This window comes from Meles meles, chromosome X (assembly GCF_922984935.1).
Source record: "Meles meles chromosome X, mMelMel3.1 paternal haplotype, whole genome shotgun sequence".
Taxonomy (NCBI): domain Eukaryota; kingdom Metazoa; phylum Chordata; class Mammalia; order Carnivora; family Mustelidae; genus Meles; species Meles meles.
Window position 1 is genome coordinate 63,424,221 of NC_060087.1, and position 288,358 is coordinate 63,712,578.

General features: G+C 37.3%; 3 protein-coding genes, 1 long non-coding RNA gene and 2 pseudogenes across 7 annotated transcripts; 2 read left to right on the top strand and 4 right to left on the bottom strand.

Annotated features, from left to right (window-relative positions):
* Window positions 1-45,371: 45,371 nt before the first annotated feature.
* Window positions 45,372-46,387, bottom strand: LOC123935459 (annotated as a pseudogene).
* Window positions 46,388-54,904: 8,517 nt separating this feature from the next.
* LOC123935733 lies at window positions 54,905-55,018 on the bottom strand (annotated as a pseudogene).
* Window positions 55,019-89,183: 34,165 nt separating this feature from the next.
* CHIC1 (cysteine rich hydrophobic domain 1) lies at window positions 89,184-159,824 on the bottom strand. Of its 4 annotated transcripts, XM_045995849.1 has the most exons (7): window positions 159,531-159,824; window positions 151,102-151,197; window positions 147,864-147,918; window positions 120,515-120,670; window positions 97,237-97,293; window positions 96,869-96,928; window positions 89,184-95,518 (listed from the first exon to the last, which is right to left on the bottom strand). In XM_045995849.1, exons 1-7 carry the CDS (start codon window positions 159,815-159,817, stop codon window positions 95,468-95,470), a joined length of 762 nt encoding a protein of 253 aa, XP_045851805.1. In that variant the 5' UTR covers window positions 159,818-159,824; the 3' UTR covers window positions 89,184-95,467. The 4 variants fall into 4 exon arrangements, with proteins under 4 accessions (XP_045851805.1, XP_045851807.1, XP_045851808.1 ...); XM_045995851.1 differs by lacking the exon at window positions 151,102-151,197; XM_045995852.1 differs by lacking the exon at window positions 120,515-120,670.
* A 12-nt stretch (window positions 159,825-159,836) lies between these two features.
* On the top strand, window positions 159,837-193,986 carry LOC123935253. The gene is made up of 4 exons (XR_006816883.1): window positions 159,837-159,918; window positions 160,754-160,886; window positions 191,959-192,040; window positions 193,542-193,986. It is a non-coding gene; the product is annotated as an uncharacterized LOC123935253 (long non-coding RNA).
* A 27,362-nt stretch (window positions 193,987-221,348) lies between these two features.
* On the bottom strand, window positions 221,349-221,858 carry CDX4 (caudal type homeobox 4). The gene has a single exon (XM_045994780.1). It carries the CDS (start codon window positions 221,856-221,858, stop codon window positions 221,349-221,351), a length of 510 nt encoding a protein of 169 aa, XP_045850736.1.
* A 34,534-nt stretch (window positions 221,859-256,392) lies between these two features.
* NAP1L2 (nucleosome assembly protein 1 like 2) lies at window positions 256,393-258,933 on the top strand. The gene has a single exon (XM_045995432.1). It carries the CDS (start codon window positions 256,737-256,739, stop codon window positions 258,129-258,131), a length of 1,395 nt encoding a protein of 464 aa, XP_045851388.1. The 5' UTR covers window positions 256,393-256,736; the 3' UTR covers window positions 258,132-258,933.
* Window positions 258,934-288,358: the final 29,425 nt, after the last annotated feature.

Genomic DNA, 288,358 nt, shown 5'->3' on the forward strand with positions numbered 1-288,358 from the left:
GTTGATGCAAAAACTGGGTATTCATCCTTTCTGAGTAATATTCCATTCTATATATGGACCATATCTTCTTTATCCATTTGTCTTTTGAAGGGAATCTTGGCTCTTTCCACAGTTTGTTTATTGTGGACATTGCTGCTATGAACACTGGGGTGAATATGGCCCTTCTTTTAATTACATCTGTATCTTTGGGGTAAATACCTAGAAGAGCAATTGCTGGGTTATAGGATGGTACTATTTTTAATTTTTTGAGGAACCTGCATATTGTTTTCCAAAGTGGCTGCACTAGCTTACATTCCCACCAACAGTGTAAGAGGGTTCCACTTTCTCCACATCCTCTCCAACATTTTTTTGTTTCTTGTCTTGTCAATTTTTCCCATTCTAACTGGTGTAAGGTGGTATCTCACTGTGGTTTTGATTTGAGTTTCCCTGATGGCTAATGATGATGAACATTTTTTTTCCTGCGTCTGTTAGCCATTTGTATGTCTTCTTTGGGGAAGTGTCCATTCATGTCTTCTGCCCATTTTTTGAATTGATTATTTGTTTTTTGGGTGTTGAGTTTGAGAAGTTCTTTATAGATCTTGGATCAGTCCTTTTACTGTAGTGTCATTTGCAAATATCTTCTCCCATTCTGTGGGTTGCCTCTTTGTTTTGTTGACAGTTTCCTTTGCTGTGCAGAAGCTTTTGATCTTGATGAAGTTCTAAAAGTTCACTTTGTCTTGTTTCCCTTGCCTTTGGAGACGTGTCTTGAAAGAAGACACTGGCTGATTTTGAAGAGTTTCCTACCTTTGTTCTCCTCTAGGATTTTGATGGATTCCTGTCTCACATTGAGGTATTTCATCCATTTAGAATTTGTCTTTGTGTATGGTATAAGAGAATGGTTGAGTTTCATTCTTCTATATATAGCTGTCCAATTTTCCCAGCAACATTTATTGAAGAGACTGTCTTTGTTTCCACGGATATTTTTTCCTGCTTTGTCGAAGATTATTTGACCATAGAGTTGAGGGTCCATATCTGGGCTCTCTATTCTGTTCCATTGGTCTATGTGTCTATTTTTGTGCCAGTACCATGCTGTCTTGGTGATCACAGCTTTGTAATATAACTTGAAATCAGGCAATGTGATGCCCCCAGCTTTGTTTTTCTTTTTTCAACATTTCCTTGGCAATTCGGGGTCTTTTCTGGTTCCATACAAATTTTAGGATTGTTTGTTCAGCACTTCGAAAAATGCCAATGATATTTTGATCAGGATGCATTGAAAGTATAGATTGCTCTGGGCAGCGGAGACATTTTAACAATATTTATTCTTCCAATCCATGAACATGGAATGTTTTTCCATCCTTTTGTGTCTTCTTCAATTTCTTTCATGAGTGTTCTGTAGTTCCTCGAGTATAGATCCTTTACCTCTTTGGTTAGGTTTTTTCCAAGGTATGTTGTGGTTTTTGGTGCAATTGTAAATGGAATAGATTCTGTTTTTCAACAGTTTCATTGTTAGTGTATAAGAAAGCAACTGATTTATGTGCATTGATTTTGTATCCTGCCACATTACTGAACTACTGTATGAGTTCTAGTAATTTGGGGTTGGAGTCTCTTGGAGACTCTTGGAGACTTGGAGTCTTTTTATTGGAGTCTCTTTATTGGAGTTTCTTTTTTTCCACATAAAGTATCATGTCATCTGCAAAAGGAGTTTGACTTCTTCTTTGCCAATTTGAATACATTTTATTTCTTTTTGTTGTCTGATTGCTGTTCCTAGGACTTCCAGTACTATGTGGAACAATAATGGTGAGTGGACATCCTTGCTGTGTTCCTGATCTTAAGAGAAAGGTTTTCAGCTTTTCCCCATTGAGAATGATACTCACTGGGGGTTTTTCATAGATGGATTTTATGAAATTGAGGAATGTTCCCTCTATCCCTATACTCTGAAGAGTTTTAGTCAAGAAAGAATGATGTATTTTGTCAAACGCTTTTGGATGGGTCCTGTCTGTTTATCCAATATGCAACCCTGTGTTGTTTTATGGGAACATTTAGGCTGTTCACATTGAAAGTGATTACTGAAAGATATGATTTTTGTTGTCATCCTGTTGCCTGTGAAGTCCTTGTTTCTATAGACTATCTCTGTAAATTTCAGCTTTATATCACTCTTGAGCTTTTTCTCCTTTTATAGAACCCCCATTAATATTTCATGCAGGGATGGCTTAGTTTTCACATATTTTTTTTAGTTTTTGCCAGTCTTGGAAGCTCTTTATCTCTCCATCCATTCTAAATGACAGCCTTGACAGATAAAGTACTCTTGGCTCCATGTTCTTCTCATTTAGTACACTGAATATGTCTTGCCAGCCCTTTCTGGCTTGTGAGGTCTCTGTGGACAGGTCTGACATTATTTTGATGTTCCTCCCTCTGTATGTAAGGAATTTCTTCCCCCTATCCACTCTTAAGATGGTTTCCTTAGTTTTAAGATTCACTAGTTTCACTATTACATGCTGGGGCATTGGTTTATTCTCCTTGATCTTGGGCGGTGTTCTGTCTGCCTCTGGGACATGAATGCTTCTTTCATTCCTTAGATTAGGGAAGTTCTCAACTAGGATTTGCTTAAATATTTCTTCTAGTCCTCCCGCACCCCACCCTAGGGATCCCAATAATTCTGACATTGGAACATTTCATGGTGTCATTTATTTCTCTAATTCTGTTTTCATAGAGTCTAAGCTGTTTGTTCCAGGCCTCCTCCTGATCCTCCTTTTTAAATAGTTTGTCTTCTAGATGATTATTCATTATTCTGCCTCATTTACCCTAGCTGGTAGAGAATCTAGATTAGATTGGATCTCATTGACAGCATTTTGAAGTTCTTTCAGATCAGCTCTCACTATTGGCCTTAGAGTGTCAATGTTGTCATTAATGCTTTTCTCCAACCTAGCTATTGTCAGCATAACTGTTACCCTGAAGTCTATTTCCGACATCTTGCTTATATCCATACCCATTAGTTCTGTGTCAGAGGTCACAGTCTCTGGATTTTTCCTGTATTGGGGGTTCCTCCTTTTGTCATTCTGTGGAGGGGTAGTTGAAGGAATGTACAGAATCCAAATTATTGATCACAACGCCAGCAAAATGCACTTGTTTTATAGGTACTTCAGGGTTGTCGGTCTCTTGTTCTTTCAGCCTGTGTTCTGGGGGAGGGGCCTGGTACACTGTTACTTAGGAAACCCTGTTTGAGCAGAGTTGTCCTGCCCCCTGTGGGGGGGATGGGCTCAGTGAAAACCAGTTTTGGGGGGCTTTTGTTCTCTGGCAGCTTTCCCTGGCAGCTTTCTGCTTTTCTTCTGAGAGTCAGAGCAGAAGTGACCATATCCAAACTTCTATCTTAGAACAGAGAGAGTGCAGCCTGTTCTCTGTAAATTTCAGCTTTATATCACTCTTGAGCTTTTTCTCCTTTTATAGAACCCCCATTAATATTTCATGCAGGGATGGCTTAGTTTTCACATATTTTTTTTAGTTTTTGCCAGTCTTGGAAGCTCTTTATCTCTCCATCCATTCTAAATGACAGCCTTGACAGATAAAGTACTCTTGGCTCCATGTTCTTCTCATTTAGTACACTGAATATGTCTTGCCAGCCCTTTCTGGCTTGTGAGGTCTCTGTGGACAGGTCTGACATTATTTTGATGTTCCTCCCTCTGTATGTAAGGAATTTCTTCCCCCTATCCACTCTTAAGATGGTTTCCTTAGTTTTAAGATTCACTAGTTTCACTATTACATGCTGGGGCATTGGTTTATTCTCCTTGATCTTGGGCGGTGTTCTGTCTGCCTCTGGGACATGAATGCTTCTTTCATTCCTTAGATTAGGGAAGTTCTCAACTAGGATTTGCTTAAATATTTCTTCTAGTCCTCCCGCACCCCACCCTAGGGATCCCAATAATTCTGACATTGGAACATTTCATGGTGTCATTTATTTCTCTAATTCTGATTCTCCCATAAGTACATACAGACATAAGTCTGTACTACTAAAAACCAGAGTGTCCTGGGTTGTGCACTCCACAGCAGCTCTCCCAGCCCTTGCTTCCAGGTCCAGGCACATCTTTCCCTTTTGTGCTTCTAAAACTGCCAGCTGCCCTCAGTTCACACACAAACCCCTGCAGCTCCAGGTTTCAGTCTGGGGGCTGCCCTAAAGTCCTTTCTCCCCCACTACCAGTCTGTGAGTCTGTGCCTGGTCCCCAGCATGGGAGGCTTTTGTACTCCAGCAGCACAGGATCCCAGAGGCTTTCTCCCCTTCCGTTTATCTTCTGGTATCTGCCATATAATCATGGTTCCCTGCTTCATACCTTGAAACAAACCACCAGAGATATTCTGTTGGTATAGATCTGGATATATCTTCTTACATCTCAGGCTGATTTTGTTGGTGTTTAGAGTGGTCTGGTAGATATCCAGCTCAATTCAGGGGACCAGTCGAAATAGGGTAACCTACTACTTGGCCATCTTACCCCCTTCCCCAAGCCAGACTTTAAGAAAAAAGACTAGCAAGAGAAAAGGAAGGGCACTATATAATCATAAAGAGGACAAACAAAAGATATAAAAATTATAAATATTTATGCACCCAACATGGGGTCCCAAATACATAAAACAGTTAATAACAAACATAAAAGAACTAATCAATAATAATACAATAATAGTAGGAGCCTCTAACAACTCACTTATATCAATGGAAAGATTATCTAAACAGAAAATCATCAATGAAGTAATGGTCCCTTCAGCAGATGTAGAAAAAGTATTTGACAAAGTACATTCATTGATAAAACCCTCAAAAAAGTAGTTTTAGAAAAACCTACCTCAACATAATAAAGGCCATATATGAACACCCCACACTGAGCATCATACTGAATGGGGAAAACCTGAGAGCTTTCCCCTAATGTCAAGGAACAAGACAAGATGTCCACTGTCACCACTTTTATTCAACATAGTACTGGAAGTACTAGCCACAGCAATCATATAACAAAAATAAATAAAACCCATGCAAATTGGTAAGGAAGAAGTAAAATTTTTACTATTTGTAGAAGACATGACAGTTTATATAGAACACCTGAAAGACTACCCTCAAAATTACTAGAACTGATAAATGAATTCAGTAAAGTTTAAGGATAGAAAGTAAACATATAGAAATCTGCATTTCTACACACCAATAATGAAACAACAGAGAGATTAAAGAAACAATCCCATTTGCAATTTCAAAAATTCTAAGACACCTAGAAATAAACCTAACTAGAGAGGTGAAAGAACTCTACCCTGAAAAGTATAAAATGCAGATGGAAGAAATTGAAGATGACACCAACAAATGGAAAGATATTCTATGCTCATGGATTGGAAGAACAAATATTACTAAATGTCTATACAGCCCAAAGCAATCTACATATTTAATCCGATTCTTATCGAAATTCCAAAAGCACTTTTTCATAGTCTTAGAACAAACAATCCTAAAGTTTGTCTGGAACCACTAAAGACCCCAAATAGCCAAAACAATTTAGAGAAAGAAGAATCAAACTGGAGGTATCACAATTCTAGACTTCAAGTTGTATTACAGAGTTGTAGTGATCACGGTGGTATGGTACTGGCACAAAAATAGACACATGGATCAACAGAACAGAATAGAAAATCCAGAAATGAACCCACAACTATATGGTCAGTTAATCTTTGACAAATCAGGAAAGAATATACAATGGGAAAAAGATGGTCTCTTTAATAATGGTGTTGGGAAAACTAGAGAGAAACATGCAAAATAATGAAACTGGACAACTTTCCCATACAATAGACCAAAATGAATTCCAAATGGACAAAAGACCTAAATGTGAGATCTGAAACCATAAAAATCCTAGAAGGGAGCACAGGCAGGATCTTGTCTGACATCAGCTATAGCAACATTTTTCTAGCTATGTACCCTGAGACATGGGAAACAAAAGGGAAAACAAACTATTAGGATGTTATAAAAATTAAAAAAAAAAAACAAACTTCTGTACAGTGAAGGAAATCAACAAACTAAAAGGAAACCTATAGAATGGAAGTAGATATTTGAAATGACATGTCCAGTAAAAGGTTAATATTCAAAATATATAAAGAACTGATACATCTCACCACCTAATATCAAAATAATCTGACTTAAAATGGGTTAAATGTAAAAAGACAGAGGAAGATATGCTATGCTAACACTAATGAAAAGGTAATCGGAGTAGCTATGTTAATTTGAGTTAAAACGGTCTTCAAAACAAAGAATAATTATCAAAGATTAGATGGGACATTGTACAATGATAAAGGGATCAATTCTCTAAGGAACCATAAACACAAAGTATTTAAGGCAAATCTGATGAAACTGCAAGTTTATAGAGGTGAATACACTCTTACAGTTTGAGACTTCAGCACTATACAATTATTATTTTTTTTAAAGATTTTATTTATTTATTTGACAGAGAGAGATCACAAGTAGACAGAGAGGCAGGCAGAGAGAGAGAGAGGGAAGCAGGCTCGCTGCCGAGCAGAGAGCCCGATGCGGGACTCGATCGCAGGACCCTGAGATCATGACCTGAGCCGAAGGCAGCGGCTTAACCCACTGAGCCACCCAGGCGCCCTCTACAATTATTAATGAACAAAACTAGCAGGCAGAAACAGTAAGAACATAGTTGAACCAAGCAACTTCGCCAATCAACTAGATCTAATTATCATGTATAGAATATGCCATCCAACAACAGCTGAATACATATTCTCAAGTTCACACAAAACATTCTGCAAGATATGCCACACTTTGGGGACTAAAATCCACCATAACAAATTTAGAAAAATAGATATAATAAAAAACATACTCTAGGATGGTTCAATATTCACAAATCAATCAATGTGATACATAACATCAATAAGAGGATAAAAACATATGATATTTTCAATAGATGCAGAAAAAGAATTTGATAAGTATAACATCCATTCATGATAAAAGCTCTCAACAAAGTAGCTTTAGAAGGAACATACCTCAACACAATAAAAGCCATATATGAAAAACTCACAGCAACATCATACTCAATGGGGAAAAACTGATAGCTTTTCCCCTAAGTACAGGAAAAGTACAAGGATGTCTTATGTCAGCACTTTTATTCAACATAGCACTGGAAGTCCTGGCCACAGCAGTCAGACAACAAAAAGAAGTAAAAAGCATCCAAGTTGCTAAGGAAGAAGTAAAACTTTCCCTATTTGTAGATGACATGATACTATATAGAAAACCCAAAAGACACCACCGAAAAACTTCTAGAACTGATACATGAATTTAGTAAAGTTGCAGGATACAAAATAAATATGTAGAAATCTGTTGAATATCTATGCATTAATAATGAGACAGCAGAAAGAGAAATTAAGAAACAATCTCATTTACACTTGCACCAAAAATAAGATAAATAGGAAAAACCTAACCAAAGAGGTGAAAGAACTGTACTCTGAAAGCTACAAAACATTGATGAAAGAAATCGAAGATGACAAAGCAATGGAAAGACATTCCATTCTCATGGATTGGAAGAACAAATATTAGTGAAATGTCTATACTACTCAAAGCAATCTACACATTTAATGTGATCTCTATCAAAACACTAACATCATTCACAGAGCTAGAACAAGCAATACTAAAATTTGTATGGAACCACAAAAGACCCCAAATAGCCAAAGCGATCTTGGAAAGAAAAGCAAAACTGGAGGTATCACAATTCTAAACCTCAAGTCGTATTGTTTTACAAAGCTGTAGTGATCAAGACAGTATGGTAGTGCCACAAAAATAGACACATAGATCAATAGAACAGAAAAGAAAATCCAGAAAGGAACCCACAATTTTGTGGTCAATTAATCTTCAACAAAGGAGGAAAGAATACCCAATGGGAAAATGACAGTCTCTTTAACAAATGGTGTTGGGAAAACTAGACAATTATTTGCAAATGAATAAAATGGGACCACTTTTCCACACTGTTCACAAAAATAAATTAAAAATGGATGAAAGATCTAAATGTGAGACCTGGAACCATAAAAATCCTATAGAACACAGGTAATAATGTCTCTGACATCAGCCATATCAACGCTTCTCTGGATATGTACCCTGAGGCAGGAGAAATAAAAACAAAAATAAACTATTAGGGCTTCATCAAAATAAAAAGCTTCTGCACAGTGAAAGAATCAATCAACAAAAGTAAAAGGTAACCTATGAAATGGGAGAAGATATTTGCAAATGACATATCTGGTAAAGTGTCAGTATCTAAAATATATACGGAACTTATAAAACTCAACACCTAAAACCCAAATAATCCAATTGAAAAATGGGAGGAAGACATAAACAGAGATTTCTCCAAAGAAGTCATTTATAGGGGCGCCTGGGTGGCTCAGCGGGTTAAAGCCTCTGCCTTCGGCTCAGGTCATGATCTCAGAGTCCTGGGATCGAGCCCCGCATCGGGCTCTCTGCTTGGCTGGGAGCCTGCTTCCTCCTCTCTCTCTGCCTGCCTCTCTGCCTACTTGTAATCTCTATCTGTCAAAAAAAATAAATCTTAAAAAAAAAAAAGATTTAAAGAAGTCATTTATAGATGGCCAACAGACACATGAAAAGGTGCTTAACATCACTCATGATCAGGGAAATACAAAGCAAAACTACAATTCTCGCACCAGTCAGAATGGCTAAAATCAAGGATACAAGAAAAAACAGGTGTTGATGAAGATGTGGAGAAAGGACAACCATCTTGCACTGTTGGTGGGAATGCAAATTGGTGCAGTCACTCCGGAAAATGGTGTGGAGTTTCCTCAAAATGTTGAAAATGGAACTACCTTTCAATCAAGTATTCACACTCCTGGGTATTTACCAAAAAATGAAAAACGCTAATTCTAAGCGATAGATGTACCCCTATGTTTATAGCATCATTATTTACAGTAGCCAAGATATGATAGCTTCCCAAATATCTGTCCATCAACTGATGAATGAATAAAGAAGATGTGGTATATACATACAATTGAATATTACTCAGCCATAGAAAGGAATGAAATCTTGTTATTTGTGATGACATGGATGGAGCTAAAGAGTATAATGCTAAATGAAATAAGCCATTTAGGGAAGACAAAGACGATGTGAAATTTAAGAAACAAAGCAAATGAGCAAAGGGAAAAAGAAAAGAAAAGACAAGCCAAGAATCAAATTCAACTACAGAAAACAAACAGATGGTCACCAGAGGAGAAGTTGAGTAGGCTGGGATGGGTGAAATAGCAAATGGGGATTAAGGAGTGACCTTGTGATGAGCCCTGGGTGATGTGTGGAATTATTGAATCACTAAATTGTATGCCTGAAACTAACATAACACTCTATGTTAACTGTACTGGAGTTAAAAAAATAGAATGAGAGGGAGAGGAATAAAAATAAAATAATAAAATAAAATATGTATGTCTTGGATATGAAAAATATAGCATAGAGAATGTAGTCAATATTTTAACAACTGTATGGTGGCAGATGGTAATTACGGTTATTATAGTGAGCACTGTATAATATATGCAAGTGTTTAGTCACTATGTTGTGTACCTGAAACTAACATAATACTGTATATCCATTATCCTTAAATAATAACAATTAAAAGTAATTTAAAAATAAAAAAGTATGCTCTGGGGCGCCTGGGTGGCTCAGTGGGTTAAGCCGCTGCCTTCGGCTCAGGTCATGATCTCAGGGTCCTGGGATTGAGTCCCGCATCCCGCTCTCTGCTCAGCAGGGAGCCTGCCTCCCTCCCTCTCTCTCTCTGCCTGCCTCTCTGCCTACTTGTGATCTGTCTGTCAAATAAATAAATAAAATCTTTAAAAAAAAAGTATGCTCTGAAGCCACAATGGAATTGAATTAAATATCACTAAATGAAAGACACCTTGCATACCCTAAATACTTGGAAAACAGATTAAATGCTTCTTTTTTTAAAATTTTATATTTTTTCAGTAACATGTTGATCAAAGAAGTTTCAAGAGAAATTTTACAATTTTGAAGTAAAAACCAAAAATTCTGAAAGAGGAAACATTAAAACTGATGCCAAAGTAATATATAGTGTCAAAAGTGACTAGAGTGAACAATTATACACCAACAGATTGGTGATCTAGACAAAATGGATAAATTCCTAGAAATATACAACCTATCAAGAAAAATAGAAAATCTGAATACACCTATAACTAGGGAGGAGATTGAAATAGTAGCTACCCCTGCTCCCTCCCACATTAAAAGTCCAAGATTGAATGGGTAATAAATAAACTCCTAACATATAATGGTCTTTACTGGAGAACTATACCAAACATTTAAAGATTAACACCAATCCTTTGAAACTTTACCAAATAATTGCAGAGAAAGAAACACTCAAAACGTATCTTATGAGGCTGACATTAAAAGCGGGAGGCATCACAGTCCCTGATTTAAAAATATATTACAAAGTTATAATAATTTAAAAGTATACTAGCATAAAAACAGACATGCAAATTAAAGGAATAGATTAGAGGGTCCAGAAAAACGCATATATATCAAGGGTGCATATTTTATTTTATTTTATTTTTTATTTATTTTTTTTCATTTTCAAATACTTTGTTTCTTTTTATAGTTTATTTGTTTATTTTTTCAGCGTAACAGTATTCGTTGTTTTTTGCACAACACCCAGTGCTCCATGCAACACATGCCCTCCCTATTACCCACCACCTGGTTCCCCCAACCTCCCACCCCAGCCCCTTCAAACCCCCAGGTTGTTTCTCAGAGTCCATAGTCTCTCATGGTTCACCTCCCCTTCCAATTTCCCCCAACTTCCTTCTCCTCTCCATCTCCCAATGTCCTCCATGTCATTTGTTATGCTCCACAAATAAGTGAAACCATATGATACTTGACTCTCTCTGCTTGACTTATTTCACTCAGCACAATCACCTCCAGTCCTGTCCATGTTGCTACAAAAGTTGGGTATTCATCCTTTTTTTTTTATATAAACATAAAATGTATTTTTATCCCCAGGGGTACAGGTCTGTGAATCACCAGGTTTACGCACTTCACAGCACTCACAATAGCACATACCCTCCCCAATGTCCATAACCCCCTCCCCCTCTCCCAACCCCACCTCCCCCAGCAACCCCCAGCTTGTTTTGTGAGATTAAGAGTCATTTATGGTTTGTCTCCCTCCCAATCCCATCTTGTTTCATTTATTCTTCTCCTATCCCCCTAACCCCCCATGTTGCATCTCCATGTCCTCATATCAGGGAGATCATATGATAGTTGTCTTTCTCCGATTGACTTATTTCACTAAGCATGATAAAGGGTGCATATTTTAGAAGAGTGTCAAGAATATACAATGGGGAAAGGACAGTCTCCTCAACAGAAGGTGCTGAGAAAACTGAATATCCAGATCAAAAATATGAAATTGGGCCCATGTACTACCTCACAAACACAAATCAACTCAATATGGGTTAAAATTTTACACATAAGGCCTGAAACTAAAATTCATAGAAGAAAACATATGAGAAAAATTTCATGGTATTGAGCTTGGCAATGATTTCTTAGCTGTAACACCAAAAGTACAAGAAGCAAAAGCAAAAATAGACCAGTGGAAATACATCAAACTCAAAAGCTTCTGCACAGGAAAGGAAACTTTTAAGAACATGAGAGGCAACTTATGGAATGGAGAAAATATTTGGAAATGACTTGTCTGAAAGATTAGTATTCAAATATTCAAATATGTAAGAAATTTTCAACTCAATATAAAAAAATTTACCTGATTAAAAAATGGATAAAAGATGTGAATACAGGTTTCTCCAAAGAAGACATGTAAAATACCAACAGATGGATGAAAAGATACTCAACATCAGTAATGCAAATCAAAGACACAATGAGATACAACCTTATACCCCTGAGGATGGCAATCATAATACTTTTGAAAAAGCAAAAGACAATATGTGTTTGTGATGATGTGGAGAAGTTGGTGGGAATGTAAAATGGTACAGTTTCTATGGAAAACAGCATAGGGTTTCTTCAAGTAATAAAAAATAAAATTACTGTATGATCCAGAAATTCCTTTTCTGGATATATATCCAAGAAAATGTAAAGAAGGCTCTCCAAGAGATATATTGCACTTCCACGTTTATTATAGCATTAGTCACAATGCCTAGATATGGAAACAACCTAAATGTCTATCAGCAGATGAATGGATAAAGAAAACACTATGTATAAATAATGATAGCACATTATTCAGCCTCAAAATGGAAAGAGATCCTGCCATATTTGACATGGATGAACCTGGAGGACATTTTAAGTAAAATGCTCCAGACACAGAAAGATAAATACCGCGTGATTCCATTGAAATGAGGTATCTAAAATAGTCATAATTAGATACAGTCGAAGCTAAGGGGAAGAGGACATAAGGAGTTGCCATTCAAAGAGTATAAAAGTTCATTTGTTGTTTTCTGACTTATTAATTTTAGCCATTCTGACTGGTGTGAAGACATGGAGAAAAGGGAACTTTCTTACACTGTTGCTGGGAATGCAAGCTCGTACAGCCACTCTTGAAAACAGTATGGAGGTTTCTCAAGTAGTTAAAAATAGAATTACCCTGTGACCCAGCAATTGCACTCTTAGGTATTTGCCCCAAAGATAAAAATGTAATAATCTGAAGGGGCACATGCATCCCAATGTTTATAACAGCAACGTCCACAGTAGCCAAACTATGGAAAGAGCTAAGATGTCTATTGTTAGATGAATGTATAAAGAGGAAGTGGTATATACATACAATGGAATATTACTCAGCCATCAGAAAGGATGAATACTTACATTTACATTGATGTGCATGGAACTGGAAGGTACTATGGTGAGTGAAATAAGTCAATCAGAGAAAGGCAATTATCATATGGTTTCACTCATTATGTAGAATATAAGGAACAGTGCAGAGTATCATAGGGGAATGTTGGGAAAACTGAATGGGAAGAAATCAGAGAGGGAGACAAACCATGAGAGACTCTTAACTGTAGGAAAAAAACAGGGTTGCTGGAGGGGAGGTGGGTGGGGGGATAGGGTAATTGGGTATTGAGCTTTAAAAAAGGCACGTGATGTGATGAGCACTGGGTGTTGTATACAACCGAGGAATTATTGAACTCTACATCTGAAACTAATGATGTAATATATAGCTATATACTGGCTAATTGAATTTTAAATTAAAAAATGGGAAAAGGGGCACCTGGGTGGCTCAGTGGGTTAAAAGCCTCTGCCTTCAGCTTGGGTTTTGATCCCAGGGTCCTGGAATTGAGCCCCATGTTGGGCTCTCTGCCCACAGGGAGCCTGCTTCCCTTCCTCTCTCTCTCTGCCTGCCTCTTTGCCTACTTGTGATCTCTGACTGTCAAATGAATAAATAAAAATCTTTAAAAAATGGGAAAAAACCCAAAAGGTACAACAAGTTCAGTTATGTAAGATGAGTAATTTTTAGAGATTTGATATCTCTAGATTGTGCTTATCATTAATGATAATGTATACTTAAACATGTAATACTTTAGATCTCATGTCAAGTGTTCTTACCACAGTAAAATGTATTTTGAACTAAATGAAAAAAAAAATACAAGTCATCAGAATTTGTTGGATGCAGCAAAACTAATGCTTAGAAGAAAAATTATAGTATTAAGTGCATATGTTAGAAAAGAAAAACAATCTAAAAGCAATAATCTAAGCCTCCATTTCAGGACACTAGAAAAAGAAGAGCAAAGTAAATCCAATATAGGAAGAATAAAAAATAATAAATATTAAACTGTAAGGATGTCTGTTTTTACCACTTCTATTTAACATTATACTGGAATTCCTAGTGAATGCAATGATACAAGACAAAGAAACGTACATAGTTGGGAAGAAGAAATATTTTTTTTTTCACATTCTGTGATTGTCTATACAGAAAACCTCAAAGAATCAAGAAAATATCTCCTTGTACAAGGCCAATATACAAATGTCAACTGCTTTCTTATAGACCGGCTATGAACAACTGGGGTTTTAGAATATAAATACAACACCATTTACATTAACAAAAGCCAAATGAAGTACTTATGTATAAATCTAAGAAAATATGTAAAATATTTGTATAAAAAAACTATAAAACGTGGATGTAAGAAATCACAGAAGATGGAAATCAATATTGGCTTATTTTTTTTAAAAAAGCTTTTATTTGGGGCACCTGGGTGGCTCAGTGGGTTAAGCCTCTGCCTTCAGCTCAGGTCATGATCTCAGGGTCCTGTGATCAAGTCCCACATTGGGCTCTCTGCTCAATCAGGAGCCTGCTTGCCTCTCTCTCTCTCTGCCTGCCTCTCTGCCTACTTGTGATCTCTGTCAGTCAAATAAATAAACAAAATCTTTTTTAAAAAATTAACTAAAATAAAAAAGCTTTTATTTATTTATTTGACAGAGAAAGAAAGCACAAGCAGGCAGAGCAGCAGGCAGAGGGAGAGGGAGAAGCAGGCTCCCTGTTGAGCAGGGAGCCCGACATCTGGCTATATTCCATGATCCTGGGATCACGACCTGAACCGATAGCAGACACTCAACTGACTGAGCCACCCAGGTACCCCAATAATAGCTTATTGTTTAATAAAGAAATCTCAATCTGTCTCAAATGCTTTTTAAAAAATATTTTTTTAATACTCTAATTGTAATTGGAACACTCTCGAACTCATTTTCTGAAGGTCATATTTACCTGATACCAAAGCTGGACAATGACATCTCAAGAAAAGAAAACTATAGGCCCACATCTTTTATGATTATAGATGCAAAAAAATCTTCAATGAAATTCTAGCAAACAGAATCCCACAGTATATTAAAAGGATTGCTCATCATGACCAAGTAGGACATTCATCCTAGGAATGCAGGAGTGATTCAAATATAGAAAAATCAATAAAGAAGTTGCTGTGGCTGATATCGAAGAGATTACTGCCTATGTTCTCCTCTAGGATTCTGATGGAACCCTACAGGAGAACATAGGCAGTAACCTCTTCAATATCAGCCACAGCAACTTCTTTCAAGATATTGTTAGGGTCCGTGATCAAAGGAACGAGACTGGCACAAAGTGAAAATTAAGCAAAGTTTTATTTCACTCCATGCATCAGAAACCAAACTGCATCAGAAACCAAACTGCATCAGAAACCAAACTGCATCAGAAACCAAACTGCATCAGAAACCAAACTGCATCAGAAACCAAACTGCACTGCTGATACTCTGGGCAGTGCAGGAGGCGGTGCCACCCGCTGTGGCGCCGCTACTGCTGCTGCTCGCGGTGGTGCACCAGGTGGTGCCGCTACCGCTTCTGCTCTGGTGCACGGGCGATGTCTCTCGCTATGGCGCCGCTACTGCTGCTGCTCGCGGTGGTGCACGGGGCGGCGCCGCTGGTGTTACAGCTCAAGGCGGCGCCGCTGCCGCTTGCGGTGCTGCACGGGGTGGTGCCGCTCGCTGTGGCGCCGCTGCCGCTGCTCGCGGTGCAGGAGGCGGTGCAGCTCGCTGTGGCGCCGCTACTGCTGCTGCTCGCGGTGGTGCACCGGGTGGTGCTGTTACCGCTTCTGCTCTGGTGCACGGGCGATGCCTCTCGCTATGGCGCCGCTACTGCTGCTGCTCGCGGTGGACGGGCGAAGCCAAAAAAAAAAAAAAAAAGGCCCCTTTCCAGCCTCACAGACCATCTTTTATAGTGGTGGCTGATCCCCGCCCACACACAGGTGGCCAATCGGATTTCAACCTACCACAGTTAATATATGCACACCCCTCTGACTGAATACGGCTATCTGGCCTGGCCCGCCCCTATATCCAGGGTTTTTAAGTAACGTCTTTTGCTAACCAGGCCCTCACAGATATGTCTCCAAAGGCAAAGGAAACAGAAGCTTAATGAAATTTGGGACTTCATCAAGATCAAAAGCTTCTGCACAGCAAAGGAAACAGTCAACAAAACAAAGAGGCAACCCACGGAATGGGAGAAGATATTTGCAAATGACAGTACAGACAAAAGGTTTATATCCAGGATCTATAAAGAACTCCTCAAACTCAACACACACAAAACAGATAATCATATCCAAAAATGGGCAGAAGATATGAACAGACACTTCTCCAATGAAGACATACAAATCGAAAAAATGTTCATCATCACTAGCCATCAGGGAGATTCAAATTAAAACCACATTGAGATACCACCTGACACCAGTTAGAATGGCCAAAATTAGCAAGACAGGAAACAACATGTGGTTGGAGAGGATGTGAAGAAAGGGGAACCCTCTTACACTTTTGTTGGGAATGCAAGTTGGAACAGCCACTTTGGAGAACAGTGTGGAGATTCCTTAAGAAATTAAAGATAGAGATTCCCTAGGACCCTGCAATTGCACTGCTGGGTATTTACCCCAAAGATACAGATGTAGTGAAAAGAAGGGCCATCTGTACCCCAATGTTTATAGCAGCAATGGCCACGGTCGCCAAACTGTGGAAAGAACCAAGATGCCCTTCAACGGACGAATGGATAAGGAAGATGCGGTCCATATACATTATGGAGTATTATGCCTCCATCAGAAAGGATGAATACCCAAATTTTGTAGCAACATGGACGGGACTGGAAGAGATTATGCTGAGTGAAATAAGTCAAGCAGAGAGTGTCAATTGTCATATGGTTTCACTTACTTTTGGAGCATAACAAATAACATGGAGGACATGGGGAGATGGAGAGGAGAAGGGAGTTGAGGGAAATTGGAAGGGGAGGTGAACCATAGAGACTATGGACTCTGAAAAAGAACCTGAGGGTTTTGAAGGGGTGGAGGGTGGGAGGTTGGGGGAACCAGGTGGTGGGTAATAGGGAGGGCATGTATTGCATGGAGCACTGGGTGTGGTGCAAAAACAATGAATACTGTTACGCTGAAAAGAAATAAAAAAATAAAAAAAAGAAAAATCAATAAATGTACATTAACAGAATGAAGAAAAAAAATTACATGGTCATTTTTATTGATGCAGAAACAGAATTTCAGGATAAAAGTCATGTGACAAACAAGGAATGGAAGGTGTATTAAAGTTAACCAGAGCTGTCATTTTAAAATGTCACAGACTGAATGGCTTGAAGAACAGAAATTTATATCTTCAGTTTTGGAGGCTAGAAGTACAAATTCAAGATGTCAGGAAGTTTCTTTTTTCTGAGTTCTTTCTTTGCTTTGCATATGGTTGCCTTCTCACTCTGTCCACACATGGTCATGTGGGTGTGCACTGCTGCTATGTATTTGTAACCAAATTTCCTTTTCTTATAAAGACACCAGTCATATTGGATTAGAGCTCACACTCATGGCCTAATTTTAATTTAACCCCCTCTTTAAAGGCCTTGGCACCAATTCAGTTACATCCAGATATATTGGAAGTTAGTACTTCAGCATATGAATTTTGGGGGTATGTAATTCAGCTCATAACAGAAGGGAACATGCACAGCCTGATAGAATGCATCTATGAAAAACCCACAGCTAACATGCTCAATGATAAAACACTAACAGCCTAATTCTCTAAGATTAGAAATGAGATGAGGATATTTACTTTTACCACATCTATTCAACACTGTGCTAATAAGACATAGCTGGAGAAATTAGCCAAAGGAAGAAATAAAAGGCACTGAAATTTGAAAGAAAAAAGTAAAACTATTTTGGTTCACAGATGACATATATTCTTTTTTAAAAATATCTTTCTAGTACCTTATTCTTTTTTAAAAATTTAAATTTATTTTCGCAGTGTTCCAAGATTCATTGTTTATGCACTACACCCAGTGCTTCATGGAATACGTGCCCTCCTTAATACCAACTACCAGGCTCACCCAACTCCCCACTTCTCTCCTCTCCAAAACCCTCAGTTTGTTTCTCAGAGTTCACAGTCTCTCATGGTTTTTATCCCCCTCTGATTTCCCCCAACTCACCTCTCCTCCCAATGTCCTCTGTGTTATTCCTTATGCTCCACAAGTAAGTCAAACCATATGATGCTTGACTCTCTCTGCTTGACTTATTTCACTCAGTATAATCTCCTCCAGTCCCGTCCACGTTGATACAAAAGTTGGGTATTCATCCTTTCTGATAGAGGCATAATACTCCTTTGTATATATGGACCATACCTTCTTTATCCATTTGTCCATTGAAGGGCATCTTGGCTCTTTCCACAGTTTGGTGACTGTGGCCATTGTTGCTATGTACATTGAGGCACAAATGGCCCTTCTTTTCACCACATCTGTATCTTTGGGGTAGATACCCAGTAGTGAAATTGCAGGGTCATAGGGAAGCTCTATTTTTAATTTCTTAAGGAATATCCACACTGTTTTCCAAAGTGGCTGTACCCACTTGCATTCTGACCAACAGTGTTAAGAGGGTTCCCCTTTCTCCACATCCTCTCCAACACTTGCTATTCACTGTCTTGTTAATTTTGGCCGTTCTAACTGGTGTAAAGTGGTATCTCAATGTGGTTTTGATGTGATTCTCCCTGATGGCTAATGATGATGAACATTTTTTCATGTGTCTGTTAGCCATTTGTATGTCTTCTTTGGAGAAGTGTCTGTTCATATCTTCTGCCCATTTTTTGACGTGATTATCTGAGTTTGAGGAGTTCTTTATAGATCTTGGATATCAGCCCTTTGTCTGTAGTGTCATTTGCAAATATCTTCTCCCATTCCATGGGTTGCCTCTTTGTTTTGTTGACTGTTTCCTTTGCTGTGCAGAAGCTTTTGATCTTGATGAAGTCCCAAAAGTTCATTTTTGCTTGTTTCCTTTGCCTTTGGAAACACGTCGTGAAAGAAGTTGCCATGGCCGATGTCAAAGAAGTAACTGTCTATGTTTTCCTCTAGGATTTTGATAGATTCCTGCCTCACTTTGAGGCTTTTTAATCCTGTTCGAGTTTATCTGTGAGTATGGTGTAAGGGAATGAGAGGACATATATTCTTATACATAGATAACTTCAAAAAATCCCAAACAAGGATTCCTGGGTGGCTCAGTCATTAAGCGTTTGCCTTCTGCTCAGATTATGATCCCAGTGACCTGGGATTAAGCCCCGCATCAGGCTCTCTGCTTGAGGGGAAAGCCTGCTTCTTCCTTTTCCACTCCCCCTGCTTGTGTTCTCTCCCTTGCTGTGTCTCTCTCTGTAAAATAAATAAATAAATGAATGAATAAATAAATAAATAAAATCTTTTTAAAAATCCAAAACATATTTCAGATTATAAACAAATTCAGCAATGTTACAGGATACATTGGTGAATATGTTGATCTACATACAAATATCAGTTGAGTTTTTTAAAAAAATAATTTATTTATTTATTTGACAGAGAGAGAGAGGGAGCACACAAGTAGGGGGAGTGGCAGAGGTTGAGGGAGAAGCAGGCTCCCTGCTGATTAGGGAGCCTGCTGTCAGGCTCAATCCTAGGACTCTGAGATTATGATCTGAGCCAAAAGTAGGGACTTAACTGACTGAGCCATCCAGGTACCCCCATCAGTTGTATATCTATATATGCTAGAAATGAGTCATCTGAAAATGAATTATGGAACGTGTTTCATTAATAATAGCATTAAAAAAATAAAATACTGTGGCACCTTGGTGGTGTAGTTGGTTGGATGACTGACTCTGATTTTGGGATTGTGAGACTGAGCCCCAGGTCGGGCTCCACACTCAGTGCAGAGTCTGCTTGAGAGTCTATTTCCCTCTTCCATTGCCCCTCCTCTTTACTCTCTCTTTTTAGAATAAGTGAATAAATCTTTAAAATAAGGAAAAAAGAAAATAGGATTAGTATTAAGGAAGAATATGCAAGACTTGTACATTGAATGCTACAGAATATTGAAAGAAATTAAGTAAAATCTAAACGAATGAAAGGATATTCAATGATTATGGATTGTAAAAATGAATATTGTTAGATGGCAATACTTCCCAAACTGATATACAGATTCAATGCAATCTGTATCAAAACCTCTATTACCATTTTTACAAAGTGGACAGTTTGATTCTAAAACTCATAGGAAATTGTTAGGGACCCCAAAGAGCCAAAACAATGCTCATAATTAGAAGACTCATAATTCTTGATTTTAAAACTTACTACAAAGCTACAGCAATCAAATTTTTGTAATATAGACATAAGAATAGATGTATAGATTAATGGAATATAATTGAGAATACAGAATCAAGCCCATTTTTGATAAGGTGGCAACACCAGTAAATAATCATGAAGTAGTCCTGAGATAATTGGATATACCCTTGAATATAATAAAATTGGACTCTCATCTCACATCCATTTCAATATTAGCTTAGTGGATCAAAGACTTAAATATAAGAGCTAAAATGTAACAAATTTAGAAGATTTCTGGGTAAATATTAATGAGCTTGGATTTGGCAATGAAGTTTTAGACATGACACCAAAAAGACAAGCAACAAAGGAAAAAAAATAGATAAACTGAAAATCAGTATAATTAAGCACATTTGTTCATCAAAGGACACCATGAAGAAAACAAAAGCCAAAGAATGGGTAAAAACATTTGCAAATTCTGTGTTTGACAAAGGTTTAGTATTTAGTATATATAACAGTCTTAGAACTCAAAAAATAAAAGACAACCCAATTAAAAATGGGCAAAGAAATTGAATATGCATTTCTCTAAAGACAATATACAAATCGCCAATAAGCACATGAAAACGTGCTAAACATCATTAATCATTAGGGAAATCCAAATCAAAACTACAATGAGATACCACTTCACACACATTTGGATGGCTATATAATAAAGGAGTTGGATGAAAATAAATTTTTACATAATATGGAGTAATTGATACCCTGATGTACTTGGTGTACATGGTGGGTATGTACTTGGTGATGTAATTGGTGGGTATTTAAAATGCTGTAGACATTGTGGAAAGCCTTTTAGCTGTTCCTCAAAAAGTTAAACATAAACATATGACCCAGTGATCCCACTCCTACATATATACTCAGAATTGAAAACTGATGTTCAAAGAAATAGTTGTACATGAAAGTTCAATAGTAGTGCTCTTAACATTAGCAAAAGTGAAAAAAAAATCCATATGTCCATCCACTGATGAATGGATAAACAAAATGTAAATCCATACAATGGAATGTTTTTTAACCATAAAAGGAATGAACTACTGATAGATGGTACAAGAAGGATGAGCCTCAAATACGTTATGGTAAGTGAATGAATATAGACACAAAAGGCCATATATAATTCCACTGATACACTAAATATTCAGAATAGGTCAAATTAATAAAGACAAAAAACACATTCGTGGTTGTCAGGGGCTGGGGGGAAGGAGAAATATGGAGTGACTACTTAGAGGTATGAGGATTTTGGGGAAGTGTGATGAAAATGCTCTGTTACACTGTGGTGATAATTCTATAACGATCTGAATGTTCTAAAAATTACTAATTTGTTGACTTTAAAATGATTAAAATGTTAAATTTTATGTTACACGAAGTTTACCTGAATAAACAAATGCAGTAAGCAATCCTGCAATCAAAATAAAGCTAGTTTGTATTTGTTTAACTGATACAAATTTCAAATAAAACATAGGACATATACAAAAATAGTCAAAAGCTTAAATGGACACCAATTATCTTGTTTGAAACAAATTTAAAATAGAAAATTTCAGCAAAGTTACAATACATAAGAAGAATTAATAGAACCATGGTAGAAATTTTAGAAGAAAAATTAAATAACTGATATAAACTCTCAATGAAGTTAGCTACAGCAATATAATGGATATTTAAAATAATTAATGAATCTGAAGTTATAGTCACCCAAATTACCCAATTTGAACAACAGAGGAAAAATGGATTAACAAAACAAAACAATAGAGACTCAGGAATCTGTATGATCCCAACAAAAATGTAACATTCAAGTCATTGGTGTTGTTATTTTCTTTCTTTTAAAAAATATTTATTTTATTTTATTTTATTTATTTGAGACAGAGAGAGAGAGAGAGAGAGAGAGCATGAGACAGGAGAGGTCAGAGGGAGAAGCACACTCCCTGATGTGCAGGGAGACTGATGACTTGATTCCAGGACTCCAGGATCATGACCCAAGCAGAAGGCAGTTGTTTAATGAACTGAGCCACCCAGGTGTCCCCTGTTCTTTTCTTTCTACATAAAGAGAATGTGTGTGCAGCTGAATGAGTACTTGAAGAAATACTGGTTAATGTTTTTAACTTAGCAAAAAACATGAAAGTAGAGATTCAAAAAGCCAAGTAAAGCCCAAACAGGATAAACTGGGAAAAAAATCAGCTGAAATACATTATAGTCAAACTACTAAAGACTAAAGACACAAAGAAAAGGAAGAAAAAGAAAAAAATGCTGCAAGCCAGATAGTTACAGGAGAAAAACAATTTGAATAACAATGGATTGCTCATCAAAATTCTTCAGGGCCAGAAGGAAGCACCAAAGCAATGGAAAAAAGGAATTCTTAAAACAAAGAGAAATGATAGAAGGACTCTTGGAACATAAAGAAAAACAATGGAAAGGGAAAAATATAGGAAAATACAATAGATTTTCTATGTCCGCTGGGGTTTCCTAGCTCATGTTTGACAGCTGTTGCAAAAATTGTACCACTGTCAATGCAGTCCTAAATTAATGTAGAAGAAATATTTAATATAATTAAAAATAAAGAATTTAAAAGGATTCATAGGAGTGTAAAATTTCTACACTTCAATCTCATTAAATTGACAAAGTAAATTAAATATTAAAAATAAAGAATTTAAAAGGATTCATAGGAGTGTAAAGTTTCTACACTTCAATCTCATTAAATTGACAAAGTGTTCATACCTATAGACTTTAATAAGTTAATTATGTACAATGTAATACCTGAAGTATCCAGTAAAAAATATATAGAAAAAGATAAACTCAAAGAATTACACATAAATCAAAATGAGATTCTTAAAAATGTTTAAACAACCTACAGAAGGTAGGAAAAAATAAACCAGAAATGAATAACAGAAAAGAAAATATTAATGAACTAGTAGACTTAAATCCAAGCACATCAATAATTAATTTCAATGTAAATTAATATATCATTTATGAATACAGAGATGGGTAGAATGGGTAAAAGAATTAACTGTATGTTCTTTACAAGAAACTCACTTCAAATATAACATTATAGGTGGGTTGAAAGTGAAAGAATGGAAAAAGCTATACCATGGAAATACTAATCAAAAGAAAGGAAGGGCTATGTTAAAATCATATAGGTATATTTCAGAGCAAAGGAAATTTCCAAAGACAGGGCCAATCCATAGAGATAATAGAGTCAATCCACCAGGAATCTATAACAATGCTATGTATACATATACCAAACAAAAAAGTTGTATGATGCAAAAAAAGAGACAGAAATAGAAGCAGATATACACAAATCCACACTTATAACTGTGCAGTTCAACACCTCTCTATTAACAGTTGATACAATCACTGTACACAAAGTCATCAAACATAAACATATAGAAGAACTCAACAACACCTCGTATAACATCCCACTTGACATCAACAGAATACACATGTTTTTTCAAGTGACCATGACACATTTACACCAAGATAGATTATATGCTGGGACATAAACAAACCTCAAATAATGAAATAAATAAAATAAATGAAATCATACAAGATTTTTTTGAGCAAAATAAAATCTAACTAAAAGTCAATAACAGAAGATATTAGAAAAAGATCCAAATATTGGAAAGTAAAAAAACATTTAAAATCATGGTATACAATGAGATATCACCTCACACCAGTCAGAATGGCTAAAATTAACAAGTCAGGAAACAACAGATGCTGGTGAGGATGTGGATAAAGGGGTGCCATCCTACACTCTTGGTGGGAATGCAAGATGGTGCAACCACTCTGGAAAACAGCATGGAGGTTCCTCAAAATGTTGAAAATAGAGCTACCCTACAACCCAGCAATTGCACTTCTGGGTATTTACCCTAAAGATACAATGTAGTGATCCAAAGGGGCACATGCACCTGAATATTTATAGCAGCAATGTCCACAATAGCCAAACTATGGAAAGAACTTAGATGTCCATCAACAGATGAATGGATAAAGAAAATGTGGTATATATATACAATGGAATACTATGCAGCCATCAAAAGAAGTGAAATCTTGCCTTTTGCAATGACATGGTTGGAACTAGAGGGTATTAAGCTTAGCAAAATAAGTCAATCAGAGAAAGACAATTATCATATGATCTCCCTGATATGAGGAATTTGAGAGGCAACATGGGAGGTTTGGGGGGTAGGGAAAGAAAAATAGTAACAACATGTGATTGGGAGGGAGACAAACCATAAGAGACTCTTAATCTCACACAAAAAACTGAGGGTTGCTGGGTGGGGGGTGGCAAGTAGAGAGAGGGTGGATGGGTTATGGACATTGGGGAGGGTATGTGCTATGGTGAGTGCTGTGAGTTTGTAAGCTTGATGATTCACAGGCTTGTGAATAATACATTATATGTTAATGTATTATTAATAATACATTAATAATACATTATATGTTAATAAAAAATAAAAAATTAAATTAAAAAAAAACAAAAACAAAACAAAAAACCTAAAAAGAACTCTAACTCTGAAACTAATAATGCACTATATGTTAATTGATTTTAAAGGAAAAAAGAAATTCAAAATCTTAAAAAAAAAAACCCATGGATGAAAGATGAAGTCCCAAATTAAAAAAATATATTAAACTTAACTAACTTAATTAAAATGAAAACACAACAGTTAAAAATTTGTGGGATGTAACAAAGCAGTGCATGGAGGAAAATTTCTATTGCTTAATGCCTATAGTAGGAAAGAGGAAAAGTCTCAAATTAATAATCTAATTTAGAAAGAGAAGACAAAATACATTCAAAGTAATTCAAAGGGAGAAAACAAAGATAAGAACAGACATCAATGAAATTGAAAAGAAAAAATCAGAAAGAAATCAATTAGAGAAAACATTGTTTCTTTTAGAAATCAACTAATTCCAGGGTGCCTGGGTGGCTCAGTGGTTAAGCCTCTGCCTTCAGCTCAGGTCATGATCTCGGGATCCTGGGATCGAGTCCCACATCTCTGCTGAGCAGAGAACCTGCTTCCTCCTCTCTCTCTCTCTCTCTGCCTAATTGTGATCTCTGTCAAATAAATAAAATCTTCTAAAAATTAAAAAAAAAGAAATCAACTAATTCCACAATTCTTTAGCAAGGCTGACAAAGAAAAAGAAGAAAAAACCCAAATTACAAAAATCAGAATGAAAAATGAAACTGGGATATCACCATTAATTCTGCAAACATTGGAAAAATGTAAGGAGTATCATGAACAATATAATGCACAGAATTTTGGCAATTTAGAGGAAAAGAATCAACTCCTCAAATTTATCCCCCAAATACAAATGTAGTAAAAAGAAGGGGTTCATGTACCCCAGTGTTCATAGCAGCTATGTCCACAATAGCCAAACTGTGGAAGGAACCAAGATACCCTATAACAGAGGAATGGATAAAGAAGATGTAGTATATATATATACAATGGAATATTACTCAGCCATCAGAAAGGATGACCTAACATTTGCATCAACATGGATGGAACTGGAGGGAGTTGTGCTATGTGAAATAAGTCAAGCAGAGAAAGACAATGATCATAACATAAAGAATAGCATGGAGGGCCATAGGGGAAAGGAAGGAAAACTGAATGGGAAGAAATCAGATTGGGAGACAAACCACAAGAGACTCTGGACTCCAGTAAACAAACTAAGGGTTATAGAAGGGAGGGGGTTGGAGCGATGGGGTAATGTTGTGATGGGTATTAAGGAAGGCATGTGTTGAGATGAGCACTGGGTGTTATACACAACTAATGAATCATTGAACACTACAACAAAAATTTATGATGTACTATATGCTGCATAACTGAACATAAAACATAGCACAATCTGTTGCAACTCACCAAATGTAAAAGAGATAATTTGAACACCCTTATCATTATTAAATAAACTTAGTTCGTATTTTATTTTATTTTGTCCATTTTATTTTATTTTAGTTCTTTTCAGTGTTTCAGCGTTCACTGTTTATGCACCACATCCAGTGTTCCATGCATACGTGCCCTCCATAATACCCACCACCAGGCTCACCCAACCCCCCACACCTTTCCGCTCCAAAACCCTCACTTTGTTACTCAGAGTCCACAGTCTCTCACGGTTTCATCTCCCCCCCAATTTCCCCCAACTCCCTTCTCTTCTCCATCTCCAAATGTCTTCTGTGTTATTTCTTATGATCCACAAGTAAGTGGAACCATATGATACTCTCTGCTTGACTTATTTCACTCAGCATAGTCTCCTCCAGTCCTGTCCATGTTGACACAAAAGTTGGGTATTCATCCTTTCTGATAGAGGCATAATACTCCATTGTATACATGGACCATATCTTTATCCATTTGTCCATTGAAGGGCATCTTGGTTCTTTCCACAGTTTGGCAACTCTGGTCATTGCTTCTAGGAACATTGGGGTACAGATGGCCCTTCTTTTCACTATATCTGTATCTTTGGGGTAAATACCCAGTAGTGCAATTGTAGGGTCATATGACAGCTCTATTTTGAATTTCTTAAGGAATCTTGAAACTGTTTTCCAAAGTGGCTCTACCAACTTGCATTCCCACCAAGAGTGTAAGAGGATTCCCCTTTTTCCACATCCTCTCCAACACATGTTATTTGCTGTCTTCTTAATTTTGGCCATTCAAATTTGTGTAAGGTGGTATCTCAATGTGATTTTGATTTGAATCTCCCTGATGGCCACTGATGATGAACGTTTTTTCATTTGTCTGTTAGCCATTTGTATGTCTTCATTGGAGAAGTGTCTGTTCATGTCTTCTGCCCATTTTTTGACATGACTATCTGTTTTTTGAGTGTTGAGTTTGAGGAATTCTTTATAGATCTTGCATATCAGCCCTTTGTCTGTACTGTCATTTGTGAATACCTTCTCTCATTCCGTGGGTTGCCTCTTTGTTTTGTTGACTGTTTCCTTTGCTGTGCAGAAGCTTTTGATCTTGATGAAGTCCCCAAAATTCATTTTTGCTTTTGTTTCCTTTGCCTTTGGAAACATATCTTGAAAGAAGTTGCTGTGGCTGATGTTGAAGAGGTTACTGCCTATGTTCTCCTCTAGGATTCTGATGGATTCCTGCCTCAAGTTGAGGTCTTTTATCCATTTTGAGTTTATCTTTGTGTATAAGAGAATGGTTGAGTTTCATTCTTCTACACATAGTTGTCCAATTTTCCCAGCACCATTTATTGAAGAGACAGTCTTTTTTCCACTGGATATATTTTCCTGCTTTGTTGAAGATTATTTGACCATAGAGTTGAGGGTCCATATCTGGGCTCTCTACTCTGTTCCACTGATCTATGTGTCTGTTTTTGTGCCAGTACCATGCTGTCTTGGTGATCACAGCTTTGTACTAAAGCTTGAAATCGGGCAACGTGGTGCACCCAGTTTTTTCTTTTTCAACATTTCCTTAGCAAATCGGGGTCTCTTCTGATTCCATACAAATTTTAGGATTGCTTGCTCCAGCTCTTTGAAAAATGCCGGCGAAATTTTGATCGGAATGTCATGGAAAGTATATATTGCTCTAGGCAGTATAGACATTTTAACAATGTTTATTTTTCTGATCCATGAACTTGGAATGGTCATCCATCTTTTTGTGTCTTCTTCAATTTCTTTCATGAGTGTTCTGTAGTTCCTAGAGTACAGATCCTTTACCTCTTTGGTTAGGCTTATTCCCAGGTATCATATCGTTCTTGGTGCCTAGTAAATGGAATCAATTCTCTCATTTCCCTTTCTGTATTTTCATTGTTAGTGTATAAGAAAGCAACTGATTTCTGTACATTAATTTTGTATCCTGCCACATTACCGAATTGCTCTATAAGTTCTAGTAGATTGGGCATGGAGTCTTTTGAGTTTTCCATATAAAGTATCATGTCATCTGCAAAGAGAGAAAGTTTGACTTCTTCATTGCCAATGTGAATACCTTTTATTTCTCTTTGTTTTCTGATTGCTGCTGCTAGGACTTCTAATACTATGTTGAATAAGAGTGTTGAGAGTGGGCATCCTTTCTGTGTTCCTGATCTCAACAGGAAGGCTGTCAGCATTTTCCCATTGAAGATAATATTCACTGTGGGTTTTTCATAGATTTTATGAAGTTCAGGAATGTTCCCTCTATCGCTATACTTTGAAGTATTTTAATCAGGAACGGGTGCTGGATTTTGTCAAATGCTTTTTCTGCATCAATTGAGAGGACCATGTAGTTCTTCTCTCTTCTCTTATTGATTTGTTCTATCACATTGATTGATTTGCGAATGTTGAACCACACTTGCAACCCAGGGATGAATCCCACCTGGTCATGGTGGATAATCTTTTTAATGTGCTGTTGGATACTATGAGCTAGGATCTTGTTGAGAATCTTAGCATCCATATTCATCAGGGATATTGGTCCAAAATTCTCCTTTATGGTGGGGTCTTTGCCTGGTTTGGGGATCAGGGTAATGCTGGCTTCATAAAAAGTCTGGAAGTTTTCCTTCTGCTTCAGTTTTTTGAAACAGCTTCAGGAGAATTGGTGTTATTTCTTTGAATGTTTGGTAGAATTCCCCGAGGAATCCATCAGGTCCTGGGCGTTTGTTTTTTGGGGAGGTTTTTGATCACTGCTTCAATCTTGTTATGAGATACTGGTCTATTCAGGTTGTCAATTTCTTCCTGGTTCAATTTTGGAAGATTATAGTTTTCCAGGAATGCATCCATTTCATCTAGGTTGATTAACTTACTGGCATATAACTGTTGATAATAATTTCTGATGATTGTTTCTATTTCCTTAGTGTTAGTTGTGATCTCTCCCTTTTCATTCATAATTTTATTAATTTGGGCCTTCTCTCTTTTCTTTTGGATTAGTTTGGCCAATGGTTTATTGATCTTATTGATTCTTTCCAAAAACCAGCTTCTAGGGGCACCTTGGTGGCTCATTGGGTTAAAGCCTCTGCGTTCAACTCAGGTCATGATCCCAGGGTTCTGGGATCGAGCCCCACATCGGGCTCTCTGCTCGGAGGGGAGTCTTCATCCCTTCCTCTCTCTCTGCCTGCCTTTCTGCCTACTTGTGATCTCTGTCTGTCAAATAAATAAATAAATAAAATCTTTAAAAAAACAAAAAAAAAACCAACCCCAAACCAGCTTCTAGTTTCATTGATGCGTTCTACTGTATCTCTAGTTTCTATCTCATTAATCTCTGCTCTAATCTTGATTATTTCCCTTCTTGTGTGTGGAATTGGCTTAATTTGTTGTTGATTCTCCAGTTCTTTAAGGTGCTCAAATGTGACTTAAAGTGTCCCAAGGAAGCCGCTTTCTTGCCAACATGGGACAAGACAAACACACCAGAATGAGCCTTCCTGACAATGAGGGATTAATGAGTTTCTCTAGCAATAAGGGATTAAAAACTGAAAACATGAGAAAACCCAATTCAAATGGTTGATCAGTGTTGCTTTTGGAGAAAGATCTTGAGAAAAGAGGGAAATATGAAAAATGACATAGGTAGAGCCATTTAAAAAATAAAGCTGTAGCAACTGCCTTGCATATCCTGGTTTTTAAACCTTTGAACTGGTTCAAACTTCAACATTCCAAGAAGTTAGCAACAATGAGAAAATCTTGTTTGAAAAGGCTGATAAAAATTAACTTTTGCCTAGTGACCACTCTGCCTGACCAATTAATGAGCTACAAATCTAACTCTCCTTGTCAGCACCAAAAATCTCTTTTTAAAAACCATTTATTGTAGTTCTGAATTTGTATTTCTCTAATGATGAGTGGTGTTGAGCATCTTTTTTTTTCTCTTTATTAACATATAATGTATTATTTGTTTCAGGGGTACAGGCCTGTGAATCAGTCTTACACAATTCACTGCACTCACCATAGCACATACCCTCCCCAATGTCCATCACCCAGCCACCCTATCCCACCCACCCCCTCCCTCCAGCAACCCTCACTTTGTTTTCTGAGATTAAAAGTCTCTGATGGCTTATGTCCCTCCCTGGTCCCATCTTGTTTCATTTTTTTCCTCCCTTCTCCCCACAAACCCCCACCCTGATTCTCAAATTCCTCATATCAGAGAGAACATATGATAATTGCCTTTCTCTGATTGACTAATTTCACTTAACATAATACCTTCTAGTTCCATCCATGTCATTGCAAATAGCAAGATTTCATTTTTTGATGGCTGCATAATATTACACCCCATATATATATATATATATATATATATATATATATATTCACATCTTCTTTATCCACTCATCTGTTGATGGACATTTAGGCTCATTCCATAGTTTGGCTATTGTGGACATTGCTGCTATAAACACTGGGTGTGCATGCCCCTTCGGATTACTACATTTGTATCTTTAGGGTAAATACCTAGTAGTGCAATTGCTGGATCATAGGGTAGGTCTATTTTCAATTTTTTAAAAAAGATTTTATTTATTTATTGGACACAGAGAGATAACAAGTAGGCAGAGAGGCAGGCAGAGAGAGAGGAGGAAGCAGGCTCCCTGGCAAGCAAAGAGCCCGATGTGGGGCTTGATCCCAGGACCCTGGGATCATGACCTGAGCTGAAGGCAGAAGCTGTAACCCGCTGAGCCACCCAGGTACCCCTATTTTCAATTTTTTGAGGAACCTCCATACTGTTTTCCACACTGGCTGTACCAGCTTGCATTCCCACCAACAGTGTAGGAAGGTTCCCCTTTCTCTGCATCCTTGCCAACACCTGTCATTTCCTGACTGGTTAATTTAAGCCATTCTGACTGATGTGAGTTGGTAACTCACTGTGGTTTTGATTTGTATTTCCCTGATGCCAAGTGATGTTGAGCACTTTTTCATGTGTCCTTTGGCCATTTGGCTGTCTTCTTTGGAAAAATGTCTACTGGATAATTTTGGGGGTGTTGAGTTTTGTAAGTTCTTTATATATTTTGGATACTAACCTTTTATCAGATACATCACTTGTAAATATCTTCTCCCATTCTACAGGTTGCCTTTGAATTTTGTTGATTGTTTCCTTCAGTGTGAAGAACGTTTTTTTATTTTCATGAAGTCCCAATACTTTATTTTTGCTGTTATTTTTGTTTCCCTTGCTTCAGGCTATATATTTAGTAAGAAGTTGGTATGGCTTATGTCAAAGGGGTTACTGCCTCTGTTCTCCACTAAGATTTTGCTAGTTTCCTGTATCATGATTAGGTCTTTTATCTATTTTGAATTTAATTTTGTGTGTAGTGTAAGAAAGTGGTTCTGTTTCATTCTTTTGCAAGTTGTTGTCCAATTTTCCCCAAAGTCATTTGTTGGAGAGACTGTCTTTTTCCCATTGGACAGTCCTTCCTGTTTTGTTGAAGACTAATTGACCATACAGTTGTGGGCTCATTTCTGGACTTTCTATCTTGCTCTATTGATCAATGTGCCTGTCCAGTCACAATGACTAAAATTAACAACACAGAAAGTAACAGGTGTTGGCAAGTATATGGAGGAAAGGGAACACTCTTGCATTGTTGATGGGAATGCAAATTGGTGCTACCACTGTGGAAAAGAGTATGAAGATTGGTCAAAAGTTAAAAATAGACCTTCCCTATGATCCAGCAATCGCACTACTAGGTATTTATCCAAAGAGTAGAAAAATACTAATTTGAAAGGATACATGCATCCTTCATGTTTATAGCAGCATTATCAACAAAAGCCAAATTATCGAAAGAGCCCAGATGTCCATTGACTGATGAGTGGATAAAGAAGATGTAATATATGTATATGTATTTAAGATATAGAAGATATTAAAGATAAAGATTCTACACACACAATGGAATATTACTCAGCCATAAGAAGAATGAAATCTTGCTATTTATAATGATGTGGATAGAGCTACAGAGTATTATCGTAAGTGAAATAAGTCAGAGAAATATAAATACCATATGATTTCACCCATATGTGAAATTTAAGAAACAAAATGAAGGAACATATGAGGGAAAAGAGAAGCAAACCAGGAAACATACTCTTAACTGTAAGGAACAAACCGATGGTTACTGGAGGGAGGAAGTGGGGGAAGGGGGATGGGTTAAATAGGTGATGGATATATTCTGTCTTTTGTAACTGTTTTCTTTCATTTAGCATAATGTTTTAAGGTTCATTCATGTTGTGGTACTTCATTTCTTATATTGCCAAATAACATTCTATTCCTCTTCATTGATATACCACCTTCTCCATTTAATGGATAGACATGAGGTTGTATCTACTTTCTAACTATTATTAATGCTGTTATGAACATTAGTGTGCTGCTTTTTGTATGGATATTTGTTTTCAGTTCTCTATGGTATATACCCAGAAGTAGGATTACTCGGTCTATTATGGTAATTTGATGTTTTTCTTTTTTTAAAATTTAAATTCACTTGGCCAACATCATTAGTTTCAGTCTTCAGTGATACATCAGTTTTGTATAACATCCATTACTCGTCACATCACATGTCCTCCATAATGCCCATCTTTTTGAAAAATTGCTGAACTACTTTCCTCAGTGGTTGTACATTTTGTATTCCAAGCAGCAGGATAAAACAGTTTCAATTTCTTTACAACTCACTCCCATTTGTTATTATATATTCTTTTACTTATAGTCATCCTAGTGGGTGTGAAATGATATGTCATTTTTTTCATTTGATTTTCATTTTCCTAATGAATAACTAATAATGGCCAGCATTATTTCATAGGTCTAAAGGTCTTTTGTAACTCTTCTTGTTTTTTTGTTAAAACAGTTAAAATTTTAATTCCAGTGTAGTTAACACACAGTGTTATATTAGTTTCAGGTGTACAATATAATGATTCAACAATTCCATATTATACTCAGTACTCAACAAGGTAAGTGCACTCTTAATCCCTTTCATCTAATTCACCAATCCCCCAGCCCACATCCCCTCTGGTAACCATGTTTGTTTTCTATAGTTGTTTGGTTTGTCTCTTTTTTATTCCTTTGTTTTGTTTCTTAAATTTCACATATGAGTGAAATCATACAGTATTTGTCTTTATCTGACTGACTTATTTGCTTAGCATAATACTCTCTAGCTCCACCCATGTTGTTGAAAATAGCAAGGTTTCATCCTTTTTTATGGCTCAGAAATATTCCATTGTATATAGGTATACCACATCTTTATCTATTCATATATCAGTGGATATTTGGGATATTTCCATGAATTGGCTATTGTATATGATGCTTTAATAAACATAGGGGTTCATATATCCTTTCAAATTACTGTTCTTGTATTCTTTGGGTAAATATCCAGTAGTGAGATTATTGGACCACATGGTAGTTCTCGTTTTAATTTTTATTTATTTTTATTTTAAAAATATTTAATTTATTTATTTGTCAGAGAGAGAGAGAGATAGAGTGAATGACAATAAGGAGGGGCTAGCAGCAGACAGAGGGAGAAGCAGGCTCTCTTCTGAGCAAGGGGCCCAGTGAGGCACTCAATCCCAGGACCTTGGGATCATGACCTGAGTCAGAGGTAGACACTTAACTGACTGAGTCACCCAGGCTCTCTCATTTTAATTTTTGGATGAACCTCCACACGGTCTTCCACAGTGACTGTATCAGTTTGCATTCCCACCAACAGTGCATGAAGGTTCCTTTTTCTCCTCATCTTCACCAGCACTTGTTTCTTGTGTTTTTGATTATAGCCATTCTGACAGGCATGTGGTGATACCTATTTGTGGTTTTGATTTGCATTTCCCTGATGATAAGTGATGTTGAGCATCTTTTCATGTGCCTACTGGCCATCTGTATGTCTTCCTTGGAGAAATGTCCATGCATGTCTTCTGTCCATTTCTAAATTGGATTATTTGAAATATGAGTGATTATTTTGGTAAAAGAATATTATGAAAAATTATATGCCAACAACCTGGGCAACCTGGAAGAAATGGATAAATTCCTAGAAACATACAAACTGCCAAATCTGAAACACGAAGAAATAGAAAATTTGAATAGACAAATAACCAGCAAAGAAATTGATCAGTAAGGGAATCAGTAAGATGGCAGAGGAGTAGGAGACCTAAATTTCATCTGGTCCCAGGAATTCAGCTAGATAGATAGTTATCAAACCATTCTGAACACCTACAAACTCAACAACAGATTGAAGAAAAGAATAGCAGCAATTCTAGGAACAGAAAAGCAAACACTTTCTGGAAGGCAGGACATGCAGAGAAGTGAATCCGAGGAGATATTTGGGAAGATAGACCATGGAGGGTGGGAGCCTCCATCAGCTGGCTACTGGAAAGTGATAGAGCAGCAGAGCACAAAATCAGAACTTTTTAAAGTTTGTTCTACTGCAAAGGTGGAGCTGAGGAATGGGGTCTCAGTTTGGAGTTGTCATAAACCATGATCCATGGCACAGTTGAGCCATTACTCCTTAAGCAGAGGCCCAACAAGTGGCAGATCTGGGGAGATCTCCTTCTTCCCCGGGAGGAGAAGCATGGGAGTACACCACAGGGATCTACTGGGTTTAGAAATGCCAAACGGGGTCATGTGACAGAGATGGAAATGCTCAGTCACAGTCTAGGTGAGCATGAAGTGAGACTGGAGACCAGGGAGAGAGGAGGGATTTATTGCTTTTCTCTGAGGGCTCACTGAATTGTGGGTCCCTGAGTTCTTGGCTCCTCTGGAGCTAGAGATTGGGAAGCTGCCATTTTCATTCCCATCCTCCCAAGCTGTACAGAAAGCTTTCAGGGAACAAAAGCTACCGAGAACCAACCTGAGTAGATTACTTAGCCTGGCCCCTGGCAAGGGCAGTATAATTACACCTCAGGCAAAAACATTTGAGAATCACTGCAACAGGCCTCTGCCCCAGATGATCAGCAAGAATATCCAACTAAGACCAACTTTACCGATCAATGAGAACTGCAAAACTCCAGCACCAGGAGAATAGAGCACATAGAATTCACAGCTTTCCCCCCATGATTCTTCAGTTTTTCAAGTTACTTTTTAAAACTTTATTTATTTTTTCTTTTTCCATATTTTTGAATTTTCCTTCTTTCTTTTTTCAACCAACATCTCCTGTCAATTTGTTTTAAAAAATTCTTCTAATTTTCATTTTTACAGTCATATTCTATCCCTTCATTATATTTAACCTTATTTTTTGTATATACATAAGTTTTTCTCTCTTTAAAATTTTGGAATACAGTTTCCTCTAACAGACCAGAATATACCTTAAATCTAGGCACCAGCTGTCTCTACACCTTAAAGAACTGGAGAATCAACAACAAATCAAACCAACTCCACATGCAAGAAGGGAAATAATCAAGATTAGAGCAGAGATCAATGAGGTAGAAACGAGAGATACAGTAGAACGTATCAATGAAACTAGAAGCTGGTTTTTTGAAAGAATCAATAAGATCGATAAACCATTGGCCACACTAATCCAAAAGAAAAGAGAGAAAGCCCAAATTAATAAAATTATGAATGAAAAGGGAGAGATCACAACGAACACCAAGGAAATAGAAACAATCATCAGAAATTATTACCAACAGTTATATGCCAATAAGCTAAGCAACCTAGATGAAATGGATGCATTCCTGGAAAGCTACAAACTCCCAAAATTGAACCAGGAAGAAATTGACAACCTGAATAGACCGATATCTAGTAACGAGATTGAAGCAGTGATCAAAAACCTCCCAAAAAACAAGAGCCCAGGACCTGACGGATTCCCTGGGGAATTCTACCAAACTTTCAAAGAAGAAATAACACCAATTCTCCTGAAGCTGTTCCAAAAAATTGAAGCAGAAGGAAAACTTCCAGACTCTTTTTATGAAGCCAGCATTACCCTGATCCCCAAACCAGGCAAAGACCCTACCAAAAAGGAGAATTTCAGACCAATATCACTGATGAATATGGATGCAAAGATTCTCAACAAGATCCTAGCAAACAGGATCCAGCAGCACATTAAAAAGATTATCCACCATGACCAGGTGGGATTCATCCCTGGGTTGCAAGGTTGGTTCAACATTCGCAAATCAACCAGTGTGATAGAACACATCAATAAGAGAAGAGAGAAGAACCACATGGTCCTCTCAATTGATGCAGAAAAAGCATTTGACAAAATGCAGCATCCGTTCCTGATGAAAATGCTTCAAAGTATAGGGATAGAGGGAACATTCCTGAACTTCATAAAATCTATCTATGAAAGACCCACAGCAAATATCATCCTCAATGGGAAAAAGCTTGCAGCCTTCCCGTTGAGATCAGGAACACGACAAGGATGCCCACTCTCACCACTCTTGTTCAACATAGTATTAGAAGTTCTAGCAACGGCAATCAGACAACAAAGAGAAATAAAAGGTATCCAAATTGGCAAGGAAGAAGTCAAACTCTCTCTCTTCACAGATGACATGATTCTTTATATGGAAAACCCCAAAGACTCCACCCCCAAACTACTAGAACTCATACAGCAATTCAGTAACGTGGCAGGATACAAAGTCAATGTACAGAAATCAGTGGCTTTCTTATACACCAACAATGAAAATACAGAAAGGGAAATTAGAGAATCGATTCCATTTACTATAGCACCAAGAACCATAAGATACCTGGGCATAAACCTAACCAAAGAAGAAAAAGGACCTGTACTCGAAGAACTACAGAACACTCATGAAAGAAATTGAAGAAGACACAAAAAGATGGAAGACTGTTCCATGCTCTTGGATTGGAAGAATAAACATTGTTAAAATGTCTATACTGCCTAGAGCAATCTATACTTTTAATGCCATTCTGATCAAAATTCCACCGATATTTTTCAAAGAGCTGGAGCAAATAATCCTAAAATTTGTATGGAGCCAGAAGAGACGCCAAATTGCCAAGGAAATGTTGAAAAACAAAAACAAAACTGGCGGCATCACGTTACCCGATTTCAAGCTTTACTACAAAGCTGTGATCACCAAGACAGCCTGGTACTGGCATAAAAACAGACACATAGACCAGTGGAACAGAGTGGAGAGCCCAGATATGGACCCTCAACTCTATGGTCAAATAATCTTCGACAAAACAGGAAAAAATATTCAATGGAAAAAAGACAGTCTCTTCAATAAATGGTGCTGGGAAAACTGGGCAGCGATATGTAGAAGAATGAAACTCGACCATTCTCTTACACCGTACACAAAGATAAACTCGAAATGGATAAAAGACCTCAACGTGAGACAGGAATCTATCAGAATCCTAGAGGAGAACATAGGCAGTAACCTCTTCGATATCAGCCACAGCAACTTCTTTCAAGATATGTCTCCAAAGGCCAAGGAAACAAAAGCGAAAATGAACTTTTGGGACTTCATCAAGATCAAAAGCTTCTGCACAGCAAAGGAAACAGTCAACAAAACAAAGAGGCAACCCACGGAATGGGAGAAGATATTTGCAAATGACAGTACAGACAAAAGGTTGATATCCAGGATCTATAAAGAACTCCTCAAACTCAACACACACAAAACAGATAATCATATCAAAAAATGGGCAGAAGATATGAACAGACACTTCTCCAACGAAGACATACAAATGGCTATCAGACACATGAAAAATTGTTCATCATCACTAGCCATCAGGGAGATTCAAATTAAAACCACATTGAGATACCACCTAACACCAGTTAGAATGGCCAAAATTAGCAAGACAGGAAACAACGTGTGTTGGAGAGGATGTGGAGAAAGGGGAACCCTCTTACACTGTTGGTGGGAATGCAAGTTAGTGCAGCCACTTTGGAGAAGAGTGTGGAGATTCCTGAAGAAATTAAAAATAGAGCTTCCCTATGACCCTGCAATTGCACTGCTGGGTATTTACCCCAAAGATACAGATGTAGTGAAAAGAAGGGCCATTTGTACCCCAATGTTTATTGCAGCAATGGCTATGGTCGCCAAACTGTGGAAAGAACCAAGATGCCCTTCAACGGACGAATGGATAAGGAAGATGTGGTACATATACACAATGGAGTATTATGCCTCCATCAGAAAGGACGAATACCCAACTTTTGTAGCAACATGGACGGGACTGGAAGAAATTATGCTGAGCGAAATAAGTCAAGCAGAGAGAGTCAAGTATCATATGGTCTCACTTATTTGTGGAGCATAACAAATAACATGGAGAACATGGGGAGATGGAGAGGAGAGGGAGTTGAGGGAAACTGGAAGGGGAGATGAACCATGAGAGACTATGGACTCTGAAAAACAACCAGAGGGTTATGAAGGGGTGGCAGGGGGGTGGGGGGGGTGGGAGGTTGAGGAACCAGGTGGTGGGTAATAGGGAGGGCATGTACTGCATGGAGCACTGGGTGTGATGCCAAAAAAATGAACACTGTTATGCTGTAAATAAACAAATAAAAATAAATATTAAAAAAAAATCTAGGGTATGACTTTGTTCTAGACTCCAGCCTGATCACAGTCTGTCCTTTGTTTAAAAAATTTTTTTCCTTCTTTTCTCAACCAACTTCTTATCTTATCAATTCCTTTTTAAAAATCTTTTTAAATTTTCACCTTTACAGTCATATTCCATCCTTTCATCATAATTACTCTTCTTTTTGTATATATATATAAGTTTCTCTTTCTTTAAAATTTTGGGAGGCAATTTCTTCTAAAGGACCAAAATGCGCCCAAAATCTAGTGTGTGCTTCTGCTCTATTCAGCAACCTGATCATATTCTTTTTTTTTCTTTTTGTCTTATCTTGCCCCCCTCCCCCTCCCCAATTTTGGGTCTCTTCTGATATGTTTACTGTATATTGTTCTTGGGTCATTTTTACCCTATTCATCTATTCTTCTCTGGACAAAGTGACAAAACAAAATCTCACCTCAAAAAAAAAAAAAAAAGAGCTAGAGACAGTACTGACTGCCAGAAACATAATCAATACCAACATTAGTAAGATGTCAGAAATAGAGTTCAGGATGACAATTATAAAGATACAAGCTGAGCTTGAAAAAAAAACAGAAGATACTAGAGAATCCCTTTCTGGAGAAAAAAAAAGAACTAAAATCTAACCAAGTCTAAATCAAAGAGACTATTAATGAAGTGAAATAAAATATGGAGGCTCTAATTACTAGGATAAATGAGGCAGAAAAGAGAATTAGTGATATAGAAGACCAAATGATGGAGAATAATGAAGTTGAGAAAAAGAGAAATAATAAACAACTACTGGATCACAAGGGGAGAATTTGAGAGATAAGTGATACCATAAGATGAAACAATAGTAGAACATTTGGGGGCACCTGAGTGGCTCAGTGGGTTAAAGCCTCTGCCTTCGGCTCAGGTCATGATCCCAGGGTCCTGGGATCGAGCCCCGCATCGGGCTCTCTGCTTGGCAGGGAGCCTGCTTCCTCCTCTCTCTCTGCCTGCCTCTCTGCCTACTTGTAATTTCTGTCTTTCAAATAAATAAATAAAATCTTTAAAAAAAATAGTAGAACATTTGGGATTCCAGAAGAAGAAAGAGAGAGAGGGGAAGAAGGTATATTGGAGCAAATTATAGCAGAGAATTTCCCTAATTTGGGGATGGAAACAGGCATCAAAATCCAGGATGCACAGAGAATCCCCCTCAAAATTAATAAATATAGGTCAACACCCCATCATCTAAATGTAAAACTTACAAATCTCAGTGACAAAGAGAAAATCCTGAAAGCAGCTCAGGACAAGAGGTCTGTAACCTACAATGGTAGAAACATTAGATTGGCAGCAGACCTATCCACAGAGACCAGGCAGGCCAAAAAGGACGGGCATGATATATTCAGAGTACTAAATGAGAAAAATATACATCCAAGAATACTATATCCAACTAGGCTGTCATTGAAAATAGAAGGAGAGATTAAAAGCTTCCAGAACAAACAAAAATTAAAGAATTTGCAAACACCAAACCAGCCCTACAGGAAATATTGAAAGGGGTCCTCTTAGCAAAGTAGAGCCTAAAAGTAACATAGATCAGAAAAGAATAGAGACAGCACACAGTAACAGTCATCTTATAGACAATACAATGGCACTAAATTATTATCTTTCAATATTTACCCTGAATGTAAATGGACTAAATGCCCCAATCAAAAGACACAGGGTGTCAGACTAGATAAAAAAGAAAAAAGACTGATGATATGCTGGTAAAAGAGACTCATTTTAGACTCAAAGACATCTGCAGATTTAAAATGAGGGTGTGGAAAACTATTTATCATGCTAATGGACATCAAAAGAAAGCTGAGGTGTCAATCCTTATATCAAACAAATTAGATTTAAGCCAAAGAGTATAATAAGAGACGAGGAAAGGCACTGTATCATATGTAAATGGTCTATCTAACAAGAAGATCTAACAATTTTAAATATCAATGCCCCTAATGCCCCTAATGGGAGCAGTGAATTATATAAGCCAATTAATATAAAATCAAAGAAACACATTGATAACAATACGATAACAGGAGGGGACTTTAACAACACCCTCACTAAAATGACTAGGTCACATAGGCAAAAGATCAACAAGGAAATAAAGGCGTTAAATGACACACTGGGCCAGATGATCTTCACACATATATTCAGAACATTCTATCCCAAAGCAACAGAATACACATTCTTCTCTAGTGCACATGCAACATTCTCCAGAATAGATTGTATACTGGGTCACAAATAAGGTCTCAACTGGTATGAAAAGATTGGGATCATTCCCTGCATATCTTTGAATCACAATGCTTTGAAACTTGAACTCAGTCACAAGAAGAAAGTTGGAAAGAACTCAAATACATGGAGGCTAAAGAGCATCCTACTAAAGAATGAATGGGTCAACCAGGAAATTAAATAAGAATTTAAAAAATTCATTGAAACAAATGAAAATGAAAACACAACTGTTCAAAATCTTTGGGATAGAAGAAAGGTGGTCCTGAGAGGAAAGCATATAATAATACAAGCCTTTCTCAAGAAACAAGAAAGGTCTCAAATACATATCCTAACCTTACATCTAAAGGAGCTGGAGAAAGAATAGCAAATAAAGCCCAAACCCAGCAGGAGAAGAAAAATAATAAAGATCAGAGAAGAAATCAATGAAATAGAAACCAAAGGACAGTCGAACAAATCAATAAAACTAGGATCTGGTTCTTTGAAAGAATTAATAAGATGAATAAACCCCTGGCCAGACTTATCAAAAAGAGAAAGAAACCAAAGTAATAAACTCATTAATGAAAGAGGAGAGATCACAACCAACACCAAAGAAATACAAACAATTATAAGAACATATTATGAGCAATGATATGCCAGCAAAATTGCCAATCTGGAAGAAATGGATGCATTCCTAGAGACATATAAACTACTACAACTGAACCAGGAAGAAATAGAAAACCTGAACAGGCCCATAACTAGTAAGGAGATTGAAGTAGTCTTAAAAATCTCCCAGCAAACAAAAGCCCAGGGCCAGATGGCTTCCCAGAGGAATTCTACCAAGTATTTAAAGAATAATTAATACCTATTCTTCTGAAACTGTTCCAAAAAAATAGGAATGTAAGGAAAACTTCCAAAGTCATTTTATGAGTCCAGCATTACCTTGATCCCAAAACCAGACAAAGTCCCCACCAAAAAGGAGAATTACAGACCAATAGCCTTGACGAACACAGATGCAAAAATTCTCAACAATATACTAGTCAATAGGATCTAACAGTACATTAAAAGGATTATTCACCATGACAAAGAGGGATTTATTTGTGGGCTGCAAGTTTGGTTCAACATCCACCAATCAATCAATGTGATACAATACATTAATAAAAGAAAGAACAAGACCCATATGATACTCTCAATAGACACTGAAAAAGCATTTGACAAAATACAGCATCCTTTCTTGATCAAAAGTCTTCAAAGTGTAGGGACAGAGGGTACATACCTCAATATCATCAAAGCCATCTATGAAAAACCCACAGCAAATATCATTCTCAATGGGAAAAAACTGAGAGCTTTTCCGTTAAGGTAAGGAACATGGAGGGCTGTCCACTATCACCATGATCAACAAAGTACTAGAAGTCCTAGCCTCAGCAATCGACAACAAAAAGAAAGAAAAGGCATCCGAATCAGCTAAGAACAAGTCAAACTATCACTCTTTGCAGATATGATACTTAATGTGGAAAACTCAAAAGACCCCACTCCCAAAATGCTAATACTCATACAGGAATTCAGTAAAGTGTCAGGATATAAAAGCAATGCACAGAAATCAGTTGCATTTCTATACACCAACAACAAGACAGAAGAAAGTGAAATTAAGGAGTCAATCCCATTTACAATTGCACCCCAAACCATAAGATACCTAGGAATAAATCTAACCAAAGATGCAAAGGGTCTGTACTCAGAAAACTATAAAGGACTCATGAAAGAAATTGAGGAAGACACAAAGAAATGGATAAACATTCCATGCTCATGAATTGGAAGAAAAGATATTGTGAAAATATCTATGCTACCTAGAGCAATCTACAGATTTAATGCAATCTCTATCAAAATACCATCAACTTTTTTCCAAAGAAATGGAACAAATAATCCTAAAATTTGTGTGGAACTAGAAAAGACACCGAATAGCCAGAGGAATGTTGAAAAAGAAAACCAATGTTGGTGACATCACAATTCTAGTCTTCAAGCTCTATTACAAAGCTGTAATCATCAAGACAGTATGGTACTGGCACAGAAACAGACCCATAGATCAATGGAACAGAATATAGAGCTCAGAAATGGACCCTAAACTCTATGGTAAACTCATCTTTGACAAAGCAGGAAAGAATGCCCAATGGAAAAAAGACAGTCTCTTCAACAAATAGTGTTGGGAAAATTGGACAGCCACATGTAGAAGAAGGTTACTGGACCATTTCCTTACACTACACACAAAATAGACCCAAAATTGATCAGAGACCTCAATGTGAGACAGGAATCCATCAAAATCCTTGAAGAGAACACAGGCAGCAACCTCTTCCACCTCCAACTTCTTCCTAGACACATCAACAAAAGCAAGGGAAACAAGGGCAAAAATGAACTCTTGGGACCTCATCAAGATCAAAAGATTTTGCACAGCAAAGGAAACAGTCAACAAAACCCAAAGACAACTGACAGAATGGGAGAAGATATTTGCAAATGACATACCAGATAAAGGGCTAGTATCCAATATCTATAAAGAACTTTTCAAACTCAACACCCAAAGGACAAATAATCCAACCAAGGAATGGGTAGAAGACATGAACAGACATTTCTGCAAAGAAGACATCCAGATGGCCAACAGACACATGGAAAAGTGTTCAACATCACTGGGCATCAGGGAAATACAAATCAAAGCCACAATGAGATACCACCTCACACCAGTTAGAATGCCTACAATTAACCAGTCAGGAAAGGACAGATGTTGGCAAGGATGCGGAGAAAGAGGGAACCCTCCTACAGTGTTGGTGGGAATGCAAGCTGGTGCAGCCAGTGTGGAAAACAGTATGGAGGTTCCTCAAAAAGTTGAAAATAGAGCTACCCTATGACCCAACAATCGCACTACTGGTTATTTACCCTAAAGATACAAATGTAGTGATCCAAATGGGTACAATGCACGCAAATGCTTACAGCAGCAGTGTCCACAATAGCCAAACTCTGGAAAGAGTTTAGATGTCTGTCAACAGATAAATGGATAAAGAAGACGTGGTGCATATACACAATGGAATACTATAGAGCCATCAAAAACCCCACAAAATCTTGCCATTTGCAATGACATGGATGGAACTAGAGGACATTATGCTGAGTGAAATAAGTCATTCAGAGAAAAAGAATTATCATATGATCTCTCTGATATGAGGAATTTGAAAGGCGGTGTGAGGGGTCTTAGGGGAAGGGAGGGAAAAATAAAACAAGGTGGGACTGGGGAGGGAGACAAACCATAAGAGTCTCTTAAACTTAGGAAAGAAACAGAGGGTTGATGAAGGGGAGGGGAGTGGGAAGGATGGGGTGGAGGGATGGGTTGGCTGGGTGATGGACATTGGGAGAAGGTATGTGCTATGGTGAGCAGTATGAATTGTGTAAGACTGATGATTCTCAGACCTGTACCCCTGAAACAAATGACACATTACATGTTAACTAAAAAAAAAAGAGAGAGAAGAAAAAAAACCTCAATGGGATATCACCTCACACCATTCAGAATGGCTAAAATTAAGTAGTCAGGAAATGACAGATGCTGGTGAGTATGGGGAGGAAGTGGAATCCTTCTACACTATTTTTGGGAATGCAAGCTGGTGCAGGAACTTTGTAAAATAGTTTGAAGGTTCTTCAAAAAGTTGAAAACAGAGATACCTACATCCCAGCAATTGCACTACTGGGTATTTTGTAGTGATCCAAAGGGGCACGTGCACCCCAGTGTTAATAACAGCAATGTCCACAATAGCTAAACTATGGAAAGTGCCTAGATGTCCATCAATAGATGAATGGATAAAGAAGATATGGTACATAAAATGCCATAAAAAAAATGAAATCTTGTCATTTGTAATGGTGTGGATGGAACTTGAGGGTATTATGCTAAGTGAAATAAGTCAATCAGAGAAAGACAATTATCATATCATCTCACTGATATGAGGAATTTGAGAAACAAGACAGAGGATCATAGGGGAATTGAGGGAAAAGTGAAACAAGATGAAACCAGAGAGGGAGACAAACCATAAGAGACTCATAATCTCAGGAAACAAACTTAGGTTTGCTTGAGTGGGGGGTGGGGTGGGGTGGGAAGGATGGGGTGTCTGGGTGATGGACATTGGGGAGGGTATGTGCTATTGTGAATGCTGTGAATTGTGTAAGACTAATGAATCACAGACTTGTACCCCTGAAATAAGTAATACATTATATGTCAATTAAAAAAAAAAAAAGAAATTGTGTCAGTCATCAACAATCTCCCAACAAGCCAAAGTCCAGGGCCTGACAACTTCCCAGAGGAATTCTACCAGAAATTTAAAGAAGAATTAATAGCTATTCTTCTTAAACTGTTCCAAAAAAGTAGAAAAAGAAGGAACACTTCCCAACTTACTCTTTTTTTTTTCAGACACATTTATTCAGAATCATGATCAGACTATTACATTTAGCAATCAACAGCACGGGTAGAAAAAAAAAAAACTACATTAAAGCCATTTGTTGGAATGTTTTACACTTTCCACAGAACAGAAACTTAAATAACCTGTTATACAATTAGTCACAAATCCAGTCCTTGACTTTTTTGCCCATACACATGAGTACTGTCTAAAACATGTCTTCTCTATAGCAGCTAGGCCCTGCCATCACTGTGCTTGGCTGAGTTCACAAATCTGTTGTAACCTGTAGCTTCCCTGTCACTTCTCTGGCTCTCTTCTCCTGCTAAGCCTTTTTTTCCTGGCAGTAATTAAAACCTTCTGCCACCGCCGTAGCTACTGCTGCTGCTGGAACTGCCATAACTGCCTTGGTTTTGTAGTTTGGCTAAGTATTGGCCTCCACCACCATAGGAGCCAGGGCTTCTGCCTCCAAAATTTCCTCCTTTCATGGGTCTAAAATTTGAGGATTGAGTGTTGTAATTGCCAAAATCATTATAGCTTCCACCACCTCCAAAGTAGCTTCCACCATTACTAAACCCATTTATAGCCATGTCCATTGTCAACATATCTGCCACCACCTAGACTGCCACCAATGCCACCTCACCCATTGAACTTCCCCCCATGACCAAAGTTGCCATTCCCACCAAAACTACCACCACAACCACCAGCAAACTTTCCAATACCACTTTGACCTCTTTGGTTGGATAAGGCACTAGCCATTTCTTGCTTAGATAGGGCTGTCTTTACTTCATAGTTGTGGCCATTCACAGTATGGTATTTTTGGGGGTATAGCTCAGTGGTAGAGCATTTGACTGCACAGTATGGTATTTTTGAATGACAATGTTGTCTACAGAGTCATGGTCATCAAGGGTTACAAAAACAAAACCTCTGTTTTTGCCACTGCCTCAGTCATTCATGATCTCAATCACTTCAATTTTCCCATACTGCTCAAAATAATTTCTTAGAGATGATGTTCTCCAGTGTCTTCTTTAATGCCACCAACAAAAATCTTGTTCACAGTTAAGTGGACACCAAGTCTATGAGACTCTTCTCTTGAGACAGCCCTCTCTGGTTCCACAACTCTTCCATCCACTTTGTGTGGCCTTGCATTCATGGCTGCATCCACCTCCTCCACAGGGGCATACGTGGCAAACCCAAAGTCTCTGGAGTGCTTGGTATTTGGATCTCTCATTACCACACAGACCATAAGTGTCCCCCATTGCTCAAAATGGCTCCTCAGACTCTCATCCGTTGTTTCAAAGCTCAAACCTCTGATAAAGAGATTCTGAAGCTGTTCAGGCTCTTTGGGAGACACTGACTTAAGCATGACAGTGGTGGAAGGGGAGATTTTAATGATGCTTACTCAGCAGAGTCCATGGGCAGGAAGGAGTAATCTAACAAATATATCTCTTCCCAACTCATTCTATGGGACCACCATGACCTTATTTTCAAAACTGTAAAAAGACTCCACTAAAATGGAGGCTTAAAATCTAATATCCCTGATGAACATGGATACAAAAATTCTCAACAAGACACTAGCATATCGAATGTAATAACACATTAAAGGAATTATTCACCACGATCAACTGGGATTTATTCCTGGGCTGAAGGGCTTGTTCAATATTCACAAATCAATCAGTGTGATACACTACATTAATAAAAGAAAGGATGAGAACCGCACGATCTTCTCAAAAGACAGAAAGTAATTTTTAAAAAGATTTTATTTATTTATTTGACACAGAGAGAAAGAGAGAGATCATAAGCTGGCAGAGAGACAGGCAGAGAGAGAGGGGGAAGCAGGCTCCCTGCTGAGCAAAGAGACGGATGTGGGGCTCTATTCCAGGACCCTGAGATCATAACCTGACCTGAAGGCAGAGGCTCAACCCACTGAGCCACCCAGGTGCCTCGATGCAGAAAGTATTTAATGCCATTATTATTTGTTTTCTTGTTGTTTCTGGAGATTTTCTCTGTTCCTTTCTAGTCTGTGTCACTTTTGGTCTTTCTTTCACACTCAAAGAGTCCCTTTCACATTTCTTGTAGGACTGGTTTAGTGTTCATGAACTCCTTCAGTTTTTTTTTTTTTTTTAATGTCTGGGAAACTCTCTCCCACTTTGAATGATAACCTTTGTTAATTTATTCTTAGAAAACATATTGTAAGCCCTAAGAGGTGAGTGTGGAAGCAGCTGAAATGTCAGCAGCATTCCTGGTCTCAGGGTGTTGAGTGCAATGGCCCAGTAGGAGCAGGGTCCCACAACCCCCAAGGGTAGGGCAAAAGGGAAGAGCTATGAAAGAATGTAACTCTCAGTCTCCCCTTCCTGCACCCGGCAATTGCTAGCCCAAACATCCTGCTCCTCCCTTATCCCATGACTGACTCCCTGTATGCCTACATGTAGGGGAAAATGTAAGCCTGCTTCAAGATATTTGCCATTCCCTTGTACTCTTTTCCTACACTTGGAGGCATCTGTCCTTGCATTTCTGATAAAAACAAAATCAAACAAAACCAAAATAAAAGCTATGTGCAGGGTTCAGCTGCTGCTGCTCTCCCTTATAGAGGCAGCCCTGTGCCACCCCTCAGATTGGTGTCTGAGAATTTTATTTCAGTGCATGACATTTGTCACACAAACAGGGAAGTTTTCAGGGCTCGATAGAGTCCTCATCCACAGTATGGGGTGACATTTGGTTCCTAAGGGTGTTACTTTTTCAGGGCTCAATAGAGTCCTGGTCCACAATGTGCGGTGACATTTAGTACCTAAGGGTGGATCTTCTTTAGGACCCAATAGAGTCCTCATCTGCATGTCACTCCTCAAGCCTGAGAAAAGGAAAGGACATCCACTCATCCAAGTAGGAACTATAGGCACTTGATTCCTGTGATGGAGTTACCATTGAACTTATTTTTTTCTTTCTTACAGGTGTGCAGTATTTACTTTTGATTTCTCTCTGATCTATCTTTCTGTCTGTTATAAACCTGTTAGTCATGGGAACATCTTTAAGTAAGCAACAGGTTGCTCATAAAAAGCAGCTACATATGTTGCTACATTCTATAGGATGCAAAGTAACTGATAAAAATTTAACACAATTTTTGTCTGTAATATATCAACACTGCCCATGGTAGCCACCTGAAGGCTATTTTTTGGTTGAGGACATGGGCTTGGGCATGGACATGTTTGAGGCATGGGCAAAAGGCTATAAAATGCATTGGGTCCTGTTGAAATTTCTCATTTGCATACATGGAATCTTTGCCAGATTGCTATCTACTCTTTAAAGAAAAAAACAGCTTGAACTAGTTGGTAGGACCTTATTCCTCCCTTTCAAATCTGCCACCACTGTCCCCATCCTGGCAACAGCCCCTAAGACCCAAAGGAGGCTCCAATATTATCCCCTAATAAATTGCCTCCTCTTTTGCCCTCCATAACAGCAAAAAATAAAGATGTCAAGAGAGAGTACCTCCTTTTCCATAAAAAGAAAGAAAATGTTATAGGAAGCTCAAAACCAAGAAGGATTTATTGGTGCATTTCCCATCCTTTAAGCCCAGGAACAAGCTCCACAGCATAATCATTTTGTCATTCTAGGTCTTCAAAATGCTCCATAGGAATGTCCATATGATTGGACCTTCTCTCTTTTTCAGTTCCCAAGGACTCTCCCTTGGGATGCCCTTTAACTCACTAAAAACAATCTGAATTGCAAAATTTTAAAAAGGCCTGATTTCCTTTAACACTGCATGGCCTCAATAAAATCTATAAATTAAATCTCTTCTGCAGAAAATAAGAACCCAGATCTAAGGGCCTCTTGCAAAATGTGTTTGCCCAAATATGTCTGGCTGGTAAACTCTCTCCTATTAGATGATAATTATCTAAATAGGCTTCCTCCAAATAAACCCAGGTTGCTGGAGGAAACACAGGCCCCCCTAGCAAAGAGACACTGACTCTTTCTCTCTGTCTCACTGCTCCTCCTAATAAATGTGGGGGCTTCTCCCTCATTTCCTGAGTTAATGGCTATAGTTGGAACCCAATATATCTGGTTAGTGTACCTCACAACAGAAACTTCCCAAACAGCTGCCCAAACTCCCTTTGTTTCAGGTAAGTTCCCTGTCTTTTCTGGCCTGACATGGACTGTCTACTTCCATTTTGATGGAAAAACAAACAAAAATCTATGTTTGCTCATCTAGCAGAGCTGACAGGCTTTACACTGGGAAACTTTTTTCTCTGCCTTCTGGCAACACTCTGCCTCTTCTGCCTCCTCTCCTCCTGTTTCTGCACTACCTTGGTGCAGCCTCCATACACAACTCACTTCAGATTTCCTCATCATGTCTCCAATAAAAATTGACAATGGGAAATAAACCAATTACTTCTACAAAAAAAAAATCCAGGTGAAAAATTTGGTATTTAAACTAACTTAGGTTTGTTGGTTTAATTAAAATAAACACATCTTGGGGGCAAATGGGTGGCTCAGTGGGTTAAAGCCTCTGCCTTCAGCTCATGTCATGATCCCCGCGTCCTGGGATTGAGCCCCACATTGGGCTCTCTGCTCAGCGGGGAGCCTGCTTCCCTTCTACTCTCTCTGCCTGCCTCTCTGCCTACTTGTGATCTCTGTCTGTCAAATAAATAAATAAAATCTTTAAAAAAACCCACATCTTGGGGCGCTTGGGTAGCTGTTCTTAAGCATCTGCCTTTGGCTCAGGTTATGTTCCCAGCATCCTGGGATCAAGTCCCGCCTTGAGAACCATGTTCAATGAGGAGCCTGCTTCTCCCTCTCAAGATCCCTCTGCTTGTGTTCCCTTTCTCTATATTTCTTTGTGTCAAGTAAATAACCAAAGTCTTTTTGAAAATCTTTAAAGGAATAACATGGAGGACATTAGGAGAAGGAAGGGGAAAATGAAGGGGAAGAAATTGGAGTGGGAGATGAACCATGAAAGACTATGGACTCCAGGAAACAACCTCAGGGTTTTAGAAGGGAAGAGTGTTGGGGGGTGGGTTAGCCTGGTCATGGATATTAAAGAGGGCATGTACTATGTGAAGCACTGGTTTTCATACACAAACAGTAACAGTGAAACACTACATCAAAAACTAATGAGGTACTGTACGGTGACTAACATAACATAATAAAAATAAATAAATAAAAAATAAAGTTAAAAAAGTAAAGTTATCAGCATTAAATATAAAACTTTTATTCTACCAAAATTTACTAAAGCTCCAACAAGCTTATGTTATCTTTGTTGCAGTTTGTTAGCCAAAAATCGACTTAAAGTAATGGTTAATTTTCTCTCTTCAAGTTTTCATGGGTAATTATTAAAATAGCTTTAAAAGTCTTTGGCAACCTAAAACGTCAAAGTTTTGTTTGAATAATAACTTAGAATTAAATTCATTGGACATCTATGTCTTCTCCAAACAAAATAAAGTACTTGAACATTGATTACTAAATGTTGGTTTATGCTTTTGACTTCCTATTTCAAAAAAACCTAAAAATATTTAAATCTGTTGGCAAACATGCTTTATGCTTAACTGATTCACAAATTTGTTATCTAAAAAGTTTTTAATATAACAGTTCACACTTAGTTACTACTTTGTTTTCCCTAAAGACTAAGGTTTTTAAAAATGCAAAATTCTGCTAAACATAATTAAAACTGACAATAAAAGTGGAACTCTGAAATATTTTTACAAAAAAATACTCCTATTTTTTATATGCTCCCAAATCAGGCAAATGGAAAATGTTACCAGCAGTCTTTTTTGCTGGTAACATAATTTACCAGCAATTAATGCTCAAATAATTCCCATGGGGACTTTGCAATTTGGTCTTCAAAATCTTTCTTTAGTTCCTTCAATTCACAATCTCATTGTGATTGATCTTAAAGATTGTTTTTTACTATTCCTTTGCACCCTAAAAATAAAAAAAAGCTGTGTTCTCAGTCCCTGCAATTAACAATCACAGACCTATATGAAAATACCAATGAAAATATTTGCCTGAAGGGATAATAAATAGCCCCACCATATGTCAGTCTTTTGTTAACCCAACGCAACCCAAACCTATGGTCACTTTTCTTTCCAATTGCAGCTCCTACAAAATGGTTGAGATGATGAAAAAAAACCAAAACAAAACAACTCAGTTAATTGGCTTTAATCCCCAACACATCTATTTAGGCATCAACAACAATAACAAAAATGGAGAAATTCTCATTCTTTTTTTTCACCAAGGGGCAAGGGCCTTGACTAAAGTTTTCTATCCCTCTTTTACAGGAAAACGCATCATGATCCTGTCCCAAATGCCAACAGTTCTCTTCTACTCACTTTCCTGGAGGAGTTAATCCCCATGGTTTATCCACAGATCAACTATGGCAAATGGATGTTACCCATTTCCCCTCATTTGGCTGACTACAATGGATGCATGTCATTATTAATACTTACTCTAAATATATATGGGCCTCTGCTCAAAGTGGTAAATGCTCCTCTCATGTCATTAATCATCTCTTAAAATGCTTTGGCATAATTGCCACCCCCCAAAACGTAAAATGGACAATGGCCCACCTTATAAGTCCCATCACATAACCTAATTTCTAAATGTTTGGAAAGTTACACATTCTACTGGCATTCCCCACAACCTTCAAGGTCAAGCTATTGTTTAAATGTGTCAATGGTATCTTAAAACTACTTTTACATAAACAGAAAGAGAGAACTGAGACCCCCAGAATGAGAATAATGAAGGCACTGTTTGCTATTAATCACTTAAAACTAGACATTTTAATTCAGCTCATTCAGGATATTTTTAAAAAAGATTATTTATTTATTTATTTATTTATTTATTTATTTATTTGACAGAGAGAGATCACAAGTAGGCAGAGGGGCAGGCAGAGAGAGAGAGAGGAGGGGAAGCTGGGTCCCTGCTGAGCAGAGATCCTAATGCAGGGCTCAATCCCAGGACCCTGGGATCATGACCTGAGCTGAAGGCAGAGGCTTTAACCCACTGAGCCACCCAGGTGCCCCTCATTGAGAGCATTTTTGTGGTTACCATTAATAACCACAAGTATGGTATAGACTGCCCAATGTGGGGGCCAGAGTGGAATGGCCTGGTATCTTTACTCACATGGGGGAGAGGTTTTGCTGCTATGCTTTCTCCACAAGGTCCTATATGGCTATCCACTTGGCTGATTAAGCCTCATCATGAGCTGGCATGAGGAATTAAAAAACCTGCTTTCATGCTTTGGCCTGATGTTAGTAAATCCCTGCCTTTAAACCTTTAACTTTTTTGCAAATGAACATTACCCATGTATATGTTGCTAAGCAGCAAGCAGAAGCCTGGCTCTCAGTTCAATTGCAAGGGAGATTCCTCCTACAATAATTGGTCTATGCTTTAGAAGAAAGGGGAAAAAAAACCCAACCAAAATGGTTCCTAGGTATCCCACTGGCAGCTATTTTAACCGTCATGGCTGTGGCAACTACTGCCACATCTTTGGCTGTCTCCCTCCAAACAGCACAAGTGCATTCATATGTATAAAACATTACAACTAATTTAGAAGAACAGGTCAAGATTGATCAACAAATATTAGCTAGACTGTAGGCTTTAGAAGCTGCTGTTGTCTGGTTAAGAAAACATCAACAGGTACTCTGGACCAGGTCCCAATTAACTTGTTACTTGGAGTTTACCTCCTACTGCATTATTTCAATTCCCTATAATAAGACTTGGGGGAAATTGAAAACTCATCTTAATCAGCCTTTTTTTCCTCTTTGAATCTCTCTATTAAAAATCTGAAACTTAGGTTACAAGCACAAATACAAGAAAGTCAATAAGCTACCATTAATACTCTCAATGACACTTCTATCTGGCTAATTTTTTTAAAAAAAATTATCCTCTGGGTTCAGTCTCCACTCCTGGTTTTACATGGCTGGACTGATTTAATGATCTTCTTTCTTGTTATAGTCATCAAGGCAAGACTTTCTTGCTATTCTGTGTGCAAGACCTGAAACACACTCATAGTGACCACGCAGATCCTTATCATCCCCTTTACTAGCCCACCTAAAAATCCCAGTAAACAGAAAGGGGAAGCTGTGGAGTTATTATTAGAAAATATATTACAAGCCCTCAGGATTGAGTGTGGAAGCAGCTGAAACATCAGCAGCATTCCTGTTCTGGGGCTACTGAACACAATGGCCCAGTAGGAGCAGGATCCATGATCTCCTGGGGCAAGGCATAGGTTTCAAGAATATATTGTAAACCCTAAGATGACAGTCTTGTGGATAGAGTATTCTTGGCTGTAGATTTTTTCCCATTTAGTCTGTTGAATATATTATGTCATTCCATTCTGGCTTGCCAAATTTCTGTGGAGAGATCTCCAGCTAACCTTATGGGTCTTCCCTTGTAAGGTAGGGACTTCTTTTGTCTCCTTATAGGATTTTTATTTATCAGTATAGCTTGCAAATTAAACCACAATATGTCTTTTTTTTGGCCCGTTTTTATTGATTTTAATGGGATTTTTCTGTGCTTCCTAGATGTGGATGTCTGTTTCTTTCCCCAGATTAGGGAAGTTTTCAGCTATTATTTCCTTACATAAAGCTTCTCCCCACCACCTTTTCTCTCTTCTTCTTTTGGGACTCCTGTGATATGAATGTTATTACATTTTTAAAAAGATTTTATTTATTTGACAGAGAGAGGCACAGTGAGAGAGGGAACACAAGCAGGGAGAGTAGAAGAGGGAGAAGCAGGCTTCCTGCTGACCAGGGAGTCCGATGCAGGGCTTGATCCCAGGACCCTGGGATCATGACCTGAGCTGAAGGCAGATGCTTAATGACTAAGCCACCCCGGCGCCCCGAATGTTATTACATTTGATGTAGTCACTGACTTCTGTAAGTCTATTCTCATGATCCATAGTTCTTCTGTCTTTTGTTCAGTTTCATTGTTTCTATCCTTTTTAAAAAAAAAGATTCTATTTATTTATTTGACAGAGAGAGAGAGAGAGAGCAAGTGAGCAAGCAAGAGAGAGAGAGAGCACAAGTAGGCAGAATGGCAGGCAGAGGGAGAGGGAAAAACACTCTCCCAGCTGAGCAGAAAGCCTGACATGGGACTTGATCCCAGGACCCTGGGATCATCACCTGAGCTGAAGGCTTAATGGTCTGAGCCACCCAAATACCCTTCTATTATTCTTTTATATCACTTATTTGTTCCTCTACTTCTTCTATACTTGTGGTCATTATATCCAGCCTATTTCAAATCTCAGTTATTGTATTTTTCATTTCAGACTAATTGTTTTTAATTCCATTTTCTCTGTGGTAAGGGTCTCCCTGATGTCTTCTATGCTTTTCTTATGCTCAGTGTGTATCCTTATGATTGTTGTTTTAAATTCTCCATCAGACATGTTACTTATATCTGTTTTTTTTATTTTTAAGTTTTATTTTATCACCCTTATGAAACACACCTCAGAAAGCATATCAACAGTGCATCTTATGGTAAGTCAGTTTACAACAAAACTGAACAAGGCCATTGTGTTTACAGAAAAAGTTTTCAGCAAAAAACTACACACAATACAGTCCAATGAACTTATATCTGTTTTAATTAGATCTCTGGCCATGACCTTTTTTTTACATTTTCTTTTGGGATGAATTCTTCTGTCTAGGCATTTTGTCTAAATCACTGTCTTCTCTGTGTTAGAATATCCTGTTATGTTTCCTGCTCCTGAGAGTAATGGCTTTATGAAAGAGGTCATATTGTGTCCAGGACCTGGCCCTTCAGGATGTTTCTGGTGTGTGTTGCAGGCACTCTGTTGCTGGGTTTTGGCTCCCTTAACCATTCAGACCAGTTATCTGCAGAGGCTTTCTTTGCCTGCAGTGGGCAGTGTGTGGACCTTGGCAAGAATGTGTTGAAAAAATGATGGTTAGATGCTCTGAAGTAGGTGGAAATGTCTTAATTGTATGTGTGTTGTGGAGTCTCTTCCTTCCTTGTCAACGGGGAGTGCTAATCTCCTTTCATACAACACCGAAGATCTTTTTGAATGGTATTTGTTTGGGGACCTATGAATTTCATTAACTTGGATGTCCAGTCCTCTTCCTAGATTTGAAATGTTCTCAGGCCTTATTTCTTTAAATATATTTTCTATCTCCTTCTGTCTCTCTTCTCCTGATGGGACTCCAAATATTTGCTCATTGCTTCATTTGATTATAGACCATAGTTTATGTAGGCTTTCTTCATTTTTTTCATTGTTTTTTTCTTTGTTCTGTGACTGGGTTATCTTAAGGGCCTTTCTTCCACTTTACAATTTTTTTCTTCTGCTTGATCCATTCTAGTGTTGCTCCTCTCTATTGCATTTTTCATTTCATTCACTGTATTTTTCAACTTCAGAATTTCTGTTTGGTGCTTATTTTTGTGATTTCTATCTCTTTGTTAAATTCTCATTTTGTTCATGTGTTGTTTACTGGGCTTTCTTACATTGTCTTTCTGTGTTTTCTTGTAGCTCATTGAATTTCCTTAAAACAACAATTTTGAATTCTTTTCAGGTAAATTGTTGATCTCCATGTCATTGTGATCAATTACTGGAGGATTACTGTGATCCGTTATTGGTGTTGTTTCCTTGATTTTACATGTTCCTTGAAGTCTTACATCGCTATCCTTGCATTTGAAGTAGTGGTCACCTCCTTCATTTTTTATTGACTGACTTCCAGAGAGAAATACCTTCTGTCAGTCTTTCCAGAGATCCCGAGACCTTCTATGGATACAGCTCATCCACACTTTTTGCTCCCTCTTGTGGCAGGATTCTTAAATTTGCATGCCTTCTCTCAGTTTTGCAATACACAGGTCTAAGTTCTTGTTGCTTCCTTTTTCTTTCCCATGGGCAGTGCTAAGTGCCCAAATTTGTGGTCTCTCCCCAGCCTGCAGATTTGGGTCAGCTTTCTACTTACTAGCCATCTGCCAAGACTCACTCTTGCTGCCCTTTGGAGTATCCAGATGGTGCCAGCCACAAAGTGTGGGTTGTGTGAATGTGGCACATAAAATGCTGGGGTGCTTGTGGAGATATCAGCTCACTAGAAGTCACAAAGGGCACATTGATGGGCCTCCTGATGGAATCCGTGATGTGGTTAGTAGGATCTTTGTCCCTTCGATACCTTCCAAGCCCTGGCTGCTGTTCTCTTAGCCACTCACCACCCTTCTATTGTCAGCTCACAATTCAGTGCTCTAGATGCAGTGAGAGAGAAATGGTCCTCTTTGGCAGTGTTCTGCACAGTGGTGAAAGCTGGACACTCACTTACTCACTCTCACTTTATCCTACAGGAGAAGTCATGGGTCAAGGAGAGCACTCTTGGCATTGAACAGGGCCACCTTGGGTGAGGAGTGATGTTGATAAGGAAACTGAAGGGACTCCATTTTAGAAAACCTCTATTTCTGCTGTTTCTTGCTAGGTCCCATTTATTCATGTTCTATATTTTTGCATCTACATTCCCACTCCAAGAGGAGACAAGAAAATTAATCATTCTCCAATTTTTGTCCTAGGGCCCCAACCACCTGATAATATCTAAGAAAGACCAGACCCTAAACATGTTCCAGGACATAAGCTTTGAACAAACCATAGTCAAAACTGGCATCAACACTCACTACTTTTGGTGATCCATGGAATAACACTTATTGTTTACTTGACACTCACCTTTGATTGGACCTTACCCTGGGTTCCTGGCAGAACATGTATCCTGGACCCCTTTCCAATATAAACTCCTAACCCCAAGTGAGGGGGAAACTCACATTTCCTTTTCTGATTCTCCCAGACACTCTATCTGCTATATCCAATCACTTACGCTGGTCAATAAACTTCTCTCATTTCCTCCTGGCTTGTGTTTGGTTTCTGTCATGCACAAAACCAAACATCCTCTTGGCTGATCCGGTGAGACCCCTCTTGGTCCTCAGGCCTGTCCTGCCTATATCAATGCAGTTGATATCAAGGTGTTCCTTTTATCCTCTTCAATGCATACAATCTCTGTTTTTCTTTTCTTCCCAACACTGTGCTAAAACTCTCACTGGTCCTACAAAGGTACTTTTGTCCACAAATGGATGCCAAATTTCTGCTGTTGAGGGGGGTATACAAAAGAGGGACATCTTTTTCAGCCATCTTTCTGATGTCACTTCCAGATCTTTCCTTTTAAATTACTTTGATGGACTTTATTTAATCCTAGGTGACTTCATTGTGTCTCTCTTTAAAGAATGATAGCTCCAGCTGCTTGGTTTCTTACTTGGTCGAAGAACTCTTGGATGTTTTACCAATACAACTGAACATAGTGGTAAAAGGGAGGAATAAAAACATTAGCTTATTGTGCAGCCATTCTGGAAAACAGAATGGAGGTTCTTCAGAAAGTTGAAAATAGAGCTACCCTACAATCCAGCAATTGCACTACTGGGTATTTACCCCAAAGATACAAATGCAGTGATCTGAAGAGGCATGTGCACCCCAATGTTTATAGCAACAATGTCCACAATAACCAAACTCTATCTATCTATCTATCTATATCTCTCTATATATATCACATCTTCTTTATCCATTCATCTGTTGATGGAAATCTAAGCTCTTTCTATAGTATATATATACATATATGTATGTATGTGTGTGTGTGTGTGTATATATATATATATATATAATGTGTGTGTATATATATATATATTATATATATATATATATATAATGTGTGTGTATATATATATATATATAATGCAACCATCAAAACCCCCGAATAATGTGTGTGTGTATATATATATATATATTATATATATATTATATATATATATAAAATGTGTGTGTATATATATATATATATATATATAATGCAACCATCAAAACCCCCGAATCTTTCCATTTGCAATGATGTAGATGGAACTAGAGGGTATTATGCTAAGAGAAATAAGTCAATCAGAGAAAGACAATTATCATATTATCTCACTGATATGAGAAATTTGAGAAACAAGATGGAGGATCATAAGGGAAGGGAGGGAAAAATGAAATAAGATGAAACCAGAGAGGGAGACAAATTGTAAGAGGCTCATAATCTCAGGAAACAAACTGAGGGTTGCTGGAGGGGAAGGGGGTGGGAAGGATAGGGTGTCTGGGTGATGGACATTGTGGAGGGTATGTGCTATTGTGAATGTTGTGAATTGTGTAAGACTGATGAATCACAGACCTGTACCCTGAAACAAATAATACATTATATGTTAATTTTAAAAAGCATTAGCTTATGTCATATCTACACTAGACATCAAGATAATTAAATGATTCACTATGAGAATAAAAGATTTAGAACTACTTAAGATCTTTGATATCACCTTATTTAAATTTCATATTTGACTTATGAGAAAAAGAAGGGAAAGTATTCTCCTGGGTCTTCTGTCTCCTAACCCAGTGCCCTTTTCATTATATTCCTTGTATTTATCAAATACACAAATGATAAGTATCTGGCTTCCATTTCAAAAAAGGAAAACCTGGGTTTTGGCACTGCTTTACCTAGGGGGCCGCACTGGGAGTTTGCCTTATATTCTGGGGTTTCCCTTTCCTCCCATCATTCATATGTCCTTACCATGGGATCAGCTTTCAGGGCTCTATTTGCTGCTTTTCCAGGTGGCAGAAGGTGTGTTAACAGAGCACCTTCCCTCTATCCCTGTATTTATAATTGGTCTTCTGGCAGCAGTATCCCAAACTAGAAGAATGGGTAGTAGTTAAATTTCAGACACTGGGGGCACCTGGGTGGCTCAGTGGGTTAAGCCTCTGCCTTCAGCTCAGGTCATGATCTCAGGGTCCTGGGATCGAGCCCCGCATGGGGCTCTCTGCTCAGCGGGGAGCCTACTTCCTCCTGTCTCTCTACCTGCCTCTCTGCCTACTTGTAATCTCTCTCTCTCTGTCAAATAAATAAATAAAGTCTTTAAAAAAATTTCAGACACTGTGACAGATCAGCAAGAGGGATATTTAGGGATAATGCTACTTTGTAATGGTTCTCAAATCAATATTATGTGAGTGGCTTCATACTATGTGACTTTTTACATTCAGGGCCAGAACTTATGAGGTAAAAGTAAAGGATCTTTACAGTTGATAGACTGATATCATTCTCCAACCTTACAAGCCTTTCTCTCTCTTTAAGTCTGAAGGCACATGAAGAATGAATAATGATGCAGACTGTTTATCATATCTTGGGATGCCTTATGAACTGTAGTTAAGTCACTTGATCTCAAACAACTTGCTTTCTTTAGCATTGTCTGATGGAAAGACCACTAGACCAGATGTTAGGAAACCTGAACTCTATTACTAGTTCATTCATTAACTGATGTCATCACCCTGGGCTTGAAACCTGACCCTCTCTTGGCCTGTTTCCTTACCTGCAAAATGAAGAAATTGGACCAGATTAGTGGTAATCAACCTTCTGTGAATCAGAATCACTTCACTTTAAAATACAGGCGAAACAATACAAATGCCTGATCACTACTTTCCAGAGATTTTGATTTTGGGGGAGTGGGCTTAAGCATTGATATTTATTATATTTACCAAGTCTAAAAAGCTGAGGTTGAGAACCACTGCACTATTTGTGATTCTGAGTTGACTCTCTCGAAAGAGAAGTTATAAAGATAAATGAAATATGTTCAAAAATATTTCTAAAGGAAACACTAGGAACAGATTGTAGGGCAGAGGATAGGAGTGAAAACAATGTGTGTATTATTTCAGTGGTACTATATTTTCCCTTCCTGATATCCACTATGTGTCACACAACTTTCCTCACCTTCATTAAAATCTTCAACTCACCTTGTATATAATATTTCATTTTCTAAACTCTGGAGCTCTACTTTCCATGTTGGTAAAATGGTAGATCTCTTAAACTTGAACGTTAGGAGTAGAGCAGACTCTAGAGATCAAGTAGGAGAGCAGTCAGCTCACCTCTCAACAGTCTGCGGAACATTGCCATTTCCAGTCTCAGTCAGCCCTTCTGAAAATCCATTACAATCTCTTTCAGGTTCTAGATTCTATGTGAGACCATGAAAGAGATCTCAGATCTTTGTATGATATAAAGTAATAGGTATGAATTGGCACATCATTTTATGAGTATGTACACATTGTGAAAATGCACTGAAAATTCCCAGTTTTCTTCTTTTTCTCCTTCAGGCTTTCTTGCTTCTGCTGTATACTGACCCAGGATAAAAAACCAAAATGGAATGCTGGAAACAAGGGAAACAAAAGGGAAAATGAACTGTTGGAAATTTTTCAAGACAAAAATCTTCACAGTGAAGCAAACAATCAGCAAAACTAAAAGGCAACCTGATGAATGGAAGAAGATATTTGTAATTGAAATGTCTGATAAAGGGTTAGTATCCAAAATCTATAAAGAACTTATCAAACTCAACACACACACAAACAAATAATCCAATTAAGAAATGGACATGAAGGGGTGCCTGGGTGGCTCAGTGGATTAAAGCCTCTGCCTTTGGTTCAGTTCATGATCTCAGGGTCCTGGGATCTAGCCCCACATCAGGCTCTCTGCTCAGCAGGAAGCCTGCTTCCTCCTCTCTCTCTGCCTGCTTCTCTGCCTACTTGTGATTTCCATCTGTCAAATAAATAAAATCATTAAAAAAAAGAAATGGACACGAATACACATTTTTCCAAAGAAGCCATTCAGATGGCTAACAGACACATGAAAAGATGCTGAACATTATTCATCACCAGAGAAGTACAAATCAAAACCATGATGAATACCACTACATACCTTTCAGAATGGCTAAAATTAACAATACACAAAACAACAGATTTTGGCAATGATGCAGAAAAAGGAACCCTCTTGCACTGTTTGTGAGAATGCAAACTGGTGTAGTCACTCTGGGATACAGTATGGAAGTTCCTCAAAAAATTAAAAATATAACCACACTATGATCCAGCAACTGCACCAATAGGTATTTACACAAAGGATACAAAAATACTGATTCGAAGGGGCACATCCACCCCAGTGTTTATTGCAGCATTATCAACAATTACCAAACTATGGAGAGAAGACAAACGTCCATCAACTGATGAATGGATAAAGAAGATATGGTGTGTATGTATACAATGGAATCGTGCTCAACCACTGAAAAGAATGAAATCTTGCCATTTGCAATGACAAGGATGGAGCTAGAGTGTATTACGCTAAGAGAAATAAGTCAGTCAGAGAAACACAAATACCATATGATTTCACCCATATGTGTAATTTAAGAAACATAGGGGAAAGAATGAAAAAAAAAAGAGAGAGGGAGGCAAACCATAAAAGAAAGTTTTTAAAGACTATTTATTTGAGAGGAAGGAAGGGGGAAAGGGGCAGAGGGAAAGGGAGAGAAAGAATCTCAAGCAGACTTCATGCTCAGCATGAAGCCCGTTGTAGGGCTCCATCTCATGACCTTGAGATCATGTCTTGAACCAAAACCAAGAATTGGACACAACCTCCTGACCCACTGAGATGCCCCATGAAACTCTTAATTATAGGGAACTAGCTGAAGGTTGATGAAGGTGGTGGGTGGGGGATGGATATTAAGGAGGACACTTGTTATGAGGAGCACTGGATGTTGTATGTAAGTGATGAATCACTGAATTCTACTCCTGAAACCAATATTGAAACCAACCATATAAATATATGTTAACTAACTAGAATTTAAATAAAAATTTAAAAATAAAAAAAAGGTAAATCAACACTAACATGAGCCTAAACTCTATCTGATCTGAATTTCTGTTGTGTCAATTTTAGAGCCCAAAGAGGCTGAAAGAAGTCTGAAATTTACTTGCAAAGATGTTAGGTGAATAGAGTTAAGTAAGGGAGAGGAAAGTTGCTGACTGGCCAATTAAAGATTACATATATATATATATATATATATATATATATATTTTGAAGATCTTATTTATTCATTATAGAGAGAGAAAGAGAGGGCAAGTGGGGGAAGGAGCAGAGGAGGAGAGACAGGGCGGGGGAAGGAATCTCGAGCAGACTTGGAACTGAGTGTGGAACCTGACACAGGGCTTGATCTCATGACCCTGAGATCATAACCTGAACCAGAACCAAGAGTTGGATACTTAACCAACTGAGCCACCCAAGTGCAACTTTTTCTTCTTTTCTTTAAAAAAAAAAAAGATTTCATTTATTTATTTGACAGAGAGAGAGAGACAGTGAAAGAGGGAAAAGAAGCAGGGGGAGTGGGAGAGGGAGAAGAAGGCCTCCTGCCAAGCACGGAGCCTGATTTAGGGCTTGAACCCAGAAACCTGGGATCATGACCTGAGCCAAAGGCAGATGCTTAATGACTGAGCCACCCAGGTGCCCCACCTTTTTCTTTTTTAAAGATTTTATTTACATATTTATTTGAGAGACAGAGAGCGCGCATGAGCAGGGGGAGCAAGAGAGAGAGGGAGAATCCTAAGCAGACTCTGCGCTGAATGCAAAGCCTGACATGGAGCTTGATATCACGACCCATAGATCACGACCTGAACTGAAACCACAAGCTGGACCTTCAACTGACTGAGCCAACTAGGTGCCCCAGGGTTGCATAAATCTTTGACCCTGGGAAAGTGGCTTCACCATTCTAATATTTATTTATTTTTTTGCTTGTAGAATGAGAGAGTGGGACTAGAGGATGTCTAAAGTTCCTCCTAGCCATAATACCTTAATTTCCATCATAAAGATAACCGGGGTATTTTTGCCTTGTAATAGCCAGAGCTTCAGAATAGGGAAGGTAGCAAGGATTGAGAGTGGGAAATTCAGAACCGGAACACCAAGGTAAGGTCAACATTAGTAGGAAGATCATGATTTTGGTGTGTGGCCTTCAGTAAATCATTTTTCTTTTCAGAACTGATTTCCTCAACTTAATTTTTATTTTTATTTTATTTTTTTTTATTTTTTTCCCATTTTATTTATTTTTTCAGCGTAACAGTATTCATTCTTTTTGCACAACACCCAGTGCTCTTGATGATTTTTAAAATTTCAGCATAACAGAATTCATTGTTTTTGTACCACACCCAGTTCTCCATGCAATACATGCCTTCCTTAATACCCACCACCTGGCTCCCTCAACCTCCCACCCCCTGCCCCTTCAAAACCCTCAGATTGTTTTTCAGAGTCCATAGTCTTTCATGGTTCACCTCCCCTTCCAATTTCCCTCAACTCTCTTCTCCTCTCCATCTCCCTATGTCCTCCATGTTATTTGTTATGCTCCATAAATAAGTGAAACCATATGATAATTGACTCTCTCTGCTTGACTTATTTCACTCAGCATAATCTCTTTTTTTAAAGTTTTCATTTAAATTCCAGTTAGATAAAATACAGTGCAATATTAGTTTCAGGTGTACACTATAGTGATCCAATATTTTCATATAAGGCCTGGTGCTCATCACAAGTGCACTCCTTAATCCCCATCACCTATTTAACTAATCCCTCCACCACCTCCTTTCTGGTAACTCTCAGTTTATTCTTTACAGTTAAGAGTCTTTTTTTTCTTTCTTTCTTTCTCTCTCTCTTTTTCTTTTTTTCTTTCATCATAGGCCCCATGCTCAGTGTGGAGCCCAATGCAGGTCTTATACTCATGACTCTGAGACCAAGACCTGAGCCAAAATCAAGAGCCAGACACTTAACCAACTGCGCCACCCAGGCACTACAAGAGTCTGTTTCTTTCTCTCTCTCCCTCTCTCTCTTTTTGCTTTGCTCATTTGCTCAGTTTCTTAAACACCATATATGATTGAAATCATATAGTATTTGTCTTTCTTGGATCTATTGCATTTAGCAAAATACTCTCTAGCTCTATCTTGTTGCAAATGGCAAGATTTCATTCTTTTTAATGATTGAGATATATATACATATATATGTATCGTATATATATATATACATATATATATGTATATATATATAATCTCCTTTATCCATTCATCAGTTGATGGACACATAGGCTGTTTGCATGATTTGACTATTGTAGAAATGCTGCTATAAACATTGGGGTGTATGTGTCCCTTTGAATTAGTATTTTTGTATTCTTTGGGTAAGAGTCAATAACACAAATGTTAGATATTAGGGTAGTTCTAATTTTAACTTTTTGAGGAACCTCCATACTGTTTTCCACAGTGGCCACATCAGTTTGCATTCCCACCAACAGTGCAAGAGGGTTTCCCCTTCTCTGCATCTTTGCCAACATCTTTTGTTTCCTATGCTGTTGATTTTAGCTATTCTGAGAGATGTGAGATGGAGATGGTATCTCATTGTAGTTTTGATTTGTATTTGCCCAATGATGAGTGATATTGAGTGATATTGAGTGATATTGAGCATCTCCTCGTGTCTCTGTTAGCCATCTGAATGTCTTTAGGAAAATGTTTATTCATGTCTTCTGCCCATTTTTAATTGGGTTATTCCTTTTTTTGTTTATTAAATTTTATAAATTCTTTAAATATTTTGGATACTAACTCTCTATCAGATATGGCATTTGTAATAATCTTCTCTCATTCCATAGATTGTCTTTTAGTTTTGTTGATTATTTCCTTCATTATGCAGAAGGCTTTCATTTTGATGAAGTCTCAATAGTTTACTTGTGCTTTTGTTTCCCTTGCTTCAGGGAAGCTATCAGAAAGAAGTTGGTATTGACAAAGTCAAAGAGGTAACTGCTTTGTTCTCTTCTAGGATTTTTATAGTTCCAGGTCTCACATTTAGATCTTTCATCCACTTTGAATTTATTTTGGTGTATGGTATAAGAAAGTCCAGTTTCATTATTTTGCACGTTGTGGTCCAATTATCACAACAACACTTGTTGAAAAGACTGTCTCTTTCCCACTAGATATTCTTTCCTCCTTTGTCAAAGATTACTTGACCGTATAGTTATGTGTGTGTGTGCATGCATGTGTGTGTGTGTGTGTGTGTGTGAGCGTGTTTTGAGAGAGAGAGAGAGAAGAAGGGGGGAGGGAGTACAAGAGGGAGAGTGACTTGTGAACTGAGAGGGATTCTCAAACAGTCTCCACACCCAGCATGGAGCCTGATGTGAGGCTTGAGCCCATGACCTCAGATCATGACCTCAGCTGAATCAAGAATCAGTCACTCAACAGAATGAGTCACCCAGGTGCCCCTAGTTGGGGGGTTATTTCTTTGTTTTCTATTCTGTTCTCTTGACTTATGTGTCTATTTTTGTGCCAGTACCATACAGCTTTCTAATATAACTTGATGTCCAGAATTGTGATGCTTCCATGTTTGTTTTCTTTTCCAAGGTTGCTTTGGCTATTCAGGGTCTTTTTAAGATTGTTCTGTGAAAAATGTTGCTGGTGTTTTGATAGGAATTGCATTGAATGTGTAGATTGTTTTGGGTAGTAGAGACATTTAAAAAATATTTTTTCCTCCAATCCATAAACATGTATTGTCTTTCCATTTCTTTGTCATCTTCAATTTCTTTCTTCAGTATTTTATAGTTTTCAGAGTACAGTTGTTTCGCTTCTTTGATTAGGTTTTTCCTAGGTATATTATTGTTTTTGTTGCAATCATAAATGGTGTATAGAAATGAAACAGATATCTGTATGTTGATTTTGTATCCTATTACTTTATCAGTGCTAGCAGAGTTTTTTGTTTTTGTTTTTGTTTTTGTTTTATTGGTGGAATCTTTCAGGTTTTTTACATAGAGGATTATATTCTCTGCAAATAGTGAAAATTTGGCTTCTTCCTTGCCTATTTGGATGCCTTTTATTTCTTTTTGTTGTCTGATTGCTGTGGCTAGGACTTTCAATACTATATTAAGTAACAGTGATGAGTGTGAACATCTTGTCTTGTTCTTGACCATAGATGAAAAGATTTTCCCCATGGAAAAGGATATAAGCTGTGGGTTTTCCCATATATGGCCTTTATTATGTTGAGATATGTTCCTTCTAAATCTACTTTGCTGAGGATTTTTCATTAAGAATGGATTTTGTACTTTAGTAAACCCCCATTTTAAAAAAATTTCTTACATCAGAGTACTTTTTAATATTTCAAGTTTTTACTTAAGTTCTAGTTAGTTAACATATAGCATAATAGTAGATTCAGGAGTAGAATTTAGTGATTCATCACTTACATATAATACCCAGTGTTCATCACAAGTCCCCTCCTTAATATGCATCACCCATTTAGCTCATAGCCCAGCATACCTCCCCTCCAGCAACCCTCAGTTTGCTCTCTGTAGCTTAGAGTCTCTTTTGTGGTTTGCCTCCCTCCCTCTCTCTCTTTTTTCATTCTTTCCCCTATGTTCATCTCTTTTGTTTCTTAAATTACACAGATGGGTGAAGTCATGGTATTTGTCTTTCTCTGACTGACTTTTTTCACTTAGCATAATATGCACTTGCTCCATCCATGTCATTGCAAATGGCAAGATTTCATTCTTTTTGGTGGCTGAGTAATATTCCATTGTATATATATATACCACCTCTTCTTTATCCATTCATCAGTTGGTGGATGTTTGAGCTCTTCCCATAATTTGGCTATTGGTCACAATGCTGCAATAAACACTGGGGTGCATGTGCCCTTTTGAATCAGTATTTTTGTATCCTTCGTGTAAATATCTAGTAGTGCAATCGCTGTGTCATAGGGTTGTTCTATTTTTACTTTTTGAGGAACTTCCATAATGTATCCCTGGGTGGCTGAACCAGTTCGCATTCTCATCAAGAGTGTAAGAATCCCCCTTTCTCTGCATCCATGCCAACACTTGCTTCCTGTGTTGTTAATTTTAGCCATTCTGACAGGTGTGAGATGGTATGTCAATATGGTTTTGATCTGTATTTCCTTAATGATGAGTTATGTTGAACATAAACTCATGTGTCTGTTGGCCATCTGGATGTCTTCTGTGGAGAAATATCTATTCATATCTTCTTTCCATTTCTTAACTGGATTATTTGGTTTTTTTGGGTGTTGAGTTTAATGAGTTCTTTATAAATTTTGGATGTTAACCCTTTATCATATATGTCATTTGCAAATATCTTCCCCCCTTTCTGTAGGCTGTTTTGTTGATTCTTTCCTTTGCTCTGCAGGTTTTATCCTGATGAAGTCCCAATAGTTTATTTTTGTTTTTGTTTCCCTTTTCTCAGGAGATATGTTGCTGAAGTTGCTAAAGCCCATGTCAGAGAGGTTACTACTTGCATTCTCTCTAGAACTTTGATGGTTTCCTGTCTCACATTTAGGTCTTTCGTCCATTTTGAATTTATTTTGGTGTATGGTGTAAGAAAGTGGTCCAGTTTCATTCTTCTAAAATTGTTGCCCAGTTTTCCCAGAAGCATTTGCTGAAGAGGCTGTCGAAGAGAGAATTGGATATTCTGTTTTGTCAAAGATTAAGTGAACTTATCAAATTCAATACCCAAAGGACAAATAATCCAGTCAAGAAATGGGCAGGGGCGCCTGGGTGACTCAGTCATTGAGCATCTGCCTTTGGTTCAGGTCATGATCCCAGGGTCCTGGGATCAAACCCTGCATAGGGCTGCCTCCTCAACAAGAAGCCTGCTTCTCTCTCTCCCACTACCCATCTTGTAGTCTGTCTCTCGCTGTCTCTCTCTGTCAAATAAATAAAATTTAAAAAGAAAAGAAAAGGGGAAAAGACATGAACATATATTTCTGCAAAGAAGATATCCAGTTGGCAGAGAGACTCATGAAAAAGTGCTCAACACCATTCAGCATTAGGGAAATATAAATCAAAACCACAGTTAGATACCACTTTCACACCAGTCAGAATGGCTAAAATTAACCAATCAGGAAATGACAGGTGTTGGCGAGGATGTGGAGAAAGGGAACCCTCCTACACTGTTGCTGGGAATGCAAGCTGGTACAGTCACTCTGGAAAACAGTATGGAGGTTCCTCAAAAAGTTGAAAATAGAGCTACCCTTTGATCCAGCAATCACAGTAGTGGGTATTTACCCTAAAGATACAAATGTAGTGATCCAAAAGGGCACATGCATCCAAATGTTTATAGCAGCAATGTCCACAAGAGCCAAACTATGGAAAGAACCCAGATGTCCATTAACAGATGAATGGATAAAGAAAATGTGGTATATACACACAATGGAATATTATGCAGCCATCAAAACCCCCACAAAATCCTGCCATTTGCAACGACATGGATGGAACTAGAGGGTATTATGCTAAGCAAAATAAGTCAATCAGAGAAAGACAATTATCACATGATATCTATGATATGAGGAATTTGAGAGGCAGGGTGGTGGGTTGTGGAGTGTAGGGAGGGAAAAGATGAAACAAGATGGAACCAGGGAGGGAGACAAACCATAAGAGACTCTTAATCGTAGGAAACAAACTAAGGGTTGCTGGAGGGCAAGGGGCTGGGAAGGATGGGGTGTCTGGGTGATGGACATTGGGGAGGGTATGTGCTATGGTGAATGCTGTGAATTATGCAAGACTGATGAGTCACAGACCCATACCCCTGAAACAAATAATACATTACATGTTAATAAAGATCCTATGAAGAAACCTTAAAAATAAAAATATTAGGTGACCATATAGTTGTGGGCCCATTTCTGTTTTTTTTTTCTTCCATCCATTGGCCTTTGTGCTGTTTTTCTGCTAACACCATACTGTTTTGATAACTATGGCTTTGTAATTTAGCTTCAATTCCAGAATTGTGATCCTTCCAGCTTTCCTTTCCTTCTTCAAGATTGCTTTGTCTATTTGAGTTCTTTTGTCATTTCATACAAATTTTAGGATGGTTTGTTCTAGCTCTTGTGAAGAACGCTGGTGGTATTTTGATAGAGATTACATTAAATATGTATATTGCTTTGGGTATTATAGACATTTTAACAATATTTATTCTCCCAATCCATGAACATGGAATGTTTTCCCATTACTTTGTATGATCTTCAATTTCTTTCATAAGTGTTCTATAATTTTCAGAGTGCAAATATTTTACTTCCTTGGCTAGGTTTACTCCTATGTATCTTGTGATTTTTTGATGTAATTGTTATTGGGATTGATTCTTTGATTTCTCTTTCTTCTGCTTTAGTATTTGCTTGTAGAAATGCCACAGATTTCTGTACATTCGTTTTGTATCATGCAACTTTACTGAATTTGTGTATTGTTTTAACAATTTTTTTGGTGGAGTCTTTTGGGTTTTCTACATAGAGTATCATGTCATGTGTAAATAGTGGAAGTTTGACTTCTTCCTTGCCTATTGGAAGCCTTTTTTTTCTTTTTGTTGTCTGATTGCTGACAGTAAGACTTCCAGTAGTATGTTAAATAATAATGGTGAGAATAGACATCCTTAACTTGTTCCTGATCATAGAGGAAAACCTCTCAAGTTTTCCCCATTGAGAATGATGTTAGCTGTGGGTCTTTCTATCTGGCCTTTATGATGTTGAGGTATGTTCCTTCTATTCCTACTTTTTGAGGGTTTTTCATCAATAATGGATGGTGTACTTTGTCAAATGCTTTTTCTGCCCCTATTGAGACGATCAATAGTTGTTCTTTCAATCTATGAGCATGGAATTTTTTTTCCATTTCTTTGTGTCTTCCTCAATTACTTTCATAAGTATTCTATAATGTTTTGAGTATAGATCCTTTGCCTCTTTGGTTAGGTTTATTCCTAGGTATCTTATGGTTTTTGGTGCAATTGTAAATGGGATCAACTAAATTTCTCTTTCTTCAGCCACATTGTTAGTGTATAGAAATGCAACTGATTTCTGTGCATTGATTCTATGTCCTGCCAAGTTGCTGAATTCTTGTGTGGGTTCTAGCAGTTTTGGGGTGGAGTCTTTTGGGTTTTACACATACAGTATCATGTCCTCTGTAAAGAGTGAGAGTTTCACTTCTTTGCTGATTCAGAATATTTTATTTCTTTTTGTTGTATGATTGCTGAGGCTAGGACTTCTAGTACTATGTTGAACAGCAGTGATGAGAATGGTCATCTCTGTCATGTTCCTGATCTTAAGGGAAAAGCTCTCAGTTTTTCCCCATTGAGAATTAACTTGCTGTTGTCTTTTCATAGATGGCTTTTATGATATTGAGGTATGTTCCCTTGAACCTTACAATTTGAAGAGTTTTAATCAAGAAAGGATGCTGTACTCTGTCAAATGTTTTTTTCTTCATCAGTTGAGAGGCTCATACAGTTCTTTTATTAATGTGATCTATCATGTTGCTTGATTTGAGATCATTGAACCACACTTGCAGCCCAGGAATTAATCCCTCCTGGTAGTGGTGAATAATCATTTTATGTGCTGTTGGTTCCTATTGGCTAGTATCCTGGTGAGTATTTCGGCATCCATGTTTATCAGGGATATTGCCCTGTATTTTTCCTTTTTGGTGGGGGCTTTGTATGGTTTTGGGGTCAAGGTAGTGCTGGCCTCATAGAATGAGTTTGGAAGTTTTCTTTCCATTTCTATATTTCAAAAAAGCTTCAGGAGGACAGGTATTATTTCTTCTTTAAATGTTTGGTAGAATTCCCTGGGAAGCCTATTGGCCCCAGACTCTTGCTTTTGGGCCATTTTTGATTATTGCTTCAATTTCCTTGCTGGTTATTTGTCTGTTCAGATTTCTATCTCTTCCTGTTTCAGTCTTGGTAGTTTGTAAGTTTCCAAGAATGTATCCAGTTCTTCCAGATTACATAACTTGTTGCCATGTAGTTGCTCAGAATATGTTCTTAAAATTGTATTTCCTTGGTGTTGATTGTGATCTCTCTTTTTTTATTCATGATTTTATTAATTTGGGTCCTTTCTCTTTTCTTTTGGTTAAGTCTGGCCATAATATTGATCTTATTAATGCATTCAAAGAACCAGCTTCTAGTTTCGTTGATCTGTTCTACTGTTCTGGTTTCTATTTCATTGATCTCTGCTCTAATCTTTATTCTTTCTCTTCTCCTTATTTGTTTAGGCTTTATTTGCTTTTGTTTTTCCAGGTGTAAGGTTAGCTTGTGTATTTGGGATTTTTCTAATTTTTGGGGGAGAGACTTGTATTGCTATGTACTTCCCTATTAGGACGACTTTTGCTCTATCCCAGAGGTTTTGAATCAATGTGTTTTCATTCTCGTTAGTTTCCATGAATTTTAACGAAGATTTTATTTATTTATTTGTCGGGGAGGGGGGGCATTGGCTGAACACAAACAGGGCGAGCAGCAGGCAGAGGGAGAGGCAGGCTCCCTTCTGAGCAAGGACCCCAGTTTGGGACACTATCCCAGGATCCTGGGATCATGACCTGTGCTGAAGGCAGATGCCTAACTGACTGAGCCACCCAGGTGTCACAGTTTCCATGAATTTGTTAAGCTCCTCTTTGATTTCCTGGTTGACCATTCATTCTTAGCAGGATGCTTTTTAATCTCCAAGTATTTGAGTTCCTTCTGAATTTCCTCTTGTGATTGAGTTTCAGTTTCAAAGAACTGTTGTCTGAAAATAATCTCAATATTTTAGTATTGGTTGAGACCTGATTTGTAACTCAGTATGTGATCTATTTTGGAGAAAGTTCCATTTGCACTTAAGAATGAGTATTCTGTTGTTTTAGGATGGAATGTTCTGTATATATTTGTGATGTCCACCTGGCCCAGTGTCGCTCAAAGCCCTTGTTTCTTTGATGATCTTTTGCTTAGATGATCTGTCCATTGCTGTGAGTGGGGTGTTGAAGTTCCCTACTATTAATGTATTTTATCAATAGGTTTCTTTACTTTGGTCATTAATTTGTTTATATATTTGGCTGCTCTGATGTTGGGGCATAAATATTTACAATTGTTAGATCTTCTTGTTGGATAGACTCTTAAGTGTGATATAGTGTCCTTCCTCATCTCTTATTATAGTCTTTGGTTTAAAACATAATTTTTCTGATATAAGGATTGTCACCCCAGCTTTCTTTTGAGATTCGTTAGCATGGTAATTTTTTCTCCACCCCCTCACCTTCATTCTGGAGATGTCTTTAGGTCTAAAATGAGTCTCTTGTAGACAGCATATAGATGGTTCTTGCTTTTTTTTTTTTTTTTTTTCCAAATCCAATCTGATACCCTCTGTCTTTTGGTTGGAACATTTAGCTCATTTACATTCAGAGTAACTATTGAAAGATATGAATTTAGTGCCATTGTATTGATCATAAAGTCCTTGTTTTTGTAGAGTGACTGTTTCTTTCTGGTCTGTGTTACTCTTGGGGTCCCTCTTCGCTTACAGGATCCCCCTTAATATTTCTCACAGGGCTGGTTTTGTGGTCACATATTCTTTCATTTTCTGTCTGTTCTGGAAACTCCTTAGCTCTGCTTGCATTCTGAATGACAGCCTTGCTGATAAAGTATTCTTGATTGCATGTTCTTCTCATTTAGTACCTTGAGTATATCTTGACACCCCTTTCTAAGGTTTCTGTCGATAATTCTCATGTTATTCAGATGTCCTTCCTCTGTATGTAAGGAACCTCCTCTTCCTAGCTGTTCTCAGGCTAGCTTCTTTTTCTCTAAGATTTGCAAGCTTCTTTAAGAATTGCAACTATTATAAGTTGGGGATGTTGATCTATTTTTATTGATTTTTGAGAGGAGTCCTCTCTGCCTCTTGGACATGAATGTTTATTTCCTTCCCCAGATTAGGGAAGTTCTTAGCTATGATTTGCTCAAATATACCTTCTAGCTGCCCCCACCCCCCAACCATCATGGATCCCAATAATTCTGACATTGGTTCACTTGAAGGCATCATTAAATTCTCAAATCCTTTCTTCTTGGGCTATTGGTTGCCTTTCTTTTCTTCTACTCCCTTCCTTTCCATCGGCTTGTACTGTCCTCCAGATCACTTATTCTCTCTTCTGCCTCATTGACCCTAGATGTTAGAGTACCCAATCTAGACTGCATCTCATTCATAGCATTCTGATTAGATCTCATTTCTACCCTTAGAGACTCTGTACTGTCACTTATGCTTTTTCCCAGCCTAGCTATTAACTTTGTAATTGCTATCCTGAATTCCGTCTCTGACATCTTACTTACATCCATATTGATTAGCTGTGGCAGAGAACATTGCCTCTGGGTTTTTTTTTGCTGTGAATTTCTCCTTCTAGTCATTTTGCCCAGAGAAGGATGGATGAGTGAATGAACAGAGTCCAAAATATCAACCACTACCCAAGCAAAACATACCTTAGAAAAATCTGACATGGTCAGAAGCCCCAACAGAAAAACAAACAAAAACAAAAAGAAACAAAACAATTAAAAAAAGAAAGGTGTGGGGGCGGGAAGAGAGACTGTAATCTCACAGGGTGGACCAAGCACGGTGATCCACTTGTTCTTGATTGAGTTTTGGTCTGTGTGTTAGAAGACACTACATCCCAAAGTTTTGCTTTCTTTGCAAAGAAATAGTATTCTTCTATACTATAATAAATACTAAAATAGTATTCTTCTATGCTATATAATTATATATACTCATATATTATATAAGCTATATGTATAGCTTATATATGAGTTATATATATAAAACTTATATAAAAGTACTATATTATTATATCTTTATATAAATTTGAATAGAGTGAAGAAAGTACTAAAATGAAGCCTATATTTATAAAATGTACATTGTAGGCAGCCACGGACTGGGCTGGAGTCATGAGACCAAACCAGGCCCCAACTCACGCCTCCTAGAAGCCCAGGGGTTAATAACCTCATGGGTGGAAAAGTTGAGCAGTGCTTGAGAAAGGGCCTGAGCTATGGATCCTGGACTCCCTGACGTGGTTGCCTGCAGGTGCTTATCTGGAGTGGGCAAAATAGGCCTGGTCAATAAATCATTGTGGGTTTGTGTTGTGCTTGCACGGGCCATAAACTGCACCATTGTAAACTATGTCTTGAGTCATTTTGAAGTCAGTGCAGCTGGTTAAGGAGTTATCTGAAGACAGAGACCACTGGCCTTGGAAGGTTTGCTACTAGAGCTTGGGAAATAGATAATGGGGAACTCTGGAGGGTTTTATATGCATGTAACAAATTCTTTTGTAATTAGTTAAAAATAGATACTTCTTTGTAACTATTTCTGTTAGCTATATAATGCCTCGCTGCCCTGAATAAAGTTGGCACTGTTGGACATCATCCTCAGTGTCACTCCTGCCCCTATCTCTTTGTCTCTAGACTTCTTCTTTTCACCATCCTCTTACCCTCATGTTCCTGGTCGATTTGCCACGCTGGCCATGACAGTATGTGTAAAAAAAAGTTAAATATTTTAGAAACATAATTTGGTAAAATAATAATCTAGTTGAAGTGGGGAAAAGGTAAGAAAAAACAGAATATTTTAGGCTGAAAGATAATTGAGTTGTGAGAAAACATCTGTAGCTCAACATACTATTTTCCCCTGGCACTGGAGTTTTACAGTCTTGTGGTGTCCATAAAGTTGTAATCCACCTATTCTTCTGTCTTCTGGGAGAGGGGCCTGCTGTGCTGCTTCTTAGGTGTTTTTGGCTGAGCAGTGTTGCCCCAGACCTTGTTAGTAAGGTAGGCTCAGTAGAAGCTCTGTGTGGCTTTTGTTCCCTGGTGGCTTTCTGCACCTCCTCAGAGGATCAGAGCAAAAATGGCTGAGGCCAGATCTCCAGCCCAGAGCTGAGAGATTGTGGTCCCCTTCTTCAATAAACCCTCTGGGACAAACTGTTTTCACTTTTGTGTGTGACAAATTCTGCCGACTCTTGCAGTGTGTGCCCACTGCCATCCTCCCTTGGGGAGTCCCAGGGACCCGCCAGCATCACTGCCCTTTGTGTGCCCTGGAACCATGAGTGGTTGCAGGCTCCTGCATGAACTCTACTTCTCTACTCCTAGGCCATGGCTGGTTGTCTCCAGTACTGTCCTTTCTAGGGTTGCTGCCACCCTGAGAGCTATTTCCTTGTTGTGGGCACAGCTGTTTCACCTCTCCCAGGGTAAATGGCCTGTGCTTTCCAGTCCTTTTCAGGGTGCTCGGGCAAAGAGCAGACACTCTACTGGCCTGGCTTGTCATTTATAGCAGCCCAAGCTGATCATAACCAGTTTTGCTGCTCCACTGTTTTGGTGCTTTATTGGTTCAGGCACCCCCATTCTTTCTGTGTCTCCTGGGATCCCGAGACCACAATAACTCACCTAGAATTCTGCCCTTTTCATCCCCTGAGTCCCTTTCAGAAAGGGATGTCTCTCCCTGCAGCAGTTTTCTAAGGGTTCGGGTTTTATGCTCTGGTGTTATATCACTTTCCAGTGGCCAGCTTGTGGAGGCTTCCTTCCCTCCATTCATCTTCCAATATCTCCCCACAAATTCACAACTCTGTACCTCCCACTTTGCAAAAAGCAATTGATTTTCTACTTGCAGAGTTTCAGATATATTTTCTTAGGTATCAGGCTGAATTCATGGATGTTCAGAATGATTTGATAAATATCCAGCTAAATTCAAGGGACCAGATGAATTTTCCACCATCTTGCTGGACCTCTTGGGTCTGTTCAGATTTTGTATTTCTTCCTATTTCAGTTTTGTTAGTTTATACATCTCTAGGAATGCATCCATTTCTTCCAAATTGACTAATTTGTTGGCATATGGTTGCTCATAACATATTCTTATAGTTGTTTGTATTTCTTTGGTGTTGGTTGGGATCTCTTCTCTTTTATTCATGATTTTATTTGGGTATTTTCTCTTTTCTTTTTGAGAGGATCACATGGTTCTTATTCTTTCTTTTATTAATGTAGTGTGTCACATTGATTGATTTGTGAATATTGAACTACCCTTGCAGCCCAGGAATGAATCGAACTTCATCGTGGTGAATGATTCTTTTACTGTATGTTGGATTCAAATTGCTAGTATCTTGTTGAGATTTTTTGAATCCATATCCATCAGGGATATTGGCCCATAATTCTCCTTTTTAATTGAATTTTTGTCTGGTTTTGGAATCAGGGTAATACAAGCCTCATAGAATAAGTTTGGAAGTTTTTCCCTTCTATTTCTGTTGTTTGGGACAGTTTGAGAAGAATAGGTATTAACTCTTCATTATTTTATTTTTCAAAGTTTTTATTTAAATTCAGTTACTTAACATGTAGTGTTTAATATTGGTTTAAGGAGTAGACTTTAGTGATTTATCACTTACATATAGCACCTAGTACTCATCACAAGTGCTCTCCTTAATACCCATCACCCATTTAGCTCATCCCCCAAACACCTCCCTTCTAGTAACTCTGTTTGTTCTTTATAGTTGAGACTCTTATGTTTTGCATCCCTCTCTTATTTCTCCCTTCCCCTATTTTCATCTGTTTTGTTTCTTAGGTTCCACTATGAGTGCAATCATATGGTATTTGTTTTTCTCTGACTGACTTATTTTGTTTAGCATAATACACTCTAGCTCCATTCATGTCATTGCAAATGGCAATATTTCATTCTTTTGGTGGCTAAATATATAGCACATCTTCTTTATCCGTTCATCAGTTGATAGCTGTTTTGGCTCCTCCCACAATTTGACTGTTGTTAATAATGCTGCCATAAACATCAGGGCCATGTGACCCCTTGTTAATAATGCTGCCATAAACATCAGGGCCATGTGACCCCTGGAATCACTATTTCAGAATCACTGTGTCAGAATTTTTTGTATCATTATTGTAAATACCTAGTAGTGCAATTGCTGGGTTATAAGGTAGTTCTATTTTTATATTTTGAGGAACCTCCATAGTGTTTTCCAGAGTGGTTGCACCAGTTTGCATTCCCACCAACAGGGTAAGAGGATTCCCTTTTCTCTGGATCCTTGCCAACACTTGTTTTTTCCTGTGTTTTAACTATTCTGACAGGTGTGAGGTGTATGTCATTGTGGTTTTGATTTGTATTTCTCTGATGATGAGTGATGTTGAACATCTTTTCATGTGCCTGGCATTAACTCTTCTAAATGTTTGGTATAATTCTGAGTAGCCATCTGGCCCTATACTTTCATTTGTTGAGATATTTTTGATTACTGATTAAATTTCTTTGCTGGTTATCAGTCTGTTCAAATTTTTCTATTTCTTCTTGTTTCAGTTTTAGTAGCTTCTATTTTTCTAGTAATTTATCCATTTATTCCACATTGCCCAATTTGTTGGCATATGATTTTCCATAATAGTCTTATAATGTTTTGCCTTTCTGTGGTGTTGGTTGTGATCTCTCCTCTCTCATTCATGGTTTTATTTATTTGGATCCTTTCTCTTTTCTTTTTGATAAGTGTGGCTAGGGGTTTAATCAATATTATTAATAAACTTTGAGGAACCAGCTCTTAGTTTTGCTGATCTGTTCTACTGTGTTTTTCTTTTTGTTGTTTGTTTGTTTCTATATCATTTCTTTCTGCTCTAACCCTAATATTTATTAATTCCCTGGCTGTCTTTAGGCTTCATTTGATGTTCCTTTTCTACGTCCTTTGGGGGTAGGTTTATGTTGTGTATTTAAGACTTTTCTTGCTTCTTGAGGTAGGCCTAGATTGCAATACAGTTCCCTCTCAGAATCATCTTTGCTGCATCCTAAAGGTTTTGGACTGTCATGTTTTCATTTTCATTTGCTTCTGTGTATTTCTTTTCTTCTTTAACTTCCTAGTTAACCCATTCATTCTTTAGTAGGATGTTCTTTGAATTTGAATTAATCATATTTTTTGAATTTATCATATTTTCAAAATTTTCCTTAATAATCTATCTATTGACGTATGTTATTGGATTGTTAATCCATTAATGGGGTGTTAAAAGTCCCTCCTATTATTGGATTATTATCAATTAGTTCTTTTATATTTGTTATTGTTTTATATATTTGTGTGTTCCCATGTTTGGTGCATACATGTTTACAATTCCTATATCTTCTTTTTGGAGTGTCTCCTTTATGGTTATACAGTGCCTTTATTTGTCTTGTTTTAGTCTTTGTTTTAAAGCCTTGTTTGTCCAATATAAGTATTTATACTCTGTCTTTCTTTCTGACATCCATTTGTATGAGAAATATTACTCCATCCCCTCACTTTAAATCTATAGTTGTCTTTAGGTTTAATATCAGTCTCTTGTAGGCAGCATACAGATGGGTCTTGATTTTTATCTATTCTGATATCTTATATCTTTTGACTGGAGCATTTAGTCCATTTACATTCAGTGTAATTGTTGATATGTATATAGTACCATTTTATCACTTTGTTGTTGTTGTTTCTGGAGATTTTTACTATTTTTTTTCTTGTCTTTTTCACTTTAGTCTCTCCTTTGCACTCATGGAATCCCCTTTAATATTTCTTGCAAGGGTGTTTTAGTGGTCATGAACTCCTTTAGTTTTTATTTATCTGGGATAGTCTTTATTTCCCCTTCTATTCTGTATGATACCTTGCTGGAGAGAGTACTCTTCACTGTAGATATTTCCCATTCAGGATGTTGAATATATCATGTCAATCCATTTTGGCTTGCCAAATTTTTGTTGAGATGGGTCTTGTCTTAAGTTAAGGACTTGGGTCTAGGTGACTTTAATATTTTTTTCTTATGACTATATTTTCTTTTTTTTATGACTATATTTTCTAATTTAATTACAATGTGCCTTTGTATTGGCCTGATTTTGTTGATTATTGTTATTACTATTATTTTAAAAGAGAGAGAGAGAGGCAGAGAGAATCCCACGCAGGCCCCAAGCAGTGTATGAGCCTGATGTTGGTTTCCATCTCATAATCCTGAGATCATGGCCTGAGTCGAAATTAAGAGGAAAATGCTCAACTAAGAGAGCCACCCAGCAACTCCCACTCCTGATTTTGTTGATTTTGATGTGAGTTCTCAGTATCTCCTGGATATGGATGTCTGTTTCCTTTCCCAGATTAGGGAAATTCTCAGCTATGATTTCCTCAAATAAATTCTCTGCCCCCTTTTCTCTCTCCTCTTCTGGGACTCCTATAATAAGAATGTTATTACATTTGATGGAGTCACTGATTTCCCTAAGTCTGTTCTTGTGTTATATAATTCCTCTTTCTTTTGTTTAGCTTCATTGTTTTCTATTATTTTGTCTTCTATGTCACTAATTCATTCTTTTGCTTCTTCTAGTCTACTGTTCATTGCTTCAAGCCTGTTTCCCATCCGTTTTTTTTTTTGCATTTTTCATCTCTGATTCATTCTTTTTTAGCTCTTTTATCTGTGTAGTAAGTGTCTCAATGATGTCTTCCATGCTTTTCTCAAGCCCAGTAAGTTTCCTTATGATTGTTGTATTAAATACCCCATTAGGGGGGCACCTGGGTGGCTCAGTGGGTTAAAGCCTCTGCCTTCAGCTCAGGTCATGATCCCATGGTCCTAGGATCAAGCCTCACATCGGGCTCTCTGCTCAGCAGGGAGCCTGCTTCCTCCTCTCTCTCTGCCTGCCTCTCTGCCTACTTGTGATCTCTGTCTGTCAAATAAATAAATAAGATCTTTAAAAAAAATACCCCATTAGGGATGTTAGTTTTATCTTTTTCCCTTAGATCTCTGGCTGTGGCCTTATCTTGTTCTTTCAATTGGCATAAACTTCTCCATCTTGGCATTATGTTCAAGTCTCTGCTTTTTTCTGGGTGTCAGAAAAGCCAGTTATGTTTCCTACTCCTTATAGGAAAGAAGTCATGTGGTGCCCAAGGCCTGGCACTTCAGGGAGTGTCTCCATTGGGTGCTGTATGCACTCTGGTGTTGTGTTTTGGCTGCTCTAGCTTTCAGGCCAGTTTTCTGTAGAGGCTCCCCTTGCCTGCAGTGGCCAGTGTTTGGTCCCTGGTCTGCGTATGGTGAGTTTTAAGTGGGTATGCTCTGGTCTGCTTGTGAAAAGAGACCCAAGACAATTTCCCTGAATAATTCTCTGGTTGGAAGATACTGTTGGCAGGAGTTTGGTTTGGTCTTCTGAGGGAGGGGTCTGACACACTGGGACAGAGGCAAACTTGACTGAGAAGTGCAGTCCTGTTGAATGGCATGGGGGATGGGGCTTGGTGTAAGCAAGGTAGACAGCCAGGGTCAGCAATCTGCTGCTTCCTGCAGGTTTCTTTGTGCTTATATTGAGAGACAGAGGAAGAAAATGACATTAGCCAGCTTCTTTGTTCCCCAAAAGGTGTCTCCATGAATTATGCCCGTCAAGGTGTGCTCTGAGAAAAGCAAACCATCTCTCCTCTGTTTGCCCCAGGCATTTGCCAGATGGCTGTGTTCATGTTGTCTGTCCCTAGGTCATTTGCCTGCCTTCTCTCCAGGACCAGTGCAGTGTCCTTCAGGCTTTATCCCAGTCAAACCTGCTGACATTTAAAACTCCAGGCTTTACGTCCTGTTGGTTGAAAGAACTCATGAAATCCAGCCCCTCTTATTTTCCAAACCAGTGTCTTCGGGGAAGCCTCCTTGTGCATTCCCCTGTGTGTTCTCTCTTTCACCCTTCTCTGCAACCAGGGATTCCCCTTCTCCACAGCACCTGTGATCTGTTTCTCCCTATACCACATATCTACTCTTTCTTCCTACCTGTTGCCTCTTCTTTCTCTTTGCTTGTGGAGTTTGTTCTGTCAGTATTCAGGTAAATTTATGTGTTATTTAGGATAATTTGATAGTTACCTAGTTGTGTTTATGGTGTGAGATGAGCCCAGGGTCCTACTACTCAACTGCCATTCTTCTATCTCCTCATTTCCTTTGTCTTTAAGGTGGAGATAATAATGTCTGATTTACTTATCTAGAGATCTTTTTGTGAGAATTGAAAGAAGCAAAATTAGTTAAGGAAACTAATTTGAAAAAAGAGAAAAATCTGCAAAAGTGTTAAAAAAAAAGTCCTTTAGAGGGTTCTTGGGTGGCTCAGTTGGTTAAGTGACTGCCTTTGGCTTAGGTCATGATCCGGGAGTTCCAGGATCCATTCCCGCATTGGACTCCCAGTTCCACGGGGAGTCCCCTTCTCCCTCTGACCTTCTCCTCTCTCATGCTCTCTCTCCCTCAAATAAATAAATAAAATCTTAAAAAAAAAGTCCTTTACGAATGGATAAGGAAGATGTGGTCCATATACACTATGGAGTATTATGCCTCCATCAGAAAGGATGAATACCCAACTTTTGTATCAACTCGGATGGGACTGGAAGAGATTATGCTGAGTGAAACAAGCAGAGAGAGTCAGTTATCATATGGTTTCTCTTATTTGTGGAGCATAACAAATAACATGGAGGACATGGGGAGATGGAGAGGAGAAGGGAGTTGAGGGAAATTGGAAGGGGAGGTGAACCATGAGAGACTATGGACTCTGGAAAACAACCTGAGGGTATTGAAGGGGCGGGGGGTGGGAGGTAGGGGGAGCCAGGTGGTGGGTATTAAGGAAAGCATGTACTGCATGGAGCACTGGGTGTGGTGCAAAAACAATGAATACTGTTACACTAAAAAGAAATTTAAAAAAAAGTCCTTTAGGTATGAAAGTGATGGTTAGATATATAAAGTCCTAATTAAATCAGTTTCGTGAGAGGAAGGGAGTGAACCAAATGGGATTACAGAGCATTTTTGCAGTGTATTATGTATCCACTGTTTACAAACTATATACAAATTATCTGTAGAGCAGTGTTTTTTGTTCAAGGGCATTTAGCATACCCTACATCTGGGAGTCTGCTTATTTCCAGGAAATGTGTACATTTGATTTGCCCATACTGACCCAACTATGGCTCAATCTCCCTTATCTAATGCCTACTGTGTTCCCAATTCTGTACTAGGGGCCCTTCAGGGAGATAGAATTTCAAATTCTCAAATATACCTCCTTCCTGTGATGACATCGTATTTTAGCTATGGGGACAAAATATACTATTCCTATTTTCCATAGCAAAAATTTGGATTTGTGGTGTGTAAGTACACACGTTCCTGTGGAAACATTTGAACAACTTTTTAAAATCTGTACTATAATAAAGGAATCAGGATGTTTAGTCATAAACTAAATTAATTAAATTAATTAATTAAATTTGATTAATTAATTAAATAAATCAGGCAATACACATACATGCAGAAATAGCACATGCTATATAATAGTTAAGTGAGAAAGGAGTGTGAGAGAGTGCTTCGAGGGAGATTTCTTTGATAGAGGGTGGTCAAGAAAGTTTTCACTGAAGAAGCAAGTTGTGTAAGGTTATGAAAAGGAGGGAGAGGTCATTCTAAACATGATCACAGTGATTGTCAGAATGGCAATTATTTCATATTGGAGGGAATCCAGTATTGGACAAGAATTATTATATTCTTCCCATTTCATAAGTATGTCAAAGACTTTAAGTGATCTCAAAGCTAGAAAAATGTAGAGCCAAGATTTGAATCCAAAAAATCTGTTTGCAAGTTCAGTATTCTTTCCACAAGACCACTTTTCCTTTCCTTCAGGTGCAAGGTCTCATAGCAGTCTCCAAAGACTGCCTATTTGTTTTCATACTCACTAGTCCATGATCTCTTTTAATTGTTATCTTTAGTTTAGTTTTCCATTCTGTTGTAGCTCAATAGACTAGAAAGTGGAAAAGACCCATTGTATACCGGAAAAGAGAGATTCTAAAGTAGACTTTGAGTGTGTTGTAGGCTTACTTGCTGGCATGTCTTGAGGAACTATTCATTTTCCCAAGTTACAAATAATTTTTTTTTTTTACAAGAGAGAACATTTTAAAACCTCTTTACATGCCATGTCCCATTACCAATCTTTTTTATGAAACAGCTAGACAACATGAACATAAATTGTCTCTGTCGGCTATTACTGATCTGAGGAGAAAGTAGAACATAGGTGACATTCTTACTGACTTATTTGGATCCAACAGCACATATCCCTCCAGTTGCTCTGTTCTTTACGGTAGGACTTGACCTCCTTTCTCTCTTCATTACAACTTCTAGAGTCAGCATAGGCCTGTTCTGAGTGATCAAATCATTTCTCTTTCTATGGTATAGCATTCTGGTATCTTTTAATCAGGTACTCATTCCTTTCAATTGAGACTTAATTCTTACTTTGTGCCTGAAATACACCAAAGGACATTATTCTTGGAGGCCAAGCCAACACTAACATGACTCAGGTGAACTCAGTAGGGTAGCCAGTAGAGTTCCCATTCCCATTTGTGAACACAGATTTATTTGTTGACTGTCCCTATCACTTTGAGCAAACGAAAATTTGAGTCAGAGTTGAATAAAAGCCAAGGTTGAGATAAAAGCCAAACTGAAAGACAAATAAAATTATGGATTTTAAAACACAATATTATAATTGATTACCCATTAAGCTTTTTATAGAGTGGCAGACTGACAGAGATAAGGAAAATGGGGCTCTACATGTAGAGGTGTTCCCTGTCAAATATGGATGTTAAAAGCATCCAGTTGAAAGGTTGGTTTATTAGAATTTCCCCCTTCTTTATTCACTTCAAATAGTCAGCTGGATGAAAAATGTTCCCAGAAAATTTCTTCAACATCCCAAAGTATCAAGTCCTTGTTTATAATTCATCACTCTTGCTCTTTGTCCCCTTTATGTACATCCTATCTTAGCTTGTTGAAAATTCACTAATCCTTGGAGATTTCTCTTTTGAACGCATTTGAAGTAATCCTTTAATCTTTCTCTGCCTTTCATTCTGATAATCTATGCCACTCTGATTATCTGCATTGCTGCCTACTTTTCATTCATAAAATCCTGATCAAACTAATTGCAGTTGGCCCTTGAACAACATGGGTTTGAACTGCACAGGTATATATATAGTACAGGACTATAAATGTGTTTTCCTTATGCTTTTCTTAATATCCTTTTCTCTAGATTACTTCATTGTAAGAATATGGTATATAATACATGTAACTTACAAAATTTGTGTCAATTGACTGTTTATTTTATCAGTAAGGCTTTTAGTCAACAGTAGGCTATTAGTAAAGTTTTTGGGGAGTCAAAAAGTTTTGACTGCTTGGGGAGGGGGCTGGTGCCCCTAACCCCTGTGTTGTTCAAGGGTCAACTGTATATCAGGATGTTTTCTTAGAAAAGAAAAATGAGACATGGAAGGGGCCATGCACATAATGGGTGTACAAAGTATGCCAAAAGAATGTGAGGAGTCACCCTAAGTAAAAATAACTGAGAAAAGGCCCACTACTTCTACCTTGGCAGAGTTTTGAATAATCAACAATTTTTTTAAACATAAGCGGCAGTAGACAATCCTGATGAAAAATTGTATTAATTTATTCACCTATCAGAAGGCATAGGTTGTGAAATTACTCTTCCACAGAAACAAAAGTACTGTGATTTGATATCTTCCCAACTCTTTCATATGTTACCTTAATTCTAACAATTTTATTGGGTGTAATTATTTGTTTTACAAAAGAAACAGAAGCTAAGAGTTAAACTGCTTTCTCAAAATTGTCTAGTAGGGAATAGCAGACAGGAAGCATAAAGCCAGATTTACAATAAATGTAATATTGATACAGTGCTTCTTTCCCTGAACCATGGCTGCCTTTCCAGAATTCGTAAAGCAGGTAAGAAGCAGCCTTTTTAGGAGAGTGAGAAATAACCCTGTAGGGATACAGAATATGGGAAATAGTATGTAAGGAAGGGCCTCTTTCAGAAGGTGAAATTTTAAAAGCTCTCAAGGGAAGCAGTATATCTGACTGCTGAACGATGGGATAGAAATTACAGACTACACAAATTATATTGCTGTTTTTTTACTGAGCTATCAGAGCTTTGTAAATCATAGAATTTGAAAGCCAGTGGTTCTTAAGGGATGAGGTATCTGGCACTAACTTTTTAAATTTTAATTTTTTAAATTTAAATTCAATTAATAACATATAATGTATTATTGATTTCAGGGGTACAGGACTATGATTCATTGGTTTTATATAATACCCAGTGTTCATCACAACACATACCTTCCCCAATGTCCATCAGTCCTCTTCTCCTCCAGCAACCCCCAGTTTGTTTCCTATGATTAAGAGTTTCTTATGGCTTTTTTCCCCTTTCTGGTTTCATCTTGTTTCATTTTTTCCCCCTTTCTTCCCCTATGATCCTCTGCCTTGTTTCTTAAATTCCACATATCAGCGAGATCATATGATAATTCTTTCTCTGATTGATTTATTTCATTTAATTAACTGAATTCATAATACCCTCTAGTTTCATCTATGTCGTTGCAAATGGCAACATTTCTTTCTTTCTTTTTTTTTTTTTTTGATGGCTGTGTAGTATTACATTGTATATACCACATCTTTATCCATTCATCTGTTGATGGACATTTGGGCTCTTTCCACAGTTTGGCTATTGCTGCTATTAACATTGAGGTGCAGGTGCCCCTTCAGATCACTACATTTGTGTCTTTGGGGTAAGTACCCAGTAGTGCAATTGCTGGATAATAGGGTAGCTCTATTTTTAACGTCTTGAGGAACCTCTATGCTGTTTCCAGAGTGGCTATAACAGTTTGCATTCCCATGAACAGTGTAGAAGGGTTCCCTTTTCTCTGCATCTTCGCCAACTTCTGCTGTTTCCTGACTTCTTAATTTTAGCCATTCTGACTTGTGTGAGGTGGTATAGCACTGACTTTTAAGGACAGATCTGCAGGGCTGAGGATGGTGTCCTTATGCTCTTAAGTGGAGAAGCAAGGACCCTCAGTTAGTTCTATTCTTAGCTTCTGGGAAATGTCAGTTTGAGCCTTCCAATTTTTGACAGTATCCCACCCCAATTAGCACCTCTAAATAGTGTGTTTGTATTAATTCTCACTCTTAATTCTCCCCATCTATCCAGAGGAAGACAAATACTTTGTCTGAGTGTCACATCTCCCATGCCTCTCTTAAAGCAATTATGTAATATACATCAAGAGCTATAAAGACTTCATATTCTTTCACCTAATAATTTATAGGAATCTTTCTGAAGGAAATTACCAGATTCAGGTGAAGATTTATATATGAAAATGCTCATGAAGTCATTATTTATAATAGCAAAACACTGAAAAGAGACTAAATACCAAACAATAGGAAGTTATGGCATATTCAAACACTGTACTTCTGTATCACCATAATTAAGTTTCAAAGATTAAATGGGAAAATACAAAACTGTAAAAGCAGCATACAATATGCAACCTAATTAAAACTTAAAAAAATACATTACAAATACACATAAAAATTTTATGTTGTAACATTTAAAACATTGAAATGGCTGTAGATGGTGGGTAAACTTTTATTTTCTTCTTCATACTTCTTATATTTTCTAGTGGAAGCCAATATATTTTTTTAAGATTTTATTTATTTATTTGACAGACAGAGATCACAAGTAGGCAGAGAGGCAGGCAGAGAGGGAGAAGCAGGCTCCCCGCTGAGCAGAGAGCCCGATGCGGGGCTTGATCCCAGGACCCTGGGATCATGACCTGAGCCGAAGGCAGAGGCTTTAACCCACTGAGCCACCCAGGTGCCCCGCCAATATTTTAATAATAAGGAAAAAATTGTCTTAATGGCCATACTTTTCATCCATCAGACCATAATACAGGTCCTATTAAAGAAAAAACTTACTTCCGGTTGTAGAATTTAAACATATTGAGTCTAACCTATTTTTTGAAAATATTTTATTTGAGTATAATTAACACACAATGTTACATTAGTTTCAGGTGTACAACATACTGACTCAACTTCTTTATATGTTATGCTATGTTTACCACAAATGTATCTACAATCTGTCACCATACAATGCTATTACAATATTATTGACTATATTCCCTATGTTGTGCCTTTTATTCTAGTGACTTGTTCATTCCATAACTGGAAGCCTATATCTCCCACTCTCCTTCACCCATTTTGCCTACTCCCCCAAACCCCTTCCCTCTGTCAACCATCAGTTTGTTCTCTGTACTTATAGGTCTGATTGTTTTTATTTACTCATTTTTTTAAATTCTATGTATGAGTGAAATAATATTAACCTAATTTTTGTATTTTTTACACAAGGGAAAAATAACAAATAGCCTAATTTTGAAATAAGTCTAAATTTTATTCATTTTTGAAAATATTTTACTTGTCAGAGAGAGACAGAGCATAAGCAGGGGGAGTGGCCAGCAGAGGGAGAAGCAGGCTTCTTCCTGAGCAAGGAGCCTGATGAGGGACTCCATCCCAGGACACTGGGATGATGACTTGAGTCAAAGGTAGATGCTTAAATGACTGGGCCACCTAGGCATCCCCTAAGTTTTCTTTTTGATCAATATTGTCTTGGTTCAACATATTGTGGACAAAGAGAAACATCAGCAGTCTTATGTAAATAACAAAACATAGAACAGGTTTTACAGATTCCTGCCTAGAATTCTTATGGTAGTGTTACCTTGGGCAGTACTACCTTTGGGGAGATAATGAGGTAGGTGCTGCTTTGGGTGTTTGACCAAATCTTTTTTGAAAAGCTATAAAGCAAAGATTAGTTCTAAAATAATGTTTTTGTCCTCCCTGTGGCTGTTCCACTAGGTGGTCTTTGATGTCACTATTCTATTTGGAAGCCTGACCAGTTTCATAAACACTATCCATTTATCATACACAGACCTTCAAAGGCATAACAATTTGAAGTACAATGTTACAGAATCACCTCATGGAAACTTAAACTGTCAGAATTAAATGAGGCTTTAGAGATAATCTAGCTCAGGAATTATGAGATCAGTAGGTGATTTGTTAAGAAAACAGTTCCCCTACACCAAAAAAAAAAAAACAAAAAACAAACAAAAAAAAAAACCACCACCAAAAGCCCAAACACTATCTCCATCTCCCACAACCCCCACACCAATATTTTTTTTTAAAGAGTATATGTAGCCACCATGGTTGGTATTTTTTCTTCAATTTTGAAAGAGACATGGATTCAAGAAGTATTCTGCTTTCTTTTTTCTGTATCATAACAACGTAACCTGAGTTTCAGGGAAAAAAGAGAAAATAGTAATGACTATGGCAAAACAAAAAGCAAATGCTCCCTCCAAAAGGGGCTGGCTATTACTCAGCTCTAGCTAATTGTTCAATTTCTCAAAAGCAGCCAGAAATCTGAATTTCTATGAAGTCTCCCAATTTTAAGTGCCGGCAACTAATTCAAAACGTGTGAAAAAGAATTCTGTAAGTCAAGACATGTCTGTTGGAGGAATGGCTATATCTTAGTTTGCAACCCTGATTTAACTCAACCTCCTACCTGGGGATGACGTATAAAACCAAGCTGAGTGTACTGATTTTTGCTAGAAGTCACTCAGACAACAGAAGAGGGATTACAATTCAGATTTATGGTAACTACAACTGGAAAATTCTAGCATCCCCCAGAGAGTTTCCCACATTTAGGTAGGTAAATATCCTATACTGTGTTAAATATTATTTAATGGACAGATATAAAGGCATGTGGCTTCAGCCCTCAATATTAGAAAATGTAATGTAAAAGTATTTTCCACATAGCACACCCAAATAGTTATCAATAAAAAGTATAGATTTTTGCTCATCCATAAAGTTTCAAAAAAGAATTTTGAAACAAAACATGAAACTTCCTGTAGGTTTAAGTCTGTCATGTCTCCTTTAACAGTTCAAAATTTAAAGTCTTTAAAAAATACTCAGTATATGCTGTGAAGTGTGTAAACCTGGCGATTCACAGACCTGTACCCCTGGGGATAAAAATACATTATATGTTTATAAAAAAATAAGAAATAAATAAAAAATTAAAAAAAATAAAAAATACTCAGTATAATTACCAAAGAAGACGGGAAACAAGTTTTTCTTGTTATTTTACATCTTCCTTCCTGCTTTGCTGAATTTGCAAAAGTGTGGCATAAGTTTAAAAAATCTAATATTACATGCTCATTAGCTTGAGTAGTAAATCAAGTAGATGTTAACACTTGAATTTTTTTTTATAACAAACTGTCAACAAGAGAGTCAAAACTTTTGCCAAGTAGCTTCACATCACAACATTTCCTTCACTTAAAAAATATGCTTATTGAGGGTTTTGGAGGGGAGGGGGGTGAGGGGTTGGGTGAGCCTGGTGGTGGGTATTATGGAGGGCATGTATTGCATGGAGTATTGGGTGTGGTGCATAAACAATGAATTTGGAACACTGAAAAGAAATAAAATTTTAAAAAATATGCTTATTAAGGTGTAACATCACTTTTAATTTTGTAGTTCACAGGTAGGCATGCAAAGTAGTTTAGAAACAAATTCCTACTTAGGCAAATACTAAACAATGGGCACCACAAAGGCCCCTAAAGCTAAAACACAGCATGAATTACAGGATCAGACATAATACTAGCGAATGCACGAAGAAGAGGCAATATGCAAAATACAATTTTTAAAAAGAAGCCTTAGGTAACTACCTTAGAATGATGAAAACACAAGTGAAGGAAGAAAGGAAGATGCACCAAAGAATACAGAATTCATTAACATAGTTTTGCACTTTATTGTAATTTTGCATCCTGAGATAATAAAATTTTCTATCTGACAAGTGAACAACAGAAGCAGCAGTGAGTTTCAGAGAGGCAGGTGTCCTTCATTTTGGCACAGCTGTATATGGGTTGAGTTCTTTCAGGGGAGTCACTCTCAAACATGGGAGAAAAATAAATTCATTCCACAGGCTATGTAACAATACAAGATGCACGAATGTTCTTGGTTTGAATGGACATATCCACTTTTATTCTTTTCTGGTAAAGCTGTCCCAATAGGAATCCTCTGCCAAAAAGTAGAAATCCTAGGCTTTTCAAATAGATGTTTTGATCAATGCCCATTTTCCAGCTACTAGCATTTCCTGTTTTTTGCAGCTGAGATTCATATTTGTATGTGGTTAGTCATGGAAGGCAAACTAGCTTGCAGATTATATAATTTCAAACACTTATAATCTGTTCAAAGTTCAGGCATTAAAATAATTTTACACTATTTGCTTACTAGAAAAATGGAAAATTAAGAAAATTAAGCCAAGATAAAAGCAACAAAATAGCAGGAATAAAAGGGACATTTGAGAAATTATTGCCTAGATTCATAAGAGTTTATACACAGAACTACTTTGAGACTCAGAAGTTGATATTTACTCCAATGCTAGAACATATAAAACTTTCCACATTTGCAATCCTATGTGTGTATATATAATTTACAAATACACACTCAAATAAATTAACTCAGTTATCCTGAAACAGAAAAGAACAGAAAGCAAAATCTAACCTGAAGTTATACAGGCCACTCTAATACACACACACACACACACACACACACACACACACACACACACACACACTCAGTTATCCTGAAACAGAAGAGAACAGAAAGCAAATTCTAACCTGAAGTTATACAGGCCAATCTAAACACACACACACACACACACACACAAATACACACATATATCTAGCATTTTGTTATTTAGGGACTGGGTAAGTAACTAGGGGAGAGGGTCAAATAATAATCTTAGCTCCTTTGTAAAAGTGGTTTCCAACATTTTCACCATAAGCATCCCTTTATTATTCCCTCCCCATGTTTTGAAGAATTTTATTTACTAAACTGTATGTAATAATAGGCTTTTTCATTCTTTTATTAATCAAAAGCAGAACTGTCATTTGCAACTTCTGATCAGTGTGTGATAACCAGTATTATGTTAGGCAGGAGTGAAAAAATATAAGTAAAATGCATGGAAAATCAATGTCTTAATTGGCTTATGTGGCAGAAATATGGGTAAATATATGCTTTCTAGTACATTTTTTGAAATATTAAGAAAAAGGTTCAAGGATGCCCCCTGCTATCTTTATCTGTCCCAAGTTGGGAACCACTGGTTTACATCCACCTGCTTTTCCTCCCTAAGTCAACTATTAACGTAACACAATTACTCACGTTAACATATAGGGGATTAATAACAAAATTTACTACTGACAAAATAGATTAATTGCAACACTCATTCTGTAGAGTTTGAGAGAAAGAAAACATAACGACATAGATTTAAAGGAATCTATTTAGAAATTACAAAATTATGATATCCAGTATATCTTTCAGTGAACTTCAAAAGCACATTAATATATGAAAAAAAAAATCCTCAATTCCCCTGTGAGGTAGGCCCAGATTATTGTCCCCACTTCCACAATGAGGACATGAGGTACAGAGGAATTAAGCAGCAGAACTAAGAATTAAACCAGAAGTGATTTGGGTTTGAGTTCCACACCACTTTTCTTTCTATCTAGTATCAATTTGTTCCAACAGATCTTTTTGAGGATATGGAACCTAGTAAGACACTGAAGCAGATATTGGATAGGATATGAACAATTTTCACATCAATGTCAAAGTGGTCCTCCCATATCTCCATTGTTGTCACAGTTATAATTCTTGTCTCGATACCAAATGCACAGTCAGATTCCACATATGCAAAACCCATAGATCTTAGCCTTTAATTCCTAGGAAAACTGCATTTCTTTTTATTACCATAGAGGGGCTGAGGTCTAGCAGGTATCAGGTTCTTTAGTCTGTGTGACATAAACACACATCCGTTAGGAGTCAGCTGGCAAATCAAACATTTACTGTGTGCAAGGCACTGTGAGAATTTCCACCAAGGGTAGTAGATCTGAGAAAAATCATTCTGGGACTCTGTAGAGTAAGAATTTCCTAAGGATTCCTAGAATCACAGAATGTTAGTTTTTCTCTAATTTTCTGTCCAGCTCTAGGTTCAACCCCATGATTTTACAGATGAAGAGACTGACATGTAATTTATGTGACTTGGCCACAGCCCATAATATTAGGTCATTTCCTCATTATAGTAAGAAGCTGACAAAGTCCACAGAAAATGGAATATATTCTCAGGTTGCCATCATGAAAATGAAAAGGCTGGCTCAGAATCAAGAGAGAGAAATTTGGGGCAAGATAAGGATATACATATCCTTTCTTTTTTTAGTCTCCATGTTCCATGAACAAGTGGTATTAATAAAATCTATTCCTTTTCTGTGGAAAATTTCCCAATAGTTCACCATTTAAGGGAATCCAAACAATCAGACAATTGTTGCAAAATGAATTTTTTAAAGCAGAATTTTATAGGCATAAGGGGACTTAACTTCAGTGAATTTGGGCAAATTAGCAAATATATTTCCATATGTGAAACTGCTCCAGTTAAACAAGTGTATATAATTTCTATATCCTCCTAAGCCAACACAGTTAATTCTGATGAAATGTTATTTGGGGCTTTATGTTCGAGTAGTGAGATTTGATTTTAAGTGGTGGTTTATGTGTAAACAAAATTAAAATGCTAATAATTTTTGAAACTCTTAATACATTTGGAAAAATGCTATTTGTTCTAAGCCTTACAAATGTTATGAGCATGGAACTTCATTCAAATTATGAAAAAATAAGAATAAATTTCATTAAAAATGGTAGAGTGCTAAATGTTAACATAGATAAATTGATCACATATTAGTGCTTATAGATCATAATATAAATAGTATGTACATTAAATATTTAAGTGGATTTTGGTAGGACTTCAAAGACCACTGTTCTTCCAGAACCATGTAAATTATATATTCACTAGCATTAGAATTATACCAGTTTTTTAAGTGATTGATAGTCCTGTTCTGTAAGACTTTATCACTAACATATATGATTGGGGGAAAACTAGGAAACAGGCTTTGAATAATAAATAGAAGAAATATGCTAATGAAATATTCTTATACTTGAAAAGGATGGTTTTAAATCTAATGATCTGTCAATTCATCCATTTTTTTCCTTCAACATAAAATGTTATCTTTGTTCAAAAAAGACAAGGCACTTCTCCATCTTCTTCTAATGTTTGACTAAAATGATCTCTTTCTTAAATTAATAACATGGGTAGGAGGGAACAAAAAGTAGTCGAAAAAGGTTAGGCCTTAATTTCATTTTATACATAATTTAGGTTTTTAAAGGGGGCACTGGGGATGGAGATATGTAATGAAACGTTAGAGAAGGAACAGTTTTAACTTGTGACTTTAAAGCTCTGTGAGACTTAGATACTTTGGCAAATACATGTTATTTTCTCTGGAACCTACCACAGCAGGTTTCATAAAAGAATATCATGTAAAAAAGAAATTCACAATTACTTTCTTCAACGTAAAACAGCTTTCATAAACATATTCTAACTACTTGATAGTAATAACCAAGTATGTTTCACCCTAAGGATAAAAGAAAAAGAGGTCAGTGGGGGAGGAATTATGACCACACAGTGTGCTTTGTCATTTCATCATTCACTGCTGCCAATTTCACTGAAAAGAAAACACCCTCCTCCAAAGCACTCTAAAATACCCAACTGGTAATTAGCCCCTTACACAGGAAAATAGTTTGAAAAAGCATTCATATAAGAAAGAAAAAAGAAAGTTTGGTATTATCTGAGTAGTTCAAGAAAATAAGATGAATCAACCAGCATAATGAACAATAAAACAATAAATTTAAAAGCAAGTAGAGTAGGTTTTTAAATTAAGTTTACAAATGCTGGCAAATGATTTTAATAACAAATAATACTGTAACTTAAGTATATTCTGTTACCGTCAGATGCACTTTATTTCTGTCTCAATATTTGTTTCATGGAAACAATTCACCACTTCTTGCTGTTCTTTGAGCAAAACCAAGTGTGATTTATACATGGCAGAAAAAGTTAAGATAACCAAATTCTAAACATATAGAAAAAATGAGATTTTAAGGATTGACACTTAAAATTATTCTATCATTGCTAATTAGAAATTTTGTATTATTCTGGAAATCAATTTTGGTATTAAACAGTAACAGTTTGAAGCATAAACCTGATGATATTAGCTGGAGCATAAACCACATATAGAATTTTTCCCTGACCTTAGCTATAAAACAAGACATTTGGTATGCATTTTCAGAGGTTTCCACCTTGTCTATAAAAATACATATTTAATTTTGCAGCAGACAGACAAATGGTATTTTCAGGCACACATATTAAAAGTTAGAGATTCTGGGTAGCTTGGTGGTATAGAGGTAATGAGACTCTACAGAGGGAGGTGGAAAAGTGTGCAAACAATTATTGTCATATATCAAAAAGTATCTCTTTTTTTCTTCTTCTTTTACTGGTCCAGGGTTATGGATTTCAAGTTAGGCATAAATTTTAAAAGTGACTTTAAAATACTTGATTTTGTATGAAAAAATGACTGTTCTCTTCACTGGGATAAATGTCTATAAATTTTTTACTCTAAATAGTTAAGAGTAAGATGACAAATAGGATATTATTGAGTCTCAGATTCTTTTAATTTATTTTTAGCAATAGGAATTACAAATAATGCCTATATACAGGCATACATTTGCAGTTGAAATAACACAACATAAAGCTTTATACTTATGCTAAAAATTCAAAATAAGTGTGGTATTATCATTCATCTTACTTGTGAAGAGGAAAAGAAAAATAGGTATATATAATGAAAAGGCTACATGTGTGGTGAATTTATAAACTAAAATACTTTTGTCTAAGTACTTATCTTTCCTTATTATTAATATCCAAGTGTTTAAAAAAGATCCTCAAAAAATAAAGAATATTTTTTATCAATTATGAATCAGCCACTATATATTCTTTAGGTACAACTTCTCAATTAGCTCTCTCTCTTTCCCAAAGCATAATATCAGAACTCCAAAAAGGGATTAGTGCGGCTTACACAAGGATCTAGATACCTCCCAAGAATGTGAAATCTTGAAACACTCCTTAAAGATCAGAACTGTATTTTCAAGTGAGGGAAAGGATACATAAAAGGCAATAAGGACAGTGAAGCTGTGAAATGTGTTGGATGTCAAATGAATTTTTTGGGGAGTGGGAGTGGAGGACAAAATGGGAATTACTGAATTAAATGGAAAAACTAAGGTTCTTGGTTTCAGGTGCAATGCAGAATATCTCAGACAATGATTTCAATTTTAATCCACACATTACAAAGGGCAATCCTGCCCTACACCTGAAATTTTTAACAAACTCATTATGGCTTTGCCATAAAACAGCATGTTAAAGTCTATACATTCAAGAGGATGCTTGCAAACTTCATTCATATTTAAATCTATGTAGATTTGTTGGCAATACAGTAAGAGTAATATTACGTTCTGTAAACCATGGCATATCACATTTTATGTTATGCAAAGAGACAATATTTACAAGTCTTTTAAGAGTTTAAATATTTTATCCACTAACATAAGTGATAATTTAGCAAAGTGCAGGACAAAACCAGTGCTATTAATTGCATGTCCTTTAAAAGCAAGTAAGAGTAAAACCATTTCTAAAAGCTACCAAAAGCTTATTTCTTATGTCCAGTAAGGGATTACAGAGCATTAAGTAGCCTAGAAAAATGATGCATATTTAGAAACAGTGAGTATGAAAATTATAAGGCAGCATGCTCAGAACAAATTTTTGTTTTTGTTTTTTAAACACCAGCACTGATGATTTATCTTTAGCGGCAACTATATATATACATATACGTCTCTGTGTGTGTATTTATTTAAAAATATAGAGTGCAAAACACAAGCTTCATAAACAAAAAAAAAAGATGTGCAAATTTTCTTCTTAAACCAACACAAATAAAAGAGTAAGGAGAATATTCTAAAGAATAATAATAAGAAGAAATAAGGAATAAGTTGAACACAGCAAAGGAGACCATCTTCATTCCAAAATCATCTACAAGGCACTAAGGGTAGGAAATGACAAGTAACACAGAAGTGACTGAATAAAATTCCTCAGTCAGGTCGGAATATGGGATATTTTGGTAAGAATTCTATTAGTATTACCTGTAAAATAAAAACAAACAGAATATATTGACAAAATAATTTTCATTTGCTAGAACATATATAACTCAGAAAGTCTATAATCACTTTTCACAGGATTGTACTTTGGTCCTCTAGTATAAAGTAAGCAAAATATATAAAACAGTTACAAAAAGAATTTACTGTAAGTTATCATTAGATTGGCAATTAAATCAAACTGGCAAACATAACTATTTATTGTAGCTAACAGTTTCTATGACCTAATTCATGTAATTATTTGTTTAGGCGCAGAAAAGCAAACCGTCTTACATTATTATCTCCATCCATCTATTCTTCCTCTCACCCACCTTTTTTTTTTTTTTTGGACAAAGTAGAAGGGATTAAAACTGTGTTTTACAGATTAGAAAAAATACCTTTATCTATATTACATCTATATATTTTTCAGTTAAAGCAGCTGATATTGGTTATTACCATCTTTTACAAGTTGTTTATAAAATATAATGAAACATCCAAATGGATTAAAACATTTTAATTAAAGACTGGAAATATAATAATAAAAACCAAAAATATTTATAAACTATATAAATTTATATGCTAACTTATATTTGGATATGTGTTCTATATATATATTATTTACAAATTTAATGTGTAAATTTATAATAATTTATATAAGGTTTTATCTATAGTGCATTTTAGATTTGTGGTCATTTGCACATTTTTCCCCCTAGCTATTCAAAATGGAGAAAAATGGCACGATAATCCTTATTTATGATATGGAAATGGAATGTTTACATAGTGTATATATATATATGTCAGCAATTTGAAGTTTAGATAAGTTTCATATACTTTTGAATGTTTATGATGCTGAAGTTATCACATCAGTGATAGGTAAATTTGTGTTTTGTGATTAAGACTGCATAGCTTTTGGTAAAAAAAAAAAGTAAGAGCCTATCATTTCTTTATTGAAAATTAAGTGTTAGCTAAGACAAAAAGCCAGGAACATGAATTCAGAAGTCAATTCCTATTTTATGCAAGTTTTGTCAAGATCACATTTGGAAATATTTTGTTCAACAGCAGTTGTACTCATTATCATTCTGCACCTATGTGAAAAGAAGATTAAGGTTGGGCAATGTTTTCATTGCAGCATACTAGCTGACATTTTTCTCAGATCTAAGTAATTACTAGCTTTCAAGATATTTTATATTGGCTACAAACGTAAGGAAGATGTAAGAAAACCTCTATGTTCCAACGGACAGAAGTTTAAGCTGAGGAGAAAAAAAACGTAGAAAGAAGAACTGACAAATGATAGCACAGTAAAATGTAACATTTAGAATGGAATCCAAAAAAAGTAACTAAAAACAACTGCATACTTACATACTCCATCATATTGCTAGTTTCGCATTTCCTTTTAGTCAACTTCCAGTGCAAAGCAAGCTAAGAAAGTACAGTTAAGAATTTCGATATCAATTTATATTGATTATTACCTATAACATTTGAATAAATCACCGAGAACCATCCAGAAAAAAGCATAAAACACATAAAATAGCATTTAAAATAACATGTAAAGAATATATATTAAAATTGAATATTCTTTAATCCATTCTTTTGTGGCCTGAAAAATACCCATCTTACCAATTTAATAATGCAAATCTTATCAATTTAATAATGCAAATAATGCAAATATATATATTTGTAAATAATGCAAATATATAAGCAAAGTTTATTTGCTTAAACTTTCTTACCTTGTGATATAATCTGTTATTTTCCCATTCTAATAACTTCTGAATTGATCTTCTGGTCTAAGAGGAAGAATCAAGACTTTGTTACAAGATGAACTGAAGAACTTTGTAAACTATGTGTATATTTTTCTGCTTGCTTGTAAAATCCAGTTATCTTCTCTTCTTGTTTTTGCATTAGAAATCAGAAAAAAAGCAATGTAACTCACAGAAACTGCCAAAAGAGGAGCAATATTTTGAGCAATTATTATACTGTTATTGTAAGATCTCTTTCTCTCCCTCTTCACACACCCACACATATATATGGGATTTTAATATATACTTTTCAAAATGAAATATGTACAAAATGTTCTGTGTTGTGAGTCCATTTACTGGACTACTATGAAATCATTACCAATACAGCTAGTAGTCCACTTATGGACCTAATCTTGACTTTCACATATCTTTTCATAGGGTTACTTTTTCAATATACATGCAATATACCAAGTTAACCTGAGTCCTCACAGAAAGTCTTCCTATAAGAGCTCCTAGCACAAATGCCTGGCATATGGTAGTCACTCCAGATCTACAAGTTGAATAAAGCAAGCCAACATTATATCAGAATTTCCACTGAAAAGAACATGTTAAAAACAGCTAATCAGAAAACTTTATTTAGAGGAAAGACTGTGAATGGGAAGCAGCACTGTCCTAAACAAGGGGACAGAGACTGAATTTCTCTATTGGAGTGCACATACGTTGTAGGGAGGAAGAAAAGTTTGCAAAACTTCAAAAAATTAAGCTAAAGTCTACTATGCATTTTCAACTCTTATTTGGAAGAGTTTTATTAGGTTTCTGATAAAGAAGTCATGGTTAAAATTTAAAACTACCCCTCAAAATTGAATGATTTACAAACCCGTATCTGAAATGGTTTCCAAAGCACCAACTTAGATACTATTCCATTTGTGGAACTATGTCGGTTAACAATCAATGGCAATTATATTCAGTTCATTCACAGTAGGTCAGAATGACAACAATGCCAGCTGGAGTGCACCATGGGGTTACTGTACTTGATAGAATCTCTAAACAAAATCAGATGGGTAACAAAGAGACTGAATTAGTAATTATAAATCTTTTCCCAAAGAAAAAGTCAGGCCCAGATGGTTTCAATGATGAGTTCTACCAAACAGTTAAAGAAGAAATAATACCATGACAATAAACACAAACTCAACAAAATACTAGCAAACTGAATCTAACAACATGAAAAAGATTATACATCAACCAAGTGGAATTTATCTGAGGAACACAAAAATAAATTGCTGCAATACATTATATTAATAGAATAAAGGACAAAAAATGACATGATCATCTTAACAGATTTGAAAAGGCTTTGAACAAACTCCAATATCCATTCATTATAAAAATCCTTAAAAATTAGGAATAAATATGAACTTCCTCAACCTGATAAAGGGCATTTATGAAAAAACTACAGCTAATATACTTAATGAAGAGAGGCTGTTTTCCTCTTAAGATCAGGAAAAAGACAAGAGGGTCTCCTCCCCCTACTTGTATTCAACTGTACAAGAAAATTTATTCAAGTGTACTAGAAAGAATAGGGAGGGCAATTAGACACAAATAAGAACTAAAAGGCATCCAGATTGGAAATGAAAAAGTGAAACTGTCTTCATTTGCAGACATGACCTTGCATAGAGAAAACATTAAGGAATCTGAAACCATGCTCCATAGGGTTAATGAAGTTAAAACTGTCACTAGCAAGACCCTCACTGACTATCCCTTCTTCACAAGAATGCTAACCTTAACCTTTTAGAGGCAAACAGGAAGAGCTTGGGCAGGCTTAGACCAGTTTGAGCTTGACCACGGACTCACACCTGTGGAGATGGACCACGGAGTGGCCACAGTAGCTTCTACCTCATTATAATATCTTATAATATCTGCTCAAGGAGGATACAAACCTCATCAGCATAACATACAATGCGTTACAGGCATATTTCCTAAATATGTGTATATGACATTATACCTCTACATGCAATGACAAATCCCTCCCCCCTTTTCTGAATATTCATCCTGTCCCTAAATAAAAGAAATCCATTTACCCCCACTCAGGAGTCACGGCTTTGGAAGTTATTCCCCATGATTTTCTTATTTGTTGAGGTAAAGTTTTGTGTGACAACTCCACCTGATGTAGTCTCTATCTGTAATTTCCCAAGGAGTGAGCTCAGTTTAGTTATTAGGTTACAAATCCACTAAAACATTACTAGAATAAGTCAGCAAGTTTGCAGGAAACAAGATTTTGGTAGGTAGAATTCTGGCTCCCAAGATCTTCACCTCCTGGAGTTACACCTGTGGATATGTTACATTATGTTGCAAAAGGGGTGTTGCAGATGTAACTCAAGGTACTAATTATTTGGCTTTAAAACAGAGGGAGATTATTTTAGACTACTTTGGTGGACTCAATGTGATCTCAAGGGCCCTTATAAGTAGAGAATTTTTTCTGGCAGATGAAAGGACAGTCAGAGGGATCTGAGGCAAGAGAAGAACTCAAACCACCACTGCTAGCTTTAAGACAGAGAGGCCACACGGAAAATATAAGGACATGATTTATGCAAAAATCTGAGGGAGTTTGGAAGCAAATTCTTTCCCAGAATCTCTAGAAAGGAATACAGACAGCCATGCCATCACCTTAACTTTGGCCTTGTGAGATCTTAATATGAAAACTGTTTTAAACCATTAAATGTGTTATACTAGATAGAAAAATAACATGAGGCTCACCTGTAAAAAAATCAATTGTATTTGTATACACTAGTAATGAACAATCTGAAAATGAGAGTAACGGACCATTTACAATAGAATTAAGAAAATATTTAGAAATAAATTTAACGAAAGAAGTATAAGACTCATAAACTGAAAACTAAAAAAATTGCTAAAATACATTAAAGAAGAGGTAAATAAATGGAGAGATATACTATGTTCATGAATCAGAAGACTCATAGAATAGCATTTGCAACAATGATGCTGGGACAATTGCATATCCAAAAGAAAAATTATGAACTCAGATACCTATCTCACAGCATGCATGAAAATTAACTCAAAATGGATCAAAGACCTAACCATAAGAGGTGAAATTTTAAAACAACTATAAGAAAACACAGGAGTAAATCTTTGTGATCTTGAGTTAGGCAAAGCACCCTTAGATAAGAAGCAAAAGGTACAAGCAAGAAAAATTTAAAAATGATAAATATGACCTAGTCAAAATTAAAAATTTTTGTGTGTCAAAGATACCATTGAGAAAGTGAGAGCCCTTCCAGAATAGCCAGGTGAGAACCCAAGGGAAATTTCTTCCTTGTAGAGACAACTATTAGATTGATCAAGGATACTCAATCAAATGTTCCAGAGATTGATCAAAGGGATTTTTAACAGATTGACAAGTATTTATTCAATAAAGTTATGGACAATAGCTAAGAATATTGGGAGGTCTTGGTAATAAAGCTAGGTAATACACCCATATCTCCACTGCTCTACATTGTGGAAGAACTATTTTAACAAGCTTGGGAGCTGTGTGACAGGTGGTTTCCCATAGCTTCCAGCTCCCTGGAGTGGAACTGCTTTCCTGGGTAAGGGCAGCATCCACTTCCCTAATGCTAACTTCTACAAAATAGGCAAAACAGTTGGTGAAAAGTGCAGTCCCCCTTTCTGTCACTATCTGTTTTGTGGGAAAGCTGATATATTTGGCTTGACAACTGAGTGGCAGTTCCCATCTTCTCAACTTCCTAGGGTAGAAATATTTTGGGTAGATTTGACAGATAGTGAATATTAGCAGATCCTAACCTCCATGGTTCTGGGCTAAAAAAATCCACAGCTAATATCATACCAAATAAGAAAAAAATCATAAATCATAAAATTATTCCAAAACCTGAGAGTTTTTCCTCTAAGACAGGAAAATTCCTCTAAGACAGGAAAAAGACAATGATGCCCACATTTATCACTTCTATTCAACACACTACTGGAAATTCTAGACAGGTCATATTGGCAAGAAAATCAATAAAAGGCATCTAAATTAAAAAGAAAGAAGAAAAATTATCTCTTTATAGGTGATTTTTTTTTATGTGTAGAAAACCCAAAAGAATGTACAAAAAAATCTGTTATAGCTAACAAACGAATTCAGCAGTGTTTCAGGATATGAAATCAACATGCAAAATTCAGTTGCATTTTTACTTTTTTAAAGATTTGATTTATTCATTTGACACAAAAAGAGAAGAGAATGAGCCAGGGAGAAAGGCAGAGGGAGAGGGAGAAGCAGACTCCTTGCTGAGCAAGGAGCCTAATTTGGGGCTCAATTCAGAAACCCTGTGATCATGACTTGAGCTGAAGACAGATGTTTCACTGACTAAGCCACCCAGTTGCCCCCAAAATTCAGTTCCATTTCTATATAATAATAGTAAATAATTCAAAAAAGAAATTCAGAAAATAATTACATTTATAGTAGCACCAAAAAGAATAAAATACTTAATAATAAACTTAAGCAAAGAGGTGAAAGATGTGCACACAGAAAACTACAAAACATTGCTAAAAGAATTTAAAGACCTAAATAAATGTAAAGACATCCTGCATTCATGGATTAGAAGACTTAATATTGCTAAGATGACAATATTATCCAAAATGATCTATAGATTCAATGCAATCCTTATCAGAATCCCAGTGACATTTTTTTTCCCCCTTCCAAATTTTTTTTTTTAATAAACATATAATGTATTTTTATCCCCAGGGGTACAGGTCTGTGAATCGCCAGGTTTACACACTTCACCGCACTCACGATAGCACTTACCCTCCCCCATGTCCATAGCCCCCACCCCCTCTCCCAATCCCACCTCCCCCCAGCAAGCCCCAGTTTGTTTGTGAGATTAAGAGTCATTTATGGTTTGTCTCCCTCCCAATCCCATCTTGTTTCATTTATTCTTCTCCAGTGACATTTTTATAGAAACAGAAAAACATCCTAAAATTCATATGGAATTAAGAGACCACTATTAGGCAGCAATCTTGAAAATGAAGACTATGAAGGACTCACATCTCTGGATTTCATAACTTAGTACAAAGCAATGGTAACCAAAAAAAATGGTATTGGAATAAAGACAGATATATAGATCAATGGAATAGAATAGAACCCAGAAATAAACCTTTGAATGTATATGGTCAACTGTTTTTCAACAAGAGTGCCAACCACTCAATGGGGGAAAGGAATAGTCTCCAATAAATGCTGCAAGGAAAACTGGATATCCACATGCAAAAGTATCAAGTTGGACCCTAAACTTATACCACACACAAAAATTAACTCAAAATGGATCAAAGAACCAAACATAAGAGTGAAAACTTTAAAAGTCTGTGAAGAAAACATTGGAGACAATCTTCATAACATTGGATTTTGCAATTTCTTGGCCCCTGACACTGAAAGCATAGGCAAAAAAGGGGAAAATAGTTTAACTGGACTTCATAAAAATTAAGATCTTTTATGTATCAAATGATACTATCAAGAGAGTGAAACAATTATCTACAGAATGGAAGAAAATATTTGCAAATAATCAGAATACATAAAAACTCCAACTCAACAACAAATAAACAAATTAGTTGCAAAATGAACAAATTACCTATTATTAGAAATGGCCAAGAGTACATGTAAAAAGGCTTAACACAAGTCATTAGAGAAATGCAAAGCAAAAATCACAGATACCACTTCAGACCTATTAGAGTGGCTATTACCAATAAGAAGGAAAATAGCTAATGTTGGTGAGGATTGGCAGAAATTGGAATCTTTATGCATTACTGATGGGAATGTAAAATGGTGCAGCTCCAATGGAAAAGTCTTTCTTTTTCTCAAAAAGCTAAACAATTACCATATGTTTACATATTCTATTCCTAGGTATACTTCCCAAAAGAACTGAAAGTATGGACTTGAACAGATATTTATGTGGCAATGTTAAATGCAGTATTATTCACAAAAGACAAAAAGGTGGTGAGAATTCAGGTGTCCATCAACTGATGAGTGGATAAGCAATGTGGAATATACACAGAATGGACTGTTATTCAGCCATATAAAGGAATTAAGTTCTAAAACATGCTATGACATGGATGAACCTTGAAGACATTAAGCTAAGCAAAACAGTGTCAGGGCAAATACAGAATTACCCTATTTATATGAGGTTTCCTATGGTAGACAAATTTGCAGGCACAGAAAGTAGATTAGAGGTTACCAGGGTCTGAGGGGAAGGGGAATGAGGAGTTATTATTTAATGGCTACAGAGTTTCTGTTAAGGTAATGAAAGATGTGAAAATAGGTAATGGTAATGGTTATACAACATTGTGAATGTAATTAGTGTCAATGAACACTTAAAATGGTAAACTTTATGTTATGTGTATTTTACCACTATAACACATTTTCAGAAAAATCCAGTAAACACAGTAGAAACCAAGAAACGATATCATTAGTTGACCAAAATATAAGGAATTTCTGTATGATATAGATGACCCCGCCCTCAAATGAAAAAACTGAAATTTAAAAAATGCCTGATGCAGACATCTTGGTATGAAAGTATAGGAGCCTGAAAAAGAAGCAAAGATGAACTTGAAGTAACTTTAAATATGCACAGCAAGGAGGACATGTGCACACACACACACACACAAAAAGGAATTAAGCTTCTTACAACAAAGGAATATAATATGCCATGCCATGACCAGAAATAAAAGAAATGAAATTATGATGTCAATGGCTCATTAAGTAGAAAATATCTACAAGGAGACAGAAATTATTAAGAAGAACCAAATGGAATTCTGGAGTTGAGGAGTACAAAACTGAAATAAAAGAACACAAAGTAGATTTGAACTAGAAGAATAATCAGTGAACTTGAAGACAGATCAAAAGATAATATGTAATCTCAAAGCACAGAAAAACAGAATGAAGGAAAATGAAAACAGCCTCAGAGAAATGTTAGCCATCATTAAGGGCACCAATACACATATACTGGGAGTACCATAAAAAGACAAGAGCCAAACAGAAGAAATATTTAATGCAATAATGGTGAAAACTTCTAAATTTAATGAAAAATATTTATCTACACATCTGGGAAGCTCAAGAGGTCCAAGCAGGAATAAACCATAAGGAGATCCATAGCAGATACATTATAGTATAATGCTGAAAAACAGAAAAACTGAAAATCATGAAAGCAGCAAGATGAAATGACTAATTATTTACATGGAAACTACAGTAAGATAGATAGCTGACTTCTGATTAGAAACAATGTAGGGCAGAAGGCAGTTGGTAACAGACTGAAAGTGATGAAAGAAAAAAAGACTGTAGACTTTGGAAAATGAAGGTAATCCATTTAGGCATGTAAAGGCTTGGAAGTTATCTCTCCTGCCCACATATCAAGAAGGAAAAAACAAAACAAAACAAAACAAAACCCTGAACCACCTGAAAACCAACTCCCCTTAGATTCATCAGAGAAGAGAGGTTGTAAAGACTGGAGAGATACACAGATGGATACAAATAAGCACAATTTACCAGGGTAGAAACACAGGAGAGGAAAACTCTGTGGGAACCAGGAGTCAGGTAGCAGGACCTGAACTTGATGAATTGCTGGAAGCTGTGAGCTCAGTGGGGACAAGTTTGAGAGTTAAAAATTCCAAAGAGGCCCAGTCTTGGGGAAGACTCCCACACTTTGAGTTTTATTACCAAAAGCCTTATCAGGTTCTCACAGTGACTGGAGAAAAATCCCTTCATCCTTCCAGTAGGGAAAGGGAAAGAACAGCCACTTTTAAATATTCCCAGAAGGGACACCTGGGTGGCCCTTCAGCTCAGGTCATGATCCCAGGGTCCTGGGATTGAGTGGGCATCAGGCTCCATGCTCAGTGGGGAACCTTGCTTCTCCCTCTGCCTGCTGCTCCTCCTGCTTGTGCTCTCTCACTCTCTCTCTGACAAATAAATAAGTAAACCTTTTAAAAAAATATACCCAAAACATTCTGTTCTTAAAGACTGTTCTTAAGAGAAGCTATTGTACCAGAGCCTGACCAACCTCGGGGAAGGCAAAGACAGAACTCCAGCACCCTCTGGCCTTCCTGTCTCACCTAAAGGGGAAAACAAAAAACTGGGAAGCACTTGTGAAGGGCACAGCTCAGGGGCACAGGGTCACTAAAAAACAGGTCAAATCATAGTACTACAGAGTATTTCCAAGTCTTCCAACACCTTACCACTATGTCAGTAAGGTTTCTTATAATATGGGAATACAACTGAAAGAACTGTGCATCTCAGACAATATTTAATTTTTCTTTTTTTAAAAAATTTATTTATATATTTTTTCAACAAAACAGTATTCATTGTTTTTGCACAACACCCAGTGCTCCATGCAATACGTGCCCTCCCTACTACCCACCACCTGGTTCCCCCAACCTCCCATCCCCGCCCCTTCAAAACCCTCAGGTTGTTTTTCAGAGTCCATAGTCTCTTATGGTTCGCTTCCCCTTCCAATTTCCCTCAACTTCCTTCTCCTCTCCACCTCCCAATGTCCTCCATGATCTCAGACAATATTTAAAATAAATAAGTCAGATGGATGAAAAGTACAGCATAAGGAATACAGTTAATAACAATAACGTTGTATGATGATAGATGGTAACTATACTTATTGTGGTAATAAGCATTGTGTAATGTAGAGAATTATTGAATCACTATGCTGTACACTTGAAACTAATATAATACTGTATGTCAACTGTACTTCAAGAAACAAAAAAAAAAGCAGGCAGAAAGTGAAGATAATTTACTTACAGTCCTTTACACTAGAGAATTTGTTAAATAAATTGTTAGATTAAAGAACAAAAAAAGAAATATCTAGGGAAATCTAAAGAAAACAGGCCAGACAAAACCAAGGACACTGGGGAAAGTTTAGTTTCCAACACTGACAACTATAGCAAACAGTAAATACAGCCAAATGCCTGATAACATAAAATCTTATTTCAAGGCCTTTTTACCTCAGTTTCTTTTACCTAGTACATATGTGTGGCTTTCAAACAAAAAGTAAACACAATAAAAAATGGCAAAAATAGTAGAAGTCATACTAAAAGACACCACAAGCATCAGAATCAGACACAGAAATGGCAGAGATGTTGAAATTATCAACATGTTGGAAATATCAATCAACCAAGACTAATATGTCACATGTAATGCAAAAAGCAGACAACATGAAAGAACAGATATGTATGATGTTAGCAAAGAACTGGACAGATACAGATAATGTTAGCAAAGAAATGGCAACTGTAAGAAAAATTCAAAAGGAAATGGAAGAAAGCCAAAATACCATAACAGAAATAAAGAACACCTTTCATGGGCTCATGAATAGACTGGGCATGGTTGAGGTAAGTATCAGTGAAGACTGAAGATACACCAATAGTAACCTTCAAAACTAAAATAAAAGGAAACAACAAAAGAAGAAGTAGAACATCCCAGAACCAGCAGTCAATTATAAGAGGAGGAATAGACGTATAATAGAAATACCAGAAGGTAAAGAGGGAAAGGAAGAGGAAGGAAGAAAGGAAGAAGTATTTAAAGTAATAGTGACAAGATAATTTCCCCCAAATTAATGAAAGGCATCAAACCATAGGTTGAGCAAGCTCAGAGAGTACAAAGCTAGATACTCAAAAATCTATACCTAGTAATCTCATATTTAAACTGCAGAAAATAGGGGCGCCTAGGTGGCTCAGCTATTGGGCATCTGCCTTTGGCTCAGGTCAAGATCCCAGGATCCTGGCATAGAGTCCTGCACTGGGCTTCGGGCTCTGTGGCAAGCCTGCTTCTGCCTCTCCCACCCCCCTGCTTGTGTTCCCTCTCTCACTCTCTCTCTCTGACAAATAAATAAATAAATAAAATCTTTACAAAAATAAATAAACTGCAGAAAAATCAAGGAAAAATCCTGAATAAAGCCCAGAGGGAAAAATGCCTTACATATAAAGGAGCAAAATAAGAGTTATATCAGACATCTCATTAGATCTCATGTGAGACAAGAAGAGAGTAGAATGAAATAAAGTGTTAGAAGTATCCCCAACCTAGAATTCCACACCCAGCAAATAAATATAGGCTTTCAGACAAAAAGTTGAGGGAACATGTCAACAATAGAACTGTCTTGCAAGAAATGTTAAAAGTTCTTCAGAGAGAAGGAAAATGCTATATTTAAGATACTTAGATCTTCAAGAAGGTTTAGAGAAGGAAAAAAATGAAGGTAAAATAAAATAGCTTATTTCTTTTATTCTTTTTTTTTTTTAGTAAAAGTTTTCATGCTTCTCAATTTGAGGGTTAAAATGGGGTATTTCTCTTATTCTTAATTGATCTAGCAGGTAATAATTTGTTCAAAATAGTAACAACATATTCAATGAGGTTAGCTTATGGATAAGTAAAACAAATGGCAGCAATGTTATAAGGGATGAGAAGGAGAATTGAAAATACTCTGTAAATAAGGTACTTCCACTACCTAAGTGGTAGTGGAAGTGGTATTGTGTTATTTGAAAGTGGTCTTGAATTGGCTATATATATATATACTACAAACTTACTTTAGTTGGCAACCCCTCAAAAAAAAGACTAAAAAGTAGGATTATTGATACTTTAAGGGAAGATTAAAAAAAGATATACAAAATACTCAGTTAAAATCAGATAAGACAGAAAAAGGCTAGGAGACAAAAGCAAAAACAGGAACAAAGAACAAGAGCAATGAATAGAAAACATTAATGAACATGGTAAATATTAACCCAAGTGCATCAATAATCACTGTAAACATCAATGTCTAAATACACCGATTAAAGACTGTTAGCAGATCAAAAAAAAAAAGAAAGGATTCAACTACATATTGTCTATGAGAAACCCACTTTAAATTTAAATGTAAAATCATATAGAGACTAAAAGTAAAGGGATGGACAAAGATATATCATGGTAACACTAATCAAAGGAAAGCTGGAGTTACTTTAGTAATTTCAGACAAAGCAGATTTCAGAGTGGGGAAAATTAACAAATATAATGATAAAAAGGTCAGTTCTTGATATGTCATGGGCATATCAAAAGAGCATCAAACTGTGTGAGGCAAAAACTGACGGAACTGCTAGGAGAAATAGAGGAATCCACTCTTTTTTTAAAAAGATTTTATTTATTTATTTGACAGAGAGAGACAGAGAGAGAGGGACACAAGCAGGGGGAGTGGGAGAGGGAGAAGCAGACTTCCTGCTGAGCTGGGAGCCTGAATTGGGGCTCGATCCCAGGACCCTGGGATCATGACCTGAGCTGAAGGCACATGCTTAATGACTGAGCCATCCAAGTGCCCTGAGGAATCCACTCTTATAGCTGGAGACTACAACAGCCCTTTACCAGTAATGAATAGATCAATCAGGCAGAAAGTCAGTAAAGACATAAAAAAACTCAATAGCACCATTGATCAGCTGGATATAATTAACATCTACAGACTACTTTATCAAACAATAGCAAACTACATATTATTCCAGGCTCACATGGAATATTCATCAAGATAGATCACATTCTGGGTCCTAAAACACAACTTAACATATTTCAAAAAGCAGAAATCACACAATGCATACCCCCAGACAACAGTGGAATTAAACTAGAAATCAACAACAGAAAGGTAGCTGGAGGGGGGCTCATGGGTGGCTCAGTGGGTTAAGCCTCTGCCTTTGGCTCAGGTCATGATCTCAGGGTCTTGGGATTGAGCCCCACATTGGGCTCTCTGCTCAACAGGGAGCCTGCTTCCTCCTCTCTCTCTGCCTGCCTCTCTGCCTACTTGTGATCTCTCTGTCAAATAAATAAATAAAAAAAAGAAAGGTAGCTGGAAAATTCCCAGATGCTTAAGATTAAACAGCACATTTCTTTCTTTTAGGGTGGGGGAGGAGCAGAGGGAGAGAGATTCCCAAGCAGGCTCCATACTCAGCACAGAGCTGGATGCAGGGCTTGATCTCACAACCCCAAGATCATAACCTGAGTCGAAATCAAGAGTCAGATGCTTAACTGACTGAGACACCCAGGTGTTCCTAAATAGCACATTTCTTTTTAAAAAAATTTAAATTCAATTAGCCAACATAAAGTACATCATTATTTTCAGATATAGAGTCCAGTAATACATCAGTTGGATTTAACACCCATTGCTCATCACATCACATGCCATCCTTAATACCTATCACCCAGTTACCCCATCCTTCCCCCATCATCCCCCCACAGCAACCTTTGGTTTGTTTCCTATAGTTAAGAGTCTCTCATGGTTTGTCTCCCTCTCTGATTTTTTCCCATTCAGTTTTCCTGACTTTCCCCTATGATCCTTTGCATTATTTCTTAAATTCCACATATGAATGGAAGCATATGATAATTGTCTTTCTCTGATTGACTTATTTCACTCAGCATGATAGCCTCCAGTTCCATCCGCATTGATATAAATGGTAAGATTTCAACCTTTTTGATGGCTGAGTAATATTCCATTGTATAACTATACCACTTCTTTTTCCATTCCTCTAGATGCCAATGGACATCTGGCTCCCTCCACAGCTTGGCTACTGTGGACAATGCTGCTATAAACATTGGGGTCCATGTGTCCCTTTGGATCACTGCATTTGTATCTTTGGGTTAAATACCTAGTGGTGCAATTGCTAGGTCATAGGGTAGCTCTATTTTTAACTTCTTGAGGAATCACTATACAGTTTTCCAGAGTGGCTAAGCAGCACATTTCTAAATAATATAGGTCAAGAAGGAATCTCAGGAGAAACTTAAAAATATATAAAACTAAATAAAAATGAAAACACAACTAATCGAAATTTGTGGGATTCAGTGAAAGCTGTGCTTAGACAGAAATTTGCAGCATCAAATGCATAGAGTAGAAAAGAAGACCTAAAATCAATCATGTAAGTTTGCACTTTAGAAAAAGAACAAATTAAACCCAAAGTAAAAAGAAAGAGGTAATACAAATTAAAGCAGGAATCAGTGAAATTGATAACAGGATTCCAATAGGGAAAATCAACAAAATTAAAAACTGGTTCTTTGAAAGACTAGTAAAAAGAGTCGATTTTTAGCCAGGTTGAGTAAGGGAAAAAAGACAAAAGTTACTAATATCAGAAATGAAATGGGTTATCATTAATGATGCCATGAATACTAAAAGGATAATAAAGGAATATTATTAACAACCCCATGCCCATGAATTTGTTAAGCAAAATGAAATGGACCAATTACTTGAAGGATACAATCTATTAAAACTCACACAAGGAGAAACAGACAATTCTTAGATAGAACCCAAAGCACCAGGAATTAAAAAAAAAGTTGATAAGCTGGACTTTATCAAAATTAAAAACTCTACTCTGTAAGAGATGCTGTTAGAAGAATGAAAAGACAAGACAAAGACTGGAAGAAAATATTTTGAAAACAAATACCTGATAGAAGACTCGTATCCAAAATATATAAAAAGTGTTTAAAATTTCACAATAATAAACCAGAAACCCAATTAAGATATGTCTAGCAGAAAAATCTCAAAGAAGATATATAGATGACAAATCAGTACATAGAAAGATGCTCAATATCATATAACTTTAGGGCACTGCAAATTAAAAAAACAGTGAGATACCACTATGCACGTCTTAGAAGGTTCAAAATCCAAAATACTGTCAACACCAATGTTGACAAGAACATGGAGCAACAGAAAGTCTTTTTTTTTTTTTTTTTAAGATTTTACTTATTTGAGAGACAGAGAGTGAGAGTGAGAGGGAGGGAGAGAATGAGAGACAGAGAGAGAGTGCGTGCGCACAAGCAGGGTGAAGGGCAGAGGGAGAATCAAACTCCCTGCTGAGCAGGGAAGCTGGACACAGGCTCCATCTGGAGACTCCAGGATCATGACCTGAGCCAAAGGCAGGCACTTAAGTGACTGAACCACCCAGGCACCTCGCAAGAAAAAGTCTTATGCATTGTTAGTGGGAATGTAAAATAGTATAGCCACTTTGGAAGAGGACTTGGCAGTTTCTTACAAAACTAAACATAATCTTACCATATGATCCAGAAATTATACTCCTTGTTTTCTTACCCAAATTACTTGAAATTTGCTGACTGAAATTTGCTGAATGTTTGTAGCAGCCTAATACATAACTGCCAAACTTTGAATGCAATGAAGACATCCTTCACTAGCTGGGTGGGTAAACAAACTGTAGTACATCCAAACAACAGACTTATTCAGTAGGGGCACCTGGGTGGCTCAGTTAGTTAAGTGGCCAACTTTTGATTTTGACCCAGGTCCTGGGATCAAGCCCTGTGTGGGCTCTGCACTCAGCGGGGAGTTTGCTTGAGGATTCTCTCTCCCTCTGCCCCTCCCCCCACTTGTGCCTTCTCTCTCAAACAAATAAATAAACCTTTCAAAAAGAATATTATTCAGCAAAAAAAAGGACCTATCAAACCACAAAAAGACATGGAGAAACCTTAAATGCATGTGGCAAGTGAAAGAAGCCAATCTGAAAAGACTATATCTTGTATGATTTAAACTATGACATTCTGGAAAAGGCAAAATTATGGAGACAGTTAAAAGTTCAGTGATTGCTTGGGATTTTGGGGTGGGAGGGAGAAGCAAAGAGGTGTAGCATGGTGGATTTTTCAAGGGGTGAAATTATTATTCCATAATACTGTAATAATGAATACATGTCATTATACACATCAAAATCCAGAGAATGTACAACATAAAGAGTGAATTCTGATGTAAATCAAGGACTTTATTAATAATGATGTGTCAACATTGGCCTCATCAGTTTTAACAATTGTACTTCAACAGTACAAGATGTTAATAATAGGGGAAATTGGGAGTTGCGTGAAGAGGATATATGGAAACTGTACCTTTTTCTCATTTTTTCCCCATATACCTAAAATTGATAAAAAAATAGGATGTTAATTTTATATATCAAAGAGTAGAGACAAAATGAGGACATTCATAGATAAAAACTGACAGCATCTGTTGCCTGCAGACCTACTGTACAAGAAATACTATGAGAAGGGCACCTGGGTGGCTCAGTGGGTTAAGTCTCTGCCTTCAGCTCAGGTCATGATCTCAGGGTCCTGGGATCAAGCCCCGCATTGGGCTCTCTGCTTGGCGGGGAGCCTGCTTCCTCCTCTCTCTCTCTGCCTGTCTCTCTGCCTACTTCTGATCTCTCTCTGCCAAATAAATTAAAAATTAAAAAAATAATAATAACTTTAAAAAGAAATACTATGGGGGTGCCTGGGTGGCTCAGTGGGTTAAAGCCTCTGCCTTCGGCTCAGGTCATGATCTCAGGGTCCTGGGATCGAGCCCCACATCGTGCTCTCTGCTCCATGGGGAGCCTGCTTCCTCCTCTCTCTCTGCCTGCCTCTCTGCCTAGTTGTGATTTCTCTCTGTCAAATAAATAAAAAAAATATTAAAAAAAAAGAAATACTATGGGAAATTCTTCAGGCTGAAATCAAGGGACACAAGATATTGAGTCCACATATAGAAAAAGGAAAATTCTGGGGCACCTGGGTGGCTCAGTAGGTTAAGCATCTGACTTCTGGCTCAGGTCATGATTGCAAGGTCCTTAGACTGAGCCCTGTCATGATCGCAAGGTCCTGGGACTGAGCCCCATGTCAGGCTCTAGGCTCAGCTGAGAGTCTGCTTGCCCCTCTTCCTCTGCCCCTCCTCCTGCTCATGCTCTTTCCACCTCTCTCTTAAATAAGTAAGTAAGTAAGTAAATAAATAAATAAATATCTTTTTTTAAAGAAAGAAAAAGGAAAATTCTAAGAAGCTCAAAGAATTCCAACTAGGTTAAACTCAAAAAGATATATCCTGAGAGAAACTATAATCAAACTTGAAAGCCAAAAACAAGGAGAGAAATCTTGAAAACAGCAAAGGAGGAGTGACTGTTGTATTCAAGGGGTCCTCACTAAGATTAACTGTTGTTTTCACATCAGAAACCATGAGGTTCAGAAGCAGTGGAATGGTGTATTTCACGCGTTAAAAGTAAGACTGTCATCTGAGAATTCTAGATATGACAAAACTACCCTTCAAAAAACAAAAAAGGGAGAAATTAAGACATTCCCAAATGAATAAGCACTGAGGGAGTTCATTCCTATGAGAATTATCTGTAAGAAATGTTAAAGAGAGTCCTTCAGCCTGAAATAAAAGAACATTAGAAAATAACTCAAGACATATGAGGACATAATGCCAGTAAAAGTAACTCAATAAATAAATGTAAAAGACAGTATTGTTTTGTTTTTACTTTAGAACTCCTCTTTTCTACCTATGTGATTTAAAAATGCATAAAATAAAATTATGAATCTATGTTAATAGATATAAATATATAAAGATATAATTGTGATAATAACATATAACGGGAGGAGGTATGCATATGTACAGGAGCAGAGTTTGTGTATTATCAAAACTAAGGTGATATTAAACTAGTGTGTTTTAAGGTGGGTGTTAAGGAGGGCACATATTGCATGGAGCACTGGGTGTGGTGCATAAACAATGAATCTTGGAACATTGAAAAAAATAAAATTAAATAAAAAAAACAAAACCCCCAAAAAGATGTTAATTATAATCCCCAAGAAACAACTAAGAAAATAAATAACTAAGAAATATATTCAAAAAAAGGACATGAGAAGGTATACGGTACATTACAAAAATCAGTTAAATGTAAAATAAGGAAGTAAGAGTAACTGAGTTAAAAAATATATGACATATGGAAAACAAATAGGAAAATGGCAGAAGTCCTTCCTTATCTGTTATAGACTGAATTACTTTCCCCCAGTTCATATATTGAAGTCACAACTGCCCATACCTCCGAATGTGACCATATCTGGATATAAGGTTTTTAAAGAGGCAATTAAGTTAAAATGAGATAATCAGGGTGAGCTATAATCCAATATGACTAATCACTTCTGATAAGGATACAGACATGTTTAGAGGGAAGACCAGGAAAAGACTCAGAGAGAAAACGGCCACCTATAAGTCAAGGAGAGAAACTTCAGAGAAAAAATAATCTCTCCCAACATCTTGATCTCAGACTTATAGTCTCCAGAACTGTGAGAAAATAAATTTGTTGTCTAAACCACCGAGTCTGGGGTAGTTTATTAAGGTAGTGCTGGCAAACTAATACGTTACCATTAATCACTTTAATTGTATGTAGAGTGAACTCTCAATTCAAAGGTAGAGATTTGCAGAATTAATTTAAAAAACATAATCCATCTGGGGTGCCTGGGTGGCTAAAGTGGTTAAGCATCCAACTCTGGATTTTTAGCTCAGGTCTTTGTCTAAGGGTCCTGAGTTTTAGCCCTACACTGGGCTCCATGCTGGGTGTGGAGTCTACTTAAAAAACAATAAAACATAATCCATCTATATCCTGTCTACATAAGAATCCATTTAGATTCAGAGACAGAAATAGTTCCACAGTGAGAGGATGGAAAAACTACTCCATGTAAATAGTAACAACAACAACAAGAGCTGAGATGGCTGTAATAATATGAGACAAAATGATTTTAAGTAAAGAAAATGTTACAAGTGAAAAAGATGGACAGTGTATAGGTCTTAATATGCTCAGGCTGTTACAACAAGTACAATAGACTCAGTGACTTAAATAGCAGAAATCTATTTCTCATAGTTCTAACAGATGGGAAATCTTAGATGAGATGGTTTGTTGAGTTCAGGTGAGAGCCCTTATCCTTGGCTTCCTTGGCCCCTGGCTGGCAGATAGCTTCCTTATTGCTGTGACCTCACATGGTAGAGAAAAAGCAAGCTCTGGTCTTTTCTTACAAAGGCACTAATTCCATCATGAGGACCCCACCCTCATGACTCCATCTACACCTACTTACCTCTCAAAGACCAAAATACCATCCACCTCCAAATATCATCGAATTAGTGGGGAGAGCTTCAACATATAAATTTTGGGAGGAAACAAACATTAATTCCATACCAGCATACTTCATAAAAACATAAACCAATCAATAAGAAATTACAATTATAAAAACAAACATAGCTAAACACACACCTACACAATGTGTGAAGCAAAAACTGACCAAACTGAAGAGAGAAATAGATAGTTCTACAATAATAGAGATTTCAATACCCCACTTTCAATAATGAGTAGAACAACTATGAAGATGATCAATAAATAAATATAGGGCTTTGGGGCGCCTGGGTGGCTCAGTGGGTTAAAGCCTCTGCTCTCAGCTCAGGTCATGATCCCAGGGTCCTGGGATCAAGCCCCGCACCAGGCTCTCTGCTCTGCGGAGAGCCTGCTTCCTCCTCTCTCTCCATGTCTGCCTCTCTTGCCTACTTGTAATCTCTGTTTGTCAAATAAATAAATAAAATTAAAAAAAATAAATAAATACATACAGGGCTTGGACAACACTGTCCACCAACTATACCTAACACATATATGGAACACTCTGTCCCACAACAATATAATACAAATTCTTCTCAAGTGTACTGGAGTATTCTCCAGGATAGGCCATATGTTATGCCATTAACCAAGTCTCAATAAATTTAAAAAGAGTTAAGTCTTACAAAGTATGAAACTAGAAATCGTAAGAGAAGAAAAACATATTCACGTTGCAAGACTGAGAGAACAGTCTCTTTCCTCTGAACACCCCTCTCAATTTAGCAAATATTATAGCAAAAAAAGGGTAAAAGTTATTTTAAAATGGTGGCATGAATAGGCCTGAAAGTTGACTTATAATATCACAGTTGTTTCAGCAGTAAATGTAAGAATGGGTAAATGAAAACCTTCACTTCAGGTGTCATGTAGCCATAGAATCCTAGTAGAGCCAAGAGCAACTAGAAGTTGCTCAGGGTACCCTAATTTTTATTTCTTTTTTTTTTTCATCTAATTTGTTACAAAACATATTCATGAAGTATACTAGCTAAAAAAATGTTCATAAGGCAGTTTACAAAGAAGTTCTTTTCTTGGAAACATTTTACAATCAGTTTACATAGCAACCTTGTGATATAGGCAGTGTAACCACATTATTTCCATTTTATTTTGTGGATAACACAGATATGACTTTCATAAAGCTAGATACCTAGAGTTGGCTAGAGTAGGGTGGCAAATGGTAGCTCTCAGGCAAAATCTGGCATGCTGCCTGTTTTTGTAAATAAAGTTTTACTGGAACACAGCAATGTTCACTCATTTGCATATTGCTTATGGCTGCTTTCATAATAAAACCATAGAGCTAGAAGGTTGCAACAGAGACCTCTGGCTCACAAAGCCTTAAGTATTTACTATTTTGTCCTTTAAGAAATATTTGTCTGCTAGAGAATTAAAACTCATTGAGCTGTATATCATACCACTTATCCTAATGTTTCTTGTCCCAGCAATAGGAAATACGACCTAGGCAACATGATGTAGTCAAGAGAATACAATGTTACAGGAGACAGAAACCAAACCAAACAAAAAAAATATTTTTCTGGATGTGTCATTTACTATGTGACACTGGGAAACTCACTTTACCTCTCTGAATCTGTTTCCACACCTGTAAAATAAGGGATTTGGGCTATATGAATGCTAATCAATCATCTTTCCAATTAAACTATTAGAGTTTATACAACTTAGTTTACAGATTATGAAGCAGCAGTGATGACATAAAAGTTCTTAAATTATTTTTATTTTTAAAAATTTCTACATGTGGACTAAAAGGCAGTGAGGCACCTTAAATTTCTTTATCATCACACTACCTTAAAAGTAAGTAGTACTAAAAAAAATAAGTAGTACTGAGACACATGGGTGGCTCAGTTGGTTAAGTGTCTGCCTTTGGCTTAGGTCCTGATCCCAGAGGGCTGGGATCGAGCCCCTCATCGGGCTCCCTGCTTAGCTGGGAGCCTGCTTCTCCCTCTTCCTCTGCCATTCCCCTTTCTTGTGCTCTCCAGCTCTCTCTCTCTCTCTGTCAAATAAATAAAATCTTTAAAAAAGTAAGTAGTAGTAGCCTGATTCTATCAGTGAGGAAAATTGAAGCTCCAGAAAGGGCAGTATCTTACACAAGGTTACCAACATGTGCTTAGTGTTTTGTAGTGTGTTAACAACACAGCATGTACAAAACCAAGGGCCATAACTATAAAGTGTACAGAGCAAGGCAGATAACGTAAATGCTGGGTGGTTCTGTGGTGAACCAGAGACCTCATGTCCTATTTAAAGGAAGAAGTTACCACTCAGCTAGGGTCAACTGCTGAAAGATTTTAAGAGAGGCTGGCTATCTCAAATTTTATTTTAAATACTCCAATTTTTAAGTGTTGGCAATTCATTCAAATGTTGAAAAAAACAGAATGGTCTAGATGTGGCCCAGAAGATGAAAATTTGAAAATCTGTACTTAAAAAATCTTTCTATTTTATTATTTTTTTGAAGAGTTTATTTATTTATTTGACAGAGAGAAACACAGAGAGCACAAGCAGGGGGAGTGGCAGGCAGAGGGAGAAAGAAAAGCAGGCTTCCCACTAAGCAGGGAGCCTGATGTAGGGCTTGATCCCAGGACTATGAGATCATGACCCAAGCCAAAGAGAGACGCTTAACTGTCTGAGCCACCCAGGTGCCCCTAAATAAATATTTTTAAATTGACATTTTAGTGATCTAAGAATACAGATGGTCCCTGATTAATAATCATTCTACTTATGATTTTTTCAACTTCCTGATGGTGTGAAAGCTATATGCATTCAGTAGAAACTGTACTTACAATGCTGGATTATGATCTTTTCCTGGGCTAGTAATATGCAGTATAATACTCTCTTGTGATACTGAACAGTGGCAACAAACCACAGCTCCCAGTCACCCATGCCATCATGAGGGTAAACAACTGATACACTTAAAGCCATTCTGTACCTGTGCAACCATTCTGTTTTTCACTTTCAGTACAGTATCCAATAAATTACATGAGCTATTCAATACTTTATTATAAAATATGCTTTGTGTTAGATTTTGCCCAGCTATAGGCTAATGTAAGTGCTGTGAACACATTTAAGGTAGTCTTGGTTAATCTATTATGTTTGGTATGTTACATGTATTAAAAGCATTTTACACTATTGATATTTTCTTTTACTTTTTAGAACTCATAGAGCAATTTAGTAATGTGGCAGGATACAAAACCAATGCACAGAAATCAGTTGCTTTCCTATACACTAACAATGTAACTGTAGAAAGAAAAATTAGGGAATCAATTCCATTTATGAGCAATAAAAACTGTAAGATCCCTTGGAATAAACCTAACCAAATAGGTGAAGTATCTATACTCTAGAAACTACAGAACACTTACAAAAGAAAGTGAAGAAAACACAAAAAGATGGAAAAACATTCCATGTTCATGGATTGGAAGAATAAACATTGTTAAAAAGTCTACACTGCCCAGAGCAACCTATACTTTCAACACCACTCCAATCAAAATATCATCAGCATTTTTCAAAGTGCTGAAATAAACAATCCTAAAAGCAATGGAACCAGAAAAGACCCCGAATGCCCAAGAAAATGTTGAAAAAGAAAAACAAAGCTGGGGGAATCACGTTGCCTGACTTTAAGCTATACTACAAAGATGCAATTGCCAAGACAGCACGGTACTGGCACAAAAACAGACACATAGACCAATGGAACAGAATAGAGAGCCCAGATATGGACCCTCAACTCTATGGTCAAATAATCTTTGACAAAGCAGGAAAAAAGATCTGGTGAAAAAAAAGACAGTCTCTTCAATAAATGGTTGGGAAAATTGGACAACTATATACAGAAGAATGAAACTCAACCATTCTCGTACACCATACACAAAGATAAACTTTAAATGGATGAAAGACCTCAATGTGAGATAGGAATCCATCAAAATCCTAGAGGAGAACATAGGCAGTAACCTCTTCAACACTGGCACAGCAACTTCTTTCAAGATACATCTCCAAAGGAAAGGGAAACAAAAGTGAAAATGAACTTTTTGGACTTCATCAAGATAAAAAGCTTCTATATAGCAAAGGAAACAGTCAACAAAACAAAGAGGCAACATGGAATGGGAGAAGATATTTGCAATTGACAGTGTAGATAAAGGGCTGATATCCAAGATCTATAAAGAACTTCTCAAATTCAAACCCAAAAAGACCAAATAATCAATTCAAAAAATGGTCAGAAGATATGAACAGACATTTCTCCAAGGAAGACATACAAATGGCCAATAGGCACATGAAAAGATGTTCAACATCAGTCGGTATCAGGGAAATATAGATCAAAATGACAGTGAGATATCACCACACACCTGTCAGAATGGCTAAAATTAACAACTCAGGAAATAACAGATATTGGCAAGGATGTGGAGACAGGGGAACTCTCTTACACTGTTGGTGGGAATGCAAACTGGTATAGCTACTCTGGAAAACAGTATGGAGGTTCCTCAAAAAGTTAAAAATAAAGTTACCCTATAAACCAGCATGTGCACGACTAGATATCTACCCAAAAGATACAAACACAGTAATTCAAAGGGGCACGTGCACCTCAATGTTTACAGCAGCAATGTCCACAACAGCTCAAATATGGAAAGAGCCCAGATGTCTATCAACAGATGAGTGGATAAAGAAAAGGTGGTGTGTGTGTGTGTGTGTGTGTGTGTGTGTGTGTGTGTATGTGTGTATATATATACATATATATATATATATATACACACATAAAATGGAATATCACTCAGCCATCAAGAAGAATGAAACCTTGCCATTTGCAATGATATGGATGGAAGTAGAGGATATTATGCTAATTGAAATAAGTCAGTCAGAGAAAAACAAATACCATATGATTTTGCTCAAATGTGGAACTTAAGAAAAAAAACAAATGAACATAGAAGGGAAGGAAAAATAAAATAAGATGAAAATTGAGAGGGAGGCATACCATAAGAGACTCTGAACTCTAGGAAACAAACTGTGCGTTGCTGGAGGGGAGGTGGGGAGAGGGAAGGGATAATTGGGTGATGGGTGAAAGGAGAGCACTTGATGAAATGAACACTGGGTGTTATATGCAACTGATGGATCATTAAATTCTATCCCTGAAACTAATAAAAAATAATAGTCAAAAAAAGAGAAAAAAATAAAATGATGGGAAATCATATTAAGGGACAAAGTGTTAATAAAGGCTGGACAAATTACTTTATCTTTCTGTCCCTAAGCTTGTCTCTAGAATGAGGCTAACACTGTTAAAAGAATTTTAAAAAATCATGTAACATACTAGGTACATATAAGCGATCAATAAATGTTAGCTCTACAGTTATACAATAAAATGGTTACTCACTCTTTTGTTGAGACAAATAACAGGCCACAGGCTGCAACCCAGTGTGCAACAGCAGCAGAGACAACCACATAGTAGCCATTTCACATTGACTGGGAGAGCCTTTTTCAAACATGCATTCACACGGCCAATGCTGGTCTTAAATTCTTCCGGGGCCACCTATAACAAGGGTGCAATCTTTACTTAACATTTTGTGGGCAGCTTTCCACTATTTATCTCTAAATGTAAAGAAAATGTTTGTCTTTTACAAACACTTTAAGGAATTACATGTCTAAATAGATTTCCTCCTTTAATGTATTACCATACTCTTGGATGACATTAGAAAGCAAAACAATATAATTTCATGTTTACAGAACTTAATTCTGATGTTCAAAAATAATCTTCTGAAATTCCCAGCATTAAAATGACAACAGAATTGGTGGTAAAGAATACCTGTCAAGCAGTTTTTCTACCAAACATTCTCATTATTCAGGCAATATTATAGTCTCCAATTATTCTCGCTAGTAAGTCCAGAAGCATAATGTAACAATAAAAACCTAAATACTGCCAGAGGAAATGGAATTAAAATTAGACTCTGGTAATATTCCTGGATTACTTTTAAATAGGCAACTCTTGAAACTTTCTCCCTGGCAAATTTGCAGCACAATTTTAATACCTGCCTAATACCTTTAATACCTAAAAATCATTTGTAGGGAAAAGTTACACTAACAAGACAGTGAGGAATGAGGACATTAAAAAAGAGTCTTAATATTCAGCATAAAATGTACTAAAAAAACTGCTATAAATTTTGAAAATTTTTTTTTTTAAAGATTTTATTTATTTATTTGACAGAGAGAGAGATCACAAGTAGGTAGAGAGGCAGACAGAGAGAGAGGAGGAAGCAGGCTCGCCGCGGAGCAGAGAACCCGATGCGGGGCTCGATCCCAAGACCCTGAGATCACGACCCGAGCCGAAGGCAGCGGCTTAATCCACTGAGCAAATTTAATATTTTAATTACTACCACCATGCCTGGAAGTGGCTGCTGGTGCCTCTCTGTAAACAATGACAAAGTTAGTTCAAAGGCAAGAGCATGACAGGCATAATTAGATTTATACTGAAAATTCTGCTTGAAGGTTATACAATTCAAAGGCATACTAAAAATAGTTTGCTTTCAGTGAAATCACATTTGTGGATCACAAAAATTATTCTCTTTCATTTAGAAAGCTGTCAGACTGTAAAATCTATGGGAAAAAATTCTAGCATCTGGCTGGGCATGCAAAAATTATGAAAATATTAGAAAAAATAAGCTGCTATAAAATAAAAACCCCATTAACACATTAGGTGTATAAAATATGGAGTTTGACAACTCTTCCAAGTAAAAATTGTACTACACCATCATGATTAAAACATTATACTAGCTTTATTAGAATTGTTCATGCCACACAATAAAGTTAATTGCTTAACCCATACATTTGATTTTCTTCCTAATATGTTAACCAACAAAAGCTGTAAAATTGCAAGGCTCAAAACTGTTTTTACATGGGTATGTAAACTAATCTATAAACTCCAACTAAATTGCTGGCAATATTACTTAAGACAATCACTGAGTAAAAAGAATTTCAATTAAATGACTAACTTCCTGGGGTAAATATGAAAATAAATTCAGAGAACCAAGCCTTGTAACTGAAAAACAGAAAATGCTAACAGGTTAAGCATATTAGACAAAAAATGAAGATTTTGATTCTAGTTACTTATTAGCTATGAAAAATTATAGGCAAATTCATTTAATTTTTCTGAGTTTTAGTTTCTCCTATATAAAATGAAAATAATAACCTTTGTCTCATATATCTTACAGGAAATGGACCTCATATCTTAAAAAGAACCTCATTAACCAGATTGCTTTGAAAAAGGAAGCCACTTCCTCTTGACTAGATTTGGAGAAAGAAGAGCAAAGCTCTCTTTTGCATGGTCTCACTTGAAGGCAAGGCATTTGATCAGGTAACCATTAATAATCCATAGCCTTGCTACATGTTCCATTATAAACAAAAGGATAATTAGCTACATATTGTTTTTCTCTTTTTCATTTTAATTCCAGTAAGTTAACATACAGTGTTATATTAGTTTCAGGTGTATAATAGAGTAATTCAACAGTTCCATACATTACCCTGTGCTTTTCGAGACAAGTGCACTCCTTAATCCCCATCACTACTTCACTCATCCCCCCATAACCATCAGATTGTTCTCTATAATTAACAGTCTGTTTCTCGCTTTGTCTTATTTTTTCCCCTTTACTTGTTTTGTATCTAAAATTCCACATACGAGTGAAATCTTATGGTATTTGTCTTTCTCTGGCTGACTTATTTCATTTAGCATTATATATACTATCTAGTTCCATCCATGTTGTTGCAAATGGCAATAATCCATTCCTTTATATGGCTGAATAATATTGCATTTTGTGGATATATCTATATCTGTATCTGTAACTATATATCACATTTTCTTTATCCATTCATCAGTCCATGGACACTTAACTGCTTCCATACCTTGCCTCTTGTAAATAAGGCTGCTATAAACACTGAGGTGCATATATCCCTTTGAATTAGTGTTTTCATATTCTTTGGGTAAATACCCAGCAGTGTGATTGCTGGATGATAAAGTTCTATTTTTAACTTTTTTGAGGCACTTCCATACTGTTTTCCATAGTGGCTGCACCAGTTTGCATTCCCCACAGTACATGAGTGTTCTTTTGTCTCCACATCGTTCTTATGGTAGTACCATACTGTTTGGGTTATTATGGCTTTGAAATATAACTTGAAGTCTGAAATTGTGATGCCTCCAGCTTTGGTTTTCTTTTTTAAGATTGCTTTGGTTATTTGGGGTCTTTTGTGGTTCCAGACAAATTTTAGGACTGTTGATTCTAGTTGTGTGAAAAATGCTGCTGTAGACTGCATTAAATCTATAGACTGCTTTGGGTAATATAGGCATTTTAATAATATTTGTTTTTCCAATCCATGAGCATGGAATGTCTTTCCGTTCCTTTGTATTGTCTTGAATTTCTTTCATCAGTCATTTATGGTTATCAGAGTACAGGTCTTTTACCTCGGGGTTAGATTTATTCTTAGGTGTCTTATTATTTTGGATGAAATTGTAAATGGGATGTTTTCTTAATTTCTCTGGCCCTTCATTGTTAGTGTATAGAAATGCAGCAGATTTCTGTACATTGGTTTTGTATCCTGTGACTTTACTAAATTTGTTTATCAGTTCTAGCAATTTTTTGGTGGGGTCTTTAGGATTTTCTATATATAGTATCATGCCATCTGCAAATAGTGTAACTTTTACTTCTTCCTTGCTGATTTGGATGCCTTTTCTTTTTGCGGTCTGACAGCTGTGGCAAGGACTTACAGTACTATGTCGAATACAGGTGGTGAGAGCAGACATCCCTGTTTTGTTCTGTTTTTCAGCATTAAGGATGATGTTAGCTGCGGGTTTTTCATAGGTGGCCTTTATTATGTTGAGGTATATTCCCTATAAACTTTTTTTGTTAAGAGTTTTTATCATGAATGTGCATTTGAAAATATGTGTATTCTGCTGTCCTAGGAGGGAATATTCTGAATATCTGTTAAGTTCATCTGTTCCAGTGTGTCATTCAAAGCCATTGTTTACTTATTGATGTCCTGTTTAGACGATCTGTCCACTTGATGTAAGTGTGGTGTTTAAGTTCCCTACTATTACTGTATTATTATGGATTAGTTCCTTTATGTTTGTTATTAACTGTTTACATATATAATTTACATTTAAACAATTGTCATATCTTCATGTATCTCCATATATCTTATAGCATATAATTCATATATCATACAATTCATATATCTTCATGTTGGATTATCCCGTTTATTATTATATATTGTCCTTTGTTTCTTGTTACAGTCTTTGGTTTAAAGTCTGTTTTGTCTGATATAAATGTTGCTATTCTGGCTTTCTTTTGATATCCATTTGAATGTTAAATGTTTCTCAATCCTCTCACTCTCAATCTGTAGGTGTCCTTAGGTCTAAAATGGGCCTCTTGCAGGCAGCAAATAGATGGGTGTTTTTTATTCTTTTTTCTTTATTCTTATTCTTAATCCATTATGCCACCCTATGTCTTTTGATTGAAGCATTTAGTCCATTTACATTCAAAGCAATTACTGATATTTATTGCCATTTTATTACGTGTTTTGTGGTTGTTTCTGAAAAATTTCTCTGATCCTTTCTTGTCTTTTTTCATGTTTTGCTTATTTCTTTAATGATATGTTTGGATTTTTCTCTCCATTCTTTGCATATCTATTTGTGGTTTTTGATATGTGCTTACCATAAGGTTTGTATATAACCTCTTCTACATATAGCAGTCATATTTTTTTTTTTGGTATGAAAAATTGTATGTGAATGTTTTGAAGACTTTATTAATAAAACATTAAGAACCGGAAATAACCCAAATGTCCTTTAATTAATGAATGGTGTGGGGAGCCTGGGTGGCGCAGTCAAACATCTAACTCTTGGTTTACGCTCAGGATGATCGCATGGTGGTGAGATCCATCCCCACGTGGGGCTCCGTGCTCAGGCAGAGTCTACTCTGTATTCTCACTCTCCCTTTGTCACTCCCGCTTGTACTGTCTCCCTCTCTTTCTTTTTTTTTTTTTAAACAGGATTTAGACAATTTGCATTTAATGTAATTATCAATAATATGTTTTGTGGGGGCACCTGGGTGGCTCAGTGGGTTAAGCCTCTGCCTTTGGCTCAGGTCATGATTTCAGGGTCCTGGGATCGAGTTCCGCATTGGGGGCTCTCTGCTCAGCGGGGAGCCTGCTTCCTCCTCTCTCTGCCTGCCTCTCTACCTTCTTGTGATCTCTCTGTCAAATAAATAAAATAAAATAAATCATATATTTTGTGTACATCTGTCATGCAGGATATTTGGTTTTAATTTGTCTCTCTGTTCTTTGTTCCTTTTTTCTTTTTGGATTGAGTATTTTATAGCATTCTGATTTTAATTCTTCTATTGGCTAATTAGATTTTTAAAAATTTATTTTTATTTTAATTTTTTTAAACTTATTTTCAGTGTAACAGTATTCATTGTTTTTGCAACACACCCAGTGCTCCATGCAATACGTGCCCTCCCTATTACCCACCACCTGGTTCCCCAACCTCCCACCCCCCGTCCCTTCAAAACCCTCAGGTTCTTTTTCAGAGTCCATAGTCTCTCATGGTTCATCTCCCCTTCCAATTTCCCTCAACTCCCTTCTCCTCTCCATCCCCCCATGTCTTCCATGTTCTTTGTTATGCTCCACAAATAAGTGAAACCATATGATACTCGACTGTCTCTGCTTGACTTATTTCACTCAGCATAATCTCTTCCAGTCCTGTCCATGTTGCTACAAAAGTTGGGTATTCATCCTTTCTGATGGAGGCATAATACTCCATCGTGTATATGGACCACATCTTCCTTATCCATTCATCCGTTGAAGGGCATCGTGGTTCTTTCCACAGTTTGGCGACCGTGGCCATTGCTGCTATAAACATTGGGGTACAGATGGCTCTTCTTTTCACTACATCTGTATCTTTGGGTAAACAGCCAGCAGTGCAATTGCAGGGTCATAGGGAAGCTCTATTTTTAATTTCTTGAGGAATCTCCACACTGTTCTCCAAAGTGGCTGCACCAACTTGCATTCCCACTAACAGTGTAAGAGGGTTCCCCTTTCTCCACATCCTCTCCAACACATGTTGTTTCCTGTCTTGCTAATTTTGGCCATTCTAACTGGTGTAAGGTGATATCTCAATGTGGTTTTAATTTGAATCTCCCTGATGGCTAGTGATGATGAGCATTTTTTCATGTCTGATAGCCATTTGTATGTCTTCATTGGAGAAGTGTCTGTTCATATCTTCTGCCCATTTTTGGATATGATTATCTGTTTTGTGTGTGTTGAGTTTGAGGAGTTCTTTATAGATCCTGGATATCAATCTTTTGTCTATACTGTCATTTGCAAATATCTTCTCCCATTCCGTGGATTGCCTTTTTGTTTTGTTGACTGTTTCCTTTGCTGTGCAGAAGCTTTTGATCTTGATGAAGTCCCAAAAGTTCATTTTCACTTTGTTTCCTTTGACTTTGGAGACATACCTTGAAAGAAGTTGCTGTGGCTGATATCGAAGAGGTTACTAGCAATCCATATTTTTGATGGTCATTTAAGTTTGAACATATTCTTTTCTCCTGTCCTCCCCACCTTTTACATATGTTATTGTATTTTATATCCTCCCTTTGTGAGTTTGACTTTTTTGCGGAAAAATTCATTTTTACTGCTTTTGTGTTTCCTGCATCTATACCATCACTTTTGGTCTCTCTACTCAAAGTGGCCTTTTTAGTATTTCTTGCAGAGCTGGTTTAATGGTCATGAACTCCTTCAGCATTTGCTTGTCTAGAAAACTTTATCTCTCTTTGTATTGTGAATGATAGCCTAGCCAGGTAGAGTATTCTTGGCTGCAGAGTCTTCCCATTCAGTACCTTGAATATATCATCTTACCCATTTCTGGTTTGCAAAGTTTCTTTTGAAAAACCTCCTCCTACCCTTATGGGTTTTCCCTTGTAATTTAATGACTTCTTTTGTCTTGCTGCTTTTTAAATTTTTTATCACTATATTTTACTTTAATTACAATGTCTGTGTGTTGGTCTGCTTTTGTTGATTCTGTTGGGGGGGGTTCTCTGTGCCTCCTGGATCTAGACATCTCTTTCTTTCCCAAGATTAGGGGAACTTTCAGCTCTTATTTCTTCAAATAAATTTTTGCCCCCCCTTTCTCTCTCTCCTTTTTCTGGGATTCCTATAATACGAATGCTATTACATTTGATGGAGTCCCTCAGCTCTCTCTGTTTATTCTCATTTTGCATCTTCTCTTTCTTTTCTCCCTCTTGTTCAGCTTGATTACTTTCCATTACTTTGTCTTCTAGGTCACTAATTCATTTCTCTGCTTCTTCCATCCTCTGTTTATTCCATCATACATGTTTCTCATTTTTTATTATTATTTTTAAAAGATTTTATTTATTTGTTTGACAGAGAGAGAGAGAGAGAGAGAGAGAGAGGTGTTACAAGTAGGTATAGCGGGAGGCAGAGGGAGAGGGAGAAGTAAGCTCCCTGCTCAGCAGAGAGCCCTATGTAGGGCTTGATCCCAGGACCTCAGGATCATGACCTGAGCCAAAGGCAAATGTTCAACCAACTGAGCCACCCAGGCACCCCACATGTTTCTCATTTCATTTATGTTGTGCCCTTTATTTCTGCTATGTTATTCCTTCCTTTGTGTTAAGGGTCTCACTCAGGTCTTCCACTTTTTTTCTCAAGTCCAATGAGTATCCTTATGACCACTGCTTATATTCTCTATCAGGGATGTTACTTACATCTGTTTGACTTAGGTCTTTGGCTATGGCCTTGTCCTGTTCTTTCATGTAGGATCAGTTTCTCTTTCTCCTCATTTTGTCTGCCTCTCTGTGTCGTTTTCTCTGTGTTAAGATTAAGTCAGTGTTTCTTCTGTTCTTGAAAGTAGTGATTTTATGAAGAAGAGGTCCTGGAGCGCCCTGGAGTGCAGTGCCCCCTGTTCACCAGAACCTGGATCTTCAATGGAGTATCCTATGTGTGTTTTTATGCCCTGCTGTTTCATCTGATTCAATTTTCCTTTTAGTGTGGTCATCTGCAGTGACTTTCTGCCGGTTGTGGCCAAGCTTGCTCTCTGTGGGACCCAGCAGGCCAGCTCTGGGTGGGAGGGGTTCCCACTGGGGAAGGTAGTGTTAGCAAAATTTTTGCTGGGTCACTAGTCTTACGCTGGATCCCCTGAAGCACTGTGGCAGCTGGGGGCTTCAGGCCAGGGTGACCAAGGGCACAGGGCTGGGCATGATATGTGATGGTAGTTGAGGGTATGTGGTTGGGAATGGCCCATGAGGGCTGCTGGGTACATGCAATTGAGTTCAGTGTGCAAAGGCACCTGTAGGCATCTGGCTGAGTAGGCGAGTGATGGAGCCTAGGAACAATGGAAGGCATCCAGAGAGGTGCACAGGTGGGCATGGCTTGTGATGGGCAATCAGCTACATTTTGAATACAAATTCAATGTTTTTCAGTTCTTCAATTCTTTAGAGGAAAAAAAGATGTCCTTTTCAAAAACAGAGGGGAGTGGGAAGCCTGGGTGGCTCAGTCAGTTAAGCCTCTGCCTTAGGCTCAGGTCATGATCCCAGGTCCCTGGGATCGAGTCCCATAATGGGCTCCTTGCTCGGCAGGGAGCCTGCTTCTCTCTCTGCCGTCTGGCTGCCACTCTGCCTGCTTGTGCTCTCTCTCTCTCTCTATCTCTCAATCTGACAAATAATTAAATAAATAAAATCTTAAAAAAACCAGAGGGGAGATAGGCAAGATGGTGGAGGAGTAGCAGATTGAAGCAACATCAGATCACAGAAGTTCAGCTAGATAGGTATTAAACCATTCTGAACACCTACAAACTCAACAGGAGATAGAAGGGAAGAGCAGCAATTCTAGGAATAGAAAATCAACCACTTTCTGAAAGGTAGGACACATGGAGAAGTGAATCTGAAGCAAAGGGAAGATAGACTCTTGGGGAGGGGCTGGCTCCTGGTAAGCGGAAGAGCAGTGGAGCACAAAATCAGAACTTTTAGGAGTCTGCTCCACTGAGGGACATAGTTCCAGAGGCTAGTGGGGGTGAAGCCCTCACGGGGACAGGGTGGTTTCAGGTTCCGTGGGGTCACAGAAAGATCGGGGGTGTCTGAGTTTGGCAAAGCTGCCAGGTATTGGAGCAGGAAAGCCGACTATAGACAGAGCCAAAGAGTGAGCTTTCTGATCGGGGTTTCCTTAAACTGTGATGCAAGGTACAGTTGGGTCACTGCTCCTCATGCCACAAGTGGCAGATCCAGGGAGACTCACCTTCCTGCTCCCGAAGGAACAGTGCAGCAGGAATCTGCTGGGTTTCGGACTGTGCACCAGAGATAGAAATGTTTGGTCACAGGCCGGGTGAGCTCGGAGTGCGGCTGGAGACCAGGGAGACAGGAGTGACTGAATGCTTATCTCTGAGGGCACACTGAGGAGAGGGGCCCCGAGTTCCTGGCTCCTCTGGGCCAGAGATTGGGAAGCGGTCACTTTCATTCCCATCCTCCAGAGCTCTACGGAAAGCATTCAGGGAACAAAAGCTCCGAGGGCAAACTTGAGCAGATTACTTAGCCCGGTCCCTGGCAAGGGTGGTGCAATTCTGGCTAGGGCAAAGACACTTGAGAATCACTGCAAAAGACCCCTCCCCCAGAAGATCAGCAAGAACATCCAGCAAAAACCAAGCTCAGGGATCAAGGAGAACAGCAGAACTCCAAAGCTAGGGGAAAGCAATGCATAGAATTCATGGCTTTTCCCCATAACCCTTTAGTCTTGCAAAGTTAAATTTTTTTAAATTTTATTTTTATATATTTTATATTTAATTTTATTTTTTTCTTATTCTATGTTATTAACTTTTCCTCTTTCTTCTTTTAGCATTTTATAACTAGTTTATCTTAACAATACCTTTCTAAAAAAATCTTTTTAAACCATTGCTTCAGTAATATTTTATCCCTTGCTTGTATTTAACCTTATTTTTTGTATACATACAGGTTTTTTTTTAATATAAAAATTTTGGGACACAATTTCTTCTAATACATCAAAATATACCCTAATCCAGCACATGGCTTTGTTCTAGTCTCCAGCCTGAGCACATTCCCTCCTCTTGTTTTTTCTTTTTCCAACCAATTTATCTTATCAATTCCTTTTTTAGAATTTTTTAAAAATTTTCATCTTTACAGTCAAATTCCATCCCTTCATCATATTTACCCTTATTTTTGTATATATATAAGTCTTTCTTTCTTTAAAATTTTAGGAGGTAAATTCTTCTAAGTGACCAAAATACACCCCAAATCAAGGTTGGCTCTGTTCTATTCATCAGTCTAATAAAAATATATATTTATTTTTTATTTTTCCCCCTTTCTTCTTCCCTTGGTTTTGGATCTTTTCTGATTTGGGTAGTGTACATTTTTCTGGGGTCGTTGCCACCCTTTTAGTATTTTATTCTCTCGTTCATATATTCTTATCTGGATAAAATGACAAGGCAGAAAAACTCACCACAAAAAAAAAAAAGAGGCAGTACCAATGGCTAGGGACCCAATCAATTGGACATTGGTAATATGTCAGACCTAGAGTTCAGAAGGATCATTCTCAAGGTGCTAGCTGGACTTGAAAAAGGCATGGAAGATATTAGAGAAACCCTGTCTGGAGAAATAAAAGAACTAAAATCTAACCAATGTGAAATCAAAAAAGCTATTAATGAGGTGCAATAAAATATGGAGACTCTTATTGCTAGGATAAATGAGGCAGAAAAGAGAATTAGTGATATAAAAGACCAAACGATGGAGAAAAAAGAAGCTGAGCAAAATAGAGACAAACGACTCTGGACCATGAGGGAGAATTTGAGAGATAAGGGATACCATAAGACAAAACAATATTAGAATAATTGGGATTCCAGAAGAAGAAAAAAGAGAGAGCGGGGCAGAAGGTATATTGGAGTGAATTATAGTAGAGAATTTCCCTAATATGGCAAAGGGAACAAGCAACAAAATCCAGGACGCACAGAGAACCCCTTCAAAATCAATAAATATAGGTCCACACCCTATCGTCTAATAGTAAAACTTACAAGTCTTAGTGACAAAGAGAAAAATCCTGAAAGCAGCTTGGGACAAGAAGTCTGTAACATACAATGGTAGAAATATCAGACTGGCAGCAGACTTATCCACAGAGACCTGGAAGGCCAGAAAGGACTGGAATGATATATTCAGAGCACTAAAGGAAAAAATATGCAGCAAAGAGTACTATATCCAGCTAGGCTCTCACCGAAAATAGGAGAGATAAAAAGATTCCAGGACAAAAAAAAATAAAAAATTAAAAGGATTCACAAACACCAAACCAGCCCTACAGGAAATATTGAAGGGGGTCCTCTACGCAAAGAGAGAGCTTAAAAGAAGTGGACCACAAAGGAACAATGACAATATACAGTAACAGTCACCTTACAGGCAATACAATGGCACTAAATTCATATCTTTCAATAGTTATCCTGAATGTAAATGGGCTAAATGCCCCAATCAATCAAAAGACACAGGGTATCAGAATGGATAAAAAAACAAAACCCATCAATATGCTGTCTGCAAGAAACTAATTTTAGACCCCAAAACACCTCCAGATTTAAACTGAGGGGGTGGAAAACAATTCACCATGCTAATGAACACCCAAAGAAAGCTGGGGTGACAATCCTTATATCAGATAAACTAGATTTAAAGCAAAAGACTGTAATAAGAGATGAGGAAGGACACTATATCATATCTAAAGTCACTGTCCAACAAGAAAATCTAACAATTTTAAATATCTATGCCCCTAACATGGGAGTAGCCAACTATATAAACCAATTAATAACAAAATCAAAGAAACACATCAACAATAATACAATAATAGTAGGGGACTTTAACACTCCCCTCACTGAAATGGACAGATCATCCAAGCAAAAGATCAAAAAGGAAATAAAGGCCTTAAATGACACACTGGACCAGATGGACATCACAGATATATTCAGAACATTCCATCCCAAAGCAACAGAATACACATTCTTCTCTAGTGCACATGGAACATTCTCCAGAACAGATCACATCCTGGGTCACAAATCAGGTCTCAAATGATACCAAAAGATTGGGATCATTCCATGCATATTTTCAGACCAAAATGCTCTGAAGCTAGAACTCAATTACAAGAGGAAGTGGGAAAAGAACTCAAATACAGACTTTGTATTGAGGGGGAGTCAAGATGGCGGGGAAGTAGGAGGAGGCGCCCTCTCAACCTGTACCCTAAAGTGAGCTGATTACCTACGAAAGAACTCCGATCACCCATGAAATCAGCTTGAGATTGGAATTATACACATCTGGATCTCTACAGGAGCAGAAGACGCCAGTGGCAGATAAAGCAGAGTGGGAATGTCGGACTGATATCGGACGATAAACAAAAGGGGGAGGGAGTCACCAGAGGTGACCGATTGGAAAGTAATACCCCAATACGAGACTGCCCTACGTCTGGGGACCAGCATTAACTTGGAGTCTCGTTGAAAGCATTCAAAAAAAGAGCAAAGGATCACGGGGTGAAATAGTGGGAATCAGGGCAGTTAGTGACAGGGACCTAAGTCCCCGGGCCCAGGACTGGCACTGAACCAGAGAGAGTGTGGCGGAGAAATCAGGTCTTGGTCCCTGAGCCGCCAGCGCGCCTGAGACGCCAGTGCACCCGAGAACGAGTGGGGTCCGGCTCCCGTGAGGGGCTGGGAGCCTGGCCAAACAGCAATCCTGAAATGCGCGCATCCCACACCCTCCCCTGGGAGAGGTGCTCATAGGTGCTAGCCTGGAGATCTGGCATCCGGAAAAACCAGACATTCCCAGCCCGGGACAGCGGGAAAATCTCAGTGTGCGATCTCTGCTTGGAACCTCTCTGGCGGTCTGGAGCTGCCCAGACAGCCGCCGCTGCCCTGATATTTGGTAAAACGAGGAGATCCTGCATCCGCAGGGACCGTGACTCAGAACCTACTCTGCCAGCAGCTCTGCAGAGCATTCTGAGGCTTCTCTGAGAGGGAGGTCGGGGTGCAGTTTGCTCTCCTCTAAACCTCCAAAAATCATCAAAAGCTGTCAAGGCAAGAGAAAACAGATGAAAGAACATAAAAACCCCGAGAGAACAAAAGCCTGAAAAAAACAGTTTCCTCAGAGCCCACCCCCTTGAGGGGAGTGGGAGGACCTAACTCAGGGAACATCATTGTCTGAAAACCCACGTGGCAGGCCCCTCCCCCAGAAAACAACCAGGAAGGAAGAAAAAAAAAAAGAAGACTACAAGAGAACAACCACCACTAATTCATAAATACAACTTTTATTTTTAACTCTTTACCAATATTCTGGTTCTTTTTTTTTTAAATACATATAGGTAATTTTTTAACCTATTTACCATCACACTGATATGTCCAGTACATCAAATTCCTTAATAACCTTCTAACCTGAACTTTTTGTTACATACACCCGTGTTTTTCTTTTGCTTTTCTATTTTTTAAATTTTTTTAAATCTTAATTTAGTCGTTTATTCTTTTTTAATTTTTATTTTCTAATATACATATAGAGTTAAACTTCAAGGTAATCCAATTTCCCCAATCAATGCTACCCCTAGGGGAAAACCAATTTTTTAATCCCCCTTTATCTTAGGAAAGTTGAGTCCCTTAACAAAGACATCAAGATACATCCAGGAAGAATCAAAATAACCTTCCTCGCCCACACTGAGAATTTATAACCACTCTCCCATCTTTTCCTTCTGCCAGTGTTTCTGTGTATTTGTGTTTGTCCTAATAGTATATAAATCTTTTACTTGGGGTTCTTTCTGATGAGGTTGTTCCTTTTTTTGCTTATATATATATATTTTTTTCTCTTGTCATATACTTTTATCAGTCTTTTAGTTTGTCTGTTTTTGTTTGTATACTTCATAAATCTTACCTTGGGGCCCATTTGGGCTGAGCCTTCTCTTTTATCTTCCCTATTTTTCCTGTCTCTCTCTCTCTTTTTTTTTTCCTTTTTTCTTTTCCTATTTTTTCTTTCTTCTTCTCTGTTTCTTTTTCTTTTTTTTTCTCTCATTTGGGTGGGGAAACCTGAATGCACAGAAGCGTTCCAGGGTGCACCTTGACTGCACCACAATTGATACATCCAGCTGCATCTGTTCAGTCATCTCTTACCAAAATGACTAGGAGGAGGAATACCCAACAGAAGAAAAATACAGAGGATGGACCTTCTGCAACAGAGCTAATGGCTATCGACATAGACAATATGTCAGAATAGGAATTCAGACTAACAATTATCCAGGCAATAGCTAGGTTGGAGAAAGTCACGGATGACCAAACGGAATTGATTAGGGCAGAACGGAAAGCCACCAGGGATGATGTTCACAATGTTAGGGCAGAACTGAAAGCCACAAGGGATGATGTTCAAAATGCTCTCAATAAATTCCAATCAAATCTAAATTCTCTAAAAGCTAGGGTAACTGAGACAGAAGATAGAATTAGTGATCTGGAGGACAAACAGATAGAGAGAAAGGATCAGGAGGAAGCCTGGAACAAACAGCTCAGAAGCCACGAAAACAGAATCAGGGAAATAAATGATGCCATGTAATGTTCCAACATCTGAATTATTGGAATCCCTGAAGGGAAGGAGAAAGAAAGAAGACTAGAAGATAGAGTGGAAGAAGTTGTCTATGAAAATTTTCCCAAACTCACGATGGAAACAACGTTCATGTACTAGAGGCAGAGAGGTTTCCCCCCAAGATTTTAGATTCTTGAAAGTCCTCGTAACACCTTATAGTTAAAATGAGGAATTATGTTTCAAGACAGACCCTCTTAAAACCAGTTAGGACAAAGAAGCTCCTTACACACAGAGGAAAGCCCATTAGAATAACGTCAGACCTGTCCACAGAGACCTGGCAAGCCAGGAAGGGCTGGCAAAATATATTCAGAGTACTAAATGAGAAGAACATGCAGCCAAGAATACTCTATCCAGCAAGACTGACATTCAAAATGGATGGAGAGATAAAGTTTCTAAGACCAGCAAGGCTTAAAAGACTATGCAACCACCAAGCCGACACTGCAGGAAATATTAAGGGAGGTCCTATAAAAGAGAAAAAGTCCTAAGAATATCATCGAACAGAAATATAGAAACAATCTACAGACAGAAAGACTTCAAAGGTAACACGATGTCAATAAAAAAGTATCTCTCAATAATCACTCTCAATGTGAATGGCCTAAATGCGCCCATAAAATGACACAGGGTTGCAGATTGGATAAAACGACAGGACCCATCCATATGTTGTCTACAAGAGACCCATTTTGAACCTAAGGATACACCCAGACTGAAAGTGAAGGGATGGAAGAGCATCTTTCATGCCAATGGGCCTCTAAAGAAGGCCGGGGTAGTGATTCTCATATCAGATAAATTAGATTTTAAACTAAAGACTGTAGTCAGAGATACAGAAGGACACTACATAATTCTTTTTTTTTTATTTATTTGACAGAGAGAGATCACAATTAGATACAGAGGCAGGCAGAGAGAGAGAGAGAGGGAAGCAGGCTCCCTGCTGAGCAGAGAGCCGGATGCGGGACTTGATCTCAGGACCCTGAGATCATGACCTGAGCCGAAGGCAGCGGCTTAACCCACTGAGCCACCCAGGCGCCCGGACACTACATAATTCTTAAAGGGACTATCCGCCAAGATGATCTAACAATTGTGAATATCTATGCCCCCAATATGGGAGCACCCAATTACATAAGAAAACTATTAATCAAGATAAAGAGTCATATTGATATGAATACAATAATAGTAGGAGATCTTAATACGCCTCTCTCAGAAATAGACAGATCATCGAAGCAGAAAATTAATAAAGAAATCAGAGCATTGAATGAAACATTGGACCAGATGGACCTCATAGACATATACAGAACATTCCACCCTAAAACAACAGAATACTCATTGTTCTCAAGTGCACATGGAATGTTCTCCAGAATAGACCATATACTGGGTCACAAAGCAGGACTCAACCGATACCAAAAGACTGACATTATTCTCTGCATATTCTCAGATCACAATGCTTTGAAACTGGAACTCAATCACAAGGAAAAGTTCAGAAGGAACTCAAACACCTGGAAGCTAAAGACCACCTTGCTTAAAATGCTTGGATCAACCAGGAGAGCAGAGAACAACTTAAACAATTCATGGAAACCAATGACAATGAAGACACACTTTGGTCCAAAACCTATGGGATACAGCAAAGGCAGTTCTAAGGGGGAAATACATAGCCATCCAAGCCTCCCTCAAAAAAATTGAAAAATCCAGAATACACCAGCTGTCTCTACACCTTAAAGAACTGGAGAATCAACAACAAATCAAACCAATTCCACACGCAAGAAGGGAAATAATCAAGATTAGGGCAGAGATCAATGAGGTAGAAACCAGAGATACAGTAGAAAGTATCAATGAAACTAGAAGCTGGTTTTTTGAAAGAGTCAATAAGATCGATAAACCATTGGCCACACTAATCCAAAAGAAAAGAGAGAAAGCCCAAATTAATAAAATGATGAATGAAAAGGGAGAGATCACAACTAACACCAAGGAAGTAGAAACAATCATCAGAATTGTTACCAACAGTTATATGCCAATAAACTAAGCAACCTAGATGAAATGGATGCATTCCTGGAAAACTATAAACTCCCAAAATTGAACCAGGAAGAAATTGACAACCTGAATAGACTGATATCTAGTAACGACATTGAAGCAGTGATCAAAAACCACCCAAAAAACGAGAGCCCAGGACCTGACGGATTCCCTGGGGCATTCTACCAAACTTTCAAAGAAGAAATAACACCAATTCTCCTGAAGCTGTTCCAACAAATTGAAGCAGAAGGAACTCTTCCAGACTCTTTTGATGAAGCCAGCATTACCCTGATCCCCGAACCAGGCAAAGACCCAGCAAAAAGGAGAATTTCAGACTATTATCACTGATGAATATGGATGCTAAGATTCTCAACAGGATCCTAGCAAACAGGATCCAGCAGCACATTAAAGATTATCCACCATGACCAGGTGGGATTCATCCCTGGGTTACAAGGATGGTTCAACATTCGCAAATCAATCAATGTGACAGAACAAATCAATAACAGAAGAGAGAAGAACCACATGGTCCTCTCACTGGGTGCAGAAAAAGCATTTGACAAAATCCAGCATCTGTTTCTGATTGAAACGTTTCAAAGTATAGGGATAGAGGGAACATTCCTGAACTTCATAAAATCTATCTATGAAAGACCCACAGCAAATATCATCCTCAATGGGAAAAAGCTTGCAGCCTTCCTGTTGAGATCAGGAACACGACAAGGATGCCCACTCTCACCACTCTTGTTCAACATAGTATTAGAAGTCCTAGCAACAGCAATCAGACAACAAAGAGAAATAAAAGGTATCCACATTGGCAATGAAGAAGTCAACCTCTCTCTCTTCGCAGATGACAGGATTCTTTATATGGAAAACCCCAAAGACTCCACCCCCAAACTACTAGAACTCATACAGCAATTCTGTAAGTGGCAGGATACAAAGTCAATGTAGAGAAATCAGTGGCTTTCTTATACACTAACAATGAAAATACAGAAAGGGAAATTAGAGAATCGATTCCATTTACTATAAGAGCAAGAACCATAAGATACCGGGGAATAAACCTAACCAAAGAGGTTAAGGACCTGTACTCGAGGAACTACAGAACACTCATGAAAGCAATTGAAGACAGAAAAAGATGGAAGACCATTCCATGCTCTTGGATTGGAAGAATAAACATTGTTCAAATGTCTATACTGCCTAGAGCAATCTATACTTTTAATGCTATTCCGATCAAAATTCCACCGATATTTTTCAAATATTTGGAGCAAATAATCCTAAAATTTGTATGGAATCAGAAGAGACCCCGAATTGCTAAGGAAATGTTGAAAAACAAAAACAAAACTGGCAGCATCACGTTACCTGATTTCAAGCTTTACTACAGAGCTGTGATCACCAAGACAGCATGGTACTGGAATAAAAACAGACACATAGACCAACGGAACAGAGTGGAGAGCCCAGATATGGACCCTCAACTCTATAGTAAAATAATCTTCGACAAAACAGGAAAAAATATACAATGGAAAAAAAGACAGTCTCTTCAATAAATGGTGCTGGGAAAACTGGACAGCTATATGTAGAAGAATGAAACTCGACCATTCTCTTATACCGTACACAAAGATAAACTCGAAATGGATAAAAGAGCTCAATGTGAGACAGGAATCCATCAGAATCCTAGAGGAGAACATAGGCAGTAACCTCTTCGATATCAGCCACAGCAACTTCTTTCAAGATATGTCTCCAAAGGCAAAGGAAACAAAAGTGAAAATGAACTTTGGGGACTTCATCAAGATCAAAAGCTTCTGCACAGCAAAGGAAACAGTCAACAAAAAAAAAGGCAACCCACGGAATGGGAGAAGATATTTGCAAATGACAGTACAGACAAAAGGTTGATATCCAGGATCTATAAAGCACTCCTCAAACTCAACACACACAAAACAGATAATCATATCAAAAAATGGCAGAAGATATGAACAGACACTTCTCCAATGAAGACATACAAATGGCTATCAGACACATGAAAAAATGCTCATCATCACTAGCCATCAGGGAGATTCAAATTAAAACTACTTTGAGATACCACCTGACACCAGTTAGAATGGCCAAAATTAGTAAGACAGGAAACAACATGTGTTGGAGAGGATGTGGAGAAAGGGGAACCCTCTTACACTGTTGGTTGGAATGCAAGTTAGTGCAGCCACTTTGGAGAACAGTGTGGAGATTACTCAAGAAATTAAAAATAGACCCTATGACCCTGCAAATGCACTGCTGGGTATTTACCCCAAAGATACAGATGTAGTGAAAAGAAGGGCCATCTGTACCCCAATGTTTATTGCAGCAATGGCCACAGTCGCCAAACTGTGGAAAGAACCAAGATGCCCTTCAACAGATGAATGGATAAGGAAGATGTGGTATATATACACGATGGAGTATTATGCCTCCATCAGAAAGGATGAATACCCAACTTTTGTAGCAACATGGACAGGACTGGAAGAGATTATGCTGAGTGAAATAAGTCAAGCAGAGAAGAGTCAAGTATCATATGGTTTCACTTATTTGTGGAGCATAACAAAGAACACGGAGGACATAGGGAGATGGAGAGGAGAAACGAGTTGAGGGAAACTGGAAGGGGAGATGAACCATGAGAGACTATGGACTCTGAAAAACAACCAGAGGGTTTTGAAGGTGCGGTGGGTGGGGGGTGGGAGGTTGAGGAACCAGGTGGTGGGTAATAGGGAGGGCACGTACTGCATGGAGCACTGGGTGTGGTGCAAAAACAATGAGCACTGTTACGCTGAAAATAAGAAATAAAAAAAAGAACTCAAATACAAGGAGGCTAAAGAGCATCTTACTAAAGAATGAATGGGTGAACCAGGAAATTAAAGAAGAATTTTAAAAAATCATGGAAACAAATGAAAATGAAAACACAACTGTTCAAAATCTGTGGGACACAGTAAAGGTGGTCTTAAAAGGAACGTATGTAGTGATATAAGCCTTTCTCAAGAAACAAGAACTGTCTCAAGTACACAACCTAACCCTATACCTAAAAGAAAGAGAAAGAGAAAGAATAGCAAAGAAAGCCCAAACCCAGCAGGAGAAGAGAAATAATAAAGATCAGAGCAAAAACCAATGAAATAGAAACCAAAAGGACAGTAGAACAGATCAATGAAACTAGGAGCTGGTACTTTGAAAGAATTAATAAAATTGACAAGCCCCTGGCCAGACTTATCAAAAAGAAAAGAGAAAGGACCCAAATAAATAAAATCATGAATGAAAGAGGAGACATCACAACCAACACCAAAGAAATACAAACAATTATAAGAATATATTATGAGGAACTATACACCAGCAAATTTGACAATCTGGAAGAAATAGATGCATTCCTAGAGACATATAAACTACCACAACTGAACCAGGAAGAAATAGAAAACCTGAACAGACCCATAACCAGTAAGGGGATTGAAGCTGTCATTAAAAATCTCCCAACAAACAAGAGCCCAGGGCCAGACAGCTTCCTGGGGGAATTCTACCAAACATTTAAAGAAGAATTAATACCTATTCTCCTGAAACTGTTCCAAAAAATAGAAATAGAAGGAAAACTTCCAAAGTCATTTTATGACGACAGCATTACCTTGATCCCAAAATCAGACGAAGACCCCACCAAAAAGGAGAATTACAGACCAATATCCTTGATGAACAGGGATACAAAAATTCTCACCAAAATACTAGCCAAAAGGGTCCAATAGTCCATTAAAAGTATTATTCACCATGACCAAGTGGGATATATTCCTGGGCTCCAAGTTTGGTTCAACATCCACAGATCAATCAATGTGATACAATACATTAATAAAAGAAAGAACAAGAATCACATGATACTCTCAATAGACACTGAAAAAGCATTTGACAAAGCACAGCATCCTTTCTTGGGCAAAACTCCTCAAAGTGTAGGGATAGAGGGTACATACCTCAATATCATCAAAGCCATCTATGAAAAACCCCCAGCGAATACCACTCTCAATGGGGAAAAACTGAGAGCTTTCCCCCTAAGATCAGGAACACAGCAGGGATGTCCACTATCACCACTGCTATTCAACGTAATACTAGAAGTGGTGCCAGCCTCAGCAATCAGTCAACAAAAAGAAATAAAAGACAAAGAAGAGGTCAAACTTTGCAGATGATACAATACTTTATGTGGAAAACCCAAAAGATTCCACTCCAAAACTGCTAGAACTCATATAGGAATTCAACAAAGTGTCAGGATATAAAATCAATGTACAGACATCAGTTGCATTTCTATACACCAACAGCAAGACAGAAGAAAGAGAAATTAAGGAGTCAATCCCATATACAATTGCACCCCAAACCATAAGATACCTAGGAATAAACCTAACCAAAGAGGCAGGAATCTGCACTCAGAAAACTATAAAGTAGTCATGAAAGAAATTGAGGAAGACACAAAGAAATGGAAAAACGTTCCATGCTCATGGATTGGAAGAACAAATATTGTGAAAATGTCTATAGCTACCTAAAGCAATCTACACATTTAATGCAATCCCTATCAAAATACCATCAATTTTTTTCAAAGAAATGGAAAAAATAATCTTAAAATTTATATGGAACCAATAAAGACCCCAAATAGCCAGAGGAATGTTGAAAAAGAAAACCAAAGTTGGCGGCATCACAATTCAGATATCAAGCTCCATTACAAAGCTGTAATCATTAAAACAGTATGGCACTGGCACAGAAACAGACACATACATCAATGGAACAGAATAGAACCCAGAAATAGACCCTCAACTCTATGGTCAACTAATCTTCAACAAAGCAGGAAAAATGCCCAATGGAAAAAAGAGAGTCTCTTCAACAAATGGTGTTGGGAATATTGGACAGTCACATGCAGAAGAATGCAACTGGACCATTTCCTTAAACCACACACAAAAATAGACTCAAAATGGATGAAAGACCTCAATGTGATACAGGAATCCATCAAAATCCTTGAGGAGAACACAGACAGCAACCTCTTTGACCTCAGCCACAACAACATCTTCCAGAAACATTGCCAAAGGCAAGGGAAGCAAGGGCAAAAATGGACTCTTGAGCCTTCATCAAGATCAAAAGCTTTTGCACAGCAAAGCAAACAGTCAACAAAACCCAAAGACAACTGACAGAATGGGAGAAGATATTCACAAATGACATATCAGTTAAAGGGCTAGTATCCAAAAATCTATAAAGAACTTATCAAACTCAACACCCAAGGAACAAATAATCCAACCAAGAAATGGGCAGCCAAGAAATGGGCAGAGGATATGAACAGACATTTTGGCAAAGACATCCAGATGGCCAAGAGACACATGAAAATATGTTCAACATTACTCGGCATCAGGGAAATACAAATCAAAACCACAATGAGATACCACTTCACACAAGTCAGAATGGCTAAAATTAACAAGTCAGGAAACAACAGATGTTGGAGAGGATGCGGCGAAAGGGGAATGCAAGCTGGTATAGCCACTCTGGAAAACAGCATGGAGGTTTCTCAAAAAGTTGGAAATAGAGCTACCCTATGAGCCAGCAATTGTACTACTGGGTATTTAATCTAAGGATACAAATGTACTGATCCAAAGGGGCATGTGCACCCAAATGTTTATAGCAGCAATGTCCACAATAGCCAAACCATGGAAAGAGCCGAGCTGTACATCAAGAGATGAATTGATAAAGAAGATGTGGGGTGTGTGTGTTTGTGTGTGTGTGTGTGTGTATACACACACACACACACACACACACACACATATATATATATAACGAAGAGGTGGTATATATATATATATATATATATATATATATATATATATATAATGGAATACTATGCAGCCATCAAAAGAAATGAAATCTTGCCATTTGCTATGACATGGATGGAACTAGAGGGTATTATGCTGAGCGAAATAAGCCAATCTATCATACGATCTCTCTGATATGAGGAATCTGAGAGGCAGAGTGGGGAGTTTGTGGGGGTAGGGAAGGAAAAAATGAAACAAGATGGAATCGGGAGGGAGACAAACTACAAGAGACTCTTAATCTTACAAAACAGATTGAGGGTTGCTGGGTCGAGGTGGTGGTGGAGAGGGTGGTTGGATTATGTACATTGGGGAGGGTATGTGAGATAGTGAAGTGTGTAAGCCTGACGTTTCACAGACCTGTACCCCTGAGGAAAATAATACATTAGATGTTAATAAAAATAATTAATAAAAAAAGAAAGAGCATTTCACATCAGAAAAAAAACAATGCCACGTTGCTATCTTAAGATTTACCTCTCAGTGATCCTCAACTTCTTTTTCTTAGTCAATCACTGAGCAATGAAATAGAAATTAAAATAAGGAAAATATATTTATATAATTAGCTCTAATCTGCAATATAACATTACTATCAATTCTCTTTAAATTGTGTATCTAGAAACACTAATACATTTTTAAAATATGGTAAATTTTATATAAACTAATGTAAATCATAAAATTATTAAATGAGTGCACTTACAAACTTAAGTGCTTATAAGTAGAATTTAAATTTTTATTTAAAAAGTAAAATTTTACTGAGAGTATTTATTTGGAAGTGTGTAAGCACAGATAAAAAAATAAAAATAAAGAGCGAGGCTAAAGCCAGAAACGAATCAGTCGAAAAGGTAAAACTTGCTTTTTGTTTTAAAATATTGTGAATAAAATATATGCCAAGATATATAAAACTTGTTATAAAATTTCTTTTATTACATGCTTCTGGAAATAAATAAACAAAACTTTTAAAAGAATGTAGCAATTTTCCTTCTTTCTTGCCAATACTTTCCACCTTTAACACATAATCGTGTCAATTCTTACTTTGTCACCATGACTAAACTATAAACTACTATACTAAAGTTACTAAAAATGAGAATTCAAATTTTTTGAAGTGATAAGATAAATACATTGAAAGGAAAACTACTAGAATTTCAAAAAACAAAATAAAACCTTCGTTTTGCCTTTAAAAGGAGGCCAGGATTGTCTTTGCAAAGAAAATCTGTGTTTGAATAACAGTAATAGTCATAAAACAGATGATAAGGACATAGTAAATGAGAATTGGTTAACTCCTGATTTAAACATTGTGAAAAAAATGTTTAGTTAACTGTGTGGAATTAGAGTGTTACTCATTTACTTCCATATAATTGAGTATCTTTAGTAATGAAAGTTAGATGGAAGCCTTTTACTTCCTAGCTAAATGGCAGGTTATAAAAAAACACTGAATTCCTTTTGACTTTCTTGGAAAGAAAAAAAGAAAGCCACATCATAAAGGTGGGGGAAAGGGTCATAATACTTTATAACAGGATGCAAGAGACTGCAAACAGAAGAAAATATAAGCAAAACCCAGCAAGACTGTTTTGCCTCCTTCAATCATGGGGAACACAACGCTACCAATCACTTGTCATATTGGATCACAATAGTAGTGGTCGATTTTATGGCTTAGGTTTCCCCCAATATCACACACAAATCTCCCCATAATACCATTTAATTGTTCTAAGCTGAGGGCCAGAAGCTTTCCTTTCTTTTCCAAATTACTGTAGTTCTTTCATTTTCTGGTAACCAGAATCTGCGGTATGCACCTGCTTAATATATCTTATCATGACAGGAAGACTTATCATTAGTAAAATGGGCAAAACAATCTTTTCTGCACTTAATATAGAAGGTTATCTTTTTATTTGTATTAGAAGCATTAACATGTGAGCACAAAATTAGTACTGAGCCACGAAGCTTGTCAAAATGGCTTTTTACGTTTTCAGAATTAATTCTGTGCAGTTTTGCTTAGTTTAGGCATAAAAGCTATTTAGAATCCCATCCATGCCAGAAGACTGATTTTCTGTTTTTATTTTTTTAAGATTTTATTTATTTATTTGACAGAGAGAGAGAGAGATCACAAGTAGGCAGGAAGGCAGGCAGAAAGAGGAGGAAGCAGGCTCTCCGCAGAGCGGGGCCCGATCCCAGGACGCTAGGATCATGACCTGAGCCGAAGGCAGAGGCTTTAACCCACTGAGCCACCCAGGTGCCCCAGAAGACTGATTTTTTAAAATGTAGATTTATTTTTCTATTTTAAAGACTGCATTTATTCATTTTAAAATATTTTACACAAAGACTGTTAAGTTTGGAATTCAGACCTTCCTTTTTCCTTTTTTTTTTTCTGGTTAATGTAATTCTTCTTGCCTCTTCCCCCTGTTATTAGAGAAGCATTTGGATAACTCATAATAACCTATACAGTTACAACAGTGCCTACTGGACAAAAATTGTCTCATTAAAGAGAAAAGTGAATGAAATTAATGTTACCACCATGTGGCTTTTAAAAATCAGACTTTCAGAATTCCCATTGGTAATGTTTTCATCACTAAAAACTAAACTAAGAAAAAAATCACAGTATCATTTATGCCTCATTTAATATATGAGAAATCCTGTTCACTTAAAATAATGCACACTAGAATACCCAATCATTGATATGTGCTATAGAAATGGTCACCTGAAAAGAAAGGACATCTTTAAAAATAGCTCATATTCAGATTGCAGCTTAACATTCTTATTCTAGTTTTAAAAGACTGTACTATCTTTTTCAATGAGTTTTTAGTTTTAAAAGGCTTGGAAAGAAATATGAAGAAATATTCTAATTATTCCTTGAGCATATGAAACCAGCCCATTTCAAAGATGGATACATTTTGTGCCTGTAAACTCTCTGCTCTGACATTTTTTTTTGATTATTCATTTTCTAGAAATCCTTGGACTTGTAATTCAAACTTTTAAAAAACAAACCAGTAATAAAACTGAATGTAACTGCCCAGACAACACAGGCAGCAGCATCAGGGAAACACAAAGCACAAGTTTTCCATTGGAGATATTTTAGTTCACATTCTCTTTAATACTGAATTTGTCATCTTTCCACAAACACATTATTATTCAAGGGATTTTTCCACAGCTATTTTTTTCTTTTGGAGAAAACATTTATGATTAATTCATATAAAACAAATCTAAGTTTGAGCTGCTGCTTCAATTGGCAAATTATTCTAAATGATCAGGATAGGAAGGTAGAACATTCTAGAGAGTGAGGCCAAAACATCAAACCAGAGGGCTCTTTGTACCCTAAAAATGTAAATGGACATATATCTTCTGTTAACTTAGCCAGGGACTATTTCCACTTGCTTATTATATAGAATGATTTGACAGAATACATAAGGAGAGACAGAAAAGGTCAACAGTTTAAAAATGACAGATTACTGGTGGGACGAGTCAATAAACTGTTACTCAGCTAAAGAATGTAAAAGTAGAAAAAGCAATTAAAAATTGAAAGCTGGTAAGAAAAAACTGGAGAAATAAATAATCAGGATGAAATTGGGATACATTGGTGGGCAAAAAAACTTACACTGGGAAGCTAGTAAGTACCTGACAATATACTCGAAGTTTTACACATGTTCTTTCATTTAATCCTTACAATAAGAAATGAAGTACTATTCACATAAAACTGAGGCTCAAAGAAGTGGCTCTCTCAAGGCCACAAAGACAGTAAGTGATAGACCTTGTATTCCAACCCAGATCTGATTTCAAAGTTTAACTACTCTATACTGTCTCTAGCTAGCTCCCATTTTTCAGGGGGTAAAGGAAGCAAATAAAGCATAAAATATCTTTCAGGGTTAAATCAAATAGAATTTCTTACAATTCTAGTGAAAACTCCTGTGAAAAGAAATAGCTTTGCTGTCTTTTGCTCCCTACTGACCTCTGAATAATGCTCTGAGATTAGGCCAAAAGTGAAAAGCAAACAGCTAGAAAATGTATCATTACAAAAAGGAGTCAATATTAGATGCATTTTATCCCATTCTCAGAGAGTTTAGAATGAGCGGACAAATTAAAGCAAATTCAGGTTTGAATAAGTAACACAGTGATGTGGTTCAAAAATCAAAATAATACTAAATACCAAAATACCAAAAATGGTCTTATCCTTACCCTTGCCTCCATCTATCTCACTCCCCTTCTCCCATCTAGGTGACCACTTTTATTTAGTTCCATGTGCAGTCTTCTAGAATTTCTTTATACAATTAATAATGTACTTATTTCTCCCCTTTATTATACACACTGTAGACATGGATTTGTACCTTGCTTTTCTCACTAACATTATGACAAAATTTAACAATAAATTGCATAAAGGCCCTTTAGGGAATGGAATGATTTTAAAATCTGACCAAATCTATACTGACAAGTAGCATTGTTCTAGTAATAAAATTGTACAGAATAGTATTAAATTACAGGCTTCAAAATACAAAAAGTTAATTGCTTTTAACCCCAAGTCATCATTTCACCTATCTAGCATTCAGCTATTAACCATTTGGAAATTACTCAGTATTTTGTAATATAATGGCTTTTCACTTTCTTGTATATTTCCTCAAGTAACAAACATGTGTAAGCAACTTTTTGCCTTAGTCAAAGCCTTTTTCTTTGGGCCTAGAAATTAGCATTACTGTTGTAAGAGAATTTTCTAAACATAGTCTCAAATCCTAGAAAGTCTTTGAATACTGAACCTGAAGTGTGAAGATGCTACAGAATGTAGAGGAACCAGAGAACAGAATAGTAGTAATTTATTGCAGGGAGTCCAATTTTAGAAACTCAAACTATTTAAAAGGTAGAAAAATATCTGACCAAACACTTGATTCTTTTGATGTGTAATAAATCATACTGCAGGACACTTTTAAAAATAACAGAGTGATACAAAGTTAAACAATGATAACTTTGTTAACTCTAAAGAACATTGGGATTACGGACCTAAGTGAAAACAATTATAGCTACTAGTGCTGAGAATAAAGGTCAAAATTGGAAAAACTGAACAGATAAGCAATTAATAGCTGGCATTAATGGACAATGAACAAGATAAATGGTCATAGGCTAGTAGTCATGGTGACAGCTTTGTCAGTAATGACACAGCTTCCAAGTACCCTGGCCTCTTGTTATTATCAATACCAGGAAGCCAAAGTATTTGTCATAATACTGAATAAACTATAAAACAATGCTTTTAGAATTGAAAAGTTCAAAGCAAACTCTCACTTACCTTCCCTGTTAGAACTGAGGGAAATTCAGTATCAAACTTGTTGCTCAAGCCAAACCTTAAAAACAAAGAACAAAATATATTCTACCCAGCATATTTAACTCTTTACCCCCTCCCTTTTTAACTAACAAAGGCTTGCATTTTTTGTTTGATGTTGTGATTTAAAAATGTGTCCCAAGAATAATGTTATGGTATTTATAGAAAACAAATCTTTGACTATTAATCTGAATTAATAGTAAAAGAAACTTATGGTGCAAATGTTAAAGTAGTATTCTAATTACATCCATGCATGATATGGGATTAAATAATAACAAATTAGAACTGGAAATAAGATTTTTGACTGAAATGTTTCTGTTAAAACCCATTTTAGTTGATAACTTTAAAAACTGGCTGATTGGTAGTATGTAGGAATAGATAATACTACTCTTTCTACTTTTATGCATATATGAACATTTTCCCAATAAAGACTAATATAACCTTTGGAGCTGTAGCTCAAAAACTTATGATCAGTTAGTATTCAGATACTCAAAGGTTGATCTTTATGAATGGCTTTCAAATATATGCTCAACTTGTTTTCAGAAAACAGGTCTCAGCCTTGAAAGCTCTGACTCAAGTAAGCTCATTGAAATCTGTTTTCAGAAGTCAAGATGGATTTTATGAGACTTCAGTCACCTACTTGTTGGTTTCAGTAGGGATAACAAAGGTCGCTTCCTGCATATCATCCTGTATATCATCCTCAGATGATATACCATAGTAACTATAATTTTATAGTGGAGTGTAGTATAGTATAATAGATGATGGGTTGTAAGTAAAAATTAAAAAAAACAAAACAGGAATATTTATTGAGAATTCCTGGTGAGGTACGCAATAACAGTACAATTTACCATGGGTAAGACACTGCGCTAGATAAATATGTTACTTCTGAAGTTTACAACCCTGAAAGAGTGGTACTGTCATCACCCTCTTAAAGACAAGGAAGCTGACACTCAGAAAATTTTTTTTTCAAAAAGTAATTAAAAGACTTGCGCAAAGTCATATATCTACTAAGGTGGGGAGGACCAAAATTCAAATGCTGATCCCTAAGTTCTTTCTATCCTGTACTCAGCTTTTTGCAAGCAGAAACTATGGCTTATTTATTTTATCTTTTTGCTTAGTAGCATAAAGCAACCTAGTAGGTATTTAATAAAAGTTTATTTAATAATAAGCTACAATACTGTTTGATTCGACAGATTTATGGCCCTTTAGTCTTACGGTCACATTAAAGACATGTAAGAATCCAAATGTCCTATTAAAACTATGTGGGAATACCATATTCTCCTTGTATCATTTATGCTAATAGCTCCTTTTCTGGAACACAAGCACATCTTAAACACAAAAATTCTCTATACTTAGCAGCTAGTAGCAAGGTACACATCTGTGTGTGTGTGTGTGTGTCTGTGTGCGTGTGTGTGTGTGTCTATATATACTCTGTGTATTTAAAATGTATTTTAAAACAACAGATTCTATGTTTTAAAATAGTTGAGACAATTAATTAGCAACCATAAAAAGACCTTAACTTCATTTAAAAATACTTAATTACTTCTCTAGGTATCAGTATATGTAATGAGAACATAATATTCTCATAATAATGTTTCCTTTAAGTCTATACCTGGACACAGGATACAGCCAAACTGGAAAATAAGATAGTATACCCCTGTACATGAATTTTTATGGCAAATTTCATTTGCTCTTTGAGAAACTGACACTCCAGTATTAAATATTTATTTGCAACTATGTACTAACTCAGCATTCAATAACATGACCAATATATAATAGAGCAAGAAACATCCTCCATTTCAGTTATATGTAGCTGAATAGTGACCTCATCACTATCTAAAAGGTAGAAAAACGTCTGACCAAACATTTCTTTTGATGTGTAAAAGATGTGTAAAAGATGATCTCAAAAAGATATAATTTAATTCATTATTCCACAAAGAGTAAATTCTTACTGTGTAACAGTAACAGATAATAGGTTTCATTTTTAAAAGGAGACATACACTTTAAAGTAGAGCTCTATTTCCATATCTTGTCTAAATGCCTTTTAGATGCAATGTCAATAACATGTTCTTGATTTAGAGTCTGGGAAGATGGCAGAGTAGGAGGATCCCAAGTCCACCTCATTCCACAGATAGACCCTAGATAACAGCCGTATCAGTGCAATGAACACAGAAAACCACCCAAAGACTGCACAGCAGACTTCCAGTTAACTGAAGAGAATAAGTAACACTGAAAAGGGTAGGAAGTGTGGAAACATGGTCAGGACTCAAGCTCCTGGTGACACTAACCACAAATGAAAGGGACATCACAAGCACTGAGAAGGGAGAGGAGCAGACCCCCACCAACCCCACACCCCAGGAACCTGGATTTGTAAGACAAGTCCCCATAATATTTGGCTTTGAAATGCAGTAGGGCTTAACTCTGGGTACTTTAAAAAATCAGCAGGCTTATGGGGCACCTGGGTGGCTCAGTCTGTTCAGTATCCAACTCTTGATTTCAGCTTAGGTCATGATCTCAGGGTTGTAAGACTGAGACCCACATTGGGTTCCATGCTCAGCATGGAACCTGCTTAAGATTCTCTCTCTTCCTCTGCCCCTCCCCTTGTGCATGCTCTCTCTCTCTCTCTCTCTCAAAAAATAAATTTAAAAAAAATCAGCAGGCTTAGCTCTGGGAGAGCCAGAGAGCAACAGGAATCTAAGCCCTTAAAGAGATAGCCTAACAAACAACACTGCTGAGATACAAACACTGAAACAGAAATTTATAAAGGATCTGTGTATACAGAAAGGAGATTTATTTACTAATCTCAGAATGTGCGCTGGAGGGGCAGGGATCTTTAGACTTCTTCAAGAACAAAAGAGCTGGGGCGCCTGGGTGGCTCAGTGGGTTAAAGCCTCTGCCTTCAGCTCAGGTCATGGTCCCAGGGTCCTGGGATCGAGCCCCGCATCGGGCTCTCTGCTTGGCAGGGAGCCTGCTTCCTCCTCTCTCTCTGCCTGCCTCTCTGCCTAGTTGTGATTTCTCTCTGTCAAAGAAATAAAAATTAAAAAAAAAAAAAAAGAGCTGGTGGGTGCCAACCCCACCTTCATCTTATCCCCAGCCTAGATACCAGGACACCTGCAGGAACCAGGGAGAACACTCTCCACCTACCTTGCTAACACCACACACTCTGCTTCTGTGTTCTCCTGTGGATCTACCCCATCCAACCTACCCCACTAGGCACGCATCCATCCAAAGCAGCTCCTGGCACATTTTATCCTGCAAGCAGCCCTGGCAAGGACCAGCACCACTCCAAAATGACTCCTGCCTGAGGAAAGGGGAAGATAAACCACATACTAGGTCAACTGTAGCCCCAGCTTTGCTATTCTCTTTGCATTTACCACTGAGCAAGTGAACTTTCCTGTTTCCATTTCCTTAATATCCCCTCCTTTCTTAACTGTTTAGAATTTCCCTTATAATGCTGTCACTTTACTCAAAATAATCTGTCACTGAGTAAATTAATTCAGAAAGACAAGTTCGTCATGTCTTATTTATTGCCAATTATATATTCTCTTCCTAGAACATTCTCCCTTTACTTTGCAGCTTTGTCACACTGTGTGGTCACTCCCTAACACTCTCCAATCCTTTCACTCTCCTCTAACATTCTTGCCTTTTCCAAAAATTTGGCTTTTAGTTATCTGCTTGTCTTTCTAAGTGAACTTTAACAGTCCCTCTATGTTTAGTAGCTTTGATAACACTTCTATGCTGATTACCGCCAAATCTGTTATCTGTAGTTCTGCATTTTCCAGTATTCTTTGATCTCTAATTGCATACTAAAAATTTTGATTTCAATATCTTACCAAAACAATACCATCTCAAGTAAAACATGTCTAAAATTAAATGTTATCTCTTTATTGGAAACAAGCCCCCCCCTTTCAAATTTTTCTTATCTATCAATGACACATTGATTCTCTTTAACCTAGACCTTGGTATTGGTTTTGCACTTTCTCTCCCCTATTTTTTGCACCTTGCTTGCTCTGAGGTGGCACCAAATCCTGATATTTGTTCCTTTGAAATCATTCTCATAATGATTCCTTCCCCTCCACTGCAACAGCCATATTGGCTGTTGTCTTTGCTCAGGTGGTTCCTCTTGCTTCCCTTCCCTAGTTTAAACCCTGTGCAATCTTCAAGGCTCAAGTCAAGTCCCAACCCCTGCTGTAATACCTTCAATGTTCAAGCTTTTATGGATTTCCTTTTTCTCTGAATGCTCACAGTTGTTTCTAATCTGTACTATATAATTCAATAGCTAATAAAATATTTCCCATTATTCTTTGCTGCTCTATTGCTATAGAGATATCTTGAAAGCAATTTTCCTTTTAGTTTTATAAAGCAAGGTTTATACTTCGCTTTTCTCCTGTATTTTTCATACTGCATACACCAGTGCTCAAGTTCTCAATATATACTTGCTATATTCACATTACTAATATTCTTCTTTAATATAAAAAGGGATTGTCTTTTCTAAAATGTAAAAAGTATATTAAATATGGTAAGGAAAGTGTCATTTTACTTTTTAAAATACTCCTTTAACGTGTGTGTGTATGTATGTATGTGTATATATATTTTTTTTCAAAAGGTACAAATATAGGCAAACTAGGCTTGATATACCTCAGAATTTTGGCTAAAAGGCAGTAACAATCCTATTCTTGCCTACCAGAGATTTCTTTCATCTTTTTTCATTAGAAACTCAGCACTTAAAAAAATACTTAACTCAAATAACCTTAGGCATACATTTCACTTGATAGCAACTAGGAAAATGTTGAAATGGCTGCTGCTGAATAAACACCTCAGCTCTGTTTCATAAACAAACTATTAAGAACTGTGAGTCCACAGAGGTTAGACAAGATCACCTATCCATTATTGATTAGTGATAGGCATTAGCCAAGATGTGGGTATTTTCCAGGATTAAATAAATGGACAGCTGGAAACTTCTCACACTGTCCATTTTATCAATTTCATTAAATATAGAGCCTATTCTATGTTTGAAGCTGTCCTAGCTGGTGGTTCCTAATGACTGTATTTTATCTGTCAACTGTCTTCAAATTTTTAATTTCTTGGATGATTCTTTGGAGTAAAGGAAACTGAGACAAAGAAGGGTGGGTCCTCTTAGTTGTTCTTCCCTTCTCTCTCCCTCCCCACATCCTCATTGCTTTTAATCTTTTTGGAAATGGCTACACACCAGACTTTGAAAACGTTATACAAATGAAAGTTTATGTGTTCAGGTTGCTTAACAAAACAGATAAAACAAGTAAAATTCTGCCATTAGGAAACATGATTTTACTAGAAAACAATGTACTTACAGTAACGATTCTTTAGTGTATACACTGAACTTTATTTACTATACCATGAAAAAGGAAAGTCTATGCTATGAAATTCAAAGATATTTTCAAAAATATTATAGTTAAATCTCTTTAATATTTTATATGAAAATAATCATGTCTTGCCACACTGTAAAATAGCAAGTTACCATAGCTTCCACATTCAAAAATCTTATAAAATATTTACCTTATACAAACACATATTAACAATGCATCACTGTAATTCTTCAAAGACAACTGTTTATAGAAAAGGCATTCCATTAACTGACCTGAGAAGTATCAATAATTATAGTCTAAGTACAATAACTGCTGTCCAAGTTTTTGGAGAAGTGCACTGTTTGGCAAACTTGGCCATCTTTTTCAATTCTATGTGGAATAACTTTAGCTCTTATAGATTGATTTTAATGAGGCAATTTTATAAGAACTGGTAACCTATCATTTCTACTAACTTCTATACAGATCTACTATGAAGAGTAAATATCTGTATGTTCATTCTTTAAAAAGATTTTATTTATTTGAGAGAGAGAGAGAGAGAGAGAGAGGGAATGGGTACACAAATGGGTGACAGGGGATGAGGGGCAGAAGGGGAGGGAGAAGCAGACTCCCCACTGAGCAGGGAGCCCAATGCAGGGCTTGATCCCAGGACCCCAAGATCATGACCTTATTCGAAGGCAGATGCTTAACTGACTGAGCCACCCAGGTACCCCTGTATGTTTTAAGTTCTATAAAGAGTGTGACAGGGTGCCTGGGTGGCTCAGTTGGTTAAGCGACTGCCTTTGTCTCAGGTCATGATCCTGGAGTCCCAGGATTGAGTTCCACATCAGGCTTCCTGCTCAGTGAGGAGTTGGTTTCTCTCTTTGACCCTCCCCCTTCTCGTGCTTTTTCTCCTTCTCAAATAAATAAATAAAATCTTTAAAAACAGAGTGTGATAATACCTATAAATAAAAGATCTCATGAGATATAATTATCCTTGTATTTCAATACACTGGATCCAAATACTTATCCTAGAAACACTAAGAAGAAAAGTGGTAGATACTAAGTTATATCACTCAGATGTATAGTATTTCTAAAACACTTAGTATTTCCAAGAGGCATTTTATTGTGTCTGTTTCTATAAACTCAAAACTGTAGAGTTAATTTTCCCATATTTTTTTTAATTTGGAAAAAAATCCCCAAATATCCATTTATCCTCATCTTAGAATTGGAATTACAATTAGTGTGGTTAGCCCATTCTGTTTCTTAAAAAAATTATAATTAATTCCATGTTAAAAGATTAGTATCTTTTAAAAGTAACTAGAAAGCCAATACGTTAAGATGATAGAAATAGGGGTATTCTGATGCCTTAACAAAGATATCAGAGGTAAGGCCATGTCATAATCCTCATGACTAGGACTGGTGATATTACTGTACCTATATTGATCTCTGCTCAGAATCAGAAGTACTCTCCACAGCATGATTCAAGTAACTGGTATTTGTTGAGGGCCTAAAATATAGCATACATTATGGTAGGAATACTGAGTCTTACTGAAGTGAACCAATATTCCTTCAACTCACCTTTACTGATTGTCTACTTCAGGGCAAGCACTGTGCTAGGCCATGAGGATTCAGAGGGCACTAAAAATTGTTACTGCTACTGCAGCTTACAATTTAGTGGGGGCAGAGAAGACTTGTAGGAGGTGGTGACATATGGAGAGCTGGGGTAAGGGCAGTGGGTACTGGAATTCTAGGTGGAGGTCCCAGCTTGAGCAAAGGCAAAGAAATAAGAAATAGCATGCTAGGAACAGGAAAATATAAGCCATAAGGGGAAATGTCAGCAGATTAGACTGATAGATAGGCAGGGTCCAGTTCTATATGCCATGTTATGGAGCTTAGATTCTATCCTGTGGATAAAGGGAAAATCACAGAATAGTCTTGGGCAGTAAAATGGCATCTCAATCTAGCAGCAGGCTGGGGAATGGATGTGAAGTTGACAAGGATGAAGACAAGTTGATTGGTTAGGGTGGTGAAAGGGGCTCGAATCAGGGAGGTGCTGGTAGGGAGGAAAAGAAGAAATTTTTAGGTCATATATTATTAATACTTGCTGATAAATATAAGTGAGAAAGAGGAACCAAGGATCAATAATGAGATAGGTGGAAGTATACTGAACTGAGATGGAAAACAGAAATAGGAGGGACTTTTATTTTTGAGGGGTTGGGATAGAGGCATAATGGGATTGATTTGGGGGGGATAAATTCTGTTTTGAATATGCAGAATTTAGGACGACAGTGGGCTGTCAGGTGAGGAAGCTCAGGTGAAAGTCTCAGCAAAGTGTGGCACAGAGATAAATTTAGGAGATGTCAGATAATTGAAACCATGAGAATCACGATGAGATCATCTAAGCAGAATAAGGAATGAGAAGAGTAGTAGGTTGAGACCAAAACCTCAGAGACCACTGGTATTCAAGGGTCAAGAGAGTAAGAGAAGTCCATAAATGAGAGAGTTAAATAATCGCCAGAAAAATACAGGAGACCCAGGAGAGTGAAGTGGCCAAGGAATTCCTAGGTTTGTTTGACTGGCAAAATGTTTTTACATAAGAATTTGAATACCTTTAAGCAAAACTTATACTACCTTCTAGTTCAACTGAGACCCCATTACTCATGGTGCACCATTTTCTGTGACCTCTATGACCTCTGAAGGTGTGTGTGTTTGTGACCCCTAGAATAGAAGCCTCCAAAAAAGAGGGAGTCGTTATAAGTGTCATATACAGCAGAGAGGACCAGAAAGAGAATGAAAAATGCCCACAAATGTAGCAACAAGAGGGTCATGGTGCTCTTAACAAGGCTAGTTCTTCCCCGCCCCTTAGGCTGTGGTCATGGTGGCAGAATCCAGGTTACAGAGGAGTGAAAAGGAAATAGGTATGGTGACTGTAGCTACTCTTAAGAAATCTGGAGAGGGAAGGAAGAAGGACAGGACAGTAGCTAAAGGGGAACATAGGTCTAGGAAAGCTTTGTCTTATTTTGTTTTTAAAGAAAGAGAGAAAATATAAATATGTTTATAGGCTGATGCAGAGAGGTAATATTAGAGAGATGGGGCTACCTGATGGAGCAAGATTTGGGAGGCTGGAAAAGAAGGGTACAGAAAGTACAAGTGAAGCAGTGAGCTTTGGACAAGTGAAGGAGCTCTTTGACCTCTGAGGCTGGAAGAAGAGAGCATAAGAATTCAGATCTAATTAAGATCTAGTGCAGGTTTTTCAGCAGGAAAGTGACATGATTAAACTGTGTTTTAAGAAAATTAGTTTGGCACCAGCAGACGGAATGTATTGGAGTGGAGAGAAGTGGCAGACCGTGGCAGTAATTCAAGCAGGAGTCGATGGCAACCTAAACTAGGGTGGTGCCAGCAGAAATGGAGAAAATGAAAACTCTAATAGACATTTCAAATATATGATGATATAATTCTGGGATAGAGTGGCACTTGACAAGTCAAGGAAAAGGAAGAGTTAAAATGACTCAAGGAGGGGTGCCTGGATGGCTCAGTCGTTAAGTGTCTGCTCAGGGCATGATCCCAGGGTCTTGGGATGGCCCCAAATTGGGCTCCCTGCTCTGCAAGGGGCCTGTTTCTCCCTCTCCCACCACCCCTGCTTGTGTTTCTGCTCTCGCTATCCCTCTTCCTAATAAATAAAAACAAAATCTTTAAAAAAAATGACTCAAGGATCTGAAATACTACCCCAGAAGATTAGAGTGGTGGTATCAGGGTCAGAAATGGGGCAACTAGAATGCACAACCAATGTGGGGATGGAAAATAATGGCTTAAGATATACTGAATTCGGGGCACCTGGGTGGCTCAGTGGGTTAAGCCGCTGACTTCAGCTCAGGTCATGATCTCAGGGTCCTGGGATCGAGTCTCGCATCAGGCTCTCTGCTCAGCAGGGAGCCTGCTTCCCTCTCTCTCTCTCTGGCTGCCTCTCTATCTACTTGTGATCTCTCTCTGTCAAATAAATAAATAAAAAAAATCTTTAAAAAAAAAAAGATATACTGAATTCGAACCAATGGTTCTCAAGTTTTAAACTTAGAAAAGAAACAAAGTCCTCTATAGATGACTGCACAGAGAATGGAAAAAAATAAGAGGTAGGAAAGAATAAGAAATATTTCATTCAGATAGGACAACTCTAACACTCACATGCCAGAAAAAAATTTAAAAGAAGCTGATTATTTTAGATGTTTCAGAATTAGATTAACTACTTCATAAGGATCATACTTTACCTGATACCGCGAAAGTTTCACTACCATAGAAAGGCCAGTTTTTCAGATTCAATAAAAGTTTCTCCTAAACATTTAATGTTTTTTCAGATCTCAGACATTTAAGATCAAATGTGCTTTTCAGTTGAGAGAATGTGTACAACACAACTAAATAATTTTCCAAACTATATACATTGGTTAGTGGTTCAAGTACTGGTTTGCAGCTTTTCAGGTTTTGGCTTCAGTTAATACTAATAGTTACTTCCAGTGCCACTACTTCACACTCCTAATTCAGAATTTTTAAGCTGGGTAGGACATTATAACTATCACAAGGCCCTGGATATGGCAAGTGTCAGTGCTTTGCTTTTAATTGAAAATAGGTTGATAAGTACTTCACCATGATTGTGTGAAAAGTACCACAAATAAGTTTCTATTAACTTAAATTCTGTTTCCTTGCTCCTCCTCTGTTTTGTGAGTGTTAGAAAATAAGGAGGGGGATGAATGTTGGGAAAATAAAATTATAGAGTGGAAAAAAACCCTTTTTCTGTTCAGTCATGTGAAATAATCTGCATGAAAGTAACCTTTGGTGCCAGAATCATAATTAGTTTGAGTAATAAATTGTCTCCCTAGTGATGAAAGGAATAAAGGTAAAATAGCACAGTAAACTGGCATCTGATCATTGTAGGCTATCTGCAAAACTCTTGGACCAAGAAAAATTGTATTAAAATAATTGCCTAACCAAAAAGCTGGTCTAAAAATCTTCCCAAACTCTTCCACAATTTCAAAATCTTCCTTAATATATTTCATGCAAAGATCACAAAATATATTACAATCAAAATATTTTACATGTTAAAATTAAAAGCTAACATGATGGGGGAGGTGTTGCATATTATAATACATTATTTCAGATAATATGAACTCAATTGAAAGTCAAAGGGACTAGGTGAGTCATTATCAAAATTAGAGGAAGTGATAGGAAAATGCAGGAAAAGCCAGCATAGTTAAGAGGATGAACAAGATACATACTCAAACTTTTGAGCATATACAGCCCAAGCACATAAAAAAAGAAAAAAGCACTCTTCAAAGCGCAGAGAGCCATTAAAATTTTATTTTGCTTTGCAACTCCTATGCTATGAAGTCTCTCCTTTTATTTTCTCAAATATGATCCAAGACTTCAATTTTTTAAAAAGTCACTCTGCATAAATTTTCAAAAAAAAAATCAACCTCAGCTCCTGGGGGAATAATTCATGTAAGTATTTCATATCTGCATATTTAATGTTTGGGCATACAAAATCTCCTATAAGTATCTTATCTCAGAGGTGAAAGGCTTTGGAAACCATTTACCCCACACCCCTCATTTTTACAGATGGAGAAATTAAAGCCCAGAAATAGGAAGTAACCTGAGCAAGGTCACAGAGCCAGTAAGAAGCAAAACTGGGACTAAATTCCAAGAGCCCTCACTCTCAATCTATTGCTCCTTTACTTTTCACAACTACCTCTTAAAATGAACTTCTAATTGTGTGACATTTAATGAATGTCAGAATGAGTTATCAAGACATGGAAAGGATTATTATATTCATTCATGTAAGTATTAGATAGGAAGAATGGATGAAGGAATATGTGGGTGGGTGGATATTTTATAGTATTATTCACAAAACATGTCATGTTTCTGTTTAGAAAAATCCAAGCCTAGGTCTTATAACATGTCACAGCAGTCACCGTGTTCCACTACACACCAGTCTTAGCAGCAAAGAATCCTCTGGTACATCCCGCAGTTTAAAGACTATTTACTTGCCAGCATATACAGAAGCTCTACTCCAATCCCTCTGGCTCTCAAACCTCTAACCTCTCTGTCCTATACTCACTCTTTACCTGATATTGGTGCATCACATTTACATTCTCCTCACTTCCTTTACACTTATCTCCCTCCGTTTCTCCGTTTAGACCTGGTGTCCGTTTCTAACTGTATGCCTCAGTCTGCCCTCCCCCACCCCACAGGCCTCTCGACCACCTCCTCATTCCTCTGTCGACAAAGCTCAGCGTTTTCAAACCCCATGGCCCCTCCTGCTTACACAGTGATGTGGCCAGCGCCCCGCACCAATACAGGATCTGGGGCATATCTCCGCAGATGCTCCTCACTCACTACCCGAGGCGGGGGCGGTGTCTCCTCTTCCTCCTCCTCTTCTCCTTCCTCGTCCTCCTCTTCTTCCTCGTCCTCCTCATCTTCCTCGTCGTCGTCGGGCCCCGATACTGACGACGACGACGACGGCGAGGACGACGACGTTGCCGCTTCTTCTTCTTCCTCCTCCAGTTCCGAGATGGTGTCGAACTCCGCCATGTTGGGCAGCAGGATGCTCATCACGTGACCTCTCGATCGCCGCCACCCTCACGGAGCAGAGTTTGAACCTGCAGAGGTGCTGGAAGAGGAGGGGGAATGAAATGAAGAGAACGAGGACGGGGGTAGGGACAGGATTTGAAGAGATGCGCCTGCGTGTTGAGGCGGACGAGGTGGGAGGGGGGTTGGAGGCGGGGGCACGAAGGAGACAGGAACAAAATCAATCTACGCTTGCGCGGCTCTAAGGGAAAGGGGGCGTTAGAGGTGAACTCCGGAGAATTATCGAGGCCCGGTCTGCGGGTTCTGTGCTTAATATTACTCTTTGGGCTTGCGCTGCTTGGAGCCCGGGGACGTATCTTCTGGCTTTATTTCCCATTAATTAGTCGTGGGTATTATTTTCCACACACCCCCACCCAGTGCAGGGAATGCATATTCTATAACGTGAGGTTAGAACTTTGCCCCAGATATCTCCAGATATAAACGAACCCCTTACACATGTTTGATCAGCATGACGGTTTAAAAGACTTTTGCATCAGAATTTTGCCACCCTGGGAGGCATTTTTCATTAATACTGAAGAGGAAACTTTGTATTACTACTTCTACTCCTATTGTAATACTTAATAAAAGACTTAGTGTATGGGACTGTGTTAAGCACTCTTTGTGTATATCTCATTTAATACTTCAAAACTGCATGGGATATGTACCAGAATGATCTCACTTTACAGATGGGAGACCTAGATGCACGGAGGATAAGTAACGTGCCCAAGGTCGTGGAGTTATTAATGGCGGACCTGGTTTAAAACTTGGGAAACTCTTCTTTTTTCAAAAAGCCCAATACTCTTAACCAAAGGGCCACCCTGCCTGGAGTTGTTTGGAAAGGCTTTGTAGAGTGGTACCTCCTAGGCTGTTTCTTGAAAGGTGTTTGAAGTTTGGAGTTGTGTGTGTATTTTTTTTTAACAGGGAAGAATGCCATGGAGGAGATGGAGGGAGCATTCCAACCTAAGGAAATATTAATTAATATTGTCCATCTTCCAGACACTGAGCTAATCTCTTTCATGTACAGTATCTGTTAACCCTTAAAAAATCCTATAAGGTAAGCATCATCATATCTATTTTATAGCTGGCAAAACTGAGTCTTAGGAAGTTTAAGTAATTTATTAAGGTCTGTGGTAACATTTTGTCCAAAAATTTTCATTTTAAATATTTTTTCCTATCTTCCCTATGCCCACAAAAATGTTGTAGGGATCACATATTTTGAGTTTCCAATCCATGTGTCAAACTATTTAATACTTAGGACTTAGCAGCAGCACAGAAATCCTTGTCATAGTTTGGGGATCATTAAGACAGTAAAGTTATGTAGCTGCTTATTAATAAAACAAATCCTGTAATCCAGGTATTTTAATATCGGCTTCACTGCTCTTTATGCTACACTGCAGCTCCATTCCAATTTGATGGTGAGACTGAGGAAACACACATAACTGCATTTTATTTTTTTAAAGATGTTTCATTTATTTGAGAGAGAGAGAAAGAATGTGCAGAGGAAGGGGCAGAGGGAAAGAATCTTCAAGCAGACTCCAAGCTGAGTGTGGAGCCCAACATAGGACTCCATCCCATGACCCATGAGATCATGACCTGAGCTGAAACCATGAGTCAATCCCTTAACTAACTGAGCCACTCAGGCACCCCATAATTGTACTTTAATTTAAGTATTACTTAATTTGAGTATTACTCTAGTGGTATAGCAATATAAACAGAGCATTTAGGATGCATGGGGGGAAAGAAATTAGTTTTGTAGGCAGCACTGTTCAAACTATTATTATCATAAGTTTGTGTTATTAAGGTGAAAAAAATGTTTTGTACTCAATACCTTATTTATTTAGAAACTTTAAAAATATGTTGCAACACTATCAATAGGCAACAAAAGTTAGTTTTTATACTATAGAGAACTTTACCTACTAATCTAAAATATTTTACAAGAGCCTTCTGATAGGACAGATACAATATATCTGCTTTACTTGGATATTAATAAAAACTTGTCATATGTCATTTAGGGGAGTGAAATACTTTAGACTTAAGATCAAATCCATATTTCACAGCAGTTCTTCCCTTTCAAAAAGCAAAAAAGTCATAGGCAATACCAAAAATTTTCCAAACATGTTTTATTATCCATAAAAGTCCACTAAGTCACTGACTAGAGAGAAATATTTTGCTGATTATTAATTATATGGTAATTTCTCCTTTTCACCAGTCAGGATTAGGATAGGAAGGGATATTTGAAGGAGAGAAAGGGAAAGGAGTATAATGGGTGGACTTTGTGATAAGTGCAAGTGAGATACTGGAACTATGGTAAGAGTGAAGAAATGATGGCTGTGGGGAATGGCAGAGGAGGAGAGGGAGGGGGAAATTATACTGCCAAAATGGAGAGTGGTCTCCGACATTTACTCAGATGTCAAAAGAACAAAGCAGTGCTATTGCTTGAAGAAACTCACAAATATGGTCTGCTTTCTTGCATATACACTGTGCTGAAAATGCATGTATAATTCAAAAAGTAATTTATTTTGATGAACCGTAGGAGAATTTGGAATTGGGCAAGCTGAGAAAAACACATTTTGTCAGTAAACACAAGGAGTGACATGATTTTTAAATGATAGTTTAGCAACTATCAAGAATACTAAAGCTAGGGGCGCCTGGGTGGCTCAGTGGGTTAAAGCCTCTGCCTTCGGCTCAGGTCATGATCTCAGGGTCCTGGGATCAAGCCCCGCATCCGGCTCTCTGCTCAGTGGGGAGCCTGCTTCCTCTCTCTCTGCCTGCCTCTCTGACTACTTGTGATCTCTCTCTTTCTGTCAAATAAAAAAAAAAAAGAATACTAAAGCTAGGAGTGGGTGGAGAAGAAAGCAGGCCATGTAACTTTCTGTCTGATGAGCTAAGCAGGGCATGGGAGTAATTGCCCTCTCTGATGGATGGGGAGGCAAGAGGTCATAGGTGTAACCATCTGAGGGAGTTTCAATCTTAGAACATCTGAGAAGAAATGTAACTTTTAAAAGAGTCCTCCCTCCTTCCTTTTCTCTCACTCACTCTCTCTATTTCTCTAAGTGTATAATTCAGTGATTTTAGTTAATTTACAGAATTGTGCAACTATCACTATAAACTAATCTTAGAACATTTCTGTCACACCCAAAAGAAATCATTATTCCATTTTCAATCATACCCCATTCTGACCTTTAGCCCCAGGCAATAATTAATCTACTTTCTGTCTCTAAAGATTTCTTTTCTGGACATTTTCAAATAAATTGGATCATGCAATATGTAGTCTTTTGTATCTAGTTTCTTTTGCTTAGTGTATTATTTTTGAAGTTTATCCATGTTGTGTCTTACGCAAGTACTTCATTCCTTTTCATTGATAAATAGTATGTCATTGTAAAGATATATCACATTTTGTTTATTCATTCATCAATTGATGATATTTGGGTTGCTTCCACATTTTGGATATTATGAAAATGTTTCTTTGAAAATTCACATACATGTCCTTGTGTGAACATAGGTTTTAATTTCTCAAGGGTAATATCTATGAGAGGAATTACTGGGTCATATGGTAGGAGTGTTGATTTTAAGATAACTGCCAAACTGTTTTTCAGGGTAGGTCAGTTTGCATTCTAAACTGGAAACGTATGAGAGTTCCATTTTCTCCGCATTCTCTCCAACAACTGTTATGTTCTTTTTGATTAGAGCTATTCTTGTGAGAATGAAGTGTATCACATTGTAGGTTTATTTTATATTTCTCTTATGCCTAATGATGTTGAACATCTTTTCGTGTGCTTGTTTTTCATTTATATACCTCTTTGATGAAATGTCTATTCAAATCTTTTGCCCATTTATAATTTAAGCTTTTTTTTTTTCAAGATAATTAGAGATTCACATGTAATTGTAGGAAGTAATACAGAGGTCCTGTTTACCCTTTACTCAGTATTTCCCAATGATAGCGTCTTGCATAACTATAGTACACTATCACAACCACAAAATTGACATGATACAATCTGCCCATCTTACAGAGGTCCACAGTTGTACATGCATTCATTTGTGTGGGTGTATGTGTGTGTGAATTTAGTTCTATGCAATTTTACTACAGTCATAGGTTCATATGACTACCACCACAGACAACATAAAGACCAGTTACATCACCACAAGGATTCCTCCTTAGCTTTTAAAAAAGATTTTATTTATTTATTTGAGAGGGAGAGAGAGAGAGAGAGAGAGCAAGCAAGGGGGAGCACAAGAGCAGGGGGAGGGAGAAGCAGACTCCCCACTGAGCAGAGATGCGATGTGGGGTTCCATCCCAGGATGCTGGGTTTGTGTGTGTCTGTGCCTGTGTCTGTAAAATTTTTAGGGTTTTCTACATATAAATTTATGTAATCTGTGAATGAACACAGTTTTATCTATTCCTTTCTAATCTGGATCTTCTCCCTCCCTCTCTTTTATCTCCTTCTTCTTCCACTTCTCCTCTTCTTTTTGCTTCTCTTTCTCCCTCCTCCTTTCTCTTTCTCTGTCTCTTCCTGTTCCTTTTTTAAGGATTTCCAAAACTTAAATTAATTTTCAATTTTAAAATTTCAATTTGAATTAAATTTTCTTCTGTTGTTTTCTAATTTAATTCCAGTGTAGTTTGAGGACATAAATTGTATGATATAAATCCTTTTAAATTTCCAGGGACTTGTTTTGTTGTTTTACCATATCATTTATTTTGGGAAAGTTTTATGTACATTTGAGAAGAATTTATATTCTGTTGTTATTGGTTGGATTGTTCTAAAACTGTCAGTTATATCTACATTATAGTTTTGTTTATGTTTTCTATATCCTTTTTGATATTCTGTCTCATTTTTCTGTCCATTACCTAGAATGGGTCATTGAAGTCTCCAGCTATTATTGCTGAATTTTCCATTTTTATTCACTTTTGTTAATTTTTGCTTTGTATAGTATCCTTTGTTAGATACAAATGTTTACAATTACTGTATTTTCCTGATGAATTAATCCTTAATCATTATGAAATACCCCTCTTTGTCTCAAATAATAATGTTGGTTTATATTTTTATATTATTATGGACACTCCATCTCTCTTATTGTTACTGTTTGCATCATACTTTTTCTGTTCCTTTATTTTATTAAAAAATCTTTTATTGAGAGATAATTGACATATAACGTTTTGTAAGTTTAATGTGTACAACATATTGACTTGATAAATTTATATCTCAATAGGATTGCCACTGTAGCATTAGGTAATACCTCTGTCATTTCTTCTAGTGCTGGGAAAAATTAAACCTAGTCCTTAGAAATTTCAATGTTTATAATACAGTTTTGTCACTGTACTGTGTCTCCAGGTTTACTTACCTGCCAGTTACAAGTTATGTACCCTTAAGCAATATTTCTCCCATTTCCCCACTCCCCAGCCTCTCATAGCCATCAATCCACTCTCTGTATTTTCAAGTTTACTTTAAAAAAAAAGATTTCATGTATAAGAAATACCATAAAGTATTTGTTTTCCTCTGTCTGAGTTATCTCACATAGCATAATGTCTTCAAAGTCCATCTCTGTTGTAGCAAATGGCAGAATTTCCTTTTTTTCTCGTGGTGGAATAGTATTCCATTGTGTATACACCACATCTTCTTAATCCTCTTATCCACTGATGGACACATATTTTCATATCTTGGCTATTTTGAATAATACTACAATAAACATGGGACTACATATATTTCTTCAATAACCTGTTTTCATTTCTTTTTTTATATATACCCAAAAGTGGGCTTACTGGATTATATGTTATTTCTATTTTTAATTTTTTGAGGAATTACCATACTATTCTCTACAGTGGCTGAACAAATTTTATAATCCCACCAACTGTACAAGGGTTTCCTTTTCTCTGCTTCCTCGCTAATACTTGTTAATTCTAGCCTTCTTGATGACCACAATTCTGATAAGTATATGGTAATAATATCTCACTGTGGTTTTGATTTTTATTTTCCTGACGATTAGTGATATTGAGTACTTTTTCATGTACCTATTGACCTTTTGGATGTCTTATTCGGAAAAAAAAATCTGTGTAGTTTCTCTGCCCATTCTTCAATTAGAATTTTGTTACTGAGTTGTATGAGTACTTGAAAAATTTTGGTGTTTCATAATTTGATACATTATTTACTTTTTGATAGTTTACTTTTTGATACATAGTTGGCAAATATTTTTTTCCATCTGTAGGTTGCCTTTTCACCTTGTTGATTTTTTTTGTTTGTTTGCAATGCAGAAACTTAAGTTTGATCTAATCTTACTTGTTTATTTTTCTTTTATTGCCTGCGCTTTTGGTGTCATATAAAAAAAATTGCCAAGACCAAAGAATCAAGGAGATTCTTCCCTCTGTTTTCTTACTAGACGTTTTATGGTTTTAAGTTTATGTTTAAGTCTTTAATCTATTTCAAGCCTATTTTTCTGACTGGTGTAAGATAGGGTCCAGTTTTATGTTTCTGTATGTGGTTATCCAATTTTCCCAGCACCATTTGTTGTTGAAGACACTGTATTTTCTACATTGGATATTCTTGGCTCCCTTATTAAATATTAGTTTACCATGTATGGGGGGTTTAATTCTAGGTTCATTATTCTATTCTATATGTGTCTATTTTTATGTCAGTACCATATGTTTTAATTATTCTAGCTTTGTAATATAGCTTGAAATCAGGAAGTGTGATGCCTCCAGTTTTGTTATTTCTCATTATTGCTTTGGCTCTTTTGCGTCTTCTATGGTTCCACAAATTTTAGGATTATTGTCCTATCTCCATGAAAAATGCCATTGAGATTTTGATCGAGATTATTTTGAATTTATAGATGGCTCTGGGTAACATGGATGTTTTAATAATATTTACTCTTTCAATCCATGAACGCAGGATATCCTTCCATTTCCGTGTGTTTTCTTTGATTTCTTTCAGCAAAGTCTTATAGTTTTCATTATACAGATTTTTAATTTTCTTGGTAAAATTTATTCCTAAGTACTTTATTGTTTTTGGTGCTATTGTGAAAGTACTGCTTTCATTTTTGGGGGTTACATATCTAGAAGAGAGATTGCTGGGTCATATGGTAGTTTTATTTTTATATTTTTGGGGGGAATCTCCATAGTATTTTCCATGATGGTATGGTAATATATTATATAATATAGTATAATATAGTACTGGTAATGTAATATAGTATAATATAGTACTGGTAATGTAATATAGTATAATATAATACTGGTATAAAAACAGACACACTGGTAATGTAATATAGTATAATATAATACTGGTATAAAAACAGACACACAAACTAATGAAATAAAACGGAGAGCCAAGAAATAAATCCAAGAATATATGCATATATAGTCAACTAATTTTTTGAGAAAGGCAAAGCTTTCAGTTTCACCAAATATGATGTTATCTGTGGGGTTTTCATATATGGCCTTATTATCTTGAGATAATTTCCTTTCATAGTTTGTTGATAATTTTATATTATGACATGATGATAGATTTTGTCACATGATGTTTCTGCATCAATTGAGATGATCCTGTGGTGTATTTTCATTCTGTTAATGTAGGATAAAATATTGATTGACTTCTGTATGCTGAACCATGCTTGCATTTGATCATAATGTATGATCATGTTAACATGCTGTTAAATGAGGTTTGCTAGTATTTTGTAGAGGATTTTTCTATCAATAGTCATAGGGATTATTGATCTCTAGTTCCTTTCTGCCTCTGGTCTCATGATAATGCTAGCCTTATAGAATGAATTAGGAAATCTTTGCTCTTCCTCAATGTTTCATAAGAGTTTGAGAAGGCTTAATGTTAATTCTTTAAATGTTTGATGTAGTTTACTCAAGGAAGCCATCTGATGCAGGGCTTTTCTTTCTTGAGAGGTTTTTGATTACTAATTCCATCTCCATACTAGTAATAGGTCTATTCAGATTTTCTATTTCTTCGTGAATTAGTCTTGGTAGATTGTGTGTTTCTAAAAGTTTGTCCTTTTCATTTAGGTTATCCAGTTTCTTGGTGGACAACTTTTCATATACTCTTTTTTTTAAGATTTTATTTATTTATTTGACAGACAGAGATCACAAGTAGGCAGAGAGGCAGGCAGAGAGAGAGGGGGGGAAGCAGGCTTCCCGCTGAGCAGAGAGTCAGATGTGGGGCTGGATCCCAGGACCCTGGGATCATGACCTGAGCTGAAGGCAGAGGCTTAACCCACTGAGCCACCCAGGCGCCCTTCATATACTCTTTTTTTAAATATACTCTTTTACAATCTTTTTATTTCTGAAATGTCAGTAGTAAGGTTTCACTTCATTACTGATTTAATAATTTTATTTTTTCTGCTTTTTACTTAGTCAATATAGGTAAAGGTTTGTCAAATTTGTTGATCTCTTCAAGGAATCAATTTTTGGTTTTGTTGGTTTACTTTTTTTTCTATCATCTATTTCATTTGTTTCTGCTTTATTTTTTATCATTTTCTTTATTCTGCTACATTTGGGTTTAGTTTTTCTTTTTTTCCTAGTTACTTAACACGTAAATTTGAATTGTTGATTTAAGATCTTTCTTCTTTTTTTGATATAAACACTTGTATCTATTAATTTCCATCTTAGCACTGCTTTCACTGCATCCTATATAAAATTTTGTGTTATATGTTTTGTTTTGATTCTCTCAAAATATTTTTGAAATTTTCCTTGTGCTTTCTTTTTTGAGTGTTGTTTAATTTCCATATATTGGAGAATTTTCTGTTTTGTTTTTTTTTTTTTTTTTTTTTTTTTTTACTATTGATTTCTAGTATTATTCCTTTGTGAACAGAGTAATGCTTTGCATGATTTCAGCCCTTTTAAATGTGTTCATACTGTTTTGTAGACTTAGAAGTCATCTATTCTGGAAGATGTTCCCTGGGCACATGAGACCTCTTTCAGTTGTGTCTATGTTTACCTCATATATTTTGAGACCTGATGTTTGGTGTATATATTTTTAATTTTTTTATCTCCTTGGCAAATTGACCACTGGCAATATATAATGTCCTTTTTTGTCTCTCGCAACAGTGTTTGACTTATTTTTGTTATTATAGCCACCTTCACTCTCTTTTAGTTATAACTTATATGATATATTTGTTTTTAAAATTTTAATCTAAGTGTAATTAATACACAATGTTATATTAATTTTAAGCATACAATATGATTCCACAATTCTATATATTTCTTGTGCTCAGTTAGATAAGTGTACTCTTAGTACCCCTTATTTTACCTGTGCTTCCCAATTTTTTAAGTCTATTATTGAAGTATAATTAATATACAGTGTATAATGAATTTCCAGTGTATAATGTATTGATCTGAGAATTCTATACATAACTTACCAATATAAGTGTAGTCATCATCTGTCATCATACATTATTACAATATTACTGACTATATTCCCTATGCTCTTCTTTCCAATTCCACGACTTATTTATTTTGTAACTGAGAGTTTGTACCTCTTAGTCCCCTTCATCTATTTTGTCCATCACCCCACCCACTACCCCTTTGGCAACCACAAATTTGTTCTCTGTATTTAAGACTCTGTTTGTTGGTTTATTTCAGTTTTTAGATTCCTTCCACATGTAAGTAAAATCATATGGTATTTGTCTTTCTCTGTCTTAGCATAATACCCTCTAGATTCATCCATGTTATTGCAAATGACAAGATTTCACTCTTTTTTTATAGTTTTGTATTATTCCATTATTTGGGGTGTGTGTGTGTGTGTGTGTCTGTGTGTGTGCACATGCCAAGTCTTTTTCATCCATTCTATCAATGGACACTTGGGTTGCTTCCATATCTTGATTATTGTAAATAATGCTGCAAAGAACATAGGGGTGAATATATCTCTTCAGATTGGTGTTTTTGTTTTCTTTGGAAAAATACCCAGAAGTGGAATTGCTGGATCATATGATACTTCTATTTTTTAATTTTTTTGAGGAACCTCTTTATTGCTTTCCATGGTGGTTGCATGAATTCACATTCCCACCAACAGTACATGAAGGTTCCCTTTTCTCCATATCCTCACCAACTTGTCATTTTAATAATACTCATCCTAAAAGGTGTGAGGTGATATGTCATTATGGTTTTATTTTCATTTCCCTGATGAAAATTGATGTTGAACATCTTTTAATGTGTCTGTTGGCCATCTGTATATCTTTTTTTTTTTGAAAAATGTCTATTCAGGTCCTCTGCACATTTTTAAATCAAATTGGTTGTTTCTCTCTCTCTCTCTCTCTTTCTGTGTGTGTGTGTGTGTGTGTTGAGTTGTATAAGCTCTGTATATGTTTTAGATATTAACCCCTTATAGGATATATTATTTACAAGTATCTTCTCCCCTTCAGTAGGTTGCCACCCTTTTTTTGGTGGATGGTTTTGCTTGTTGTCTGAAGGCTTTTTGTTTTGGTGTAGTCCCAATAGCTTAATTTTACTTTCATTTTCCTTGTCTGTGGAGACTTATCAATAAATATGTTGCTAAGGCTGATGTCCAAGAGATTACAGCCTATGTTTTCTTTTGGGAGTTTCATGATTTCAGGTCTCACACTTAGGTCTTTAATCCATTTTGAGTTATTTTTGTATATGGTGTAAGAAAGTGGTCCAGTTTCATTCTTTTGCATGTAGCTATCCAATTTTCACAACACTGTTTATTAAAGAGACTGTCTTTTCTCCATTGTATATTCTTGCCTCCTTTTTCAAATATTAATTGACTATGTAGATGTTTACTTCTGGGCTCTCTATCCTATTTCTTTTATCTCTATGTTCATTTTTGTGCTAGTACCATTCTATTTTGATTACTATAACTTTGTAGTATATTGAAATCTTGTATTGTGATATATCCAGTTTTGTTCTTCCTCAAGATTTCTTTGGCTGTTCAAGGTCTTTTGTAGTTACAGGCAAATTTTAGAAATAGTTGTTCTAGTTCTGTGAAAAAAATGCTATCAGTATTTTTGTAGGGGTTCTACTGAAACTGTAGATTGCTTTGGTAATACAAACACTTTACCCATTTTTATTTGGGTTAATTATTTTATTTTATTTCTTGTTATGGAATAAGATTTTTATATATTTTAGATATTAACCCCTTATGAGATGTATGGTTTGCAAATATTTCCCCCATTCCAAATGTTATCTCTATTTCGTTAATTAGTTCCAGATTGTGCAGAGGTTTTTAGTTTGATACAATCCTGCTTGTGTTTTTTTTTTTTTTTTTTTTTTTTTGACTGTGCTTCTAGGGCCAAATCCAAAAAATCATTGCCCAAATCAATGTTAATTTTTTTTTTAATTTTTATTTCTTTGACAGAGAGAAATCACAACTAGGCAGAGAGGCAGGCAGAGAGAGAGGAGGAAGCAGGCTCCCTGCCAAGCAGAGAGCCCCATGCAGGGCTCGATCCCAGGACCCTGGGACCATGACCTGAGCTGAAGGCAGAGGCTTTAACCCACTGAGCCACCCAGGCGCCCCCAATGTTAATTTTTTTTTCCTGTTTTCTTCCAGGAGCTTTATAGTTTTAGATCTTACATTTAAGTCTTAATCCGTTTTCAGTAGATTTTTGTGTATGACATGAGAAAGGGTCTAATTTTTTTCTTTTTCATGGGGTTATCCAGCTTCACAATACCATTTATTGAAGAGAATATGCTATTTCTATGTTCTTGGCAACCGTGTTGAAGATCAGATGACCATAAATCCATGAATTAATTTTTGGGCTCTCTTTTCTGTTTTATTGCTCTATATGTCTGTCTGTTTTTGTTTTTGTTTTTTGTTTTTTTTTTCCAGTACCATACTGTTTTGATTACTATAGCTATCTAGTCTATTGTGGTTCCATAAAAATTTTAGGATTTTCCCCCATTTTTGTGAAAAATGTCATTGAGATTTTGATAGGGATTGCATTGAATCTGTATATCACTTTGTATATTATGGATATATTAATAATATTAATTTTTCCAATCCATGAACACAGGATATATTTCCATTTACTTGTGTCTTCAATTTTTCTCATAAGTGTTTTATACTTTTCAGTGTGCAGATTTTTCACCTCCTTGGCTACATTTATTCCTAAATATTTTGTTGTTTCAGATGCTATAGTAAATAGGATTATTTGCTTCACTTCTTTTTCAAATAGTTTGTTGTCAGTGTATATAGAAAAATAGCTGATTTTGTGCATTGATTTTGTATCCTACAACTTCACTGAAATTATTTATTATTATTAAATTATTGTTTCTCTGTTTTTTATTTTTAATTTTAATTCTAATATAGTTAACATGTAGTGTTATATTAGTTTCAGATGTACAATATAGTGATTCTACAATTCCATACATCACTGTGTGCTCATAACAACAACTGTAGTCCTTAATCCCCAACACCTATATAACTCATCAACCCACATATCTTTTCTCTGGTAACCATCAGTTTGTTCTCTACAGTTAAAAGTCTGCTTCTTGGTTTATCTTTTATTTCTCTTTTTCTCTTTTGTTTTTTTTTAATTCCACATATGAATGAGGTCACATGCTATTTGTCATTCTCTGACTGACTTATTTTGCTTAGCATTATACTCTCTAGCTCCATACATGTTATTGTAAATGGCAAGATTTCATTCTTTTTGGTGGCTGAGTAATATTCCATTGTATACATATACCATATTCATCAACTGATGGGACACTTAGGCTGCTTCCATAGTTTTGCTATTGTAAATGATGCTGCTATACACATAGGGGTGCGTGTATCCCTTTGACTTAGCTTTTCGTATTTGGTGGGGGGGGGGGTAAATACCTGGTAGCGTAATTACTGGATGCTAGAGTAGTTCTGTTTTTAACTTTTTCTGAAACCTCCATGCTGTTTTCCAGAGTGGCTGTACCAACTGGCATTCCCACCACCAGTGCAAGAGAGTTCCTTTTTTCCCCACATCCTTGCCGACACTTGTTGTTTCTTGTGATTTTGATTTTTGCCATTCTGACAGATGTAAGGTACTATCTCACTGTGATTTTGATTTGCATTTCTGTGATAATGAGTGATACTGATCATCTTTTCCATGTGTCTATTGGCCATCTGTATGTCTCCTTTGGAGAAATGTCTGTCATGTTTTCTGTCCATTTCTTAGTTGGATTATTTGTTTTTTGGGTGTTTAGTTATATCAGTTCTTTATATATTTTGTATACTAACCATTTCTTGGATGTGTCATTTGCAAATATATTCTCCCATTCAGTAGGCTGCCATTTAGTTTTGCTAATTGTCTCCTTTGCTGTGTTGAAGCCTTTTATTTTGATGTAGCCCCAGTAGTTTGTTTTTGCTTTTATTTTCCTTGAATCAGGTGACATATCTAGAAAGGTGTTGCTATGACCAGTGTCTGAGAAACTACTGCCTGTGCTCTATTCTATGATTTTTACGGTTTGAGGCCTCACATTTAGGCCCTTAATCCATTTTGAGTTTATTTTTGTGTATGGTGAAAGAAAGCCTGTTGATGTCCAGTTTTCCCAACACCATTTGTTCAAGAGAATGTCTTTTTCCCATTGGATATTCTTTCCTGCTTTGTTGAAGATTGGTTGACCATATAGTTTTGGGTTCATTTCTGGATTTTCTATTCTGTTCTATTGATCTCTTTGTCTATATTTATGCCAGTACCATACTCTCTTGATCACTACAGCATTGTAATATAACCTGAAGTCTGGAATTGTGATAACTCCAATTTTTGTTTTCTTTTTCAAGATTGTTTTGGGTATTTGGTTTCTTTTGTGGCTCCATACATATTTTAAGATTGTTCTAGCTCTATGAAAAATGCTGGTGGTATTTTGATAGGAATTACAGTAAATCTGTAGATTGCTTTTGGTAGTGTAGACATCTTAACAATATTTGTTCTTCCAAGCCATGAGGATGGAATATCTTTCTATTTCTCTACATCATCTTGAGTTTCTTTCATCAGTGTTTAATGATTTTCAGAAAACAGGTCTTTTACCTCTTTGATTAAGTTTGTTCCTTGGTATTTTATTGTTTTGGTGTATTTTAAATGGAATTGTTTTATTAATTTCACTTTCTGCTGCTTCATTAATATTGTATAGGAATGCAACAGATTTCTGTACACTGATTTTGCATGCTGCAACTTTACTTAATTCATTTATCAGGTTTTTATGGTGGAGTCTTTAGAGTTTTCTATATAGAATATCATATTATCAGCAAATACTGGGAGTTTTACTTCTTCCTTACTAATTTGGACGCCTTGTATTACTTTTGGTTGTCTAATAGCTGTGTTGAGAATTTTCAGTACTATGTTGAAAAACAGTAGTGAGAGTGGACATCCTTTTCTGGTTCCTGACCTTAGGGGGAAAGCTCTTAGTTTTTCCCCTTTGAGTATGGTGTTGGTGCAGGTTTTCCGTAAAAAGCCCTTATTATGTTGTGATATTTCTCCCTAGTTGAACCAGAGGCATGCAGGTTTCAGGTCAGCCCAATGATGTAGGCTGTGACAGTATATAGGACCAAATTCAGTCCCAGAAAAAGCTGTCAACTTGAATACCAGTGGGACAAAAACTAGTGAAATCTACAGGGGGGTCACATTGATAGCTAGCTATTGCTTTTAGTGGCAAAAACTGTTGTGGATGTCTGCAGAGTAGGTCATTGATAACCAGTCACTCATGCTGTGTGACTGATATTGGTAGCCCTTCTTTGTTCCTGGTCATCTTTATACATCTCAGCTTTGCCAGTCTCTGGATGGAGTGAAAATGAAATGGATTCTTTGTGCAGTGCTCCAAAAGGCTGAGGAAACTGTTTGCCCACTCCGCTCTCCCTTTCCCATTGAAGGTACTCTTTCAAATGGGAGATTTCCCTCTTGGGGCTGAGCACTGCTGGTGTGGTGGAAGGGATGATGTAGGCAATGCAAAGGTCTTGTTCTACACTTCTCATGTGGTTATTTTCAGGATTTTGTTCCACTGGGTTGCTAAAGCTTCTTAAGTGGACTCGAACTATTTCAGAGTTATTTTTGCTTGTGGATAGTTATCTAATTATTGGTCTTTTTTGGGGGATTGGAGGCTGGGTCGTCTTGGTGACATCCTGATTGATTTTTAAATATTATACCAACCCTGCATCCTTTGAATGAACCCAACTTGGTCATGGTGTATGATTCTTTTTTATATATTACTGAATTCTATTTGCTAATATTTTGCTAAGGATTTTTTACATTTATATTTTATAGTTTTCTTTTTCTGTCATCTGTTTGGTCTTAGTATCAGGTTTTTAGCTTTTAAAATAAATTAAGAAGTGTTATTTCCTCTTCTGTTTTCTGGAAGGCATCATGTGGAATTAGTTTTAATTTTTTAAATCATTGCTAGTATTCTCCAGTGAAACTATCTGAGCTTGGAGACTTTGAGTGGGGGATTTCACTTTTTTTAAAAAGATTTTATTTATTTATTTATTTGTCAGAGAGAGAGAGAGGGAGAACACAAGCAGGTAGAGCAGCAGGCAGAGGCAGAGAGAGAAGCATGCTCCCTGCTGAGTAAGGAGCCCAATATGGGACTCTATCCCAGGACCCTGGGATCATGACCTGAGCTGAAGGCAGCAGCTTAACCAACTGAGCCACCCAGGCGTCCCGGGGGAGAGGGGGGATTTCAAAGTATGAATTCAATTACATTAAAATTTATAGAGCTATTCAAATAATGTTTCATTTGGGGTGAATTTTGGTTTGTATTTTTTGAGGAATTGATCAATTTCATCTAAATTTTTAGATTCCCATGTGCAGTATTGTTTATATTATAACTTTATTATTTTGATATCTGCAGAGCCTATAATGATAGTTCCTTGTTTCATTCCAATATTGGTAAATTGTGTGTTCTCTCTTTTGTCAGGGTTTCTAGAGGTTTGTCAATTTTATTGACATTTTTCACAGTGAGCTTTTTATTTGTTTTGTGGTTTCAGTTTCATTGATTTCTGTTTTTATTATTATTTCATTTTTTTCTGTATGCCTTGAGTTTATGTTGTGCCTCTTTTTCTTGTTTCTTGAGGTAGAAGCTTTGATTATTCATTTGTTATTTTTCTCATATAATGTATACATTTAGTGCTATTTGATTTCCCCCTTACCACTGCTTTAATGCTGTCATGAATTTTAATATGGAATATTTTCTTTTCTATGGCGTTTACTACATTTTTATTTCTCTAGAGACTTTCTTTTTGACTCATTGATTATTTAGAAGCACATTTTTTCAAATTCCAAGTATTTGCAATTTTTCCTTTTAAGTTTTTGTTATTATTTTCCAGTTTTCTTCCATTGTAGTTGGAGACACACTCTGTAGGATTTCTTTCAGTTTGTTGAGGTTTGATTTATAATCTTGGATATAGTCCATTTTGGTATATATTATACAGGCAGTTGAAAAGAATATTCTTTTTGCTATTGTTTGAAGTGTTCTGGAAATGTTGATTAGATACTGTTGTTGAATTATATATCTTTGTTGATTTTCTTTCTATTTGTTCTATTAGTTTTTGAGAGAGGGCTATTGAAATCTCCAACTGTTGGTTTGTAGACTGGCCCCTATACCTGGAGGGCAAGGAGAGATCAAATAAAGAGGTAGACCATCCCATATTGGTAGGTGGAATTTTCAATAACAAGGGAACTTACATATAAGTCTTGTCCTGGGTGGCCACAAAATGAATAGATTGCTGCATCCACCTTCTAGAATTTTAGAAGTTTATATAAAGGCCTTAACAGGGTTTGGCACATATACTGTCCAGAGGGTCTCAGTAACACATTGCTTTCTCAAGGCTGTGTCCTTGATGATGACTCCCACCATGAGAACAGTGAACTAAATGTACATTTCAAAGATAGGGGTTGGTTGAGGAGTCTCTGATTGCCTGGATCTAGCTTGTTGTTCAACTGGTGGCCATGCCCTCTTGATGACCACCTCCAACTCTGCATTCCCTGTGATAGGCTCTTACAATCTTATATGCCATTCTTCTTCCACAATGTGCCCTGAGTGGTCAGCAAGGTTCACTAGCATGGAACTGGCTTATTTTGTGGCTATCTGCCTGCATGAGGGGCAGATGCTATAACACCAATATGGAAATGTTCAAGAGAAAAAAATGATTATGATAACGATTCCCAAAATAAGTAATGTTTTTTTTTTCCAGCAAGAGCCCCATCATCTGATCCATTGATTCAATTTATTAAGTCCCCTTGTCTGGGGGCGATATTACTCTTGACATTCACTTGTGTACTCATATGATTTAATAATGATAATACATTAGCAGACTCATAAGGTATGAACATATAACATTCTGTTTGGATAATGGCACAGATTCCTCCTTTCAAAGAAGTTTGTAATGCCCAAGGTCACCCTATTTTGGAGGACAGCTTTTATGATTAGGGACATTTCAGTGTTCATTCAAGACAGGCTTTTCTGGCTATCATTTAAGAATCATTGGGTGAATTCAGTAATGACTTTATTGTAAGCCAGTGGAAGGAAGGGAGATGATAGCCAAATGACTGCACCAGTGGAAAACCGAATATACCCACCTGGCCTTGAAGAGAGGGAAGTTGGCAGCTTTCAGAATTTGACCTTGTTATTCATACCATATTCACTGGCTAGGGGAAGCAACAATATCAGGATGGGAAGATGGACTTGGGTAAAATATGCTAGATCAAGACCCCTAAATTCTTCCCTCTTTCAATGGCATGTGCTTCATTCCAAGTATAGTGCGTTTCAATAGGTCTGACTTGCAGCAGGACAATGGGATCCCAGTGGAAATTGAGTGGTTCCCTTACCCACCCAGGGATATAAAGTAATCACCCATTCCAGTAGGACATTCCAGTGCAAATCCCAGTAGATAATGCCTTTCCTAAGTATGATGGGGTTTGGTGTTCTCAGCAACAAAGAACATTGATCTGTGGTGAGAGTTGGGACAGTGACTCTTTCCTGTGACTTCCACACCTTTATGATAGTGGGTGTCTTGGCAGGGGTCCCCAGTTTGACATATGGGGCAGCAGGCTCTACTGGTTGATCATTCAAATGTATTAAAGCTTGGGGTAGTACTTTAGTTCACCTGGCCAAGGTGGTTTTACCTGTTAGTAATTTAATCTGCTGCTTTACTCTTCCATTCTTCCTTTCTACTAACCTTGCTACTTGCAGGTTGTAAGGAAGATGGAACCTCCATTAATGTCGTGTTCTCTTGCCTAGTCTTGAACATAATGACCCTTAAAATGTGAGCATATTTCTAGATATTACTCAGTTTCTCTAATGCCCTAATGGTAGTAGCCTGGCTTATACAGTGATGGGAAGGCTTGGGTTAGGCCAGATGTGGTGTCCACACAAACAAAGGCATATTTTAAACCCTCACTTGGAGGGATAGGGCCAATATAACCAGTTTTCTGGTATCTTACTGGTTGAGCTCTGGTGGATGGTGCCAGACTCCTTTGGCAGTTGCCTTCGGCATTGGTTAACCAAATCATGACATTTCAAGGGCAATCCACTATTCTTGGCAATATGCCATTCCAACTGAACACTATGATGACCCACCACTCTTCCTATGCACCCAATCTGCTGTATGTACTGAAGGGTCAGTTGCTAGAGGTTATACTTGGGCTGGGGATTATCAGTGCCTTATAAGCTGTGATATGGAAGACAATGAGGACCGCCTCAGGCTCTTTCAGGCAAACCCGAATGTCTTTTCCCCATATACAACCCTACAAGGGATCATTTGTGGTTATCCACTCCTAAGCTTCCCATTATCCAAGAAATCAGTTTAATCCTTTTAGATAAACCCAACTGTCAGTCAGGTTAATGGCCAAGTCTGATGAGCAATCACCAGCTAAACTGCTGGGAGTTCAGCCCACTGGCTGCTGTGGTTTGCTCCTGTTTCTATCCAGATGGTGTCAGTGTTGGGATGAATTGTGACTGTAGCCCATGTAGAGAATGCCCTGACTAGACCTAGCTGTATGCCAGGCATTAGCAGGAATTTCCCCCACTCCTCTCTACAGGATGCAAGGGCCACCACAGGAACGTGTGAGGGTATTTGGAGAATCTACATACTCTGCAGGGCCTAGTAGCTCCTGCATTTCTAGAGACAGTGAGCTGGTGAACATGGTGGTCCTTTGCTGCAAATAAGCATACCACTTAGTCAAGTGGGAGTTTGAACCATGGCAGAGGTGGGTTGATAGCACATATTCTTAACCCACCCCATAATAAGAAGTGAAGTTCTTACTATGATATAATGTTCTTTCATGAGAGGCTCTACCTGAAGGAGTTATATATACACTGCTAAAAGCTGTTACTCAATAGGGGTGCCTGGGGGTGCAGTTAGTTAAGCATCTGACTCTTCTTTCAGCTCAGGCTGTGAACTCAGGATTGTGATCTCAAGGGTGGTGAGACTGAGCCCTGTGTTGGGCTCCACCATTAGTGTAGAGTCTGCTTGGGATTCTCCCTCCCTCTCCCCTCACCTCCTCCCCTAAATAAATAAATCTTTTTTTAAAAGCTGTTTCTCTATGGGGTATACTGGGTTTCTTCCCCTTTTCAGAGCTGTGACCAAAATCCTAGAGGTATTCTCCTTCTATTGTCTCTGCCACAGTGCCCAATGGATACCTTCTGGAGTCACAGATACATCTAACTCAAATGATAGCCCTGCTTGGGAGATGCCCAGAGCCTTAATTGACTTTACTCTGATCACCAGATCTTTCTTCATCAAGTGGTGTAAGGGATGGAGGCACTGTGCCACTCTGGGAATAAAAGTCCTTCAAAGCCTCAAAATCCCTACAAAAGCTTGCACTTTTTTCACATTCTTAGGGATCATATAGGCTTGCATCTTGTCAATTATAGCTTCAGGACAATGCATATCTTAGCCAACCATACAACTCCCAGAAACTTTATGGATGTGCTTGAGCCTTGCATTTTCTGTGGGTTTACTGTCCATTCTCTCCCTTGCAGATGTTCCAGTGAAGTTTGCAGAGCGTCCTGCAGCACAGGCAGGTCTTCACATATTAACATTATACCCTTAGTGTAATGGGTCCATTTTACTGATGTGGGAAAGGAGAATGGAGACAAATCTTAAGCTATCATCACATAACATATTGTGGTATGTACAGTAGCCTTGGGGAAACAGTTGAAAGATCAATTGTCACCCCTCTTATATGAAGGCAAATTGGTCTTGTGGCCAGGGGTATACTGGAAAAAAAAAAGGTATCTGCTAAGTCTAGGACAGTATGGTACATTCCAAGGACCATGGCCAAAGTATCTAAGATGGTGGCAGTATTGGGCATAGCCAACATGGATATGGGGGCACTCCCTTGTTCAGTTCTTGGTAGTCCATGGTTCTCTGCCATGAGTTATTTAGCTTTTTTTTTTTTTTAACCGGCCACACCAGCCTGTTGAAAGAATGATGGGTATGTATTAGAGCACAGTTGTCTCCAGTGCCAAACAGAGCTGTCACTTTTTGTTTATTTCTGGAGACCAGTGAATAGTGAACATAATGTGAGGTCTCCTGTCATCTCCAATGGCCCTAACCTGGATGCAGTCTTGGTCTGTTTCCTGTATCTGGGGCATGTGAAGCACCGACCTAGAATAGGACTCTATCCCTGAGGCCCCTGCTGGAGCAGGTGGGGCATGAGGGATGGTGGGGGCAAGTGGGGCAGGTCTGAATTGTTGTTCAGGTTTAAAGGTTTTCCAGAGGCTAACCAACACAGTGTTGGGTCGCTGATCTATCTTTTCAGGTGGGGTTCTGGTAGCAAGGAGGTCAAATCACATTTGCTTCTGGGTTACTTTTACTAGACAGCTTTACAGATGATTGGGATAGCCTTTTAGCCTTCCAAGCTCCGTTTCTATCTCAGATCTTTCCCATAGCCCATACCCATTGCTAGAATTTGTGTTTCCCCTAGGTCAGCTTTTGATTACTCAACATCATAAATGTCTTATCTCATGACTGGGCTAACATCGATATCAGTATCCTATACCAGGTTCTGGAGTGGACTGGAGTATCTTGCCTTTCATTTCTGCAGTAAATGTGGCCCAATCAGGGCCTTCAAAGGCAGGGGCACAGATTGCTTTTTTCTTTCTCAACTCCCAAAGAATTTGCTATAACTCCTCTATAGATTGTGCTTGGGAGATTCCCCTTATTGGACCAAGCCTCTCTGCAAGCTAGAATAATCCAATCTATAACGGAGTAAGTATCTTAAACCCCCTAAGCACCATGCATGTGCTGCCAGAGGGCAGAATATGTGGTGATGTTCATTTTCTCTCCTTCTTGGCCTGTCAGAGAAATGCCATTGCATTTCTGACTGCCTGACCCCTGGATCCCATAGCTGCACTAACCATGCCTTGATACTTTCCCTGGCATTTTGTCACAATGTGGCAGCTATATCAATGAGCTCAATAGGAGTATATTCTCTCATCATGAACATTTCCTGAATTGGAGGCTGCATTGTTGGTTGGGGTTGTTGCTGTGCGTTTGCTTTCCTTTGTATTAGGACTTGAACAGCAGGGGAATTTTGTGTGTTTCACTTGAATCACAACACCCTCCCTTTTGCTCTCTTCCCTTTCCCAGAGATTCCACCTGTTAGTATCGCAATCAGGCTTTATCAGAAGCTCTCAGACCTTAATCTGCAGTAGTTGGATATAGGTTTTCTGCATTGACTTTTTTGAACTTGAAAAATGTACCACTTCTTAAGTTTGACTTTCATAGTTTCTGATGAGAAATGGTGTTCATGTGAACTGTTTTCCCTGTGTAGATGAGATGAAATTTCAGTCACTGATTGTAAGATTTTTTATATGATTTTATTTATTTTTAGTTATTGTAAGTTTAACAATAATGTCTTGTGGAGTTCAGCAAAGTCCTACATGAGTGTTAATTGGCTTGTTGCATTTGTAGGTTTAGATATTTTCCCTAATTTATGAACATTTAATAATATGGTTGCTTTTTCAGCCCCATGCCCTCTCTTCTTTCTTTCCAGAACTCTGGTGACACAAATCTTGTGTCTCACTGATCCCTGAGAATCTATTCCTTTTTAAATATATTTCCTCTTTCTGTTCAAATCAGTCATTTCTATTTTTCTGTCTTCCAGTTTACATATGCTTTCCTCTGTCTCATTCACTATGCTCTCAAGTTTATATGTTGTATTTTAAATTGTGATTATATTTTTCAATTCCAAAATTTCAGTTTGGTTGTTATTTATGTCTTGTATTTCTTCCTTTTTTCGGTTTTCTTTTCTAAAAGCTTTTATTTAAACTCCAGTTAGTTAACATACAACATTATGTTAGTTTTAGGTGTACAACAGAGATTCAACACTTCCATACAATCCCCAATGCTCATCACAACAAGTGCATGCCTTAATCCCCACCATCTAACCATTCCCCCGACTTCCCCTCTGATAACCACCAGTTTGTTCTCTGTAGTTAAGAGTGTGTTTCTTAAAAGCAAAAATGAATTTTTGGGACTTCATCAAGATCAAAACTTCTGCACAGCAAAGGAAACAGTCAACAAAACAAAGAGGCAACCCACAGAATGGGAGAAGATATTTGCAAATGGCAGTAGACAAAAGGCTGATATCCAGGTTCTATAAAGAACTTCTCAAACTCAACACACACAAAACAGATAATCATGTCAAAAAATGGGCAGAAGCCATGAACAGACAGTTCTCTAAAGAAGACATACAAATGGCTAACAGACACATGAAAAAATTTTCATCATCACTAGCCATCAGGGAGATTCAAATTAAAACCACACTGAGATATCACCTTACACCAGTTAGAATGACCAAAATTAACAAGACAGTAAACAACATGTGTTGGAGAGGATGTGGAGAAAGGGAAGCCCTCTTACACTGTTAGTGGGAATGCAAGTTGATACAGCCACTTTGGAGAACAGTGTGGAGATTCCTTAAGAAATTAAAGATAGAGCTTCCCTAGGACCCTGCAATTGCACTGCTGGGTATTTACCCAAAGATACAGATGTAGTGAAAAGAAGGGCCATCTGTACCCCAATATTCATAGCAGCATTGGCCACGGTTGCCAAACTGGAAAGAACCAAGATGCCCTTCAATGGACGAATGGATAAGGAAGATGTGGTCCATATACACTATGGAGTATTATGCCTCCATCAGAAAGGATGAATACCCAACTTTTGTATCAACATGGACGGGACTGGAAGAGATTGTGCTGAGTGAAATAAGTCAAGCAGAGAGAGTCAATTATCATATGGTTTCACTTATTTGTGAAGCATAAAAAATAACACAGAGGACATGGGGAGATGGAGAGGAGAAGGGAGTTGGGGGAAATCAGAGGGAGAGATGAACCATGAGAGACTGCGGACTCTGAAAAACAATCTGAGGGTTTTGAAGGCTTGGGGGGTGGCAGGTTGGGTAATCCTGGTGGTGGGTATTGTGGAGGGCACGTATTGCATGGAACAGTGGGTATGGTACATAAACAATGAATTCTGGTACACTGAAAAGAAATTTAAAAAAATAAATTTTTAAAAAAGAGTGTGTTTCTTGGTTTGCTTCTCTCTCTCTCTTTTCCCTTTACTTGACTTTCTTTTTTTTAAAAAGATTTTTATTTATTTATTTGAGAGAGAGAGATCACAAGTAGGCAGAGAGGCAGGCAGAGAGAAAGGGGGAAGCAGCCTCCCCGCTGAGATAGAGCCCCATGCGGGGCTTTGATCCCAGGACCCCGAGATCACCACCTGAGCCAAAGGCAGAGGCTTAAACCACTGAGCCACCCAGGTGCCCCTCCCTTTACTTGACTTTCTATTTATTTGCAGGTACTTTTGTTTTTTCAATTATCTCAATCATGTTCCTAATCGTTCATTGGAATATTTTGATGCTGTATGTAAGTGATGAATCACTAAATTGTACACCTGTAGCTAATATTATACTGTATGTTAACTAACTGGAAATTATTTTTTATTTATAAATTTTTAAATTAACATATAGTGTATTATTTGTTTCAGGGGTACATGTCTGTGATTCATCAGTCATACACAATTCACAGCACTCACCATAGCACATACCCTCCCCAATGTCCATCACACAGCCACCCCATCCCTCCTACTCCGCCCACTCTAGCAGCCCTCAGTTTGTTTCTTTCGACTAAGAGTCCCTTATGGTTATTCTCCCTCTCTGGTTTCATATTGTTTCATTTTTTCCTCATTCTTCTATGATCCTCTGCCTTGTTTCTCAAATTCCACATATCAGTGAGATCATATGATAATTGTCTTTCTCTGATTGACTTGTTTCACTTAGTACACTGAAGTTCAGTGTACTAAGTTCACTTAGTTCAGCACACTATAGTTCAGTATACCCTCTACTTCCTTTCACATCATTGCAAATGACAAGAATTCATTTTTTGATGGCTGCAAAATATTCCATTACCACATCTTCTTTATCCATTCATCTACTGATGGACATCTAAGCTCTTTCCATAGTTTGGCCACTGTGGACATTGCTGCTATAAACATTGGTGCCCAGGTGCCCCTTCAAGTCACTATGTTTGTATCTTTGGTGTAGATACCCAGTAATACAATTGCTGGGTCATAGGGTATCTCTATTTTCAACTTTTTGAAGAATCTTCATACTGTTTTCCTGAGTGGCTGCACCAGCTTGCATTCCCACCAACAGTGGAGGAGGGTTCCCCTTTCTCCACATCCTCACCAACATCGGTCATTTCCTGACTTGTTAATCTTATCCATTCTGATTGGTGTGATGTGGTAACTCACTGTGATTTTCATTTGTATTTCCCTGATGCTCAGTGATGTTGAGCCACTTTTTCATGTGTCTGTTGGCCATCTGGATGTCTTTTTAGATTTTGGATACTAGCTCTTTATCTGATATGTCATTTGCAAATATCTTCTCTCATTCTGTTGGTTGTCTTTTGGTTTTGTTGACTGTTTCCTTTGTTGTACAAAAGTTTTTTGATTTTTGTTTTTGTTTTTTTAATCTTGATGAAGTCTCAATAGTTCACTTTTGCCTTTGATGATATGTCTAGGAAGAAGTTGTGGGGGCTGAGGTGAAAGAGGTTGCTGCCTGTGTCCTCCTCAAGGATTTTGTGGATTCCTATCTCACATTGAGGTCTTTCATCCATTTTGAGTCTATTTTGTGTGTGGTGTAAGGAACTGGCCCAGTTTCATTATCCTGTATGTGGTTGTCCAATTTTCCCAAAACCAACTGTTGAAGACACTGTCTTTTTTCCTCTGAATGTTCTTTCCTGGTTTGTCAAAGATTAGTTGACCATAGAGTGGAGGGTCCATTTCTGGGTTCTCTGTTTGTTCCATTGATCTATGAGTCTGTTTTTGTCCATCACCATACTGTCTTGATAATTACAGGTTTCTAATAGAGCTTGAAGTCTGGAATTGTGATACCACCAGCTTTGGTTTTCTTTTTCAACATTCCTCTGGCTGTTTAGGGACTTTTCTGGTTTCATACAAGCTTTAGGATTATTTATTCCATTTCTTTGAAAAAAGTTGATGATATTTTGATAGGAATTGCTTTAAATGTGTAGATTGCTCTAGGTAGCACAAACATTTTCACAAGACTCTTCCAATCCATGAGCATGGGACATTTTCCCTTTTCTTTGTGTCTTCCTCATTCTTTCATGAGTATTCTTTAGTTTTCTCAGCACAGATTCTTCACCTCTTTGGTTAGATTTTTTCCTAAGTATCTTGTGTTTTTTGGTGCAAGTGTAAATGGGATTGACTCCTTAATTTCTTTCTTCTGCCTTGCTGTTGGTATGTAAAAATGAAACTGATTTCTGTTCATTGATTTTATATCCTGACACTTGACTAAATCCTGTGTGAGTTCTAGCAGTTTGGGGGTGGAATCTTTTGGGTTTTCCACATAAAGTATCATGTCATCTGCAAAGAGTGAGAGTTTAACTCCTTCTTTTCTGACTAGGATGCCTTTTATCTCTTTTTGTTGTATGATTGCTGAGGCTAGGACTTCTAGTACTATGTTGAATAGCAGTGGTGATAGCGGACATCCCTACCAAGTTCCTGACCTTATTGGGGAAGCTCTCAGTTTCTCCCCACTGAGAATGCTATTTGCTGTGGGTTTTTCATAGATGGCTTTGAAGATATTGAGGTCTGTTCCTTCTATCCCTACACTCTGAAGAATTTTAATCAAGAAAAGATGTGGTACTTTGTCAAATGCTTTTTCTGCATCTATTGAGAGTATTGTACGGTTCTTGTTCTTTCTTTTATTTATGTATTGTATCACATTGATTAATTTGAGGATGTTGAATCAACCTTGCAGCCCAGGAATAAATCCCACTTGGTCGTGGTGAATAATCCTTTTAATGTACTGTTGGATCCTATTGTCTATTATTTGTCTGGAATTCTCCTTTTTTTTTTAAAACATTTATTTTTTTTAAAGATTTTATTTATTTATTTGACAGAGAGAGAGATCACAAGTAGGCAGAGAGAGAGAGAGGAGGAGGAAGCAGGCTCCCTGCGGAGCAGAGAGCCCAATGGGGGGCTCGATCCCAGGACCCTGAGATCATGACCTGAGCCGAAGGCAGTGGCTTAATCCACTGAGCCACCCAGGCGCCCCTCTCCTTTTTTCTTTTAAAAAGATTTTATTTATTTATTTGACAGACAGAGATCACAAGTAGGCAGAGAGGCAGGCAGAGAGAGAGGAGGAAGCAGGCTCCCTGCAGAGCAGAGAGCCCCATGTGGGGCTCAATCCCAGGACCCTGAGATCATGACCTGAGCCGAAGGCAGAGGCTTTAACCCACTGAGCCACCCAGGCGCCCCTGGAATTCTCCTTTTTGATGGGTCTTTGGTTTTGGGATCAAGGTAATGCTGGCCTCATAAAATTAGTTTGGTAGTTTTTCTTTCCATTTCTATCTTTTGGGACAGTTTCAGAAGAATAGTTATTAATTCTTCTTTAAATGTTTGGTAGAATCCCCTGGGAAGCCATCTGACACTGGGCTCTTATTTGTTGGGAGATTTTTGATTACTGCTTCAATCTCCTTGCTGGTTCTGTTCAGTTTTGTATTTCTTCCTGGTTTAGTTTTGGTAGCTTATACATCTCTAGGAGTGCATCCATTTCTTCCAGATTGCCTAATTTGTTGGCATATAGTTGCTCATAATATAATCTTATAATTGTATTTCTTTGGTGTTGGTTGTGATCTCTCCTCTTTCATTCATGATTTTATTTATTTGGGTCCTTTCTCTTTTCTTTTTGATAAGTCTGGCCAGAGGTTTATCAATCTCATTATTTCTTTCAAAGAACCAGCTCCTAGTTTCATTGATCTGTTCTACTGTTCTTTTTGTTTCTATTTCATTGATTTCTGCTCTTATCTTTATTATTTCTCTTCTCCTGCTGGGTTTGGGCTTTATTTGCTGTTCTTCCTCCAGCTCCTTTAGGTGTGGGGTTCAGTTGTGTATTTGAGACCTTTCTTGTTTTTTGAGAAAGGTTTGTATTGCTATATACTTTCCTCTTAGGTCTGCCTTTACTGCATCCCAAAGATTTTGAACAGTTGTGTTTTCATTTTCATTTGTTTCCATGCATTATTAAAATTTTTCTTCAATTTCCTGGTTGACTAGGAAAACTTTAGTAGGATGCTCTTTAGCCTCCATGTATTTGAGTTCTTTCAAACTTTCCCCTTGTGATTGAGTTAAAGTTCAAAGCACTCTAGTCTGAAAATATGCAGGGAATGATACTGGTCTTTTGGTGTCAGTTGAGACCTGATTTGTGACCCAGGATGTGATCTATTCTGGAGAATGTTCCATGTGCACTAGAGAAGAATGTGTATTCTATTCCTTTGGGATGGAATGTTCTGAATATATCTGTGAAGTCCATCTGGTCTACTGTGCCATTTAAAGCCCTTATTTCCTTGTTGATCTTTTACTTAGATGATCTGTCCATTTCAGTGAGAGGGCTGTTAAAGTCCCCTCTTATTATTGTATTATTGTTGATTTGTTTCTTTGATTTTGTTATTAACTGTCTTATATAATTTGCTGCTCCCAAGTTAGGGACATAAATATTTACTAGTTAGTTCTTCTTGTTGGATAGACCCTGTAAGTATGATATATTGTCTTTCCTCATCTTTTATTATAGTCTTTGGTTTAATGTCTAATTTGTCTGACATAGGGATTGCCACCCTAGCTTTCTTTTGATGTCCATTAGCATGGTAAATTGTTTTCCACCCACTCACTTTAAATCCGGAAGTGTGTTTGGTCTAAAACGAGTCTCTTGCTGACAGCGTATTAATGGGTCTTGGTTTTTTAACCCAATCTGGTACCCTGTGTCTTTTGATTGGGGCTTTAATCCATTTACGTTCAGTGTAACTACTGAAAGATGAATTTGGTGCCATTGTATTGCCTGTAATGTGACTGTTACTGTATATTGTCTCTGTTCCTTTCTGGTCTGTGTTCCTTTTAGGCTGTCTCTTTGCTAAGAGGACCCCTTTCAATATTTCTTGTAGGGATGGTTTGGTGATCACAAATTCTTTTAGTTTTTGTTTATCCTATTAGCATTTTATCTCTCCTTCTATGTTCAATGACAGCCTAGCTGGATATAGTATTCTTGGCTGCATATTTTTCTCCTTTAGTGCTCTGAATATATCATGCTCATCCTTTCTGGCCTGCCAGGTCTCTGTGGATAAGTCTGCTGCCAATATAATATTTCTACTGTTGTAGGTTATAGACATTTTGTCTTGATCTGCTTTCAGGATTTTCTCTTTGTCTCTGAGACTTGTAAGTTTTACTATTAGATGTAGGGGTGTTGACCCATTTTCATTTATTTTGTTGAGGGTTCTCTGTGCCTCCTGGATTTTGATGCCTGTTTCCTTCCCCAAATTAGGGAAGTTATCCACTACAATTTCATGCATTATACCTTCTGGCTCTCTCTCCCTTTATTCTTCTTCTGGGATCCCAATTATTCTCCTATTGCTTCATCTTTTGGTGTCACTTATCTCTCAAATTCTCCCTTATGATTCAGTAGTTGTTTATTTCTCTTTTTCTCAACTCCATTATTCTCCATCATTTGGTCTTCTATTTCACTAATTCTCTCTTCTGCCTAATTTATCCTAGCAGTTAGAACCTCCATTTTTTTATTGCACCTCATTAATCACCTTTTTTTAATTTCAACTTTGTTATTTTATTTCTCCAGAAAGGGATTCTCTAGTATCTTCTATGCTTTATTTCAAGCTCTGCTAGTGTATAATCATCATTTTGAACTCTAGTTCTCACATTTTACTAATGTCCATGTTGATTAGGTCACTGGGATTCAGTACTGCCTCTTGTTCTTAATTTTGAGGGAAGTTTTTCCATTTTTTCTTTGTATCCCAAGAAGAATTGATGAATGAGAGAACAAAATGCTAAAAGTGTAACAAAAATCCAAAAAAATATATACTAAACAAATCAGAAGAGACCCAAAACCAGGGTGGAAAGAGAAAAAATAAAAAAAGAATGTGATCAGGATTGTATGTAGAACAGAGCTGCACACTATATTTTCGGTATATTTTGGTCTGTTAGAAGAAACTGCTTCTCAAAATTTTAAAGAAAGAAAAACTTAGATATATACACAAAAATAAGGGTAAATATGGTGGTGGGATGGAATATGATTGTGAAAATGAAAATTAAAAATATTTTTAAAATGGAATTGATAAGATAAGAAGTTGGTTGAAAAAAGAAAGAAGAAGAATTTTTTAAAAAGTAGAGAATGTGATTAGGTGGGTGAATTGAACAAAGCCATACACTAGATTTAGGGTATATTTCAGTCTGTTAGAGGAAACTGCATCCCAAAATGTTAAAGAAAAAAAAAACATATATATATATATATATATATATACATAGTTAAATACAATGAATAGATAGAATATGACTTCCGAAAAGTGCTTGATTTTCTGTTTATAGAGTTGCTGCTATTCTTTTCTTCAATCTCCTGCTGAGTTTGTTGGTGTTCAGAATGGTTTGATAGCTAGCTAAAATCCTTAGACCAGATGAAATTTAGGCCTCCTACACCTCCACCATCTTGCTGAGTTCCCCCAAATAACTGCATTTAAATAACAATAAAGACAAAATAAAACTCTATAAAAATAATATTTTGATAATGGCTGGTTCAAAATTACTATCAGATAATTCTAATATCACTGTCATTTTGGTGATGTAATCTATTGAAAATTTAATTGAGATTTAAGTGAAATAAAAAAACTGTAACTTTAAGGTGAGCAACATGTTGATTTGATACACTTACATATTGAAAAATGATTGCTGTCTTAGTGGTAGCTAACATCATCCTATCACATAATGATCATTTCCTTTTTTGGGTTAGATGATTTAAGATCTACTTTCTTAGCAACGTTTAAGTATATAGTATTGTTAACAAGAATCACCGTGTTGTGCATAAGGTCTGACATTATCTTATGAATGAAACTTTGTAACTTTTTATCTCACCATTTCTCTCAACCTCCAATCCCCTGGTAACTACCATCTACTATGAATGAGTTCAGATTTTTTAGACTTCACTACATTATAAATATATAATTATAAAAATATAGCATAATACCCTAAAGGTCCATCCGTGTTGTTACAAATGGTAGGATTTCCTGATTTTTTATAGCTGAATAATAATTCATTGATTCTCACATCTTTATCCACTCATTTGTTGACAAACACTCAGGATGTTTTTATATCTTAGCTGTTGTGAATAATGCTTCAGTGAACATAGGAATGAATATATCATTTTGAATCCTGTTTTCATTTCTGTTGGATTTATATCCAGAATACCTGGATCGTATGGTAATTCTATTTTTAAGTATTTGAGAAATTTTCATACTGCTATTCATAGTGGCTGTAGCAATTTAAATTCCCACCAAGAGTGCACAACAGTTCCTTTTCCTCCACATCCTCCCCAATATTTATTATCTCTTGCCTTTTGATAATAGCTGTTCTAATAGGTGTGAGGTAAGAGCTCATTGTAGTTTTGATTTGCATTTCCATGATAATTAGTGATGTTAGCACCTTTTCATGTACCCATTGTCCATTTTTATGTCTTCATTGGAAAAAATGTATATTAACAGCTTCTGCTCATTTGAAAATGGGTTTGTTTGGTTTTTGCTATTGAGCTGTATGAGGTTTTAATATGTTTTATATATTAAATATGTATAAGGTACATAATTAGCAATTTTTTTTCCATTTCCATAGGTTGACTTGTCATCTTGTTGATTGTTTCTTTTGCTGTGCAGAAGTGTTTTTTAGTTTGATGTAGTCCTACTAATTAATTTTGCTTTTGTTGCTTGTGTTTTTGGTGTTATATCCAAAAAATTATTGCCAAGACCAATTTCAAGATATTTTCTTTTCTTCTAGGAGTTTTACAGTTTCATGTCTTATGTTTATGACTTAAATCTACTTCAGGTCAATGTCTGTGAATGGTAATATAGGAGTTCAATTTCATTTTTCCACATGTGGTTATAACACAACTTATTGAAGACTATTTTTTTCACCATAGAGTATTTTTGACTCTACTGTCAAATATTAGTTAATAGAATGTGTAGGAGTTTATTCCTGGGTTCTTGATTCTATTTCATGTTTCTATTCTTATGCCACAACCGTAGTATTTTAATTACTATAACTTTTTATTACAGTTTAGAATCAGGAAATCTGATGCCTCTTGCTTTGTTCTTTTATGAGATTGCTTTGGTTATTCAACGTCTTTTATGGTTCCATATAAATTTGTAAGATTTTGTTTTCTATTTCTGTGAAAAATGCCATTTGAATTTTGATAAAGGTTACATTGAATCTATAGATGGCTTTGGGTAGTATGGATATTTTAACAATATTAATTCCCCTGATCTATGAACAGAGGATATCTTTTCTTTTTTTTTTTTTTGTCTTCTTCAATTTCTTTTATCAAAGTCTCATAGTTTCCATGTATAGATCTTTCACTTCTCAGTCAATTTATTTCTGGGTATTTTATTGTTTTTAATGCTGTTATGAAGGGTTGGTTTTCTTTATTTCTTGTTCAGATATTTCCTTATTAGTGAATACAAACAACTGATTTCTGTGTTTTCATTTTATACCACATAAATTTGTTGAATTCATTGATTATGTCCAATGGTTTGTTTGGTTGAGTCTTTAGGATTTTCTCTATATAAGATTATGTTATTTACAAAACTATAATTTCTCCTTTTCCTTTCAACTTGGGTAACATTTATTTCTTCATCATGACAGACTGCTCAAACTAGGACTTCCAGTACTGTATTGAATAAGAGTGGTGAGAGTGGGCACCCTTGTCTTCTTCTTGATCTCAGAGGTAAAGTTATAAACCTTTCACCTTGGGTCTGGTGTTAGCTGTGGGTTTGTTGACATGGCCTTTATTATGTTGAGGTATGTTCCTTCTATACCAGATTTGTTGAAGGTTTCTTATGAAAGATGTTACATATATCTTAATTATTTTTAATTTTGTTGAGAATTAATTGATGTATAACATTGTGTAATTTTAAAGTACACAGTCTAATGATTATATATATATGACTGCCACAGTAAGATTAGATAACATTAATCACCTCACATAATTATAATTTTTCTCCTGGGAACTTTAATATCTACTCTCTTAACAACATTCAAATATACAATGCAGTATTAACTATAGTCATCATGTTGTATGTTACACTCACAGAACTTATTTATAAGTAGGAATTTGTACCTTTTGACCATTTTCACCTAATTTCCCCACCCACTACTCCTGCTTTGGCAACCAAGAACCTGTTCTCTCTATATCTATGGTTTCTAATTTTTTTTTTTTAGATTTCACATATAAGGGAGATTATACAATATTTGTCTTTCTCTGTCTGAATTATTTCACCTGGCATATTGCCTTCAGGGGCTATCCACATTGTCACACATGGCAATATTTTCTCTTTATGGCTGAATAGTATTCCATTGGGTATATGTACCACAATATTTTATCCATTCCTCCATCAATGGATACTTAGGCTGTTTCCACATCTAGGCTATTGCAAATGTTGCAATGAACATGTAAGTGTAGATATCTCTTCAGGACACTGATTTTTTTCCTTTCAGATATATATCTAGAAGTGGGATTGCTGGATCATATGACAGATCTATTTTTAATTTTTTGAGGAAACGCCATACTATTTTGGTCTTCCATTATGGCTGTACCAATTTACATTCCCAACAACAATGTACATCTGTTTCTCCAGATTCTTTCCAGCATTTGTTGTCTCTTGTCTTTATGGTAGTAGTCATTCTAACATCTGTGAGGTGATAACTCATTTTGGCTTTGATTTGTATTTCCCAGATGATTAGTAATATTAAGTATGTTGCATGCACCCATTGGCCATTTGAATATCTTCTTTGGAAAAATATTTATCCAGTTCCTTTGCACATTTTTAATTTTTTTTTTTTTACTATTGAGTTACATGAGTTCCTTATATATTTTGGATATTAATCCCTTATCAGATACGTGGTTTGCAATATCTTATCCCATTACATAGTTTGCATTTTAATTTCTTTAAAAAGATTTTATTTATTTATTTGATAGAGATCACAAGTAGCCAGAGAGACAGGCAGAGAGAGAGGGGAAAGCAGGCTTCCCACTGAGCAGAGAGCCTGATGTGGCGCTCCACCCCAGGACCCTGAGATCATGACACAAACTGAAGGCAGAGGCTTAACCCACTGAGCCACTCAGGTGCCCCTGCCTTTTCATTTTGTTTCTTTCACTGTGTAGAAGCTTCCTGGTTTGATATATTCCCACTTTTTAATTTTTATTGTTGTTTTTCTTTGTGTTTTAGGTATCATATCCAAAACACCTTTGTGAAGATCCATGTCAAGTATATTTTCCCTGTTTTCTGCTAGGAGTTTTATGGTTTCAGGTCATACATTTAAGCCTTCAATTTGTTTTAAGTTAACTGTTGTGAATTTCATTCTTTTGTATGTAAATATCCAATTTGCCCAGCACCATTTATTGAAAAGAATTTTTTTTCTCTATCAAATATTCTTGGCTTCCTTGTCAGATATTAGTTGACTATATATGGTTGGTTTACTTCTGGGTTAATTCTGTTCCATTGGCCTATATATCTTTTTTTATGGCACTAACACACTGTTTTAATTACTATGGCTTTAATCTGTACCACAATGTTCATAACAACAATGGCCACAATTGCTTAACTGTGGAAAGAGCCAAGATGTCCTTCAATGGATGAATGGATAAAGAAGATATGGTCCATATATACAGTGGAATATAACGCCTCCATCAGAAAGAATGAATACCCAACTTTTGTATCAACATGGACAGGACTGGAGGAGATTATGCTGAGTGAAATAAGTCAAGAAGAGAAAGTCAATTATCATATGGTTTCACTTACTTGTGGAGCATAAGGAATAACATGGGGGACATTAGAAGAAGGAAAGGAAAAGTGAACTGGGGTAAATCAGAGGGAGAGACAAAGCATGAGAGACTGTGGATTCTGAGAAACAAACAGGATTTTGGAGGAAGGGTGGGGGATGGGTGAACCTGGTGGTGGGTATTAAGGAGGGCACATATTGCACGAGCAATGGGTGTGGTGCATAAACAATGAATCTCGGAACACTGAAAAAATAAAATAAAACTAAGTTTAAAAAAAAATACTATGGCTTTATAATATGGTTTGAAACCATGAAGTGTAATGCCTCCAGCTTTGTTCTTCTCAAACCATGAGAGACTGTGGACTCTGAGAAACAAATAGAGGGTTTTGGAAGGGAGGGGGATGGGGGTTGTGTGAGCCTGGTGATGGGTATTAAGGAGGGCCCGTATTGCATGGAGCACTGGGTATGGTGCATAAACAATGAATTTTGGAACACACACACAAAATTAAATTAAATTAAAAAAAAACAAGGGGAGGGACAAGATGGCAGAGAAGTAGGAGACCCTGTTTCAACCAGTCCCCTAAAGTGAGCTAATTATCTGCCAGAACACTCTGAACACCCATGAAACCAGACTGAGATGTAGGATGATACACTTCTGGATCTCTATGGGGGGCAAAGAACATCAGTGGGCAGGTAATGTGTACTGGGAACAACCAGACTGATATTAGAGGATAAACAGAACGGGGAGGGAGCCACCAGAAGCAACCCATTGGAAAGTAATATCTCAATACAAAAGTGTCCTGTGATTGGGAACCAGCACTGACTTGGAGTCTAGTTAAAAGCACTCAAAAAGAGCAAAAGATTTTAAGGGCAACTGGTGGAATTGGGTGGTCATGGGCACAGGCCTAAGGCCACGGACCTAGTTTGGCCATTGTCGGCGACCACCCATGCCAGAAAGAACGTGGCAGCGGAGCCTCCATTTCCTGGTCCTGGAGCCCCCAGGATTGGGTGGCTTGAGGGAGTCTGGTGGGTGGTCTCTAGAACCACAGCCTTTTGGACTCTGTACTCACTGCACAGCTGGGGTCTGAACCATGCTCCCCACACATGTCTTAGAGAGTTCTGTGTGGGCACTAGCCAGAGGTCTCTAGGACCAGCTGAGAGTCTGAACATCCCCGCCCAGACTTAAAGGCAGACAGCAGTCCTGGCAAAGGCAACCACTGGAAATGGGCTCCCTGGACCAATATCACTTGTTCTTTTAGGGGCACGGGGGTGCAGAGACAAATGGGCACTTCCAGCGACCCCTGAGACAGTGGCTGTGGATGTGCACTGGCTGTGGGAGGTAACATGGCTCAGCAGAGTTTGCAGAGGGGGAGTCTCTGTGTCCTGGACCACCCAGAGGGGAGCAGACTGAGGCTTCTCATTGAGACAGAGGTCTGGGTGCAGTTTGCTTTCCACTAAACCTCTGAAAAGCCACAAAAAGCTGCCAAAGAACAAAATCCACCTGAGAACAAAAGCCTGAAAAACCAGTTTCCACAGAGTCGAGCCCCTTGCTAGGGGGCAGGAGGACTCAACCCCAGCAAGACTTACTGAAAAACAATGCAGGAGGCCCCTCCCTCAGAAAGCCAGCCAAAAGAACAAGAGGACAACCATCACAGGGTCCCTATAAAACTGTAAAACCCCAAAATCGGGGGAAAAATATATTAAGTTCCCAGTATTGCCCTACAACCTGTATATTTCATAGATACAACTTTTATTTTTAATTCGTTCTCACTATTCTTGTTCTTTTTTTAATTTTTTAACCTATTTACCATTACAACTAGAGGTTTAATACAGCATATTCCATAATAACCTTCTAAATTGAACTTTTTTCATGCATATACATGTATTTTTCTTTTTCTTCTCTATTTTTTAATACACAAATCCTCTTTCCCTCATCAATACTACCCTTACATACAAACCAGTTTTAATCTCCCTTTATCTCTGGAAAATTGAGTCCTTTAACAAAGATATCAGGATATAACCAGGAAGAATCAAAATAAACTTCTGTGCCCACATTAAGGATTTAGAACCACCCTCCCATCTTTTTCTTCTGTCAGTGTTTCTGTGTATTTGTTTTTGTTCTGGAATTATATAAATCTCATCCTTGGGGTTTATTTTGGCTGGGTTCCTTTTTATTTTCTTGTCATTTACTTTTGTCAGTCTTTTTGTTTGTCTGTTTTTGTTTGTATACCTTATAAATCTGACCTTTGGGGCCCATTCTAGCTGGGTCTTTTTTTTTTTTTTCCTGTCTTTCTCTTTCTTTCTCTCTCTTTTTTCTTTCTTTTCAGGTGACCTCCGATTGCTCAGAAGCGGTCCATGGTGCACCTTCTCTTGATATATTCAGCTACACATACCCTTAACCACCTCTCACCAAAATGACTAAGAGGAGGAACACCCAACAGAGGAAAAATTCAGAGACTGTGCCCTCTCCATCAGAGCTATTGGATATGGACATAAACAGTATGTCGGAAAGGTAATTCAGGCTAACAATTATCCAGGCAATGGCTAGGTTGGAGAAAACCATTAGTGACAACATGGAATTGATTAAGGTAGAGGTGAAAGTCACCCAGGATGAAGTTTAAAAAGCTATCAATGAGATCCAATCTAATCTAAATACTCTAACAGCTAGGGTAACTGAGGCAGAAGATAGAATTAGTGATCTAGAGGACAAACTGATAGAGAAAAAGGATCCAGGGAAGGCCTGGAACAAATAGCTTAGAAGCCATGAAAACAGAATTAGGGAAATAAATGACGTCACAAAACATTCCAACATTAGAATTTTGGGATCCCTGAGGTGGGGGGGAGAAAGAAAGATTAGAAGATATAGTTGACCAAATTCTCCATGAAAATTTCCCCAATCTGCCAAATGGAACCAGTGTTCGTGTCCTAGAGGTAGAAAGGTCTCCCCCCAAGATCATAAAATCTAGAAAGACCTTGAGACACTTCATTGTGAAAATGATGAAACATAATGTTAGACAGTAGCTCTTGAAAGCAGCTCAGGGGAAGAGATTCCTTATGTACAGAGGAAGGGTCATCAGAATAACGCCAGACCAGTCCACAGAAACCAGACAAGCCAGAAAGGGTTGGCAAGACATATTCAGGGCACTAAATGAGAACAACATGTAGCCAAGAATACTTTATCCAGCAAGGCTTACATTCAAAATGGATGGAGAGATAAAGCGTTTCGAAGACTGGCAAGATTTAAAAGAGTATGTGACCACCAAGCCGACACTGCAGGAAATATTAAGGGGGTTCTATTAAAGAAGAAAAAACCCAAGAGTGTCATAGAACAGAAATTTACAGGGACAATGTATAAAAACAAGGACTTCACAGGCAACATGATGTCAATAAAAACGTATCTTTCAATAATGACTCTCAACATGAACAGCCTAAATGCTCCCATAAAATGGCACAGAGTTTCAGATTGGATAAATGACAGGACCCATCCTTATGTTGCTTTCAAGAGACCCATTTGGAACCTAAGGATACATCCAGACTGAAAGTGGAGGGATGGAGAAGCATCTTTCATGCCAATGCGCCCCAAAAGAAAGCTGGGGTAGCAATTCTCATATCAAATACATTAGATTTTAAATGAAAGACTGTAGTCAGAGATAAAGAAGGATGCTGAATCATTCTTAAAGGGTCTATCCACCAAGAAGATCTAAAAAATTCAAATTTTTATGCCCCCAATACGTGAGCAGCCAACTACATAAGCCAACTGTTAATGAAGATAAACAATCATATTGATATGAATACATTAATAGTAGGGGATCTTAACATGACACTCTCAGTAACACAGATCATCCCAGCAGAAAATCAATAAAGAAACAAGAGCGTTGAATGACACATTGGACCAGATGGACCTCATAGATATATACAGAACACTCTATCCCAAAACAACAAAATACTCAGTCTTCTTGAATGCACATGGAACTTTATCCAAAATAGACCACATACTGGGTCACAAATCAGGGCTCAACTAATACCAAAAGACAGATTATTCCCTGTATATTCTCAGACCACAATACTTTGAAACTAGAACTCAACCACAAGAAAAAGTTTGGAAGGAATTCAAACACGTGGATGCTAAAGACCACCATGCTTAAGACTGTTTGGATTAACCAGGAAATCAAAGAAGAACTTGGACAATTCATGGAAACCAATGAGAATAAAGACACTTCGGTCCAAAACCTATGGGATATGGCAAAGGCAGCCCTAAGGGGGAAATATATAGCCTCCCTCAAAAAAATTGAAATATTCAGAATACACCAGTTCTTTTTATACCTTAAGGAACTGGAGAATCAACAACAAATTAAGCCAACCTCACACACAAGAAGGGAAATAATCAAGATTAGAGCTGAGATCAATGAGATAGAAACTATGGATACAGCAGAACACATCAATGAAACTAGAAGCTGTTTTTTTGAAAGAATCCATAAGATCGATAAATCATTGGCCAAACTAGTCCAAAAGAAAAGAGAGAGGGAGGGCCCAAATTAATAAAATTATGAATGAAAAGAGAAACATCATGACTAACACCAAGGAAATAGAAACAATCATCAGAAGTTATTGCCAACGGTTATATACCAATAACTTAAGCAACCTAGATGAAATGGATGCATTCCTGGAAACCTATAAACTCGCAAAACTGAATCGGGAAGAAATTGACAACCTGAATAGACCAATATCTAGTAATGAGATTGAAGCAGTGATCAAAACCTCCCAAAAAACAGGAGCCCAGGACCTGACTGATTCCCTGGAGAATTCTACCAACATTTAAAGAAGAAATAATTCCTATTCTCCTGAAGCTGTTTCAAAAGACAGAAACAGAAGGAAAACTTCCAGATTCTTTTTATGAATCCAGCATTACCCTCATCCCCAATCAAGGCAAAGAACCCACCAATAAGGAGAATTTCAGACCAATATCCCGAGGAATATGGATGCTAAGATTCTCAACAAGATCCTAGCTAATAGGATCCAACACTACATTAAAAAGATTATCTACCATGACCAGGTGGGATTTATCCATGGAATGTAAGTGTGATTCAACATTCACAAATCAATAAGTGTGATAGAACATATCAATAAGAGAAGGAAGAAGAACCATGTGGCCCTCTCAATGGATGCAGAAAAATCATTTGACAAGATACAGCATCCGTTCCTGATTAAAATGCTTCAAAGTATAGGGATAGAGGGAACATTCCTCAACTTCATAAAATCTATCTATGAAAAACCCACAGCAAATATCATCCTCAATGGGAAAAAGCTGACAGCCTTCCCTTTGAGATCAGGAACACGAAAAGGATGCCCACTCTCAACACTCTTGTTCAAGATAGTATTAGAAGTCTTAGCAAGACCAATCAGACAACAACGAAAAATAAAAGGTATTCAATTTGGTAAAGAAGAAGTCAAACTCTCTCTCTTCGCAGGTGACATGATACTTTATATGGAAAACCCCAAAGACTCTACCCCCAAGCTACTAGAACTCATACAGCAATTCAGTAATATGGCAGGATACAAAATCAATGTACAGAAATCTGTTGCTTTCTTATACAGTATCAGTGAAAATACAGAAAGGGAGATGAGAGAATCGATTCCATTTACTATGGCACCAAGAACCATATGATACCTGGGAATAAACCTAACCAAAGAGGTAAAGGATCTGTACTCAAGGAACTACAGAACACTCATGAAAGAAATTGAAGAAGACAGAAAAAGATGGACGACCATTCCAAGCTCATGGATCAGAAAAATAAACATTGTTAAAATGTCTATACTGCCTAGGGAAATCTATACTTTCCATGCCATTACGATCAAAATTCCACTGGCATTTTTCAAAGAGCTGGAGCAAACAATCCTAAAATTTGTATGGAACCAGAGGAGACCCCGAATTGCTAAGGAAATGTTGAAAAACAAAAATAAAACTGGCGGCATCATGTTACCTGATTTCAAGCTTTACTACAAAGCTGTGACCACCAAGACAGCATGGTACTGGCATAAAAACAGACACATAGGCCAGTGGAACAGAGTAGAGAGGCCAGATATGGACCCTCAACTCTATGGTCAAATAATCTTCAACAAAGAAGGAAAAAATATCCAGTGGAAAAAAGGCAGTGTTCAATAAATGGTGCCGGGAAAATTGGACAGCTATGTGTAGAAGAATGAATCTCAACCATTTTCTTACACCATACACAAAGACAAACTCGAAATGGATAAAAGACCTCAATGTGAGACAGGAATCTATGAAAATCCTAGAGGAGAACATAGGCCGTAACCTCTTCTATATCATCCACAGCAACTTCTTTCAAGATACATCTCCAAAGGCAAAGGAAAAAAAGCAAAACTGAACTTTTGGGACTTCATCAAGATAAAAATTCAAGCAGAGAGAGTCAATTATCATATGGTTTCACTGACTTGTGAAGCATAAGGAATAACATGGAGGACACTGGGAGATGGAGAAGAGAAGTATGTTGGGGGTAATTGGAGGGAAATACAAACCATGAGAGACTGTGGACTCTGAGAAACAAGCTGAGGGTTTTATAAGGGAGGGTGGTGCAGGTTGGTTGATCCTACTGGTTGGTATTATGGAGGGCATGTATTGCATGGAGCACTGGGTGTGGTGCATAAACAATGAATTTTGGAACACTGAAGTGAAATAAAATAAAATAAAATGAACAAACAAACAAACAAAAAGATCACCAGCTTCTGCACAGCAAAGGAAACGGTCAACAAAACAAAGAGGCAACCTACGGAATGGGAGAAGGATTCACAAATGACACTACAGAAAAAGGGCTGATATCCAAGATATAAAGAACTCCTCAAACTCAACACTCAAAAAACAGATAATTGCATCAAAAAAATGGGCAGAAGACATGAACAGACACTTCTCCAAAGAAGACATACAAAGGGCTAACAGACACATGAAAAATATTCATCATCATTAGCCATCAGGGAGATTAATATAAAAACCACATTGAGATACCACCTTACAGCGTTTGGAATGGTCAAAATTAACAAGACAGTAAACAACATGTGTTGGAGAGGATGTGGAGAAAGGGGAACCCTCTTACACCATTGGTAAGAATGCAAGTTGGTACAATCACTTTGGAAAACATCATGGAGATTCCTAAAGAAATTAAAAATAGAGCTCTCGTATGACCCTGCAATTGTACTACTGGGTATTTACCCCAAAGATAGAGATGTAGTGAAAAGGAGGGCCTTCTGTACCCCAATGTTCATAACAGCAATGGCCACAGTCGCCAAACTGTGGAAAGAACCAAGATGCCCTTCAATGGACGAATGGATAAAGAAGATACTGTCCATAGATACAATGGAGTATTATGCCTCCATCAGAAAGGATGAATACCCAACTTTTGTATCAATGTGGATGGGACTGGAAGAGATTATGCTGAGTGAAATAAGTCAAGCAGAGAGAGTCAATTATCATATGGTTTCACTTACTTGTGGAGCATAAGGAATAACATGGAAGACAATGGGAGATGGAGAAGAGAATTAAGTTGGGGCAATCAGAGGTGGAGACAAACCATGAGAGACTGTGGACTCTGAAAAACATATGGTGGGTTTTGAGGGGGTGATGGGGGGTGGGGTGAGCCTGGTGGTGGGTATTAAGGGAGGCACGTATTACATGGAGCACTGGGTGTGGTGCATAAACAATTTTGGAACACTGAAAAGAAATAATTAAATTAAATTAAATTAAATTAAATTAAATTAAATTAAATTAAAACAAACTGTTTTGGTTATTTGGGGTTTGTGATTCCATATGAATTTTAAGATTATTTCTTCTTCTTTTTAAAATTTTCATTTAAATTCTAATTTGTTAACATATAATGCAATATTGGTTTCAGGAGTACAATTCAATGACTCATCACTTACATACAACACTCAGTGCTCATCATAACAAGTGCCCTCTTTAATACTCATCACCCTCCTAACCCGTTCCCTGTCCACCTCCTTCCAACAACCCTGTTTGTTCTCTGTTGTTAAGAGTTTTATAGTCCATTTCCTTCTCTTTCTTTTTGTCCTCTTTCATATGTTCATCTGTTTCATTTCTTAAATTTCATATAGGAGTGAAATCATATGGTATTTGTTGTTCTCTGACTGACTTATTTCGCTTAGCATAATACATTCTAGCTCCATCGACATCATTGCAAATGGCAAGATTTCATTCTTTTCTTTGGCTGATTGGTATTCTGATATATATCTCTATCTCTCTCTACCTTTATCTCTATCTATCTCTATTTCTTTCTCTAATCTCTATCTCTATCTATGTATATCTCACCTCTTCTTTACCTATTCTTCCCTCATTGAACATTTGGTCTCTTCCCATATTTTGGCTATTGTTGATAATGCTGCTATAAACATCAGGATGCATGTGTCCCCCCTTTGAATCAGTATTTTTGTATCCTTTGAGTAAATACCTAGTATTGGAATTCCTGGATTATAGGGTAGTCCTATTTTTAACTTTTTGAGGAACCTTCATTCTGTTTTCCAGAGTGACTGCACCAGTTTGTATTCCAACCAACAGTGTAAGACAGTTCCCCTTTCTCTGTATCCTTGTCAACATCTGTTGTTTCCTGTGTTGCTAATTTTAGCCCTTCTTACAAGTGTGAAGTGATATCCCATTGTAGTTTTGATTTGTATCTCCCTGATGATGAGTGATATTGAGTTTCTTTTCATGTGTCTGTTAGCCATCTGAATGTCTTTTTTGGAAAAATGTCTGTTCATGTCTTCTGTCCATTGCTTGACTGGATTATCTGTTTTCTAAGGGGTTGAGTTTGGTAAGTTCTTTATAGATTTTGGATACTAACCTTTTGTCAGATATGTCATTTGCAAATATATTCTCCTATTCGGTTGGTTACCTTTTAGTTTTGTTGACTGTTTCCTTCACTGTGCAGAAACTTTTTATTTTTATTAAGTCCAAGACTTTATTTTTGCTTTTTTCCCCCTTGCCCCCAGAGACATGTCTAGTAAGAGGTTGCTGTGACTTATGTCAAAGAGGTTGCAGCCCGTGTTCTTCTCTAGGATTTTGATGGAGTCCATTCTCACATTGAAGTCTTTCATCCATTTTGAATTTATTTTTGTGTGTGGTATAAGAAAATAGTTCATTTTTATTCTTCTGCATGTCGCTGTCCAGTTTTCCCTACACCATTTGTTGAAGAAAGTGTCTTTTTCCATTGAATAATCTTCCCTGCTTTGTCCAAGATTAGTTGACCATATAGTTGTGGATTAATTTCTGTGTTTCCTATTCTGTTCCATTGATCTATGTGTCTGTTTTTATGCCAGTGCCATACTGTCTTGATTACTACAGCTTTGTAATATAATGTGAAGTCAAGAAATGTGAAGTCTCCAGCTTTGCTTTTCTTTTTCAAGATTGCTTTGACTATTTGGGGTCTTTTGTGGTTCCATACAAATTTTAGAATTGTTTGTTCTAGCTTTGTGAAAATGCTGCTTGTATTTTAATAGGGATTGCATTAAATGTGCAGGTTGCTTTGGGTAGTATAGACATTTTAGAAGATTTGTTCTTCCAATCCATGAACATGGGATGTTTTTCCGTTTCTTTGTATCATCTTCCGTTTCATTTGTAAGTGTTCTGTATTTTTCATAATAGAGGTCTTTTACCATTTTGGTTAGGTTTATTGCTAGGTATCTTAGGTTTTGAGTGCAATTGTAGATGGGATCTTCCCATTCATTTCTTTTTCTTCTGCTTCATTATTGGTGTATAGAAGTGTAATAAATTTCTGTACATTGATTTTGTGTCCTACAACTTTACTGGATTTGGATATCTGTTCTAGAAATTTTTTGGTGGAGACTTTTGGGTTTTCTACATGGAGTATCATGTCATCTGTGAATAGTGAAAGCTTGACTTCTTCCTCATATATTTTGAGGATCTACTGTTCTGTATGTATATGTGTATAATTATTATATCTTTTTGATTAATTGACCCTTGTCTCAATATATAATGTCCTTTGTCCTGTAATAATTTCTGACTTGTAGTCTACTCTGTCTGATATTAGAAAAACCAATCAGCAGTTTGTTTACTAGTTGCATGAAATATATTTTTCCATTTTTTCACTTTAAATTATATGTGGTTTTAGATCTAAAGAGAGACACTTGTAGACTGCATATGGTTTGATCCTGTTATTTGATCTATTCCAATTTCCACCTTTGATCGCAAAGTTTAATGCATTTATGTTTAAAACAATCACTATAAAGAACTTACTTCCAACATTTTGATATTTGTTTTCTGTATGAGTTATTGTGAAAAAAATATATATATAATGTAAATTATATATATAATACATATGTATAATACCTATCTATAATGATGTTTTGTGTCATTTTGACCTTTCTGGATGGGGAAAGACTGTCAAACCCTGGACTAGCCCATTCTTAGTGATAGCAAAACTTTCAGCAGGGAACATGCGTTTGATATGCAATCCACAGCCATACATCCTCTATTTGACCTGCTGCACTTCAGGAGGTATTTTATCTCTACCTTAATCATCCCAGGACGAGGTACCAGGCAACTAGGGATTACTCCTATAGCTCAAAGGTCACCAAAATTCAAATTAGCCAATCCTAAACTGCTTACACTGCCCTACTTTGACTTCCCATAGAAACTCTGGTAAAGACCATAGCCTAGGCATTTCCTTGCTCCTATCTTCTGTCCCCAACCACCCTGATGTTTCACTATGTAGATATGCATGGTGTGTGGTGCCTTCTGTCTCTATTACCTGTGATTATACTGATCTTTTTTCCCTGAGGCTTTTCTGTGTCTCCTCTTGTATCAGAACCTGACTGACCATCTCATAAAAAATACAAAACATAACTTTCTTGTTCTTCATTTCCTCCGTTAGTGCCTTCTTTTGTGTTTAATTGGATATTTGTAATGTATCATTTTGTTTCTCTTCTCATTGTTTTGGTAAATATTTTGAATATATTTTATTAGTGGTTACCATGGGCATTGCAATTAATATCTTAAATTTCTAACAATAAGAATTTAATTATTGTCGACCTAGTTTCAGTAACATACAAAAAATGTACTCCTGTACAACTCTGCTCTCCCCTTATAATGTTTGTTGTCGTTACATTTTTATTTTATTTTTTAAAAAGATTTTATTTATTTTTTTGAGAGAGTGAGCAAGTTACATTTTTATTTTATTTTTTAAAAAGATTTTATTTATTTATTTGAGAGAGTGAGCAAGTGAGAGGGAGAAAGATAGAGCATAGGAGCAGTGGGAGAGGGAGAAGCAGATTCCACATTGAGCAGGGAGCCTGACTTAGGGTTTGATCCTAGGACCCTGGGATCATGACCTGAGCTGAAGACAGAAGCTTAATCAGCTTAGCCACCCAGGTGCCCCACAAGTTACATTTTTATACATTGTGTGCCCATTAACACAGATTTATAATTGTTTTTATGCGCTTTTATATCATGCAGGAAATTAAAAAGAGTTACAAATGAAAAAATACAATGTTGCCTTTTATATTTGCCTATAATATTCACCTATATTTTAATTCCTTTTTACCTTACCTAGCTTCAAGTTACTGTTCAATGTCCTTCCATTTCAGCCTCAAAGACTCATTTCCGCATTATTTTGTTGGTCGGCTCTACTAGCAGTGCACTCTCTCAGCTTGTATCTGTAAATGTTTTAATTTCTCATCTTTAAATGGTAGTTTTTCTGGATATATTTGTGTATATGTATATAAGTGTTATCCCACTCCTTTTTGGCCTTAATAGTTTCTAATGAGAGATCTACTATTAATCTTATTGAGAATACCATGTATGTGAAAGTCACTTTTCTCTTGCTGCTTTCAGAATGTCTCTTTGCCACCAGCTTTCAGTGTCTCATAATAATGTGTCAATGTGTACTTCTTTGACTTTATCCTCCTTAATGTTCATTTAAATAAAAACTTGAAAAAAACCTAAAAAGCTTATTGAACCTCATGGATGTGTATATTCATGTATTTAATAAAAATTGGAAAGTTTTCTGGTTAGTTCTTCAAGTATTTTTAAAATTTCTCTTTCTCTTACTCTATTTTGGCAAGTCTCATAATGTATATGTTGGTAAATTTAATGACATTTTGCTGGATTCCTGGGCTCTGTTAATTTTTTTCATTCTTTTATTTTTCTGCTCTTCAGATTGGACAATTTTGATTGACCAGTATTCAAGTTTGCTGACTGTTGATTTTGCCTGCTCAAAGAGCCTATCAAAACTCTCTAGTGAGTTTTCATTTTAGTTATTATATTTCTCAGTTCCAGAATGTCTGGCTCGTTCCTTTTAAAAATCTCCATTCTCTATTGGTACTCTCTATTCATTTATTTTTTTATAATTTTTAAAAGATTTTATTTATTTATTTGACAGAGAGAGATCACAAGTAGGCAGAGAGGCAGGCAGAGACAGAGGAGGAAGCAGGTTCCCTGCTGAGCAGAAAGCCCATTGTGGGGCTCAATCCCAGGACCCTGGGATCATGATCTGAGCCAAAGGCAGAGGCTTTAACCCACTGAGACGCGCCCCTCTCCATTCACTTATATCAGTAACCTTTCTCTCCTTTAGATATTTGTCCTGGTTTCATTATCTCTGAGCACACTTAAGACAGTTGGCTTTAAGTTTTTGTTTAGTATGTCCAATGTCTATACTTTATTAAGGAGAGTGTCTGTTATTTTTCTCTATGAATGAGGCGTAATTTTTATTTGTCTGCATGATTTATATGCATCTTTTGGAATCTGAACATTCTGAATATTATACTTGGTAAATACAAAAATCAGGTTCTTTAAAAAAAGATTTATTTATTTGAGAGAGAGAATGTGTGTGCACAAGGAAGGGAAGGACAGAGGAAGAGGGGGCAGAAGAAGGAGAGAAGCAGACTTCCTGCTGAACATGAATCAGGACCCTGAAATTGTGACCTGAGCCAAAATCAAGAGTTGGACACATAACTGACTGAGCCACCCAGGCACCACTGGAAATCATATTCTTACCCCTTTTTTAGGATTTGTTTGTGTTGTTTGTAGCAGCTATGGCTGTTTGGTTTTTTATTTAGTATTTTTCTACATTATTTTTGTAAAATATGTATTATTTGTCATAGTGGTCTTATAAGTCTCTTCCTGGAGCTTGTATTCAGCTAGTAGTTTGACAGAGGTTTCCTTGAAGAGGAAGAGAAAAAGAGGAGAAGGAAGAGGAGGAGATAAAGTACAAAATTAAAGAAAAAAGAGAAAAAAATGATGAAGAAGACAGCTTTCCTAGTTTTTAGAGACGGGCTCTGTGTTAGAATACTCCTTTAATGCTAGGGACTAAAATTAGAAAATGTAGCTCAGTGTTTGAAAAAACAGGAGCTGGGTGAGGTCTGCTTATTTGTGAAGAAAGACTGATGACAACTCTGCCTAAGCCTTCATTTTATGCTTAAATTGAGCCTAGAGAGATCTATCAGAAGGGAAGGCTTAGGTCCTTCATAGGTCTTTTCTAAATATGAATCTTGCCTTGGGCATTTGCATCACTTTCTAAATTTCCCAACATAGGCAACTTTTTAAAAAAAGATTTTGTTTGTTTATTTGACAGACAGAGATTACAAGTAGGCAGGAGGCAGGCAGAGAGAGAGGAGGAAGCAGGATCTCCACCGAGCAGAGAGACCGATGCGGGGCTCAATCCCAGGACCATGGGATCATGACCTGAGCTGAAGGCAGAGGCTTTAACCCACTGAGCCACCCGGGCGCTCCCCCAATATAGGCAACTTTGAATGCCGTAATTTCCCAAATAAACTCTCATCCCAGGTTTTTCTTCTAGGCTTTGAAAATCTTTCGTGTGCCTCAACCATAATGTTTTCACTAGGGGGCTGTAGGTTGTTTACCTTGCAGTGTTTTTGAGGAATGAACCTCACTTTTCTGCCCTGAGTGAGCTTTGAGTTTGCAAAATAAAGACAATTGTCTTGCATCAATCCTTCAGGAAGACTCCAGACAATTTAGGACAAACACAGTTTTTGGGAAATTATGTCTGTTATGCTCTCTCCAGAACTAGGGACTAGGGCACCTCACTGATAAAATGGGCTTCCATTTTCAAGACTGCCATAGAACAATACAATAGTAGGAGGAGACCTCAATATTCTACTTTCAGTAATGGCTAGAACACACAGACAGAAAAACAATGATGAAATAACAGATTTGAGTAACACTATAGACCAAATGGACCTAATCGACATATAGAGAATATTCAACCTAACGGGGCAAAATATACATTCTTCTCAAGCAGACACATTAACAGTCTCCAACAAAGATCACATCTTAGGCCACAAAGCGTGTTCAACAAATTTAAGAAGACTGAAATCATACCAAAATCTTTTCTAACAATGAAATAAAAGGAGAAATAAATAAGAGAAGGAAAATTAGAAAATCCACAGATCTGTGAAAAATAAACAACACAGTCCTGAACAATAAGTGGGTCACAGAAAAAAAAAAAGGAAAAAGAAAAGTTATAAGATATCTTCAATGATATCTAAAATGACAACATCACAAAAGTTATGGGATTTGAAGAAAAAATGAAGTTTCAAATTAGCAAAAGGAAATAATGAAAACTAGAAGAGTGATAAATGAGGTAGAGAATAGAAAAACAAAACAACAACAACAACAAAAAATCAAACAAATAAGAGTTGAAAATGTAGACAATGGGATGCCTGGCTGACTCAGTCAGTAAAGCATGTGACTTTTGATCTCGGGGTTGTGAGTTTGAGCCCCATGTTGGGCACAGAGCTCTCTCTCTCTCTCTCTCTCACACACACATATGAAAAGAAAAGAAAGGAAAGTCAAAGAAAGAAAAGGAAAGGAAAAGAAAATACAGACAAAATTTGCAAAAATTTAGCTATTCTATTTAAGGAACAAAGGAGAATATTTAAATACATAAAACCAGAAGTAAAATATGATATGTTACAAAGTTTGCCACAGAAATAAAAAAGATCGTAAGAGACTGTTATGAATAATTGTAGGCCCACAAACTGGATAACATAGAAGAATTGGATTAATTCCTAGAAAAGTATAATGTACCAAGACTGAATCATAAAAAATAGAAAACTTGAACAGACAAATAACTAGTAAGTAGACTAAATCAGTAATCAAATACTTCCAACATAGAAAAGCCTCAGATTGGATGGTTTACTGACAAAACCTACCAAATGCTTAAAAAACTGCCAATCTTTCTGAAACTCTTCCAGAAAACGGAAGAGGAAGGAACATTTTCAAATTCATGTTACAAGGCTAACGTTATCCCAATAACACAGCCAGACAAGAGCAACATAAGAAATCTATAGACTGATATCCCTGATAAACACATATACAAAAGTCCTCAGCAAAATACTAAAGAACAAAAGTCAACAGCACTTTAAATGGCCATACACTATGACCAAGTGGGATTTATCCCAGTGATGCAAGGATTGTTCAATGTAGCCAAATCAATCAATGTGATACACCACATTAGCAAAATTAAGGGTAAAATCACATGATCATCTCAATAGGTGCAGAAAAAAACATTTGACAGAATTTTTACACCCTTTCAGAATAAAAATACTCAGAAAACTAAGTATAGAAGGAACATGCTTCAACACAGTAAAGTGAGTCCATACATGACAAGCCTACAGCTAACATCACAATCAAATGGTGATAAATTGTAAGCTTTCCCCCCAAGATCAGGAAAAGGACAACGATGTCCCCTCTCACCACTTATTTTCAGCATAGTACTGAAATGCTTAGCCAGATCAATTAGACAAGAAAAATAAATAGAAGTATCCAAATCACAGAGAAAGATGTAAAATTATTTCTGTTTGCAGATGACATGTGCTTATATATAAAAAACCCCCAAAACCCCATAAAAAACCTAGAACTAATAAATGAATTCAATAAAGCTGCAGGATATAAAATTTTAAAAAAATCAGTTGCATTTCTATACACTAACAATGAACGGCATGGAATGGAAATTAAGGGAAAAAAATCCTATGTATGATAACAATGAATAATGTACCTTGGAATAAACTTAACCAAAGAGATGAAAGACTTTACACTGAAAACTGCAACACACTGATGAAATAAATCAAAGAAGACACAAATAAATAGAAAGATCACATGTTTATGGACTGGAATACTTAATATTGGTTAAAACGTTCATACTACCCAAAGGGATGTACATATTTAATGCTTTCCCTATCAAAACCCCAGTGACATTTTTTACACAAATGAAAAAAAAAATTCTAAAAATTTCAGGCAATCACAAAAAAACAGAATAGCAAAAGAAATTTTGAGGAAGAACAAACATGGAGGCATCACATTTCCTGATTTCAAAATGTATTACAAAACTACAATACAGGGAGGAGTCAAGATGGCGGAGAAGTAGCAGGCTGAGACTACATCAGGTAGCAGGAGATCAGCTCGATAGCTTATCTAAACATTGCAAACACCTACAAATCCAACGGGAGATCGAAGAGAAGAAGAACAGCAACTCTAGAAACAGAAAATCAACCACTTTCTGAAAGGTAGGACTGGTGGAGAAGTGAATCTAAAATGACGGGAAGATAGACCGCGGGGGGAGGGGCCGGCTCCCGGCAAGCGGCGGAGGAACAGAGCACAAAATCAGGACTTTTAAAAGTCTGTTCCACTGAGGGACATTGCTCCAGAGGCTAAACCGGGGTGAAGCCCACGCGGGGTCAGCGTGGCCCCAGGTCCTGCAGGGTCACAGAAGGATCGGGGGTGTCGGAGTGTCACAGAGCTCCCAGGTATTAGAACAGAGAAGCCGGCTACAGAGACAGAGCCGAGGACTGAACTCTCAGCTCGGGGTTACCTTGAACTGGTCACGGGCTGGGTGAGCTCGGAGCGCGGCTAGAGGCTGGGGATACGGAGTGATTGGGTGCTGTCCTCTGGGGGCGCACTGAGGAGTGGGGCCCCTGGCTCTCGGCTCCTCCGGGCCGGAGACTAGGAGGCCGCCATTTTCATTCCCGTCCTCCGGAACTCTACGGAAAGCGTTCGGGGAACAGAAGCTCCCAAAAGCGAACCCGAGCCGATTACTTAGTCCAGCCCCCGGTAAGTGCGGTGCAATCCCGCCTCGGGCAAAGACACTTGAGAGTCACTACAACAGGCCCCTCCCCCAGAAGATCAACAAAATATCCAGCCAGGACAAAGTTCATCTATCAAGGAAAGCAGGTTCAAATCCTAAGACAGCAGTGGAATTCCAGATGAGGAGAAAGCAAAGCACGAAACTCATGGCTTTCTCCCCATGAATCTTTAGTCTGGTGGTTAATTCAATTTTTTTTCCTCAGGGGAGTCAAGATGGCGGGGAAGTAGGAGGAGGCACCATTTCAACCTGTACCCTAAAGTGAGCTGATTACCTACCAAAGAATTCCGACCACCCATGAAGTCAGCCTGAGATCAGAATTATACACGTCTGGATCTCTACAGGAGCAGAAGACGCCAGTGGCAGGTAAAGCAGACTGGGAGCGTCGGACTGATATCGGAAGATAAACAAAAGGGGGAGGGAGCCACCAGAGGTGACCGATTGGAAAGTAATACCCCAACACGAGAGCGCTCTGCGTCTGGGGACCAGCATTAACTTGCAGTCTGGTTGAAAGCACTCAAAAAACAAAGAGCAAAGGATCGCGGGGGGTAATAGTGGGAACCTGGGTGGTTAGGGTCAGGGACCTAAGTCCCGGACCCAGGACAGCCTCCCCTGGCGCTGAGCCAGAGAGAGTGCGGCAGAGAAATCAGGTCTCTGTCCCTGAGACGCCAGTGGGCCTGAACGCCAGCGCGCCTGAGAACAAGAGGGGTCTGGCTCCCATGAGGGGCTGGGAGCCTGGCCAGACGGCAATCCTGAAACGCGCGCGTCCCACACCCTCCCTTGAGATAGGTGCTCATAGGCTCTAGCCTAGAGCTCTGGCATCAGGAAAAACCAGACATTCCCAGCCCGGGACAGCGGGAAAACCTCAGTGTGCGATCTCTGCTCGGAACCTCTCTGGCGGTCTGGAGCTGCCTAGACAGCCACCGCTGCCCTGGTTTTGGGTACAACGAGGAGCTCCTGCATCCCCAGGGACAGTGACTCAGAACCGACTCTGCCAGCAGCTTTTGCAACAAATCATCCTGAGGCTTCTCTCTGAGAGGGAGGTCGGGGTGCAGTTTGCTCTCCTCTAAACCTCCAAAAACCATCAAAAGCTGTCAAGGCGAGAGAAAGCAGATGAAAGAACATAAAAACCAAAAGGCTGAAAAAAACAGTTTCCTCAGAGCTCAACCCTTGAGGGGAGCGGGAGGACCTAACTCAGGGAACATCATTGTCTGAAAACCCACGTGGCAGGCCCTTCCCCCAGAAAACCAACCAGGAAGGAAGAAAAAAAAAAAGACTACAAGAGAAAAACCACCACTACCTCATAAATACAACTTTTATTTTTAACTCTTTATCAATATTCTGGTTCTTTTTTTTTTATACATACAGATAATTTTTTAACCTATTTACCATCACACTGAGATGTCCAGTACATCAAATTCTTTAATAACCTTCTAACCTGAACTTTTTGAACATACGCCTGTGTTTTTCTTTTGCTTTTCTATTTTTTTTAATTCTTTTTAAATTTTAACTTAGTTTAGTCTAGTTTATTCTTTTTTAATTTTTATTTTCTACTATACATATAGAGTTAAACTTCAAGGTAATCCCCGTTCCCCAATCAATGCTACCCCTATAGGCAAACCAGTTTCTAATCCCCCTGTAACTTAGGAAAGTTGAGTCCCTTCACAAAAACATCAAGATACCTTCAGGAAGAATCAAAATAACCTTCCTCACCCACACTGAGAATCTATAACCATTCTCCCAATTTTTCCTTCTGTCAGTGTTTCTGTGAATTTGTGTTTGTCCTAATAATATATAAACCTTATACTTGGGGTTCTTTCTGATGAGGTTCTTCCCTTTTTTTTGCTTATATATACATATTTTTTTCTCTTGTCATATACTTTTATCACTCTTTTTGTCTGTCTGTTTTTGTTTGTATACTCCACAAATCTTACCTTGTGGCCCATTTGGGCTGAGCCTTCTCTTTTATCTTCCCTTTTTTTCCTATCTCTCTCTCTCTTTTTTTTTTTCCTTTTTTTTCCTTTTTTTCCTTTTTTTCCCTCTTTTCTTTCCCCCTTTTTTTTCTTTCTTCTTCTCTATTTCTTTTTCTTTTCTTTTTTCTCTCATTTGGGTGGGGAATCCTGATTGCACAGAAGCGTTCCAGGGTGAACATTGACTGCACCACAATCGATAAGTCCAGCTGCATCTGTTTAGTCATCTCTTACCAAAATGACTAGGAGGAGGAATACCCAACAGAAGAAAAATACAGAGGATGGGCCTTCTGCAACAGAGCTAATGGCTATCGACATAGACAATATGTCAGAAAAGGAATTCAGACTAACAATTATCCAGGCAATAGCTAGGTTGGAGAAAGCCATGGATGACCAAACAGAATTGATTAGGGCAGAACTGAAAGCCACCAGGGATGATGTTCACAATGTTAGGGCAGAACTGAAAGCCACCAGGGATGATGTTCAAAATGCTCTCAATGAGTTCCAATCCAATCTAAATTCTCTAAAAGCTAGGGTAACTGAGACAGAAGATAGAATTAGTAATCTGGAGGACAAACAGATAGAGAGAAAGGATCAGGAGGAAGCCTGGAACAAACAGCTCAGAAGCCACGAAAACAGAATCAGGGAAATAAACGATGCCATGAAACGTTCCAACGTCAGAATTATTGGAATCCCTGAAGGGGAAGAAAAAGAAAGAAGTCTAGAAGATATAGTGGAAGAAGTTGTCTATGAAAATTTTCCCAATCTCACGAATGGAAACAACGTTCATGTACTAGAGGCAGAAAGATTTCCTCCCAAGATTTTAGATTCTCGAAAGTCCTCACGGCACCTTATCGTTAAAATGGGGAATTATGTTTCAAGAGAGACCCTCTTAAAAGCAGCTAGGACAAAGAAGCTTCTTACATACAGAGGAAAGCCCATTAGAATAACGTCAGACCTTTCCACAGAGACCTGGCAAGCCAGGAAGGGCTGGCAAAATATATTCAGAGTACTAAATGAGAAGAACATGCAACCAAGAATACTCTATCCAGCAAGACTGACATTTAAAATGGAAGGAGAGATAAAGAGTTTCCAAGACCGGCAAGGCTTAAAAGACTATGCAACCACCAAACCGACACTGCAGGAAATATTAAGGGGGGTCCTATAAAAGAGAAAAAATCCTAAGAATATCATTGAACAGAAATATAGAAACAATCTATAGACAGAAAGACTTCAAAGGCAACACGATGTCAATAAAAAAGTATCTCTCAATAATCACTCTCAATGTGAATGGCCTAAATGCGCCCATAAAACGACACAGGGTTGCAGATTGGATAAAATGACAGGACCCATCCATATGTTGTCTACAAGAGACCCATTTTGAACCTAAGGATACACCCAGACTGAAAGTGAAGGGATGGAGAAGCATCTTTCATGCCAATGGGCCTCAAAAGAAGGCCGGAGTAGCGATTCTCATATCAGATAAATTAGATTTTAAACTAAAGACTGTAGTCAGAGATACAGAAGGACACTACATAATTCTTAAAGGGACTATCCGACAAGACGATGTAACAATTGTGAATATCTATGCCCCCAATATGGGAGCACCCAATTACATAAGAAAACTATTAATCAAGATAAAGAGTCATATTGATATGAATACAATAATAGTAGGAGATCTTAATACGCCTCTCTCAGAAATAGACAGATCATCAAGGCAGAAAATTAATAAAGAAATAAGAGCATTGAATGAAACATTGGACCAGATGGACCTCATCGACGTATATAGAACATTCCACCCTAAAACAACAGAATACTCATTCTTCTCAAGTGCACATGGAACCTTCTCCAGAATAGACCGCATACTGGGTCACAAAGCAGGACTCAACCAATACCAAAAGACTGACATTATTCCCTGCATATTCTCTGATCACAATGCTTTGAAACTGGAGCTCAATCACAAGGAAAAGTTCAGAAGGAACTCAAACACCTGGAAGCTAAAGACCACCTTGCTTAAGAATGCTTGGATCAACCAGGAGATCAAAGACGAACTTAAACAATTCATGGAAACCAATGAGAATGAAGACACCTCGGTCCAAAACCTATGGGATACAGCAAAGGCGGTTCTAAGGGGGAAATACATAGCCATCCAAGCCTCCCTCAAAAACATTGAAAAATCCAGAATACACCAGCTGTCTCTACACCTTAAAGAACTGGAGAATCAACAACAAATCAAACCAACTCCACATGCAAGAAGGGAAATAATCAAGATTAGAGCAGAGATCAATGAGGTAGAAACGAGAGATACAGTAGAACGTATCAATGAAACTAGAAGCTGGTTTTTTGAAAGAATCAATAAGATCGATAAACCATTGGCCACACTAATCCAAAAGAAAAGAGAGAAAGCCCAAATTAATAAAATTATGAATGAAAAGGGGAGATCACAACTAACACCAAGGAAATAGAAACAATCATCAGAAATTATTACCAACAGTTATATGCCAATAAGCTGAGCAACCTAGATGAAATGGATGCATTCCTGGAAAGCTACAAACTCCCAAAATTGAACCAGGAAGAAATTGACAACCTGAATAGACCGATATCTAGCAATGAGATTGAAGCAGTGATCAAAAACCTCCCAAAAAACAAGAGCCCAGGACCTGACGGATTCCCTGGGGAATTCTACCAAACTTTCAAAGAAGAAATAACACCAATTCTCCTGAAGCTGTTCCAAAAAATTGAAGCAGAAGGAAAACTTCCAGACTCTTTTTATGAAGCCAGCATTACCCTGATCCCCAAACCAGGCAAAGACCCTACCAAAAAAGAGAATTTCAGACCAATATCACTGATGAATATGGATGCAAAGATTCTCAACAAGATCCTAGCAAACAGGATCCAGCAGGACATTAAAAAGATTATCCACCATGACCAGGTGGGATTCATCCCTGGGTTGCAAGGTTGGTTCAACATTCGCAAATCAATCAGTGTGATAGAACACATCAATAAGAGAAGAGAGAAGAACCATATGGTCCTCTCAATGGATGCAGAAAAAGCATTTGACAAAATCCAGCATCCGTTCCTGATGAAAACGCTTCAAAGTATAGGGATAGAGGGAACATTCCTGAACTTCATAAAATCTATCTATGAAAGACCCACAGCAAATATCATCCTCAATGGGAAAAAGCTTGCAGCCTTCCCGTTGAGATCAGGAACACGACAAGGATGCCCACTCTCACCACTCTTGTTCAACATAGTATTAGAAGTTCTAGCAACGGCAATCAGACAACAAAGAGAAATAAAAGGTATCCAAATTGGCAAGGAAGAAGTCAAACTCTCTCTCTTCGCAGATGACATGATTCTTTATATGGAAAACCCCAAAGACTCCACCCCCAAACTACTAGAACTCATACAGCAATTCAGTAACGTGGCAGGATACAAAGTCAATGTACAGAAATCAGTGGCTTTTTTATACACCAACAATGAAAATACAGAAAGGGAAATTAGAGAATCGATTCCATTTACTATAGCACCAAGAACCATAAGATACCTGGGCATAAACCTAACCAAAGAAGTAAAGGACCTATACTCGAGGAACTACAGAACACTCATGAAAGAAATTGAAGAAGACACAAAAAGATGGAAGACTGTTCCATGCTCTTGGATTGGAAGAATAAACATTGTTAAAATGTCTATACTGCCTAGAGCAATCTATACTTTTAATGCCATTCCGATCAAAATTCCACCGATATTTTTCAAAGAGCTGGAGCAAATAATCCTAAAATTTGTATGGAGCCAGAAGAGACCCCGAATTGCTAAGGAAATGTTGAAAAACAAAAACAAAACTGGCAGCATCACGTTACCCGATTTCAAGCTTTACTACAAAGCTGTGATCACCAAGACAGCGTGGTACTGGCATAAAAACAGACACATAGACCAGTGGAACAGAGTGGAGAGCCCAGATATGGACCCTCAACTCTATGGTCAAATAATCTTCGACAAAACAGGAAAAAATATCCAATGGAAAAAAGACAGTCTCTTCAATAAATGGTGCTGGGAAAACTGGACAGCGATATGTAGAAGAATGAAACTCGACCATTCTCTTACACCGTACACAAAGATAAACTCGAAATGGATAAAAGACCTCAACGTGAGACAGGAATCTATCAGAATCCTAGAGGAGAACGTAGGCAGTAACCTCTTCGATATCAGCCACAGCAACTTTTTTCAAGATATGTCTCCAAAGGCCAAGGAAACAAAAGCAAAAATGAACTTTTGGGACTTCCTCAAGATCAAAAGCTTCTGCACAGCAAAGGAAACAGTCAACAAAACAAAGAGGCAACCCACGGAATGGGAGAAGATATTTGCAAATGACAGTACAGACAAAAGATTGATATCCAGGATCTATAAAGAACTTCTCAAACTCAACACACACAAAACAGATAATCATATCAAAAAATGGGCAGAAGATATGAACAGACACTTCTCCAACGAAGACATACAAATGGCTATCAGACACATGAGTAAAGCCTTTTAAGTATAACTTTCTCAGTGTTTTGTCCAGTGGCGTAATCAGAATTACTCAATTACTCCCTTCTCTCCCCCTCTTCCCCACTCCTAACAAAAAAACCTTTCTCCAGCTCTGCTTAGATAATTACCTTGCTGAAACTCATCCAAGACTACTACTCTGGGTAATAGAAAAAATGAAAAAAATAATTCCTAGTTGTAATGCACTGACAATGTTTAAAATATGAAGATACTAGGGGTGCCTGGGTGGCTCAGTGGGTTAAGGCCTCTGCCTTCGGCTCAGGCCATGATCCCAGGGTCCTGGGATCGAGCCCCGCATCGGGCTCTCTGCTCTGTGGGGAGCCTGTTTCCTCCTCTCTCTCTGCCTGCCTCTCTGCTTACTTGTGATCTCTGTCTGTAAAAAAAAAAAATATGAAGATACTAAACTTTTCACAGAACCTTTCTGCAGGTTCGTCTTCATATAATCTTTAAAATGAGATGTGTAGGAGCGCCTGGGTGGCTTGGTCATTAAGCATCTGCCTTCAGCTCAGGTCATGTTCCCAGAGTCCGGGAATCAAGCCTGCATCTGGTTACCTGCTCAGTGGGAAGCCTGCTTCTCTCTCTGCCACTCTCCCTGCTTGTGTTCCCTCTTTCGCTGTCTCTGTCAAATAAATGAATAAAATCTTTAAAAAATTAAAAAATAAAAATGTGTATTGGAACAGACCACTTAGAGAACAATGTGTAAATAAAAATATTTTTCTTTTTAATCAAATCACCTAGGGGACAGACATTTACTCTGTCAGTCCCCTTTCCTTAGAAAATCAAATGTGAAGATACTCACTATGAAATGTTTCTGATTGTTCCCTAATATGTGTATTTGTCTTTCTTTGGCTTGGTTATTTAAAATAATCTTCAATAATGGAAAGACGTTTATTTGATTACCTTAATCAGAGAGGGGTTACTTCTATTTTGCAGTTCATTTAATTATCTTCTCAGCCATAAGCCAAATGTTGTCCCACAATACTACAGAGTGAAGTAAAAAATCTAGGAGGATCTGACTGATTCATTAATTTAACAAATATTTGTTTAAAACTATGTACTAAGCATACAAATGTGTGCATTTTGGCTCAGAGTGGTCCACTGAGGCGATCAGCTTAATAGTTTTGTGTATAATTCATAACCTGAGATCCATAGAAGGGCTTCAGTGGATCTATGCATCTCCCAAAATTATTTTTAAAATGATGTGTGTGAGTGTGTGTGTGTGTGTACATGAACATGCATGTGGTTGCAGGTATGTATACTTTTGTGCATTTTTCTGGGGAGAATGTCCATACTTTTCATTATATTCTTGAACTGCTACTAAATCTGCTATAAATCAGGCTACAAGCATATAGCAAAAAGATCATTTTTATGATTTTTATAAGACATTAAAATGAAATAAAGATGGACTCTAATAAAGCCTCATCTACAAGATAAGCTGCCAGGAGTCAGAGGGGTTCCAAAATATTTCAATTTTAAATTTTTCAATAGAATTTGGAGAGAAAACCTTGTGAAGATGGCATTGTACAGCCAGGTTTAAAGGTTTGTGATGATGATATCACAAACCAAGGAGTCCCTTTCTAAACTTCTCCTGGCACTAGCATTACCCAAGAGGGAGACCAAGCTCATAAAAACAAATGCAAATGGAAGGCTTTTAAGCAGAGAAACCTCTCGTGTTTTCTCTCATAATTAAAAATTCAAGACTCAAGAAAATTTCTTTTGCCATTCCCTCCTCCATTGTTCTCTCTTCCAAACATACTAAACTTTTCTAAAAAGTTTAACTTTTCTAAAGCGTTTCAAAATATAATCTTGGCCTGAGAGCAGACACTTTTTGACTTTTGTGTCTTTTGCTGATCTTACGGCTTAGTAAATGGATATTAATTACAATCCTAAGATTAGATGTAATAACAGCCCCCGGAGTGCCCCACCTTAACCTTATTTTTTATTCTACTTCACCAGCTGACTCACCCATATTTTTGTAAATGAAGATTTACTTCCAAACACTTTAAAGCCAAGTGTTTAAGCTCTACTCTTAATTTGGGATTGCTATCCTAGTAATGTCCCAATTAACCGAACTGCTTCCTTCCGGCTAAGCATCCTCCTAATGGTAAAAGTTGGTCCCTTCCCATTCTCCTGCCTTTGCTTTTTGAAGGGGAGAAAAAGTGCAGAAACTATGAACAAAAGTATAATCATTATTGACAAATCTATTGAAATCCATTTCCTCTTCAGAGGGATAAAAATGATAGAGTCAAATTTTACTGATTTTCCCTAACGACAGAGAGTGATAGGTAGGAATAATAAAATATGATAAAAGAACAACTACGGATGAAAACAAACATCTCTCCGCCTTCCTCCATCCAAGATTAAAGCAGAGTGCCCCTTTCCCCTGCCTGGGCTCCCAGCAACAACCCACTGCTTGCTGGTACCAGTGTGGGTCAGCATTAGGCCAGAATTTCTGGGCCTTCCTGCACTCCATTACAGACCTACATCAAGACCCTGTGTCTCCAGAAGTCTTCCTGGACAGTTATGAAGTCCTTAACCATCTATTAGTGCTGGGACTGATACTCTGCATGCCCAGGGATGTTAGAGTTGAGTAGCTTATTATGTCCCAGCAGTGTGCTGCCACCTTCTCACCTGACTCAACACTTCCATTGGCAGAAAGGACTTTGAAAGAAGGCAATGGATTTGAGTCCAGCTTGCCTCTGCCAACTTGAGTGAAGGAAGATGCAGCTACCTTGAAAGGACAGGATGACAAGGCCATTTTGCCATTGGGGCTTTTGTGGCTTAACTGGAGGGTCCAGCCAAGTACCATGAAACCAAAGTTGAGTATCATTAGCATTTGAGGGGAGCAGACCTTCCTAGAAGGGGAAGAGTTTTAAATGGAAATGGCAAGTACCAGTGACTGCACTGGGATGGTGGCTATCCTCTTGCCTCACTCACCCATTGACCTTTCCTGTGCATCTGTTTTCCCACCTGGGCAAATACAGGGTTGGATCCTGATCCTTGTGGCTCAGTGTGTCCATTGTCCACCAGCTTGTTCCCTTGACACATCAGAAAATGATGAAAGGGGCATCTGGGTGGCTCAGGGGTTTAAGCCTCTGCCTTCGGCTCAGGTCATGATCTTGGGGTCCTGGGATTCAGCCCCGCATCAGGCTCCCTGCTCAGTGGGGAACCTGTTTCCCCCTTTCTCTCTGCCTGCCTCTCTGCCTACTTGTGATCTCTGTCTGTCAAATAAATAAAATCTTTTTAAAAAAGAAAAGAAAATGATGAAAAACTCTCCTAGGATCAGTTTGGTTCCAAGCACTGCACTCTTTGGCTTTAAGCAGAGGCACACGCAAGGGAGGTCACTAATGAGAGGGGATCTTGGGCACTCAGCCACGCAATAGTCTAACTATCTAACTAGCTAAACTATCTATCTATCTAACTAACTATCTAACTATCTAACTAACTAACTATCTATCTAACTAACTATCTAACTAACTAACTAACTATCTAACTAGCTAAACTATCCCTGGAGAGGCCTGAGAAGCAGAAGGGCACACAGGCCAACGGAAGTAGAAGCCAAGTAAAGGAAGGAAAAGTGTGAAGGCATTGGGATCGATTACTCGCCCGTCACCTGCACTGTCTTGCGCATCCATGCGTAAGGGCTGTGGCGACTTCTGTTGGGAGAACGGGCATCCACAGCGTCGGCGTTTATGAGGAACAGTGACTCGCTGGCTGGGGCTACCAGGCTGCCACTGCTGCTCCCCCCGCAGGCAGGGCCCAAACTCCTGTATTCCTGAGAGCCAAAAGCGGAAGGGCTCGAGGTAAGGTCGTTCATGGGAACTGTGCCCACTGTACTGGATGGCCCTGGGTACACATTCCAGTCTTCTCGAGGGGGACTATAGGGTGAACCCCAGACCCCCAGCGACGGCCCGTGAGGATCCGTGTTGGGCATATGGGGATACCCCATGTAGTGCGCATAGGCAGGGGCCGCTGTGAACTTGGAAGCTGGCAGGGAACTCCCACCACTCCCAGTGCAGCCAGTCCCGGCGGTTTCTCCTCCCGCGGGGCTCCTAAGAGTGCCCAGGTACAAGCCTTCTTCTTTTTCCAAAAGGCAGCTTCTGTACATAGTGGCTTGAGTACGAGGAAGGAGCTCCCTAGGCCATTCTGAAGTTCTTGTAAGACCCCAGCCCAACTTGAGAAGCAGCAGAGAATCAATACGTTAGTCAGTAGCTGTGCTGCACGCCCTCCTGTGCCTCTCAGACCATTCCATCCGCGTTTTCTACCCCTCAGGTTTCCAGGTGACTGGTAGCCCAGTATAGATGGACCACCTAAGGCTAGGCTGAGGTCAAGGGGCTTCATGCTTTTACATAGCATTTGCATTCAAATGAAGGGTCTTTCAGGGACTTGTTCACTCTGCACTCCCTCTCCCAGATCTCCCAGGCCTTTCCGTCTCACCTTTCTTACTTTTGTCCATCTGGTCCCCATAGCACTAGTTTGTGATTTTGGAGGCAGGAGTTCCTCCAGGGATTTCTGGCCAGTTCCCTCCGAAGTGAGATGAAGACAGGCAGAAGTAGGGCCAAGTCCCACTTTTTGGGATTCAGTCCTTACCTTGGGGCCTCTTTCTGCTGAATTTCCATTGCTCAGTCCAACCTGCATCTGTGGTATCACCTCTTCCCACATTGCCCTGCAGGGGTACTCCACAGGAACTGGCCCAGGGTACCAGAAAAAAGAGCTTTCCCTTCTCTGCCTCTCTCCCTCCCTCAGGAGGAGGGCTTTGTTTCTAAGAACAAATTCATTTTACAAGTGTATATTGTGTGTGTACTGAGTGCTAGGTACTGTTGTAGGCACTGGCGATACAGCAGTGAACAAGACACAAATATTTTGCTCTGCCTTCCTAAGGTTACATTCCAAGGGACAGCAGGTTGGATTAATTGGATGTTTTACAAATATGCACAAATTAAAGAAAGATAAAGAGAATAGGTTATGAAAAAAGAAGGAAAGGGAGAAGAACCATGTGGGTAATGGGCTTGCTTCTTTTCCTGTCACTTCACTAGTCTCAGGTGTCTTTCTACCAGGTTTGACTTCTGCCCCAAAGCCAGTACCCCAAGGGGTCAAATTCATGCAGTCTCAAATCCAGGGCAGCCACAGCCTCCAAATTTCTTGCACACTTGAGGAAATCTCCTTTGTAAAGTTCCAATTATTGAGAAAGACATTGGATTGCCAGCAGATGCCAGATGAACACAAGATTTTGGGTCAAGAAATCAGATAACCTTCTGACCACAAAATCAGTCTGTATCCCAGTGTTCTTTCCCATCCCCTTCCCTCCCCGGTCCCCATCCCCAAGCCTACCACTACCTTTAATCTAGGCTGTGGGAATGTGTTCCTATATAAAGTCCAATCTAAACTGACACCCCCATTAACCCATCTCTCTTTGGCTTTGAGAATTTCACTTTGCCTATAGGAGTTTCAGGGATTTTTCCTGTGTAAAATAGAGATCCTAACAGTGTCCACATTACAAGGTAGGATTTACTGAAATAATATATGCAAATTGCTTAACTTAGTGAATGGTACACAGTATACAAACATTGTATTCATTAATTCACTCAACAAATATTTATTGAATGCTAGGGGTTTTTCTATGCATTAAGTTATTAATAGTGAACAGAAAAACCCCTGACCTTATTAAGCTTGTATCTTAGTGGGGAGAGACACTAATAAGTAATTACATTTTATGATTTGTCAGATGGCAAAGATCAATGCTGTGAAGAAAAAGAAAGCAGGAAGGAGGATATAGAATTCTGGGGGGTGTATTGCAATTTTAAATGTGGTGGTTGGGAAAAACCTCACCTCGAAATGACATTTAAATAAAATATAGAAGAGGTACTGGTATGAGCTATGAGGAGAAGATCCAGATAGAGGGAACCCATGAAAATAGAATGAGAAAATGTCTGTCTTCTATTGGAGAAAACAGTAAACAAAACAAAACAGTGTGTCTAAAACATAGATGGGGTCCAAATGCTAAGGGGGAGTATGTCATTGTAAAGATTCTAATTTTTGCTCTAAGTGAGGTAGGGAGACATTGTAGGGATTTGAGCAGAGGAGTGACATGATTTAAGTTTTGAAGGGATCACTCTAGCAGTTGGATTAAGAATAGATTGTAAGTGGGTTGATTAATTAAAAGGCTATTGCAATAATCCAGATGAATGGCATTGGGGATAGAGGAAAGTAATTAGATTCTGGATATATTTTGAAGCCTGGTCTGAAGAAGAAGAAGCAGGAGAAGGAACAGAAGTAATTGAGCAGCAAAGAATAATTAAAACCTGGCACTGGGGACAAGGGACAGGGAAAGCATCATACACTGTAAGGCACTTTCTACACACGATCTCATTTAATTTTCACAACAGCTCCATGAGCTATTTATTAGTATTATTCCCACTTTAGAGATGAAGAAACTGAGGCTCAGAGAGGTGCCATGACTGTTTAAGTGGACTACGAGTGTGGAGTATAGTTAGGTTCCCATCCTAAGCCACCCTAACTGTAAAGTTTATGTATTTAAATTGGAACCAGTTTAAATGTACAACCTCAGGGCTTAGGCCTGGGACTTGGCTTCTGTTTTCTTTCTCTGCTCAGGCTCCCAGGCCTGGCATTTAATACTCTTCATACCATGGACCCAATTACCCTTGAATTATTCTCTTTCACCTATTTTATATGGAAGCAAACTGGTTTACCTGACATTTGAAAAACTGTATCATGGAGGACCTTTAAAAGTTAACTAATTTGGGCCACCTGGGTGCCTCAGTGGGTTAAAGTCTCTGCCTTCAGCTGGGGTTATGATCCCAGGGTCCTGAGATCGAGCCCACATAGGGCTCTCTGCTCAGCAGGGAGCCTGCTTCCTCCACCTCTCTGCATACCTGTGATCTCTCTCTCTGTCAAATAAATAAAATCTTTTTTAAAAATTAACTAATTTACCTATAAGAAAACAGGGCCTGAGAGGGGAAGGTATTCCTTAAAGAAGTGAATGACAGAACTGAAGTTCAAACTCAGGTCTGTTGCCTCCCAGATCAACACTCTTTCTACTAAAAAGTGTCTTTGCTTATGCAATTCCCTCTGTCTAGACTTTTTTTTTTTAAATAAAATAATGTTGAAATTCTCCCTAGTCTTCAAGGCTCAGCTCAAACGCCCCCTCCTCCCTAAAGCATTATGTGATGATGTTCCTCTCAAAAGGCACTCTTTCAAAGAAAATGAGATCTTGCTATTCGCAATGACATGGACGGAACTAGAGAGTACTACACTAAGTGAAGTCACTCATATGTGGATTGAGAAATGAAACAAATGAGCAAAGAAGGAAGAAGAGAGAGGCAAACCAAGAAGCAGACTCTTAACTATACCAGAGGGAAGGTGGGTGGGGGGATGCGTTAAATAGGTGATGGGGATTAAGGAGTGCACTTGTCATGATGAGCACCAGGTGATGTACGGAAGTGCTGAATACCCATATTGTATACCTGAAACTAATATTATACTATATGTTAACTAACTGGAATTTAAATAACAAAAACTTAATTAAAATTTTTTAAATTATTATGTTCAGTCAGCCAACATATAGTAAAGAAAGTACTCTTTCTGAATTCCATTATCAACTTCCCTCCTTCATTAACTAATATTATTCTTGCCCATATTAGAATTATTTGGGGTTCTATCTGAATCTTTTGGAATTTGAGCACCTTGAAGTAGTGTGAGGAAGCATGTTTGAACCCAGCAGAGTGCAGTGTCATGCAGATGGTAGGATCTCAGGGAAATATTTGTGTGCTTAATCAATAAATGACCTTGGAACTATAGACTGGAAATCATCATTTTGGCCCAGTTCCAGGGATGTCTAGAAAAGCCAGTAAGCATTATCCAAGTGCTTGGCGGAACTGGCTTAAGAATACTTCATTTTATGGTTTGTTTGTTTCCAGGACGGTGGGAGTGGGTTGGGGAAGTAGGGAGTCAAAGGGGAGCCAGCCAGACAGGGAGTTTCAGTCTAGTTTATTTGACTGGAGGTTTTGATTTTTTTAAATTTTAATTTAATTAATTTTTAATTTAATTTAATTAATTTTTAATTTAATTTAATTAATTTTAATTTAATTTTAATTTGATTTGTTTATTTATTTGAGAGAGAGATAGCAAGAGAGAGCATGAGTGGGGTCTGGGGAGAGAGAGAAGCAGAATTCCTGCTGAGCAAGGAGCCCTAGGCAGGGCTAGATCCCAGAACCCCCAAATCATGACCTGAGCCTAAGGCAGACACTTAGCTTAACGACTGAGCCACCCAGGCACTACTGATTTCTTTCTTCACATGAAGATTTTTTTTTCATTTTATTTATTTTTTCAGTGTAACAGTATTCATTCTTTTTGCACAACACCCAGTGCTCCATGCAAAACGTGCCCTCCCCATTACCCACCACCTGTTCCCCCAACCTCCCACCCCTGACCCTTCAAAACCCTCAGGTTGCCCCAACCTCCCACCCCTGACCCTTCAAAACCCTCAGGTTGTTTTTCAGAGTACATAGTCTCTTATGGTTCGCCTCCCCTCCCCAATGTCCATAGCCCGCTCCCCCTCTCCCAATCCCACCTCCCCCCAGCAACCCCCAGTTTGTTTTGTGAGATTAAGAGTCATTTATGGTTTGTCTCCCTCCCAATCCCATCTTGTTTGAAGATTAACCAGAAAGGCTGCCTCACTGAGGAACCCAGAATGGCCAGCAGTGGGAGTCAAACCCCACAGTCTGAAGATCAGGGCTCAGGTCATGCAGGATTATTTAGTACTTCTAGGGAGTGATCTCTTAGTTTTCCTGAGACTTAGAGATGGATTGGTCAAGTAGGGCCTCTGTAAAATATTCTCCTTCCACTGCCTAGTTTTGGGCTGACCCCCACAGACCAGGTTAATTATAAGACTCGTGGGAGATGATGAATGTAAAATTGCTTTGTGAACAGTGCAGCACACCTATGATGGATGATGGGGATCTGAGCAAGCCTTCTCTTTAGTAAGCTTAATGCTTGGGATGTACTCACAGGAAAAATGGGACAGAAAATAGAAATCACTTTATACAGATGTTGGGAGAATTCAGTGTTCTAGTCATGTGCTCAATGAATAGCCATTATTATTATTACCATCCTAGGACTTCCACTGGGCATGGACCTACTGTGCCTACTCTAGCCCACATCCATGCATGGAAGGTGCTGAGATTGGGGAGAAGACCCAGAGCAGTTTAAACATCCATGCCTATTGCCTTTCCAGTCAAACTTTTCTCTTTGGGTTTTAAAAATAGCTCTCCTCCTCTCACTCAGCCCATCTCCCTCCCTTAGTTCTTTTGAGACTTAGTGATGCCAGTGCTCAAGCCTTGGGCAGGAGGGCCTTGTGTTCTTTCCATCCATATATATCATTTTGACAGGCTTTTGTGCTTCCAGGGCCAGACACTCTAAAGAATGAGCACCACTAGGCTCTAAGGCCTGTCCCAAGGCATCACAGTGGGAGAAGGACCAAGGTGCGTTTTGGTGAAAGATTAAGTTTCTTTCATGGGAACATGAGTTTAGGTTTAGGGTTAGGCCAGGGTTCTGTACCTACCCTGCCCTCAAGGCCAGCTGCCTGGTTCTGGGTTAGGAGAACAAGAGGAATAGGAAGGTCCAGGGCTCTGATAATGAAGCCCTGGACAAACAGAGAGAAACAGGCTTCTTGAGTATCCAAAGGCATCTATGACTCTGGGGGAGAGAAGGTATATGTAAAGAGGCAAGTAGGGGCCAGTGCCTAATACCAAGATTCCAAACTTAGGAAGTATGAGTCAGGGAAGGCTTTTATGGAAGAAAGAGGGAGAAGGAAGGCAGAGAGACCAACCAAGAATGAGGAGACTGCAAATCCAACATTCAAGAATTAAAGGGATTCAGACTGAGTCTGAGAGGATAAGGGAGGCTAACTTTCTGAAAGAAAAAAAGAGAAATGAAAGTCCCAGCTCTCTGCTTTGGGAAAGAGAACCAGAAACCCAGTTCACAGATCATATACTCCAAGCCAGAACTAGTGCTTATTCCTTTCTGAGGTGAATTCTCATTAGGCTCACTACAATCAGAAGGGGTAGGTGGTATCAGTCCTGTTTTATGGTGGTAGGAGAATGGAGGTAAGAATGGAGGTTTAGTGAGGTTTAGAAATCCCAAGTTTAAATATCCAGTAAGAAGCAGTCAGTAAATCATTATCTAGTTTGACTGCAATGTTCATGTGGGACTTGGAAATCTGGACTTGGACAATAATGGCCCATATTTACTGAACACAAGATAAAAGGGAAAATTTGTATAAACATAATGGGAATAATTTCCATTAGCTCTGAAAAAATAACTTGCCCACCATGAGGGCCAGGAAGCACTGAGGTGGGTGAATAACTTGATGAAATATGGAATGGCCTTTTTAAAAAGTCTAAGTAGAACTCTATGAAGGATTGGTTGGCTTTGAAGTAAAAAAAGAGGCACATTGGTGACTGGCATTTGATTTTATAATGAGCATTTTCACTCTTAAAAGTTTGCTTTTACTTTGATCTTGCTTTAGCTCAGTTTCTTTGTTCTCTCAAACTTGGAATTCCTCTTACATCATTCCATCTTACTATTTTTGCTTGTTTCCTCATTGGAAAGTTCCTTCACTGCACTTTTATTCTCTCCTAAACACCCAAACTTCATTACCCTTCAAATAACCAATTGTAACCATTTATAACCAATTATGTATATACATCATTGACAAAATTTATGTTTTAGAGGGGTTTTAGGTTCATAGCAAAGTTGAAAGTGCAGACAGTTCTTGTATATCACTGTATCCCCACATACCACAACCTTCACCACTGTTAACCACTACGTCAGTGGTACATTTGTTATAATCAATAAACCTATTTTGATGCATAAACTATGCATCCATAGTTTATATTAAGTTTCATTCTTAGTGGTGTATATTTTATGGGTTTTGGCAAATGTATAATGGCATGTATCTATGATTGTAGTATCATGGAATACTTTCACTGTCCTAAATATATTCTGTGTTCTGCCCATTTATCCCTCTCTGCCCCTAATCCTTGACAACTACTGGTATGTTTATTGTTTCCATACTTTTGCATTTTTTAGCATGTCATATAGTTGGAATCATATAGTATGTAGGCTTTATGGTTTTCCTTTGCTTTCAGTTTAACATGCATTTAATGTTCCTCAATGTTTTTTCATAGCTTGGTAGCTCATTTTGTTTTAACACTGAATAATATTTCATTGTCTAGATGTACCAGAGCTTATTTATCCATTCACCTACTGGAGGACATCTTGGTGATTCCAGTTTTTGACAATTATGAATAAAGCTGCTATAAACACCTTCGTGAAGGTTTTGTGTGGATACAAGTTTTCAGTTCACTTGGATAACTACCTAGGAGTGTAACTGTTGGATCATATGATTACAGTATACTTAATTTTGAAAGAAAGTGTCAAACTGCCTTCCACAGTAGCTGTACAATTTTGCATTCCCACCAGCAGCAAATGAGAATTCCTGCTGTGGGAGGAGTTAAGATGGGAGAAGAATAGGGTGACCCTTAAGTTGTCTAGTCCCTCAAATACACCTAGATATTTTTCAAATCATTCTGAACACCTGAGAAATCAATCAGAGATCTGAGAAAAGAAAAGCTGCAAGTTTACAAGTAGAAAAGCAGCCATCATTTGGAAGGTAGAAGACTCAGAGACTTGAATCCAGCGTGATATAACTGAGGATACAGCGGAGGAGACGGAGCCTGCTTAAGGAGGCTACTGCAAAGTATTATAATAAGCAGCGGAGTGCAAAATTGGAATTTTTAGAAGTCTGCTACAGTGGGGTAAATCCCTGGCTTAAAAGTACTCAGGGGGTGAAGTGGGGGTGGAATCCCAGGTGTGGCAACACGACCTCAGGATCCCCAGGGTTACAAGAAGAATGGGTGGTCTTTGAATGCAGCAGAGCTCCCAGGTAAAGGAGTGGGGAAGTGGATGAAAACAGCCAGTCTAGGTGCCGGCTTTCTGCTCTATGTTGCCATAAATTGTGACCCACTACAGGGTCGAGCAATGGCTTTCCTGGGAGGGGTCCAGCAAAAGGCAGAGCATGACAAGCTTCCCTCCTCCCCGGAGAGGAACAGCACCCATCCGCTGCAGGACAGATGTAATGCTATTACATACTTAATAAACTACAGTATAGTGTAAACATAATTTTATGTGCTGGGAAAAAAATCATTTGACTCACCTTATTGTGATACTCACCTTATTACAGTGGGTATGGAACTGAACTCCCTATATCTCTAAGGTATGCCTGTATTCCCTTTTCTCCTTTATCAAATATCGGTTGATTTAGATTTATGTGGGTCTACTTCTGGGCTAACTATTTTGTTCCATCAAGCTATTTTTCTACTCTTTTACTAAGATCACACTGTCCTGATTTCTGTAGCTTTATAATAAGTTTTGAAGTCCAAGTAGTGTCAGTCCTCTAATTTTGTTCATCTTCTACAATATTAAGTTGAGAAGTGACTTCTTGAAAATATTGAATCTTCCTATAGATGAATATGGAATACATCTCCATTTATTTAGTTCTTTGATATTTTTCATCAGAGTTCTGTAGTTGTTTTCATAGAGATATTATATTACGTTAGATTTATACCTCAGTATTTAAATTTTTGGATGACAGTGTAAACGTTAACGCATTTTTAAATTTCAAATTCTGCTTGTTTACTGCTGACATATACAACAGTAATTTCCTTTTGTATATTAATCTTGTACTCTGCAATCTTGCCACAATTGTTTACTAGTTCCAGTTTTTAAATAATAAAATTGTAATTCTTTCAGATTTTCTACATAGAGGATTATTTCACCTGCAATAAAGTATTTTATTTATTTGTTCCCAACTTTTATACCTTTTATTTCCTCTTCATGTCTTACTGCCTTAGCTAAGGCTTACAGTACTATGTTGAAAACCAGTGGTGAAAAGGGATATCCATACCTTGTTCTTGATTTTAGTGGGGAAGCTTCTACTTTCTCACCATTCAGTATGATGTCAGTTGTAGGTTTTTGTAGGTTTTTTAAAAAAATGTATTTTATTTTGTCTTTATTTTTTTAAGATTTTATTCATTTACTCGACGAGAGAGGGACACAGTGAGAGAGGGAACATAAGCAGGGGGAGTGGGAGAAGGAGAAGCAGGCCTCCCACTGAGCAGGGAGCCAGATGCTGGGCTCTATTCCAGGACCCATGACCTGAACTGAAGGCAGAGGCTTAACGACTGAGCCACAAAGGCACCCCAGGTTTTTTTTTTAAATCAATTTAAGGGTGTTATTCTCTAGTCCTAGTTTGCTGAGAGTTTTTAATCATGAATTGGTGCTAGATTTTGTCAAACTTCTTTTCGGCATCTTTTGATATAATCATATGATTTTCCTTCTTTAGCCTATTGATGTAATAAATTACAATAATTGATTTTCTAATATTGAACTAGACTTTCATACCTGGAATAAATCTCAATCAGTTGTGGTTTATAATTCTTTCTATACATAATTATATTCAATTTGCTAATATTTATTTGCATTTATGTTCATGAGAGATATTTTTCTGTAGTTTTTTGTAATATCTTTGGTGTTGGTTTTAGAGTAATGTTGACTTCACAGATGAATTAGGAAGTATTCCTTCTGTTTTTATCTTCTGAAAGAGATGGAAGAGAATTGGTACAATTTCTTCCTTAAGTGTTTGGTAGAGGGGCACCTGGGTGGCTCAACTGGTTAAGCGGCTGCCTTTGGCTCCAGCCATGATCTGGGATCAAGACCAGGCTCCCTGCCTGGCAGGGAGCCTGCTTCTCTCTCTTCCTCTGCCTGCCACTCTGCCCTCTTGTACTCTCTCTCCATCTCTCTGTCAAATAAATAAATAAAATCTTTTTAAAAAAGTGTTTGGTACAAAAGTTGGGTATTCATCCTTTCTTTTTTTTTTTAATAAACATATAATGTATTTTTATCCCCAGGGGTACAGATATGGACGGGACTGGAAGTGATTATGCTGAGTGAAATAAGTCAAGCAGAGAGAGTCAAGTATCATATGGCTTCACTTATTTGTGGAGCATGACAAATGACATGGAGGGCATTGGGAGATGGAGAGGAGAAGGAAGTTGAGGGAAATTGGAGGGGGAGGCGAACCATGAGAGACTATGGACTCTGAAAAACAACCCGAGGGTTTTGAAGGGGCGGGGGTGGGAGGTTGAGGGAACCAGGTGGTGGGTAATAGGGAGGGCATGTATTGCATGAAGCACTGGGTGTTGTGCAAAAACAATGAATACTGTTACCCTGAAAAAATAAATAAATAAATTTTTAAAAAAAGTGTTTGGTAGAATTCTTCAGTGAATTCATCTCAGCTTCTTGTGTTGGAAGATTATTAGTTATTGATTTAATCTCTTTAATAGAAATAGACCTATTTGGATTATATATTTCTTCCTGTGTGAGTTTTGGCAGATTGTATCTTTCAAGGAATTGGTCCATTTATTCTTTTCAAATTTGTGGGTATTGAGTTGTTCTTAATGCTTTTTATCCTTTAATGTCCATGGGATCTATAGTTATGTCCTTTCTTTTGTTCTTGATCTTAGGAATTTGTCTTCTCTCTCTTTAGTCTTTAGTTAACCTACCCAGAGGCTTTACTTCCTTCCTTCCTTTTGATTTTATTTATTTATTTATTAAAGAAAGAGAGAGGGAGAGTGCACAAGTCAGGGGGGAGGGGCAGAGGGAGAAACAGACTCCTGGCTGAGCAGGGAGCCCATCAAGGGGCTCAATCTCACAACCCTAAGATCATGACCTGAGCTGAAATAAAGTCAGGAGCTTAATTGACTGAGCCACCCAGGCGCCCCTCCAGTAATTTCTTTATCCGTTTATCTATCAGTGGACAATTGAGTTGTATCCATGTCTTGACTATTGTAAATAATGCTGCTATGAGCATGGGGATGCAGATATCTTTTCAATATTGTGATTTCATTTTCTTTGTATATACACCCAAATTAAGAATTGTTCGATCATATGGTAGTTTTATTTTTAATTTTTTGAGGACCCACAATGCTATTTTACATAATGATTGTACCAGTTTGCATTCTCATCAGCAGGGCACAAGTTTTCCCTCTTCTCCATATTCTTGCCAACACTTATCTCTTGTCTTTTTGATAATAGCCATCCTGACATATTATTTAATTTTGGGTTTGATTTGCATTTCCCTGATGATTAGTGATGTTGAGCCATGTTTTCAGGTACCAGTTGGCCATTTGTATATCTTCCTTGGAAAAATGTCTCTTTAGTTCCTCTGCCCATTGTTAAATCACATTTTTTTCTTATTGAGTTGTATGAGTTTTAAAATATTTTTTATAAGCCCCATTACCCTATATATGGTTTACAATATTTTCTTCCATTCTGTATGTTGCATTTTTATCTTGTTGATTATTTCTTTTGCTGTCCCAAAAGCTTTTTAGTTTGATGTAGTCATCCCACTTGATTTTTGCTTTGGTCACCTGTGTTTTTGTTGCCATATCCAGTAAATCATTGCCTAACTTAATGTCAAGAGATTTTTTTTCTTACCATACTACTGGGAATTTACCTCCCCAAATACAGAAACACCAATTGAAAGGGATACATGCATCCCTGTGTTTATTGCAGTATTATTTACAGCAGCCAAACTATGGAAGCAGCCCAAGTGTCCATTGATCGATGAATGGATAAAGAAGTTGTGATATATATATATATAGATCTATATATATATAGATAACCTATATATATATAGATCTATATATATAGATATCTATATATAGATCTATATATAGATCTATAAATAGAGAGATATAGATGATATATATCTATATAGAGAGAGATCTATATAGATATATAGATATATATAACCATATATATCTATATATATATAATCATATATATCTATATAGATCTCTCTATATAGATATATATCTATATACATATATATGCACATATATAAACACATATATGTGATTATATATATGTGTGTGTGTATGTACACACACACACAATGGAATGCTATTTAGCTATAAAAATGAATGAAATCTTGTCATTTTCAGTGACATGGATGGAGCTAGAGAGTATAATGCTAAATGAAATGAGTCAAACAGAGAAAGACAAATACCATATGATCTCACTCATATGTGAAATTTAAAGAACAAAACAAATGAGTAAAGAAAAAAAGAGAAACAAACCAAGAGACAGGTTAAACTACTGAGAACAAACAGGTGGATACCAGAGGGGAGCTGGATGGGGGCATGGGTGAAATAAGGGATGGGGGGTTAAAGAGCACACCTACCATGATGAAAAAAAAAGAACAAAACATTTTTTCCTGACTTTTTTTCTAGTTTTATGGTTCCAGGTATTACATTGAAATCTTTAATCCATTTTGAGTTAATTTTTGTGAGTGGTGTAAGTTGGGGACAATTTCATTCTTTGCGTGTGAATATCCAGTTTTACCAGAACAATTTATTAGAGAGACTATCCTTTCTTCATGAGAATTAGTGACTCCTTTGTTAAATATGTTGATTGTATATGCAGGGGTTTTTTTCTGGTGTCTCAATTCTGTTCCATTGGTCTCCATAGCTATTTTTATGCTGGCACTGTATAGTTTTGATTCCTGTTGCTTTATAATAGAATTTGAATTCAGGAAGTGTGATGTCTCCCCCTTTGTGCTTTGGCCATTTGAGGTCTTTTGTAGTTTCATACAAATTTTATTTTTTATTATTTACTTATTTATTTTTTTACTTCTGTGAAAGATACCATTGGAATTTGGATAGGGATTTTTATGTATGTATAGATGGTGTTGGATAGTGCAGACATTATAACAATATTAATTTTCATTCTTTGGACACAGATTATTTTTCCATTTATTTGTGTTTTCAGTTTCTTTCATCAATATAGTCTAGGTTCATTGATCTTTCGCTGCCTTAGATAAATTTATTCCTAAATATTCTACTGTATTTGATGCTATTGTAAATGGAACTTCTTCTTTCTTTTCCAGATAATTTGCTTTTTAGCATACAGAAACACACCTGTGCTTCGTATGTCAATTTTGTATCTGGAAAATTTACTGAATTCAGTTATTAGCTCTAACAGTCTTTTTGTGGTTTCTTTATGATTTTTCTATTAATTATACATACACATCATATGCAAATAGAAAATTTTACTTCTTTCTATGTGATTTGGATGGCTTCTAAAAAATTGTAAGTTTTTTATTTTATAGTAGAGTTTAGTTAGTGTTGTATAATTTTCAGGTATAAAGTACAATGATTCAACAATTCCATGCATTGGTCAGTGCTCATCATGATAAGTGTACTCTTTAGTCTTCATCACCTATTTATATCCCCTCCTCCCTTCAGGCAACCATCAGTTTGTTCTCTATAGTTAAGAGTTTCTTTCTTGGTTTGTCTTTCTATTTTTCCCTTTACTTCTCTGTTTTGTTTCTTAAATTGACTTAAGATGCATTTTAATTCTTTTTATTACCTTATTGTTCTGACTCTGACTTCTAGTACCCTCCTGAATAGGAGTAGTGAGAATGGGCACCCTTATCTTGCTCCTGATCTTAGAGGAGATACTTTCAAATTTTAACCTTTGAAGATGATTTTAACTTTGGGCTTGCCAAATATGGCCTTTATTATGTTGAGGTAGCTTCCTGCTATATCCAACTTGCTGACAGCTTTTATGATAAAAGATCTATTTTATCAAATGCTTTTTCTGCATCTATTGAGATGATTATATTGTTCTTATCCTTCGCTTTTTTAATGTGGTGTATCACACATTGATTTGCACATGATGTACCATCCTTGCATCCCAGGGATAAATTCCAAATGTGTATGATCTTTTAACATATTGTTGAATTTGATTTGCTAGTATTCTCTTGAGAATTTAGCATCTATATTCATCAGGGATGATATCAGGATGATATTTTCTTTTAGTGTTCTTAACTGGCTTTGGTATCGAAGTAATGCTGGCTTTATAAAATGCGTTAGAAAATGTTTCCTCCTCTTCAATTTTTTTGGAGACTTTTAAAAAAAGATTTTATTTATTCGACAGACAGAGATCACAAGTAGGCAGAGAGGCATGTGGATTGGGGGGGGGGACAGGCTCCCTGCAGAGCAGAGAGCCTAATGCAGGACTCAATCCCAGGACCCTGAGATCATGACCTAAGCTGAAGTCAGAGGCTTAATCAACTGAGCCACCCAGGTGCCCCTTTTTAGAGGCTTTTAAGAAGGATTGATGTTAATTCTTTAAATGTTTGGTAGATTTCAGCATTGAAACCATCTGGTTCTGGGCTTTTTTTTATTTTGAGGACTTTGTTTACTGATTTTCTCTCCTTATTCATTATTGGTCTGTTTGGTTATTCTATTCATTCTTGACTTAGTCTGGGTTGCTGTATATTTCTAAGAATTTATCCATTTCTTCTCGGTTGTCCAATCTTCTGGTGTATAATGGTATAGAGTATTCTGTGATTTCAGTTGCAATGTCTCCTCTTTAATTTATAATTTTTTTCTTTGAGTCCTCTCCCTTTTTTTCTTGATTAGTCCAGCTAATGGATTGCCAATTTTGTTTTTAAAGAACTGACTTTTAGTTTTATTAATATTTTATTACTTGTTATTTATTATAATCATTTCTGCTCCAATTTTTATTATTTTCTTCCATCTACCAACTTCAGCTTAATTTATTCTTTTTAAATTTTTTTCTTGATATGTGAAGATAGGTTGTTCTTTTGTGTGTGATTTTTTTTGTTCTTTCTTTCTTTTACTGTGTTATGTTAGTCACCGTACCGTACATCATTAGTTTTTGATGCAGTGTTCCAAGATTCATTGTTTATGTACACCACCCAGTGCTCCATGCAGTACATGCCCTCCTCAATACCCACCACCAGGCTCACCCATCCCTCCACACCCATCCCCTCTAAAAGGATGCCCACTCTCACCACTCTTGTTCAACATAGTATTAGAAGTTCTAGCAATGGCAGTCAGACAACAAAGAGAAATAAAAGGTATCCAAATTGGCAAGGAAGAAGTCAAACTCTCTCTCTTCGCAGATGACAGGATTCTTTATATGGAAAACCCCAAAGACTCCACCCCCAAACTACTAGAACTCATACAGCAATTCAGTAACATAGCAGGATACAAAGTCAATGTACAGAAATCAGTGGCTTTCTTATACACTAATAATGAAAATACAGAAAGGGAAATTAGAGAATCGATTCCATTTACTATAGCACCAAGAACCATAAGATACCTGGGAATAAACCTAACCAAAGAGGTAAAGGACCTGTACTCGAGGAACTACAGAACACTCATGAAAGAAATTGAAGAAGACACAAAAAGATGGAAGACTGTTCCATGCTCTTGGATTGGAAGAATAAACATTGTTAAAATGTCTATACTGCCTAGAGCAATCTATACTTTTAATGCCATTCCGATCAAAATTCCACCGGTATTTTTCAAAGAGCTGGAGCAAATAATCCTGAAAGTTGTATGGAATCAGAAGAGACCCCGAATTGCTAAGGAAATGTTGAAAAACAAAAACAAAACTGGCGGCATCACGTTACCCGATTTCAAGCTTTACTACAAAGCTGTGATCACCAAGACAGCCTGGTACTGGCATAAAAACAGACACATAGACCAGTGGAACAGAGTGGAGAGCCCAGATATGGACCCTCAACTCTATGGTCAAATAATCTTCGACAAAACAGGAAAAAATATTCAATGGAAAAAAGACAGTCTCTTCAATAACTGGTGCTGGGAAAACTGGACAGCTATATGTAGAAGAATGAAACTCGACCATTCTCTTACACCGTACACAAAGATGAACTCGAAATGGATAAAAGACCTCAACGTGAGACAGGAATCCATCAGAATCCTAGAGGAGAACATAGGCAGTAACCTCTTTGATATCAGCCACAGCAACTTCTTTCAAGATATGTCTCCAAAGGCAAAGGAAACAAAAGCGAAAATGAACTTTGGGGACTTCATCAAGATCAAAAGCTTCTGCACAGCAAAGGAAACAGTCAACAAAAAAAAAGGCAACCCATGGAATGGGAGAAGATATTTGCAAATGACAGTACAGACAAAAGGTTGATATCCAGGATCTATAAAGAACTCCTCAAACTCAACACACACAAAACAGATAGTCATATCCAACAATGGGCAGAAGATATGAACAGACACTTCTCCAATGAAGACATACAAATGGCTATCAGACACATGGAAAAATGTTCATCATCACTAGCCATCAGGGAGATTCAAATTAAAACCACATTGAGATACCACCTGACACCAGTTAGAATGGCCAAAATTAGCAAGACAGGAAACAACGTGTGTTGGAGAGGATGTGGAGAAAGGGGAACCCTCTTACACTGTTGGTGGGAATGCAAGTTAGTGCAGCCACTTTGGAGAACAGTGTGGAGATTCCTGAAGAAATTAAGAATAGAGCTTCCCTATGACCCTGCAATTGCACTGCTGGGTATTTACCCCAAAGATACAGATGTAGTGAAAAGAAGGGCCATCTGTATCCCAATGTTTATTGCAGCAATGGCTACGGTCGCCAAACTGTGGAAAGAACCAAGATGCCCTTCAACGGATGAATGGATAAGGAAGATGTGGTACATATACACAATGGAGTATTATGCCTCCATCAGAAAGGATGAATACCCAACTTTTGTAGCAACATGGATGGGACTGGAAGAGATTATGCTGAGCGAAATAAGTCAAGCAGAGAGAGTCAAGTATCATATGGTCTCACTTATTTGTGGAGCATAACAAATAAAATGGAGGACATGGGGAGATGGAGAGGAGAGGGAGTTGAGGGAAACTGGAAGGGGAGATGAACCATGAGAGACTATGGACTCTGAAAAACAACCAGAGGGTTTTGAAGGGGTGGGGGGGTGGGAGGTTGAGGAACCAGGTGGTGGGTAATAGGGAGGGCAAGTACTGCATGGAGCACTGGGTGTGATGCCAAAACAATGAACACTGTTATCCTGTAAACAAACAAACAAACAAACAAAAACCAAAAACAAAAAACCTTCAGTTTGTTTCTCAGAGTCCACAGTCTCTCATGGTTTGTCTCCCCCTCCAATTTCCTCCCTTCATTTTCCACTTCCTTCTCCTAGTGTCCTACATGTTATTCCTTATGTTCCACAAATAAGTGAAACCATATGATAATTGACCTTCTCTGCTTGACTTATTTCACTCAGCATAATCTCCTCCAGTCCCATCCATGTTGATGTAAATGGTGGGTATTCATCCTTTCTGATGGTTGAGTAATATTCCATTATATATACAGACCACATCTTCTTTAACCATTCATCTGTTGAATGGTGTCTCAGCTCTTTCCACAGTTTGGATATTGTGAACATTGCTGCTATGAACATTGGAGTACATCTGGTCCTTCTTTTCACTACATCTGTATCTTTGGGGTAAATACTCAGTAATGCAATTACCAGGTCATATGATAGCTCTATTTTTAATTTCCTGAGGAATCACCACACTGTTTTTCAAAGTGGCTGCACCAGCTTGCATTCCTACCAACAGTGTAAGAAGGTTCCCCTTTCTCCACATCCTCTCCAACATTTGTTGTTTTGTGCCTTGTTAATCTTTACCATTCTAACTGGTGTAATGTGATATCTCATTGTGGTTTTGATGTGAATCTTCTTGATGGGTGATGATGATGAACATTTTTTCATGTGTCTGTTAGCCCTTTCTTTGTCTTCATTGGAGAAGTGTCTGTTCATGTCTTATGCACATTTTTTTGGACATGATTATCTGTTTTTTTGAGTGTTGAGTTTGAGAAGTTCTTTATGGATCTTGGATATGAGCCCTTTGTCTGTATGTCATTTATGAATATCTTCTCCCATTCCCTGGGTTGCCTCTTTGTTTTGTTGACTGTTTCCTTTGCTGTAGAGAATATTTTTATCTTGATGATGTCCCAAAAGTTCAGTTTCGCTTTTGCTTTCTTTGCCTATGGAGATGTGTCTTGAAAGATATTTCTGAGGCTGATGTCAAAGAGGTTACTGCCTATGTTCTCCTTTTAGGATTTTGATAGATTCCTGTATCACACTGAGGTCTTTCATCGATTTTGAGATTATTTTGTGTATGGTGTAAGAATGATTGAGTTTCATGCTTCTATACATAGCTGTGTGATTTTCCCAGAAGCATTTATTGAAGAACCATCCTTTTCCACTGGATATTTTTTTCTGCTTTGTCAAATATTATTTGACCACAGAGTTAAGGGTCTAAAGTTTCTATTCACCAAGAAGATCTAGCAATTGTAAATATTCATACCCCTAATATGGGAGCAGCTAACTACATAAGCCAGCCATTAATCAAAGTAAAGAGCCATAAGAATACGTTAAATGTAGGGGATCTTAACATGCCACTCTCAGCAATAGACAGATCATCTAAGCAGAAAATCAACAAAGAAACAAGAACATTGAATGACACGTTGGACCAGATGGACCTCATGGATATATACAGAACATTCCACCCTAAAACAACAGAATACTCATTCTTCTCCAGTGCACATGGAACCTTCTCCAGAATAGACCACATGCTGGGTCACAAATCAGGGCTCAATCGATAGTAAAAGCCAGAGATTATTCCCTATATTCTCAGATCACAATGCTTTGAAACTGGAGCTCAGTCACAAGGAAAAGTTTGGAAGGAACTCAAGCACCTGGAAGCTAAAGACCACCTTGCTTAAGAATGCTTGGATCAACCAGGAGATCAAAGAGGAATTTAAACATTTCATGGAAACCAACGAGAATGAAGACAGTTCAGTCCAAAACCAATGGGAAATGGAAAAGGTGGCCGTAAGGGGGAAATATATACCCATCCAAGCCTCCCTCAAAAAAACTGAATAATCCAGAATACACCAGCTGTCTCTACACCTTAAAGAACTGGAGAATCAACAACAAATTAAGCCAACTCCACACAAGAAGGGAAATAATCAAAATTAGAGAAGAGATCAATGAAATAGAAGCTAGAGATACAGTAGAACATATCAATGAAACTAGAAGCTGGTTTTTTGAAAGAATCAATAAGATCAATACACCATTGGCCAAACTAATCCAAAAGAAAAAGGAGAAGGCCCAAATTAATAAAATTATGAATGAAAAGGTATAGATCACAACTAACACCAAGGAAATAGAAACAATCATCAGAACTTATTATCAACAGTTATATGCCAATAAATTAAGTGACCTAGATGAAATGGATGTATTCCTGGAAAACTATAAACTCCCAAAATTGAACCAGGAAGAAATTGACAACCTGAATAGACTGATATCTAGTAACGAGATTGAAGCAGTGATCAAAAACCTCCCAAAAAACAAGATCCCAGGACCTGACGGATTCCCTGGGGAATTCTATCAAACTTCCAAAGAAGAAATAACATCTATTCTCCTGCGGCTGTTTCAAAAAAAATTGAAGCAGATGGAAAACTTCCAGAGTCTTTTGATGAAGCCAGCATTACCCTGATCCCCAAACCAGGCAAAGACCCTACCAAAAAGGAGAATTTCAGACCAATATCACTGATGAATATGGATGCTAAGATTCTCAACAAGATCCTAGCAAACAGCATCCAACAGTACATTAAAAAGATTATCCACCACGACCAGGTGGGATTCATCCCTGGGTTATAAGGATGGTTCAACATTCGCAAATCAATCAATGTGATAGAACAAATCAATACGAGAGGAGAGGAGAGCCACACGGTCCTCTCAATGGATGCAGAAAAAGCATTTGACAAAATCCAGCATCTGCTCCTGATTCAAATGCTTCAAAGTATAGGGATAGAGGGAACATTCCTGATCTTCATAAAATCTGTCTATGAAAGACCCACAGCAAATATCATCCTCAATGGGAAAAAGCTTGCAGCCTTCCCGTTGAGATCAGGAACATGACAAGGATGCCCACTCTCACCACTCTTGTTCAACATAGTATTAGAAGTCCTAGCAACAGCAATCAGACAACAAAGAGAAATAAAAGGTATCCAAATTGGCAAGGAAGAAGTCAAACTCTCTCTCTTTGCAGATGACAGGATTCTTTATATGGAAAACCCCAAAGACTCCACCCCCAAACTACTAGAACTCATTCAGCAATTCAGTAACGTGGCAGGATACAAAGTCAATGTACAGAAATCAGTGGCTTTCTTATACACTAACAATGAAAATACAGAAAGGGAACTTAGAGAATCAATTCCATTTACTATAGCACCAAGAACCATAAGATACCTGGGAATAAACCTAATCAAAGAGGTAAAGGATCTGTACTTGAGGAACTACAGAACCCTCATGAAAGAAATTGAAGAAGACACAAAAAGATGGAAGACGGTTCCATGCTCTTGGATCGGAAGAATAAACATTGTTAAAATGTCTATACAGCAATCTATACTTTTAATGCCATTTTGATCAAAATTCCACTGGTATTTTTCAAAGTGCTGGAGCAAATAATCCTAAAAGTTGTATGGAATCAGAAGAGACTACGAATTGCTAAGGAAATGTTGAAAAACAAAAATAAAACTGGCAGCATCATGTTACCTGATTTCAAAATTTACTACAAAGCTGTGATCACCAAGACAGCATGGTACTGGCATTGACAACTTGAATAGACTGATATCTAGTAATGAGATTGAAGCAGTGATCATAAACCTTCCAAAACACAAGAGCCCAGGACCTGACGGATTCCCTGGGGAATTCTACCAAACTTCCAAAGAAGAAATAACACCTATTCTCCTGAAGCTGTTTCAAAAAATTGAAGCAGAAGGAAAGCTTCCAGACTCTTTTTATGAAGCCAGCTACCCTGATCCCCAAAACCAGGCAAAGACCCCACCAAAAAGGAGAATTTCAAACCAATATCCTTGATGAATATGGATGCTAAGATTCTCAACAAGATCATAGCCAATAGAATCCAACAACAGTATATTAAAAAGATTATCCACCATGACATGGTAGGATTGATGCCTGGGTTGCAAGGATGGTTCAACATTCGCAAATCAATCAACGTGACAGAACAAATCAATAACAGAAGAGAGAAGAACCACATGGTCCTCTCAATTGATGCAGAAAAAGCATTTGACAAGATACGGCATCCGTTCCTGATTAAAATGCTTCAAAACATAGGGATAGAGGGAACATTCCCGACCTTCATAAAATCTGTCTATGAAAGATCCACAGCAAATATCATCCTCAATGGGAAAAAGCTGATAACCTTCCCTTTCAGATCAGGAACATGACAAGGATGCCCACTCTCACCACTCTTGTTCAACATAGTATTAGAAGTCCTAGTGACAGCAATCAGACAACAAAGAGAAATAAAAGGTATCCAAATTGGCAATGAAGAAGTCAAACTCTCTCTCTTCGCAGATGACATGATACTTTATATGGAAAACCCAAAAGACTCCACCCCCAAGCTACTAGAACTCATACAGCAATTCAGTAACGTAGCAGGATACAAAGTCAATGTACAGAAATCAGTGGCTTTCTTATACACTAACAATGAAAATACAGAAAGGGAACTTAGAGAATCGATTCCATTTACTATAGCACCAAGAACCATAAGATACCTGGGAATAAACTTAACCAAAGAGGTAAAGGACCTGTACTCGAGGAACTACAGAACACTCATGAAAGAAATTGAAGAAGAAACAAAAAGATGAAAGACGATTCCATGCTCTTGGATCAGAAGAATAAACATTGTTAAAATGTCTATACTGCCTAGAGCAATTTATACTTTTAATGCCAGTCCAATCAAAATTCCACCGGTATTTTTCAAAGAGCTGGAGCAAATAATCCTAAAATTTGTATGGAATCAGAAGAGTTATTCTTTTAATGTACTGTTGGATTCAGTTTGCTAGTATTTTGTTGAGAATTTTTGCATCCATGTTCAGCAGGGATATTGGCCTGTAATTCTTTTTATTGGGGTCTTTGTCTGGTTTTGGAACTGAGGTAATGATGACCTTGTGGAAGGAGTTTGGAAGTTTTCCTTCCCTTTCTATTTTTTGGAACAGTTTGAGAAGAATAGGTATTGATTCTTTAAATGCTTGGAAGAATTCCCCTAGGAAACCATCTAGCCTTGGCGTTTTGTCTATTGGGAGATATTTTTATTACCAGTTTAAATCCTTTTATGGTTATTGGTCTGTTCAAATTTTCTATTTCTTCCTGGTTCAGTTTTTGCAGTTTGTATGTCACTGGGAACTTACTCATTTCTTCCAGATTGCCCGATTTTTAGCCTCAATTTTCCACAGTAATCTCATATAATTGTATTTCTGTGGTGTTGGTTGTGATTTCTCCTCTTTCATTGATCATTTTATTTATTTGAGTTCTTTTTCTTCTCTTTTTTGATAAGTATGACTAGGGGTTTATCAATTTTATTAATTCTTTCAAAGAACCAGCTCGTACTTTCAATGATCTTTTCTACTGTTTTGTTGTTGTTGTTTCTGTATCATTTTAATTAGTTTTTAAATTATGTTATGTTATGTTATGTACTATACAGTACATCGTTAGTCTTTGATATAATGGTCCATGATTCATTGTTTGTATATAACATTCAGTGCTCCTTGTAATCTTTGCCCTCCTTAATACTGATCACCAGGCATTTCTGCTCTAATCATTATTACTCCTCTTCTGCTTCCTTTAGGCTTTATTTGTTGCTCCTCTTCTATCTACTTTATGTGTAGTACATTCAAGAATTTTCTTGCTTCCTGAGGTAAGCCTGTATTGCTATATATTTCTCTCTTATGACCGCCTTTTCTGCATCCCAAGTGTTTCAGACTGTTGCGTTTTCATTTTCTTTTGCTTCCATGTACTTTTAAATTTCTTCTTTAATTTCCTGGTTGACCCATTCATTCTTTAGTAAGATGTTTTTATCTTCTATGTATTTGTAGTCTTTCCAATTGTTTTTTCTTGTGGTTGACTTCAAGTTTCATAGCATTGTTGTATGAAAATATGCATGATATGATCTCAATCTTTTTGTACTTGTTGATGGCTGGTTTGTGACCCAGTATATGATCTGTGCTGTAGAGTGTTCCATGTGCACTCTAAAAGAATGTGTATTCTGCTGCTTTAGGATGGAATGTTCTGAATATATCTGTTAAGTCCATTTTGTCCAGTGTGTCATTCAAGGCCATGGTTTCCATGTTGATTTTCTGCATAGATGATCTGTCCATTGTTGTAAATGGGGCCATAAAGTCCCCTACTATTATTGTATTATTATCAACGAGTTTCCTTATGTTTGTTATTAATTATTTTATATATTTGGGCACTCCCAAGTTGGGCCATAAACATTTACAATGTTATATCTTCTTGTTGGATAAACCACTTAATTATGATAGAATGCCCTCCTTCAAATCTTGTTACACTCTTTGGTTTAAACTCTAGTTTGTCTGATATGAGAATGGCTACTCTGGATTTTTTTTGTCCATTAGCATGACAGATGGTTCTCTGTTCCCTCACTTTCAATCTGGAGGTGTCTTTAAGTCTAAAATGATTCTCTTGTAAACCACAAAATGATGGCTTTAATTTTTTCTTTATCTTTTCTGATACTTTATGCCTTTTGCTTGGAGGATTTGGTCCATTTGCATTTGGAATAATTGTTGATACATAAGAATTTAGTGCCATTGTGTTACTTGTAAATTCACTAAGTCTGGAGATTTTCTCTGTTCCTTTCTAGTCTTTGTTGCTTCTGGTCTTTCTTTTCTACTCAAAGAGTCCCCTTTAATATTTCTTGCAGGGCTGGTTATTGGTCATGGACGTCTTTGGTTTTTGTTTGTCTGGGAAACTATCTCTCCTATTCTGAAGGACAGCTTTGCTGGATAAAGGATTCCTGGCTGTGTATTTTTCCCATTCCACACCTTGAATATATCAACATGGCCTGCCATGTTCCTGTGGAGAGATCTGCTGCAGACCTGATTTGTCTCCCTTGTGGGTTAAGGATGTCTTTTCCTTTGCTGGTTTCTGGATTCTTTCCTTATTTCTATACTTTAAAAAAATGTAATATAATATATTTTGTTGTTGGCCAGCTTTTGTTGAATTTGATGGGTGTTCTCTGTTTCTTGGATTTTGATGTTTGTGTCCTTCCCAGATTAGGGAAATTTGCAGCTATAATTTTCCCAAATAAACCTTCTGCCCCCTTTTCCCTCTCTTCTTCTGATACTCCTCTGATGCAAATGTTATTATGATTTCTGGGGTCAGTGCGTTCCCTAAGTCTTCATTTGTGGTCCAATACTTTTCTTTCCCTCTCCGCTTTTCTCAAGCTCAGTTGGTACCTTTATGATTGTTGTTTTAAATTCTGGTTCAGGCATATTACATATATATATATATATATATATATATATATATATATATATATGTTTTCATTTGTGGTCCAATACTTTTCTTTCCCTCTCTGCTTTTCTCAAGCCCAGTTGGTACCTTTATGATTGTTGTTTTAAATTCTGGTTCAGGCATATTACATATATATATATGTAATATATATATAACACATATATATATGTTTTACTTATATTTGTTTTGATTAGATCTCTGTCTATGACCTCTTTATGTTCTTTTTTTTTAAAGATTTATTTATTTTAAAGAGAGAGTGTGAATGGGTATAGGGGCAGAGAGAGTGGGCGAGAGAGAGAGAGAGAGAAAGAAGCAGACTCCCCATTGAGTGTGGAGCCCAATGCAGGGCTCGATCTCATGACGCTGAGATCATGACCTGAGTCAGAATCAAGAGTCTGATGCTTAACTGACTGAACCACCCAGGTGTCCCAAGTTCTTTCTTTGAAGTGAATTCCTCTGTTTCAGCATTTTGTCTAGGTCCTTGGTGTGTGTGTGTGTGTGTGTGTGTGTGTGTGTGTGTGTGTGTGTGTGTGTTGTGAAAGCCTGTTATATTTCTTGCTCCTGAGAGTAATGGCTATATTAAGTAGAGGTCCTATACTGTCCAGAGCCTGGCACTTCAGGAAGTGTTTCAGAGTGTGCACTCTTCCAACAGGTCTTGGCTGTTCTTTCCCTCAGGGCAGTCCCCTGTGGTTTCTCTTCGCTTGCAGTGGGGGTGTTGGGACATTGTCCAGCATTTGGCATTTTAACTAGATGTGCTTTGGTCTGCTTGTTAAAATAAGCCTGATGATATTCCCTCTACAGCTGAAGATTTGTAGCACTCTGTGATCAGTAGATACTTTTCACATGTGGGGGGTTTGTGCTTGTCTTCTGGGGGAGAAGCCTACTGTGCTGGTTCCCTGGCCAACTTGTCCTAATAAAGATACACCTGCAAGGTGTAGTGGAGTGGGGCTTGGTGTAAGTGGCTCCAGCCTCCAGTAGGGTTGATGTGTTGTTCACTGAAGTCTGTCCATGCTGATAGGCAGTGGTTGGGGTGGGGGATGGATGGCGTTACCTCTCTCTGTCATCCCTTGAGAGGGGAGTTTGTGCCTGCCACTGTTCAGGAAGCCCTCACAGAAGAGTGAACAATCTCCCCTCTTGCGTCCCATGCTTCCATCAGAACCCTGCTTTCACCCTCCATCTGAGCTATCAGCCTGCCTGGCAGTGCAGTATTCCTGTGTTTTATCTCAGGCACATGGCTGGGTTTCAAAAACTTCAAAGTTTGGGGACCCCAAGTGGTGTGGGCCCACACTGTTTCTCTGGGGGAGGGTCTTGCTGTTTTGTGGCCAGTGCTGGTTTGTCCCAGAAAAGTAGTCAAATGACCATGCAGGAGCTCAGAATTTATGGTAAAGCACAGCCAAAAGCTGGCTTCCAGGTTAGTTGTCTTAAGCAATTACCTCTGCTGCTATGTAATTAATGGGGTCACTAAATGGCATCCACTATCTTTTTTCCCCCTGCAAGGCAGGGCCATCTCTCCCAAATGTACTCCAAGAAGAGGAAATGTTTTTCCTGGTGTGATCCAGGACATCCTGGATCCAAGGATCTAGGCATGCTGGCTGGTCCCAGGCCTCTGTCCTCTTTCCTCACAGAAGCACAACTAAGCTTGCCAGACAAGACCTTGGGGATGGCGTGGACTTCTAAAACTTGAGACTTTGAGCTCTGGTGCTTGTGAAAACTTGCCATAGTCAGCCCCTCTCCTTCTCCTTTTCCAAGTCAATAGTTTGGGGAGAAGAGTTTTTCTTGTGCAATCTCCTGCATGCTGCTTTCTCTCTCTCACTCATTCCTCTCCCTATGATCAGGGCTCTCTCCTCTCCACAGCACTTGCACTCCTTTCCTCCCCCAAAGCAACTCTCTGCAGCTCCTACCTTCCATGATGTTACCATTTTTCTCTCTCTAGATGTGCAGTTTGTTCTTTTAGTTCTCAAATCAATTTCTTAGGCATTCAGAATGATTTGATGTTTATCTAGTTGTGTTCAAGAGGCAAGAAAAGCTATACTCCACCATCTTAACTTCTCAAATGAAGAATTAATATTTTTAAAATGACCATAGTGCTCAACGAAATCTACAGACTTAGTGCAATTGCTACCAAAATCTCAAAGGTATTTTTTAAGAAACAGAAAAACTCATCCTGTATTTTTTTATGGCATCTCAAGTTATTCTGAATACATAAAACAATACTGAAAAGTGAAGAATAATGTTGGAAGACTCACATTTTCTGGTTTCAAAACTTACTACAAAGCTACAGTAATAAAAACTGGCATAAAAACAGACACATAGATCAATGTAATAGGATAGACAGCCTACAAATATACCTTCACATATATTATCAATTTTCAGCAAGGATGATAAGACCATTAAATGGGGGGAAATTGTCTTTTCAACAAATGTTGCTGGGAAAACTAGATATTCACATGCAAAAGAATAGAGTTGGAACTTAGCTTACACCATATGCAAATATTAACTCAAAATAGATCAATGAACCACACTAGAAAAAAACCTTAGGGGAAAAACATGACATTGGTTTGGCAATGATTTCTTGGATATGATACTAAGAATGTAGACAACAGAAGTAACATAAATAATGTCGACTTCATCAAAATTAATAACATTTGTACATTAAAAAACACTATCAAGACAGTTAAAAGCTGTCATAACCTCCATAATGAGAGAAAGTAATTTGAAAATCATATATCTGATAAAGAATTATTATCCAGAATACATTAAGAACTCCTTCACCTCAATACCAAAAAATCAAACAAACTAATTGAATAGTAGGCAAAGGGCTTAAATAAGAATTTCCCTAAATAAGATATACAAATTGGCAATAAACACTTGAAAAAATGCTCAACATAAATATTTGTTGAGGGAAATGAAAATTAAAACCAGGGGCACCTGGAAGACTCAGTTGGTTAAGCATATGCCTTTGTCTCAGGTCATGATCTCAGGCTCCTGGGATCAAGCACTGCATTAGAGTCCCTGCTTAACTCTCCCTCTGCTCCCTCCCCTCACTTGTGCTCTCTCTCTCACTCTTGCCTTCTCAAATAAATAAATAAATAAAATCTTTAAAAAAATTTTAAGAAGAAAATTAAAACTAGAATTAAAACTAGAATGAGATATGACTTCATACTCATAGAACGTCTGTTAAAACACACATGGATACAAAATTTTAATAGGAATTTTGAGAAATTACAACTTTTGTGCATTGCTATTGGGAGTCTAAAATTGTGTAGCCATCATGGAAAAGAGTTAAGACTTTCCCCAAAAATCTACACGTATAATTGACATGTAATCTAGTAATTCCAATATTAGGTGTATATCCAAAGAATTGGAAGCAGAGACTTAAACAAATAATTGCACACCAGGCTTCCTAGGAGCATTATTCACAATAGTCCAAGTTAGAAACAATCCAAGTATCTATCAGATAGGTAGATAAATATTCTTCTTATTATCTATCTATCAATCAAATTTAGCCATAAAAAGGAATGAAGCTTTGACACATGCCAGAACATGGATGAACCTTGAAAACATTATGCTAAGTGAAATAAGCCACATACAAAAGAATAAATATTGTGTAATTCTACTTACATGAGATACTTAAATTACACAAATTCATGGGGACACAAAGTATAATAGAGGTTACTGGAGCTTGGGTAGGAGGGAGTGAGGAATAGAGAACTATTGGTTAATGGGTACAGAGTTTAAGTTTTGGAAATGAATAGTGGGAATGGTTGCACCAGATTGTCAATATGCTTCATGCAACCTGCAACCAAGTTGTACACTTATAAATGGTTAAAATGGTGAAGTTTGTGTTATATACATTTTGCCACAATAAAACTACAATGACAGTACCTTTTATAACATCAATTATAATAAAATATATAGGAATAAATTTAATAAAAGAAGTACAAGATTTGTTCACTGAAAATTATGAAACACTGCTGAGAGTAACTAGAGAAAACATAAATAAATGAAGAGAATTTCCTTGTGCATGGATTGAAAGATTCAATGTTTTTAAAGTACCAATTCTTCTTGAGTCAATCCATAGATTCAAGGCAGTCCCTATCAGATCAGAATTCCAGGTGTTTTGCTTTAGTTTTTCTTTTTTTTTTTTTTTTTTGCATAAACTGACAAGCTGATACTAAAATATAGATAGAAATTCAAAAGACTCAGAATAGCCAAAACTTTTTAGGAAAAAAGGAAAATGATGGAGGACTTTCACTTCCCAATTAAAAAAAAACCTTACTATAATGCTCCAGTAATCAAGACAGTGTGGTATGGGCATAAAGCTAGACATATAGATTGATGAAATTGAACTGAAAATCTAGAAATAAACCCTTATATTTATGGTTGTGGCAAGTTTAAGGATTTGGGGGCTGATCAAAGAAAGGACAAAGAGACAAGATGGCAGTATTGCACAACAAGATTTATTGGGCAGTGCTTGGAGCTGGATTATATATGAGAGGGTAAATTCCTCATAGCAGGAGACCATACACAGACTTGTCATGGGGCCATAATGCAGAAGGTAAAGTGGACAAGGGAATTTGTAGGAGAGGTAAATCAGAGAGGGGGCTTAAGAGTCTAGGTGATGTCCTCCACGAGCAAGGTGGGCATTCCTTAGGTCAGAGAGCTCCAAAGAGCAGCAGCATTTTAGGGTCTTTTATAGTTACGTGGTTTGTCTCATTTATGGCTAGCAGATGTTGGGAGCAGTTTTGTAGTGTAACAGACAAGTTCTAAATGGCCAAAATTATGCTTGCTTGGGCTATATTTAAAACAGATGTGCAAGAATTTGAGTTTGGTGCTGACTGAGTTAAGGGCTCTAGCCTGTTTTGAAGAATAAACAACATAGGGACCAATATACAGGAGCCATCTTTGGCTCATTTATATAACAAATGTCAACAGGTTTGTGATAAAAGTACCAAGGCAATTGAATAAGGAAAAGATAGTTTTTTTTTGTTTTTTTTTTTTTAAAGATTTTATTTATTTGACAGAGAGAGATCACAAGTAGGCAGAGAGGCAGGCAGAGAGAGAGAGAGAGGGAAGCAGGCTCCCTTCTGAGCAGAGAGCCCGATGTGGGACTCGATCCCAGGACCCTGAGATCATGACCTGAGCCGAAGGCAGCGGCTTAACCCACTGAGCCACCCAGGCGCCCGGAAAAGATAGTTTTTTAAACAAATGGTGCTGAGACAAATAAATATCCGTATATAGGAAGTTAAACATAGGCCTTTAAGTTATAATATATGCAAAAATTAACTCAAAATGTGTCACAGGCCTAAATACAAGAGCTAAAATTATAAAACCTTTAGAAAACAATGCAGGAGGAAACCTTTAAGACCTTGAGTTAGGCTGGGACTTTTTTTAGTTAAGACACCAAAACACAGTCCATTAAAAAGTGATAAATTCAAAATTCAAAACTTCTGTACTTCAAAAACAGTGTTAGTTGGTATAAAAAAACAGGCAACATACTGGTAGAGAATATTGCAAAAACACATACCTGATAAATTACTTGTATCCAGAATATACATAGATGTTTTATACCTAAATAATAGAAAGATAGTCAAACCAATAAAATATGGGCAAAAAATTTTAAGGCATTATATATGTATATATGGCCAATACACGATAAAAGGTCAGTAGAGAAATGTGAATTAAACCATAACAGGATACATTCTAGACCCATCAAAATAGCTGAAATAAAAAAGACTTGCTCACAAATGTTCATGGTAGCATAATTCATAGTAGCCAAAGTTTTAAAACAGCCTATATGTCTATTGACTAGTGAGAAAATAAATGTGGTGTGTTATATCCATAGACTTAAATACTATTCAACAATAAAAAAAAATCAGCTATGGATACATGCTATGGTATAGATGAATCTCAAAATCTTTATTCTCAGTGAAATAAGTCAGACACACAAGACTACATATTATATGATTCAATTTGTATGAAATATTTAGAAAAAGTAAAGACAGAACATAAATTAACAGTTGTCTATGATGGTAGTGGGACCTTAGGAAGTATAGTGGGGATTAACAGTAAGTTTATGAAATATTGTATTGAGATGATGAACATGTTCTAAGACTGATCCATGGCAGAGGCTGTACGATTTGGTAAATTTAAGAAATCCTTGAATTGTGCACTTGAAAAAGGTGAGTTACATGTATACAAAATATGACCTCACATGAAACAAGATGGGATTGGGAGGGAGACAAACCATAAATGACTCTTAATCTCACAAAACAAACTGGGGGTTGCTGGGGGGAGGTGGGATTGGGAGAGGGGGAGGGGGCTATGGACATTGGGGAGGGGAGGCGAACCATGAGAGACTGTGGACTCTGAAGAACAACCTGAGGGTTTTGAAGGGTCAGGGGTGGGAGGTTGGGGGAACAGGTGGTGGGTGATGGGGAGGGCACGTTTTGCATGGAGCACTGGGTGTTGTGCAAAAAGAATGAATACTGTTACGCTGAAAAAAAATAAACAGTTATGTTTCCTGTTAAAAAAAAAAAATAAATAAATAATGTTGGCTTAAATATTATTGTACATGTCTTTTTGTGTACATACCTAACTGTGGAATTGTTAGGTCCTAGGAGAGGCATGTGTTTAAACTTAGCAGATAGTGCCAAATAGTTTTCCAAAATTGTTATACCAATTTACACTCATAGTAGTAATATTTCAGAGTTCCAATTTCTTTACATCCTTGCCAACATTTGGAATTCTTAGTCCTTTTAATTTTAGCCATTGTCAGTTCTTCTTATATAGTAATCACCTATTTGTGTTGCATATATATGTGTATGTTATGCATATTTCACCTATTTTTGCTTAGTGCTCATTTTGCTGACAATATTGCTTATGTTTTTGTTGTTTTTTTTCAACTTTTAAAATTGTGGTTAAATATACATAACATAAAATTTATCATTTTAGCTATTTTAAGTGTACATTTTAGTGACATTAAGTACATTCACATTATTGTCCAACTATCATCAATGTCCAAAATATCCTCATTTTTGTGAACTGAAACTCCGTGTTCATTCAACAAAAATTACCATTCCCACCTGCCCCCAGACTCTGGCCACCACCTTCTATCCTACGAATTTGACTACTCTAGTTACCTCATGTAAGTGGAACCATAAAATATTTGTCTTTTTGTGCCTGGATTATTTCACTTAGCATAATATCGCCAAGGTTAATCCATGTTGTATCATGTGTCAGAATTTCATTACTTTTGGGGCACCTGGGTGGCTCAGTGGGTTAAAGTCTCTGCCTTCAGCTCAGGTCATGATCTCAGGGTCCTGGGATCGAGCCCTGCATTGGGCTCTCTGCTTGTCAGGGAGCCTGCTTCCTCCTCTCTCTCTGCCTGCCTCTTTGCCTACTTGTGATCTTTGTCTGTCAAATAAATAAATAAAACCTTTTAAAAAAAGAATTTTATTACTTTTTATGAATGAATAATATTTCCCTTGTATATACTACTATGTTTTGTTTATCCATTCTTCCATCAATGGACATTTGGATTGTTTCCACTTTTGGCTATTATGAAAAATGCTGCTATGAACATATGGGTGTAAAAGTATCAGAGACCCTGCTTTCATTTCTTTTGGGTATAAATCCAGAAGTGGAATTACTGGGTCATGTGGTAATTCTGTGTTTATTTTTCTGAGGATCTACCATACTGCTTTTCAGAGCAGTTGCACCATTTCACATTCTTCAGCCATGCACAATGTTTCCAATTACTCCATATCCTTGTCTACACTTGTTATTTTCTGTTTTTATTGTTCTGATAATAGCTATTCTAATGTGTGTGAAGTGGTATCTCATAGTGGTTTTGATTTGCATTTCCCTAATTAGTGATGTTGAACATCTTTTCAGGTGTCATTTGTATCTCTTCTCTGTAGAAATACCTATTCAAGTCTTTTGTCCAGTTTTAAGTGATTTGCTTGTTTTGGTTGCTCTTAAGTTGTAGGAGTCCTTACGTACTCTGAATATTAACCCTCTATCAGTTATAAGATTCGTATATATTTTCTTCCATTTCATGGGGCTGCCTTTTAACTCTGTTGATAGTATTTTTTAATGAACAAAGTTTCTAATTTGAAGAAGTCCAATTTAATTTTTTCTTTTGTTTCCTATACTTTTTGGTGTCATATACTTTTGCTTTAAGCAATGAAACACATCATTCCCTTGTGGTTTCTGTGACTGCATGTGTGACTATGAAGTACTCTTCAGACTTATAATTAGATGACATACTTCTCTTCATCTTTTAATAATTTGGTTTAACTACATAATATATATAAATAACAATGGAATTTCTTTTAAAATTACATTTTGGGAACTACTTAAGCACACTGGAATATGGTCGTGAGAGGAAAAAGTTTATTTATCTCAGTTTTATTTTTAGAAAACTCTGGCCTAAATGCAATACATATATAGATATGATAGAAAGAAAAGGACCAACATGTTCACATGGGTTCCGTCAGGGTTGTGAGATTACTAGTGATTTCTGTTATACTCCAAAAGTTTCCTTGTTTTTGCAATTTTTAAAAATGAGCAGGTGTTGAATTTATTATCAGAAAACTACAAGGAATGTTGCAACTTCACAACAAGAAAAAGTAAACTTGGGTAACAGGGTGATGGGTATTGAGGAGGACACATGCTGTGATGAGCAATGGGTGTTATACTTAACTGATGAATCACTAAACACTACATCAGAAACTATGTACTATACAGTGGCTAACTGAACATAATTTAAAAAAGGCAAAGAAAACTTGGAATGCAAAGGACTCATAACAAGGGAACTACCAGATTGATCATAAGCCTGAAAACTGAATTTTGTAAATGCTGTAATGGTATGCAGAGGTATACAGATGGTACACAGAGGTAAACTAAGTAAAAGAAGCTAAGTAAAAAGAAAACTTTACCTGTATACTGAAAGAATCTGTAAAGAAATACAATATGTAAACAGTGTTTATCTCTGTGATAATAACACCATGCAAATTGTTTAGATCTGAGGAATAGTTAAAATTTTAAAAATTGTTAAATTAATAAATGATCAGCATTGGAAATATGGACAATAAATATCACCAATGATTCCCATCCAGAGGAAATTTTCAAATGACTGCATAGTATTCCATCCTGTGAATAGTCAATCATATATTTAACCATGTCTTTAAGGCTGAGATTTAGATTATTGTCAATAACTCAAAACTGTCAAGCAAATGCTATGATTTTTTAAATAAATATTACTTTACATTTGAACACTTACTTTTAAAATTCCCAATGGCTTGAGAACCAGCATCCAAAAAGAGGAAGAGACAAGTCAGTATTAAGAGTGAATTACTGATAAGACTGGTTTATTGTCCTGTGTGTTCACTTGTCAGTTGGATACAGCACTTTGGATCTTCATCACAGGCCTTATTTCATCCTAACCCTCAGTAACCACCTCTTTTGTACCCCCCCCAACCTAGGAAATGTTAGGATGCATTTCCAATTTAAAATTACTGCTTATTTACCATATAGCTTGTGGAAAATACAGTAAAAAACAAAATATAGAATATTTAAATTACTGACAGTTACACCATCCTAAGACCAAGACTGCTAATTTTTTAAAAAAAGATTTTATTTATTTATTTGACAGAGAGAGATCACAAGTAGGCAGAGATAGAGAGAGGGAAGCAGGCTCCCTGCTGAGCAGAAAGCCAGATGCAGGACTCTATCTCAAACCCTGATATCATGACCTGACCCAAAGGCAGCGGCTTAATCCACTGAGCCACCCAGGCGCCCAAGACTGCTAATTTTTTAAAAGTGTTTTCCCTTCTAGACTATCTTTACAGATTTTACACCCCACCCCATCCCCCGCCCAATCTCTTCTCATTCCAGAGCCGGGGGCTAAAATCAAAGGGACAGAATTTGGCTGGATGGATGCCTCCTCCTCTAGCCTTGTCTGACATTTTAGTTAGTACTTCTTTTAGCTTTTCTTTTTTTAATTATAATACCAGTTGCAAATTGAAAGAATAAACAAATAAAATCTAGGTTTCTGAAAACTCAGGAGGGGGTCGCAGATTAAGTGAGAGGTGGATGAATCAGCTATATTAGACAATCTGGGAAGGTGAGTGGAGTTGGAAAACTTGATAGATCTGAAAATTTATTGGCTCAGGACCTGTCAATCACCCCAGCCCAGCAAATGAGTTTAGGGCAGAGTCGTAGGGAGGAAGGGAGTGACGCAGCTATTTGCACGGAGGAAATCTAGTCAAGAGACGGCTGCGTAATCATATTGCGGCACCGTTTTTTCTTGCAGCAGCTGCTGTTTGCTAAGGGTCCGCCCACTGCAGCTTTCTGCAGTCTGCGTGGCTCGTTCCTGCAAAACTGACCATCGCCACTCTCTCTCAAGCCCTGGCTACGGTTGCCTCTGTCCGCTTCTCACAGCATCTGCACAGCCTTCATCCCGGCAGCAGCCTCCGCAGTTACTCCCACAGCCCAGCCACTGCTGCCCGTTCCACCTCTGCCCCAACCACCGCCGCTTCTGCTATTCTGGTGAGTCTTTCCCTGCCGAGGCCAGGTCTCCTTATCTTGGTGGTAGCCACCTTACGCGTTACGGTCCTTTGAACAATGACCGAGTCAGCCGACCATAAGGAACTGTTAGACTCTAGTCAAGAAGAGGCTGGTAATAAGGTAATGATGGAGGGACATGGGGAACAGCCGGAGCGCAGTGAAGATGTCGCAGCTGGGCCTGGAGATGATAAGGAGTGCGGTGAAGAAGCCGCCGCTGGGCCTGGGGAAGAAAGGGGAAAAGGTGAAGATGCTGCTGCTGGGTCCGGGGAAGGCGGGGTAAAAGATGAAGATACTGATGAGGATTCAGACCGTCCAAAAGGACTTATAGGTTATCTTTTAGATACAGACTTTGTGGAAAGTCTACCTTTGAAAGTTAAGTACCGTGTGTTAGCCCTCAAAAAGCTTCAAACTAGAGTGGCCAATCTAGAATCCAAATTTCTGAGGGAATTTCATGGCATTGAAAGAAAGTTTGCTGAAATGTATCAACCCTTATTGGAAAAAAGACGTCAGATCATAAATGCAATCTATGAACCTACAAAAGAGGAATGTGAATATAAATCAGACTCTGAGGACTATGATGATGAGATGTATGATGAGGAAGAGATGTATGGTAATGAGGAGGGTCTGATGCATGAATGTATGCATGAGGATGATGGTTATGAGGGAGATTATTATGATTATGCTATTGAGGAGGAGGAGGATGATGACGACGACGACGACGATGATGATGATGATGACAGTGAGACTACTGGAGAAGAGGATAAAGAAGAACAGGATCCTAAAGGAATTCCTGATTTTTGGCTGACTGTCTTAAAAAATGTCGACACACTCACTCCTTTGATTAAGAAATATGACGAGCCTATTCTGAAGCTCCTGACAGATATTAAAGTGAAACTTTCAGATCCTGGTGAGCCTCTCAGTTTCACACTAGAATTTCACTTCAAGCCCAATGAATATTTCAAAAATGAGCTGTTAACAAAGACTTATGTGCTGAAGTCAAGGCTGGCGTATTATGATCCTCATCCCTATAGGGGAACCGCGATTGAGTATTGCACAGGCTGCGAGATAGATTGGAATGAAGGAAAGAATGTCACTTTGAAAACCATCAGGAAGAAACAGAAACACCGGATCTGGGGAACAATCCGAACTGTAACTGAAAATTTTCCCAAGGATTCATTCTTCAATTTCTTTACTCCTCATGGAATCAGCTCAAATGGAAAAGATGGAAATGATGATTTTTTACTTGGTCACAATTTACGTACTTACATAATCCCAAGATCAGTTTTGTTTTTCTCAGGTGATGCACTTGAGTCACAGCAGGAGGGGGTAGTTAGGGAGGTTAATGATGCAATTTATGACAAAATTATTTATGATAATTGGATGGCTGCAATTGAGGAGGTTAAAGCCTGTTGCAAAAATCTCGAGACAATAGTAGAAGACATTGATCGCTAAAAGCAAAGTGTACCTGACCCTGACATTAATTGCCCTAGGTCATTACTCAAGATATAAGAAGTTAATTAGTCTTGTGTTCTGAATTTTTTCTTGTAGTGCCAGTTAAAACATAGGTCTCAGAAGTATAAGAAAAATTTAAATACTAATTCATTTGATCTTGCACTTTGGTAGTAGAATGCTTTCAAGAAATGTAAACTGTGGTAGATGATTTAAAATATTAATATAGTGCTGTGTAGTTTAATCCTTATAAAGTCCTTTTATCATGTAGCTGTTAGTCTGTGGCTGTGAATATTATCATAACTGCTAAATGAGATCAACATTTATTTGGAAAGAAAATCTTAGAGAACCAACCCAAGTTTTCTGCTATTGTTTGGTTTTTATATTTGTGTTTTCTTAGTCCTTTATCTAGTAGGTTTAATTCTGTTGTACCTGCTTCATTTTGTGATAAAAATACAGTAGAATTTAACACTTGAATGCTTAAGGAGACTGCATATGGTTAAGAATTTCAGGCAAAACCACATTTATTGTTCATCACAGCTTGTCCATAAGCTCTTGTATTTTATGTGACAATGATAAATAATAAAACTTAGTTATATTGAGGTTCGTGTGTATCAGTGAAGTGTTAATCACAGTACTCTCAAGAGATTGCCACATATTGTTCTGTGTAATTATGTAAACTGTAATTACAATGTATAATTTATTTTCCTATAGTACATTTAATCATTCATTGGAAGTAATCATGTTACCATTTTGAAGTTTTTTTATGTTCTTTCACTGCAAAATAAAATAAATAAGAATTTCAGTGTTTCCTTTTTTAAAACTGATCTTTTTTTTCTCATCAAAGTATTATGTTCATTGGAGTGTTGGTGGTATAGTGGTGAGCATAGCTGCATTTCAAAATATTATGTTCATTGGGAAACATCTGGAAAGTACTAAAAAATACATTAATTAAACCCAAATCCATATACCTACTCCCCAAATGTAAACACTTAATGTCTTGACTTATTTTCTGTTATTTTTCTGTGTTTAAATATGCATGCAGATTTACTAACACTGTACTTATATGTGCAAAGAAACTATCGGATTTTATGACTCATCTAATTTTAATCCTGAGTCCCCCTCCATACCCCAAGTTTGCAGGGAAACAAAAATCTCAGTTTTAATCCAGTAAATTTCATATTTAAACACTGTTATAAGTAACAGGCTTCTGTATGTTAGCCTCTATTTCAGATTTACCTACCCTTCCACAATGCCATCTAGATGTACAGGGGCTTATATTATTTTATGATGTTTGTGGGGGGAGGGGTGCACTGACTGGAGAAATAGGATGTGGTTGTTTAGAGAGCTGACTTGTCTCAGAGTTGACTTTGTCTTCTTCACATGTGGAAACCCAGAGATTTGGCTTCCCATTTTGGCATACTCTGGGAAGGTCACATCTATCCCTCTGGGAAAAACAGGGAATTTTTAAATCCCTTCCAAGCCATGTGAGATCTGGGAGAGGCTAGGAAGTGCTAACTGTGTCTCGTTATTGCTGCCTATCCACTCTTCCATCCCAGGTGACTGTGATGTGATCCCACAGAGTTAAAAGATGAAAGTGGAACAAAAGCTCTTCTGCTTGTGACTTATTCCTCCATTATTGAACATACCTCCTCCGCATTTTGGCTCAGAGAGGTAAGTTTATAACACTGCCTGATTTTCTTACCTCTGCCTCATCTTTACAATCAACTGAGGAGGAAGATACATGCTTTTTCTTTTCTTTTCCTGTCTGGATAGGACCCGCCTCTAATATCATCTTTCTCCCGGGAACAACGGTAAATGCTCACTTGCTTTTCTCTGGGGTTGCAGTAGCTGACAGGGTATAAGGAATTAGGAACAACTTAGTATTATAGGAGCACCTAAATTGGGGAATACTTCCAATATATGCTTGATAAATATAAACATTTTCATACTCTTCATCACACTCAATTTTGACCTCTGTTAAATGCCTGACTCCCTTCCAACCTCCTCCCCTCCAACAAAAAAAGATTGGACCTCTTTTAATTGTAGTTACTGTTACTGTGCATTAAAAAGTCAGAAACATGGGTGTATCTCTCCCTCTATTTCACAGAGGGGGCTAGGTATCTTGAAGTTCCTCCTGTCCCTTTCTCTAGCCTCCATAAGATAGAGCATTAAAACTGCTTCTGACCTTTCTGTAAGGACAGGCCAGCCCCTTTCCTTCATCCCTCATATCAGTGGTGTCCAGCCAAAGACCATCAAGGATATACCCATAGTTGAACAAGGACATACCCAAGTTGTCATAGTTGAACAAGTTGAACATATCCTTAGTCTCCATTATTGCCATGAGAGAGAACATACATCCTGGGGAGGCATTGTATGTTATCAGTAAGTGTTAGAAAACACTGCAGAATTTGGGCTTTGGTTGTGTGATTTGGTGGAGGTTCTGCAGAAGCTGGGGTTTACTCTATATTGTAGGACAGTTTAATGGTTGGTAGTTCAATAAATCTCGTCCATAGGGAAGAGAGGCTAGAACAAGACTATAGCTGTAACTGGTAAAGAGGTTGTAGACATTCATTTTAGCTAGAATGGCAGTGGTGTTTGGTATTTTGTGAATGTCACAGTGACCTTGGTTTTGTCTGTGCTTAGACAAAATTAGGATTTTGTCCTAATTATTACAGTCCCAGAATAGGCTTGTTTGAGGTTGGTATTTTATGAGATGGTTTATATCCAATAGAAGAATAGCATGGCCTAGCTGTGAGGATCAGGCCAGTTTCCTGATGTCAGGGACTGCTTTTTATACTTCCTTCTCTTTAACCCCTTCTCAGGGATGAAATTTGAGGCTGTCATCACTCCCTTAGCTTGTGTTGGGGTGGATGTTCATTTGATTTGGGTTTAGACTTGTGTAAAGGAATTTTAGGCTTTGAGGGTAGGCCATAAGTTTCAGCCCACATATCAGATAAGTCTATACTAGGTTTTATTGCTCAAGTGTAACTCAGAATGGGATTTTTACCTTAATTCTTTTTATAATTGTTCTTGAAAAAATGTGTCATTTATATAGTACGGAAAAGGTTGTTGAGGTGGCTATTGGGCCTTGTTAGAAATTTGGTATTCCCAGGGAATATACTGAAATACCTAAATACAATTAAATTCCATTTTTGGGTACATAATAATTTATAGTATAAATTATAGCGTTTAGCATTATACATCATATGGTAGAGTGGTTAGTCTTTGAAGCCAGGCTCCTTAAGTTCAAATCCCAATTTTGTAACTTATTAGTTGGGTAACCTTGTACAAGTTACTTTATGTGTCTTAGTTTTCATATCTATAAAAATATAATAATTGCACATCTACCTAATAGATTATTATGAAGATTTAATTGGTTTATATGAAGTACTTGAAATATTCATTGCACATAGGGAGTGCTATATAGGTATATCTATATTATTACTAACCTTATATCTGTGAAATATTCAAAACTGGTATAAAATAAAAATAAAATAAATAAAATTAAAAATGCAGTAAATTTTTATTAAATTATTAATAATTATCCTTATAATTTATTTTCTAATTTACAAAAAGTGAAAGAATATACTTTGCATTTTAATAACAAAATCTCCAGGATTTCTGCAAATATTAAGGAAGCTAAATGGCAAATATAGCAGCAGTTCTTTTTTTTTTTTTTAAAGATTTTATTTATTTATTTGAGAGAGATCACAAGTAGACAGAGAGGCAGGCAGAGAGAGAGGGGGAAGCAGGCTCCCTGCTAAGCAGAGACCCTGATGTGGGGCTTGATCCCAGGACCCTGAGATCATGACCTGAGCAGAAGGCAGAGGCTTAACCGACTGAGCCATCCAGGCGCCCTTAGCAGCAGTTCTTAAGATACTGACAAGCCTGGTTAATGATGAAGAAAATATAGTGACTATGGTGTTACTTCCTCACCACTGAATGCATTCATTATCTTTGTAGCTGTGTACACCAAACTCAACACTCGCCACAGGCCATTTGTTCACTGGCCAATGGTGCATTATTAAATTAAAATATTTGGAAACCAGAGAAAAATAGAATACAGAAAATAAGAATCGCGAAATTATATATCAACCATAGGTATATAACAGATTTTATTTTTTAGTTACACAGATATGTGCAACATGTAGCTGATTATTTTAAAACATATAACCTTTAAAAAAATACAAAGAATAAATTTACATGGAACACATTTCTTAAATATATTTCCCCTGAATTTTTTTTGCCAAATAATACAGATTTTAAAGAGAAAAGAATGTCCAAAAGTAAACAATCTCAGACTGTTTATAAAAAAAAACAAAACTACTCTAATGATCCACTTGTGGACTTGTTCTCAGGGTGTTTTAAGACAATAAAAACTCTCCAGGTCAGGCAGCCAACGTGTAATCACTACCCTCCATTCTGCATGTGCGCACACCTCCTCACTTCTGGCTCTGCAGAGGTTTGTGTGTGCGCGCGCGCATGTTTGTGTTCACGTGCGGTCCCGCATGGGTTGGGGTAAAGTGGGAAGGAAGTTATGGGGGGATGGTCATTTGTCATAAAGGATTCTAGCCCGGGTGAAACTTCTCTATCTGGGCGTGTGCGAGAGCAAAGCGGGGCGGGGGAGACAGGGCTTAATCATCATGGAGGCCGCGACTGTGAGTCTCCTCTTTAGTCTTTGTGCGCGCGGTCGTGCGTGCGTGCGTGTGTGTGCGCGCGCTCGTGTGTGCACATGCTGGTCAAAAGGAATGGGTGAGTCGTCTTCCCGGCTCTCTTGGTTTATGAAACCATATTGTGCGTGTAATAATGCCTGTGCCGGTAAGAAGAAAGACAGTTCTGGCCGAGTCTTGTGACTTTGAAGGAGGTCGGGAATGGAGGCGCTTTCTTCCACGTTGAAGTCAAGGTCGACTTGTCTGTCTGCTAAAGCGAAGGTACCCAAAGGGAAGGCAAAGATAGGTGGCAGCCTGGAGGGATGGTCGTGGCGTGGTTAACATTTGGTCTGACCCACCCCGCGGGAAAAGAGAAACTTAAGTGGATGACAAGAGGAGAGTCCCAGAATTGGACATTGTGGGAGGTTTTGATTTCATTTTTTTTTAAATTTATTTATTTGACAGAGAGATCACAAGTAGGCAGAGAGGCAGGCAGAGAGAGAGGGGGAAGCAGGCTCCCCACTGAGCAGAGAGCCCGATGCGGGGCTCGATCCCAGGACCTTGAGATCATGACCTGAGCTGAAGGCAGAGGCCTAAACCACTGAGCCACCCAGGCGCCCTGAGGTTTTGATTTCAAATACCTGCAGAATAGATATCCTTTTGGTTGATGAAGTAAAATGGCACCTTAGGCCCAAGATAGATTTGGGTCAAGTGTATAAATACAAGTATGTACAATATACACACTAAGAAATAGTGTGTATAAAAGGATTATTACTGGTTCTGACACCTACTGACTACTTCAATGTTAATACTAGTGTAGGTGTATTTGGTAGAAGAAATCAGTCTGTAATATGTTAATCACCTATTTGTGATTCACTGCTTCTGTGCAGTGCAGAATCTGTGTATTAATTTAAACATACAAAAGGTTCAGCATTCTAATCAAGTGTATCACTTGACGTGAGAAAAAAGCTTTCCAAACCAGTCTTATTTTGTAAGATTGGTGTTGAAATAAAATTTTCACAAGGTAATTTCATGAAAATGGTGAAAGATGGCTATATTTTTTCACATTAACATGCTCTCAGACTCTTTCATACACACACACACACACACACACACACACACACACACACAGATGAATGATCCAGAGTGGAAGCTCATGGTCAGAAGGATTCACAACAGGTGAAAGCAGTATAGAGTGTTTTATCATTTGATATTTCTACATCAGCTGTCAAGGTAAAAGGAGGTAATAAATGTTGACATTGTGTCTATGTATGTGCATGTTTGCATCTGTGCATGTATGTGCATGTTTTAATGCAGAATATTTCAGTAACAAGTAGAAATGGTATTTACACTGTAATCTTTGTTGTCCAAAATATCATCTAGAGTTTGCCAGGAGTCCTATGGTTAAGGGAAGAGTGAGTGGATTGTGATGAGTTCCCTTTCTCACTGTGATGAGGTACTTTTTATTTTACAGCTTAGAGGAATTGAAAAGGTGCTTATACTTACTAAGATCCATATTAACTAATTTAAGTCATTTGCATTTCATGGTCAAGTATTTAACTTGCATACTCTTTCGGTATGTTGATGTGGTATTTTAGAAATTTTCAGAACTACATTCTCAGTAGAGTTTGGATCAGGGTGGCTATCTCCATTTTTCAGAGGAGAAATCCGAGATAAAAACATTGTAATTTGCCAGTACCATTCAATTAGTGGTGCAGGAGTTCATATTTGATCTCCTTGCTCATGCTCTTCATCACACTATGCTGCCTTCCATGAAATTGATGATGAATGATATTGCTAGTTTTCTTAATATCAAAATGTCTCTACCCATATTAAAGCTGTTTGGTACTAGCGTAGGAATAGATATTACCATATTCCTTCCTCAGGTATGTTACCTCATCAATTTAGAATATATGGTAACAGCCAAGCTGAAGCTTTTTTAGAAAACTCCTTAATGTAGTTTAACAATGTAAAAGGAATTAAATCTCATTTTTAATTTACCGGAATCATTTATAGGAAATAAATCTCATTTTCCTTTAAATATTCTAAATTTAGACTTTGCTAATCTGACCTATTCTTGCATGGGTTTAATTTAAATTTATCGATGATTAATTTATAATAAAAAATAAATAATCATTAAATTTATTTATTTATTAAATGTCAAGTTTTAAATCTTGGTTCTTGTTCCTACCATGGAGCTTGTGATCTGGGTCACCAGTTTCCATATCTACACAATGGAGATAATTAGTACTGCCTAGCTCATACCATTCTTTTCATGATTCATTGTGATAATGACTATCCAGCACTTAGCACAATGCCTGGCACATAGCAAGCCCTAAAACATTATGTGGTTATTATTATAATAATCATTTTCATTTCTTAGGATTGTCATGGAGGAAAAAAATCATATGATTGGTTTGGTACATTCTAGGGGTTTAAAAAATTATAGCTCTGTTTTATAGCTTTATATCCCTGAGGTGATCACAAACAAGAGGATTTGAGGTCATTTTCTTTTGTCATTTTCTCTTTTTAAAATTTCTTATTGAAATAATGAGAGACTCCTAGGCAGGTACAAAAATAGAACATAGAATTACAGGACCCTTGTAGGTTTATGCTTTTTGCCAGATTTTGGAATTTTTCAGCTTTTATTTTCTTGAATATTTTTTAGGTTCCACACCCTTTCTCTTTTTCTGGGATCTGGATGACATGAATGTTAGATCTTTTATTATTGTTATAAGTGTCATTGTTCTCTTCATGTTTTCCTTCAGTCTGTTTTCTCTTTGTTGTTCAAAGAGGCTCAATTCTATTTACCTGTTTTCAATGATTCCTACCATCTGCATTTTACTATTGATCCCATCCAGTGTATTTGTTTTATTATTTTATTTTTTCAACTTTATTTCTATTTGGTTTATTTTTATAACTTCTATTTCTTTGCTGAGATTTTTTCTTAATTCATTTGTTTCAAGAGTCTTCATAATTGCTTGTTGAAGCATTTAATCATATGTGCTTTCAAATACATATCAGATAATTACAATATCTGAGCCATGTTGGTGTTGGCATCTGTTGATTGTTTTTACTCAGTCAAGTTGTGATTTTCTGGTTCTTGATATGATGAATGGTTTTTGATTATATCCTGAACATTTCTAGTATTTTGTTATGAGACACTGGTTCCTATTTAAATCTTATATTTTAGCAGTCAACCCGGTTATGTTTAATGTGCAGGTGTTTTTGTTTTTTGATGACCTTGACAGTTTTGAGGAGGAGAATCAGTTAGGTAATTTGTAGAATACCCCTCAATTTTACTGTGGCTGTACCATTTAATGAGGGTTTCAGTTCCTCTACATCCTCACCAATACTTATTATTTTCTGTGCTTTTTAAAAATAATAGCCATTATAATGTGTGAAGTGGTATTTCACTGTGGTTTTAATATGAATTTCCCTAATGATTAGTGATGTTGAGAATCTTTTCATACACTTCATTGCCACTTGTATATCTTCTTTGAAGAAATGTTTATTTAAATCCTTTGTCCTTGGGGCGCCTGGGTCCTTCAGTCATTAAAATCTTGTCTTTGACTCAGGTCATGATCCCAGGGTCCTGGAATTGAGCCCCACATCAGTCTCCCTGCTCAGCAGGAAGGCTGCTTCTCCCTCTCCCACTTCCCCTGCTTGGGTTCCCTCTCTCACTGCCTCTCTCTCTCTCTGTCAAATAAATAAATAAATACAATCTTAAAAAAAAATCCTTTGCCCATTTTTGCATTGGGATGTTGTTGTTGTAAAGTTCTTTGTGTATTCTGTATATTAATCCCTTATCCTAGATCTGTGATTTGCAAATATTTTCCCCCATTCCATGGATTGCCTTTTAACTCTATTGATGGTATTCTTAATGCATAAAAGTTTTAAATTTTGATGAAATCCAATTTATTTACATATTCTTTTGTTGCTTGTACATTTGGTGCCATATCCAAGAAATCATTGTCAAAGCCAATGTCATGGAGATTTTCCCTTATGTTTTCTTCTACAAGAGTTATGATTTTAGCTTTTACACTTAGGTATTTATTTGATCCATTTTGTGTTAATTTTTGTATATGATGTAAGATATGGGTCCAGCTTTATTCTTCTGCATGGTGGATATCCAATTTTTCCAACGCCATTTGTTGAAGACTGTGCTTTCCCAGTTGAATGATTTCAACACTTGAAAATTTTGACCATTTTTGCAAAGGTGTATTTTTGAGCTCTTTATTTTATTTTATTGGTCTATATGTCTGTCTTTATGCCATTTTCACACTGTTTTGATTATTCTAGCTTCATAATAAATTTCGATATCAGGAAATAGGAGTCCTCCAAAAGTGTTCTTCCTTTTCAAGATTGTTGGTCAAGATCCCTTGAGATTACATATGAAATTTAGGATGAGTTTTTTTGTTTCTACAAAATCATATTTTGGATTTTGAAAGGAATTTCATTAAATCTGTAGATTGCTTTGAGTAGTATTGACATCTTAACAATATTGAATCTTCCAGTTTGTGAACATGGGATTATTTATCATTAATTCCGTTAGCAATGTTTTATAGTTTACAGTGTACAAATCTCTCACCTTCTTGGTTAAGTTTATTTGATTTTTTAAATTATTTTAGGGGTTGAATTTAGTGATTATCACTTGCATATAACACCCAGTGCCCATTACATCAAGTGCCCTTCTTAAGGCTCATCACCAAATTACCCCTTTCCCCTACTGACCTAACCTCCAGCAACCCTAGAGTTCAGCATTTCATGGTTTGCCTCCCTCTCAATTTTTGTCTTATTTTATTTTTCCTTTCCTTCCCCTATGTTCATCTGTTTTGTTTCTTAAATTACACACATGAGTGAAATCATATGGTATTTTTCTTTCTCTGACTGATTTTGCTTAGCATAATACCCTCTAGTTTCATCCATTTGCAATGGCAAATGACAAGATTTCAGTCTTTTTGATCACTGAGTAATATTCCATTATATATATGTATGTGTGTATATATATATATCTCCCATCTTTATCTATTTATCTGTCGATGGATATCTGGGGTCTTTTCATAGTTTGGCTATTGTGAACATTGCTGCTATAAACATTGGAGTGCATGTACCCCTTTGAATCACTATGTTTGTATCCTTTGGATAAATATTTAGTATTGCAATTATAGGGTTGTAGGGTAGCTCTACCTTTAAATTTTGGGGGGAACCTCCATACTGTTTTCCAGAGTGGCTATACCAGTCTGTTTTCCCACCAACAGGTAAGAGGGTTTCCCTTATTCCACATCCTTGCCACTTTCTCCATATCCTCACTAACATCTGTTGTTTCCTGTGTTGCTCATTTTAGCCATCCTGACTGGTATGAGGTAGTATCTCATTGTGCTTTTGATTTGTATTTCCCTGATACCAAATGATGTTGAGTATTTTTTCATGTGTCTTTGGGCCATTTGTATGCCTTCTTTGGAGAAATATCTATTCATGTCTTCTGTCCATTTCTTGACTGGATTGTTTTTTGGTGGTTGAGTGTGGTAAGTTCTTTATAGATTCTGGATATTAGCCCTTTATCTGATAAGACACTTACAAATATCTTCTCCCATTCTGTAGGTTGTTTTTTTAGTTTTGTTGACTTTTTTCTTTTGCTGTGCGAAAGCTTTTTATCTTGCTGAAATCCTGATAGTTTATTTTGCTTTTGTTTCCCTTGCTTTTGGAGATGTATCATGAAAGAAGTTGCTATGGATGATGTTGAAGAAATTCCTGCCTATGTTCTCCTCTAGGGCTTTTATGGATTCCTGTCATATTGAGGTCTTTCATCCATTTGGAGTTTATCTTTGTGTTTGGTATAAAAGAGTGGTCAAGTTTCATTCTTCTGTACATAGTTGTCCAGTTTTCCCAGCACCATTTATTAAAGAGACTGTCTTTTTTTCCACTGGATATTTTTTCCTGCGTTGTCAAAGATTATTTGACCATAGAGTTGCGGGTCCATATCTGGACTCTCTACTCTGTTCCATTGGTCTATGTGTCTGTTTTTGTGTCAGTACCATGCTGTCTTGGTGATCACAGCTTTGTAATAAAGCTTGAAATTGGGCAACATAATGCCTCCAGCTTTGTTTTTCTTTTTCAACATTTCCTTGGCGATTTGGGGTCTTTTCTGGTTCCATACAAATTTTAGGATTGTTTGTTCCAGCACTTTGAAAAATGCCCACGGTATTTTGATTGGGATGGCATTGAAAGTATAGATTGTTCTGGGCAGCATAGACATTTTAACAATGTTTATTCTTCTAATCCATGAGCATGGAATATTTTTCCGTCTTTTTGTGTCTTCAATTTCTTTCATGAATGTTCTGTAGTTCCTCAAGTATATATCCTTTACTTCTTTGGTTAGGTTTATTACAAGGTATCATATGGTTTTGGGTGCTATTATGAATGGAATCAATTCTCTAATTTCCCTTTCTGCAGTTTTATTGTTAGTGTATAAGAAAGCAACTGATTTCTGTGCATTGGTTTTGTATTCTGCCACATTACTGAATTGCTATATGAGTTCTACTAGCTTGGAGGCAGAGTCTTTTGGGTCTTCCACATAAAGTATCATGTAATTGTCTTTTTTTGTAGCGTCTTTGTTTGGATTTGGACAGGGTATTGCCAACCTTGAGGAATAAGTTTGGAAATGTCCCTTTCTCTCCAATTTCTTGGAATAGTTTGGGAATGATAGGTATTTAGTCTTCCTTAAGTGTTTGGTAGAATTTGCCTGTGATGCCATCTGGTCCTGGCATTTCGTTTGTTGGGAGGTTTGTGATTATTGGTTCAATTTCATTACTAATAATTAGTGTGTTCAGATATTCTATTACTTCATGATTTAGTCTTAGAAGATTATGTATTGCTATGCAATTATCTGTTTCTTCTAGGTTGTCCAATTAGTTGGCATATAGTCATTTGTGTTATTGTCTTATAACTTCTTGTATTTCTGTGGTGTCAGTTGTAACTTCTCTTTCATTCCTAATTTTATTTATTTAGGCTCTTTATTTTTCCTTGATTGGTCTGGCTAAAATTTTATCAATTTTTTTCAAAGAACCAGGTTTTAGTTTCCTTGAACTTTTCTATTTTTTGTCTCTGTTTTATTTTATTTTTTAAAATATTTTATTTAATTATTTGACAGAGAGAGAGAGTACAAGCAGGGGGAAGGAGAAACAGGGCTTCAGTTGAGCAGAGAGCTTGATGGAGGGCTCAATCCCAAGGCCCTGGGATCATGACCTGAGCCAAAGGCAGTTGTTTAACCAACTGAGCTACCCAGGTGCCCCTTGTCTCTATTTTATTAATTCCTGTTTTGATCTTCATTATTTCCTTCCTTCTACTAAACTTAGGCTTTTGTTCTTCTTTTTCTAGTTCCTTTAGTGTAAGGTTGGATTGTTTATTTGGGACTTTTTAAATTTCTTGACGTAGGCCTATATTGGTACAAACTTCCCTCTTAATACCACTTATGCTGTGTCCCATAGATTTGGGAGTGTTGTGTTTTCATTTTCACCTGCCTCGGGTATTTTTTCCCCCAGTTTTCTTTCTGTAATTGAAGTCAAATTTCATACTAGTATGATCAGGAAAGATTCTTGATAAGATTTAAATCTTCTTGAATTTATTGAGACTTGTTTTATGGCCTGACATATGATCTGTCTTGGAGAATTTTCCATGTGCACTTGAGAAGAATGTGTATTCTGCTGTTTCTGGACAGATTGGGTTCTGCGTACAGAACTCACAGAACTCTCAACAATACAGATTGTTCTGTATATACTTAATTCATCTGGTTTTATGTGTCATTTAAGGCCAGTATTTCCTTATTAATTTTATGTATTGATGGTTTGTCCATTGATGTAAGTGGGGTATTAAGGACCCCTATTATTATTGTACTTCTTAATCCTTTTATCATTATGTAATGCCCTTTTCTACCTCTTATTGCAGCCTTAGTTTTCAGTATATATATAATGTTCCTCCAGCTTTCTTTTTGTTTCCATTTGCATGAAATATCTTTCTCCATTCCTTCATTCTCAGTTGTTTTGTGTCTTTAGATTAGAAGTGAGTCTCTTGTAGGCAGCATTTAGGTTTTATTTATTTATTTTTTTACCCATTTAACCACCCTATGTCATTTGATTGGAGTGTTTAGTCTATTTACATTAAAAGTAATTATTGTTAGGCATATATTTATTGCCATTTTGTTGTTTTCTGGTATTTTTATAGTTCTCCATTCCTTTTTTTCTTCTCTTTGTAATTTCCCTTGTGAATGAAGACATTATCATTATATTTGAATTCCTTTCTCTTTGTGTTTATGTATCTATTGTATATTTTTGGTTTGGTTTACCACAAGGTTCATATGCAACAAACTATGTATATAGAAGGCTATTTTAAGTAGGCATTTACATATGTTTGAATGCATTCTAAAAGTACTACATCTTTACTCCTTCTCACCATGATTTATATTTTGATGTCATATTTTACACCTTTTTGTATATCCCTTAACTAATTATTGTAGACATACTTGATTTTTACTAATTTTGTTTTTTAGTCTTCATACTTGTTTTGTAAGTAGTTGATCCACTATCTTTACTACATTTGCCCTTTACCAGAGATATCTTTTCTTTCATATATTTTATTATTTCTTCTTATATCCTGTTTTTTTCCACTTAAGTAAGTTTCCTTAATATTTCTTGTAAAGCCAGTTCAGTGGTGATGAACTCCTTTGAGCTTTTGCTTGTCTAGAAAATTCTATCTTCCCTTCAATTCTGAATAATAATATTGCAGGGTAGAGTATTTTTGGCTGTATAAATTTTTGTGTTCAGCACTTTGAATATCTCATGCCCCTCTTTTCTGGCTTGCAAAGTTTCTGCTGAAAAAAAAACCAGCTGAGAGTCTTATGGAGATACCCTAATATATAGCTAATTGTTTTTATCTTCCTGCTTTTAATATCGTCTCTTTATTTTTACTATTTGACCATTCTAATTATAATGTGTCTTGGTGTGGATTTCTTTGGGTTCATCTTCTTTGGGACTCTGGTTTCTGTCTGCTTCATTTACCAGGTTATAAGGGTTTTTTTTATAGCTATTTTTTTTCAAGTAAGTTATCTGTCCCTTTCTCTGTCTTCTTTTTTTGAGACCATATAATGTAAATGTTTGCAGTTTGCAGGTTTGTTTTGTTTCACCTGTCCCTTAAAAGGCTTGATCATGACTTCTGTTGCTGTGCTCTTGGGTGGGTATAAGCCCAGCCATCTGTCCATGAGGCCTGGCTCATGTGGGCATGAGCATGCTGTGGACATGCTGGTGAGTGGATTCATTTTCCTGTTGGTTGTGAGGTCCAGCTGAGGTGCAATGTTATGCAGGATTCCAAGTGGAGCAGGACCCCTGGCATTAAGGTCTACAGGAATGATTCCAAAATGATGCCCACCAGTGCTGAGATCAACAGAACAAAATGAGATTGCAAAAGTGGCTGCCAGCGCTGTCTCAAGTCCCAGGGTGGGGGGTGGGTGGGAAGCTGCTGTCTCCTGCCTTTCCAGCAGGCATTCCTAGATTAGTTAGTTGGTCTCCTTCAGCTATGTTCTCCTTTTCCATGTGGTGTTTTAGCACTGGTTTCTGGGTCAAGTGAGTCTGCACACAACATTTTAAGAGCAGATTTTCCTTTCCCAACAGTTGTTTAGTTTTTCTGGATGTATTTCCTGTGGTTTTCAAAGCCAGATGTTTGGGGCCTTATCTCTCTTGTCCAAGATCTATGGATTTGCCTGATGTGGAACTCAAATCTTTCACTCCTCAGAAAAATGTTTCATACCTTTGAGATACTTCCTGACCATGGAATGCTGTGCCTAAAGTGTGTGACTTTTTTCCTTTTCAAGACCAAATCTTTGCCTCTTCTACCCATCTTGGTGCTGTCCCTTGTTGTGGAAGTTTTGTTTGTCCAGTTTCTAGGTACCCTTCAGAGGGAATTATTCCATATGTAGTTGTAGATTTGTTGTATCTATGGGAAGAGGTGAGCTTAGTATTTTCTTATGCTGCGATCTGGATCTTTCTTCTCCAAATTTTGATTTTGTTGATTCTGTTGATTTTCTATACTTTATCTCTAATCTGTATTATTTCTTTGCTTCTGCTAGTTTTGGGTTTACTTGACTCTTCTTTTGAAAGTTCCTCAAGTTGTAAGGTTAAGTTAATGATTTGAGATCTTTTTTAAAAAAATATTTTATTTATTTATTAGAGAGAGAGCATGACCTGAGCTGAAGACAGATGCTTGACTGACTGAACCACCCAGGCAACCCGCTTTGTTCTTTTTTAATGTAGACTTTTACAGCTGTAAATTTACTACAGAGTACTGATTTTGCTGCATCCTGTAAGTTTGTATTTTGAGGTTTCATTTTCATTCATCTGTTCAAGTGTTTTCTAATTTTTTTGTGATTTATTCTTTGACCAACTGATTTTTTAAAGTGTGTTATTTATTTTTCACATTTACATAAATTTTTCTCATTTTTCTTTTTTCACTGAATTCTAGTTTCATTCCATTGTGATTGGAAATGATACTCTGTATGGTTTCAGTCTTTATAAATTTATTAAGATTTGTTTTGTGGTTTAACATAAGGTTTTTCCTGGAGAATGTTCTATCTGCACTTGAGAAATATGTGTTTTCTGCTGTTGTTGAGTACAGTGTTCTTTCTATGTCTTTTAGAACTTATTGTTTTGTAGAGTTGTTCAAGGTTTCTGTTTCCATACTGATCTTCTGTTCGGTTGTTCTAGTCATAATTGAAAGTGGAGTATTGAACTCTCCAGTTATTGCTATGGAATTATTTCCCTTTTCAATTCTGTTAATATTTTCTTCATATATTTTGTAATTCTGATGTTAGGCACTTATATATATATATAATTATTTTATCTTCTTGATATATTGACTTCTTATCAATATATAATGTCCTTCTGTGTCTCTTAATAGTTTTTGACTTAAGGTTTATTTTGTCTGATATTCATATAGCCATCCCAGCTCTCTTCTGGTTACCATTTATTATTATTATTTTTAGAATGTCTTTTTCCATCAGTTTGCTTTCAACCTATTTATGTATTTGGATCTAAAATGAATCTGTGTAGACACCATGTAGTAGAATCATATTTATTTATCCCTTTGGCAGTTCTCTGTTTTTGATTGTACAGTAAAATCCATTTATATTTCCAGTAATTACAGACATTGCTGGACTTCTGCCATTTTCTTTTTGTTTTCTATCTTAACTTATAACTTTTTCTCCCTCATTTTCTTCATTTCTTCCTTCTCTTCTGTTTAATTTTTTGTAGTAAAACATTTTAATTATCCTTTCACTTACAAGTATGTTATATATTTTATGTTTTTAATCTGTGGCTTCCACTGTGATTAATTTAATATCCTACATTTATAATAATGTAATTCAATTTGATAGATTCTTAAGCTCAGTAGCATACACAAACTTTGTTTCTATATAGTTCTTTCCCCATTCCCCTTATTTTGTTCTCATCGCAATTATATCTTTAAACATTTTGTGCCCAATAACATAAATGTATTATTTTTTTATTCATTTGTCTTTTAAATCCTATAGGAAATAAAAGGTGGTATTCCAAACCCCAAATACAATAATATTGGCTTTTATTTATGCCAGTGTATTTACCTTTAACCAAGATCTTCATTTTTTCCTATGGAATTGAGCTACTATCTAATGTCTTTTCATTTCAATTTGAAGGACTGTTATCATTTTTTGTAGGGAAGTTCTGGCGGTACCAGACTCCTTTAGCTTTTGTTTTTCTGATGACGTCTTATTGTCACCCTAATTCTGAAAGATAGTTTTGGTATATATAGAATTCTTGGTTGACATTTTTTCTTCCAATGCTTTGAATATTCTGTTCCACTGTCTTCTAGCTTCGATGGGTCCTGATGGGAAATTGGTGTTAATTGCACTGAGGACCTCTTGTGTATGATAAGTTGTTTCTCTTCTGATGCTTCCAAGTTTCTCTGTTTGGCTTTGGCTTTGGAAAGTTTGATTATAGTATGTCTTATTGGGGATCTATTTAAATTTTTGTATATTTGAAGTTCGTTGAACTTTTTAGACTTGGAATTAATACTTTTCATAATATTTGGAAAGTTTCTGCCATTATTTCCTCAAATATTCTTTCTGTTCCTTTCACTCTCTTCCCTTTCTGAGACTTCCATAATGTATCCTACTGGCCTGCTTTTATTCTCTCCCATACATCTGTTAGGCTGTGGACACTTTTCTTCTATCTTTTTCCTTTCTGATTTTAGACTTGATAATTTCAGTGGTTCTACCTTGATATTCACTGAGCCTTTCTTCTACTCACTCAAATCTGTTGTTGAACTCCTCTATGAGCTTCTTTTTTCAGTTCTTTTACTTTTTAGCTCCAAAATTTGTGTCTGGTGACTTTTCCTAATATGTATTTTTTAAATAAATAATTTCATTTTGTTCATACATAATTTCCCTGATTTTCTGTAGTTCTTGGTCCATGTTTTCTGTTCCTTTGAACATATTAAAGGAAGTGTTTTTAAAGCCTTCATCTAGTGAATCCAATATCTGAATTTCTTTAGAGAAAGTCTATCTTTTTTGTTGTTGTGAACAAGACATACTCTTCTGTATCTTTATATGCTCTGTGATCTTTTGTTAATGAAAGTGGATATTTGAATATTATGAAGTGATAACTCTGAGATCAAGTTCTTCCCCTTCCCAAGGGTTTGCTTTATTTTTGTTTTTAGATTCTCAAAGGTTGTCCATTTATTTCATAAATTTCCCTAGTTTTGAAGACTGTACTCATTGTTATTTGTGGTCACTGAACTCTCTGGTCCCGAGATTGTGTTCCTCTTATGTTTTAAAACATAATTTCTTGAATGTCAGAAGCTGGAAAGGAAAAAAAAAAAAAAATATATATATATATACATATATATATATACATATATATATATACATATATATATATGTAATCAAAACTTTTCCAAGTCTTTACATATTGCATTTTTGTGAGGCACTCCTTCAACACTTAGCTAGGTTTGCAGTGACCCTAGGGATCAGCCTACAGTGAAAGTTTAAGGGTCTTCTCAGGTCTTTTCTGAACATGTGTCTTGCCTGGCCATGTATATTCCTTCCCTTGGGCATCTGTGTAGCCTTTTCAATATTACTTTTTCCCAAAGAACTCTTCCCAGCTTTTGTTCCTGGTTCTTAGCTAGTCAGTTGTATTTCAAGTATAATCTTTTATCTCGTCATCTGCATGTTAGTTTCACTTGCAATGTTTTTGAGCAGTGCCTGATGCTTTTCTGACTTGAGTTTTCAGCTATGCAAAATAGAGATAAGCATCTCATGCTAGTTCTTCAGGTAACCTTAAGATGGTTTAAAATAGACATGAACAATAATTTGTTAATAAGGTTGTCTCTACTCTCTCTGGAGCCAGGACCCATGGTTCCATTATGGAAATTTGGGATGCCATCCCTTTAAGACTACCACTGCAATGGGGAAAGTATAAAGCAAAAGCAAGTGAGAATGCACCAGAGCTTTCAGGTTTGACCCTTGCCTGGTGTCTAGGATCTTGACCTCTGATATGTTCTCAAACTGAAAAGGTTCTCATTGTTGTTCCTAGGCTGTTTATAAAATAATACGATTTATGGTAAGATAATGCCTCTGTGCCCACCATTGTTATGGTCTGACTGTCCCCAAAATTTAAATTTGGACATTGGGGAGGGGAGGCGAACCATAAGAGACTATGGACTCTGAAAAACAACCTGAGGGTTTTGAAGGGTCAGGGGTGGGAGGTTGGGGGAACAGGTGGTGGGTGATGGGGAGGGCACGTTTTGCATGGAGCACTGGGTGTTGTGCAAAAAGAATGAATACTGTTACACTGAAAAAAAAATAAATAAATAAAAAGGGAAAAAAATGAAATCCTATTAAAAAATAAAAAATAAATAAAATTTAAAAAATTTAAAAAATAAATTAAAAAAATTTGAAATCCTAATATCCAATGTGCTGGTGTTAGAAGGTAGGGCCTTTGAGAGGTGAGCAGGTCATGAGGGTGGAGAACTAATGAATGGGAGTAGTGCTTTTATGAAAAAGATCTTACAGAGTTCCCTAGCTGCTTCTTTTGCAGGCTGAAACAGGCCTTCACCCAACCATGTTGGTATTCTTATCTCAGATGTCCAGCCTTCAGAAACTATGAGAAATAAATTTATGTTATTTATAAGCCCCCGTCTATGGTATTTTGTTATAGTAACCCAAATAGACTAAGACAATTCCACTTGTGTCTTTTTCTCTCACTGGTTTGGCTGTGTTTCTTTTCTCTGTCACTGTGATAAATCTCAGCCATGAGTGTGATTATATATGAGTCCCATGAGTCCTTTCAGTGAATCACCAAATGTGTGGGTAGGCTTGGTGACCCCCAAATCAATGTAATGACTCAAACTCAATAAAATATGGCCATGTTGTTAATTGAGAAAAATAAGGAGGAATGGGTCAAGGATGACAAAATCTGATGTCTGGGTGGTTATGGAGTTACTACCTGTATTATGAAATAGTAGTTAACCCACAATGTATTATTAGAGATAAAAATTATCAATGGGATTTTAAAGTGATAAGTCAACTTCAGGAAAGTTGGCACTTTGGATTCTCTGGCTCTATAGACTGTTCTTGCTTAAGTGGTAGAAAATGTAGCCCTGGTTGTACCTTTGGTTTTGGGTGTGTCCTCCAGGTTGGAGGGAAAATGGCCCAAGAATTTGAGATTTGGGTGAGCTAATGATAGTAAAAATTATTGTTAGTTGCTCTATGCTCCATTTGAAAGTGTTAAATCTCTTTCTAGGGCTAGAACAATTCCTCTCCAGCCATTTCTATAGTTCTCTGCTGTCCCCCAGCACCTACAGCAGGTATGCAGCCATTATGCTGTTAATGTTATAAAGCTGAATTTAACTGCTAAATGTTTAGGTAAATTTCAAATAAAAGAAATAAAAGGAAGTAAGAATCTCTTTTGTGTTGTTTTGTGGGTACTGTATCTAGATGTATGAAAAAATTAATGTAAAATGTTAATATGTTTTCATTTCACAGAAGCTAGAAGAATCATCTAGATCAGAGAAAGTTGCCAAAATAAAAGTATAAGTGGTATATGATTCTAATCCTTTTTTGCTGCTGGTGGATGGGCTGAAATTTAAACACTTAAAGTATTGGAAACAAAGCAAGTTTTCATGACTAATGACTTCTGCGAACTGAAGCCTCTGGGGGGGGAAAAGGAAGTAATCTCCAGATGAAGACAAACTTTTGGAATTTTGACAAAGTTACTAATATAATATTTTATTTAAAAAGAAATTCCTAGCTCCCTGTTGAATTCTTGTAAAAATCAGATATCTAACATTTAGAGGCTAATGACTTTTCATCCTAATAGGGGTGTTTTTTAATTGGCTCAGTTTGGACTCCAAGGCTGAGTACTGTCTTATCAATTGGACTGGTAAACACAACTGTCTGGTCTTGCAGAATCTTGTCTTTCCTATTGCTTGTAACACTGGCCTTATTTTTTTGAATTCTGAATTTACAGATCCTAATTGTCTGAACATGATGCCAAGTTTAAACACGATATTGTCTGCTATAGACTGTCCAACCTCAACACGAGCTTTGCCAAAGTGAAAGCGGGTACAGACTCAGAGAACCTAACTCAGACTCTGGGATTAGGACAACCTTCTATGAGACTGTAAACTATGAAAACACCCTGAATTTTGACTGAACTATCTGCTTCACATGTAGATACTGATGTATAGGGCTTGCTATCTGATGAGACTGAAATCGAGCTGATAATCAGCTGTATATTTCTGATACAGAGATAACATTTCTGACTTTCTATGAATTGCTGCAAGGTATGGAAGGGACATGAAACAGTCTGGCCCCTATACCTGCTGTGGCAAATTAGACTCTAGACCTCATCTTGGAAATGTTTCACCTCAGTTGACTTGTGTTTGGCTTCCTGGATGGTTTGCTCTTTACAACAATGAACTAACTTGACAATTTCCCTTAACATTCTCCTGATGATACACACTTTAATAAGACAGTTTAATTATTAAATGCAGCTGTTGTCACAAGTGATAGTATGTAATTTAAGAGAGCTTACTAGGTAAATAGTCAAGACTAAAGGGTTGCACAGTAATGTAAATCTATTTTTTTTCAATTTTGAAAATTCCTTATTTTGTCCTGACCATTTCTGTGGACATTATGTGTCTTTAGTTTCTCCAGCAGAAACCCTAGGCTGACATATGTATCCAAAAAAGTGCCTAAGAGATCCTTAATTTTTTATTGTTTTATTAAAATATTTTCCTGTAGAAAATGTTTTTGTCCTGTGAAGACACACTTTATCTTTTTAAAGATAAAAAGATAATGTTTTTATCTTTTTCAGATAAAAGGTCTGGATGAGAGTAAGTGATGATTAGAAAAATGCAAAGTTATGACTGCCTAATGGGGAACACTGATTTTGTAACAATGGGGAAAAAAAGAAGCAAAACCCAGGTGTTTTAAAATATAGTGCCTTAGGAGAAAATCTGAGTTGTAGTAAGGCCCACAGATTAGCAGATGATTGCCATTGGAAAGATAGTTTATTACTCACAGATCCCAAGAGAAAGAGACATGCTGTGCCATTGCCGGGGGTGGGGGGCAAGGAACAAGCAATGCAGGGTAAACATGCTTAGGATTAGCTAGTTTGAAAATTTTAACAGGTTTTGAGGCATAGGGGTTGTCCCTTGTTGTTTGGTACCTGCCTCTGGAATAATTAGGGCAGGTGTATAGTGATCCACAGTGTAAGAGCTTGATAAAGGAGATGTTGGGGGATGTGGACTCTGGATTGTTTGGTGTTGTATTTGGAAAATGTGCCCCCAGGGGAAAGATTATGTGGGTTGGGGAGAGGAGTGGTGAGGGAGCTAGAAGGTCAAGGCAAGGTGACTTAAGCATCTTATCAGGTTACCCAGAACAAGATGTGTTTGGCATATATATATGTAGGGTAGATGTCAAAGCATCATATTTAAACAAGCTAGAAATATGGTTAATGCAATTGACCAAATGGTGCCTTAACATCAAATTAAGGAATCTTTGGGTTGAAGAGAGAGCAGGCTTTTAGAGAACATGTTATGTTTTACTAAACAGCACAGAAAACATTTTGTTATGAGAATAGAAAGGAGGAACGCAAGCAGTATAAGGAGTTTTTGTAGGCTAGTCCATAACTGACTTATCCATTTATATGGCATTAGCAAAGAAAATAAATCTGAATCTGACATTTCTGGAGTCTCCAAAATATCTTTGTGAAGTTGTAAAGTGTGTTAAAAAGTATGAGTTTTGTGTACGTGTGTGTGTGTGTGTGTGTGTGTGTGTGTGTGTGTATTTGACAGTAACATTTTGGTGTAAAGGTGGCTGGTCTGGTAGCTGTGTTGTTGAAGGATATGAACTGATAGTTTAAGTAAAGTTATGTAAAGATTAGTGATATCTGTTTGCAATTAAGGAGGAGGAATGGTTGTGGTGGTGATAGTGGAAAGTTGGAAGGGGAGAGTAGGAAAAGGCACCATGGAATAGTAACTCTCTCACCAGGGGGGTTGAGGAGTTGACTAATATGAAACAATTGTTTCCTGTGGAAAGCAGTAATCCCCATTATAATGGAATAGATAGTAGTAACTCCTACCAGATTTTCCTCTAGGTATGGGGGTATAGGGGTATACATTTTGGCAGAGTAAGAAATATGCCAGGATATGGACTAAGCAGACAGTGAGCTCAGGAAACATAATTAAATACCTAATATCAAAGAAAAAAGGCAGTATATGTCTGATATCCAGTTTGGTCAATGCTTTAGGAATGAGAGCCCATGAGCACTACTGAGGCAGCAGTTTTAGCATCAGCAATCCATTTGTCTCCATCACAAGATGCAAAGTTATCTCCAGCAGTGAGATTGTAGACTGGAGCCATGTTGTCTGAGGTAATACCATCTCTAGAGGTGAGCCCCTGGGCTTGAGAGATGTTTCCTAGATGTCAGACTGAGGTATCTTCCCCAAGTGGATACCCATCCAGATTAATGTCAGTCTTATTTTTGTGGCTCTATGGTGTTATAACAAGGCTGAAGTGCTTATGTAACTTGAAAGCAGTGTTGGGCTTGGGAGCCTGACTTGTAAATATCTCTTATGACAAGGGACTTGTGTGTATACAGCTAGCAATTGTAAGGTTGGCATTCTGAAATGCTGTCGTAACACATGAACATACCAGGACCTGACTTGCACAATTAAGGTTCCCATTAAGGGCCAAATCTAAAAGTTTTCAACAGTCCAAGTTTGTCCAGAAGAGTGATGAGAGGGGTTCTTTTACAAATATGTTTTAAATTGTATGGCCTATTTTGGGTGTTTGTGGTTAATAGTGAGTCAGGTTGATTGCCTTTTAAAATACCATGGCTGCGGTTAGATCTCCAGCATTAACCTGTAGGCAGGCCCTCTAATTTGGGCCTTTTGTCTCAGTTCTTGATGACAGTTGATGACAAGCAAGCCAGTGAGGTTTTTGGGTTGTCGAATTTATATTAGTCAAATTCAATGGCATGTGGACCTCAGATTTTTCCATGTTTGGTTAAAACTGGCTTACACATGGGATTTGGGCATCTGAATTGCAGACCAGTGAAAGTACTCAGACCAATAGTAATGAGACCAACAGTGAATAGAATGATGCATAGTTGCACCTGACAGGCTTTTGTTGCGTGATGTTGATTCTCCTCTGACGTATATTACTACCGGGGAGGTGTTATCTGGTTTCATCATCATGACATAAGGTATTGATTTTATTATTATTTATGAATGTGATTTTTATTACTAAGCAGAGTTTACTCATTGTCTTTTTGGTAATCTACACTGTCTATGGGAATGGCTGTGGAGTACTAACTTTAATTTCCTGGAGAGGATCAAAGGGAGAGCCTAGATTCATTATCCACTCCTTATAATCCAAATATTCAGGAAGGCATTGTAGGTGGTTGAAGTTTAGGTTTGAATGAGTTTCATATCAGATGGGCAGCTGCTTGGCCTATGGGACTATCTATGGTTAATGTATTCCAGGTGAGTTACATGCTCCGGATGTGGCCTCCAGCCCTTATGGGATGGAGGCAAAATCAAACATTTATAAAGATAGATATTATCAAAGGGCCTCATATATAGTGAATCTTTATATACATGTAAGTGAGACATTTACCCTTTAAAATATAGGAAAGGGTGATGGAACAGTTTTAGAAGTTGATGTGAAAATGAGTCAGCCAGGGGGTCTTGAATTAAGAGAAATTAAGGCCTAGAGTAAGATAGAATCTCATTTAGGGGCCTATGTATTGGACTCAGATTTTCAAAGGAGTTGCCTTAGAAGCTCATTATATCTCTCAAACCACTGTCTGGGACCTCAGGGACATGAAAGTTTTATTAAATGTTTTTTTTTGAGAGGCCAATATTGTGTATTTTGAGGTGTGTGCCTTGGTTACTATCAGTAATATTTGTGATACAAAGGTGATAAGGAGTCCTGGCAAGGCCTTGTTTTGGAAGACTTAGTATAAGTAGAGATGTGTAATTTTTATTTATTTTGTGTATCTCTGAGGCAAGAGATTTCCAGAGTTATTTACCCTGAAGGGGGCAACTCTAAGGCAGTGGCCCAATCATTTGTAATAAATGTGAAATGGGGCCATTGTGGACCAGGGCATATGATGCTAAGATGACTACCTGAAGAATGGGCATTTTTGTTGACCCTTGGATTCTGTCTTTTATCAGGGTCATCCTAGCTAAGGAAGGAAAACAGAAACATTCCACTGAGCTTCATTATTTATGATGGTAGTGATGCCATTCATACAGTCTACAAATTCCCATTGCTATTCACTCAGCTTATCCTAAGAGACTTTCCAGGTAACTGAGCGACTGGGGGAAGGGTGACCTCCTCCAATACCATGGAATCTGGCAAAGAACTGAGGACAGGAGAGGCCACCTTCTCCTACAATGTGGAATATTCCAAAGGGCCCAAGTTTGTCCTCATCCTGTATTAAGTAGATCTCAGTAGCTGTGCTAAGCTTGTGGATGTTGTTTCCATGACCCAAAGCATGGGTATGGAGAGTCACAGGCTCAGGATATGTTAAAGCCTCTATTTCCAGAATATCCCACTATGTAGCAGGAAATTTTTGTTTTAATAGTATATAGCATGGGACAGAAAGGGGTAGGTTTTACATCAGAAGCACTTGGACAATTTACAGCCATCATAGGTGATCCAGAGACACCAGGAGGTGTGAGGAGAGGTTGCCAGAACCCCCACAGTGAAAGAATCTCCAAAGACACTAAATGGGAGGACTTGTTAATTTTAATTTGGACAGATCTTAGACTTTCATTGAAGGGGGCTCCATTTAAGCTGGACTAATTTGAAAGCAGCAGCATGAGTGAGATTAAGTAAAATTTGTAAATGAAGACTATGTTGACACCAGAATCCAAAAGTAAGATGTTGAACTTGTATGTCATTAACGAGTGTGCCAAATGAATATCCTTGGGGAAGGATGTCATCAGTATAATGTCATTCATACCAGTACTGCTGGGAAAAAGTGTTTGCAGTCAAGATCTTGTCCAAAACTATTTTGGGTTATGGCAAAATTGTTGAGGTAGGCCATAGGTACCCATGGGTAGCCTAGAAAAGGTATATTGTGTCTCACTGGAGATGAAGTCAAACTAAAGCTGAGAGGCCCTGAATTTATTAGTCAAATATATAATAGCAAAACATTTACCAATTGTTGCTTTGGTAGAGTTAGCTAATTTTATTATTTGGGTATGACAGACTTAATGGATGAGACTACGGCAATGGCCATGGATTATAGTAATGTACTATGAGCCATTTATTTTTCCATGTGTAAAAACAGGCAAAACTGGACTGTTAAATAGAGGAGTGGGAATAATTATCCCTCTAAGTTTTGTACACTAAATTTTAATCCCTGAAGTCTCTGTTTTAACTTATATTAGGCCATATTAACTATTTTAGCTGGGAATCTGTGTCTTAGCAAGCCAATTTGTAACTGTCAAAGATTTAATTTAATTTTAATCTATTACTATTTAATAACATATTTAATGCATTGTGCTAAAGCTACCATGCCTACTTTGAAATATCTTTGGGCAATGGGTACTAAAACTAAGGGAAATGTTGATAAGTCCCCAGTTAAAGTGAGGTGTACCTATTTCTTTTCTATTTTGAATTTAGTTGTTTTCCTAATATGACATGTATAATACTTAAATTTGGTGAGACCCCAAGCTATAACTGTAATTTGAACCTTAATATTAAGTCCATAAAGTTTTATCAATTGTTGCATTTTAACAAATGCTAAAATTAATTTAGAAGCTATGTTGTAGAGACATAAAAACCAATCAGTGCCTTTTTAACTTTTATATTTTTGTTATATAAATCCTTTTAGTAATTTTGGATTTCCTATTGGGTCAAGTTATGGACCATTGCTTATATATGAATATATATGTAAATATTTACATATGTATATATACATTTTATAATATATATTTATTACTTATGTATCAGAACATTTTAACATTTATATTATTAAACTACTTTAAATATATAGATGTAGTATATATGTATGTATATATATGTGTGTGTATATATATTTACCTTTTATTTTCTTTATTTTCTTTCCTTTATCTAAGAGTTGTTGTTGTTGTTGTTTTCTAGTTTTTTCCGCTTGGGTTTCTAGCCTCCTACAGCTGTGGTTTTTAATTCTTGTTTCTGGTTGAAAACCTTCTGATTGATAACCTTGTAGACCTTCTAAGAGTTTATAGAAAGGAGCTTCATGGCCTGTCTCATAGGTGGTGTTTCTTGTTCCAAGGCTTCCTAATCCACCTCCCAGAGGCTGGGGTTTGTATTTAGGGAGCTATAGCAGCCTGTCTTTGAGACAGTGACGTTAGCTCCCTTGTTGTAAGTATCAGTCTCATCCTTTAGAATGGCATGTATCTCTAGGCAGGTAAATTTATTTTTAGTTTCCTGTCTGTCCCCAACTGTTTTGACCATTTGGGTGTTTACAAAATAAACTCATGGTGACCCCAAGTGGCTCTATTCATAGGCAGTGGTCTCCTTCTTTAGGATATCCCTATTAACCCCACTGGAATCAGGTTCAGCAACTAAGAGAGCTCTTTAGGCCTTGTCAGAGTGTTTTGGACTTCAGGTCTTGAATGTAAGTACCTTTACATGTTAATATGTAACAGTACTCCATAGGACCCATTTGCACTATGCAAGTGTTTTGCACTCCTAAATTAATTGTATGACTCCATCTTATGTTCTAAGATGAGCTGGAATGCAGTGTTCTTTGCCTTCTTCCTTTTTTGTTAAATGTTGCATCACAGATCCCTAAAGATAAGATCCATTATACCCTCCGGGACAGAAGACAAATTTCAACAGCAGCAACACAAGCAACAACACAAGAGTTATATCCAGATAAACATCTACTGTGGGATGCCATGGCAGGGTAGTTGACCTCAGACTGGAATGGTATGCCACTAGATTGCTCTTGCTTTATTAATTCATTTCACCAGATGGCAGCAGCAGCATGGGAAGGTAGATGAATGCCCTTATACTGACTCTGTGTGGCCAGCATAACAGAGGAGCACCTTCAAGAGCAACCTCCCTCTACTCAGCAGGGAAGAATGAAATAGGAACTCAGCTTGCCCCACCTCTAGTTAGTGTTGCGCAGTTAGTTATCAGGCCTATCTCACTTCACTAGGAGGGATGTTGCACCATGCTCCCTAAAGAGGAATTTTTATAAACTTAGCTAGCCAATATAAAGGAGTGACTCCAGGAGTTTTGTTCCAGAATCTAGGCAACTAACTCAGACGAGAACTTGGAGAAGACAGAGCCCTTGAGTTCCATAATCAGGGTGATAATCTATAGCAACACTTGGCAAATACAACAAACAGTAGTGGCCAGAACACACGCACCGTAGCAAGTGATACCCCACAATTGCTGCCCATCTGGTGAAATCAATTAATAAGCCAAGAGACATCTAAGAGCATGTCATTCCAGTCTGAGGCCAAACTGCCTTGCTTGCTGTACCAATTGTTTTAAAATGTAGTATATTAAAAGAAAATTTGAGGTATAGTGAGACCAATTGACCAGGAAATAATTGTCACTGATAAGATTATTATTTATATTCATTTTGAGTTTATCTTTGTGTATGGTGTAAGAGAATGGTCATAGACAGTAACCTCTTTGACGTCGGCCACAGCAGCTTCTTTCAAGACACGTCTCCAAAGGCAAAGGAAACAAAAGTGAAAATGAACTTTTGGGACTTCATCAGAATAAAAGACTTCTGCACAGCAAAGGAAAGAGTCAACAGAACAGAGAGGCAACCCATGGAATGGGAGAAGATATTCACAAATGACTACAGACAAAGGGCTGATATCCAAGGTATATAAAGAACTCCTCAAGCTCAAGACCCAAAAAACAGATAATCATATCAAAAAATGGGCAGAGAACATGAACAGACACTTCTCCACAGAAGACATACAAATGGGTACAGGACACATGAAAAAAATGCTCATCATCATTATCCATCAGGGAGATTCAAATCAAAACCATATTGAGATACCATCTTACACCAGTTAGAATGGCAAAATTTAACAAGCCAAGAAACAACAAATGTTGGAGAGGATGTGGAGAAAGGGGAACCCTCTTACACTGTTGGTGGGAATGCAAGTTGGTGCAGCCACTTTGGAAAACAGTGTGGAGATGCCTCAAAAAATTAAAAATAGAGATTCCCTATGACCCTGCAATTGCCCTACTTGGTATTTACCCCAAAGATACAGATGTAGTGAAAAGAAAGGGCCATCTGTACCCTAATGTTCATAGCAACAATGGCTACAATCGCCAAACTGTGAAAAGAGCCTAGATGCCCTTCAACAGATGAATGGATAAATAAAATGTGGCCCATATATACAATGGAATATTACTCAGCCATTAGAAAGGATGAACACCCAACTTTTGTATCAACATGGGTGGGACTGGAGGAGATTACGCTGAGTGAAATAAGTCAAGCAGAGAAAATCAATTATCATATGGTTTCACATACTTATGGAACATAAAGAATAACATGGAGGACATTATGAGAAGGAAAGGAAAAGTGAAGTGTGGAAAATCGGAGGGGGAGATGAACCATGTGAGACTGTGGACTCTGAGAACCAAACTGAGGGTTTTAGAGGGGAGGGGCAGTGGGAGGATGGGTAAGCCTGGTGGTGGGTATTAAGGAGGGCACGTATTGCATGGAACAGTGGGTGTTGTACATAAGCAATGAATCTTGGAACACTGAAAAAATAAAATTAAATTAGAAAAAAAAAAAAGATTATTTATAGTACCCAAGAGGAGGGGAACACTATAGGCCATACTGGAAAGCACAGAGATAGGTGATAAGGCAGAAGGAGAGGGAGGAACTGTAGACAAGAACATTTATTGTGATTTCTGTAGAAAGGAAGGGGCGAGTCAGAGTAAACGTGCTTAGGATTGGCTAGTTTGAATAATATTAGCAGATTCTGTGGCATAGGAGCTGTCCCTAGTTGTCTGGATCTGGCCTTGGAGTGATTAGGGACAATACATAATGTCCTGCAGGGTGAGAGCCTGATAAAGGAGATAGGGATGTGGACTGGTTAGTTTGTATCTGAAAAGTATGGCTCTGAAAGGAGATCTCCTCCAGAGGAGGGGAGAGGCGAGGCAATGAAGGAGGCATGAAGGAAGACAAAGGGACATAGGCATAGTATCAAGTTGTTCAGAACAAGATGTGTCTGGCATATGCACGTAGGGTAGATGTTAAAGCATCAAATTTGGAAAAGCTAGAAACATGGTTAATATACCAGACACACAAAAAAAGAAACAACAAGAAGAAAAACCCTTTAGACCCCAAGGTGGAGAAACATTTATGATTTTTGTTTTTCAAAACTACTACCAGAAGCCTTCCCCTCTTCTCAAATAAAAGTGTCCCTTATTGTTTTACCAACCTGCTAGGGACCCTCTGAATGCAAACTGATAGCCGAGCTTCTCTCCTCTGATAGCCTCAACCAACAAAACAAGCAGAGGGTGGCCACAACCCTTGTATTTTCCATGCAGAATGCCATAGGCGGTGCTCACACTCATGGACAAAACAGGATTATTTGTACCCCAAACAGGGTAAAACAAAACAAATAAAACAGTACCAAAGCATGACATAATTAAATTATAGAAAACCAGTGGAAAACAGTGTCTTAAAAACAAGTAGAGAGGGAAAAGTCATGTTACAGGGGAACAAAGATGAATTACCACTGACTTCTCATGAAACAATGGAAGAACATAGTGGAACAGTATATTTAAAGTGATGAAAAAGAAAGTAAATATGTCAATCTAGTATTTTATACCAAAAGAAAATACCTAGAGAGGGAGCCAAGGTGGTGGCATAGTAGGAGGACCCTAGGCTTGTCTCATCTCTCAAACACAACCAGATAGCTATCAAATCATACTAAATACCCCAGAAATAAACCTGAAGACTGACAGAACAAACTCCATAAGTAAAGAGAGAGAAGAAGCCA

Excerpts from the sequence above, each read along its gene's own strand:
- CHIC1 (XM_045995849.1), bottom strand. The coding sequence starts at position 159,817 with ATGAGCATCCTGCTGCCCAACATGGCGGAGTTCGACACCATCTCGGAA. Across the intron at positions 147,919-151,101 it reads ATGGATGCGTGCCTAGTGGG|GTTTGGCTTGAGCAACAAGT; the intron begins GTAGGTTGGATG and ends TTTGTTTTTAAG. Across the intron at positions 97,294-120,514 it reads TTATTTGTCTCAACAAAAGA|ACCAGAAGATCAATTCAGAA; the intron begins GTGAGTAACCAT and ends TCTTCCTCTTAG.
- CDX4 (XM_045994780.1), bottom strand. The coding sequence starts at position 221,858 with ATGTACAGAAGCTGCCTTTTGGAAAAAGAAGAAGGCTTGTACCTGGGC.
- NAP1L2 (XM_045995432.1), top strand. The coding sequence starts at position 256,737 with ATGACCGAGTCAGCCGACCATAAGGAACTGTTAGACTCTAGTCAAGAA.